Raw genomic sequence first — 288358 nt, 5'->3', positions numbered from 1 at the left:
ACACATCTTCCTGTATGTTCGGTGCCTTCTCCTCTGTTCTTCAGTCAGGAACACCTTTCTCCATCAAGTTTTTTTTAAAATCAGGAATAATAGCTAAAAGTGCTGCTGTACATTTAGTCAGATGATGGTTTTCTGAGAGTTTAGAGAATTCACAGAGGCAGTGATTTTCTCTTTAGGACTGTTGGTTGTTAACTCTAACAGATGGCAGTTTCTCTCAGATCAATTTTCAAATACCCTTTTTGTCATACCCTTGATGACCTATCAATTTCTTACTATAGATTGGCCCTAGGCTGTCAAAACCATCAAATTTAAATTTAATTGATTTTTAGTCTCTAAGTGCATGTTTAAATTAATTGGCTGATTTTCAAATTGGTTGCCTTAATAACAAAATAAGATTACTGCCTGGGTTGCCTTTGATGCAAATGGTTTAATTTCAGGAACTCCCTGCGCCTGCTGCTCACAGACATGTTTTAAACCTCCAAGCCTAGTAAAAACACATTCCACCCTCTTCCCTGCTATCATTTTACAAACAAATTCTAACATCCTGCCTTCCAATCCACAAGAAATCTATCCAGCTTTGCAACATAATTCCAAATTAATTAATGAAAACTGTGAAAGCCATATGGTCTCACAGCCTCAGTATAGAGAGCCAAAGTGTAAAACACTATGACAATTTCCCAAAAATGACCTGAGCTACGTATCAGAACACACCTTTGCTGTATTAGTTTAGCATTTCCACTTTATACATCAAACTTCAGTATGGCCTCTGTCGCATGGGTTCTGATTCTAACTCTCTTCCACTTCCCCCACTCCCCAATGCCCTCCAGCTCAGTAAAAAACATGCCAGCGACCTTTGAACACTACTGTCTAATTAGGTACAAATATAGTCAGGTAGCTATAAGGCTCTGATGCATGATTTCAGTAGTAAATCCTGGCCACGAAAATTGGTTGTGCCTCCATGTCCCTAGACTCAACAAAATGTTTGGCCTCATCATTTCGCCTCCTCATTCAAATCAAAGTCAGAGGCATTGTTGTTTTTTTCCACATTTTCCACTGATCCAGATTCTGAATATTCTACAGTGGGTTGCAAATTATTCCATGATTTCAGGTGTTAGTGCTACTCCAAGTTAAACTGGCAGAGGGTGCACTTGTTAAGCAAGTGACAATTCAAACTTGGTAATTTACATTCAGTTGAGCTTCTTGCATCTCGTTACTTCATCAAAATGTTGCAAATCTGCTGGGAGTTTTGGCAATGTTTGAATTATTTTAAATTAGTGTTAGATAATGTATGGTTTTCTTGTTGATTCAATGAGGTAATGGGAAAAATGGAATTTTTTTCCCCAGAGATAAACATTGAGATGCTTTTGGACTTAGGAGAATTGTTGTAATCCTTTTAGCAAACTGATCCATTCCTATAATAGACAGAAACTAAAACATCCAAATTTGTTTGCATACGTAGTTCAGTAGAAAAATTATATTCTTTAGTCACAAAAAACAATCATATTTCCTCATTCAGCTGAACAGGCAAATGACCTGGAAGACAAATTGCAATTTTGTTGTCATCAATAAATATGTTTCGGCTACAGACCCCTCCATTTTCTCGCTGGGCTTCACAATTTACTAAAACTCCAGCAACCTAGTGAAAATGGTTTAATAACAAGTTGATCACTAGAGATTCATGAAATCCATCAGTTATCTTGTTCGAAGTAGTTAAATCCTGAATTTTTCAGAGGCCAATCTGTTATTATTCCAACATAGATTGGAGAAGCACACAGGAACCCTGGAGAATCCATATCATAGCAAAATCTATATCACAGTAGATTCCAAGAAAAAGTTAAAGATTCCAGGAAATTGAAGATTCTGCGGGCCAATTCCCCTACACCTGGAAAAGTTAGATTATTAATTACATAGTTATGGGATACAGTCAGTCCTGAATTCCATCTAATAACATTCAAGGGAAGGGCTATCAGAACCACTGCCAGAAGGCTGGGAACTCAATACTAGAGACTAAACACAGAAATCAGAAGAATTGCAAAACTGAAGGGGGAGACCATTCAATATACTAAGGGGAAAGACTGTAGAGCATGGGAGGGAAATACTACTTCCTTGGGTTGGGAGAACAGTGTACTATCAGACCTGGCATATTTACTTGATATACCTGGGGCAGGGAGGGACAGGCATCGAGATAATGGGTTAAATGAGCAGATTAAGATTTAGATAGACAGGTTGAGTTAGGACTTGGGGAAGTGCAAAGTCTAAGGGGTTGAGGGCAATGGGACCAGGAGAAAGATGTCAGAAGGCTGTTGCCTTCCATCATTCTGTAAAAAATAAATGAAGAGTGCAGATGAAAATGGCAATAAACACAATGAGTGGGTCAGATAAGCACCTCATTTTGGGTGGGGCTTAGATTTTGAGCTAAGCAAGGCCTTACATAAACGTCCACACATTGTATCTGAAATTTATCATTAACTCATATGGCTCAGCTGTTAGTGAATGAGTGTGTGCGTGTGTGCGTGCGTGCGTGCGTGTGTGTGCATGTGTGTGCACATGTGTACATGTGTGTGCATGTACATGTGATAAGACTTTGCATGCAATAGTGAACGGCAAAGCTGAGCTCTGGTGGGAGCTGGGTGCAGTAACAGAAATAAAGTGAATATTAGGTCACAGAAGATGATGGCACACACTCTGGTAGGGTGGGGAAGGTCATTGACGTTCCTCAGTGTTGGACATTTCACTGTACAATGGACGCTGCACTGAGCCCCGCAGTGACCTTGGCATGGCCTAACTGGGTCTGGTGTTGTGGCCTCCTGTGACAGTCATGAGGGAAGAGATCAGCTCTCTTCTGCATCACCTCACCCAACAGAAATTCCAGGCCCCTGACAGGAATAGGGGCAGTTACAACTGGAAAAAGAGAGAAAGGAGCATTAGTCATACAGGCTACCATACACAAATGTTTGTGGGAGGAAGGCTTCCCCAAAGGCAAGGACAATCTACTGCAAACGGGATGGATCTTGTTAACAGCTTTGCATCCTACATGTAGGGAATTGAAAGAATGCCAGGCCAAAAATAGGCAACTTGAGGCCACATTCATGGTGGTAGAACATCATCCTAACCGAAGCAGCTAAGACAGTTCAGGGAAGAGATAAGGTGGAGGAGAAACAGTACCAGATAGCATACCATCTGGTGACGGTACTATAGAAAAAGAGAGCAAACACAATGCAATTGAAGAGCTGACCGAGTCAAAGTGTGTGTGTTATTAATCTCACAATGACACCCCAACCATTGGGATGGAGACATTTGGTATTCATCCGATTCAAAGTCTGAATGGACAGCCTGGAAAGGGGATGGTCCACCTCCAGAGCCATCTTTAGAGATGAGACTAATAGCACAATCCCTATTAAAAAAATAAGGTAAAACTGATCGGAGACAGATCCCACAAAATTCATGAATAGTAAGAGATTACTTTATGCCTGAGCTGCAGGATTTGGGGTCACACTTCAAGAAGAAGTCAAGCAAACCCTTGGTCTCTAGGCTGACGCAGTTATGGAACCAGGATACCACCCATATTATGCTGAGTGCTACAGAGTGAGGGAATCTGTGAATAGTATCTTTACTATTGTAGGGCAAACTGGATCATTGTGGAATGCACTGACTCCAGCAGTAGGAAACAAATACACTTGCCCAATGGATTGGGAAGGCGAAGTTGAAAAATGGGAGATCATATCAGAAGGTATAAAATGTTTGAGGGATTTGGCTGAGCACATGGGCATGTCCTCTCCACAGTTTCAGGGTCCAGACCAGGAAGCTTTCATAGCCAGAATGAGGATCCAGCTAATGCAAAGTGATCTGGGCTAGATGAGAGGTGCCCTGTTAACCCTATTAGGGCTTGCCCAGGGACAGGCAGTTAGACAGGTACATTTGCTATTAGGACAGTTCGAGGATGTGGAGGCTGCTAGGCGAAGAATGAGGTCCACCCAAGCATGCGACAAACAGGGACAACAAGTTGGAGATGAGGTGGGTTCAAAGGTGAAACAAAAGACAACCAGAAGGGAAATGCTCGCAGCATCACTGAAAGCAGGAAGAGAGAGGAGTAAGATAAACAGAATATTTACAGGTGCCGTGTACAGTATGTGGAGAACGCACTGCTCTCCAAAGCATAAGGAAGTAAGAGAGGTCAAATCGGATACAAAGGGAGGAAAGGAAAACCAACAGAAGACAGGGTTTGCACTCTACTCCAACGCAGAAAATGTTGCAAACATGATAATACATAAGCAAGCTAAAACTGCTGCAAATCAGAATTTATTCATTAAAGATGTGTATGCCTTCCCTCATGGCAAGCAATGTACCACTGCAAATAGGCAGATTCCACAAAGTAAAATGCATTCTCCTTATGTGAAAGATGTCATGACTTCCAGTGGTCCATGTGATCAGTCAGTTTAAACATCTGTGACCTTAGCATTCAATCCAATTTCACCTTTATTTTCAGATTCTGTTTAGAAGTCATGTTTTTGCTATGAAACAGGGAGATTGCATCTCACATAATTTATGTGCCTCAATATTTACAGTATCCTTTCCAGTTGCTGAAACAGTATTTGTGATGCAGTCAGAACCTTCACCTTCCTTTCACACAGATTGCTTTAATATCAAACGCAGTACCAACATGTTTGGACGTGTCAAGAAATTCAAGCCCGTCGTTCAGAAGCCTGTACAGAAAGATGAGTGCTTATTTAATTCTATGATGAAAGCTATCCAATCAGGGCAAAACAAAGAATGGCTTAGAAAGATTTCTGATACAGTGCTAAATGGTAGCCTTAAAAAAAATTCATTAATTGCACCAGAGAATGAACCTCACCTTTGGCGTCAATTGGAGCACACAGTGGAATTACAAAACTGAAACAGACAACTTCAACACTATCAGAGGAGTTACAGGATATAAGGGAATATTCTCTCACAGGACAACTAGCCAACAGATCTTGTGCTCCTCCTCCTCCTATTCCTCCTCTAGATTTTCCAAAACCTGAGAAGTTTCCTATCAAACTTGTTGCAAATGTAGAAGAGGCATGATCTGCACAATTAGATGTGACTTATTCTGGCACTGACGCAGCTCACTTAAGAAAGGCCTCCAATCCGAGAAACACAATGCAAGTCAATGGAAGGCCATGTTCTGTACAAAAATCAAGCTGCTTAAGCCCATATATTTCTTAATGGGCAATGTTGGAAATAATCTTATAATGATCCTAAAATGTCATGCACAATACTTCCAAGAATAAAGAAGAAGTGTTAACCTTTTGTGACCTAGTTTGAATAAACCTAAATTTGTTGGTTGCTAAATGTCATCTTGTACAATTTGTGAGATTTTATTCTCTGGAGCTACTGTAAAACTTTGGTTTGCATTTCAGGAATGCCTAGTGATTTGAAAGTGTGCCGTGTGCCTGTATCTGGGTGGAGCACGTATGGTTAACATAATGACCTTTTAAGAAACCACCAGTGGTTATGTAAAGCAAAAATCTGTGAAATGTTGATGCAAAAATTTGATTTGTAAAGCTTGGTAATAAACGACCTTTTGGGATTGGCTCCATGTTATGTTCGGACTTGGCAAAATTTTTTTCTAGAAATTACCATGTTTGGAATTTCATTTTCTGGCCAGAGTGAACTTCCAAATACTGTTTTAACTCAAGGGTGAATCTTTAATTCTGGATGATGAGATTGATTCGTTGTTAATATCCAAGTGAAAGGGACATTGGAATGTTGAAAATGTAATTTCCTGTGTGCGAGGAGTTTAGGAAAGGCAAATTTAACAAATGGGTGGGCTTTTTCACCCTTCAAGGAAGAAGAGAGACGGATAATATAATTACATGCAGGTGTTTATATCCCACCCACTTTTTGAATCCATAGGACCATGGGTTCATAAATTTGCAGACGACACTAAGGTGGGTTAGTAAATTTGCAGACCACACTAAGGTCGGTGGAGTTATGGGTAGTGACGAAGGATGCTGTAGGTTGCAGAGAGACATAGATAAGCTGCAGAGCTGGGCTGAGAGGTGGCAAATGGAGTTTAATGCAGACAAGTGTGAGGTGATGCACTTCGGTAGGAGTAACCAGAAGGCAAAGTACTGGGCTAATGATAAGATCCTTGGTAGTGTAGATGAGCAGAGAGATCTCGGTGTCCATGTACACAGATCCTTGAAAGTTGCCACCCAGGTTGACAGGACTGTTGAGAAGGCATACAGTGTTTTAGCTTTTATTAATAGAGGGATCGCGTTCCGGAACCAAGAGGTTATGCTGCAGCTGTACAAAACTCTGGTGAGGCCGCACTTGGAGTATTGCGTACAGTTCTGGTCACCGCATTATAAGATGGATGTGCAAGCTTTGGAAAGGGTGCAGAGGAGATTTACTAGGATGTTGCCTGGTATGGAGGGAAGGTCTTATGAGGAAAGGCTGAGGGACTTGAGGCTGTTTTCATTAAAGAGAAGAAGGTAGAGAGGTGACTTAATTGAAACATATAAAATAATCAAAGAGTTAGATAGGACAGATAGGGAAAGCCTTTTTCCTAAGATGGTGACGGCGAGCACGAGGGTGCATAGCTTTAAATTGAGGGGAGAAAGATATAGGACAGATGTCAGAGGTAGTTTCTTTACTCAGAGAATAGAAAGGGAATGGAACGCTTTGCCTGCAACGGTAGCAGATTCACCAACTTTGCGTACATTTAAGTCATCATTGAATAAGCATATGAAACGTACATGGAATAGTGTAGGTTAGATGGGCTTCAGATCGGTATGACAGGTCGGCACAACATCGAAGGCCGAAGGGCCTGTACTGTGCTGTAATGTTCTATGTTCTATGTTCTATATACATTAATACTAAGTAACCAATTCTGCTTGACTTGGAATGGACGGAGCTTGTTTCTTCTTTTCAGAAATTAGAAACAATTTGGGCTCAACCCATTTGCAGAATTTCAACATTGCAATACAGTGATGGATGAGGCACCCTCAACCCATCAAGAAATTCATCAATAACTCATTTCAGTGTTGGGAAAGCACTGCTGAAATATTAATTGTGGTGAATGTCAGGAATCTCAGATCATTGAGCCTGGGTATACTTAAGCTCATCATGACATGAACTATATTAAGACTCACATGCCCCGATATTCTAAAACATTGAAATGGAATAGTTATCTGAAAATTTAAAGGGGTTCTGTGGAATGATAAGGTGCATGCACACAGTCTGAATGGTCCAATACATAAAAATGGTTAGTGACTTTAAGGGAGTAAACACAATATTGAATGTGGACAAATTTACGTAGAGGTGTTTATCAAATATCTAGAATAAGCCATCAACTAACTTTTAAAAAAGGTGAATCATCTTAAAATAAGAAGAAACAATGTATGTTGTTCCTGAATCAAAGAGAATGCTTGACCTCTGTTTTAAAATATTATTAGATTATGTTCCATGGACTACAAATGTGTATAGATCTCTGGAATCAGATATGGTGGTAATAGTTAAGTTCCAAAGTTTGAGAAGATGAAGTAACTAAAAGTGGAAACTGGTTGCAGAAGACAAATAAACAGTCGAAATAATGGGTTGACGTGGCAATTCATGTTAAAATGTTTTGGTAGTATAAAGGAGGTTTAGATGAGACCACAGAACTGATAGCTTTCTCTTGGTAATGTTTGTCTCTTTGCCTTTCCTTTTAAGAGAATTTAATACAATAGTCATGGAAAAGGATAGGTTCATACAGCAGGGTAAGGTTTTTAATTGGGGGAAGGGTAATTACAATTCTGTTAGGCAAGAACTGGGTAACATAAAATGGAAACAGATGATGTCAGGGAAGAATGCTATAGAAATGTGAAGATCGTTTAAGGGATACATATTGCATGTGATCAATATATTTGTCCATAGCTGGCAGGGAAGATACAGTCAAGTGAGGGAACCTTGGTTCTTGAGAGAGGCCAAACGACTAGTTAAGAGGAAGCAAGATGCTTATATAAGGGTTCGGAAACAAGGCTCGGCAAAGGCTCTAATGGGGTACATGTTCACTAGGATGGAGCTGAAGAAAGGGCTTAGGAGAGCTATAAGGGGGAACGAGAAAATCTTGGCAGGTAGGATCAAGGAAAACTCCAAGGCTTTTTACACGTACTTGAGGAATAAGAGAATGACCAGTGAAAGTATAGGGCTGATCAAAGATTGTAAAGGGAATTTGTGCACAGAGTCTAAAGAGATAGGAGATGTCCTTAATGAGTACTTTTATTCGGTATTCACAACTGAGAGGGGCCTAGCTGTAGGGGATGATAGCTTGAAACAGGCTGGTAGACTAGAGGAGGTCAATGTTAGTAAGGAAGATGAACTAGGAATTTTGAAGAACTTGAAGATAGAAAAGACCCAGGCCAGATGAGATTTATCCAAGGATTCTATGGGAAGTGAGGGAAGAGATTGCAGGAACTTTGGCTTTGATCTTTTTGTCCTCATTGTCCATGCATATAGTGCCTGAAGATTGGAGAGTAGCAAAAGTCATTCCTTTGTTCAACAAAGGGGATAGAGATAATACCAGAAATCACAGGCCAGTTAGTCTTACGCCAGTGGTGGGCAAATTATTGGAAAGGGCTCTGAGAAATATGATTTATGATCACTTGGAAAGGCACAGTTTAATTTGTGATAGTCAGCATGGATTTTTGCGGGGTAGATCATGCCTCACTAATCTTATTGAATTCTTTGAAGAGGTGACCAAATGTGTAGATGAAGTGAGAGCAGTGGACGTGATATATATGCATTTAAGTAAGGCATTTGATAAGTTTCCCCATGGTAGGCTCATGCAGAAAGTAAGGAGGCATGGGATGGGGGAAATGTGGCAGATTAGATTCAGAATTGGCTGACCCTTAGAAGACAAGGGGTGGTAGTGGACAGAAAATATTCAACATGGAGCTCAGTTATGGGTGGTGTACCACAGGATCTGTTATGGGTCTTCTTCTCTTTGTGATTTTTGTAAATGATTTGGATGTAGGAGTGGAAGGGTGGATTAGTAAGTTTGCAGACGATATGAAGTTGGGTTGAGTTGTGAATAGTGCGGAGAGCTGTTCTAAATTACAAAGGAACATTGATAGGATGCAGAATAATAAAGTGTGAAGCTGGATGAACACAGCAGGCCAAGCAGCATCTCAGGAGCACAAAAGCTGACGTTTCGGGCCTAGACCCTTCTCTCTGATAAAACGTCAGCTTTTGTGCTCCTGAGATGCTGCTTGGCCTGCTGTGTTCATCCAGCTTCACACTTTATTATCTTGGATTCTCCAGCATCTGCAGTTCCCATTATCATTGATAGGATGCAGAGCTGGACTGAGAAGTGGCAGATGGAGTTTAACCCTGAAAAGTGTGAGGCGATTCATTTTGGAAGGACAAACTTGAAAGCAGAACACATGGTTAACAGAAAGACTCTTGGCAGTGTGGAAGAGCAAAGGGGTCTTAGGGTTCATGTCCACAGTTCCCTGAAAGCTGACACCCAGGTGGATAGAGGTGTTAAGAAGGCGTATGGTGTGTTAACTTTCGTTAATAAAGGGATTGAGTTCAAGAGCTGTGAAGTTATGTTCCAGCCAAACAAAAGCCTGGTTCGGCCACACCTGGAGTATTGTGACCAGTTCTGGTCGCCTCATTACAGGAAAGATATGGAAGCGTTGGAAAAGGTGCAGATGAGATTTACCAGGATGTTGCCTGGAAGGAGGGAAGGTATTACGAGGAAAAGTTGAGAGCGCTAGGGCTTTTCTCGATAGAATGACAAGGGATCAGAGGTGACTTGAAAGAGCTGTACAAAATGATCAGAGGTATAGATCGATTGGATAGCCAGACACTTTTTCCTAGGGTGGAGGTAGCTCTTACAAGGGGTCATAGTTTTAAAGTGAGTGGAGCCAGATGTAGGGGAGACGTCAGAGGTAGGTTCTTTACTCAGAGTGGTAGGGGCATGGAGTGCATTGTCAGAGAGGGTAGTGAAGTCAGCCTCATTGGGGCATTTAAGCGGCTATTAGATAGGCATATGGATGATAGAATAAGGCAGGGGTGAAGGTTAGACAGACTTTAGGTTTAGGGTAAAAATTCAGCACAACATCATGGGCTGAAGGGCCTGTACTGTGCTGTACTGTTCTATGTTCTATGTTCGAACTAATTTGGTGATCAAATCACTATGTGGATCCCCATAGATCATTTGATAAGATCATGTGGGAGTCAAGAATGCATGACATGGTCTTGGGATACCAATATAAGTGTACAAAAGTGGATGTTATCTCAGAGGTAACAAACATGAGACGGTAAAAAACATGCACGAAGAACACATCTCAGTCATGTACCTCTACTTGACAAAAGGATTAGTGTGGCTTGGAAGAGTATAAAACATAATCAAAATAATAAGACACTGACACAAAATTCATAAAGAAACTGACATTAAAACAATGAAAGTAGACTGAGTGGAAGGGCCCACTGGATGACATACAGATACTCCATCTTGAGCATTTTGGTCATGCATGTACTCTAGTGTTTACCATGTATATTGTACTTCAAAAGAGGGTACCTACATTTGGAGTTTGCTACCACTTAATGATACAATCATTCATAAAATTGGCAAGGAGGGAAACATATTGAAGATATATCCTCAAGATGGATGCAGACGAAGAGAGCCGGAGAAATCTTGAGTCCATACATGATGTTATTTTACTGCCATAGGCTGAGCTGATCTGTAGTAGGGAACTGAAGGGTAAAAACAAAACAGAAATTAAGGAACCTGAATCTGGAATATACTGAATTTTAGAGCAAATTATGAGTGAGCAAATTTATGAGCAAACTGAAAACGAATGTAGATGATATTTTGGTCAACTCAACCAGGTGATAAGATTATAAAATGTGAGGCTGGATGAACACAGCAGGCCAAGCAGCATCTCAGGAGCACAAAAGCTGACGTTTCGGGCCTAGACCCTTCATCAGAGAGGGGGATGGGGTAAGGGTTCTGGAATAAATAGGGAGAGAGGGGGAGGCGGACCGAAGATGGAGAGAAAAGAAGATAGGTGGAGAGAGTATAGGTGGGGAGGTAGGGAGGGGATAGTTCAGTCCAGGGAAGACGGACAGGTCAAGGAGGTGGGATGAGGTTAGTAGGTAGGAGATGGGGGTGCGGCTTGGGGTGGGAGGAAGGGATGGGTGAGAGGAATAACAGGTTAGGGAGGCAGAGAACTGTTGGACTGGTTTTGGGATGCAGTGGGTGGAGGGGAAGAGCTGGGCTGGTTGTGTGGTGCAGTGGGGGGAGGGGACGAACTGGGCTGGTTTAGGGATGCGGTGGGGGAAGGGGAGATTTTGAAGCTGGTGAAGTCCACATTGATACCATTAGGCTGCAGGGTTCCCAAGCAGAATATGAGTTGCTGTTCCTGCAACCTTCGGGTGGCATCACTGTGGCACTGCAGGAGGCCCATGATGGACATGTCATCTAAAGAATGGGAGGGGGAGTGGAAATGGTTTGTGACTGGGAGGTGCAGATGTTTGTTGCGAACCGAGCGGAGGTGTTCTGCAAAGCGGTCCCCAAGCCTCCGCTTGGTTTCCCCAATGTAGAGGAAGCCACACCGGGTACAGTGGATGCAGTGGGGTGAGGGTTCTGGAATAAATAGGGAGAGAGGAGGAGGCGGACCAAAGATGGTGATAAGGTTTGCTGGTTCCATCATGGCCTTGACTGTACAACAGGAGTGCTATATATAACTTTAAGGGTCAGTCCAAAAGGCCACTACAATCATTAATTTGAGGATACACTCTATTGCTGTATTCTTTGTATTGATGCTAGTTATTTTCATTGTAGTTTTAATCTTCTAGTTCGGGTTACATACATGTGTAGGATGGGCTGAAGGGCTAAAAATTAATAATGATGTTCGATAGATACATGAGAAGATAGATCGTAAAGGATGGGCTGAATGGCTAAAATTGTTGATACTCAACAAACTGCATGATCTTGGATGACTCTTGTTAACATTCCTTTACAGGCTGAAGACGGCTCCTGCAGCTTGTTTTTTCTGTAGCTGTGTTTTGTCTTTGGTATCTGCTTTCTTTGCACTCGCTTTTTGCTACACTGTATGAGAGAGAGGGAGGTTTGTTCCAAATCATTGGATTTCGCTTCAGCTTGGAATCATGAATGATGCCAGGAATCATTCTAGGGGTGCCCAATGGGCAGGAGGGCATGTGGCCTTTTGCTTTTTTCTCTTCCATTTATTAATACCACAATAATCCATTATCATTACTTAATAAACGTTAATATTTATGCAAATTGTTGTGGTCGTGCCTTCTCTTAATTATATTTACCAGAATCGGAAAAGAACGCTGCGATCCAAGACACCAATTTCTCCTTGTCTGCCACTTCTGTAAATATGCAGAGTAGCTCCAGACTGACTGTCGGTGACCAATATGGCATTGGTGCCAGGGATGCCATTGCCAGGGATGCCAGCAATGGCAAGTACTTCCAGCTATGACAAGTGAGATAACCAAAATAATTACACGGAGGCTGGTGTCCTATCATCCAAGTTACCCTTTATTCACACATAAATCATCCTTGCCTATCAAACTGCCATATTCAGAGTCAAGCACCTGAATGTTTCTATCACTGACACTCAGCCTTTTTATATGTCAGCGAGGGCTCCCTGATTGGACCAGATTAAAAGCCCCAATCAGGGAACTCACTCTGTGAGTGCCAACTGGTTAACCTTGTTACATTCACTATAATAATCAGGATGTGGTAGTGCCGGGGTTAGAGTGGGCTGGGCAAGGTCAGAGGTCACATGACACCAGGTATAGTCCAACGGGTGAGGTTGCCATGGTAGGGTTGTGTGGTGTTGCGGTTGACATTGCCCGGAAGACAGGGTAGTTTGCCATGAATGATGGTCTATTTAACTTCTGGCGAATGCTTGAAGGTAAGAAGTAGATGCATAGGAATGATCTTTATGAGATGTTCGTCGACGTCAATGAAATGTTGAAGGCTACGAAGAACATGGCGTAGTTTCTCCACACTGTGAAAATACTAGATGGCAAAGGGTATGCTATTGGTCATATCCTGTGTCTGTCTTCTGAGGAGATCGTTGCAGTTTTTCACCATGGCGTGTTGGAACTGGCGATTGATGAGTGGAGCATCATACCTCATTTTATGAGGGTGCCTTTCAGTATCTTTAGGTGTCCATCCCATTGCTCCTTGTCTAAGCAGATGCTGTGTTGCACAGGGAAGGTCTGTAGGGAATGATTCTTTAACGTGTTTAGGATGGAAGGTAGAGAAGTGCAGCATAGTGAGGTTAACCATGGGTTTACAGTAGAGTGAGGTACTGAGGTGTCCGTCCCTGATGGAGATGGATGTGTCCAAAAATGAAACTGATTCTGAAGAGTAGTCTATGGTAAGTTTGATGGTGAGCTGAAACTTGTTGATATTGTTGTGCGGTCATTTCAGTAATTGGACTATAACCTGGTGTTGTGTGACTTCTGACCTTACAACAATCAGGCCAGAATCAGGTGAGATGGGGACCATACCGGTGTGAAAGATAGTTAAAGAGGTGAGTTTGGAAAGATTGCACAAGAGACTTTCTAGGGCTCTCACAAAACAGCCTTCCATGAAACTCAACAAAAGTTACACTTAGCCAAAATATGGAAGTTACAGCCTTATGGTTTTGATCATGTTTAAAGGTTTAAAATTCTATTAAGAGATCTGGTATGTCCTAAACAAATCAAGGGACTTTTTGGATGTTCCGTTATTGGTCCAGCATGCACTCGGATCACTTGTTTTTCTCAACTGAATTAAACTGGCCACTCAGTAGGAATTTATTTGCTTTCTATTACGCTGTGTTTTCAGCAACTTTCAACAACTTTTCAGCCTACTGAGATATCGTGGGTTGTTTAATGCATGATTTAAGACTACAATGTGTTTCACCTGTGGATTTGTTCAAGCATGATAGAACTCATTGATGGGATGTTACCAAGCATTGCTCACCATGCCATGTTAATGATCATGATCAATTGTCAGGGCTTGTTTAATTCCATGGGTTGGTTTATTTAAAACAGTACAGCACATTATAAGCTATGACGCAAACATTACAGCAATTAACTGATTCTTGCACTAGCGCAATTTGTAGACCCACAGCAAATTAATTGTCAAGCAACTTTGCAACATTGTGTACACTTAGCACATACAGAGTCCATTGGAGTGCTCTTTCTTAAAGGCAAGATACAAAATACACATAAAACACCATTTCAGGGAATAAGTATAGTCTTTCCTTTTTTAATATTAATGTGACTGAAGACATTATCTAACAAATGTATTATCATGAGAAGGCATAAAGGCATTCTTCATTTGAGCAGGCCACATAATGCAATAATTTATTGGTGAGTACCTGATATCAAATGCCATTCATAGAATAGTTTAGGTAATAAATTCTTTGATGATCGTCTGTGAGGTTCTGATAGAGTTTGAGTAAAGAGGCTGAGAGATTAATCAGACAATGAATAACACTTTGTCAACATGGTTTAACCAAAAGATCAGTTCTGGGGTGTAAACAAGCTTCCTTTACAGATTAACAATTAACATTTTTTCCATGTCAAAACTTCCTGATGTTACTCGGGAAATGAAGTAATGCACATGCATGACATTCATTGAGTTTATCAGACTTATGCACATGGGTCAGGGTGGTATCTGAGATGGTAGTAGAATACCTCAGCTACTCACCATACCCCTTCGAGACCAAGGGAAATTTGGTAGAAATTCCTGCCCTTACTGATTCAGATCCAAGATGAGCTCTAATAAAGTGGAAACAAATTCAGTCATAATATTTGAAAGAGAATTGAATGAATACTTGAATTGGAAAGTGCAGAGAGTGGGGAAAATTTGGACAATTCATTCAAAGAACAGGCAAAGATGTAATAGGCTGAATGACCTTCTTCTATTCTGGGCGATTCAGGATACAGATATTTAATACATGTGGATATGCTGAAGATAGCAGTGACCTCAGTTGTAATGCCTCCCCCTCCCAAAAAACAGTCAAATAGCATGGTCATGGCTGCAAAGGCACAAGCATAAATTGTGGTTATTTGGGTAAGTAATTGTCCCGACACCCTAACCATAAATCAGTGACGTCAAACAATTAACAAAGGATGATTAAAAATTAATGTTGATTCACTTGAGTTCATTCAAAGCAAAATCAGATTCTAAATTTATTTTTCTCCTGAACCCCTTGCTAATGGTTCCACAGATGTGCTGATGAAGACCAGGTTGCGGGGGGAGGGCACAGGCATGTGATAGTGGATATTATTCACCAGTAGTTCCATCTAATGAGCTATTATTCACTTGGATTTGAAGCAATGAAATATTGTAGTAGGTAGTGCATTACAACCAAACAAACTTTTGAGGAAGATATTTGGCTGACATTCTTTGTGGCAAGATCAATTAACTCAACACAGAGAGGAAATTGAGCCTTTGTCCCAACTTGCATGGCTCAGAGACAAAAAAAGTTTACGTCGTAACCATCAAGTAGCATTACTAACATTTTTATGACAATATACAAGATGCAATGGGAGGACCTTAATTAATAGTTGCATGTTTTCAAAGAAAACTGTTGGACACTTCACTGTTTGTGCAATTGATAAACGCCAAATTTTTAAATTTCTTCACACAATATGGGTGCCACAAGCAAGGCCAGTACTTGTTCCCCATCCCTAATTTCACTTGAGGTAATGATAAGATGTTGCTGCACATTCCTTTTGACATTTCTGTGGCAGTTTTGAACAAGAGAAAGGCTTGTCAGTCCGTCTCAGAGAATAGCCAATGTATCTGGAATCACATGCTGTCAAGATCATGTACAGAGAGAGTTTATCAATAGTTTCTCCATGACTCAGAATAACTTTTCATTTCAGATTAATTAATAAATTGAGTTTAAATTCCACAAAATGGAATGGTTGGGTTGGAGATAACCTGGATCGTTAGCCCAGGGCATTGCCACTACCTACTCTTTCTTCTTAATAGTTCAAATCTGGTACAAAAATTAATTGCATTACTGAAGAAATGAGTTGTGGATTAACAATTTCCGCTGTTCTAAGAGTCATGCACCTCTCCTCTCTCCCACACACCTGCTGCCTCAGGGAAAGGATTTCCACACCGCATACCATTGCCAGACAAGAATGTGCCGAAACATGCAACTATTCTGTCAGTAACAAGTCTCGGTCATGACCTATGTGTTCTTAGCATTCCCAGTAAGCATGCAGGGAGTACCAGCATTCTATTAAATAAATTATGCTTGTGAGTAATTTTCAATCTAGTGCTGCAAATATTTCCTGGTTAACCTCAAAATGTCAAAGGTGTGCAAGCCATAAATAAAGTTGCTGTTATGTTTGCAGGCACTGTAGTTTTCAATTAGCTAACAGATAAAAATTCAAAAGAGGGAGGCCTCATAACTGTAAGATTTGCACTTACATGCCCAAACGAGCTTGAGACAGAGCTTGTTGAGTTCCTGTAGAGATCTTTTAAAAATCATTCTAGGACCCTACCTCAATCCAATCATAAAATTATAAAACAGGAAATAAACTGGCTATTTTTTTGAGAAACAAGTTATTTTGTGCATTATTTTTAACAAATTGATGAACATGTTTCGGTTAAAAACCCAGGTTGAAATGTATGACATTCATATAGCGCTTTTTTGTGCAAATAAATTTCCAAAGGATTTCTCTGACATTTGGCCAAACTTAGCTGCTCATATAAAGCTATTATTTTAAATGGAAGAATTCGCTATTTAAAAGAATGTATAGAAGAACTTCACTCTGTCACATCTGAGTTACAGGTTCCATGGGTTCAAATCCCACTGTCAGTTGCCAAATACATTATGTTCAGGTGAGGAGGGCTCCCTCTTTCCCTTTCATCATTTGACTGCAGTAGTATTTTTTTCCGAATTGGGATGCCTTGCCAATATCAAATTCTTAAATTAATTAATGGGATGTGGGCATTGCTGGCTAGGACACCATTTATTGCCCAAGCTAATTAAACACAGAAAATAGGAGAACGAACAAGCCATAGGCCCATTCTACTTTTCATCATGATCATGGCTGATCCTCTCTCAATGCCATGCTCCTGCTCTCTCCCCATATCCCTTGACATCTTTAGCCTCGAGAAATCAGTCTATTACTTCTTAAATCTCTTCAATGGTTTGGCTTCCATAGCCACCTGTGGTGGAAAATTCCACAGGTTCACCACAGTCCAAATAAAGAAATTTTTCTTTACCTCAGTCCAAAATGGTGTATTCCGTATCCTGAGTTTGTGATGCCTTGTTCTGGAAGCCCTAGCAGAGGTAGCATCATCTCTGCATCCAGGCCATCCACTTCAGAATGAGATTCCCACTAATTCCTCTAAACTCCAGGTCCAGACAACAAGATCTTTACTCATATGACTAAACTGCCATCCCAAAATACTTTGCTGCACTCCCTGTAAGGCAGGTATATCTTTTCTTAGATAAGGACACCTAAGTGACCTTGCCAAGGCTCTGTACAACTGCAATTAGACAATCTTGCTGTTGTACTCAAAATCTTTTGTAATACAAGCAGATATACCATTTGCCTTGTTAACTACACCGTTATCTGCATGCTTGCTTTTCGCAACTGGTGTACAGGTACACAAAAGTCGCTTTGTATATTAAGATTTCCCAATCCATCATCTTTTAAATAATACTGTGCCATTCTGTTACTTTTTCTGTAGAAGTACATAACATCACACTTATCCACATATTGATCATGGGTTTTTCTGGGAGGCATCAAACACATTTAGTTTATGGTAATTGTTTAGGAGTTTGCCAAATGCTCTCAAGCATTTATGTTTCATTAAATGTTAACAAATTCACAGCAATTTTCATGTTTGGCAGTTTATTTTCATCCATATGAGATATTTGAGCTACTTGCAATCTCAGAAAAAGACCAGAGATAAGTAAACTTTTGAAGAGTTAAGGAAAAATGGATGCTGTAATGTTCTGTGTACTTATAAGATGACCATTTTACAAAATTGCCAAGTACTTTGCCATATTTAAGCATTTCATTCCAGTTAAGATGAATCAAATTCAAATCCAAGCATTGAACAAACAAGATATCTGTATCAAGCAATATACAGAATTTAACATTACCTGTACAGAAATATTCTGTTATTACTAAAATGTGCATGAACAAATCCAAATAGATGATAAATTCATATTCACTTATTGACCTGCTTGTAGAAACAAAATTCAATGGATGAGTGAGCCTGACTCATTCTTTCTAATATTCTGGAACACTTTCAAAGGTGATTTGCTGGGAAGAAATAGCCTTCAGTTTGATTCTGACATTACTGGATGAGATTATCTGACCCTTGATGCAGAATGCACTCTTAGTCAGCTAGGCAATGACGAGTTAAAGAGAAGAAAAATATTCGATGTTCAGAACAGCAACCATGTTGGCAAATACGGAGAGGTCCATGACCCAGAAAAGCCTTCCTCTAAACTGGCTAATTGCACAACCACTCAATGCAGCAGGGGCAACAACCATTGGATCATTGAATCCCTATAGCGTGGAAGCAGGCTATTTGGCCCATCAAGTCCACACTGATTCTCTGAAGAGCATCCTACCTAGATCCATCCCTCTACCCTATCACTGTAATCCTGCATTTCCTGTGGCTAACCCACCCAGCCTGCGCAGCCCTGGATACTACAAACAACTGATCACGGCCAATCCACCTAACCCGCACATCTTTGGGCTGTGGGTGGAAACTGGTGCACCTGGAGGAAACCCTCACAAATGCAGGGAGAATGTGCAAACTCCATACAGACAGCTACTCAAGGCTAGAATCGAACCCAAGGCTCTGACACTGTGAGCTGTGAAAAATGAAGTAAAACGGTGAACAATTCACGTATGATAATAATGAACATGATTACAAAGTGGTAGAGAATGTTAAAGTTGGAACAGAGGCAAGTCATGACCCAACCAGGAGCAGAATATGGCAGCTAGAACAGTGGTATGAAGTAGGACATTACAAATTGGATTGAGAGATCTTGGGCAGTCTGAAGTAAAAAGGGTCATTAATGAGGACAGGTGACCCAGGCAAAGTGAAACCACATGGTGAAGAAGAGTTTAAGTCATATGCTGAAATAAAAGTGATGAAAATGGGGATATTGTGTTGATTACATACACAGAACATAGAACACAGAACATAAAACATAGAACATAGAAGAGTATAGCATAGTACATGCCCTTCAGCCCACTATGTTGTGTCAACCTATTAACCTACTAAGATCAATCTGCCCTGCATACCCTATGTTTTACTATCCTCCATGTGCCTATCCAAGATTCACTTAAAAGTCTCCTAAGTATCAGACACCATTACCACTGCTGGCAGCACACTGTGTAAAGAATCTCCCTCTGACATCTCCCCTATACTTTCCTCCAGTCACCTTAAAATTATGCCCTCTCGTAACTGTCATTTCTGCCCTGGGAAAAAAGACTCTGACTGTCCACTCTATCCATGCCTCTCATCTTCTTGTAAACCTCTATCAAGTCACCTCTCATCCTTCTTCGCTCCAATGAAGAAAGCCCTAGCTCCCTCAAACCTTCCTCATAAGACCTGCCCTCCAGTACAGGCAACGTCCTGGTAAATTTCCTCTGCACCCTCTCTAAAGCTTTCACATCTTCCCGTAATGAGGTGACCAGAACTAAACACAATATTTCAAGTGTGGTCTGACCAGAGTTTTATAGAGCTGCATCATAACCTCACGGCTCTTAACTTCATGGCTCTTAAACTTAGTTCCCCTATCAATAAAAGCCAACACACCATACTCCTTCTTTACAGCCCTATCAACTTGGGTAGCAATTTTGAGGGATCTATGGATGTGAACCCCAAGATCGCACTGTTCCTCCATACTGCTGAGAATCCTACCATTAACCCTATACTTTGCATTCAAATTTGACATGTACAATCCAAACATTTATTGATTACTATCTCAGAATAGCTATTAACATTCTGGATATGGTGGTCCACAGAGAGAAATAAAACAGTTTTGGGCTTGAAAATATGATACAATACAGTTCACACCAGGTTTTTTGGCACCCAGCTGAAGGCCGGGCTCAGTGCCAATACAACAAATAGTTTGCACATATGGACCCGAATGCGCAGAGTATTACATTATTTGAATATTATTTGTTCTGACATGTGCAACTCTGATTTACTTATACAGTTCAATTTTCCAGTTAATACATGTTTTTACAATTCACGGTTCGCAACATGTTTAGTATTAAGTCCGATAAAACCTCTTGATGTCATTCAACATTATCCTCTTCTGTTCCAACAACATCCAATGAGTGCTTTAATTAAAATTTTCAAGAAGATTTGTGGCTTGTGTTGTTGGTGAGGCTGTAGATATGCTCGCTAAGCTGGTGGGTTTGGCTGCAGACGTTTCGTCATCCTGCTGGGTAACATCATCAGTGCACCTCTGGTAAAGTGTTGGTGTTCTGTCCTACTTGCTATTTATATGCCTCAGTTTTCTGGGATGGTTGGTATTATTTCCAGTTTTGTTTCTTAGTGGTCTGTACTAAGGGTCTGATTCAATGTGCTTGTGGATGGAGTTCCAGTTGGAATACAAGGCCTCTAGGAATTCCCTGGCATGTCTTTGTTTGGCTTGTGAGATTATCGGTGTGTTGTCCCAGTCAAAATCTTGTTCTACATGGTTCATGTGTAGTGAGACAATTGAGAAATGGTCGTGTCTCTTGGTGGCTAGTTGGTGTTCATATATCCATCCAAAAACAGAGCTGCATCGGGACATTATACAAATGAGTCACAACACATTGCAGCAACCCAGAACTACGCAAAACAGAGCAGGAACACATAAGAACATAAGAACTAGGAGCAGGAGCAGGCCATCCGGCCCCTCGAGCCTACAACTCCATTTAATAAGATCATGGCTGATCTTTTTGAGACTCAGCTTCACTTTCCTGCCCACACACCATAGCCCTTAATTCCTTTACTATTCAAAAATGCATCTAGCCTTGCTTTAAAAACATTCAGTGAGGTAGCTTCAACTGCTTCACTGGGCAGGGAATTCCACAGATTTACAACCCTTTGGGTGACTTTTATGGAATCTTCAAAAGAAATGGACACCTGAAAAGCACAATCTGCCGTTACCTCCAAGACAGACCACAACAGGAAGACACAAAATGGCCAGACACAATAGTCAACCTACCGCACATCGAGGACATATCAGAGATGGCCTCAAGACCGCTCAGACCCCTAGGTATCAGTGTGGCCCACAAACCCCACACTATGGCAGCTACTGATAAATGTAAAGGATCCCATACCCAAAATCAGCAAAACTGGGGTAATATACAAAATTCCATGCAAGGTCTGTGAGAAACACTACATAGGCCAAACTGGAAGAAAATTGACTATACGAATGCATGAACACCAACTAGCCATCAAAAGACACAACCAATTCTCACTTGTCTCACTGCACACAGACAACGAGGGACACAAATTCGACTGGGACAGCACCTCAATATTCACACAAGCCAAACAGAGACACGGCAGGGAATTCCTGGAGGTCTGGTATTCCAATCAGAACTCCATCCACAAACACAATGAACTAGACCCTGAGTACAGGCCACTGAAGAACAAAACCGAAAATAATACCTACCACCCTGGCAAACTGAGAAATTTATGTAACAAGGGGGACAGAACACTAATGCTTCACCGGAGGCACACCAACGATGTTACCAAGCAGGGTGACAAAACTTCTGCAATTAAACACATCAGCTCAGCGAGTGCTTTTAGTGTCTTTTTCCAGCTTGGTTTTAACATTGTAGGCTGTATATGATGATCTGATGATAAACCAGGACACCAACAAACAGTCAAAGATTATCCATGTTTCTGTGATTTAGCAGACACCTTTGAATACTGTTTATTTTTGGGAACAAGGTGACTTATGTTCAGTTCCTGCATAGGGTTTAACACTGAGTTCATTCAAATGGAATGGACCTCATAAATAAATGAAAAATTAAAATGACTACAACCCAGCAACTCCCATGTTATCTCAAATGGCAAACAGTTCCAATGTGGTTAAATATTACTGCCCAGTGCAACACATTACTTCAGCTATTTACTAAACTGGTTCACCGACCAGCAACGTTCTCAATGAAATATGTGAACAACTTATTTTTCTAGAATGTACTAGATATGTGATCCATTAAGTTTCATAAGTATGGTATTTCAAGCTTTCACAGTTTGAGCAAACATAGAAGAAGAGTCCAGATAATTCATTTGAGCCATCGTTTGAAGCCTGTAAAGAAATCAATCTTAGATTAGGAGAAAAGCATGGGTGTGAGGTTGGGGTGTACGGATGATCTGTTGGATGGCACAAAAGCAAAATAAAAATATTAAAAATGAGTTAAATGTTAATTAACCCTCCATACTTTAAAATTTAAAGCAGTGATCCTAGTTTTGAACTGAGTTGTTAGATTTGGAAATAAAAATGAGGTGTGAGAGATTATGACAAATATTACCTGACTGATTCAACTGACTCACTGCCCCGCCTTTCACATCATAAATATGGTATTTATGAAGGAATTCATGCCTCTGTGTCAGTGGGCTGTTTGACTGAGATCATCATTTTGGCTTCATCTGGAAGACACTTGCACATTAGGATTTTAAGACCAATAAACCATTCCTATGTTTCTGACTGAAACATATCACTAATTAACTAATTTGACAAACTACTATTGCCTTACACAGAATACTTTGAACAATAAATTCTTAATGCAATTTGCAAATATCAGTTCCAAAAATCTCTCATCCTTTGGCAGTTTTCATGGTCTGATGTCAATAGCACTGAACTGAATTCAATTCATTGTACCAAACATATGGCGAGAGAATACACTGAGCAGGAATTATGCCAGGATTTCAAGTAGAATGACTTTTGAACAGAGAATACAGCTTCATGTTACATGTGGCCTTTGTTTAATTTAATACTCTAATGATGCTTACATTAAAATCTAAGTCTGGGGTATTGAATGGTAAAGAATGGAAGATAAATTATTTAATTCAATTAACAAACTCAATTTAGCTATAATAGATAAGACAGATTAATGGATTGGCTTTCAATGCCTTTCATAACCTTAAGATAGCCCAAAATACTTGACAGCCACTGAAGGACCTTAAAAGTAGTCATTGTTGGATGTTGAATGTACGGCAGACAGTGTCGACAGTGCTACTTCTAAGTCATAGCCAATTCTTGGTGTAGACAAACAAGTGCCTATTGTAAATATAAAAATATCCTCAACTACAGCACATAAGTTGACCTTAAAGCTTCAAAACATTTGTCCAGAAACACAAGCCAATTATGTGTACTGTGTATAAAATGTAGACTACAAGTTTCATCATGGGCCTGAGGGCCTGTTCCTGTACTGTACACAAGTGTTGGTGTAGGAGGGCCCATTTCTGTTCAATGATTATCATGCATAGTCTAATGCATGTGGACATGTCTTAAATGCTTCTTGGCAACATGACCTCTTGTCATTTTGCTGGTAGCCATGTGATGAATTATGAGGTGAGTTTACTGTAGACATGCAGCACTGAGCTGAAAAATTGATGCCAACTCCTAATGCAACTGTCACCTCAAAGATGCTTTTATTCACAAAAAAGTGCATGTCTGGCTTCTAAATATTTTCTAATTAACCTGTTCAGAGATGTTATTACACACCTCTGGAGTAGGTGGAACTTGAAACTGGAACTACTGGCTCAGAGATAGATACTATCACAGTACAAGTATCTAAGGTTTTGACTTATCTACTGAGTATAAGCCTTGACATACAATTTGCAAGTGGAAAACGGGATTTTATATACCACGTCAATTTATTTACCATGATCTATAGTTATATGTTTCCAAGTCATTTCACTCCATTCATATTTACTAGTTCAGTGACTATTACATTTCTGTGTGTATCCGTTTAACTATGAGATCAGAATTTTTGTATTTGTAATGAAGTATGTATTATGCTTCTGGTGACATGTTTATTTCTTGGCCCTTATAGTGCTGAATGGTCTTCCATTGTACTTAAAGAAGACAGAAATTTCTTTTTTTGCTTTTTTAAAAAAAATCCTTCAGTTGTTTTGTACACTTTCCCCTCCTTCACTTCTTAAAAGCCTGGACTCCTGCAAGCATTCAGCTGAAAGTAGTTCTCGCATCTTTTATCCCAATAATAATTCTTTGCTGTAAGCTGAGAAACTGAGCTACATGGTATCAGGATTTTTAAGCATGACATGGACACTTGAGACCCCAAAATTGCAAGCAAGAGGCAAAAGTACATAAGTGGCATCATCAGCCATGTAAAGGCTCAGAAGGTATCATTTATTCATGACTGAATTCAGTGTTATGTTCTCTGAATATGTGTCCCCACTCCATGATTCACTCTGTGACATTCATTCCAGGGAAATCAGTTGTAACATAAAGATAAGTTGTAACATAAAGATACTTAGTGAATTTTGAGCACACAATAATAGACAATAATTCCTGATTGTCATACTTCCAGGCTCAGAGATTCCAAGTTTTCTAACACCAACCCCACCACCATTCCCCTCTCCCCCATCTCAATTAATCACAGATGGTAATGACATGCTGAGGTGCAGGCCTGAGCCAGCATGAAACTAATAGAGTAACCTAACACTGTTTGACAGACACTGAAGTGAAGGTGGTCCTTCTGAAGATTAAGACAGAATCTAGATTGGAATCTTATTGAGCATTATTTAGTCAAAGGCTCCATTTCATTCCCTAATATGTTACAGTTCGGTGGAGTTTCTCTGATGTGTTAAGGTATATCTAGTTATTTCCAAGGCAATAATTTGTCTGAATCTTTTGTGCTCCTATATAAAAGATTCTTTTCAAGTATGAAATGGCATAGCTATTTTGAGAATTACTTCTAGTTAAGAGATAAGAATGTATGAATAGATATACACCTGTGTCCAAGGAGAGGTGGGGACATTCAGATATTTAGATAGTTGGAGTAAAGCCAATGGTAAGGTTGGAAGTTAATGCCATAGACCCTAAAACCAGTTCTGTGGCTCAGTAAGAACATAGAACATAGAACGGTACAGCACAGTACAGGCCCTTTGGCCCACGACATTGTGCTGAACTTTTAACTGAATCCTAAGGTCTATCTAACCTCCACCCCTAGCTTAATCTATCATCCATATGCCTATTAAATAGCCGCTTAAATGCACCTTATGAGGCCAACTCCACTACCCTCTCCGGTAATGCATTCCACGCCCCTACCACTCTCTGAGTAAAGAACCTACATCTGATGTGTCCTCTATATCTACCTCCACTCACTTTTAAACTATGCCACATCGTAATAGCTACCTCCACCCCAGGAAAAAGTCTCTGGTTGTCTCCTCTATCTATATCTCTGATCATTTTGTACACGTTTATCAAGTCACCTCTCATCCTTCATTGTTCTAAAGAGAAACGCCCTAGCTCTCTCAACCTTGCCTCCATTCCAGACAATAACTTGGTAAATCTCGTCTGCACCTTTTCCAATGTTTCCACATCTTTCCTGTAATGAGGCGACCAGAACTGGATGCAATACTCCAGATGTAGACAAACCAGGCTTTTGTATAGCTGGAGCATAACTTCACAGCTCTTGAACTCAGTCCCTCTATTAATAAATGCTAACACAACATACGCCTTCTTAACAACTCTATCCACCTGGGTGGCAGCTTTCAGGGAACTGTGGGCATGAACCCCAAGGCCCCTCTGCTCCTCCTCACTGCCAAAAAGCAATGGGACTTGGACAGGATGGGAGTGAGGGCCCTGCAAAATGACATATCCTGCACTGCAGATTAGCATAATTACCTGAAATAATGGATGCTATCAGTGCAGTCGCAAGGAAAAGTTTACATTTGGTCACAACTAAATAAGTATCACATAAGTCAAATTCTTTAATCGTAAGGAAGAGAATTAAAATCTCACAATTATAATGAATATATATAGAGGTACAAAGAAAGGTATTAGAACAAAATAGAAAACTGTGAGATTATACAGGCTAGAAATGGTTGAACTAGCAGGGGGTCCTTCCACAAGAAAAATGAAGATTGATAGATCATTTAGAGACTACTTAAAGAGTTCATAGGCTTGATATTTTCATGTACAAGTGGAACCAGAATTGACATATAAATATAAGATAGCCATTAATAAACTTATTTGGAAATTCAGGAAAACCTCCTTCGCTGGGTCAGCGAATGTGGAACTTACGATTACAGGAGTAGTTGAAGCAAATAACATACTCAATTCAGGAGAAAATGGAACAACTGGAGGCAGAAGAGAGTAGAAATGTACGTAAACCAGGTTAGGTAAAGTAGTGTCAGAAGGGCTTATTTGGAGCATATGCAATGGCTTGGAATTGTTGGGCTGAATGGCCTTTTCCTGTGCTGTGTTGTCCCTTGTGTGAAAGTTGAGGCCAACTTAAAGACTTCCATCAATACATGCATTAATTGTAACCATGGGGTATTTTGAAGCCAAATACAATTGTTTAGATATTCATTTAATTTTCTTAAATGTTTCCATAATTTACATCTTGCACAATTACAGAACATTTTGCTGGCTCACTGAAAAGTAACCAAAGCAGTCAAAACACTGCAGAGATTCGCAACTTGCTGATTATAATAGTACCTATGATTAATGGTTCAAAATAATCAAAAGTTTGTTTTTATTTGACAGTACCTAATGGCTTTAAACACTTCAGTACTAACAAGTAAATGGCAATAATTACTTACTTTCATTTAACTCTGCTGGCGTCCCATAAAGTGGTGGTTTTAACGTCTGCTGTTTAAAATATCAGCAGCTTATGCCATTAATGCAAGTGATGGTGATTTATATTCTCAGCATGCTTTTAAAATTCCCAGAACAGCTGTTTGATGTATTTTAATATTGCTAAATTCTAAAGATCACACATTGGCTTGTCATTAGTTGCAAGATTGCTTTCAAATAAATCATGTTCCAATGCAAATTTGTGAATTATTTCAGGCATTAATGCCAATTAACAATAGGACTGGCTGAGGTCATTGCCTTGTTTATTATTTTATAAATTACAAGAATTATATAAACACAAAGCTACCAGCAACATATAAATTCTACAATCTTTACAACACTAACACAAAAGCTATATGATATAATTCACACAAATACAGTTCCGAAAATCTCTGAGCTCTTTTAAGTGTACTATTGGCATTGCATTTCTTTTGAATTTGTTTGTCACAGTTGTCAAATCCAACCAATATAGAGTTAGAGAAGGAGTGATACAAAAGCTTTGAGCCTCAAAGAGAACAGGAGGGAAATTAGGAGACATTCTCACCAGAAGGGTGAAAGTTAGCACAGTGTTAATCAGAGATGCCAGTTTGAAATTTGGGATTTAACACGCAATTTTTGGGCCAAGTGCTGATAATCATGATTTGAATGTGCCAGCAAGTTCAAAAACTGACATCAATTGTAGCTTTCAAGTGCTGATTGAATGCAATTTTCTGGACAATGTATTTGTATCCTACATTCATCCAGTTCCACTGAATATGTGGAGCGTAATGGAACATAGAAGCCCCTTAGATCCACATCCTCTGATATAGTAGAGGCATAGGGAATGCATGTTTGAAGGGAGGCCACAGTGACCGCCAAAGCATTGCATGCCAGATGAGAATGCCTCGGAGGTCAGAATCAGGACTCCTGGCCCAGGTCATGGCTCTAGTCCACAAAAAATTGAACGGCCTGACGTGAATGGTCAAGGTAAGAATCCACCTCACAAACATAATTCTTAATATTTGCATTACCAGCAGCATCACAACTTCCACACACTTCATTCAGTGTACGCTGAGATGCATGAATACTACATGATTGCAACCTGAAAATACATTACATTTGTCAGACATATGACAACTCTTCAACCAACTGGAGTATCACAAGATTGAAAGAACATGAGCACACACCAATATTCATTCACGATCACCATTCTTCATCTTCCAGGAGTAATTAGCAAACAACAGACAGTTGTAGCATCTGTCTGAGGGAAACACTTCTTCATGACCCTAAGTAAAAGACATTGCTAACAGCCATGATCAGGAGAGGAGTGGGAGAAGTCAGCACACAGCAACAGACATCTCACATAGAGGTATGTGGCCATAGCTTCCTTACAGATTCACAACAATTCCCAATCTTAACTTTCCAAAACCAAAGCTCAAAGAGTCTCTTTGTGCACATTCCTCTATACTGATAACTTGCTCCAGACCACGACCTTCTTATACCCACCTCTACAGGCAGTCAGGAGCATAGTGTATCCCATTCACATAGGAGAGATTCAGAAGAGAAATAATTTCCTTTCCCGGGGAAGAAGAGATAGGAAATAGTAGAAGGGCTGTGGTTGCTGCTCTCTCACTTTTGCTGAATTGTGTAGTTTATTTTTAAAAGAATTCCTACAGTGTGGATACCGGCCCTTTGGCCCAACAAGTTCACACTGACCATCTCATCCAGACCCATCTCCCTATAACCCACTTAATCTGAACACAATGGGCAATTTAAGCATAACCATCCACCTGGCCTGCTGCAGGAGGAAACCAACACAGACACTGGGAGAATGTGAAAACTCCACACAGACAGTTGCCCAAAGGTGGAATTGAACCTGGGTTCCTGGTGCTGTGAGGCAGCAGTGCTAGCCACTGAGCCACCATGCGGCATCTGGATACCTTCTCAAACAAATACTTCAGGGTACCTCCTACCGGACAAGATATCAAACTCTTTGCCTGTGGACCCCAGCGGTTTGCTCAATGAAACTGATGATTGAGTGACAGTCATTGTATAATCAGTTAGTTGATGTCTTAAGCCTTTTATTTTATCAAGTTCAACAAATGTCCACTGAGCTAACAGATTTGTGATTCTTAGAGTTCAGCCAAGGATTTATAGGGGAGACTGTATTGGCGTAAACAAATTGCCAGACATCTGATGCATTACCATTATGAATGCTTGGCTGACCTCCACGATGCTTAAATGGATTTTCTTGCTCAGGATCTATTTGGACTAGTCAATTTACTGATATTAAAATGGCCTTGTCTCATTGACAATTCCATAAAGTTATGAGAGTAACAGATTTTTCAAAACAGGCTTCGATTTATTTTAGTATTTCAATACTAGCTATTGTTATTTTATGACTCACTGGTCCTGTAGTGCTTGGTGAGGATGGCCATAGAATAGGCATGAAGAATGGGTTGAAGGTAATAGTCTGTGAGGGGAAGGGGGCTGTGGAGGCTAGAGGCATAAACACTTTTATTAAAACTAAATTGGATGAAGTTCTTAAAAGGGACCCCAAGCAATTTACAGATGGCAAAATGCCCCCTGTCTTTTGGTAATACCTGTTAGCTGACCAATAGTACAAAACCCATTTCATCATAGTCATGGAACCGTTTTGCAAACTTACCAAGAGAAATTCAGGAATAATCTTGATAAGTATACATGTGTTCCTAACAGTGCCCAGGAAGTCCGGAACATATGTCAAAAGCCCTCTTCAAACGTGATATAGTTGGTTGGCCTCAGTCAGCAAGTGAAGAATTAAAGGCAAACATGATTATCAGCAGTACCTCAAAATCCTCAGAAACAGCATGGCTACTTTTGTTCAGCTGGTTTTTGTTAGGTGTTATCATTAAGTGAAGCATTAATCACCAAAATGGTGACTGGATCCTTTAAAAACTAGCAGGCAACAGCATTGTCTGCCTCCTACAAGTCACCAAAGCAATCTTTTCTAGGACACATTTCAGCTTCTTTTCCAACATAGTGTCTTCTAAACAAAGGCTAAACCTTGCTTCAGCATAAGACCCCATTTCAGCCACATCTCTCCCATTTTAGCACCTAAAGTATTCAGCACAATCCACTTCCTTAGAGTGTACACAGAAATGTTGTGGCAATGTCCCAAACTCTGGCCCTGAAGGACTGGGCTCAAGTATGACCCAAAGGTATGTCATAACATGTCTGATTAGATTGTTTGGAAAATCGAGGTGTAAGAGACAAGGGAAGATAAAATCAGTGAGTTGGTGTGCTGACAGATTCAAACCTGTATCCCAAGGAGCCCAAGTTACTGTGGCGACACAAAATTCTGTAAACATGTTCATAGATCATAGAATCACTACAGCCTGGAAACAGGCCCTTCAATCCAGCAAGTCCATTCTGACACACAGAGCATCCCGCCCAGACCCATTGCCCTAATCTATACACCCCTGAACACTACAGGTAATTTAGCATGGCTAATCCACCTTGCCTGCACATCTTTGGGTTGTGGGAGGAAACCGGAGCACCTGGAGGAAACCCATGCAGACATGGGGAGAATGTGCAAACTCCACACAGACAGTTGCCCAAACGTGAGGATTAGACCCAGGTCCCTAGTACTGTGAGGCGGTAGTCCTAACCGCTGTGCCACCCATGTAGTAGAGTTGGTTGAGACTCCAATTTTACATCCAACTAATTGGTTAACATGGATCTCTGCAGTTCTCACTGTGTGCCCTTCGTGTATGCTACAATAATTTACAAGTTGACATTCAACCAGTTTGGCACTATTAGTAATACACCTTTCTGTGTAAGTGCACTGTAATGATTCACTGTTTGCATGTAAGCTTCCAACAAGATAAAAGGCCTCAAAAATGCAGGAAAGTGACAAGATGAATGTTAACCTACAGTAATGTTACAATTACTAAATCTCAGTTTCAAAATATTTTAGTGCTGAAAACCCACAAATCATTTTTCTTAGAGACTGCTAGCCATTTTCTAAAATAGCTATCTCTAGGACCATCTGAAAGTATCAAGCAAGGCTTTGGGATCTCCTGTTCTTTAATACAATAGGCAGAGAACAACATCTGACATTAAGAGAGGTATATGGATCTTTTGGTACCAGGTGAACTGAGGGGTGAACCGAGACTGAGTATAAACAGCTGTGAACATATATTGGAGTGAAAGTAGGGAAAGAATGAATGTTTTGCTGCATGGAATTTTGTTTTACATTTAATACACTGGAAATACTTATGTATAGGTTACATCTGGTCACAAGCTTTATGCACATCTATACATTGACTCGAATAAATCTTCAAGAACATGTAGCATGTTTAATAAAAGATGAATGTCTGAATTTACTAATTAATTCAGATATGTTGCAATCATATTATGACAGTAAATTACAGGCCATACCTCATATATAAATAAATTATGTTAAATAGGATTATTGTTACGTACACATTTTCCTCGAAGCTTAAATCCTCCTCCCTTCACATCAGTCTGGTCTGTGAGGAGTAGTAATAAATATTTTGTCTTACCAGATTCACTTCTGGTTCAGATGCCTAATATTATTCATGAAAGTGATATTTTAGTGGATCACTGGCTCTGGATTTCTGCAGGTGATGTTCAATAAACATTGGATAAATCTCAAAAGAATAGATACAGTCTTTTTGTTTTCAGATACCACTCTCTGCTCCTGCATTTCTAGACCAGTAAGGGGAAAAAAGTGATGCTTTATAAGATTTCCTTTTAATTTTACTTTTCAGTCAGACTATGCCAGGCAATATTTTGCATCTCTTAGAAAGTGGATGATAAGAATTGCAGCAAGCATCCTTTCCAAATGGGCAGTCTTCCTGCCATTTTCTTTATTGCCATTCATGGGATATGGGTGTCGTTAGCTAGGTCAACATATATTGACCATCCCTAAATGCCTTCAACATTTGGTGATGTAAAACCACTGTCAAACTTAGGGTATAGGTACGCCTGGTGTGTTGTTAGAAAAAGTATTCGGGTATTTTGAACCAGTGATATTGAAGGGACATCAATATTGTTTCAACTCAGGAAGCTGGAGTTTGGCGGGGAGTTGCAGATGGTGATGCTCCAATGCTTCTGCTCCTCTTGTTCTACTGGATGGGAGAGGTCACAGGATTGTCAACTGTAGTGGGAATTGAATAATGTTTTATAAAGAAGTGGCTTCAGCAAGAGTAAGCTAGCACTGAAACACACATCTTAACAGGCATTAACCTTAAATGCCCAAAGCATTGACAATACCAGAAATAACCAGAGAGGAACCGAGAGCACCCTCACACCACATTGGCCTTGACAGCAAAATAGACAGCATGAAAAGATTCCTGTAGACACGAAAAGAGAAAGAGTTTGGATTGAAGAATAATGTTTATTTTACAAGAATGAGACATAAACAATGTACATAGATGTTATTACAGGGTATAAAGGGTGATGCTTTTCTCTCTGTATCAGATGGACATAGGGAAGAGGTCTGTTGACTGAAAGGAGTACTCAACCTTTAACCCAAGTATTCTTGCTTTTTGTGACAGACAGAAGTCAGGAAACCAGCTCAGAATTTAACTAAACAAACCCTTCTTTATTTTAACTCTTCAAGTGCCAATAGTCAATACAATACATGTATCTAGTTGTGGCCATCCTGTTATGGGAAGTATATTATAAAACTAGAGAGGGTTCAGAAGATGTCCTTTGAAAATGTAGATCTTGAAGGCTTCTCCTGAAAACAATGTTTCATTCTCGTAACTTTTATGTCAAAAATGTGCTTCTTTCCAGGAGGCTGTCTGGCACTCAACCAATAAATTGATTAAATCCTGATTACATTTTTTGAACCCAGCCAATGGAGTTTTATTGGTAAAACTCCCACATGTTATCAGCTACACTGCATACTCCATATAAGGTAATATGGTGTCAGTCTGCCTAGCAAGACATATGACACTTACCTCATTTGGTTAACACAGGAAATTGCAAGTCACAACATGTCCTGGTTGCAGTTTTAACCAAGATCAGACTTTAAACTAGTATCAGTGATAATGGGAACTGCAGATGCTGGAGAATCCAAGATAAAAAAGTGTGAGGCTGGATGAACACAGCAGGCCAAGCAGCATCTCAGGAGCACAAAAGCTGACGTTTTGGGCCTAGACCCTTCATCAGCGAGGGGAATGGGCAGAGGGAACTGGAATAAATAGGGAGAGAGGGGGAGGCGGACCAAAGATGGAGAGAAAAGAAGATAGGTAGAGAGGACAGTATAGGTGAGGAGGTAGGGAGGGGATATGTCAGTCCAGGGAAGACGGACAGGATGAGGTGGGTTGGTAGGAAATGGAGGTGCGGCTTGAGGTGGGAAGAAGGGATGGGTGATAGGAAGAACAAGTTAGGGAGGCAGAGACAGGCTAGACTGGTTTTGGGATGCAGTGGGTGGAGGGGAAGAGCTGGGCTGGTTGTGTGGTGCAGTGGGGGGAGGGGATGAACTGGTCTGGTTTTGGGATGCAGTGGGGGCAGGGGAGATTCTGAAGCTTATGAAGTCCACATTGATACCATTGGGCTGCAGGGTTCCCAAGCAGAATATGAGTTGCTGTTCTTGCAACCTTCGGGTGGCATCATTGTGGCACTGCAGGAGGCCCGTGATGAACATGTCATCTGAGGAATGGGAGGGGGAGTTAAAATGGTTCGCGACTGGGAGGTGCAATTGTTTGTTGCGAACCGAGCAGAGGTGTTCTGCAAAGCGGTCCCCAAACCTCCACTTGGTTTCCCCAATGTAAAGGAAGCCACACTGGGTACAATGGATGCAGTATAGCACATTGGCAGATGTGCAGGTGAACATCTGCTTGATATGGAAGGTCATCTTGGGGCCTGGGATGGGGGTGAGGGAGGAGGTGTGGGGGCAAGTGTAGCACTTCCTGCAGTTGCAGGGGAAGCTGCCGGGTGTGGTGGGGTTGGAGGGGAGTGTGGAGCGGACAAGGGAGTCGCGGAGAGAGTGGTCTCTCCGAAAAGCAGACAAGGGTGGGGATGGAAAAATGGCTTGGGTGGTGGGGTTGGATTGTCGATGGCGGAAGTGTCGGAGGATGATGCGTTGTATCCAGAGGTTGGTGGGGTGGTATGTGAGAACGAGGGGGATCGTCTTGGGGCGGTTGTGGCAGGGGCCCGCTCTATCTTCTTTTCTCTCCATCTTTGGTCCGCCTCCCCCTCTCTCCCTATTTATTTTAGTTCCCTCTCGCCATCCCCATCTCTGATGAAGGGTCTAGGCCCGAAACGTCAACTTTTGTGCTCCTGAGATGCTGCTTGGCCTGCTGCGTTCATCCAGCTCCACACTTTGTTATCTCAGAGTTTAAACTAACTTGACCAAAATTCCCAGCATGCTTGATTGTAGCTCTTAACAAGTGGTGTCAGCATTTCTACTGCTGACCATCTGACCACAGATTAGACTGACGTGGGTCAGAGCCTGGGCAGAATGTCAGACTCAGTTTTCAGTTAGTTTGAGACTGAGGTATGAATAAGCGCAAAGTTAACTTGCATACCTGAGACATCCTGTGGTCTGTGTAAAGAAAATAAGTGCTTTTGAGGGAACCATAGTGAGTTGCTGCATTGATGGTAAGCAGTGTCGTCACTCTGTGTCAGTGATGGATAGTATATCAATCAAACAAGTTGCTTTGTCCTGAACAGTGTCAAGCTTGTTGAGTGTTGTTGGACCTGCGTTCATCCAGGCAAGTGCAGAGTATTTCAAAATACTGTTACCTTGTGCCATGAACATGGTTGACAGCCTATGGAGAATGAAAAGATGAGTTTATTGCTGGAGAATTCCTCGTCATTGACCTGCTTTTTTAGCTATAGTATTTATGGAGCTCCTCCATTTCCATTTCTGATCAATGGTATTTCCGGGGTATTGGTAATGTGGCTTCAACATTGCCATTGAATATCAAGTGGAGATGGAATGATCCTCTCTTAATTGAATATCAAAGGTAGATGGATATATTCTCTCCTGCTTGACCTGGTTATTGCCTGGTATTTGTGTGATGCCATTTATCAGCCCAAGCCTGGATATTGTGCAGACCTTGCTGTTTATGGACAGGGATTTATCAGTATCTGAGAACTCACTAGTGGTAATAAATACTGTGAAACCATCAGCAAATAGTGAACATCTAATTATATGATGGTCATGAGAGAAATCAATCGGTTGGGCCTAGACACATCCCTGAGGAACTCCTACATTAATGCTCCAGGATTTAAATGTATGACTTTCAACAACCACAGCTATTTTTTTATGTGTTTGGTATCCAGGCAGTGCAGACTTTTCCCCTTGATTCCCATTGACATTTGCTTTATGCAAGCTCTTTATTGTTTGGTCAAATCCAACCTTGGTGACAAGAGCAGTCAGTCTCACTTCATCTTTAGAGTTCATCTATACTTCCCATGCTTGAACCCTAGTTGTAGTGGCTTTGGGAGCTGAGTGCTGCTGGTAGAATCCAGACTGAATGTCAGTGAGCAGGTTATCACTGAGCAAGTGCAGTTGGTTAAAGTTTTATTGACTCCTTCCATCACTTATCTAAATTGACTGAAATTCATCCAGTTTGAATTCATAATTTCCTTCTAGTGCTTTTATGCAGTTTAAGTTTATATGGCATGTATGACTTGTTTGTAGTCTGACAGTGGCTATAAGTTGGCAGGGGCTCTTTTCCAAAGGATCAGAGTGTTGACTATTTATTTGTAACTTGCTCCACATGAAAATTGCATACCTGATAGAGGCTTTCAAAGTAAGCCAGGTGAATATTTTTCTACATGCAGGAGAAACAAGAATGAGAGGGCATAGATTTAAAGTGATGTGCAAACACATGAAGGCTGATATGAGGGAGAACTTGTCAGACGGTGAGTCATTGTGGTGTGGAATGGACTGTATGAAAATATGGTCGTGGCAGGTTTAATTGAGTCATTCAAGGCAGGTTTGGTTTTCTTTTTTGGTTGGTAATAATGTGCAGGGATATGGCGAGAAGCTCAGGCCATAGGCATTATATAATACCTAATAGAGCTGGTGCAGGCACAATAAGCTGAATGGCCTCCTTCTGCACCACAATGATTCTGTGATTCTGAACAAAAGCCCCTAGCCTCCCTTATGGTTGTTCATTTAACACAATGATTTGTGATTCTATATTAGTCAAAATCAATGTCTGTTGAAACAGAACAGATGGGTGGCTGAACTCCATATGTACGTTCCAGGAAGACTTGTGGGATTTTTTTTTGATCACATAAAGCCCCAAATCTCAGAGGTATATAGAGCTACTTCTTCTCGGTAACCTCTTTAATGCAATAATAAAATGAATGCATACTGCACAAAATTCATGACGTACCATCAAACAGTTACACTGCATCGGTGCAACTTTGGTGAGACTGATGAGCTTCATGTTGGCTGAGGTCACAATTACAGCTTGGTCTTCAAATCAAAGGGATGTAGGGCAGACATCTGCCAAATGTCGGCAGTTAATAGCATTGATTTGACATATGGCACACCAGATGCCATAAATAAATTACCAAGATTATTTAAATACACTAATTTGCATATTAATGGGTATATTTTGGCATCTACATCCCCACCAACTGATGCTAACTCAGATCTTGGGCTTGGTGCTTGACAGGACCATACTTTGCAGGAAGTGTTCAGAGCAAATTTGTGATTGTATTTTTCACCGAAATCTGCCCTTTAAATAATTGCTTGATTGTGATGAGATTTTTAAAATTAATTTGTGGAACGTGGGCAACACTGGCTGCCCAGCATTTATTGCCCATCCCTAGGTGCCCTTCAAAAGGTGGTGGTGAGCTGCCTTATTGAACTGCTGCAGTCCATCTTGGTTGACCCACAATGCCATTCCAGGGCTTTGACCTAGCAACATTAAAGGAGCTGCGATATATTTGCAACTCAGGGTGTGAGTGGCTTGGATGGGAATTGAAGGTGGTGATGTTCCCATATATCTGCTGTCCTCATCCTTCTAGATAGAAATGGTCCTGGGTTTGGAACGTGCTGTCTGAGGACCATTGGTGAATTTCTACAATGCATTGTGTAGATAGTACACACTGCTGCTACTAAGCATCGATAGTGGTGGAGGGAGTGAATGCTTGTTAATGCAGTGCCAATCAAGTGGGCTGCATTGTCCTGATTGGTGTCAAGCTTCTTGTGTTTTGTTGGGGCTGCACTCATACAGGAAAGTCGGGAGTATTCCATCACGTTCCAGACATGCGTCTTGTAGATAGTGGACAGGCTTTGGGGAGTCAGTAGGTGAGTTATTCACCTTGGTATTCCTAGCCACTGACCTGCTCTTGTAGCCATCGTGTTTATATGGTGAGTCTGGTTGAGTTGCTGGTCAATGATAACACCCAGGATGATGATAGTGGGGGGCACAGTGATGGCAACACCATTGAATCTGGTGGGGGTGGGGGCAAGTGGGGGGACTGTGGTTAGATTGTCTCTGATTGGTGATGGTCATAGTCTAGCATTTGTGTGGGCGTGAATGTCACTTGCCACTGGTCAGCCCAAGCCTGGATACTGTCTGGATCTTTTGCATTAGAATATGGACTGCTTCAGTACCTGAGGAGTTGCAAATAATGCTGAACATTGTGCAATCATCGACAAATATCCCCACAACTGACCTTATAATGGAGGGAAGGTCAGTGATGAAGAAGCTGAAGGTGATCAGGCCAAGGAGACCACCCTGAGGAACTCCTTCAGTGATGTCCTGGAATTGAAATGATTGGCCTCCAACAACCATAAACATCTTCCTATGTGTCAGGTATGACTCCAACCACTGGAGAATTTGGCCCCAATATCCATTAATTATGGTTTTGCTAGGGCTCTGTGATGCCACACTCAGTCAAATGCAGCCTTGTTGTCAAGGCCTATCACTCTCACCTCGCCTTTGCAATTCAGCTATTTTGTCCATTTTTGAACCAAAGCTGTAGTGGGTCAGGAGCTGAGTGGCCCTGGCAGAACTTCAAATGGGCATCACCGGGCAGGTTAATGCTGAGCAGGTGCTGCCTGAGAGCACTGTTGATGACACCTTCGATCACTTTACTGATGATTGAGAGTAGACTGATGGTCCGGTAATTGGCTGGATTGGATTTGTCCTGCTTTTTGTGTACAGAACATACTTAGACAATTTTTCACATTGCTGGAAAGATATCAATGTAGTATTGTACTGGAACAGCTTGCCAAGGAGCAGTGGCAAGTTCTGGAATGCAAGTGTTCAGTGCTGTTGCTGGAATGTTGTCAGGGCCCATAGCCTTTGCAGTACCCATTTGCTGTTGTTTTTAATATCACATGGAGTGAATCAAATTAGCTGAAGACTAGTATCTGTAATGATGGAGTCCATTGCAGGAGGCCAAGATGGATCATCCATTCGACACTTCTGGCTGAAGATTACTGCGAATGTTTATGACAATCATAGCTGAATCCATTTGTGTTAAATGGCATTTTATTTTCCCCTGTAGTTCTGGGCAGTTCAGTCTTTTGAGCACATTTCATGAGCCTTTTCTCTATTTTCTCTCTGTAAAACATTACAGGTGAATTTGCTAGAAATCAGCTAAGTGTCCATTTTGGTGAGTTTCATGAAGAGTTTCTTTCCACGAGACCTAACAGGTTTCCCCTCACTAATCTACTCAATTTGACTGATTAGCTATGTGCCGCGCCTCGATGGCATCTCACCCATATGATCATCCACTCAACAACGGTGGAAGTTCTTGACATAGCCGGTGACTTCCCAGAATTTCCAGTGCAGGTGCCATTTTTAAAGCCCAGCCTTGCAGAAGTCAAGCACTGCCAGCCAGGAGTTTCTCTTTACACTGCACATAATGGGAGATGAAAGAAAAGAAAGCTCCTGAGTGGCACAGCTGACACACCATTGCAAATTCAAATCCACATTCATAAATGCATTGCTATTTCAGAACTAAGCTACACAGGTTACCTGTCCTCAGTGTCATCCTATCTTCTACCCCCGTCTAAGGGAGTGCTACTATTGCCTCAATACCTTCTTATTGTTCAATGCATGATCATCACACACTGCGAAGCCTCTGAATGATTGAAAACAAACATTTCTATTCAGCAGCAGCAAATATGAAGAAAACATAAAGAAAATCTGTTTTTGTTTCTGGGAACAGATAGGGACTGGTTGCCTTTCCATCAACAACAAATTTATTTGATGAGTGTTCACTGCACCAGCACACATCTACTGCAACCAGGAATCAATTAAATGCTATATGGCCTGTTATACCTAACTATATCATTCAAAAGATGATGTTTCTCCAGCTCAATATTCTCACTTCCACACTTGGAAGGCTGCTGCTGCTCTTCCAGCTCTTCAGAGTCCATCACATTCCCTCTTTGCCTGTTCTCGTAGTGCAGAGCACAGCATACTGGCATTACGTGGTACATGGTGTCTGGAATGTACTGTAAGATCCATCTTAATGAATCCACACACCAGAACCTCAATTTCAGTAGGCTTATTGTCTAATCTACAATGGTCCTGATTCATAAATTCATAAGATATAGGGGCAGAATTAGGCCATTTGGCCCATCAACATCTGCTCTCCATTTGATCATGGCTGATATGCTCCTCACTCTGGTTTTCCTGCCTTCTCCCTATAACCCTTCAACCTATTACCAATAAAAATCTGTCTAACTCCTCCCTAAATATACTCACTGTCCCCATCATCCACTTCACTTTGGGGTAGCGAATTCCACAGATTCACAACCCTTTGGGAGAAGTAGTTTCTCCTCAACTCTGTTTTAAATTTGCTATCCCTCACCCTAAGACTTTGACTCTCATTCTAGAACGTCTATGAGAAGAAGCATCCACTCCACATCTATTTTATCCATACCTTTTATCATCTCGAATATCTCAAATTGATCTCATCTCCTTCTTCTATTCCAGAAAGTATAGGCCTAAACTATTCAATCTCTCTTCATACGACAAACCCCTCATCTCTGGGACCAATCGAGAGAACTTCCTTTTCTGCCCCCAATGCCACCAAATATTTTCTCAAATAAGACGACCAAAGTTATGTATAATACTTCAGGTGCGGTCTCACCAATGCTTTGTATAGTTGCAACAATACTTCCTTACCTTTCTATTCTATTCCTTTATCTATAAAAGCCAACATTTCAATCACTTTTTGTATTACCTGCTTGCTCGTTTTCTGTGACTCGTGAATGAGGACACTTAGAACTGTTTGCACCGGAGCACCCCGAAGCCTCTCCCCATTTAGATAATAGGTCACCTTCCCACTTTTCTGACCAAAATGCATGAGCTCACATTTATCCATGTTAAACTCCATTTGCCACATTTTGGCCCACTCTGCTGAACTATCCATATCCATTTGTAAGTTCTTATTTCCCCATTGCAATTTACCGTCCTGTCTATTTTTGTGTTGCCCGCAAATTTGGCTATAGAGGCTAGTTTCCAAGTCGTTAATATAGATTGTAAATAGCTGGGGTCCAATGACAAAACCCTATGATACCCCACTAGTTGCTTTTTGCCATCTGGAAAAGAAAATATTACCCCTAATCCCATATGATCCAACCTTGTGAAGTAACCTTTTGTGTGACACCTTATCAAATGCCTTCCAGAAGTCCAGACATATTACATCTACAGAATTCCCAATATCCACTTTGCTTGTTACATCTTTGAAGAAGTGATTGAAGAAGGGGCAACATTGTACCTATACTCAACTTCAATCTGGATGTTGCATAACAGTCTTCACCCATGGCCACAGAAGGGAGCCCTTGTCTCGTAAGAATCATTCTTGAAAGGCAACTGGCTCTTAAAATGAAGCAGAAACATGAGCATTTTCAGTCACCATAGTAATCACAATGGCAGCTCCCAGGATGCCTGGTGCAGACTCCCAAAATGTGGTACTGATGATAACAGATGACTTGTACACTGAAGGGATGGAGTCCTTCTCTGTTGATAAAGTCAGCTACATCATAATATGGCACTAGCAACATTATGAGTGCAGAATCTATTGGGTGCTCCACCAGGGTAAACCAGCTATATTGGTAAGACTGACTGCCTGGGCTGTAATCCTGACCTTGACATGGGGAAGTGAGATGAAACAATGTGATCTGGCACTAATTACCTCAGTAACAACCTTAATAACATGTGTGAGTAGAGGGTTGTGAGAATCCCGGTCCCGAGTGGAGTATTTTTCATTCACATCGTGGACCTGAATAGAATTGGTGAATTTGGTGACTGGTTTCATGCCTGCAGACATGGTATGTTTGGCCAGGTCCCCTTGCAAAATAAGGGCTCTGGATTTCCCTGGCCATGATAATCTGAAACTTGTTGTGGTGAATCAGGTGTGAAGCCTCGGAGACAAAGTGCTCAAAGATGTTGATGATGAAGGATCTCATGACATTCATGGCCTTGGACGGAATTCAGGTGGAAGTATGGACCTGATCAGCATCCTGTACATTTAGCTTAAATAACTCTGTTTACCAGTCTTCTTCTGCTTCTTGGGTGATTTCTTGGTGACTTTGTTAAGTAACTTTTTAATACCTTCCAGTATGCTCTTCACTGTGTCTACCACACAGAGATGACTTCCAGTGGATCCTTGGAAGCAGCCAGTTTTTTAAATGTTTAATGCAGCTGTCATCTTGATGTCCACCGGGATAGGATGGCTTCCCACCCCATCAGTTAAAGATCCGACTCCAGCAGTTCTGTGACAGTGTGTAGGACATTATGGGGTTGCAAGAGGTTATGGGGATAAGGCAGGAACAGGATACTGATTGTGGATGATCAGCCATGATCATAATGAATGATGGTGCTGGCTTGAAGGGCCAAATGGCCTACTCCTGCACCTATTGTCTATTGACGTTCACAGCCTGCGCTGACACTGTGCCTTGCTCATACAAAGAATATGACATCGAGGAAGATGAAGCCTGCTTTCTCTAGCTTCTGTCTGGCACATGGGAGAATGTGAAACTGCACATAAATGAGATGAGATTAGACATACAGTTTGCTGATACGTGCAAATAGGCCTCTCAATGTACACCAGCAGTATTCTCATCCTGCCGTTCAAAATTTGATTTCAAAATCACATTTTTTTTGCGGTGTTAAAAATCTCATTTTTCCAACCTCACCATTTTTTACCAACAGGTTCAACATTGACCACTTCATTCAAGACTTGGACAATTCCATCTTTTCAGAAGAAGCGGGTAGATAGTTGGAACTACAGATGCTGGAGAATCTGAGATAACAAGGTGTAGAGCAGGATGAACATAGCAGGCCAAGCAGCAGCAGCAGAGGAGGAAAGCTGGTGTTTTGGGGCTAGACCCTTCTGGGCCTAGGCCCGAAATGCCAGCTTTCCTGCTTGGCCTGCTGTATTCATCCAGTTCTAAACCATTTTTCAGAGGAAGGGACAGCTTTCAGCTTCTTTTGCTCAATCTTTGACCCCTTGTGGCAGAGTGAGCATTTTCTGATTGGTTGGTTTCTACTGATGACCTGTTGGTGAATGCACAATGTTCACTTGGGGAACCATCATTTGCATTACTTCAGCAACGTTTAAATTTTTATGTCTAAGAGTACTAGCCGGCAATGTTGATGACAGCTTGCAGATCCTGTCTCTTTTCTATTATTCTTGGGTCCTGGGCATCAATGGCAAGATTGCATTTATTACACATCCCTAATTACCTGAGAGAAAACAGTAGTGAGCTACCTTCTCAAACTGCTCCTATCTGTTGAGGCTGTCCACAGCGCTGTTAGGAGGTGAGTTCCAAGAATTTGAGACAGCAAAAGTGAAGAAACAGAAATATAGTTCTCATTCAAAATGATGTTTGAAAGTAGTCTTCCCATGGATTCATTCCCATTTCATCCTTCTAGGGGTTTGAGGTCACAGATTTGTAACATGCTCTGGAAGGAGCCTTGGTGCTTTATTGCAGTGCATCTTGTAGATGGTATACACTGTTGCTACTGTGCATCTGGTTAATTGCTTAAAACCGCCTGATGCAATTGAGGGCAGATTAAAGCCAACAATGTTAGTGTGGATGCCGTAATGTATAGGCCAGAAAAGGCAGGGATAGCATATTTCCTTTCCTAACTGACATTAGTCGACCAAACATATCTCTTTGCAGTTTCCTGTGTACATATTAATTACCATGTTCCCTAGAGCACAGCACTCTTTATTCTTTATTCATTCATGGGATGAGGGCTGGCCAGGCAGCATTTGTTGCCCATGCCTAATTGCACAGAGGGCAGTTAAAAGTCAACCACATTGGATCTGGAGTCGTATGTAGGCTAGATCAGGTAATGATGGCAATTTTCTTCCCTAAAGGACATTAAGTGAACCAGATGGGTTTTTCCTGACATTCGGCAATGGATTTATGGTCATCATTTATTTTTCGAATATTTATTGAATTCAAATTCCATCATCTGTCATGGTGGGTTTCGAACCTGGGTCCCCAGAACATTATCTAGGTCTCTGGATTAACAGTGCGGTGATAATACTATCAGGCCATTACCTCCCCGCTACACTTAAAAAATGGCATAAAATGCCAATTAGTCTTGAAATCGTGAATTGTGCTGTTTTGATCAAATTCATTGGCCTAGGTTTTTGTGTGGACTTGGGACACCAATTTGTGTACTTTTATACCTTCTGAAATAATGCATAACCTAGATATGACTTTGGCTGTTTTTTTGTCTTTTCGCGGAAGAGTTCACAATACATTTTGTGAGCCAGCATGGAGAACAGGAGAAGTGTGCATAACAAAGTGGGCAAGTTAGAAAGTTAACCCCGATTCTTCAACACAGCAGACCAGTGTCAATATCGTCTGAAGTTCCCCTAAATCTCACACTTGGCCCATACAATTGACACCCTCAAGTCACCTCCATGTCTCTTTGGATCATCAATGTCATTTGTGAGCCCTCATCCCCAACCACTTCCATACTGCTTCAGATCACCCAGGTCACTAATACCCCCTTAAATCATCCACGTCACCCCATGTCCACTCACATCTTCAGGTACCTCCATGCTCCCTTAAATCATCCATGTCACCCCATGTCCACTCACATCTTCAGGTACCTCCATGCTCCCTACATACCTTCTCCCTTCCATATATTTTCAGATTGCCCAAACCGTGCCATTTCACTCACCTGTTATCCCCTTCCATTTCACACCCATGTTACCCTTACTGCACACCAAAGCCATGTCCCATCAGATTGTCCTTGCCATGAAATGCCCTCTGAGTTTTTCCATACTACCTCGATGTTGGTTCACCCCAATCAGACATTCTCTGCTCCTTACTGCTCCCTCAGATTGGTCCATGCCACCTCATGCTAAATACATGGCCCCATGTATCTTCCTTAGATACTTACTCAGTATGTAACATGTACAACCCTCCAGAGACCTGCAAATTAATGTGGGAGGATCATCGTAATGGTGGATGTGTCCAGTACCAGGGGTCACCTGAGGATTCAGGTAGGCCACCTAAGGCAGAGATGAGGAGTCATTTCTTCACGCTAAGAGTGGTGAACCTGTGGAATTCATTACCACAGGAAGTAGCTGATGCCAAAGCATTCAAAACATGTATTCAAGAGATGGCTAGGTATAGCGCTTTCGGTGAATGGGATCATTGGGTGAAAGCAGGATTAGACGATTGAGTTGGATGATCAGCCATGATCGTGATGAATGACAGAGCAGGCCTGAAAGGCTGAATGACCTCCTCCTGCTCTTATCTTCTATGTTTCTGTATGTGTAATTGTTTTAATATAATTGAAAGAAACTCTCACAGTGTAATAAGGACCTGAATTCAAACATATTATTATTGAGGCCAGAAACAAAATCTTTGCATGCAAAAAATGTTGTCATCCTTTAAGTCCCATGGGGTTTATTAACAAACAGGAAGCTACATCAAAAGCCTATTGATATTATGCCTTTTTACATCCTTCAATAGGCTTTTGGTCAAATGATAGACCATTTTATTAAAAACACATTACATTACAGCATCTGAATATGATACTTGAAGGTGTCAAGATATTTTATATTACGTTTTCAAAATCTTCCTGACCCTTCAGCAGGCCTCCCACAGCAATCAGAAATTTTCCAATAATGTGCTTTTTTTTAATACTTACAAACTCCATCCTAGGACATGAAAACATTCCGCTGGAGGAACTAAGAGTTTCTTTGGTCCTCACAGTGGCCAGCCAAGCCTCAGAAGTGATGCATGTGTGTTTTGTACCCAATGCCTTTCCAAACCTCTAAAATGCCACGCACAAGTTGAGAAGGCAATGGAAATTGTTTAGCACCAGAAGAATTTCAACATTTTGCGAACTGATTCACCACTTCAATTTGAAGACAAAATCAGCCTTTTTTTTAACCAAATACTCATTAAAACCAAAAAGAAGGTAAAACACAAGTTACCTTATAAGGACTGTGTAAGGATGATGAGGCATGAATGCTGATATGATCAGTGGTCTGATGATGTTGTGTTACATCCCAAATGGTTTATAAACTAGAATCCAAATATAATGAAACAAAGGCCCCAGAAAACCTGTGGTGCTTAATGAGCTTTCTTGCTGGGAACTTTTACAGCAGCTATTCTTGGCTAATCTGGGCATTCAGCCAACCCACTATAGTGCCTCATGAAGCACCAAGTCCCATTTAGGCTGAGCTGAATTGCACAGCTATTATCTTTTTCATCCAGTGAATCTATCTGAAGAGAATAACAATTTTACGGAATAAAAGCCAAACTGTCTGTTTCACACTGTGCATTTTTTTTTACTCATTCTTCTCTATTCTTTCTTGACAGAGGCAAAAGTTATGATTTCTTGCCTCCTCTGGGAGATTTATAGCAATCTGCACTGGGAAAAACAAGCAAACAAACATTAAAAAAGAAAAGCAAAGGGCACAATGTTTATACCTTGACTCTCTGCTCAAAATCTTACAATCTGATTTCCTAAATGAAATAGCTCCACAGAAGAGAGCATCCCATCACCAAATCACTCATTATTTACACGTGTATAGTACTTGACACTAGACCAGCTTCCTCAGAGCCAGCTCTTAGCGTGAACAGAACCTCTGACACACCTGTTTATATCAGTCAACCAGGGCTTCCTGATTAGACCAGGTTAACAGCACCAGTTAGGGAACTCATATTCTATGAAGTCCAACTGACTGACCTCGTTACAGCCATGAACTTAAATATCAAGGTTTATTGATGCTCTTTTATTTCCCACTCTATGTTTCCAGGATCACAGAAAGGAATATCCTTACAACCTTGTTAAAGAGACAAAAAATATTGAAAGAGAAAATATCTGACATATGTTTCTGGAATATCAGGGAAATGAACATGTCTACTGCAATGCAGCCTGCAAAGTTATACTGCAGTTGCATGGCTATGTGCCAGCACATTTTAGCTGAAAGATAATGGTACAAGACAGAAAGCAACAGAATCATTAGTACACAAGACGGATATTCTAACAGAACCTATGCTTTTGGCAGCTGAATCTGCTTCTCCTGAAGAATTTAAAGATTTCTCATAAGGAGTTTGCAATTTTTGTGGTATATCCATAGATGGGTTTTCATATTTACTTATGGTGCTGAAAGTCCTTAAATATTTAAAGTAACAGTTAATGAATATTACTGGCAAATAATTTGTTTATTTTTAATGTTATTATCCCAAAATATTCTTCTGAGAGAAAGCTTTATTTAATTATGTATGTTGCAGTCCAGAACAGCAACAAAGGCTGTGTCTGTTCAGAGAAAAATCTGCCACAGATAGGGTGAGAGTATTTTTCCAGCTAATAAAGTTGACAAGGATCAGAACATGCCATTGAAAAATTGTCACACTGTTTAAAGCACTTATTACAAAGCAATCTGCCAGAAAAGTGGAAATGAATCCAAGGAATGCCTAGAGGATGTTTTGCTGTCACAACTGGGAATGAATGTTTTAAAATGTCGAGATACATTGTGTAAGCCTAATTACTGTAAAAAATTCCCAAACCACATGTTATTAAATTCACACAGCTTCTCTGAACTTCACTCTATCTTGATCATTAAACTGGAGAGAGCATCAATAACCAAAGGGCACAGCTTTCAGATTATAAGTTAAAGAATCAGTGGGGAAATTTGATTTCGCACTGAGAGAAACTTTGACATAAATCAATAGGTGGTCGTGGACTGATGGTTTTCAGACTAGGCAGTGATTTGCAAACATATTCAATAAGGATTGGTTTGCGGTCAACTTTATTGCAACTAGTATGGAAAGACAATTCCAATAAGAGACAAGATTTTGAAAAGTAGATGAATCGATGAATACAAGCTTCTTAAAGGTGGCAGGGTACGTTGATAAGGTTGTTAGAAAAACAGCTGGTTGATGTCAGTTTAGAAACTGAAGAACAGAATAGAAAACAGAAAGCTCATTGTAAACAATCAGATGTGGGGTGGCATGGTGGCTCAGTGGTTAGCACTGCTGCCTTATAGCACCAGGGATCCAGGTTCGATTCCAACCTCGGGCAGCTGTCTGCGTGGAATTTGCACGGTCTTCCAGCATCTGTGCAAGTTTCCTCTGGGTGCTCTGGTTTCCTCCCACAGTCCGAATATGTGCAGGCTAAGTGGATTGGCCATGCTAAATTGCCCGAAGTGTTCAGGGATGTGTTGCTCAGGTGGGTTTATAGGGGGATGAGTCTGGGTGGGATACTCTGTGGGTTTGATGGGCCGAAGGGCCTGCTTCCACACTGTAGGGATTGTATGATCAATGATGGCCCCAGGGGAACACTTCAAGAAAGATATAAAGCTGTTAAAAAGGAGGCTTACTGGAATGAGGGTTTTTCCTGTCAACATTGCATAGCTACATGAATGGCCCAGCATAAATCATGATTCCAACTCGACATATTTGGGAGTGAACCAAGAAGGACCATATGTTAATGGAAATGTCTGAAGCTAGCAGCAGCATGGGTCAAAGCAAGAAACAGTTTACTAACCAATCTTGCTGAGTATACATGGGGCACTGCTGTGGCAACAGTCTGGACCTTAGCATTTACACAGCAGCAGAGTACTCTGCATCTGACTGACAAGGGAATATCACACACACATGACATTCATTTGCATGAAACAATGTGCATCCTAATTCGAATCTGCCATACAACGCTCCTTCTCTAGCTTCCAGTCTTCACAAATATTGCTTTCCCAACTCCATTAACATGGATGAAAACCCACAGACTGCTTAAAATCACCCTTGCTGCGCATTAGCTCCTGTTCCCAAATGAACTGCTGCTCTCTCTCTTACCCACCTTCATGACAAAGAGAGGTTTTGTTTTTGTAAATAGAGGCAAAAGGTATTCCCCCAATCAATATGAGGGTTCATAGTTACAAAATGACTACAATAAAAAATCTATGGGGGAGTAGAGGAAAAACTCAGAATTGTCAGGATCTGGAATGCTGTGCCTAAAATGGTGGAAAAAGATGATTTCATAAATAATTTAAAAAGAGGCTGGACAGCTGCTTGAGGAGAATGAATTTACAGGAATGCAGAAAAGTTGAGTACGCAGGACAAAGTTCTGAACATGCCAGTTCAGGCATGTTCAGTCCAAAAGGAAACATATGCGGGACTATGCAGGAAGAGCAAGGAAGTGGGACAAGGGAATTTTTCAGATGGCTGATATAGCATGATGGACTGAATAGCCTCTTCTTTGTTGTTTGTTTCTATCAATCTTGGTGCAATTAATGTAAATATTGAAAAACATGGAGTGGAATATGTATCATTTGTTCACCTCTACACAATGAATTTATGTGAAATACATTGCAGCTTTCATTTACCTGGCTGCTTTCATTTATCTAAAAGATCTTGCTACTAAGAATTCAAAATGTTAGGAATGTATTCAACTTGCTCTATCACTAGCTGTAGCTAATCCTGCCTGGAGATCTGCTGTCATTGGATGGCAAACACACCCAGATCATCACACGTTCAGTGTAGCTCATCTGCTCTGTGACTCTATCATTCAGTACACCCAGGTCAACCACCCTTTCTGCTGCCCTCCACTTTGCCATCTAGAAAAGAACTTTGTCAATCTTTAGCTTTGAAAAAATTGATTACAAACTGTTACTTTCTTTCCTGGATGTCACTTTATAGACTTCCTTTGTTGTAAGATAAAGTACTGCTTCAGTTGTCTTATGGGCTATATATAATTTTTAGCACACTTCACAGCTCCTAAACTTTAAAAGCCTACATTTTCTTCACCAGATCTTCATTTTTTTGTCCAGGTTTCTGGGACACACAGAAAGCAGATTTTTAAAAACAAATTCACAGGATGAGGGCCAGCATTTATTGTCCATCCCTAATTGCCCAGAAGGAAGTTGAGAGTCAACTACATTGCTTTGGGTCTGGAGTCACATGTAAGCCAGACCAGGTAATGATAGCAGTTCTTTTCCTGAAGGACATTATTGAACCAGATGGGTTATTCCCCAAAATCAATAACAGATCTATGGTAATCATCAGAACTTAATTGCAGATTTATTTGAAATGAATTCAGATTCTACCATCTGCCCTGATGAGATTTGAACCTGGGCCCCCAGAACATTATAAGGGTGCCTGGACTAACAGTCTAGCAATAATGCCATCAGGCCATTACCTCCCCACTTCCAGCGCCAGAGTATTTCCTTGTTTCAAGCTTTAGCTCATTCAGTGTTAATATATCCTACATTTTCACAAAATTATTTCCAGCCACTTCTATCCATCTTCTAACTTTTCCATCATATCTACCATCTTCTGTTTCTGTACATCCTAAGTAGAGAAACGTATCACAGAAAATGTTGGAGAAATTCAGCTGGTCCTGCAGCAACTGTGGAGAAAGATAAAGTGTTCATGTTTTGAGGCTGAAATGATTTTTCTTCAGAATTGAGGCATTTTCAACACTTACTAGCAATTTCCGTGCTGTTTCAGATTTCCAGCAACCGTATCTTTTATTTAAACTTATTTACTGCTCCAATGTGACATTATCCACTTCAATCTTTATCTAGTTTATTCTGATGTGTTCTTTCTAAATAAAATTGCTTTTCTCTTTTATAGTGCTCATATTCAATCCATGTTCTAGATTTTGTTGATCTCCAACATTTTGTTAGGCCTGTTCTGCTTCAGCCTGGAAAAGATATCATTTTCCAAATACTTGTTCTGTGCACAGATAGAATAATTTTGACAATCATACGTAGCATTGTACAATGATGGAACATAAGAAATTGTAACAACTTTAAACAATTTGACAACTTGCAAGCCAACGAATGGCAACAGCAATTAGAGAGTCTTAATAGGAATGTAATGTACTCCTTCATGACTCTGGGGAGCCATCTATAACATGAATATCTACCATCTTTATTTCCTGTTACTCATTTTCTCCAGAAATGACAGCTTTGGAAAAGTAGCAGTCAACTGGTTTATGTGTTAGAATTGCCAGATTGAAGGAGACAATTATGTGTCAGTGTCTTTCACTTCTGAAGCCTGATTTTATTCCCATAGGTACTCGCCAATCAAAAGCCTCTTACTCTCTGTTGACTACAACATTACACTTGCCATTTTTGCTTCTTTCTTTTTTTTCTGAACAGTTAGCATCTGAAACGCAGATTTGCTGAATTTGTGCTGCAAGTAGCCCTGATTTACCAACATCTGATTTACAAATGTTTATACCTATGAACGCAATCTCATACATGGTTTATAATTTAAAGATCCAATAGACAACCATTTCCTATCCTTATGAATGGCTGTTTTCCATTGTCCTGTACTGTGTTCCAACTTGTGTACAAACTTGCGAACTGAATCCAGAATGGAACCTATTTGCAACCCGGGAATCGCCTCTATTTCTAAATGCACCTCTCTTCTTCCAGCAGAAGAATCAAAAGTTGCTATGATACGGCAACTGTGCTATTGGCAGCACTTGTGAAAGAAATTCACAATAAGAGTTAACACTGGCAACCATAAGATCTGCTTTTACCATGGCTTTCCTTCTGTCAGCTTTTTTGACTCAAGTAGATTGCATTTAAAACTTGCATTGCAATTAAAGCAATGTTGTGGCAGATTAACACCAGCATGTATCTGTGTGTGGTAATATGTTTTGTCCCACACACACCTATGCTCTGGGTGACCTGAGTGAGTGGTGAGGATACTATCTTTCTTCCTTTTAGTCATGAAGGTTGAGCCAAAGGAGATTGGGCCTCCTCTGTAAACTCTCCAAAATGCAGCAAATTTCAGTACAGACTACAGGATGAAAAAACAACCCGGAATATTGAGCACATGTGCATATGTATAAAATACTGATGGCTGTCACAACAGCCAGAAATATGTGCAGAACTGCATGGTCATACATACAGGAGAACAGGTTTGAACCAGCAGCCAAGCTAAGACAGCAGCTGACCACGGTTAAAGGCCCAATAGATATCATGGACAGGACGAATGTGGCTTACAAGATACTATGCAGAGATTGCACAAAACACCAAGTGGTACAAACAGGCAGACAAATAGTAACCTGCATCCATGAAAACCACCTAGCAACTAAACAACACAACCAGATGCCCTTGGTTTCAGTTCACACACTTTCAACTAGGACAACACTACTATCATTGGACAAGCCAAACAGAGGACAGCCAGGGAATTCTTGGAGGCTTAGCATTCATCTGCGGACTCCATCAACAAACACATTGAATTAGACCCAATACACTGAGCATTACAACGCACAGCCGAACTGGCATCTACCGGAAGCTGCAAAAACCAAACCATATCAATTCAAACCGGCACAAAACAACAGCGCGTCACAGAAGGCTTCTCAGCACTGAGGATGTCACCCAGTAAGAGGACAAAACATCTGCTATTAAACCTCCCAGCTCTGCGATTAGACCAACATTTACATTCAGGAGAACAGTACAACAATCCACCACCCATCGCCAATCACAATCCTACCAACAATGATCATCTGCATCCACATAGTGCCAGTAATGCAATAAAATGTCAAAAGGCACTTCAAGAGCGGTATTATAAATCAAAATATGACACCAAGCCAAATAAGATTATAAGATAACAAGCTTTAAAGAATGTCTTGAAGGAGAAAAGTGGCAAAAATAGTTGTAGATGCTTAATGAGAGGCTGTGGTAGCCTGGTGCAAATATCATTGAACCAGAGATCCAGGCCAATGTTCTAGAGACGTGTTCAAATCCCATCATGTCATAAAATGGAGAGCCAAATAGCATTTTTCTGTGCTGCACATCTCGAAGTCTATCTATGTCAGACAGTGAAATTTGAATACACTGAGCACTCTGGAATTAAAAGCTGTCCAAATAATGACCATATTGATTGTTGCAAAAACCTACCTGTTTCGCTGATATCATTTAGGAAAAGCACAATTTTGGTATAGGCAAAATTGTTGGCCCTGCCAATGGCACCCAAATCCCATGAACGAATGAATTTTGCAGAGTTTGAAGCCAAACTAGCAGAAGACATAGCCACTCCTGGTTCAGTGAATAAATATGGTCCAGAATTAGAGGTGCATCGTCAGATGATTGTAAGTCTACAGAACACTAGGGATTCTCTGACTCTATGATTACTGAGGTAGGAAGGGACAAAACCATGGAAATTTTGGGTGAGAATTTGAAATTTGAGACATTTCTTAACCAGGGATCCAATGTAGTTTAGTGAGCACAGGATCTGTTCTGTTGTAGGGAAAATAATAACAATTTAGCTATATAAATTTGGCTAGCCAACTCACATATGTTAATCTTTCAAATTTAGCTAAGTAAGCACCAGGGTAAAAGTATGAGCATTCTATGTGAAATGAGCTTGACCAACCAAATTCCCAACAGAGATAGATCCGTAACAGAAAATTATCCAATTTGGCATGATTTAATGCTAAACAAACAATGTCATTCAGAGCAGCCATAAGTATACCTACTATGGGAAATGAAAATTGGCATCATAAGAAAGATCTTTCAGATCGGTGGTCAGAAGTAGTGGTTAGGACCACAGGTAATTTATTTATACATAATTAATGTATCAGCATTATAGTTACCTCTGTCATATTCAAAATACTCAAAGGTCTTCCCAATAATTTTGATCCTCATTAAGTCAGAGCAGTGGCAATTTAATCAGAAATTGGCCCTCACTGTGTTCCTATGACCAAACTGTGTAGTTAGTGCCTTGCTACATCTGGTGCGAACTAATCACCGAGTAAGGAATGTAAACAGTCTGACTTTTAGCAATATGTTTGCCTTTCTGTGGAATTCATCCTGCTTGCTGTTTCACCTGGCCTATGGGTCTGTATTATCCATGCTGCCTTTCAATTTTGAAATCATTACTGTTTCCAAAGACAGATTGAGTCCTTCCAGTGCAGGGAGGCTGCCAAAATATCTGAAGTAATACTCATGCTAACTTTTTAATTGAATTTAAGTCTCGATCCATTATTTTTCAGAAACTATTAGTTCCCAATAAGGCGTCTTTTTTTAAAATTCCAGTTTTCTATTTCAATATCATTGTAGTGCAACAGACTATTTGCTCTCAGAATGCACAAATAATGATGTGATAATAGACAAAAAATGTTTGTGATGTTGACAAGGGAATAAATATTAGTCAGGACATTGCGGATAACTTCCTTGACATCATCTGAAATAGCACCATTTCATCCTCGTGAGATGGCAGATAAGTATTCATTTAAAATCTCACCCAGATGACAAAACCTCCTAATCGCAACAAACCCACAATATTCCACTCAGGTGTCAGCCTTGAAAGTTTTGATCTTAAATGCTGAATTAGGCCTTGATCTCAGAACGTTCAGGACAAGGGGAGAAAGGATAAGATGCAAATGTGAGTTTTGGGTTGGAAATGTTTTATAGGGCAATTCAGTGATTCTGCAATCCCAGTGGAGAAGCAGTGCTGAAGACCAGCTTTTAAGAAAAAGGTTACAAGACTGATTTCCACTCCCTTATAATGTGACTCCTTGTTGCATATGGAGAATTGTTGAATTTAGACTGTTTTTCCAAACAGGAATAGAAATCACAAACTAATTAAAAACATGCCATGCAGCTCTTTCTTCTTCTGAAATGAAATGTATTCTAGCCAGGATAATTTGCATTATCATCAGTTATGAATCATGAAATGTATTTTTGACCATTCACATCCTGTGCACTTGACTTGAGATCTAGCATGAGATGGTAAAGGCTGGGCACAAAATTATATCTGTTATCATCAGTCCTGTTATTGTACAGGAAGGGTTTCAGCAAGGTTGTGTTCATCTAATCACAAGTAAATTCAAAAACAGCTGTGAAATATGCATCTTTGACATCCTTTCAACATGAGTTCTCAGCAAGTTATTGCGTCAGACTTTGTAAGTTTGTGAAATATGGTATACCTGTAACTCTGTGAATTTCCGGTTAAATAGTTGGCTTTAATACGATGTTATCATGAAAATAGTCCACTGAATACAGTTTTAAATATTGCTGAAAAAAGACATCGGGTGTTGAAACTTTTTGTTTTAAAATCAAGACAATTTGCAAGAAATTCCACTGTGAATGAGAACAACAAATTAAATTTTACGAGCAGAGTTCACTGATCAGTCCCTGTTCAGGGTAATGTGATCCATCAAACAGCTGAAGCAGTGAAAGAAGCAAGAGATCAAAAACAGACTAAAGCTTGTGTATTCAAAATTGGGCACAGATGATGATTGTTGTAGCACCATCATTTAAAGAACTTTACTTTATAATAGGTAAAAGTATTTTCCTGTCCCCTCTCATTATTTTTTAACTTAGACTTTTTAACTTTTTAACATAACAGAAACTTAGTGATGTGCAAAGTAAAAAGATAAAGTCACCGTTTTCCTACTGAACAATAAGGCAATTTTATTTTTTGTTAGAGAGATAGATGACTGGTGGTGGTTTAATCTGAGGGTCACTACACCTCAGTTGAAAAGGAAAAGTTGAGAAGGAGAGTCCTTCATTTGGAAATTGAAGAAAAGGGTAGATAAAAGAATCCTTTAATAAAGTATTATTGAAAAAGACAAATTTGGCAAAGCTGCCTGTCTTGTACTCATCAGGATAATTTGCAAGAATACCAATTTAGAGGGAAACAAATATTTATACTGTATAGATATGTTCTAACAACATGTTCAGAAATGTTATTACACACCTCTGGAGCATGTTGGACTTGAATCTAGGTTTCCTTGCTCTGAGTTCCACTACCACTGTGCCACAACAGTCCCGGTTTATACTGGACAAGAAGAGAGTGATTAGATTAGATTAGATTCCCTACAGTGTGGAAATAGGCCCGACAAGCCCAAACTGCCCCTTGAAGCATCCCACCCAGACCCATCCCCCTATGCTGAAATATTAACAAGTGAACTAAAATTGGCATTGCCTAGGATATTAAAATTTAGTTAATGATGATTGCTAGTTAACAGTGAGGTTTTAGTTATTTAAATAAATTAAATTAGACAATCCCTACTAACCAGAGTCAATCACCAGCCAATAGTAGTCTCCTTTTGTACATTATAAATGTTTAATCGCTTAAAATGGCATTCTTTCAAGTTGTCCTGATACGTGCAACATGAAAAAAATCAATATTATGTGTCATATTTATAGCAATACTCAAGTTTTATGCTAACAAATAACTTATGATAACTTCAGAAACATATCCATCCAATGAAGCAAGTATTCCATTCTAGCTTGTCTAGGAAAACCTCAACTGAGTTAATCATTTGTGAGTCCAGGAGATCAACCAAAGATTCATAATGAGATCATCTAGAGAAACAGATGGCTCTAAATGTATTTGAACAAGATTGAGAATGGGTGATTGGCTGTAGAGGTGAAATGCAGGCATAGATAAGCATTTATAAACTGGCCTTTCAAAAGACTCCTGAATCCATGCTATACTTCATGATTAGGAGAGACCATGAGTCACAAGCCTTCGAGACGCTGATTAAACTCCATGAAAATTACAGAAAGGTATGGAATGTCAACCTCGGCAAAAGAATGAGCTTGGCCAAGAGCTGCAGGTATAAGCTTGCTATATGCATTGTTATCTAATGCCAACAAAAATTTTGGGATGCCTCAGATAGAAGTGAAAATCATAGGATTCGGTCTCATGCAACTTGTTTAAAGGCCTCTGGAGTTGGGTCAAATATCTTTCTCACAGCACAAAACAGACTAAAGTATCATTGTTAGCCATAATTCTATATATGATCAATAGATACAAAATCCCTTAATAGCGGAATACAGGCAACCACTGTTAGTAAGAGTTCATTCAATCAATGATTACATTGCCATTCTGTGTACTAGCTGACAATTGTGCTCGACACACAAACTAATTCTAAATAAATCAACATAAGCCACCAAAACTGATGCATTTTATTCATCTTAGACACAAATTGTACATCCAGAGTTCTCCTCTCAGCCACAGTTTCAACTGAGGGCTATGAATCATGTTGTCTTAAATCTGTAATTGCTGGTTTGTAATTTCCCCTTATGACCTACTATTTTATATTAGTTAAACATGGATGCAAGACATCAATCCAATGATTTCACAAACCAAACATTTGATAAATATGATTTGACAGCAACCATTATGATAGACTACCATCTTTAAAACAATAATGGTTTTATCCTTTCTCAGCCTGTGGCTGGTACTAATTCATCAGTCACAGTTCCATAAATTATATCTGTGAGGATAAGCAGATATGAAGGGTTAACACCTGCTGAATTAGTTTTGTGTATATACACTCTACAATAGGGCAACCTCCCCAAGCCCTGAGGACATAGGATTTATATGATGACTTGCAAGTCCAACTAATTACATTCAGAAACATAAGGCCTGCAGGATAGAAATATTTCCATGACTTACTTGCCTAAGCTCCTATACTCAAAAGTTGTTTTTATGAAAGATAATGTTGAAACTCCTCCTCTTACATGCCAACATTGGTAATTCAGTAAAGCTTTGACTTTATGCAATTCAGTTGCAATTATTCTGCTATAGAGACGGTGATATAGTTAAAACTTAACATTCTTATTTAAGGTTTTAGTGTTACCCTTGGGTCAATGGTTGCATGATGAAATTGGAGGATGAGTTGATTTAACTGATTGCCACTTTTATTTCGCTAGTCAGTTCAGTAACAAGAATGTGAAGTCACATTTATGACAGGCAATATTCAAAATAACTTTCTGCTAATGTACAAATTAATTTGCAAAAGGCATTGAACTTCAACCTGAATAAATCAATGGCAATTACAAAGTGGAACTTTAATATAAAACTGATTTCCTTGGTTAAAAAAAGAAATACATATCTGTGACAATAGTTTTACAAAAGCACAGTTTGATTTTTTGAAGTATGTGGATGGACAAGAACAACCATTTGTATTTAGTCAGAGCTGAGATCCACATTTTGATTAATGTGATTGCCAGAATCAGATTCAAGCATTTTCATCTCACCATGAAACTCTCTCTACCAAAAATAAATTTACGAAATATAGTGCGCACAGAAAATCTATTAAACTTCTGGCCTTCTTTCTCTCAACATTCTCTATGAATCCCGTTAATACGCCAGCAGATCAATCCCATTATTAATTCAATTGTTTAGAAAAATAGTGAATAATGTTTATTGAGAATGAACAAGGGCAAAATCTTTTAATTCTTGCCTATGTTAAAAAAATCTATCACTAACTAATTACAGATGATTAAGTAAAAGGATATCTAAGATATGTTAAGGAAACAGTAAGGATTCAGTATTGTAAATTGTGTGATAATTTTATGTTTTAATATAATTTATTTTGGAGTTTAGATTTAATTCAGAGGCATGTGAGTTTTCGTCTGTGTGCCTGAAGGGGCTTAATGATTAACTTGTGAGTATTTCCGTGACTATGGTGATGTTATTAAACAAAAAAACAACAGTGTGAGATGGTTGTGACAAGTAATAAGGTTTATCTTTCATTGGGAGAACTTTTATAAACTAACAAAATAAAATGATGTGCATTAGGCTTTCAGTTTAGAAGGTCAGAGGTTTTTTTTTCCTTTGATTGGGAACACCCATACTTTGAAAAATAAGCATTTGGTTTTCAGTTTAGCAGTTTGCAGAAGCCTTGACTGAAACTGAATATGAAATTGATTTGTTTCTGAGAAAGAGAAATAGCTTGGAGCTGTTAAGAAGTAGATTATCTCAATGGTAGAAGTTTAGTTTAAAAGTTCCAGGCCAGAATTTTGGACAAAACCATGTAAGGGCTATTTGAAGCTGAGAAAGAGTTAGCTCAGTTGTATGATGAATCGTGGGAAAGGCTATCAGATTTGCAAAAGTGGCAATTAAAATAAGAGCTAGATTAAATCCTTTGTGTGACAGAGGAAGGTCTTCTTGTCCGTGTTTGAATATTGTGAAAAAGTGTTGTTGGAATTAATGGAATTATGTTCTTCCATGCTTTGAAATCTTTAAATGTGTGTTGTATGCAGTTAGTTTGGTTTACTTGTTTTGTCTTCACTTTTTTATGTCATAAACTTCTGTTCTATCATCAAATCCAGATCTTCAGTTTTTTCTCCATGGTAAGGCACCATGTTAAAAACACAAAACAAAAACACAAAATATGATCTTTCAAGCCAGATTTTAGTCTGGGATCTAACATGTCCAATAGTAATATCAACTGAGATTTTAACAGTGGCCACATCTAGTCAAACTTCATTGGAATGCTTCTCTATACCGTCTCTTCTTTTCTTAGCCACAAATCAACATGTATGTAAGCTACCAATGCCCTTATTATGAACATCAGAGCATTTATACTATGGTTTCTCAGACTTATAATATGATGGAAAGGTGATGTGATGTGCAGCAACTATGTACTGTACAAGGCACTGCAGTTCTAACAACTAAGAAGCGTAAAAACTGTATGTGATCGAGTCCACGTGCCTACTGTTGTTTTCCAATTAATTGTAAGTGCGTATCAGTTTCTTAAAATAACATGTCTTATCTTCCATAATATAGAATGTCAGTGTCACTGAATGGCACAGAACTATCCAGAGGCTGAGGATAATGCCCTAGGGATATAGGTTTAACCCCACTATGACTGTGAATTTAAAATATATTAATGAATTTGTAATATAAAGCTTCTCCTAGTAATGGTAACCATGAAACCATCATCAATTCTTGTAAAAACCTAACTACTTCACTAATTCCCCTGATAGAAGGAAATCTGCTATCCTTACCTGGTCTAGCCTATATATGCCTACAATGATACTTTTAACTGCCTCTGTAATGGCCTTATAAGCATTCAGTTCACGAAAAAATAAGAATGGCAAATAATACTGGCCTTGCCAAAAATTGCTACATCCCATTAAATGATAAATGTTTGATCTAAATGTGCCCAGTAATAGCTTTTAGATTGAACAACCAAGTACTGGGAGCAAAGCTGGCCTTTCTGTTCATTGTGGTAAACTCAACCGTGGTTGATGTGTAGTGATTTCAGGGAAAGCGAAAATGTGAAGCATCATAATGGAAAGAAAAGTACTGGCTGACAGTAATGTGATTATTCGTGTGAATACATCACTTAACACCCTGAGCTCACGCCATACTGGGAATTAATTGTTCTGGTGAAAAACAATTCAAAAGGAGATCTGTTGCGAACTTCATATTTCAGGATGTTTTTGTTAATGGCAGCATAAATGGTGGCATCAAAAGAAGTGGAAATGTGGAAATAAAGCGTTAAAAGCTGGTGGTTTTACCATAATATCCGGTGAAAACATCCGGCTTTTTAACATTCATTGCTGAATAATGCCAACAAAACAGGGAATTTAAAAAAAAATCCACAGGCAATAATTTAGAAGCAAAGATTGGGAAATGATTAAGTTACAGCTGCAGCCTCTGCACATTTTTAAATCTGACTTGAGAGAACAGAACTTCACTGAAAGCACACCCATTGCCATTAAGTTGTATAAATCTCTCAGGACTATTTTATGATTGTTTCCCACAGATTGTCAAACCTGGGCACAGAACAAATTACATTCAATATAATCAGGTATTTCACCATGTTGGGCAATGTTTCTGCAAGAAGTCAGAAGACATGCATGATTTGTGGTGTTTCTTTTGGATGAAAGACATTGCAGACTGTTTCTGTCTCGAAAGACATGGAATTGACCTGCTGTGTTCTGAATTTATCCAAAACAATGTCAATGTGAGTAATGTAAGGAGTCATTATCCACAAAGAATCATAGGCAGCCTCTTCCTTTGGAGACAGCCAATTGGTTAGGTATTCCTTGGAGGTAACTATTTCACTAGCATGGGGTAAATTGAGGAGTCTTATCTCCATGAACTATCACAGAAGATAAAGGGATTGAACCTACAGTGCTGGCTTATAACTTACCATTTTTTCTAATTAACCTGTTTAGAGATGTTATTACACACCTCTGAAGCAGGTGGGATTTGAAATCCCAATCTAGGGCTAAGAACACTACCTCTGTGCCAAAAGAGGGCACTTAGTGTTTACTTTATTCTGTGCCAGATATCTAACCTAACAAACCACCCAGCATACCAGAATGAGACTTTTAAAACATTAAACGGACAAAATTTGTTTCCTTTTAGGACAGAGGTTAGTTTTGTGGAATAGAAGATTCATTACCTGAGGAAAAGAGAAAAAGACTACAGACACCAGGAACCTCTCTAAACACCTTGGACAATTGGAAATGAATTCATGAGGCTCATTTGGCCCTCATTAATATAAGCAGGTAAAAGAAGAGGTTCACCCCAGCTAGCAAAAATCTCCAGTTTCTGTCTGAATGAATGAATTCAGTATCCCAACCAAACATGAACAAATATATCAGCTAGTTGGCACACAGAATGAGTCTGTACATGTGCAATTGTGTGTTGGCGTTTGTCTTTTGTCCCTGTGTCCTCAGCCTGAAGAAATCTCTCAATAGTCAGTTTTGTGAATCAGCATGTGACAAAAATGATATTCATCAACAGCAATTGCCTGAAAGAATGTGCAGACAAATGCAGCAAAGAATTTGAATATTATAGTTGACATACAATTTAAAATGTCAACATTAAAAAGCCTTTTACCTCTCTGCTTATGTCAAACTGAAATTTAACATCCTGTGCTTATTTAGCACGGTGTTGAGAGACAGTTGGTTGCACCCTCTGACTAAATGATTGCAGAATCACTTGTAGCTCAGAAATTATGAACACGCCATCGATACCAATGTTGCAGTGGAGTATTGAGAAATTTAAGCACTGTGCAAAATACTGAAGCAATTTTCAACAAACCCTTGTCATTTCCCACCTAAAAGAAAGCACAGGCAGCAGTCAAAAGGAAGGAACATTGGCATTCTCCAGGCCAGCAAGATTCAGTTGATTGAGTTAACAAGATGGTCCCCCAATGATGAGGACAACCTGATCTATTTTAGATGGGAAGCTGCTCAAATATGTCAGTCGTGTTTTCTTTTATTTTCAAAACTGATTGCAACTTTGAAGCACAAATGAAAATATTTACTGTCCCCATTTCTTCCAATTTACATCAGATGGTGAGAGGCCTGAACAATAGTCCTTAAGATGACTGCTGCTGGCCATTCAATGGGAGGAACCTGAATTTTTATTTTGTGCAATAATCGCAAGATCTGCTGTTGTTCTGAAAGCCTGCTCAATTTATCTATTAGCAAGGCTGTAAAATCATCTTATCTCAAGCCATATAATAGATTCAAATGAAATCATTTTGGCTATTTGATCTTGGAGATTGCCATTACTGCCAACTTTCCATTTGTCATAAACACTGGATCACCTATGGGCATCCTGAATGTTTAGCTGCAACTTTTATTTTTTTAACGGAGATACAGCCAAAAGATGACTGCAGATGTAAATCTAGCACCTATGTGGAGAGAACTTCTACAATGCCATTTGTGAATAGAGTCTGAGAAACTTTAAGCAGACGATTCAAAAGAAAGAAATAAGATGATGCTGACTACCCATCCCTCTTTTAACAGGAGGTCATTTCCTGCAGACACATTTGTGTTTTATACTGCCAGAAATATACAAGAAAAGTGGTTTAAAGCAGCTTGATAAAACTCAATAGAGGCCAATATCGTCTCAAAAAGTCACCCTTTATTTACACATGGAGGGTCCTTGAAACTGTTCCAGCTCCTCCAGAGCCTGCCTTCAGTGTGTCAGAAAGTCTGATACTCCTCTTTTTCAGTCAGCCAGAGTTCCCTGATAGGACACGATTAACAGCCCCAATTAGGGAACTCATACTCTATGCGGTCCACCTGGCTGACTTTGTTACAATAATTACATTGCTCTGCGTGTGTTAGTGGCCTGAAGTCTTATTGTGTCAACTAATGTGCTTTGTTGAAGTGAACAAGGTCAACAGAACTCCAAATAACCTGCAAAGACAAGAATCTTTTAATTCAATATTTAACTACTGACTTCAAACAACAACATCCAATGTGATTGCTACAATGTTGTACCATTTATGCTACTGGCTTGGTGGCTAAAAGAATACTAGGGAGGTGGAATGCCAAGTTGGATTGTTACCAAATGAGTAGTAGCCAGAAGCAAGGTGACAAGATAAGTGATGCAGTGTTAGGATAGATCAAGACATTTTGGACAAATCAGGACCACCAGTTTCAGTATCTGAGTGGTTTAAGTGTACTGAAGGGTGAAGGAATGGCATAGTGGTATTGTCACTGGACTGTTAATCCAGAGACAAAATTGGTAATGATCTGATGACTCGGATTCAAATCCTGCCGTGGCAGATGGTGGAATTTGAATTCAGCTTTTAAAAATTCGGAATTGAGAGTCACATGATGACCACAGATCCATTGCCAATTGTTGGAAAAACACATCTCGTTCACTAATGTCCTTTAGGGAAGGAAACTGCCATCTTTACCTGGTCTGGCCTACATGTGACTCCAAACCCAAGGCAATGTGGTTGACTGTCAACCGGCATCCAGGCAATTAGAGAAGGGCAATAAATACTGGCCTGGTAATACTACCCACATTCTGAGAATAAACGAATAACAGAAACATGAAATTTCCCTCTTTTCTCCCGCACCACTGGGAGCATTGCCTGGAGTTAATTTTCTCAAGCAATTAAAATTAGTTTCTGCATTTATAATCTTATCCCTCTCCATCAACACTGCCATTCCCACGGTCACCAAATAGTTTTGGTCACTCTTAAATCTTGTTATTGAAATCACTGTTCTAAGAAAAACAGCCAGATTGTGTCAAAACTATTCAGAACGTTCCTCTTTGAAAGTATTAAATTATGTTTCATCTCTGTCTACTACAACGCATTTAATCCATAAATGTTTCCTATATTGATAAACCTTGTTTAATTACATTTAATTGTTGGCATCGGTTAATTTAGAACCAAATAAGAGCCTATGGACAGAAACTTCTTGCAGCAATAAGTGTCTCATCTAGTGGTTGGGCAAGAAGAAGGAAGGCAGTGGCCTCGTGGTAATACACTGAACTAGTAATCCAGAACGCCCACAATAATCCTTTGGGATAGGTGTTCAAATTCTGTCATGACATTTGCGAAGTTTGAATTCATTGAATGGTGATCATGTATCCATTGTTGACTGGAAGGCAATTAATATTTTTACCTCAGTTCTGAGGAAGGGTCACCGGACCCGAAACATTAACTCTATGTTTTCTTTCACAGATGCTGCCAGACCTGCTGAGCTTTTCCAGCAACTTCTGCTTTTGTTCCTGATTCACAGCATCCGCAGTTCTTTCAGTTTCTTATTCAATATTTTCACCTGATCTGGCCTACATGCGACTCCAGACGGATTCACAGCAATGAGGTGAACACTTAACTGCCTTCTGGGCACTGAGAGACAGACGCAAATATTGGCCCAACCAGTGTTGTCTACATCCCATAAATTAATTATCTGCAAATTCCGAGGCTGTCTCTTCCAAGGAAGTCCACCAAGCCAAGAACCAATCAGGCAGAAGCAGTGCCACCAGGCCAGCCTTGCCTGGAAACTGATCACTGGGGACGGAAAGAGGACCTACTGAGAACTACTGGCCAGGCAGGGGTGGAAGCTCTTGAGCTCAGCAGCATGACAGGAGACCATGGCTGCAGACAGAATTCCAGTCCTCCGGAATCTCAGGGAAAAGATCTGTGGTGTGGGAGAGGAAGGGGTCCCCAGTTTGGGGATCGCAGGGAGAGAGTGGAGTGGGGGTCAGTAAGAAGAGCAGGTGGGTGGCTTCCAGCAGACATCTTCTGATGTCCAGTCCATCAAACAGGCACTAAGTGCCTTTGACTTCACCCCTCAAGAGGTGACAAGCTAACAAGCTGCCCAGCTGTCAGAAACATTGCACGGAGACAAAGCCCACTTGCAGCTTTGTTACTTTCAGTGGCAGTCGCAGGGTAAAACTTAAATTGCTCCTTAAATTGCAACTTAAGGGTCTCAGTTGATAGAAGGGATATATCAAGTATGGGCCTTCCCATCCAGGACTTATTTCAGGTTGAGGGGGCAGCAATTGGGTGCACCAGCACTTACCTAATTAAATGCACTACCGACCTTCAAGCTTCCTACCAATGGGAGCAGAGCTAGAGTTTGCTGAGTATAGAATGGTAAAGGCTGTCAGTTAGGAATTTTCACAGAAAATATTTAATCTGTTTGCATCTTCAGTCTGTCACACATAAACCTTCTTTAAATATAATAGCTATGGTGATATAAAGGCTCTACGTTTGACGTGCCCTGGTTCTATTAAACATGCCAATTTGAAATAGTCATCTATATATGATACAAAGTGGTCAGATTATAAAAGTTTTGTCTAACTGATCAATTTTATATTTACCTGTTCTCCCTTTACTCTTGAGTAGAGTTGCATCAGTTAAAATGATTTCAGATCCTAACCAAGGCTTTGTAAACAATTGTTCCAAACTGTACATGAAAGGAGCTCATCAAACTCTGGGCTTTCCAATCATTAAACAGCCAGAAAGATACTTGCCCTGAGTAGTGAAAATCAATCAAATTAATTGGTCAGGATGTTAATTTAAGTCAATAATATACATTGGAACTTTTTATTTATTCATTTGTAGGATGTGAGCATTGCTAGTTGGCCAATACTTATTACCCATCACTAATTACCCTTGAGAAGGTGGTGGTGAGCTGCCTTCTTGAACCACTGAAGTCTAGCTGCTGTGGGTTGACCCATAATGTCATGAGAGAGAATTCCAGAATTTTGATCCAGTGACAATGAAGTGATAACAATATATTTCCAAATCAGGATGGTGAGTGACTTGGAGAGGAACTTGAAGGCGGTGGTGTTCCCATAGATCTGCTACCCTTGTCCTTCTATGTGGAAGTCATTGTGGGTTTGGAAAGGCTGTCTGAACAACGTTTGTGAACTTTTGCCGTGCATCTTGTAGATAATACACACTGCTGCTATTGAGTGTTGGTGGTCGAGGGAGTGGATGCTTGCGGATGTAGTGCCAATCAAACAGACTGCCTTGTCCTGGATAGTGTCAAGCTTCTTGAGTGTTGTTGGGGCTACGCTCATCCAGGCAGGTAGAGAGCGTTCCATCACACTCCTGACTTGTGCCTCGTAGGAGGTGGACAGGTTTTGGGGAGTAAGGAGGTGGGTTACTCACTGTAGTATTTCTAGCCTCTAACTGGCTCTTCTGTGGAAACTGTGTTTATGTGGCGAGTCCAGTTGAGTTTCTGGTCAATGGATGTTGATAGTTAGGAATTTGGTGATGGTAGCTCTATTGAATGTCAAGACCAGTAGTTAAATTCTCTTACTGGTGGCATTTGTGTGGCACGAATGTTGCTTGTCACCTGTCAGCCCAAGCCTGGATGTTGCCTAGGTCTTGTTGCATCTGGACATGGACAGCTTCAGTAGCTGAGGAATTGCAAATGGTGTAATCTCCCTCTTCTCTTCTGACCTTACGATGGAAGGAGGAGAAGATGGGTGGAGAGAGGAGAGTATAGGTGGGGAGGAAGGGAGGAAATAGGTCAGTCCGCTTCTCCTCTATCCATCTTCGGTCTGCCTCCCCCTCTGTCCCTATTTATTTCAGAATCCTCTCTCCATCCCCCTTTTCTGATGAAGGGTCGAGGCCCGAAACGTCAGCTTTTGTGCTCCTAAGATGCGGCTTGGTCTGCTGTGTTCATCCAGCTCCACACTTTATCCTGGAGCTGAGATGACTGACTATCAACAAACACGACCATCGTCCTTTCTGTCGGGTATGAGTCCAACCACCAGAGAGTTTGCCCCCGAAAGTCATTGATTTTAGTTTTCATTGGCCTTCCTTATGCCATACTTGGTTGAATGCAGCCTTGATATCAAGCGCTATCACTCTCACCTTACCTCGAAATCAGCTCTTTTGTCCATGTTTGAACCAAGGCTGTACTGAGGCCAGGTGCTGAGTGGCAGAATCCAAACTGGGTGTCACTGAGCAGGTTTTGCTGGATAGTGTTGCTGATTAAACTTGCCATCACTTTACTAATCAAGAGTAGACTGATTGGGCAGTAATTAGCTGGGTTGGATTTGTCCTGCTCTTTTATGTACAGGGCATACCTGGGCAATTTCCCACATTATCGGGTAGATGCCAATGTTGCAACAGTACTGAAGCAGCTTGGCTAGGGGAGTGGCAAGTTCTGGGGCACAAGACTGTTGCTGGAATGTTTTCAGGGCCCATAGCCTTTGCAGTATCCATTATCTCCAATCGTTTTTTGATAGCACATTCAGAGGAACAAATTAGCTGATGACTGGTATCTGTAATGCTGGGGACCACTGGAGGAGGCCGAGATTAATTATCCAGTCGGCCCTTGTGCCTGAAGATTGCTGCGAAATCTTCAGTCTTATCTTTTGCACTGATGCACCAGGTTTCTCCATCATTGAGGATGGGAATATTTTCTCCTCCAGTGAATTGTTTAATTGTCTACCACCACTCATGACTGGTTGTGGCAGCAGAACTTTGGATCCTTTGGTTGTGTGATCACTTAGCTCTGTCTGTCACTGCTGCTTTTGCTGTTTGGCATGGAAGTAATCCCATTTGGTGTCTTCACCAGGTTGAAACATACAGGTATGCCTGGTGCTGCTCCTACATGCCCTCTTGCACACTGCATTAAACTGGGGTTGTTCCCCTGGTTTGATGGCAATGGTTGAGTGGGGGATATGTTGGGCCATGAGGTTACAGATTGTGCTGGAGTAAAATTTTGATGCTGTTGATGGCCCATAGGACTCATGGTGACCAGTCTTGAGTTGCAAGATCTATTCAAAGTCTGTCCCATTTAGCATTGTGATAGAGCCACATGACACAATGGAGGTTATTCTCAAAGTGAAGACAAGGCGTCGTCTCCACAAGGACTGTGTGGTGACTGATCTTACCGAACCTGTCATGGACAAATGCATCTGCAAGTAGCAGATTGATAAGGATGAGATGAAGTATGTTTTCCCCTCTTGTTAGTTCCCTCACTGCCTGACCCAGTCTAGCTGCTCTGTCCTTTCGGCCCCATCTAGTTTGATCAGTAATATTGCTCCTGAGCCACACTTGGTGGTGGACACTGAAATCTCCCACCCAGAGCTTCAGTGCTTCCACTAAGTGTTGTTCAACAATGAGGAGTACTGATTCATCAGCTGAGGGAGGATGGTATGTGGCAATCAGCAGGAGGCTTCCTTGCCCATGTTTAACCTGAAGCCATGAGGCTTCATGGGGACAGGAGGCAATGTTGAGGATTCCCAGGACAACTCCCTTCCAACTGTATACCACTGCGCTGACACTGCTGCTGGGTATGTCCTGTTGGTGAGACAGGATATATCCAGACAGCGTGTTGGTGGTGTCTGGGACAATGTCTGCCAGGTATGATTCTGTGAGTATGGCTATTGCCATTGCTTGCCTAGCCTATGAGACCGCTCTTCCAATTTTGACACTAGCCTCCAAATATTAGTATGGATGACTTTGCAGGCTCGACAGAGCTGTTTCTGCTGTTGCTTTTTCCAGTGTCTGGCTTGATTCCAGGTGATCCACCTGGTTTCATTTCTTTGAGACTTTGTAGTGATTGGTACAACTGAGTGGCTTGCTGGCCTTTTCACACGTCAGTTGAGAGTCAACTACATCACTGTGGATCTGGAGTCACATCTAGGCCAGACCAGGTAAGGATGAGAGATTCCCTTACCCAAAGGACACTAGTTTTCCGACAATTGATAATAGTTTCATAGTCATCAGTAAGTTCTTAATTCCAGACTTTTTTTTGAATTCAAATTCCACCATCTGCCATATCAGGATTCAAACCCAGGTCCCTAGAACGTTAGCTGAGTTTCTAGATTAATAGCCTAGCAATAATACCACTTGGCCATCACCTTCCCTTCAAAAGAAGTTGCAAGCAATATTTGCTCATATCTTGTTCTGTGTACTTTAAGAAACTTAGCATACAGGACAGTCATTTGTGCTGATGAGTTATTAATTTAGAATTATATTTTCGCTATCCAAAAATCACTGAAAGAATGTTGTCACTTTGTAAAAATAATCTAACCTGAAAAGTGGATTAGTCATTATCTTTGTTCTGCCAAATTTTACAATGAACACTAATGCTGATCAAGCAAAACAAAATACAATGATTTCAGAAAAATATTATGAATTAATGATTCTATAGTTACTCCTTCCTCTCAAATTGTGCCAAGACACACTTAAGATTAGACTACACTTGAAACATAGAAAGGAGAGACAATTTGACCCTTCTCAAATAGAGTGGAGCTGATGAAACATCCCTGTTATCTCAATGAGCAATTTACTTGTTTTGAATTTACCAACAGAAGATAAGATTTGCTTCTCTTGCGACGTCATGTAGGGGGCTGATAAAGTGATGAGTCTAAAAGTTCAGTGAACATTGTTCAGCACCAAAACTACCATTGCTGCAATAAATGGTTTTCAACTAGTGAGGATGAATAAGCTACTAAAGTGAGTATGATAATGATGACTCCTGAGGTAAATTGGGTACATTCTCCCTCATCTAGTTATATACAAAGTCCTTTCATAATCTTAGCTAGTGAAATGCAGCCTTTATTAATGAGAGATAGCTCAAAACCAAGTCAAAAAATAGGAAAGACTGTTAGTAGTTAAATAATTATGTTGGTTCTTCAATCAACTTAATCAGTCACTTAAGAGTTAACCTGGATCCTGGTGATGATACACCTTCTGTAAATGTTTGATAGTACTGTCATTTTTACAAAATTGTCTGCCATATTAATACTCTGATTAAAGTATATAAGGTTATAGTATTATTCATGGGCAAGCAATACACTTCAGGATCATTGCTGGTCTTTATTACTCTTACAACGATCAGTCAGGACATTTGACCAGAGTTTTCTATTTTGAATTTAGTGTGAAGCTGGTACAGTTTCAGGAGGGAAACCACGTGATCAGTCGAGGTAAGAATGTCCTTCAGATTTTTCAGTGGCCAGGCAGCTGTTTGTTTTTTAGCAGACCTTCTGCCGGAATTAAAACACTAGAAGCAGTGCCACTGCCAGGGCAATATCCACTGGGATGCCCACAGCGGACTGTCACTGCTGGGAATGTTAGATATTGTTGAGGCAATATCTTGGATTTGGGTCACAGGGAGATGAGGATAGTAGAGTCAGTAATGAGGACAGGTTTGTGGAATTTACCCCTGCCTTAGGTTTAGTACTTTCGGATACATTATTGAAAATTGAGTATTATTATTAATTATTATTATTTGGTATCTGCGACACCACCTTCCCTGCTGCTTTTCAGGATCGTTTTACATCTAGTGACACAACTCTTTGTTTCTCCTTTCTGTTAAACAGTAGCCAACAGAAAAATTCTAAATTTTCCAATAACTCCTGAACTTCCTCTAATTCTGTATTTAGGATTTTCTTACTTATTTTCTTCCAGAATAAAATCTTGCTTCACAATTAGGGGTAGTATACCAGGTTAGGAGATTTTTCTTTACAGTTCTGTCATTGTTTCACAATCATTCTGTTCAAACTAATAGATAATGACATTTTAAGAAAAAATGAACCTTGAGTTAATATTTATTTTGGCTGTGTGAAAACATTTTTTCCTTGATTGTATTTTCAAAAGAGTATCTATCATTACAGGCAATCTGAGCACTAATTACTGTCAACAACACTACTAAACATAAAGGTAAAGTGACCATAGACTTACCAGTCTGCTCTCACATTAGAGAAAGGCAACTGCTCATTATTTACCCTGAGTCTCCATGCATCAGATGAGGAGAAAGGCTGTGAAGGAGAATCCCTCATGTTAACCTCAGGTAGTGAGGGAATTAACAACATGTTTTTGGTACCACGTTGTACCACAAACCAAATATCTTGCCAACTGAGCTCCATTTTACATAGACAGCAGGGGTTGCTGACTGTAGACCAATTGTTTTTCTCTGTTGATTGCTGCCAAAAGATAGAATGATGCGACCGGTACTGCCTAAGAGCAGAAAGTGGATCAAATTGAACACGATTCAGAGTATCGGTCCGATGCAAAAATTGTTTCAAAGAAATTTATGAAATCAAAATTAATGCATCAGTGCCTGTATATAGAAAACGCAGCTGTGGGACAATAGTATCAGAGATAATAGAAACTGCAGATCCTGGAGAATCTGAGATTACAAGGTGTAGTGCTGGATGAACACAGCAGGCCAAGCAGCATCTTAGGAGCAGGAAAGCTAACGTTTCGGACCTAAGGGTCTAGGCCTGAAACGTCAGCTTTCCTGCTCCTAAGATGCTGCTTGGCCTGCTGTGTTCATCCAGCTCTACACCTTGTTATCTGTGGGTCAATGGTGTCACTTGGAATTGATCTACATATATCAAAATATGTAAGTAGCCTAGATAATCTAATTATTCCACCTCATCTGGTTTTCATCAGCTGGATGAGACAAAATTTATACCTAAAGTTAAACATTCATATGGTGTGTCGTTTTACACATGTGGTCAATGATCACATGTTAATCTGTTTGGACAGTTAAAGTGAACATTGCGCTGTGGCAGGTTTTTCAATGACATAGTTCAATTTCTGAAGGTCAATTGATAAGAAACGCAAAACCACATTTTCTTAATAGATACAACTTTAAATGAGAAACATATCTCTGTCCACTTCACAAATCTTTAAAGAAAAATTACACAGTATTGAGTGACTTCTTTCCTTTTTTTCAGTTTATCAGCCCGGCTTTTCCTGTGTTCCAGCTCATGGTGTAGTTATTTATGGACATGGTTCACATAATGTTTATGGTGGAGGCAGGATGTGAGCTGAACTGGTCAACTTTGAAATAATGCTCCTGCCTTTTTCAAGCTAAGTGTGTTCTTTTGACAGTTGGCAGTTTTATAGCTACAATCCTAATCAGACAGTCAGAACAAACGAAAATAAGTTAGTCATGGAGAATATGAACTTGCATCACGGTTTATTCTGTGACATGTTATTGGCCACTAGTATTATAAATTAGACTAATTTGCTTGATATAAAGTTTAACAGGATTTAATCTCCCGCTAATAGTGACGTCAATCGAGAGTAAAATTGTGTCAGCTGTAACACTATTGGTACAGCTGATTCCTCTGGTTCTTACCAGGTCAGTCAGGTCAAAATGGCCACCAGTGTCTCTGGCACAACCTTTACTTCCAATTGTTCAAGTCGTTTGTTTCTCTCCCCTGATTGAGAAAACATATTCCTTGATTAACTGAGATAATGGGAACTGCAGATGCTGGAGAATCCAAGATAATAAAATGTGAGGCTGGATGAACACAGCAGGCCAAGCAGCATCTCAGGAGCACAAAAGCTGATGTTTTGGGCCTAGACCCTTCATCAGAGAGGGGGATGGGGTGAGGGTTCTGGAATAAATAGGGAGAGAGGGGGAGGTGGACCGAAGATGGAGAGAAAAGAAGATAGGTAGAGAGAGTATAGGTAGGGAGGGGATAGGTCAGTCCAGGGAAGACGGACAGGTCAAGGAGGTGGGATGAGGTTAGTAGGTAGATGGGGGTGCGGCTTGGGGTGGGAGGAACGGATGGGTGAGAGGAAGAACAGGTTAGGGAGGCAGAGACAGGTCCCTCTGATGAAGGGTCTAGGCCCGAAACGTCAGCTTTTGTGCTCCTGAGATGCTGCTTGGCCTGCTGTGTTCATCCAGCCTCACATTTTATTATCAGAGACAGGTTGGACTGGTTTTGGGATTCAGTGGCTGGAGGGGAAGAGCGGGGCTGGTTGTGTGGTGTAGTGGGGGGAGGGGACGAACTGGGCTGGTTTTGGGATGCGGTGAGGGAAGGGGAGATTTTGAAACTGGTGAAGTCAACATTGATACCATTAGGCTGCAGGGTTCCCAGGCGGAATATGAGTTGCTGTTCCTGCAACCATCGGGTGGCATCATTGTGGCACTGCAGGGGGCCCATGATGGACATGTCATCTAAAGAATGGGAGGGGGAGTGGAAATGGTTTGCGACTGGGAGGTGCAGTTGTTTGTTGCGAACTGAGCGGAGGTGTTCTGCAAAGCGGTCCCCAAGCCTCCGCTTGGTTTCCCTAATGTAGAGGAAGCCACACCGGGTACAGTGGATGCAGTATACCACATTGGCAGATGTGCAGGTGAACCTCTGCTTAATGTGGAATGTCATCTTGGGGCCTGGGATAGGGGTGAGGGAGGAGGTGTGGGGGCAAGTGTAGCATTTCCTGCGGATGCAGGGGAAGGTGCCGGGTGTGGTGGGGTTGGAGGTCAGTGTGGAGCGAACAAGGGAGTCACGGAGAGAGTGGTCTCTCCGGAAAGCAGACAGGGGTGGGGATGGAAAAATGTCTTGGGTGGTGGGGTCGGATTGTAGATGGCGGAAGTGTCGGAGGATGATGCGTTGTATCCGGAGGTTGGTGGGGTGGTGTGTGAGAACGAGGGGGATCCTCTTTGGGCGGTTGTGGCGGGGGCGGGGTGTGAGGGATGTGTCCAACCTGTCTCTGCCTCCCTAACCTGTTCTTCCTCCCACCCATCCCTTCCTCCCACCCCAAGCCGTACCTCCATCTACCTACTAACCTCATCCCACCTCCTTGACCTGTCCATCTTCCCTGGACTGACCTATCCCCTCCCTACCTCCCCACCTATACTCTCTCCACCTATCTTCTTTTCTCTCCATCTTCGGTCCGCCTCCCCCTCTCTCCCTATTTATTCCAGAACCCTCACCCCATCCCCCTCTCTGATGAAGGGTCTAGGCCCGAAACGTCAGCTTTTGTGCTCCTGAGATGCTGCTTGGCCTGCTGTGTTCATCCAGCCTCACATTTTATTATCCTTGATAAACTGAGCCTGTTTATTCTTAATCAGTAATTAAGCCGGGAAGACACCAGAAATAAAAAAAAAGTGATGGAAACAGTCAGCAGGTCAGGCAATATCCATAGAGGCAAACAGTGATAACATTTCTGATCGAGATGGCACATCATCAAAACTGAAAATAGAGTTTTCAGGACAGCGGAGGAGGTAGGGGAAGGAAGAACAAAAGAGAAAGACAGTGGAGGTTAAGGAAGATAAAATAACTGAAGATTTCCTCATGTGACACCTAAAGGGAGTGGTGATGCTAAAGTGTAGAAACAAAAGATCTGTTCTGATGAGAGGTTTTGATCCAACAAAATATCTCTACCTAAACGTAGAAAGCAAACACAGCAGATCCTTTCTAAAGAAGTGGTTTGTGAATGATATGTTATAAATGAATGGCAGAAAAACTTTGTTTCTTCACAATGTAAAGGGAATTTAACTGTTTTGTATTGAATGTTCAATCCTGAAAGGGTTTTTTTTCATTTACATAATGTGCATGAAAAGCCATCACTTAGGTTCAAGAGTCTCCAAGCTCCAAGTGTTGGAGTTTCTGTTTTGGCACAAGATATGACTTTGGGGTTTCATATTCAACAACTACAAAGCAACCATACTAATGTAACATGAGCAACAAGAAAGAAACAAAATCAACCCAGCCGAAAGAGATCAAAAAAACACACGGAACAAGGCAAAGATAGAGTTTAGAGATAGCAAGAACTGCAGATGCTGGAGTCCAAGGTAACACAGTGGGAGAAATGGGGAAGCAAATGATAATTGTGTTAAATCCAAAAGTTGTTGACACCATTAAAATACTAATAAATACCAAGCAAATTTTTCTGTGGTTATAAGCTGCTGATCAATGTATCTTGTTTCCTTTATGAAGCTGTCATTATCTTTAGAAGCTAGGATGTGTTTCTTAGGAGCACTAAAATACTGGGAGTAGATGTTTTTGCAGAAATATTGAGAAGACATTTCAATATACTGATTGCTGTTTTAACTCAAAGAAAGCCTCACTGGCTACAAATAATATCATTGATAGTTCAACAAATCATAGAATTGTGTAGCAGAAAGCAGGGCAATTTGGCACCCTCATCCGCCTAGCCGTACTCGTCCTCACCCTCAACAACTTCTCTTTCGATTCCTCCCACTTCCTACAGACAAAGGGGGTGGCCATGGGCACCCGCATGGGCCCCAGCTATGCCTGCCTCTTTGTAGGTTACGTGGAACAGTCCCTCTTCCACACCTACACAGGCCCCAAACCCCACCTCTTCCTCTGTTACATTGATGACTGTATCGGCGCCGCTTCTTGCTCCCCAGAGGAGTTCGAACAGTTCATCCACTTCACCAACACCTTCCACCCCAACCTTCAGTTCACCTGGGCCATCTCCAGCACATCCCTCACCTTCCTGGACCTCTCAGTCTCCATCTCAGGCAACCAGCTCGTAACTGATGTCCATTTCAAGCCCACCGACTCCCACAGCTACCTAGAATACACCTCCTCCCACCAACCCTCCTGCAAAAATTCTATCCCCTATTCCCAATTCCTCCGCCTCCGCTGCATCTGCTCCCACGATGAGGCATTCCACTCCCACACATCCCAGATGTCCAAGTTCTTCAAGGACTACAACTTTCCCCCCACAGTGGTTGAGAACACCCTTGACCGCGTCTCCCGCATTTCCCACAACACATCCCTCACACCCTGCCCCCGCCACAACCGCCCAAAGAGGATCCCCCTCGTTCTCACACACCACCCCACCAACCTCCGGATACAACGCATCATCCTCCAACACTTCCGCCATCTACAATCCGACCCCACCACCCAAGACATTTTTCCATCCCCACCCTTGTCTGCTTTCCGGAGAGACCACTCTCTCCGTGACTCCTTTGTTCGCTCCACACTGCCCTCCAACTCCACTACACCCGGCACCTTCCCCTGCAACCTCAGGAAATGCTACACTTGCCACCCACACCTCCTCCCTCACCCCTATCCCAGGCCCCAAGATGACTTTCCATATCAAGCAGAGGTTCACCTGCACGTCTGCCAATGTGGTATACTGCATCCATTGTACCCGGTGTGTCTTCCTCTACATTAGGGAAACCAAGCAGAGGCTTGGGGACCGCTTTGCAGAGCACCTCCACTCGGTTCGCAATAAACAACTGCACCTCCCAGTCGCAAACCATTTCCACTCCCCCTCCCATTCTTTAGATGACATGTCCATCATGGGCCTCCTGCAGTGCCATAATGATGCCACCCGAAGGTCGCAGGAACAGCAACTCATATTCCGCTTGGGAACCCTGCAGCCCAATGGTATCCATGTGGACTTCACCAGTTTCAAAATCTCCCCTCCCCCCACCGCATCCCAAAACCAGCCCCGTTCGTCCCCTCCCCCCACTGCACCACACAACCAGCCCAGCTCTTCCCCTCCACCCACTGCATCCCAAAACCAGTCCAACCTGTCTCTATCGCCCTAACCTGTTCTTCCTCTCACCCATCCCTTCCTCCCACCCCAAGCCGCACCTCCATCTCCTACTTACTAACCTCATCCCACCTCCTTGACCTGTCCGTCTTCCCTGGACTGACCTATCCCCTCCCTACCTCCCCACCTATACTCTCCTCTCCACCTATCTTCTTTTCTCTCCATCTTCAGTCCACCTCCCCCTCTCTCCCTGTTTATACCAGAACCCTCACCCCATCCCCCTCTCTGATGAAGGGTCTAGGCCTGAAACGTCAGCTTTTGTGCTCCTGAGATGCTACTGGGCCTGCTGTGTTCATCCAGCCTCACATTTTATTATCTTGGATTCTCCAGCATCTGCAGTTCCCATTATCACTGATACAATTTGGCCCACTATGTTTGAGCCAGCTCATTTTAGATTTGCCCAATTAATCATACCTGCCCATATAACTACAAATCTTTCCCTCTCAAATATATAATCAAATTCCTTTTTGTAAAAAATGTGATTAAATTTGATTCCACTACCATGTAAGGTAGTTCCAGATCATAACAAGTACTCACTATTTAAAATAATATTCTCTTCATTCCCCCTCCTCCCTGCCAGTTCTTATATCCACTACAGAGAGTGGAGGTAATGTTTCAGCTTCTCATTGTTAGTTTGCTTATCTTTTCATATATAACAAATCTATTTTAAAATGAAAAGGATGTAATAGTCAGAAGTCACATGACACTAGGTTATAATCCAATGGGTTTATTTGAAATCGCAAAGTTTCAAAGTCACTTCTCCTGATGAAGGAACAGTGCTTTGAAAGCCTGTGTTTTCAAATGAACTTGTTGGACTATAGCCTGGTGTTGTGTGACTTCTGACGTTGTCCACCCAAATCCAACGCTGCTACCTCCACACAAAGGAAGAACTGATTAGGATTTTGTTGATCCAGATCCTGGAGTTTAAAAAAAGATTCATTAACATAGGAAATTGGGCAAATTGAACTTTTTTTTGAACTGCTGCAAGTTGTTTTATTTAAAATGTTGATTTTTAAGAAGTGTTGCAAACACTTACAGGGAAATATCACAATCAGATTGCATTAAATTGCGATCAGGATAACATTATAAGACTGAAGAAGTGTAATTACTGTGAATAAATAATGCATTAGAATAATGTGTGCTTTTAGAGGATGATTTATTAAGTCAAAAGCAAGACAAAGGAAATCATTTCTGAAGAAAGCTCCTAACCCGAAACGTCAGCTTTCCTGTTCCTCTGATGCTGCCTGGCTGCTGGATTCGTCTAGCTCCACACTGTGTTATCACGAAAGAAATCATACTACATTCTGGACTACAATTGTTGTTGATTTCAAAGGCATGTATTTATAACACAGAATAGGAATAGAGATTCTAATGTACACATGTTAGCAAATAAACCATGGGTTTTAAATTGTACTATAAACTGAATGAATGAAAATGACAAATCCAATAGTTAATAACTTCAAAAGATCCAAAGTTCAGTGCACTCCTGCATTAATCTTCTGATTCACTAGGATGTGAGTTGAGTATTGCACACATATTATTCATTTCTGGGCAGGAAAGTTCCACAGCTAATATCTGGAATTTCTCCAGAGCTGCATGCAGTAATCAACTGTCAACTCTAAAGCTTGCTTGTCCATCTTCAATTGTATCTTTCATCATAAATTCATTATGGTTAGGTGGACGACCATGCTAAATTGGCCGTAATATCAAGGCATGTGCAAACTGGATGGATTGGCAATGGTAAAATGTGGGATTGTAGTGGATGGGTTGGGGGTACGGGGCCTGGGTCGGATGCTGTTCAGAGGGTCAGTGCAGACTCATTGTGTGGAATGGTCTTTTCTGCACTGTAGGGATTCTATTCTAAGTGTCTTGGTAAAGGGGATTTTTTTTTTCATTTGATACACATTAATGCCAGAAATCAATCTATAGGAACACAAAAATGGGAGGAGGAGTGTATCATACAACTTGATCACCTTCTCCAACATTCAATGCTGGTCATTGACCATTAGTTCACTTACTGGCGTGCTTCCCATAGCCTTTAATTCCTTGAGAGACCAAATTTCTGTCTATGTCAATCTTAAATATGTAGTGTATCCTCAACGTTTTGAGGTAGAGAATTCCAATGACTCCTATTCCTTTGAGCAAAGAAATTTCTGCTTATCATTGTCCTAAATGATTGGCTTCTTATTCAGAGTCTGTAATGTCCATTTAGGGCGAATAACTTCTCAATTTCTAACTTATCAAAGCCCTTCAAAAGTTTGCATGTTTCATTGAGATTACATCTTCTAACCTGCAGAGAATTTTATCCCAATTTACTCAACATTTTCATCACAGGACAATCTGCTCATGTTGGGCACTAGTTTCGTGAATAATGACTTCCAGCTAAATGAAGATCGAACCCTGTCCTCCAATTATGACCTCACCAAAGCCTTGCATAATTATAGTAAACCTTACTCTTATACTTTCTCAATACATTATTTTGCAGTCAAGATAAATAAGCCACTTTCTACTTGCTATATCTGCATTCTAACTTTGTGTTGCTTGAACACACACACATGTCTCTCTGAATATCAACGTTTGTAAGTTTTGTGTCGAAGTGCATAACTTCACACATGAATGTTCATTCGGGATGTTGCAGTCAGGTGCTAGGCAAAAATATTATGGTCCACAAGCAACAGCGAGAACTAAAAGAAAATTATTCGACGAAGCTCCAATATTTGTAACTGTTTGGAATTTCTGGGGAATCCAAGACCACCATAGAATTCAGCATGAGGTTGTTTACTTGTTGCTTAGCGAGCCAACGGACCGCAAAACCCACAACCCGAGCTACAGATACACTCCAAAACCTTAGGTTTGCTAACTGTCCAGGTTGGTGTGGGTTAATCCAACAATACAATCCCCAAACTCTGCTTCCCTGTTCACAAAGCTGTGAGACCTGCTGAGTCTCTCCAGCATTTTCTGTGTTTGTATCATTTGTTTTCTAATCTAACATCTAAACTTTCCCCGTTTGCATCAAATATAAGATAATGTGTTACACACTGAATCAGGGAAATAATGATTAAGATAGTTCTGGAAATTAAAATATAAGTTTTGAAGAATAGCTCAACATTGAATTTGATTCCATTGAGAAGAGAGAAATAATTGAGAAGAATCACGATCCAAATTTTTCAAATGCTGCACGGATATTGCCGACAAAACTGTGAAATTAAACAGTCATCATTGGGGATGTAATGATTTTAACAAGGTCAGACAGCTAGGCCACATAGAATATGAGTTTCCTGATTGGGGCTGTTAATATGGTCCTATCAGAGAGCCCTCGCTGACAGATAAAAAGGGGAGTGGCACATTTAGCTGATGTGATCTGGCAGCTGCCTCTGAATGAAGCAATGCTAAAAGTCAAGGACTCTTCATGTATAAATAAAGAGTGGCTTGGTGTTGGAGACCAGCTTCTGTAGAATTATTACAGGGGATATAAAAGTATAAATAATATTATAATCAATAAGCCTCAATTAAGAAGGCACAATTGAATAGCAATAGATAGTGAGACCAAGGGTAATCCATTTTTTCCCTGAAGATGCAAAATTAGGAGGGAGTATAAGTTGTGGGGAGAACATAGAGAAATTGCAGATGGTCATAGAAAGAGTGAGTGAATACTCAGCAGTCACATGGATTATAATGTCGCTAAGAAGTGGTGTGTGCAAGGCTCTGAGCAGTCAAGACTGGGTGGGAGAGGCTGTGAGCAGGGGGGCCTCTGAGGAGGAAGGGTAGTGAGCAGGAAAATCTGAACAGGAGAGGTTGAGTGGAAGGTGCTGTGAAATGAAGGGTCAACAAGCAGGAGGCTCAGCAATCAGGAAGGTTGAGAAGCAAGAGAGCAGGAGCTGAGTAGAGTTAGTAGGTTATTAAGAATTCGTAAGGTATTAAATCGTAAAGTATTAAACACTTTCTTAACAATAGGCTCAACATGCTTTTTTTATGTACCACATTTTGAAGAAATAATTTGTAATGAATCTGCAGGTATTTTCAAATTATAGTTGCAACTTTATTATCCTTTATTTCAGTATATTAATTGGCCCTCATTATTGTTCACTGGAAAAACAATCTTCAACAAGAAACCTCTTATTGGTTTTCTACAAGGATTTTTCTTGTGGATCAGCTCCAGTGTACAATGCAAGCTGCCCCCCATGAACTTTTCCCCATTGAGAAATGCATGGAATTTTTTGCATCCACTGACAACTGCCAAGAGCTATGCTGGCAGAACTAGTTTTAGCTGATGTGACAACTTTGAATGTCAATTCTATCAATTTGTACTTAGACTTGGGCTGCTCTTAATTCTTTTATAGAAGCATTTATTTGCTGGCTGACAGGTCTACCTCTTGCCAAGTTTGTCATACCACTATCAGTTTGCTGAAGGTCTTTTCAAGTGACTATGATCACTGACAATCAGTAACTTCTCTCATCATCTTGGTCTTATTGCAATGTGTTTTGACATGATGTTATGAAAGAACACATTCACTAGGTCAAGCCAAGGAATCTTCTCAACGCTGTCTATTATTTTGGAGCGTTCACCTTGAAATAACTGCACAGAGGCCAGTATCCCACCAGCTTGGAATCACTTCCCTGAACCAAGGAGATTCTAAAACCACTGTTTATATTGGTCAGCCAGGTCTTCCTGATTGGCCAGGATCTTGTAGTCAACAAGATTCACCTGATTCCAATCACTACACACTCCAAAGAAAAAATTGTGCTGTTTTCAGGTTTCAATTTAATTCTGTCAAGTATGTACACAATTCTGAAGAACTGGCATTCCCTCACCTTCCCGAGGTTATTTTACTTTTGGCTTAATTCCAACTTTCTTGATAATCTCCATGGCTTCATGTAATTGGTGTTAAAAGGGGGATTTGAAGCTGTGTCCTCGACAATGGCCAGAGACTGAAGTGATCATGGCGGTCTGGCAAGGAAGGCATGATGACACTGCCTGTACATTCCTCCAATGCTTGCTCTACCCTCTCCTTCTCTTTCTCTTGTTTCTCTTCCACTGCTGACTGCACCTCTAGTCCCACCTTTAGCCCACATGAAAGTCTGGTTGTGGAGGATACAGCAGGCCACACAAATGATGACATAATCTTCAGTGATCACTGCAGATTTCTTCCACTGAATTCCAAATAATGGAACCACATCCTTCTCCTCCCTTGGTGAAGTGTTGGCCTTATTTCCATTGTCACTGTTTCATTTCCTTCTCACACTGTATAGGAAAGGTGATATTAACCAATTGAAGCAATATCTGAAAGAGTGACCTGACCAGAAGCTTTGAACTCATGACCAATGTCACCTTTACATGCGGTATCACTGCATCTCAAATAAATCTCAGGGGCGATTGATACTCTGTGTCAATAGCATTGCCAGGATGTTCCTTCCTACACTTTCAATTGTGCATATTTGAGAGGCCATACTGAAGCAGCAATCGTAAAAATGGTAATGCTGGTATGAAATCAGCACCACATGCCGACTGATACCGTGATGTGCCTACACTGCACATTTCCAAGTGCCGCAAACCATTTGGAAAGAGTGCATCAATAATTGACTCAAAATATTCCACAAGCCATCACTAATGTCTAAATATCCAATTTAAACAACTAAAATGATCAATTAGCCTCTCTCTCTGCTATTCAGGGCAAAAGCAGTTCACCTCAAATTTTGAAATTAACATCAAGAAAATAATTTTATTTATTACAACCAAAGTTCTTCTTTATGAGTAGGAAAGGATCACTTATCCAATACTATTAAGCTTAAATTATCCCTGTTTAAAATCCCAAAAACACACACACACACACACACACACACACACAATCATTCACGGGACAGACAAAAGTGAGATCTCTTGGCAAAAATATTACAGGTAGCAAATATATAGATGTAAAATACAATTCAGAACATCAGAATACTGTACCAGAGGATGGGTTATGTTGTCTGTCACAAGTCTTTGAATTTTAACAATGATGCCACAGTGTTGGCTGTAGAATGATGGTCATTCTTCAATTAAATCGTTGATTGGGTGAAACATTTTTGTGTCCAAATCCTTTGTTTTAAGTGTTTTTTTCTCTTTTCCAGCACACAGAGTGAAGGGACAGAATTTTTTTTTTATTTGCTAGCTCTGAATGTTTCTGGCCATCATGCCCTGGGTAGAAATCTACAGTTCAATTAATCCAAGGGCTGTCGTCAAGCAGTTGTTCTTTACCTCAAACACTCCTGGGCTACATTAAGTCAGTAATGTCAAAATGTGTCAGTAATAATTTCATAGCTCCAAAAAGCAACATAGCCTTGTACGACAGTAAATGTAGCACATAATCCCATTTGCTTTTTTGCCAACTTGGAAACCTCTCCTGGTATTACAGCCACATAACAATGTCCAACTTCCATTCCAGTTTATAGCCTAAAAAGAAAATAAAAATGTGCTCCCTTACACAATGTCTGCTCCTAATATTTCCACTAATCCCTTCACCAAAACAACATTCAACGCACATTTTCTTGGACTATCAGCATTACAAACATTAATTTTGTATTAAGGCCTATGAATGTGGGTTGTTCCTATGAAGTTAGACATATTTAAAATAACTTGTTTTATCTTACAAGCAAATGCTCTTGAGGTCCAGCCTAGTTCTTAATTTGACTTGTTGCTGGCAGTTGCACATAAGCAATTCCTTTCCTTTCTCAATCTTTGTCAATGCATGGATTTTGAATATTTCCTGTAGCACAATAGTTTCCTCAGCCTCTTAATTTGTTTTGATGCCTTTGAGCTCTCCCACTTTGCTCTGCATTGGACACCTGGGCACACAACATTTGTATGATTAGCAATCTTTGTGATATTATAAGCAATAGACAACTCTGCACACAGAGTAAACAACAGGGCTCCTGACAACCCATAGCATTCCCCAACCCAGCCCTTTCATTCAAGAGAAAACCTTTATCTGTTTTTAAAAAGTTCTCATCAGTTATTGCTGAGGCTGTTTCTAACCGAAGGATATTTTGTGAATTTTAGCTTACGGGTATGAAATTGATGTTTTATTCAACATCTGGGTGTATTCTTTTCTATCCCAATTTAATGTAATTTACACTAAAATTCACAATCAGCTCCTAGTTAAAAGTATTCTTCGGTATTCTGACAGTCTGCTAAGAAATCATTTGACTTATAAAACGTTGTCATAAGGCTGCTTTCAATGACAACGTACTATGTCTACCTTACAGAGCTTCCTCACTTTTTATTGTGGTCTTTTTGCAATATTTTTAACAGGTGCGTATACGATACATTATAAAGGATAAAAGCAAAATGAATGACCTAAAATACTATTTTATAATGTTGTGTATAAGCCAGGAAAATGTAATACGCAGTGTACTGTTCCCTATGACAGTGAACACGTGAGATTTAACCTGTGTATACCTGATGTGGTGTAGGAGCTTAAGTTGGTGCATAAAGGCACTGTGCCACACATCCAGTGAACACCTTGACACTCAATGTGTAGTTCTGTCATTGCAATTTTATTGTACAGGTTGGCACTGCCAGCACTGTTAACATTGTAAGATTTGAAAATTTATCTAGTGCAAGTGGCAATTTTGTAACTTCCTTGTTCCCGGTCAATCATGGCATTGAATGAGAACTGGTTAATAGACAGGAAACAGAGAGTAGAAATAAATAGGTCATTTTTGTATAGAAGTCAATGGCTTAGGGGAATACCACAGGGATCAGTGAGAAGGTCCCAGCCATTCATAATGTGTACCAGTGATTTGATGATGCAATCAAATGTAGTATAGAGATAACAAGGTGTGGAGCTGGATGAACACAGCAGGCCAAGCAGCATCAGAGGAGCAGGAAGGCTGATATTTCGGGCCTAGGCCCTAGACCAGAAGAAGGGCCTAGGCCAGAAACGTCAGCCTTCCTGCTCCTCTGATGTTGCTTGGCCTGTTGTGTTCATCCAGCTCTACACCTTGTTGTGTCCAGTTCTCCAGCATCTGCAGTTCCTACCATCTCTCAAATGTAGTATACCCAAGTTTGCAGATGACCCAAAATTAGATGGGATTGTGAATGGTACGGATGAGGTAAAGATATCATCAGTATGATGTAGATAAGTTGAATAAGTGTGCAAACACATACCTTATGCAATGCAACATAGCTAAATGTGAAGATATCCACTTTAGAATGAAAATCAAATTGGCAAAGTGTTATTTTAGTTGTGATAGACTGAGAAAGGTTGATATACTAAGGGACCTGAGAGTCCTTGGACACTGGTCATTGAGACGAAACATTGCAGGTGTCACAAGCAGTTAGGAGAACAAATGTTAAGTTAATCTTCATTACAAGGGTTTGTGAGTACAGGAACAAGGGTGTCTCACTGCAGTTACATAGGATCTTGATGAGACCATACCTGGGGTGTCCATGACTAAGAAAAGCTATAAATGACATAGAAAGAATGAAACAAAGATTCACTACAGTAACTCCTGGGATATCAGGTTTGGTGTATAAAGAGAGATTGGGTGGGTCATCTGGACATCTATTCACTGAAGTTCAGAAGAATGAGTGGGGATCGCACTGAAATCTATAAACTTCTGGCTGAACCAGACAATCCAATCACGAGTTTAATATTTCCTCCTGGCTGAAGGATCCCAAACAAGGTGTCACAGTCCCAGGATATGTGGTAGGTACTTTCAGATTGACATGAGCAGAAATTTCTTCACTAAGCCATAAAGCTGTGGAACACTCTACCACAGTAAGCTGAGGATGCAGTGTCATTGAAAACACTTAAGGAAGGACTAAATAAATCCCAGAGGCTAAAAGATGTCAGGGTTATGAGGAGAAAGCAGGTGTATGGTATTGTGATAAAAGACTACCCACGATAATGTTAAATTGTATCATAGAATTCCTCCAGTCCTCAACCCCATTGAGTCCACACCAGCACTCTGAAGATCATCCCACATAGACCCCTCCCCATACCTTACATTTCCCACAGCCAGTCCACCTAACCTGCCCATCTTTGAGCTGTGGGAAGAAACTGGAGACCCCAGCAGAAACCTACACAGACATGAAGAGAATACGCAATTCCACACAGTCACCCCTGGGTGGAATAGAACTTAGGTCCCTGGCACTGTAAGACAGCACTGCTAACTACTGAGCCACTATGGCACCCCATGGTAGGCTGGGCTTGGTGGGCCAAATGGATCATTTCTTTTCCTTTTACTATGTGTAGATAGGCTTTAGAAATCTTTAAGTAAGAGAATCACTTAAAGTCATTAAGTTTTCTTTTAAATGTGCAACCTTGAACATTGAAAATCTCGCATCAAACTGAACAGAGTAAACCAGTGTGAGTATTTTATTTATATTAATATGAGAGAAGGGTAGAAAAATGGATGTAATTTCCTTATGTGAAAACATGCAGACATGTCCTGTTATCCTTGCAATGATAACAGGGGAATACACTGGGCAAGGGTTGTATAGACAGAATTATATAATTGTACATTTCCCATAAATCAACTGATACAATGTGAATTAATAGGAAATTCACAAGTTTTTTTTCTAAATTTCCAAGCGTTCGTTTCCATGTTATTTCTTCAGAATTCTTCCTGGTGCTGGCACAGTAGCTATTAGTTTCAAACTACAATGTCTGATTATGACATCCACGGATTTTATCAAGTCAATAAATTGCAGCAACTCAGCATTCTAAGCAGCCTCATACCAAAGAGGTTATGATACCTATTACAGGAATGCACAAGCCCCCATTCTGTGGGCTAACTTCAGCCCACACCTAAAAGCCATCTCTTGATTTTTCTTTTAATTGAAAACCTTTCAACACGGAATGCTTATCCCCTGCCAATAAATGAAGCAAACTGAAATCAAAGCATCTTTGAATTTCACTGCACAGGAGGCTATTAGTCTGGCGTATATCCATAGCCTTTTTCATATACTTTTACCCGTTCCATTTTCACCATTTTTTTCTGGTAACGTATTCACTGTTTGTACACTAAAAAAAACCTTCATCTAACATTTGCCTCCAATTATGTCCTGAGAATACAACCAATAGAAATCATGTTCACTTATTTTTAAAATTTTAAAATTTTGAACATTCTATCGCCTTTGACATACTTTCTCAATCTCTCAGTGGAGCACTGTAGACCATTCCCAGCAGGTGCTACATTCCCTGTCTACAAAGAAACAAGTCTCAAGTACTTGCTTCTGCTTAGAGTTCAGATTCTTGTCAAAAATGTTCACCTTTATTACCTCTGTTGCTCAATTTTGAAATGGTGCCTTGGGAACCATTGCACCCACATGGAAAGATGAAGTTGCCACTTTCCTAGAGGGTCAGAGAGCAGCTCTCTCATTAGGCAGAGACAGCTGGTGATTTAGCCTGAGGGTCAAGGGGCAATTTGAGAAGGCAGGGCTTTCATGGTAACCTCAGCCAGTGCAGGAATTGAGCCCATGCTTTTGGTATCACTCTGCATCACAAACCAGCTAACCAAGCTTATTGAACCTCTCTCCACAAGAGATGGCAGATGAGATCTAGGTGTTAACATTTCATTCACATCATGGCATGTCGGACAGAGCAGCACTCCCTGATTACTGCACTGGACGGTTACCATTAGCTTGCATGCTCAGCTCCTTGACTCAGGGACTTGAACGGACTTAAATTAGATGAAGAGCTGAAACTTCTTCCAAATCAGCCATGTTGTGGCACACTGCCAATCTATCACAATCCATTTATTCTATCCCTCAGCTGCCTTAAAATACATGTGCCTCAATCCTTTCAACTAGTTTATCATTTTTGTTAGCAAATATGTTTTAAGTCCAAATGTTAGCATCTACTTCCTCTATCTCCATGTGCAGTAATTTTCTTATTTAATCCCCCTTGTCTGTGCGCAATGTGAATGTGGGTCAACTCAAAGTTAAAGGTATTAAAAATGGAGTTAGCAACATTATCTACAGAACCAAACTGCCAGCATTGCCATGGCCCACAGAACTCAAAGTATTCAGAACGAACTTTTAACTTTGGCGCAGAGGCGTAATGAAATTGTCAAATCGGAAATCAATTTGATAAAATCATTTTTTTTCTTTCTGTAGTTAAACATTTCAAAGATTTTTTTCAAAATATTGAATGTTTTTGTGTGATGGTCTTCCGAAGCATCTTGGGATACTTTCCGTGTTAAAGGTGCTATTTTAAAACAAGTTGTTATTGTTTCAATCAATTTGGATCTCAGGCTGTGCCCTTAGTGATCTGATGGCATTGCAGGAAGTGTCAACCCTGAAGGAGAAGATGAAAAGCTGGGCAGTTGTCTTGACAATCTTGCAAGAAATGTAATCAATATTGAAGGCTCTCTGTGCTGTTGGAGTTTGCTGCAATGCGTCAATGAGTCAAAGATAGAGATCAGCTTTCTTATTCTTCTGTCTTGTTACACTAAAAATTATGTCCAACATACATTGCCTCCTATTTAACTTATAGTGAACATTTGGAAGGAAAGCTCTGTTCTCTGAAAGCAGACTGTTACAACTTCAATGATGCTTCTGAAGGCAGTCAACACTTTCCAGGATTTTCATTCTGTGTAACCCTACAGTGGGTATTGGTGAGCTGTTGAACTGTGAGTGTTTCACAGTTAATCCTATCAGATCAGCATTTACATGTATATACTTCAGCTAGTCTCTACTACATAATTAGGAACAAGATATCTCTACAAGTGCCCCCTACAAGTCTAGATATATTAGGGACACTTTGGTAGCCCTACTTTTTATCCATTTTCTTTAATAGCTAGCAATTTTGCACGCAGGGCTCCTGGGCAAACAGAAAGCAGCAAGAAAGTTTAAAAATCATAAGAATTGTGGATGATGTAAATCAGAAATTTTTTAAAAAATTGCTGGAAAAGCTCAGCAAGCCTGGCAGCATCTGTGGAGAGAAACCAGAATTAAGATTTCAGGTCAAGTGACCCTTCCTCAAAACTAACAACAAAACTTAAGATAATAAAATGTGAGGCTGGATGAACACAGCAGGCCAAGCAGCATCTCAGGAGCACAAAAGCTGACGTTTCGGGCCTAGACCCTTCAACAAAACTTGTTGCCCAATGATTTTGCATTGGTCTCTAAATATTTATTATTTTTGGAAGGCGTCATTGTTCCCCAGGTTCTAAGACAGTTGGAGACAGTACTGAAACTGGTCTCATGGACTGTTCTCATTAAACATGAAATATTTCTAAGTTCCTCACAGGGGCCTGTTTCAAACAAAAAACAATTTCAGCTTATGTTTCTCAGACATAATCAGGTTCTGTAAATGTGTAATATCTTAGCCATATAAATTGATTGCATTCCAAAAGTTTGATTTCTTTGTTGTCAAATGCTATCGAATGCAAGCCAAAGTGAGGTGCTTTATTTGACCCAATGGTTTCGGTGTGCAGATTACTAACTTCATCCATTCAATAGTGTAAAAATTACGCTGATTGTTACTAATAGGTTGTTTCTGCTAAATTGTCATTCATAATTCATATTCCTCACCATGCAGATACATTAGTCATGCCACTTCATTGAATAGATTTGATGTAAATATGTAAACCTAGATTTTATTTGTGCAGTGTTCAAAGCATGACTTATGAGGCTCATGCATGGTTTTCAGCCTCAAATATCTCCTGTATTGTTGAAATATCCTCCAAACTTAAAATATGATTTTTACAGATTTATTTTTGTTAGACTACTGTATATTCTATCAGATATTTTAGGAAAGAAACAAGTTATTGCATTTAGTATAAATTGATTGAGAACACTTTTAAAATATTTGACATTAAAACAGTTAAAACAGAGGAAGCTGAATCTTAAGGTTTATTGGCTAAGTGCCAATTGCGTCACCAGTTTTTGGAGGGATTCTTACAGAGACAGCTGAATGAGTTTTCTTACCAAATTTTCCCAAAGATTACCAATCCTACCAATCTTTCCAAATAGGACTGTTAGAAACTACAGAGAATTGTGAACACAGCCTAGTCTATCACACAAACCAATCTTCCATCTATCGGCTCCATCTATACTTTTGCTGCCTCGGAAAGGCAGCCAGCATCATCAAAGGCCCCTCCCACTCCAGTTATAATCTCTTCCAACCTCATGCATTGGGCAGTAGGTACAAAAGCTTAAACACACAAACCAACAGATTCACGAATAGCTCCTTCCCGACAGTTAGTAGACTTCTGAATTGACCTGTCATATTTTAAACTTAGTGTTGATCTTGCTGTTTGTGTACTTTCTCTGCAGATGCGGCAGTTATTTCTCACTCTGTTCTATTATACTTCAGCACTTTATATGGTATGATCTGCCTGTACTGCATGTGATGCAAAAGTTTTCACTGTACATAGGTACATGTGACAATGATAAATTAAATCAAATCAAATCTTACCATTAACACTCTTCCCCTGCCCCAGTAGCGACCCCCCCCAATCTAATCTATCCCCAGCTTACCACATGCCATTTCCAGAAATATTTTCCACTGCCAATATATCCTGGAATTTCTCAGAAACCTGCTGGATAGGATGGTACAGAGATGGGTAATTCCTCTTCACCAGGCCTATTAGTGGAGTCCATGGCTATTCCGGTCTGGTACAAGGCTGCCACCTGGGTCCAGGGGTCTCAGATGGTCTGGAGGAATGCCCAGGGTTGGAGGAAGAAGGTCTAATCTTGTTTTCCAATCTGCCAGTGCAAGTGCCTCCACCTTCTTTCTCTCTTGATACCTGCCTCTCCCTCATTCCAGATGAAAACATCAGAAAGAGCCAAGTCAGATGGTGTGTTCCCTGGCATTCAGATGCTCACCCGTTACGTGGAGAACATCCTAACCATGACCACCCCAAAAGCTGACTGACCATGTCCAAGCCCCTAGACTGGTGTTGAAGGCTGTGTGTTAGGAGATTGTCTGTTTGAGAGTGATTCTGCCGATAGAATCTGTGTGGATGTAGGCCATTCGGCCTATCAAGTCCACACAAACCCTCCAAAGAATATCGCACCCACACCCACCCTTTCCCTGTAATCCTACATTCCCCGTGGCTGGCCTACCTAGCCTGCACATCCCTGGAAATGATGGGCAATTTAGAGGGGCCAATTCACCTAACCTGTACATCTTTGAATGGTAGGAAAAAACCAGAGCACAGAGTGGGAACCCACACAGTCACCCAAGGATGGAACCAAATCTGGGCTCCTGGCTCGGCGAAGCAGCAATGCTACCCCCTGAGCCATCGTGCCACCATGATGTGATTATCACAGTAAAGATAAATATGGTCCATCTTATTTTAACTTTCATCATCTGATTATAATACCTGAAACATTGCATAGATTAAAATGGGTTTTCAAAGGGAAGAAAAATGACCTGATGAAAGACTGAGATAAGCTTTATGAGACCCAAGTGGAACAAAGAAAAATTCTCAGAGATTACCATTCTATCAAAAGGTATTAAAACCTGCAACTAAATTAGTGTCAAGACATTCACATCTCCTGTCTAACTCACATGCGTTTAATGATCTCATTTGTTTGAAGATGTAAATGCTCACCTGCCAGACATCCAGGTTTGAAAGAGACTATACATTCAGATGTTCAGGATGGCATGGTTACTCAGTGATTAGCACTGCTGCCTCAAGGACCCAGATTAGATTCCAGCCTCGGCCAACCGTCTGTGTGGAGTTTTGCACATTGTCCTCATGTCTGTGTGGGTTTTCTCCGGGTGCTCCAGTTTCTTCCCACAGTCCAAGGATGTGCAGAATAGATGGATTGGCCATGCTAAATTTCCCATAGTATCCAGGGATGTGCAGGCAAGGTGGACTAGCTAGGGGAATTGCAGGGCTAAAGGGGTAAGGTAAGATATGGAACTGGGTAGGATGCTGTTTGGAGGGTGAGGGTGAACCCGAATGGCGTGCTTCCACACTGTCAGGATTCTATACACACTGAGCTATGTTTCAAAAGTTGCATTTGAGCAGCAGAGCAGAGAGAATGATCATTTGACCATGACAACAATAGTTGGAAGTAACTCCATCAATCCATTGCCTCTCACTATTTCAGAATATTGAGCTGCTGAAAAAGCAAACTGAAAAATGTAATGTCAGTGAGAACTCTATAGATATCTAGAGATTCTGTTACTGCTGATGATGCAAGACAACCATGAAGCAACTGCAGCCTCAGGTTAAGAATCTAATACCCCATAGACTCTCATGGCTCTTTCATGATTTAAACTTTATTTTTCCTGTCTGTACCAGACACTCTCCTTTGAAGCCTATTATCAGAGTTTGTGTATGTGATTTATTATGTTTTAGCTTCAGCTTAGTCCAAAATAAACTTTGTCTTGATTTTACTCAGAAAACCTTAGAAATCGTTTCCTTCATTTTCTATTTAACTATCTTTTATTGAAGTGTGATAGCTGTGTGTCAATTGTGGTTGTTAAAAAAGATGATAAACCTTTTTCCCCTCTTCACCTGATCATCACGCTGTAATATTATATGTTTATATACAAACCATATGAATTTGTGGACTGGAAGGAGAAACCTAAAGGGAAGAAGGTCTGTAATGAGCTGGAAGACAGGACAAGTTAAATATCAAAACTAGTTATGCTCGAAAGCTTATAAATGTGATAAAAAATAAGAGATGTGTCTGGAGGAGGTGTGAATGGCCGCAGAATAATTACCTGCCCTCCGAAAAAAATGGAGACAGTGATTACAATCCGAATGTGTTGAATTCAATATTGATTGCTCAAGACAATAACGTGCCTACTCAGAAAATTACGTGCTGTTTCCTTAATTAATATAAAGCTTTATTGAAACAGAGAGGTCAGAGTGGGAGCGAAATGAGGAATTAAAGCAATAACCAATTAGAAGATCAGGCTCTCACTTGTCATCTAGACAGAGGAATTCCACTTTGTGATTACTCAATATGTGTTTGGCCTTTTCAATATTAAGTAGATCACTTTATGCATAGAGAAATAAATACATTCTGAAAGAAATATAAATAACCACACTGTTTGATCTGGAAGAAATAGTTGACTCCAAGGATGGTGGCGAAGGAGGAGTTAAAGGATATCTGTTGAGTCTTTCCATCATTTTCTATTTTTACTCCCAGATCAAATTGTAGCTTTCAGGGGCACTGATGGCAATTTATATACAACTGCAAGTCATACACTGGATTTATGATATGTGACATGTTCACTGGTGGCCATTTTGTTCAGTACAGTTGGTCATCAAGCTCAATACAAACCACTTATGCGGAACAGAAAGAAGATAATTGCAAGAACTCACTTATATTCAGTACTGTGGTTTTGAGTTAATTTGTTTTGGTGGATGGGTGGTTTTGACCTTCAAGTCATTACAAAATTTGTTTCATTATTTTCTGGGACGGAAGTTGAGTTCTGATGCACATGGGAGAAAATAAAGTTCTGTTCAAAATGAACAATGAAAACTATCAAGTGAAAAGCAGATTTGAATTAGTCAAATGCTTTTGGATCCTTGAGGTCTGACTGACATTCAACTCAGGGCACTTAATATTCTACCAGGCCATCTTTATGGAAAGATTGAAAAGCCTTATTTTAAAGTTGACAGATACAAGGTTTCTGAAATAAAATATATCAGCATTCAGTCATGGAAGAAAAACAATTCTAAATACTGAAAATAAAATGCTGTGGTTGAATGGGTTCTGTTCTTTTGCGACTTTAAAATGCTTTACCTTGTCTGTAAACCAAACTACAGACAGCAATTTCTGGTCCGTTGGTTATGTACTCTCTCAAAGAAGTATGTATTCATTTGAAATTTTCTATTTGACCCAGTGGGAAAATACACGTAGTACTGCCCCAGAAGGAACTCACTGCTACGGTAAACATGGCAGATTTTGTCAGAACACTCTGTTCCAGGAAGTTAAAATTTGTGTGACACTCCTCAATGTACTGACAACAAACTGTAAAGTAGCAAACTCTTTATTGTTTCAGTGTTACTCCAGCTTTGCGATCAGTCTTGAGAACATACTGATTATTTCAGCAGCTCCAAATATTCTCTTCAGGACGGCTACAGAATATTTGTGCCAAAGTTTTCAATGAAGTTTGTGTACTCACATCAAAAAAACTTGTAAGGCACGTTATTAATACCATGATACAATCATAGATTAGTACGCTACAGAATGAAGCTATTCATCCCATCATCAAAACATGATCATTTAATAACTGATTCATCAAACCTGCAGATGCTGAAAGCACTTGAGGCTAAGAAATTTATGTGAATATGTTACAGAAAGGGCACCAATGCTGTGGTTGATTGAGAAGTCCACAAGTCAGAATGGGGCTGAGAGCAGAAACTGATGATCAAGTGGTTGGTGCAGTAATTGAAAATATAGGCCCAAAATTATTCTCAGTACACTTTTCAAGTGTAGTAAAGTGAGGCATACCCTCATATGAGAGAATATTAACAAGATTTATTAAATATAACTATATACAATACACAGCTTTCTGCTGAATTCTTACAAACACAACCTCCGGTTCCAAGTGACCTGATATATTTATGGCAATACTTCCAATTCAAATGATTAGTGACTGTTCTTCGAACAAAGCTACAATTCACACATCACTCTAAAAATGGAAGCTCCTCTTATCTATGTTTGTTAAATGTGTTCACCACAAGATTGCTGAATTATTTTAAAGTACAAAGTATAACCCGATAAAAGCTCTTGTAATGTTCTAACCTGGTCCCCAACATGAACTACTTTTATCCAAAGACCACAGAGTTGAATTTATATTGTGTATGGCTGATTTAATCACTCATTGCAAAATTCTGCTATGTAGGACCAGCGGTCCCTGTGCTTCCCTTAACCTGCCCACTCCTCCAGGATTATCCTGGAATGTAAAGATAATCCCGGGTTTCTCATCTCCATGACTAACTATCTCTTTAAATCTCTGTCCCTTGCCATCTCCAGCAACATATACGAAAATTGAGCAAGTTTATTTGTCCTGAAGATCGAGAACATTCATTCAGCTGCCTCTGTTGCATCTCGTCCTTCTCCTTGAAGCTAACATTGTCTCTTTCGCCAGTTTCTCTCCTGTTTCTGTTCATGCCATCCCTGAGCTCATCTTGTCCATCTCCTTTTCCCTCACCTATATTCCAAATTAATTGCTAGTGATGCATTTTTGTTCATGTCACCCATGATAGTTCTTATTGCAATCAAAAATGCAGTCATTGTTATTTTTACAAAATTTCAATATCTATTGTACAAAAGTATAAAATTTAGCTGTTATGTTAATCTGTACTAAAAATAGTCTAAGTTTCAGCATCATATTCATAATGAGCTGATCCTGCATGTACAATCAGGAATTAAACAAACTTAAGAATAATGAACTTTGGACACTAGCCTTCTTCTAGTAACTTCTTCCACAGGTGAAAATTCTCGTATCGCATGTATTTGATTAGGTGTATTATTTCACACTGAAAGCATCACATTCTTGGGGTAAACATTATTACACATTTTCAAATTGTGGTCAACTTTGCCTTCCCACTCCCTGAGCTAAATATCATCCACTATTCCTCTTTTTTTTCCTTTATTCATTCACAGGATAAGGGCATCACTGGCTAGGCATCATTAATGCCTAATTGCCCAAAGGGCAGTTAAGAGTCAACCACATTCCTGTGGGTTTGGAGTCACTTGTAGGCTAGACCAGTTGAGGATGGTAATTTCCTTCCCTAAAGGAGATGAATGAACATTACATGGGTTTCTCAATCAGCAATGGACTCATGATCGTCATTAGATTCTTATTTCCAAATATTTATTGACTTCAAATTCCATCTGGCAGGATTCAAACCCAGGTGCCCAGAACATTACCGAGCAGTTGCGAGGCCGAAGGGATAACAAGAGAGTTGCAGTGGGAGAGGGGTCCCCTGAGGTTGGTCCGGAGGGAGGAGGGTAACTTCTTCAGGTTAAGCATCCTGGAAGACGCTTCACAGTGAGGTTAAAATTGTGATCAGAGATAATAGGAACTGCAGATGCTGGAGAATCTGAGATAACAAAGTGTGGAGCTGGATGAACACAGCAAGCCAAGCAGCATCTTGGGAGCAAAAAAGCTGACATTTCAGGCCTAGACTCTGATGAAGGGTCTAGGCCAGATAGGTCAGCTTTTGTGCTCCTAAGATGCTGCTTGGCCTGCTGTGTTCATCCAGCTCCACACTTTGTTATCTCGGATTCTCCAGCATCTGCAGTTCCCATTATCTCTGCCCAGAACATTATCTGGGTCTCGGGATTAACAATCCAGTGGCAATACCATTAGGCCATTACCTCTTCCATACACTTTCCTACACCCTCATGTAGTATAAGGCTGGCGATGAAGCACATAGTTTTTCTATTGCAAGTCACGTGCGATGACGGTTTATAATATCTTACCATTATTTGGAAACTTGGGTAATATAGCAGACTTATTTCTTGGTTTCTAGTTCTGTCACTGTAACTTGCCATTCCCAAGGGTCAGAATTCTTTCATTTTTGCAGTGGGTTAAATCAGCAGTTCTAAGAAAGTTGAATGACAAGATCTGTTCATAATTGTAATGTTTTTTAATTTGAACTTTTACAAACCAAGGAACGAAAGGCCAGAAGCAGGTTCAGTTTTAAAAGAAAAGATTCATACCAGCAGACATGTTGTTTAGCAATCTAAAAGTATTCAAAGTAATTGGAAAATAGGAGCACAAGCAATCTATTCAGCCCATCAGATCTCCTTCTCAAATTTATTTACCTCAACACAACAAATCCACATTGACATTGCCCAATTATATCATTGTGCTCTAAATATACAGTCATCACATACATTATCATAGATTCTAGCAATTTCCCTACTTCTGACATTCGAACTTACAGGCCTATAGTTCTCCATTTTCTCTCTCCCTATCTTCTTAAATAGTGATTCAATTTTCTACTGCCAAGTCTGCAGAAACCTTTCTGGAATCTGTAGAAATTTGAAGGAAACCCTCAGTGTGTCCATTAGTCATCTTCTTCAAATCTCTGGCATGCAGCTCATCTGGGTGAAGGGGTTTACCAACCTACAATCCAGTTAATTTTTCGAGTGCTACCTTTTTATTAATACAGATTTCTTTCTGTTCTTCATTTTCAGAACTCCCTTAGTCCCCTGGTATTTCTGAGACATTTTCTGCATTTTTCTCCCAGAAGACAGACACAAGGTAATTGTTTAGTTTCTCCACCATGTGCCTATTCCTCATCACAAATTCTCCAGTCTCCACTTGTAATGAACCTACATTTGTCCGAACTATTTGTTTTCTATTTGTACATTCTATGAAGTTTTTGCTATCTACCAAAATATTTCTCGCTGCCTTGCATTCATTTTCTCTATCCTTCCTTTATCAATTTCTTGGTCCTCCTTTGCCATGGCCACACAGCAGGGGCATAGATGGCACTGCCAACAGTTGTGAAAGTGGCTTTGGGAAAATTTGATGCCCTGAATCCTCTAAGGCTAGAGCACTTGACATTTGCTGTCCTATGCGTAAGGGAGATTTCTGATGTTCACATGTTAAAAGGGAGATCCGTTCTCAATAGTCAAACTGGCAGGCAGAGTGAGCACATGGATTCTCAATGATTGCAGGTTTTCACATGGAGCAGAATGATACTAAATGCAGACATATCATTTTTCAATCACTTAACCTGAGACATATCTCATGCAGTAAAGGACATTCTTGACACAGTTGTGTGCAAACATATATGGTATATTAGGCAGATCAATGTCTATGATCTTGACAGCAATCAAGGGGACTTCAATTTGTAGGAATTTGCTATACCATTAGAACTTGAAACACCAGGAAAAAATAGAGTGTGTCTACATGGCCTGACCACATGCCTCATGGTTTTAGTGCATGTGAAAGTGCATGCCACTGAGATGCTGAAACAATGCATCAGTTTTTCCAAAGAGAAGCAATGTGACCCAGATCATTAATCTGGCCCTTTCTTTTTTAAGAGTGATGGGAGCTCTACATTTTTGAGAGGAGATTACATTCAGGGCATCCTCAGAAATGTAGAGCCATGTTTTCATCCTGACAGTTCTTTTGTAGCTCAGAACTGTAACAAGAAGACAAACCATGTTCCCTTTTGGCAGCAGTTAGCTGCTATATTCTGAAATGTAAAGGTGCTGACAACTATTTTGAGAGCTACTGCTAAATTCTGGTAAGTATACAAGGTAGGTGTAATATTAGCATGTTGTGAAGGTAGGGTAGCACATGGGTTGGGTCTATGGTGCTCAGTAATTAGGATGACAGGTCGGTAAGGTGCCAAATAAGCAGGCTGCCATCTTGATATGGTGCCAGCTTTGTAGATGTTGGGTGCCAGCAGTAGATACCAGGTGGCTGTGGGATAGGGTGTAATGTAGGTAGGGAGGCAAGTGGGTAGGTTGTCGGGGTACTACATGAGTAAGAAGCCAGCTGGGGAAACTGTCAGCAGGGGACAGCATAGTGTTGCAGAATAGGGAGTATAGTGCTAGCTATATACGGTGACCGCTGTGTAGAGTGCCAGCTGGGAAGTGATGGGGTGCAAGGTGGTAATGATACCAGGTGGGAAGCGGGTAGGGTGCTAGGTTTGCAGGGTGCACAGTGGCGGGGGGAGGGAGTAGTCAGGTATTGCAGAATTTAAGATAGGTTAACTAGATGTGGAAATTGAGTCCGGGGTACTAGGAGGAAAGGTACGTTTTGAGTCAGGTGGATTATGGTCTGGTATTGAGGGGGGTCAAGTCAAGTCCAGGTCAGGTGGGATGGGGGTGGTGGGGGAAGTAAGATGCTGGATGAGTTGGGTCTGGTGGTAGTGGAGGTTGAGGTGGGGCTTAAAGATGCACGGTGGCTCAGTGGTTAGAACAGCTGCCTCGCAGTGCCAGGGAACAGGGTTTGATTCCACCCTTGGGCAGCAGTCTGTGCAGAGTTTGCACATTCTCCCTGTGTCTGTGTGGGTTTCCTCTAGATGCTCCGGTTTTCTCCCAGAGTCCAAAGATGTGCGGGCCAGGTGGATTGGCCATGCTAAATTGCTCGAATGTGTTCAGGGATGTATAAATTAGGGCTGGCTGGGGGTTTGGGTGGGATGCTCTGAGGGTCGGTGTGGACTTGCTGGGCCACAGGGCCTGTTTCCACACTGTAGATATTCTATGAACTCAATGAAATGCACATTTCAGGAGGACATGAGCAACAGTCTCTTCCACACTGCGGCTGCTTTGGGCACGATGTTTGATGGCACAGAGACTCCAATATACTTGAAGGAACTGATAGTGAAGGATTCTTATCCCCAAGCAAGCTAGGTCTCGGTGTTATCCACCACTTGGTACCATTAGAAAGTCTTCTTTCTGCTCAGGATGCCTTCTCCCAAACACCTCCAGCACCTGCTTTAGCCAGAACACATTTCCCTTTAAGAGATAAAGGCTGGGCATAAGTAGTTCAAGTTAGCTTTAACTGGTACTGTTGCACAAATTTGCATCAGTTTGATGATTTGCAACTGCTCAATGGCACATTTGGTACAGGTTATCAGTGAGTTGTTGCCTAAAATTTGCATGCAGCCTGCTTCAGAACAAATGGGCACAAGTTAATTATGTTCCATGATCTCCAAGGCTGTTTCGGTGGTGCCATTGAAGTTTGTCCCACTACATCTTATTATACGGTTAATTTTTAAGGCTTTTGCAAAGATTCAGGTTGTGGGTGAAGTTGTTGACTTGCTCACCGAGCTGGTTTGTTTCCATACAGCTATTTCATCACCATGCTAGGTCACATCACCGGTGATGCCTCCAATGAGGCAATGTTGTTCTACTCCACTTGGAATTTATACTGTCCAGTCTGTTGGTGAGTTGTGTCATTTCCTGTTTTGTTCTATATGGATTTGTATATGGGGTCCAATTCTATATGTTTGTTGATTGCATTCTGGGTTGTGAACCATACTCTAGGAATTCCTTTGTGTGTCTATGTTTGGCTTAGGCTACTACGGTTTTGTGTCCCAGTTAAACTGATGGTCTTCATTGTCTGAGTGTACTTATATTAGGGAAAGTTTGTCATGTTGTTTTGCTGCTAGCTGTTGCTCATGTATTCTGATGGCTAGTTTCCTTCCTGTCTTCCCAATATAATGTTTGTGGCAGTCTTTGCATGGTATTTTGTAAATCACATTGGTTTTGCATGTTCTGAGAATGAGGTCTTTAATCCCTGTAGGTGTTTGTCGTAGCTTGGTAGTGGGCTTGTGTGCTACCATGATTCCCAGTGGTCGTAAGAGTCTCATTGTTAATTCTAATATGTTCTTGATGTAAGACAGTGTGGCCAGTGTATTAGGGTGTACTGTGTCCTTCGGCACCTGCGGATGAAGTTCATAGCAAAGATTTTGTATAAGTGCCCTTCCTCTTTCTTGCTTAATTGCCATGGAGCATGCTAAGTATTCCAGGCAGTTGCATAATCATCATACCAATTAAGAACCATGTCGACTAAAGCAGTGTATCTCCCTCTCATTTATGTCATTTATTAGTAAATCAATTACAATTTCAAAATGCTAATGTTATAATATTTAACACATTTATAACGATTTAGAACTGAAAACGATAAATAGTAGTAAATCAAGAAGTTTTCCTCATTTGTGTTCAATATTCAGTGTGAAATCAATGAAATAGTGTTCAATAAGGTGCGCTAGTTTGAAATTGAGTGCATTCATAGGTGATGTCACCAGATGTAACAAAAGCTTGAAATACTGTCTAAAACAAAGTCTTTTTCTCATATATTTCATGTTCATTCTTCTTCCAGTTCATACAAGGGTCTATTTCGATACCCACGTTTCCCCTGAGCTATTTTTAGCAGCTTAGTTAACAGATTCAAGTTAAATTTCTAAGAAAGCGTTTTAAATAAATCATTAATCAATTAAAATTCATATGAGTTTGGAATAATAATATATGCTGTCAATTAACTGATAACGTTTTTCAAAATATTGATTTGATTGAAATACATTACGTATTGATGCTTTAAAGAAACCCCATTGTTTGTCAAGATCATTTCTAGGGATCAATACAATTTTGACAGTCGTTACCTTTAAATAAAAGGTTGAAATGTGATTTTCAATATTTGAGACGATTCGGTTTTAAGCATTGGGAGCTGGATTCTATGCAGCCCACTCCGGAGGGAATTATGACAGCTACGCCTTCATAATAATGGGACAGGCCTTGCATCATTTTCTCAGCAATGATTTAACTTCTAATTAAGTAGGAGGGCAGAACCCTGACATGGCAGCCTCCCAGCCTGGCATAATGGCATCCGATGGCAGCCTATTGGCATAGCATGGTGACCTCCCAGGATGGCCTCTTGGTGTGGCAGGAGAGCGTTCCCCCCCCACCCCCGACAAACAGGTACCATCCTGTCAGCCTGGCATGGTGTCCTCGACCCGGTGCTGCTGCCTCTTGGCCTGGCATAGCTTCAGCCTGGTCTTCTAGTCTTGATGCAATACCGCAGCGACCTCCCAGGCTCATGATCCTCAAGATGTAACCGGACACAGTCTGGAGCCAGGATCCGGTGCGGACTAGAGCCAGGACAGACTGGAAACTGGGTGCCAACATGCTATGGGTTGGAAGGCCACTTTTCTAAACTTTTACTTCTACAATGCTCAACATTTTATTTCTCTGTTTTCTAAGATCTTGTAACTACAGAAGCCGTACCTAGGTACCCTTGTACCTAAGCTGGGGCTGTAAGTGGTGGCATACAAATTTTTCACTGTACTCATTTGAATATATGTGACAACAAAGCTAATTCAATTCAATTCAGTTCAAGGGACAGACATGGGATGCTGGAAACTATTGACGGAATGTCAATTAGACTCATTAACATATCAATTAACTTCCGTATATATGCCTGAGCTCACCGCATTTTAGTGGCGCCTCCAGGATTAAATGGAAGCCTAACAGGTATCATTTGCTCTCAGGTGACTGCTAATACAAGTAATTGAGTTTGCCAGGGTGTTTCAGGGTATAGGGAGTGCGTAGAGTTCTTTGCTGTCAGGCACACGGTGCCCAAGTTAAGGACCCAACATTGGCCAGAGAACTGCTGCTGAAAGCCATGCCTTTACCTTTGTGTCCAAACTCTCTGCTGGCCTCTATTCGATGAACCAACCCCAGGACTCTAATCCAATCATCTGTTGCCTGGGATCCTTGCATGATCCTGGACCTCATGTGGACACAGTACTGCCAAAAACTAGCACTCACATTGACACTGGAGGCATAAGGAGCTGCCAGTCTCTGATTTGTCAGCTATTCTGCGCAGGCAGGGCATCTGTCCCTGGGGATATCAATCATAGACAAGGCATGATTGCAGCCAATTAGATGTCTGTTACTACTGAGCATCACCTAAAAAAACTGACTAGGGGTTCCTGCTGGTCTTAGATCACATAAAATAGGCTTGTTTTTCCTTTTTATCCAGAAAAATGGTGGGCATGATTTATATCGACATCATTAATGTGTTTGGCAAGATTCCTCATGATAGACTGGTTAGCAAGGTTAGATCACATGGAATACAGGAAGAACTAGCCAGTTGGAAATACAACTGCCTCAAAGGAAGAAGACAGAGGGTGGTGGTGGAGTGTTGCTTTTCAGACCAGAGATCTGCAGTGAGCGGTGTGCCACAAGGATCAGTGCTGGGTCCACTAGTTTTTGTCATTTATACAAATAGTTTGGATGTGAACATAAGAAATATGGTTAGTAAGACACAGATGACACCAAAATTGGAGGTGTAGTGGACAGCAAAGAAGGTTACATCAGAGTACAAAAAGATCTTGATCAGATGTGCCAATGGGCTGAGGAGTGGCAGATGGAGTTTAATTTAGATAAATGTTAGGTTCTGCATTTGGGAAAGGCAAATCAGGGCAGAACTTATACACTTAATAGTAAGGTCCTGGGAGTGTGTTGAAAAAAGCGTCTTTGAAGTGCATGTTGATAATTCCTTGAAAGTGGAGTCACAGGTAAAAGGATAGTGAAGGAGGTGTTTGGTGTGCTTGCCTATATTGGTCAGTGCTTTGAGTACAGGAGTTGGGTGTCATGTTGAGGCTATACAGGACATTGGTTAGGCCACTTTTGGAAATACTGCTTGCAGTTCTAGTCTCCTTGCTATAGGAAGGATTTTGTGAAACTTGAAAGGGCTCAGAAAAGATTTACAAGGATATTGACATGGTTGGAGGATTTAAACTATAGGGAGAGGCTGAGTAGGCTGGGACCATTTTCCCTGGAGTGTCAGAGGCTGGGGGGTGACTTTATAGAAGTTTATAAAATCATGAAGGGCATGGATCAGGTGAATAGCTGAAGTTTATCCCCCAGGGCACAGGATTGCAAACTGAGAGGGCATAGGTTTGAGATGAAGGGAAAAGAAGGGGCAATGCAAACGATCAAAAGTAACAGTTCCAAGGAAGGATCACCACACTTGAAACATTAAATGTAATTTTTTCTTCGCAGGTGCTGCTGGTCCTGCTGTGCTTTTCCAGCAACTTCTGTTTTGGTTCTTGATTTACCGCATCCACAGTTCTTTTGGGTTTTATTAAAAGTAACAGGTTTGCTTTAGTCTCAAGTTGTTGCAGCATATCAAATTTAGCAAAGATGGGTAGAGAAGAAAGAGGTGGCTACTTCTATCATTTCCAACTAATAAATCAAAAGAATCTGTGGTTTAAGGGGAAGTAGAAAGTGAGAAGGAGGAATAGGCATGAGTACCCTCCATCAGAACTGAAAGATATTGTAGGTGAACAGCATTTGAAAAGAAACCTGGAAGGTAATTAGAAACAGGAAATTATGCCACCACAAATTTGCAAAGAAACAAAATTGCCTATGATGTTTTTATTTTTGTAACAAGCTAGAGTTAATTTGCAAACTAACAATAGCAGGTAGCAATCGAAGCCCAGAAAAGCAAAATCAAGAAAATAAATACACATGAATCACATGGAGGTCATTTTAACTTTTGCCAATATTATAATATTGTTGATATTAGATAGATTAGCAATGAATTGATTGCCTGGAATTTCTTTCAACTTGAATCATTGAACTGGAAAGAAAGGTGATTTTGTATAATGAATTCATCCAATATCACTGGACAAAACATTGTGCAAGAGACAGGGGTCTGAGCCAATGGTTGGAGGATCAGCAAAAAACCTACATTGCTGCTCTTCAGGGAGATTCAGCTCAGGCACTTGATGGGTCAGTGATGGACTTCACACTGGCAACCACATGACATATAATTCCCGTAATGGGCAGGGGTTAACTTTATGTTGGGCACTCATCCTGATGCCAGGTCCCTCAATCAGAGACAGAGTATATTTAAAAGAGTGACACCCCTTCCTTGGGAGCCCATGGGCAAATATGCCAGGGTTTACTCACAATGTTCGCACATGGCAAGACTATACCCGCCATTAAGCCCATACCAATGAGGCCCATAAGAGGGCATTAATAACCCACTTTAGGGCCCAATTGTTCATGGTGCAAGCCCACCACAGACTAGTGAAATTGTGGTAGGAGTTGGTGCCTTCCACACTTGCCACTCTCCCACTTGACTAAATTATCCTTCAACAAAACTCACCTCAAGAGAAAGTGCAAGATTTAGCCCAACATTAAATATATCTTTTGTGTCCTGTGTCTTTTTTCCCATATTTTGCCTTCTCTTTATATAAATCTATATTAATTGCACTGACCATTTCCTGTGGTAAATAGTGCACATTCACACTGTTCACCTGATTTTTGATTACATTAACCTTACATTAATGATCTCTATTTTTGCTCCCTAATACAAGTAGAAATATTATTTTTATACATCATATCTGTCCATGGCATGATGACACTTATGTCTTGGGGCAAGTCCTATAACTTATTTTCAAAATGTCTCTGGTGTTTCAAAAATGGTCATATTTAATACTGATGTTGTTAAACTTGCAAGGGTTCAGAAAAATATTTATAAGCTTGTTGCCAGTGTTGGAGGATTTGAGCTGTTGGGAGTGGCTGAACAGGCCGGGACCATTTTCCCTGGAGCATCGGAGGCTGAGGGGTGACCTTACAGAAATTTAAAATGATGAGGGGCATGGATAGGGTGAATAGCCAAGGTCGTTTTCCCAGGGTGGAGGAGTCCAAGACTCGAGGGCATTCTTTTAAGGTAAGAAGGGGAAGATTTAAAAGGGACCTAAGAGGCAACTTTTTCACACAGACCATGGTGCGTGTATGGAATGAGCTGCCAGAGGAAATGGTGGAGGCTGGTAAATTGCAATATTTAAAAGGCATCTGGATAGGTATATGAATAGGAAGAGTTTAGTGGGATTTGGGCCAAATGCTGGCAAATTGGATCACAGATGATTTGGAGTGAAGGATCTGTTTCCTTGCTGTATAACTCTACATTTGGAGGGCTTAAGTTTTGAAGGATTGTGGAATATGGACTTGTGTAATGGTCTGTGGCAACACTTGGTTTCTTTGGGAGAGGTCCTTAAGGTTTCACTGTGGGCTTTGGAAATTGTTTTTAATGGCCTTTGGTGTGGATCACATGTCTGCTGGTTGCTTGCTTCACTATAGGCCTCTGCTAGGGCTGTTTTAAAATAGTGATTGACTTGGAGAGATATTTGTTTTAATTGGTTCAGTTCAAAGTAAACCTGCTGAGAACAAGGCAAATTGAAGGAATGCTTGCTAAGAACAAGCTTCCAGCTGATCCTCATCAGTCCTCAGATGTTCAGAGCTCTGTACAATATTTTGCACTAATTTTGCAATATGAGATCTGAGTATACAAACAACCAGCAAGAAAGAATATGACGTTCATGAGGAAGGATTATTTATTTCAATGGCATCAGGACAATGTAGACAGGAAATTAAGTAATAAAGAACTAAATACATAATGTACTTGTGAGTTACAGTGGTTTAAGGAATTCTTTGTCTATCTGGTCTACCTTCGCATCAGGCCACTCTCCACGAAAGACACTTTATTGTTTCTAGTGACAATCAGTTCAACTGTTCCAGCTGCCCTCTCTCACTGCAGCTACCTGATAATAGAGGCACTGTGGAACTATTCAACTCCCTTGCTAAGTATCCTCCATCACTATCACCTCCTGCTGCTGAAGACCATGTTACATATGTAAGATTTCATATTTAACCTGGGCTTGCAAATTCAAGCTTCTGTAACAGTCCACAGTCCAAAATAATAAAAGTGGCCTATACATTCTCTAAAGGGCAGTAATGAAGAAAACATATGTTCACAAGAACCATGAGTAGTTTCATGGTCACCATCTGTATGACAAATAAATTGGTGGAGTCAAGGTCAACTAGTTATTCTCTCTTGTTATTCTCACCACCCACAGCAGACCCAAATTAACAGGCATATTGTTTAGGACCCAGCTAGCTTAGGACTGTGTAAACTTGCTGCTTAAGTAGTCATGGAAGAACTCTCCCTATTTTGGTACAACCCCCCATATTTTAGTAATGAGGGCTTTGAGGATTGTGACTGCCATTGTTGGTGCTTAGCTTGATGCCAGATTGTCCATTTGCTTTCACTCCTTACTTTAGGCTTTGTCACAGTTTCAGTAGAACTGAGTAGTCTTCTAGGTCATTTTGGAAGTTGGTTAAGAATTAATGCATAGCGAAACCCAGATAAGGAGGGCAGATTTACTCTCCTAAACGGCATTACTCAACCAGGCAGATTCAAAATGACAATGCATGGTTAGCAGTCGCCACTAAGCTACTTCTTACTTCTAGATTTATTCTCATTGAACTCAAATTTAATTATTTCCCAGAAGTGGGATTTGAATGATTATTCTGGGTTTCCAATCCAGTAACATTACCACTTTACCAATGCCTTCTCTGGTTTGCATGAGTCCCGTTTAATAGATTTAATTTGTGAAAACATTTTGTCCACAAATATTCCATATGTTATCAAGTAGTAAACAAAAAAAATTGGGTTGGTCTGAATTACAGGCAGAAGAGCAAATCCAGGACCAAACATATTTGTGCATCAATGGGGTTATTCTGTAAGAATAAGGTGTCAAACTGGATATAATGTCCAACCACAGATATTGTTTTTAACACATCAAAGTGGATGACCTCGAATGTAATGCAAATTTATTTAATGGCAAGGCAAATTCTGAATATTAATGTAAAGCTTTGTTGAATTATTTTAATTCAGCGATTCTTACGTCTACCAAAAGAAAATTGCATTGATTTTCTCTTGGAGTTTTTATGTTGCTGCGGTACATCAAAGGTTCAGAGTCGCTGAATTGAAAAGTATTCAGCAATATTAACTTCTCGGAAGAGTACACTGCAAAACCTCTGCCAGGATACCACTCTGCTGACTGCTTCATGGTTCAAAAGACACCACTGTAGTGTTAGGATCTACAAAGATCTGAAGCTATATACAAGGGCAGAATTTTAGCATTCTAAGTCTCTTGTTTTACAGCAGGCAGTGGTAGGTACTTAAGGGTCTTATCCTGCCCGGCTGTTATTTTACCCATGCTGGAGTTGGGGGCCCAAGCCAGATGGGTAGTCCAGTTTTGCAACCTGATGTTGGGAAAGGGTGGAGGCAAAGTATCTCCTTCGAAGATTCCCTTTACCCATTGGAGTCACATCCCTCACCTCCACGAGGCCATATCTTTCTTCTAACTTTCCCTGTTCCTGGCCATTCAGGTCCAGCCTCCCAATCTCTGACACCCTTCCCCATTGCAGCATACCTGCAGTGTAGGGTTCCCGGCAATACTCAGCTTTCGCTATCCTCCTCTTTTTTGGAGTGTGGCTAGAGTCTCAGCAGAGTGGCTGCGGTTTGAGCCACAAACCTACTGGCCTTCCATTTGTATCAGAGATAATGGGAATTGCAGATGCTGGAGAATCCAAGATAACAAAGTGTGGAGCTGGATGAACACAACAGGCCAAGCAGCATCTCAGGAGCACAAAAGCTGACGTTTCGGGCCTTGACCCTTCATCAGAGATGGGGATGGGGAGAGGGAACTGGAATTAATAGGGAGAGAGGGGGAGGCAGACCGAAGATGGAGAGAAAAGAAGATAGGTAGAGAGGAGAGTATGGGTGAGGAGGTAGGGAGGGGATAGGTCAGTCCCAAAACCAGCCCAGTTCTTCCCCTCCCCCCACTGCATCACAAAACCAGCCCAGCTCGTCCCCTCCCTCGACTGCATCCCAAAACCAGCCCAGCCTGGCTCTGCTTCCCTAACCTGTTCTTCCTCTCACCCATCCCTTCCTCCCACCTCAAGCCGCACCTCCATTTCCTACCTACCACCTCATCCCGCCTCCTTGACCTGTCCAGCTTCCCTGGAATGACCTATCCCCTCCCTACCTCCTCACCTATATTCTCCTCTCTACCTATCTTGTTTTCTCTCCATCTTCGGTCCGCCTCCCCCTCTCTCTCTATTTATTCCAGAACCCTCACCCCATCCCCCTCTCTGATGAAGGGTCTAGGCCCGAAACGTCAGCTTTTGTGCTCCTGAGATGCTGCTGGGCCTGCTGTGTTCATCCAGCTCCACACTTTATTATCTTGGCCTTCCATTTGGCTGACAGTTCTCCAAAGTTGGACTACCCTCCCTACCCCAAGCCCCAGATAGGGCCAGAAGTCCTGCTCTTAGCCAATGAACATCCTGCTGAAAGTTAAATAGCTGCCTTAGGCAAGGTGCAGCCAATATTGCTGGGATTGCATTTCCTGTCTACACTTCAGGGATGGGGAAAGCTAAGGATGGATTGTAAAGCTATAAAATCTGGTAAATCTGAAATTCCTGTGCACGAAGTGAGTGGAGGAGCTGGGTTCAGGATTTTCCTCCGCATTCCGCCTGGTATGGGCTGCCATTAGATTACAGAAGGATTTATAGAAACATAGAAAATAGCAGGAGTAGGCATTTCAGCCCATTGAACCTGCTTTGTCATTCGTAATGATCTTGGCTGATCATTCACCTCAGTACCCTGTTTTCCGTTTTCTCCCCATTTCACTTGATCCTTTCTGCCTACGAACTATATCTAACACCTTTTTGAATACATTTAATGTTTTTGCTTTAACTAGTTTCTGTGGCAGTGAATTACACAGGTTCACCTGGATATGCTCCCCTATTGAAGTTGCCCATCTAGTCTTGTTAGAATGTTTTAGGTTTCTGTGAGATCCTCTGTCACTCTTCTAAACTCCAGAGAATATAGTCCTAATCGATCCATTTCTCTACGATTCCATGCTTATTCTCAGCAACTGGTGTTTTGTTGTAGCCCCCTCTTTCCCAATCTATCACCATCCAGACCATAGCCTGCCTTTCTGTTTTTGCTATCAAAGTGGATAACATCATGTTTGTCGACATTATATTTAATCTGCCATCAATAGATCTGCCATCTATTTGCCTACTCATTCAACTTGTCTAAATCACACTGAAGCATTTCTACATCCTCCTCACAGCTCACCCACCCAGTTTTGTGTCACTTGCAAACTTGGAGATGTTGCATTTAGTTTGCTCATCCAGTGATTGATTTTTTTTATTCTGAATAGGTAGGGTCCAAGCACAGGTCTCTATGGTGCCCCGCCAGCCATTGGCTGCCATAAGAAGAAGATCCATTTATTCCTACTGTTTGTTTCCTGACGGTTCTTTATCCATGTCAGTACATTTCTCTCATTTCCATGCACTTCAGTTTTGTATGCTGATCTCTTATTTGGGACCCTATTGAAAGCTTTTGAAAAGTCCAAGTAAACCACAACCATTTCAGGATGGAAAATAAATGTTCATGTTATTGGTGCTTTTCATGACCCCAAGATATTTCAATGTGCTTTCCTGCCAATAAAGCACTTTTGAAAGAATCACAGGAGACAATTCCAACAGCTATTTTTTGAGATGAACATAAATTACACGAAATCTTCATGGAAGATTGAGGAAAAGATCATCTTCATTGCCACCTCTTGCTGTACCCATACTTCAATGCAGTTTCCATCTGAAACTTAATTTGCAATTAAAATTGTGAAAATAGTTTGCACTTCCAGTTTGGAATTTGGCTGCTGATAATATGTTCACAATTATATGATTGCACCAGTTTTAAACCTACCCTTAAGATGAGGTTGTATTTAACATTATAGTTCAATTAAAAAAATCTGCAAGTGCTGAAGATCTGAAACAAAACAAAAATTGCTGCAGAAACTCAGCACGTTTGGTAGCATCTGCAGAGATAGGAACAGAATAATTGTTTGGAGTCCAGTGACATTTCTTCCGCATGTATTATATTTACCATTGACTTGCCTTTATTGGTCAGTGCATTAAGTAGAGGAGTTGGGAGATCATGTTGCGGGCGTACTGGGCATTGGTTATGCTACTTTTGGAATATTGTGTTCAGTTACGGTCTCCCTGCTGTAGAAAGGATGTTGTGAATCTTGAAAGGGTTCAAAAAAGATTTAAAAGGATGTTGCCAGGGTTGAAGGCCTTGAGCTATAGGGAGATGCTGAATAGGCTGGGGCTAATTTCCCTGGAGCGTCGAAGGCTAAGGGGTGATTTTATAGAAGTTTATAAAATCATGAGGGGTATGGATAGAGTGATTAGCCAAGATCTAGATCTAGATCCAAGAGCAGAGCCTAACGGGGAAGACAGTAGACCAACAATGGCAGGAGTTTCTGGGTGTAATTGAGGACGCAGTACAGAGGTTCATCCCAAAGAAAAGAAAGATTATCCGGGGTGGGATTAGACAGCCATGGCTGACAAAGGAAGTCAGGAAATATATCAAAGAAAAAGAGACAGCCTATAAAGTGGCCAAGTGCACTGGGAAATCAGAATATTGGGAAGGCCTCAAAAACAGACAGAGGGTAACAAAGAGAGCAATAAGGAAGGAGAAGATCAAATATGAAGGTAGGTTAGCTAGTAATATTAGAAATGATAGTAAAAGCTTCTTTCAATACATAAGAAACAAACGAGAGGCAAAAGTAGATATTGGGCCGCTCCAAATTGATGCTGGAAGGGTAGTGATGGGAGATAAGGAAATAGCTGAAGAACTTAATAAGTACTTTGCGTCAGTCTTCACAGTGGAAGACATGAGTAGTATGCCAACAATTAGGGAGAGCCAGGGGGCAGAGTTGAGTATGGTAGGCATTACAAAAGAGAAAGTGCTAGAAAAGCTAAAGGGTTTAAAAATTGATAAATCTCCTGGCCCCAATGGGCTACATCCTAGAGTTCTGAGGGAGGTGGCTGAGGAAATAGCGGAGGCTTTGGTCGTGATCTTTCAAAAGTCACTGGAGTCAGGGAAAGTCCCAGATGATTGGAAAATTGCTGTTGTAACTCCCTTGTTTAGGAAAAAATCAAGGCAAAAGAAGGAAAATTATAGGCCGATTAGCTGAACCTCAGATTAAAACAAGTCAGCATGGTTTTAGTAAGGGAAGGTCGTGCCTGACAAACCTGTTAGAATTCTTTGAAGAGGTAACAAGTATGTTAGACCAGGGAAACCCAGTAGATGTTATGTATCCAGACTTCCAAAAGGCCTTTGATACAGTGCCTCACGGGAGGCTGCTGAGCAAGGTGAGGGCCCATGGTGTTCGAGGTGAGCTACTGGCTTGGATTGAGGATTGGCTGTCTGACAGAAGGCAGAGATTTGGGATAAAAGGCTCTTTTACGGAATGGCAACCGGTGACGAGTGGTGTCCCGCAGGGTTCAGTGTTAGGGCCACAGCTGTTCACCTTATGTATTAATGATCTGGATGAAGGGACTGGGTGCATTCAGGCGAAGTTTGCTGATGATACGAAGATAGGTGAACAGGCAGGTAGTACTGAGGAGGTGGGGAAGCTGCAGAAAGATTTGGACAGTTTAGGAGAGTGGTCCAGGAAATAGCTGATGAAATTCAATGTGAGTAAATGTGAGGTTTTGCACTTTGGAAAAAAGAGTACAGGAATAGACTATTTTCCAAACGGTGAGAAAATTCGCAAATCAGAAGTGCAAAGGGATCTGGGAGTGTTGGTCCAGGATTCTCTAAAGGTTAACTTGCAGGTAGAGTCCGTAATTAAGAAAGCGAATGTAATGTTATCATTTATCTCAAGCGGGTTGGAATATAAAAGCAGCGATGTGCTTCTGAAGCTTTATAAGGCTCTAGTTAGGCCCCATTTAGAATACTGTGTCCAATTTTGGGCCCACACCTCAGGAAGGACATACTAGCCCTGGAGCATGTCCAGTGGAGATTCACACGGATGATGCCTGGAACGGTAGGTTTAATGTATGGTGAACGGCTAAGGATCCTGGGATTGTACTCATTAGAGTTTAGAAGGTTGAGGGGAGATCTAATAGAAACTTACAAGATAATGCATGGTTTAGAAGGGGTGGACGCTAGGAAGTTGTTTCCATTAGGTGGGCAGACTAGGACCCATGGGCACAGCCTTAAAATTAGAGGGGGTAAATATAAAACTGAAATGAGGCGACATTTCTTCCGCCAGAGAGTGGTGGGCTTGTGGAATTCATTGCCGCAGAGTGCAGTGGAGGCCGGGATGTAGGATGCCTTCAAGGCAGAGATCGACAAATTCTTGATCTCAGAGAGAGTCAAGGACTACGGGGAGAGTGCAGGGAAGTGGTGTTGAAATGCCCATCAGCCATGATTTAAATGGCGGAGTAGACTTGATGGGTCGAATGGCCTTACTTCCACTCCCATGTCTTATAGTCTTATGGTCTTATCTTTTCCCAATGGTGGAGGAGTGCAGGCCAGAGGTCATAGGGTTAAGGTGAGAGGAGAAAGGTTTGAAAGTGACCAAACGGGCAACTTTTCACACAGAAGGTAGTGTGTGTATAGAATGAGCTGCTGGAAGAAGTGGTGGAGGCTGGTACAATTAAAACATTTAAAAGGCATCTGGATGGGTATACGAATAGGAAAAGTTTCATGGGATATGGGTCAAATGCTGGCAAATGGGTCTAGATTAATTTAGGATATCTGGTCAGCGTGGACAAACCGGACTGGAGTGTCTGTTTCAATGGTGTAGAGCCGTATGATTCTATAATGGGAATTCTCAGCAGGTCTGGCAGAATCTGGGGAGAGAACGCAGAATTAACATTGCTTGTGTTCTGAAGAAGGGCCATTGGGCCTGAAATACAAAATCTACTTTCCAACGACAGAAGCTGCCAGACCTGTTGAGTTTTCCCAACAATTTCTATTTGTGTTTCTAATTTCCAGCATCCACAATTTTTTAATATACATATTTATCATTAGTTCATTTAACCTCGTTTGTGGTTCCTCTGCTCATGGCATCAAATTGCCAATTAACTAGTGGGACCCACAACCTGAATTTGAAATCATAATAGTCCAAGTAACTCGAGAATGGAGGCAATCATTTGATATAATTAATCCTTTCCTGGGTTTTCCCCAGGGTGAATTAAAACAAAACTGTACATCAATAGTGAGGTTTTGGAATGACATTGCCGTTTTAAGGTCTGCAAAGTGCTGAGTCGATCTGATTGAGTCGGGAAGGAAAGCCTCATCTATGCGCAGGTTTGAAGGGCAGGCGTGTACAGTGCTAGAGGGTGTGGAGAGAGACTGGGTACTTGCAGTATCACCGTGTAACTCAGACCGCCTTTGAAATCGACATGGCGCCTTATACAGCTCCTCAGTTTCAGCCCGGGCTATACCTTCTCCTATCAACCGCGGTGGCGGTCTCTTCTGCTTTTAACATCGATGTGAAGTTCCCGATCATTAAACAGGGACCACCCGGCAGCTACTTCGGATATTCGGTGGCGTTACACCGACAACTGAAAGATCAGGATCGCTACCTGTAAGTGCATTATGGATCAGGAATGAGAGAGAGAGGGAGGGAGCGGTGTGTGTGTGTGTGTGTGTGTGTGCGCGCTGGTGGCTGGCGAGGGACGGTGGGTTGCTTAGGAATTGTACCGGTGGTAGTAGTTTGTAAGTACAGGTGAAATGCTGTAAAATGGGATCGACTTTTAAAACCCGAGAACTGTTGATTGAACTTTTTAAAAAAAGAAAAAAAAGGAATGTTACTGGCTTAGTTTTAACGTTCGTTATGAAGTAGTTTTACAAATTCACATCCTTATTTGCAGCAGTTTCTATTGGAGTATTTTTAAAATCCTCTCAGTATACTACACTTCTAATACATATATACTTATATGAATGTGAGTTCCCTTCTAAACGAATAGCCTATCTTCCTGAGCCATAAACTTGATTTTTCAGCGGCTTTAACTCAGCGGGTGCTGGTCTGTTGCAAATTCTGTGCAAAGTTTAGGGAATGGAAACTTTTCAGACCGGTTGAGGCGCGGCGACGCTGGCAGATAGCTCAGAGAGCGTGAGACAGTGTACTGATTGTCATAGTCTCTTCCTGAAGCGTTATCTCCAAGTATCCCCACACCTTGTGTGTGAGTCCGGGACAACCCAGATCGCCGGCAGAAACACAATATCAATCGCTTTGCGTTTTGTTTTCTCGATTTGCCTTGCATTTCGGTGAGGAGACACCGTAAGGACTTTCTCAAATGGAGTGTGCAGTGGGAGTAGGTTGCTGACCGCTTTACGTCATGAACTGAGGATAGTGTGGAGTTGTTTCTGAATGGGGTGGGATATGGGTTTAATATACATCGCTTCCAGCAATTCTTCGGTGCGAGTGTTCCCAGTTTGAGACTTTCCCCCTGTGTCTCTGTGTGCTATGTTTGTGGAGGTGCGTTTAGACGCTCGAAGTAGTTCACTCATCTGAAACAGAAATAGAAATTGCTGGAGAAATTCAGTAGGTCTGTGCAGAGAGGGAGAGGGAGAGAAACAGTTCAATTTCCGAGTCCAGTGATAGGTCTTCGTTAGATCACAAATCTGTCCTGTCCCCGGATCGATCTGCGTGTTCTTTTGTATTCAGGTTTTCGCGGTGGAGATGGTTGGCGATGTGGTTTTAGGAGCAAGTGACCGGTGTGCTCGGGACACCTGTAATCGCAAAGTGAATGTGTTTTGTGGCTGTGCAAACTCCGGAATCACAGGGGCTCCCAAGCCCATCATCCTGTGCCTTGGGGAGTGGGAAACTTGGCTTGTTTGTCTAAGCTGAGTGCTGCTTTAATAGAAGGATAAAGGACTTATCAGCAAGACATTCCTTTCGCGGATTTGTGGGCTGGGGGAAGGGTAGCACTGCATATTTCCTTTTGCAGACACAAATTGTTGAACGTGAGACCCAGGCTTTCCCCCTCAGAGTTCACTGATCTACCTGGGGCTCCCGTGGAGACTTTAGAATTTTGTTTTCGTCTTGCATGCGTTTGTTGTAGTAGATTTCGAGAAACGTAAACTTGGGATTGGAATGGCATGTTGCTTTACAGACTGTTGCCTCACCCCTCTGCTTAATCACCCTAACGATCTGAAAAAAAAACGCATTGATCCAATTTGCTCAGTGAATCATTCACTCAGATCTGACCAGCCACACTTTCGCCAACTGCATTTATGCAGGGCTGACATTCAAGTAAAGAGTTGGGAAGTGTTTTGCCCGACCATTTTTCCGCATGGTTTGAACACAGAACTGACTTTCTCTCCTCAACTTTCGTTCCCCTTTCTTTTCTGGATGTTCTCCGCTAAACCGTGTTACCCAGTGCCACCTAATGTTTCACTGAAATGGTTGTACGCACACAGAAACTTGGATAATATCGAGCTAAGTTGATCTCCAATCCGCCTTTCATCTCATCGTTACACTGGTACATAAAGAATTTGAAACCTCCTTGTATTGCCCCCGCCTTAAAAGGGAGACCTTGAAGCAACTCCAGCTGAGAATAGGTAAACTTTGTACTGTGGTCAGGAATTCACCCTGGGGCCCTCTGCCTGTCTGCCTCAGACACCGAGGGGAACCTTGCTATTCCAATGAGAAAGGGAATGAGGGACTATGGGAAAAGGCAGAAAAGTGGAATTGAAGATTATCAGACCTGCCATGATCTCAGTGGCACAGCAGACTTGATGGGCTGAATGTTCTTTTTCAGCCCTTTGCACATTTTAGTTTTGAAAATTGTGCTACTTTTTAAAATGAGAAGTTGCCAATGCAGAATGATGAAACTGCTGTTTGGTTGCTCAGAAAATTTTGCAGATCTACAAATAAACTGTTTTAAAACAAAGAACAGCGAATACTGGAGATCTGAAACAAACAGGAACCGAAATTGCTGGAGGAACCCAACAGGTTTGGAAAGAAAACAGAGTTACCATCTTAAGCTTTGTGCCTTTTCTAATAAATTGCTTTTCCAGATGATGATTTTTCTGTCTGACCATCTGATTACTGACAGAATTCAGATATGTATCTTTTACCAAGTAGATACACATGATTAAAAATGACTGTAGCCTTTTCTCCAATTTTTACTTGTCCTACAGGCAGTGATTCACAGTGGATTCTGATTACTTGCTGATGGCTACCTGTCACTACTTCATCATTCCACAGACCATTCTTTGCACATAATTTCATCAGGGAGTGGCAACAGGTTATTCGATTATGGAAAATGTCACAGTCAAGTATGTCACTGACTTCAACTGACTTCCTTGCAGGCATACTTTCCAACAAGAGAATGCAGATTCTTTCCCCCAGGCACAGTACTGTCCTTTTATTTTGTAGTGAAGAAATGCAGATGTGGCTGCTTTTTTGCACACCTGCAGTCTCAGTTGATTTTTACTTCAATGACTATGTTGCTGGGATCAGGACAGCATAATGTATCTACTCAATCTGTTCCAGCACTCTCCAAGCTTGGCACTCTATCTCTGAGCTGAGATTCTGACCTCTTTTCGACTTCCTCAGCAACAGCAGCTACTTTTCTTTCTTTAATTGTTCCTGGGATGATGACTTTGCTGGCCATGCAGCACTTACTGCCCATCCCTAATTGCCCAGAGGGTTGTTAAGAGTCAACCACATTGCTGTGGGTCTGGAGTCACATGTAGGCCAGACCAGGTAAGGATGGCGGTTTCCTTCTCTAAAGGACGTTAGTGAATCAGATGGGTCATTCCGACAATCAACAATGGATTCACAGTCATCATTAGATTCTTGATTCCGGATATTTTATCGAATTCAAATTCCACCATCTGCCATAGTAGCATTTGAACCCGGGTCCCCAGAACATTTACTTGGTCTCTGGATTAAAAGTCCAGAGATAAAACGACCAGATTATGCCTCCCCTCTTAGTCCTGTCTCAGCTTATCTGCTAAAATCCATCTAATGACACTAACTTGCATTAAAGGCTGTCAATGAATATAATAATTAAACTTCAGGTGCTGTATTGGAATATTATAAAACAAAATATGCCACAAAAACACATAAAGATATTAGGTGAGATGACATAAAGCTTGGTCAAAGAGGTAGGTTTTGAACATATCTCAAAAGAGCAAAGTGAGACAGGAAACTGTGGACAGGGTAGTCCAAAGCTTTTGGCCTTGTCTCTAATGCTCTCTTGGCCAGTCTTACAGCTTAATTTCTCTAATGCTGAACTAATGCAAAACTCTAATGTTCAAACCTGAACACGTTCCATGTCTTGTTCACCAATGCCTTTTCCTCACTGACACCCAGTTTATCGATGCATCTGTTTTAAAGTTATCCATTTATCCATCCTGACTCTTTCTTATCTCAGTAATCCTGTGAAGCCCTACAGCCCCACGACTTCTGTTTTCCTCCAACTATGGTCTGTTGTGCATCCCTAGTTTTATTAGGCCCGCCAAGCGGCCTTCAGTTGCCTAGGTCTACCTCTGGCATTTCTTCCCTAAAACTCTTTGTTTTTCTAACTTTCTCTCCTTCAATAAGATAAGCCTTAAAACATGCCTTTGAAGAAGCTTCTGGTCATGCGTAATGACGCCACTCATATGGATCAATTAAAAATGTTGCCTGCCATTGGGAATGTTATACTGTTCTAAAAGCACTAAATAAATGTAAGGTGTTCCGCCAAACTCTGTAGTCTTCCTTTGCAATAGTATTGATGATACATACCAGTAGAAGTTTACCACACAATCTTTAAAGCCAGTGCAATAGAAGAAGAGATTCTGAAATAGCCACAACAAACAACTGATGCACATTATGCATCCTTCAGCTAGGTCAGACAAGTAATTTCATATGATCTGCTGTTTGGGACAACGTTGTGTATGGACCAGGGGAGGAAGGGTAGAGGAGCCATGTTCCCTTCTGCCTCCTGACTCAGATTTAACATGATGATCTCTGAGAGGCTGAAATCATAAAGGGTGTTATTTTGTGTTCATTTATTGCCAAGAGTGAATGCTTGAAGAGCTTTAAACAATTACACTATTGACTGTGCTGTCTGTTTAGCTGAGAAAAGTAAATAATGTGTGGGAAGTATGTGAATCTTATTTGTGGTCAGTTTTTGTAAAATTTAATTACAGGGTTGCATTACCAGCTCAATGTCTTTTGTGAATTGCTTGGCGTGGGTTGTTAATCATGCCACAGAAAAATACAAACCTTTCTTTGCACTGTCTTCTCCTGAAGACTCCAAAACGTAAAACCTCCTTACTTATAATAGAAGACTCCCATTTATGGATGGTGAATGTTGGTATCCGGTTAAGACTCTCCAAATTTTGATTATTGCAGACACTAAAGACAAAATTGCAGTACATATAACTGAACAAATATTTTATTTATTTGTCAAAGAGACAAACAGTGCACTGGAATTATTATATGGAATTCCTCAATTTGTACTATTGAATTTGGAACAACTTATTACAATTTAGATTATTTTCTAATTAGATGCACTTATTTTTTGTGACTTTATCAATGTCTCTGGAACATATTCAGTAATGCTTTTGAAAGCGGTGAAAATCAGCAGCTTTAAAGATGAAATAAATTCTGTAGGTCAGTCCATGACAAACCCATGCATGACTTTGCCCATTTCAGCATGTATTACGGTGGCAAATAAATTTGTTTTTGATGGAAGTTTCAATTTAGTTATGATGTAGGTTTTGAACAGATTATACTTTTGAAACAAAACCATGAAGCCAAATGAGCTTGTAGGGGACCCCAGAAAGAAATTAAGAGAAAGTTACATAAGTACAAGAAATACAAATAGCAGGATAAGCTGAGTGAGATCACGGACTCTCAATGTGATTTTTTTTCATTTTTACTCTGTAACTATTGCAACCCCAGACACAACCAGAACAAACCAGCAAGAAAGCAACATAGTAACATTCAGTACATAATCACTCAAATTCAGATTATAAATCCACAAATTATGCATCATAACAATGTGAAAATCTGTTTTTAAGTACTTTGTAAAAATGTTGTTTTACGTAGTCAACAATCCAATATGCCATCTGAGCTAGTCCAGCTCATGAACCCAGGTAGCAGTGGTAGCAAGGTTTGAGGGTTTTGAGTTGACTGATGTTGCACTCCATTTTGACCCATGACACGAAGGTTAGGTTTACGCAGCCTACAGCGAGAAACACTGCCATTAGATTCATAGTTTTGGTGAAGTGGCCATCGACAGAAGCCCATGGCAGGGGACGAGAGACCGAGGGACCAAGTGGATTCAGCCTGGAGCACAGTATTGGAGGAGGGGTAGTTTAGAACCCCATCTTTTGCTTCTGTGTTTCCAGTTGGGGTCTTGACTTGCAGTTTTGGAGGTGCTTTGTTAAATAGAAAAAGCTCATGTACAAGTAGATATTTGGTGTAACTGTGGGATTTTTAAAAATATTATTTACTACAAGTTTGGGTTTCTGGATTTTGAACTAGTGACTGGTGAGTTTTCTGAATGTGTGAAGTTAATAATTAATTTATAAGTATTTCTGTAGTCATGGTGAATTCTTTTAATAGGTTCTGAGTTTAGGTTTAGAGTGAATGGGTTTTGTGCACCACTACTGGAGTTTAATTTATTTTAGATTGTTTTGCGACCCAGCAATATACGTAATGGAGCCTCAAGTTTTATTAAAATTTTATGCAACTTCTTTTAAGATTAAGGGAAACACCCAGATTTTAGTGAGGGAGCGATTTTGGGTTTCAGTTTTTACTTTGAATGGAGTAACCCTGTGGAGCCCTTGTAACAGGATGGCTACATAGACTTGTGCTCCTGAGAAAGGAGGGGTACATAGTGAACTAGATTACCTTGGACTGAGGAAATGGTGTTAATCCCAGAGCAGTACTGCTGGGATAAAATCCTGAAGAGATTACTTGAAGTTGAATACATTTAAACAGATGTATGATAGCTCCAGGAAAAAGCTACTTGCAATTCCAGTCTAAGAACTGAAATTACAGTAACTTAAACCTACCAAAGTGTTAGATACGTGGATAGTAGGAACTGCAGATGCTGGAGAATTTGAGATAACAAGGTATAGAGCTGGATGAACACAGCAGACCAAGCAGCACCAGAGGAGCAGGAAAGCTGACCTTCTGAAGAAGGGTCTAGGCTTGAAACGTCAGCCTTCCTGCTGCTTACCGTGCTGCGTCCATCCAGCTCTACACTTTATGTTACTCTGGTTTGAGTATTGTATAAAAGTATTTCGATGTACAATACAAAACCTGTTTTTGTTTTGTAGTTTATAAATGAGTGTTTTGGATTAATGGGATTATACTTTATTGCGTGTTTAATAATCTCTAAATTTGGCACATAAGTAGATGGTTTGCTTTATTCTACTTTCTAGCCTAACTCTTTTTATTAATGAACCAGTTCTTCATATTAAAACAGAATCTGCTGTTATTTTTCGGCAAGAGACAACTTTGTTAAAACAAAAGCAAAACAAAACATGACCAGCCAAACCAGATTCCTAATTTGCATCTACTTGGCTGGTAATAACATAAGGTGGGATCTTAACATATTGCATAGACCAGTTGGGCAGAATGGCTTCTTTGTGTCAACATGTATATGAAGAGAACATTTCAGCTGCTGGAAATCTGAAACAAAAAACAGTGCTGTATTCAGGTGGGGAGTTAATTTTATGATTGAGGATTAATAGTCCAACTGGGAGCTATTAATTAAACACAATGTAATTTATTGTCTGTCTACTGCCTGCACTTGCGCTCTTCATTTCCTTTTATTTTGTTCCTTTTTGAGTCTACTTTCCCATTCCATAACTCATCTCTCCTCTCCTGAGTGCAAGTTTTTTATTGTTTGAGGCTACTGGGATAAATTTACAGTCATTACGAGCCGAGTCACCTTTAAACTACACATTCTCCTCCCTGTGCTAAAATTTTGCCAGTTACAGATAAGCTTCAAGTCATCTGCATAGATTGTAACTCATCATTCAGGTTGAAGCACTTCCAGTTGAAAGCAGACAATCATGACCTTTTCTGGAGCTTGTCTCAGCAATGCAATGCCTGGTAGTTATTTCAAGCCATGATTTATACAATTTCATTGACACTCTATACTTTATTATGAGGGTGTCAAGTAAATTTGGAATACATCATACAGCTTGAAATAAATACTCGCTGCCTGACCAGAATCTTGTTGGGAGGCATACACTGTCACAGCTCTCTGCTGTACTTTTTCAAACAGTTTTGCCTTCCCTGGGTGGATCATCATTTCAAGCTGTTTTAGGCATGCAGATCTATTGATTCTGTAAAGCTGAGCTAAATTCCTTCAATGGCTGCAATAGATCATTTGACTGAAGTTTATAACTATTTCCCTGAAAAACTTTTATTTTGGGTTTACCCCTAACTTGTTGTCTGATTGCAGTTCTGTGCAGTGCCTTAAGACAGTTTCTAAGTTGTTAAGGGTGCAATTTAGTCATTAGCTGAACAAGTTCTAGTCTAGTTGAGGTCATGTTTGACCCACAACGTGAGTTTTCAATCAAAAATTTGCAAGGTCATTGAAAATTTATCCATGTTTGTTACACTGCCAATTCTGTCCCTGCCTCAGTTCCCTCATGTTGCTGAAACCCTCACCCGTGCCTGTTCTTACCTCCTAATCGAACTAATCTAATACTGTTTTGACAGACCCCCAATCCCCCCAATATCTGTAAATGTAAGGTCACCCAAAACTCTGTTGCCCTAACTTGCGCCAAATCCTGTCCTCTTATCACCCCGATGCTTGCTATACAGGCTCCCAGTCAAGTAACACAAATCTTAAACAACACGGCCATCCCTTCAGTTGCCTGAGCAATAAACTGGAGTTTTGTCCCGATATCGTTCTGCCTCACAAGTACAGACATCCCTTTTAAGTCTCTCTTTAAAATCTCACTATATGATCAAGCTTTTGGTTATCCATGGTGGCTCAGTGGTTAGCACTGCTGTCTCACAACTCCAGAGACCTGTGTTTGATTCTACCCTCAGGTGACTGTTTGTGAGGAGTTTGCACTTTCTTTCTGTGTTTACGTGGATTTACTCCAGGTGCTCCAGTTTCCTTCCACAGTCCAAAGATGTGCAGGTTAGGTGGATTGTTGATGCTAAATTGTCCAGGGATGTGTAGGCTAGGTGGATTGGCCTTGGGAAATGCAGGGATACAGGGATAGGGTGGAGGGTTGGGTCTGGGTGGGATGACCTTCAGAAGTTTGGTGTGGTCTTGATGGGCTGAAAGGCCTGCTTCTACACTTTAGGGATTCTATGATCTGGTCTAATATCTCCTCATGTAGTTTTATGACATTCTGTTTCATTGTGATTTGGAATGTTCAATATGTTGAAATCACTACAATAAGCAGTCACAGCTGTCTGTAACAGTGTCAGTTAATCTCAGTCAGGGTGGCAGTGTGTGGGGTACCAAACTTGAATTATCACCCTCAGACACAGCTCAAAAGATCCAACTTCTGTTCACTAGTGGACATGTATAGACAAAATCAAACTTAGCTATGAGACATTCCATGCTAACTATTACTCATTAGACTCAATATGAACTGCACTGCAAAATGATGGCAGGGAAAAAAATAGGGATGGGAAGGCAAGGAATAAACTTTCTAGCAGTTTTGATATCAAGCACTTTGCTTTCTTCTTATAAATACATGCTATTCAGGACCATTTTTATACATATCTGTTCATTGATGTGGGCATTGCTGGTTAGGCCAGCACTTGTTGCCCACCCCTAAGAGAAACCACATTGCTATGGATCTGGATTTACTTGTATACCAGACTAAATAACAATAGTAAATTCACTTAAATAAAGAACATTAGTAAACCAGATGGGTTTTTAAATAACACTTGACAGTACATGTTTGTTGTAACAATAGTTATTTAATGAATATAAATGTCACCTTCTGTCAGGGTGGGATTTGAACCCATGGCCCTTGAACATTATCCTAGGATTTTGGATTACTCGACCAGTGACATTACTGTTACTACTACTACACAGTCACTCATTCTTCTAGGATTCATTTTGCGACAAGAGACAAGAATGTTAAAATGTTAAGAACATTTGATTTCTAGTTGCTCTAAATCTTGAACTGCTCATGTTAATGTTTATAAATGTTGGAAAAATTAATTGCCAGACCTTCTGTTGATTTATAAAAGTACGATGCAATTACACAAATTGCATAAGAAAATGCACCTAATATGTCACAATGATATAATATTTGCAATGTTCTGTACTTGCACCTCTTCTGAATACTTGACATGGTTGTCCTTTGTAAGACATTTTCTTTCAAGACCATGATAGGACATTTGTTCTTTCAGAATATTACACTTGACAGATAATTGCTGCTCTACTGTTTAAAGTGGGCAAGAAGTGCATTCCTTCATGTTTGTAGCTCTCAATTTGAACTTAATTCAAGGGCTTCAAAGGGACTAAGTCCATTTTTAATCTTCCTTCTTTCCTAATTTACATAATCTATGCTCGTTCATGGTACTTCATCAATCTACTGGAAAGGGAGCTAGCTATAAGTGCCGAATGAAATACAAATGTGTTGCCAACCAGTTGCAATGGTTGCAATGAACTGACTGCTCAATTCCTCAGGGCTGCTTAGCTCTGTTTGTTTCTCATTCTGACTGGTGGGAACATTAGTATATTGAAGATATACTAACCAATGAACCGATGTGTCCAGATATACACAATTCGTGGTATAGTCATTGGTTCATTGGTGGTGATGTTTGAATAAGATTATGCTACATTTAAGTTTTACAATCTGCTGTAACCCAAAAGGTTGTTTGGGCTCTGTTTTGTTGACATTTTTTAGGGGCTAGATGTTAATGTGTATCTAGCCATCAATTTGGTGATCTTATCCTAGGTTTGACATCACTGTAGTTATTGATATGTTAAAGCGTTTCCATGGTAATCTAAAGAGCAGTCAGTGTCTCTGTTCTAAAAGATCCATAATCTTGGAGACAGATTGAAATGAATGAGATTGAACATGACCCACTGAATAAAAGTACTATTTAGTCTGTTGGAGGTTTAACTTCAACAGCAAAGATATAGCTACACACAACATAGTTGACTTTTGCACCTTTTAAGTTGTTAGTCAGGTTAAATTAGGAGTTTATTATTTCAATTAGAGACCACAATGGATTTAAGACTATAAAACCATGTGCAGCAGACATTCCAAGAGAAGTTAAAATAACTTTTGATGTGTGAAGAGGTCTTTTATATGATGTTTGTATTGCAGAGACAGCCATAAACCTGCAGAGTAACAGCTGTTCGCCAGTGTATATCTTGAGGTGCTGACGAACTCGTAAATAATGTGAGCTTCATTCTGCTTTCTGAAGCTCCTAGCTTTAGTCTGGTAATGTGACACTTCTGGATTTCCACTGGTTAGATTCTACCATTTTGAAAGGTTTATGGGAACTAGCACAGACATTATTGGTTATTTTAGAATGGCTCAGTTTGTGTCATATCGACATGTTAAACTCCACCCCGATTCCCAATTTTGTCCACCATTTGAGGGCTTTTTCGTTTTTTTTTGTTTTTTCACATTTTCTTCAAGGATCATTTGTGTTACATTACTAGCTGCTTTCAAATTAGTTCCTGGCCTTTTGTAAATACACTGTTTGCATCCTACAACTTTTCTCAGCTTAAAATCTTCCCTGCCTGCACCTTTGGTTTAAAGATCAGTGGATGGGGCTATTGCATGCTGTCTCATTCAACTCCCATTTGGATTCTGCCTCAAGGTGCTTGCGAACATGTATGTTAAGATGCTATTTCATTTTCTGGTTTGTGGTTGATTTTGGGTTTAGTAATGTAAACAGCAGGTAGAAAAAGACATTCAGATCAATGGTAGTCATATTGTGCTGAACTACAGCGCCTTCCTCTGGTTTGAAATTTTAAAATGAGTTTAATCTTAGCAGGGAGATTAGTTTGCTCTTTGTAGATGTGTCTTCCAGTGTGATTTTTGGGTGGAAAGTAAAAGGCTGATATAATAAAATCCACAAGAGGGTAGTCGATTTGTCATTTTGCACCCTATGAGAGCTAGCTGTGGCATCACAGTTTTCCCATGTTTGTGTGCCATCTTAAACTCAACTACTTCAACGTCTTCTGTAGATAAGACCCTACTATTATAATTTATTTAGTTAGAAGGTAAGGGTTAAACCAGGAACCTAATGTATTTTGATAAGTGCTATCAGTTTTGTTTAAAATGGTAAACAAAATGGCTAAAACCTTTCAGAGTTATGATTAAATAAATTAAATGGATTTTATATTAATAAGTAGCCAGCCAAAAACTTAACATTGCAAGAATGTGAAGGAGGCAAGAAAGGTGGAGTGACAGTGCAGTTCATGGAGGAAATCCCAGATTATGTGACCCTCACAACCACGGATGAAGGAGCAATGAGACATACAAATGCGCACGAGACACAGTCAAAATAAAGAATTTTGAGGGAACTAGACTGGAAGATTTTGGAGTAGAGAGGAGGCAAGTCCATGAATTGAACTAACATATGGATATTAAATGAGATCAATAATTTCACTTACAAAATGACAACATTTATGTGGGTTTATTGGTGAAATTACATAATTTTTTGTTATGAAGAGTTTTGAAATTGCAGATTTACATTTGTCAGAAGCAATTTACAGTTTCCAACTCACTCTATTGGCAAACATAATTTACTGTTTATGGAATTGTCATAATTTACTTCAACATTTCATCAAGTGAGAAGGAAAGTTGTGATGTGTTTTGCTGATGCTTAGAAGACAGGATCTTAAACACAATATTATGATACATTCACAATGGAATGTAAACAGATCATGTGAAAGTATGAAAGATCCATGATAGGCCCAGAATCATTATGTTCTGGAACAAAGCTCAGTATTTCTGTCTCTAAGTTTTTATAACATTTCTTTGATAACAATATATTCATTTTGATAATGTTTTCATGGTTTTTCAAAGATTTAGATGCAATGATGTACAAATATCTGTCCTAATGTACCTCTACCATGAGGCACGTACCCTGGAAGCAGACATCTCAACCTTCGCTTTAATAAAGTCCTTGTGTTGAACACACTGCGGTTTTGTACACTTGAAACATGGTGTCAGAGGTGGTGAGTGCGCAGGGCTGAAATAAAAAGCATAGTTACAAAGCTATGAGCTACCAAGAAAAAAAAGACCAAAGATTTCAATGAAATCACCACTTAAGAGAAAATGGCTGTAGCTTTTCCCCTACCCATTCTTGTTCAACTGTTGGGATTATGAGGTGGAACTGGGAATTCTTCCATGAACAATGCCACAATTATGCAGGTTGAGCAAATCAGAAGATTTGAGAAGAGACTGTTTCGAAATTAATTCCACAAAAAAATCTCTCAGAAGCAGAAAAAAAACAATACAACAAAACTTTTAAAAACATGATGTGCAGCTTAGGAGGATTGGTCGTGTTTAATTGCACTGTAGTGTCCAGAGATGTGCAGGCTAGGTGTCTTAGCCATTGTTAATGCAGGGTTATAGTAGGGGTACAGGATGTAATGGATGCTGTTGAGAGGATCGGTGCAGACTCGATGGGCTGAATGGCTTCTTTCCACACTGTAGGCATTCTATGATTCTGTACTTTTGAGTTCCAAGTGAACTGGAAGTTCTAACCATACATAATCATTACAAGGGAACAAAGTAAAAAGAAGTCCTTTAGGAGAGATTGTATAGTAATATATTTAATAGTATGTGCATAGATATGTGCAAAGTGACTCAATATGACAATCCAAAACTGAAGTCATTAGAGGTATGGTTATGGCTATTTGATGGCACAATACGTATGCCAAGACGACAGATTATGTATAAGACCAATGCAATGCATGAACAAGGACCTGGGGTTTTTGGTCATAGTTGACAAGTAAATACCACTAATGTAAGCTGGCGCACGTTTAATGCTAGGACTGATAATCCTCAATGTGTTCAAGATTTTGCAAGTGTCATAGCACACCAAACCATTGGCACCTCTTAGATGAATACAAAGAAATGCTGAGAGGGTTAGGATGTCTTCCAGGAGGACGTTATCTTGAAATAGATAAGAGTACAAGATCAAGCCCTGATATGAAAGGATCATGTTAAACTAGAAAGAGTGCAGGAGAGGTTTACTTGGATGCTACCAGTACTGGATGCTTTGAGTTAAAGAAGAGGTTGTACAGGCTGGAACTTTTTTCCCTGGAATGTGATGAAGGATGACCTTATAGAGGTGTATAAAATCATGAGACACATGGATACAATAGATAGCCAGCAGCTTTTCTCCATGGACCGGGGAGATATTCTAAAATTAGACAGCATGGGCTTAAGCTGAGAGGGGAGAGATATAAAAAGATCCAGAGGGGGATTTTGTTCACACAATGGGTTATGAGTACCTGGAACGGGCTGCCAGAGGTAATCGTGGAGAGAAATATAAGGTCATTTAAGAACATCGGGACAGGTACATGGATGGGATAAGTATAGCAGGATATGGACCAAATGTCAGCAAATGGAACTAGTTTACTTGATACAACTGGACAGGACAAGTTGGGCAGAAGGGCTTGTTTCAGTCTTCCAGACCTCTATAACCCATTCAGCACCTTTCAAGGAAAATTCCAGCTTCATTTTAAACGAAACATAAAATGGAAGAGCTGGAAAAGAATTAAGTATTCAAGAAAGTGGCAACTCCTACAGAATGGATTAACAATTCGGTAGCAGTGGAAAAATCTGAAAAGCTGAGAGAATACATTGACCCAATGAATGTAAATAGAGCCCTGGAGAAATTTCACTTCCTGGTGCAAAGCATTGACTTCTTCCCTGAACAGAGCTATGGTGGATGATCTGCTAGTTACGAATGTGGAGACACAAAGGAATACGTCACTGCTGACCATGATCAAAATCTTGCGTGACAGCTCAGCAGAACTTGCCAGGTGTACCTGAAGTTGAATAAGAATAAAATTAAAACTTAAGACCATATACTGACAGCAAAAAGCTTTTGTCTAGGCTTCAAATTGGTACAAACTGTAACAGTTATGCAGTGAATAACAGACATATAAGCAGTAGAAAGCTTTCTTGGATTTTTCAACTATTTGGCAAAATTCTTGCCTAATTTGTCATCTAGCATGAGCCAGTGTACCAACTCACGGTTAAGGATGTGCAATGATATTGGTACATAGAACAAGAAGCAATATTCATTAAACTCAAGCCACAAGTGATAGCAATGATAGTGCTGAACTGCTACAACATAAATGACCAAGTCACTTAGCAGTGTGATATTAGAATCGTAGAGATGTGCAGCCCAGAAGCAGACCCTTCAGTCCGACTCATCCATGCTGACCAGATATCCTAAATTAATCTAGTCCCATTTGCCAGCATTTGACCCATATCCCTCTAAACCATTCCTATTCGTATATCTGTCTGGATACCATTTTAAATGTTGTAATTGTACCATCTTCCACCACGACCACTGACAACTTATTCCGTGCGCACACCACATTCTGTGTGAAAAACAGCCATTCAGGTCCCTTTTATACCTTTACCCCCCCTCACCTTAAACCTATGCCCTCTAGTTTTGGACCACTTTACCCTGGGAACAAAGTCCTTGGCTGTTCACCCTATCCATTCCCTCATGATGAGTACCAAGACAGGACTTGGAAGATCCCTAATACAGTAAAGTCAACCAGCTGCATTTGCATGCAGTGCACTAACACAAGCAAAAAGACCATAAAGAAAAGAAAGACCTTACACATGATGAAGACTGAGTGCCTAACCATTGTGTCGGCTTGAGCATTTTTGTTAACACCCCTACTTGGAGGAGACAAAGTGACCATCAAGTCTGGTCGCAAGCCACTTCAGAGCATTTTTCTCAAGCTGCTACTATCTGCTCCAAAGAATCTTTGAAAATTTTTCCTCCAGTTACAGAAATAACAGCTGGATATGATATGCAAGCAAAGGAGGCAGGTGCATATTGCAGACTTGTTTTATCAAGAGCAGTCTTCTTGGTGAAAAATTTGGATGGTGCTACAACGGTGTCCGAAATCTTTCTGATTCAATGTGAAGCAGCAGATTTGTCATGCACTGGAAGTCATCAATCAAGCAGTGATGCTGAACATAACAGGCAAGTGCCTTGCTCTCAAACAAACTACTCAACAAGATGCAAATCTCCAAGAGTTGCAGGAGTTAATGACAAAAGTGTTAATGATGACCATAGTGCATCAAAAACAAGCCTGTTACTATAATAGCATATTAGGCAGATAGAGATAAATTGACCGCCAGGGATGGCATATTGTACAAAGGAAGTAGAGTAATTATCCTGAAGGAGTTGAGAGAAGAGATGCTAAAGCACATCCATGCGAGACACCAAGAAATTGAATTAAGTCTGTGAAAAGCAAGAGATTTGCTCTATTGGCCAAACATGAGCAATAAAATCAAGGAACAATTCAGTCAGTGCAGTGCTTGAATTGAATACTTAAATAAGCAAGCTGCAAATGACACATTACATCATGGAGAGACCATGGAAGAAGCTGAGAGTAGATCTGTTCACACTCACAGGTACTGGTTGTCTTTTCACAAGTCGACAATGATTCTGACTTTTAGGAGATGGACCAGTTGACTTCAGTGATTAAATACACATTGTCAGGTGTCTAAAATCACATTTAGCTGTTATGACATTCTCAATATTATCATGATTGTTAATGGTCCTCATGGTGAAGAATTGAGTTGAATCATCTCCACATTATACCCAGTAAAACTGAGAGGGTGATGGAAATCGCTAAAGATATTGAACAAGTCTCAAAGATATACACAAGAGAATCTTTATGTGAAGAAACACACCTACTGATGGTGTGGAAAATAGCCCAGTAAAAAGATGAAAGTTACACCACAAACAAACTACATTTGCACTAGTTAAAATAGCTACTCAGGCCAGAAGCAGTAACAGGTGAAAAATCTTAACTTTCACTTCAGTCAATCCTCATGTTGAGTACACTGCTATGTTATGCAGATAACACACCGATTTTTGTATTTCTGCATGCTGCGTGTTTCCATTTTTTATAAAATCTTTGATAATTTACCCATCTGGGTAAATCTTTAAAGCGTCTTCAGAGAAAATGCTGCTTGCCAATGCTTTCAAAGATCTGGAGGTGCCAGTGTTTCATTGGGGTGGACAAGGTCAAAAGTCACACAACACCAGGTTATAGTCCAACAGCTTTATTTGAAATCATAGGCTTTTGGAGTGCACTCTCCACCTGACGAAGGAGCAGCACTCCAAAAGCTTGTGATTTCAAATAAACCCATTGGTCTATAACCTCATGTTGTATGACTTCTGACCTTTTCAAAGATCAGCCAGCCATTGGGAAGTGGCTGTTTTTCTCATTGGCTTTAGACTAGTGATGGGTCTAGCCCATGTATGCCGGAGTTATGCTGATGTCTGATCAATGTTGATACCTGTTTTGCACCTGCTCAAACAAGGGCACAGTGCAGAGCAAGAGCTAAGCGTCAGAGCTACTTGCCAGTGGTGGAAGTGAGGGGTGGATTCAAACCAGGTGGAATGCTTGATTAGTGGATTAGATCAAACAAAGTATTAACTAGGTATTAGAAAACAGATGTTGGTGGCAGACTGTTCTTTATCCATTTATCTTTCTTCTGTGGCTATCATTGGTACTGGTGAAGAGTTACTAAATTTTATAATGAGGCAAAATAATGGTTAATCTCAAAACTCCAGATCAAAAGGACTCAGAACAATCAAGGGTAAGAAAACCAGTTTTTCTTTTATTAGGGCATCAACAGTGTTGTTTGTCATCAAACTATATTTTGAATAAGCCCCAATCATTTTTGTCTTATGCTTGTTTAATTATTCTAAACACCTTAATCAAACATAGTTGCCCTTTACAGAAGACAAAAGTACAGAACACATACACATGCTAGTACCTTGAACGATGCTGCAGGTTCACTCTAGTTATTAATCCGTGCTGTTTACATTGCTGGAAACCTCAAACTTTTCAAATGCAATGGAGCAGGCAGTGAGCCAGGTTGCCAAGGTTGGTGGTTTTGAGTCCTCACACGGGCCTTCTTTGTTACATGTAGACACATGCAAAATAGAGGAAGGTGTGTTCTCTGGTGTCAGACCTTGTCTGCATTCTGACTGCCAGAATACAGGTATCAGATAAACCGGTCTAAAATGCATGGCCCCAGGGTGAGTTCTCATACTCCAGTAATCTTTGCCTGAAGTTAAAATAATAGCAAATGCCCTAACAAACCTAATTTTAAAAAAAAACATAATTTTCAGTTCCCTTTTCAACAGTATTTTACATCAAGTTTTACTTAGGTCTTGGCTTCAGTAGTTTTGTATTGTTGCTGACAGAGTTGTCAATAATTCTACTGTAAAGAATTTGCCTAGCTTTACAGTTTTTTTTAACGTGGAGTCTTTTATATCATTGCAAAAGATAAGCCTTCCAATTCAGGTTGACAACTACGGTGGTATGTGACCTTGGAGGCTCATCACATGACCAGCTGTGCTGTCTGAAAAAATTATTTATTCCCATTTCTACAATTTTAAGCAAAACATAAAAAGAAAATAGAAGAAACTTTTTCTTCTGTCTTCACCCTGTGATTATTTTTCTTCCCAAGTGATTAATATTTTAATTATATGTTTTGAGTCTTTGAGCAAAGCACCTCCACTGCTTCACAAAAGGCCTCCATTTTGAAGCTGATATTCAAAGAGTCTTTTCCTTCTGTTATACTTTAGAGCCCATAAGTTGATTAAAATAGTTCTGGAATTTACAATTACTGGATAAATATACACTTAAATTGAATTTAAAGCAGTGACAATAAATTAATGTGCTTTATAATCTGATACACTGTAGGATTCTTTGTGGGGAATGGTTATCCTATTAGTTATCTTCAATTATATACCGTGCAGGCTAGTCTGGAAATACTATTTTTGCTGTGAATCTTAGCTCCGAGTTAGATTGCAGACACAACATAGTGAGGCAGAGAAACCGAGATAGGACATGATAAAACAGCTCAATGTACCACAGTCAATGTGATTAATGTAACAAGCTAAGTGCTACTTTACATTCACGTGCACAGCTACAATATGTCAGCCAATTCCTGAACTGTCAGATGGGGCTTTAGATTGGTATCAGGAACCTTTAAAATTTGAATTTTCTCTGTGTAATACCTGCATAGATGCAGAGTGGCAACAACTTTCTTAAAGGTGTAATTTTCACAATGAGTACCCAGCATACAAGTAGAAGTAATTTTCTTTTTGGTGCAATGGGTTAGAAAATCTTCTCAAATTCGGGCCCTAGGCTCAGAGCCCACCCAGAATGTGGAAGAAAAATTGTTCCTCTTTGCTGACGATTAAAATCCAACTTGGAATGAGCTTCTGGAATCAAAAGCTAGTTTCTGATGTATGTGGGTCTAAACCACAAACCTGGTCATGATTGACTTTGTACAGGAATAGGGCAGAGTACAGTTTGGTCGGTATGATAGGTAGTGGAGGTCTTGTGGCATATTGGATTGTGTACATGGCCTCTGAACCAGAAGATCTGGCTTCAAGTCTCAATCCAGGTCCTGATGGCCAAATTTCGCAATGGAGCCAAACTCAACATGTTAATCTTAACAAAAGAACAGTGACTGCTGGTGAGAAAATTGGAGCCTCTGACATCATTAACTATTACTCCAAGCTACAACATGCATCTAAGCATGTATGTTGCCACAGCAACTTAGATTCCTATGGGGATGGTGGTAGGGCTCATCCGTGCCATCCACTTTTCTTTCCATTTCTTTTTTTTTCTCTCTCTTTTCCCCCTTGTTTATTTTACTTACTACTTGTTGAAGCTCTTGGTTGCGACGATTGCATCAGCGGAAACAAGTGGGCCCAGCACAGACTCATGATGGGGTAGGAGGCATAGTTTGGGTTCCTGGCAGATTCTGTATCCACGAGGTGGTCCTAGCGCCTGATTCATAACTGCTGCAATGGAGACGAGTTTGGAAGCCCAGGAACATCGACGTCCAGCGAAGGTTCATGGGAACGGCGGCAAGTTTGGGTCCAGTACAAGTTTCAGCGGCATAGATGAGGTGGGTCAGAGGTGGATTTCAGGCAGCATTGGAGTCGAATTTGGGCTGGTGTGGTACCCATTGGCATCGGTGGCGTCTCTGTTGGCGAGGTCCGACTAGGACCCATAGTTGCGAGGGCATTAGTGGAGACGAGATGGCACTGAAGAGTGGTGACTTGCACTCTAGTAGAAGCGGGGACTTACGCCAGGCCACTAGACCCATGGCATACAGCGAAGCACTTAACAAGGACTAGAGTTGAATACTTTTTTTTTGTTTACTTTTCTGCCTTTACATTCTATGCTTCGGCTTATTTTTCTGTATCTTTGGATAGTGCAGTGAGTGGCAACACTATAAAACACTTTTCAGTGTATTTTGTGACAAAATACTTGTGAGAATAAATTAATCAAATCTGATAAGGGATCAATTTGTACCAGTGGCTCAGGATTCAATCCCAATTTTGCCAGAGTGGATTTGGGACTTGGTCCCTTCCCGTGCTCCGGGTGGGGATTGCAGCATTTTTCAATCAGAGATTTGAGGACAAACTCAAAATGTCCAAATTGAATCGCAGGGCATATTTTTCCATTTTCATTGGGTGTCTTGTTCATTACTCAAGAGATGGCAAGACAGCCTCACTGACTAATTACATTGAGTTTTGCCATAAATTTCCTCCAATTAGGCAGATTAGAGGGCAGTGGTGGACCTTTCTTCCTGAAGAAAAATCCCTGGGAACAGATGTCCCATCTATTGAGAACATTGCGAGGACCAAGACATCAGTTGTATGTCTGCTTGAGGGTTCCCTGGTGTTGGAGGTCACTGGGGGTTTGGGGCCGGAGGTGTCAGAAATGAGCTAAAGGTGCGGGATGGCAGCAGGCGATTGATCTTAACAGCAACCTTTCTGCATCATGTCTGTACCTTCGATAATACACAAATGATTGTGAGACTCCAACCCCTGCCACCCAAACATTGAAGGGCAGCCTATTCTAACCATCTAAAAGTCACGTGGAGCAGCCTCTTTTATTTATGTCACCTGGAGGAAGGTCATTAATGGACTTCATGATCAGAACTTAATTTAAATGGAGAAGGGAAGATGGTTGAGTTGTGTTTGTCATCCTACCTCTCCCTTCCAAATGAAGTTGCCTTTCCGTCTGAGTGATGAATTGCAGTTCTTCCCAGGTGGAGTACAATCTAAATCTCCAAATCAATCTCCAATTTTAACAAAACCAAGAAATAACAGTTTGTGAACACAAACACTAAAATCCGACATCACATTCATGATTGCAGAATTTCAGCTCCTAATGCCAGCAGTTATTTTTGGCAGGTCCGGTTTAAAAAGAGCATTTCCTTAAAAGACTCTGACGTACAGCTTTTTCAAAACCAGGGTCCTGTTTAAAGCATGTTGGACCCAAACAACTATTTGGGTGGGATGCTCTTTGAAGGGTCAGTGCAGATTTGGGAGTCTAAATGACCTTCCCAGCATTGTAGGGATTCCATGATTAAAATAATCTGTGGTTTTTTTGTGATTTTTGATTGAGGGATATAGTGGCCTGGATACTGGGAAGTTCTCTTTTGCTCTTCATTTCAATAGAACCTTGAAATCTCCCACATCCACCAAAGTTGTTTGATAGATAGCAATTCCAACAGTGCAATCCTCCTCCCTGAAGTACACACTCACCTTATTTGTGTTTTTGTCCCTGGAGTGGGACACAGAACCAATGATTCCAAGACAAGAATGTTACCAGCTAAGTTACAGTGGTATCTTAAATGTTGCTTTCACTTATTGTCCACATTGCAGTGAGACGTGCAGTCTTAGTAAAGTGCTGACCATAACAAGTGAAGTTGAACTACCAGTTACATAAAGTAAAATATTTTAACTGATGGAGTTCTCATGCACATTCAGTGAGGGTAATCCCCTCCCATATCTGAACAGGAAGCTCTAACGTCTGAACAGAATCCCTATAAAACTTGCCCAGTTCCAATTTTAAAAAGAAGAGAGATGGGAAAACAATCTGTTCAAAAGAGGCAGGTACTTATTTAAATATTTCAGTGAGTGCCTCAAATTTCAGCTCTTCCTTAAATTCTGCTAAATGAGAGTTTCACCCTTTTCCCAAAACAACCCACTTAGACTTACCAGAAAGGCTTCTTCAGGCCACCTGCGGATCTCTCATCCCTGTGATAATTTCATCCATTCCTCCTCTGTCTCCAGCTCCTGTAGTTAGCTTTAAAACCACTCTGTACTCAATATCTAGCCATGCAACTGTGAAGATACTGGTCAAGCCAGATGCAAGCTGTCAATTTTAATAAGAAGATTCTGGGAATATTGCAACACTGCAATTCAAAAGGCACATCATGCATTGAAATAAACGGGTGGCCTTCAAATAATTCAGAGAAACAATTGATAACCTCAGTTTCTCCATTTTGGTACCAGCCCCCAGATGTTAGTAAGGAGGTCTTCGCAGGGTGGACAGGGCTCTTTCTGTCATTGGCTTTTCTGGTGCCTAGGAGGATGCCAAGTAATCCATCCGGTTTCATTTCTTTGAGGCTTTGTATAGCAGTTGGTACAACTAAATGGCTTGCTAGGCCATTTCAGTGCGTAGTTGAGAGTCAACCACACTGCTGTGGGTCTGGAATCACATGTAGACTAGACCAGGTGAGGGTGGCAGATTTCCTTCCTTAAAGAACACTAATGAACCAGATGATCCTCAAACAGCACCTTCCAAACAAATGGCTATTTCCATCTAGAAGGTCCAGCACAGCAGATACATGGGAACACCACCATCTTCAATTTCTCGTCCAATCTACTTACTTCCCTAACTTTGAAATATATCACAGTTCCTTCACTGTTGCAGTGTCAAAACCCTGCAATTTCCTCCCTAGTGGCATTATAGATCAACCCAAAGCAAGTGGTCTATGGCAGTTCAAGAAGGCAGCTCACCACCATCTTCTGAAGTGCAACTGGGGACACACAATAAGTGCATTGCCAGAGATGCCTATGCCCTATAAATGAATTTTAAAAAGTCTAGTAGCTATCCTTATCAGGGTCAGAAAAATAAGAAATTTTCAGTTTTGCTTTAAAATATGCATTGATTTTGCCACTGTAACGTTATCTGACCCTTTGAAAAGGAATAGATGGACGGAAAGCCATCTTTTGAAAACTTACACCGTCACACTTGAAAAATCTTTCTTGGCTGAAATGCCTAACAGTGAGTGAAAGAGGTTCTTCAGTTTATTTTAACATGTTGCAAAACATTTTCTCTCCATCTCTAGGTTAGTTTTACTTCCTATGGTTTGTAACTCAATATGCAAATTGAAGCATTCCACAATTTGCATCACTGCTCTTTTAATATGTAACTTACCTGTCAAGTTAAAAAGTTTCAGTGCCTTGGCTTACTCACAGACTCAGACAAGTTTGAGTTAATTCAATAGAATGCAGAATGCCGGGGGAACATTGGAAGTAAAATATACAGCATGGTAAATTGCAATACTAAATGCTGGCAAGAGAAAAATCAACAGAAATGTGATAGAGATCCTCCTAAATCCCATTGGGTTTTTCACATAGCAGAGTGAACCAGGGCAGATTGGGTCAATGATCCTGAAGTCCTGCTCAAACAACCTTTTGTGTTTAATGTAGAAATGGCAAAAAAAATCTCAAAGCATATTAGAAACTAGATAAGAATGTACTGGAAGTAAATGATAGTATTAAATAGCAGCTAAAAAAAATCTTGCTTTTGAAATGACCTTGTATGGAATCTGCAGACAACACAGCTGCTTGATAAACCAAATGAACAATCAACAAATTGGAAGATGTTGACTGAAATCAGTCAACAGCATTACAGATTTGGAGGATTAAGCACAAATAGCTCCCTCACTGGCCAATTAGTGATTAAGGTCCTATGTCATCAATTATTAGTTTTCAGCTCATTTTCTGTGAATGCTTTAAGCTTTCAAAATTTTGTGCAAATCAGTCCTTTTGGGCAGATAAAGATTGACAATAAATTTGAAATTTTGGATCTTGTAGTGCAGAGAAATGATACCAGTCTTCTTTTCAGGGAGAAGTAGTGATAGTTTCTCAGAACATTTAAGTCAAATGAGACAAAGTTCAAACTCCCCACACGGTCTTTTCAGATGTTTGGACCCGTAGTTTATACAAATATTTAAAATGCAGACTCTGCCACCTGAGTCCTCGAGCATTTTAATGCTTGGGAGAGCAGCTGATGCATGTAGTATAAACTGTTGTCATACCGTAAGAATTGGGCCCAACCTTTGCAACTCAGGGGTGACATCACAGTTGTCTCACTGATTCCAAATGCTGCCCGCAAGAATGATTACTGTGATGTAATCTTTTCCTGTCCTGATGTTGAGTGAAATCAGACATTAAGCAAGGGAAGCAAATGTGTCGAGCACATTATTCCATCAGGTTGAGTAAGAAATAATTATTTTAAAGAACTTTCACTACAGCAAAGTACATTTAGTATTGTGATTGGTTGGCTCACCGAGCTGGTTCATTGTTTCGCAGAAGTTTCATTACCCTGCTGGGTAACATCATCAACGCAGCCTCCGATGAGGTAATCCAGCTCAACGGACACCAGAGTTTAAATAATGGGCAGGAAAACACAGCAGCACTTCATCGGAGGCTGCACTGATGATGTTACCCAGCAGGTAATGAAACGTCTATGAAACAATGAACCAGCTCGGCGAGCCATCCAACCACAACATCCACAACCCGAGCTACAAATCTACTCTAAAATGCTTAGTATGTTTCACTTAAGGGAAAAATAAATTTTGTGGAGATACTTTGTGACTGAAGGTACTACTGAAATATTTTGAAACTGGAATTTGTCCAAATGGAGAAATTACATGGATAAATATCAAATTAATTCTTCAGAAGCAGAGGCGTATCTCAGTAATTATTAACACAGTGTGCCATTAAAAACCCAATCATCCAACTGGCTGAAACATTTCCAAAAGTTTTTACAACATTATGCATGGTGTAAAGGGCAGGTTGTCACTGGTTTAGTAATTTCCAATGAATTTCAGTCTATTGATATTTCAACAATGCACCCACAGAGAAACATTGATTCACTAACAGCATTTCCTGGAATTCTAAATTTAACAGTGCATTGTATACAGCTTCTTGAGAATAATGGTGAACTTTACTGTTTTGTGACCATTATCATCACGAACTCCAGGCCTCAATTCTTCAACTAAATAGTTCACAAGATCAGTTGCAGTGACTAGCCCTGATTAAAAGCAAAGCATATGACTTTATTAATGATCTTTCCTAATTAGCCATCTGTAATTCAGATTTTCACAAGCATAAAACTATACTTTGCTTCAATGACCCATTCTCAGAGATGTGGAATCATGAAAGCAATTTAGTTATATACAAAAAGTGCACACTCTCACTGCCATTCACCACAGTGAGAGATCCTAATAGAAAATGAAGCAGCTTTGCACCATCATAAGCAGGTATTGTGAAGAATGGATGTGCAATTTATCACTTGTTGCTCAGTCCCAATAATTTGCTTCATTTGCCACCTTCAGGGTGACCATTATCTAAAGTAATTTTTTCAGTTTTATTGACAAAGACAGGTCTGACACACAGCATCATAACCTCCACCACAGATTGGCCAAGGAGCTGGATCCAAAACCCACCTCATCTGGAACAGGGATTGAATCTGATGCTGTTGGCACCAGTATGATCCATGCCAACATGCCAGCCAATTGAGTTTATCCTCCCTTCACCTAGTCAGAGTTGCTATGGCAACGTGCACTTTTATATATCTGCTGTAGTACAGATTTCTAGATAGCAATGGCAGGGACTCAAATTTTCTTTCCCTCATATGGTTGACTCAGAAGCTGCCCTACTTTTGCTGTTTGTGTGTGTTGGAAGCATTCAGAGGTTTATTGCATTGCTTTTGGATGCTTCTCATTCACTGTTTCATGTGTTCCAGGATGCCATTTTATATGATCTTTGCCAGTGTCCAATTAACGTTTCTGTATTAAGTTACAATTTGAAGTGTGATGGAACTGACTTTAAGAATGGGGCTTACCTTTTGAGAAATGTCCGCATATTAAATTAGTGGGATTTGGCAAGCTGTCTTCTGACATAATGAACAGGCACTCTGGCTTGGACTTTCCATCTCAGTATAGTATAGGATGGGGAATATGGTTACTTACATCTTCACTAGTCCTTATGTCTCAAACATAGCTGGCAAATACCCAGGGAAAAATGGCTCTTTGCTTTACCACCTCATGCAAAGCTATCAGTTGGATAGTTTCCAATTGATTTGCCCCCGTTGCACATCTCTGGTCTTCCAGAGCTTTTTTTTTAATTGATCTTGATGAATTATGGCCTGCGGTGACATCTCTCAACCTGACTGACTCAGCCACATTAAGCGTGTGCTGATCAGTTCCTTTCACTGATTCATTTCCTCTGACTAAAGGGCCAATTACTCATATGATTGGCAGTTCACTGAGGTCAATTTTATTTTAATAACTTCATCAGCTCAAGGTGTGTAAATTCAAACAAAAGAATGTTGCTGGCACCAAGAAGACATTGACCCCTCATCCTCTGTTATTCCACAGGTTCTTTAAAAGTTGCATTTGCTTTTCCAAGAGTTTTGGGCTCTTGAACGTTTTCAGTTTTAAGCTTTAACAAAATTGTCTCTTTGTGATCCTACCTGTTCATCTTGTGGCATGATACATTTGCATTGCATTGTGTTTCATACTCACTTTATGTTGTTCAGATTTGAATAAGGATTCTGTTAAGTGTTCCTTACCAGACACTGAGTTCAGCACTAAAAATAGAGCCGTTAACTGCTGATTTGTGAAAATACCATGATATGCTGCCCCAGTTACAGGATAAGGAATTAATATGGACCAGGAACCTGAAAACACCAGAAAAATAAGGCAAAGTATTGAAATAAGAACAAAATGCTGCAGGCACTAGAAATCTGAGAATATTTCAAAAGAAGAATCGAACACTGACTCTAGTGCTGAATTTCAAATTGCCAGTCATAGGAAAAAGTACTCACTGACCCACTCTGCTCTTCATGTCCAGTGTTCTAATGCTGGATGCTCCTTGAAACTCCTGTCACAGCAAGCTGGATGGACCTCAATGTGATGCAGGAGAAGTGATAGCCATGTTCCCTGGGATGTTCGAAAAGCTAGGAATACAACTGACAGGCAGCATAGGGACTTAAACTGTAACGTAAGTTGAGTGAAATGTTGGGAGCATTTTCAGCTACTGCAAAGCATATTATCAGTTTTCTGCTTTTTAACACATTAATCATTTTTATACCGTTAATTGCATTATTATATGAAAATTTGAAGTTTTTTTCATTTTAACATTCATAATTCTTAATGACTGAACTTTTTTTTGGGGTATTTGGGGAGGAAGATGAAGGACAAAAGCAGAAGTACAAAGGGATCTGGGAGTGTTGGTCCAGGATTCTCTAACGGTTAACTTGCAGGTAGAGTCCGTAATTAAGAAAGCGAATGTAATGTTGTCATTTATTTCAAGAGGGTTGGAATATAAAAGCAGCGATGTCCTCCTGAGGCTTTATAAAGCTATAGTTAGGCCCCATTTAGAATACTGTGTCCAGTTTTGGGCCCCACACCTCAGGAAGGACATACTAGCCCTGGAGTGTGTCCAGCGGAGATTCACACGGATTATCCCTGGAATGGTAGGTTTAACGTATGAACGGCCAAGGATCCTGGGATTGTACTCATTAGAGTTTAGAAGGTTGAGGGGAGATCTAATAGAAACTTACAAGATAATGTATGGTTTAGAAGGGGTGGACGCTAGGAAGTTGTTTCTGTTAGGCTGGGAGACTAGGACCCGTGGGCTCAGCCTTAAAATTAGAGGGGGTAAATTTAAAACTGAAATGAGATGACATTTCTTCAGCCAGAGAGTGGTGGGCTTGTGGAATTCATTGCCATGGAGGCTGGGACGTTGGATGCCTTCAAGGCCGAGATCGACAAATTCTTGATCTCAGAAGGAATCAATGGCTACAGGGAGAGTGCAGGGAAGTGGAGTTGAAATGCCCATCAGCCATGATTTAAATGGCGGAGTGGACTTGATGGGCCAAATGGCCTTACCTCCATATCCCATATCTTATGGTCTTATGGACAAAGTAAGGGAGGCAGGCTCTCTGGGTGGATGGGATTCAGATCGTGATCTTGGGTTTGGTTGGATCAATTAGGTCAGGGAGGGTATCGACAGTAATGAACATTGGGATGGAGTAGTTGGGTGTTAGTTTTATTGATTTGCAGAATTAACTTGCATGAATGTGTAGCAGCACAGCTCCAGGACAGTGAGGAATTCTGAACCAACAGCGGGGACATTACTGCTGCACACTAGACCCTCTAGCCCTTGAGTCTTACTATAGTTGCCCTGGAGATAAAGGAAGTTTTAATCCCTGTAACATTTTCTATGAGTAACCCTGAAAGTAATTAAGTTAGAACTCTCTGAAGTCTTTGATTTCAACCAGGAGTTGGAGTCTTTTTTTGTTTGGAGTGTTTCCAACAATAGGTAATTGCTCTTCGGAAGTTTAAATTACATGCAATTCCTGCACAGTCAACTGTGTTGGAACTTGCACATGGTCCCAACCCACAGCTCCACTCTGCAACAACTATTTACCTATCTGAAAGATTTCTGTCCACACTTGCTTCCAGGCTTGCTGAGTTTTTTCAGCAGGTTCTGTTTTGTACCAGCAACATATTGATTGGCTAAGCAATTAAGAAGAATCAATATTGTGATCTTTTGTGATTTTATATTCTTAAATATTGAACAAGAATGTTTCCAATTTTTGATGTCTATAAAACCTGGATGAACTAAAACTTTCTTTTTCCTCTTTTTGTCGGATTTGATTGACGTGTAATGTTTACAATTTGACTGCAGCCAAATTAATCACAGGGGACGCTGCAGCAAGTCGTCTCAGCTATCACCATTGTAATTACTGATGCTTCTGGTGCCCTGTACCTCATATTTAAAATTCTCATTCTCATGTTCTTATTTGACGTGTCCTTTATCTCTATTACATATCAGTTCCTTTCCCTTTATTGACAGCTATGGTCCCTATCTCTTGGAATTCTTTCCTGAAATCTCTCTGCCTACCACTTCCCCAGTAATGTTTAAAATGCTGCATAAAACAGTTCTCAATCAAGCTATTAGATACCAGTCCTTTATAGAAACATGGAAAATAGGTGCAGGAGTAGGCCATTCAGCCCTTCGTGCCTGCACTACCATTCAGTACGATCATGCAATTTCAGTATCCAATTCCCATCCTCTCCCCATATCCCTCGATCCCTTTAACCATAAGAGCCACATCCAGCTCCAACTTAAATGTATGTGATGAACTGGCCCCAATAGCTTCCTATAGGAGAGAATTCCACAGGTTCACAACTCTGAGTGAAGAAATTCTTCCTCATTTCAGCCCTGAGTGGCTTACCCCTTGTTCTTCCCCAACACTGGGAATATTCTTCCTGTATCTAGCCTGTCCAGTCCCATCAGTATTTATATGTTCTTATGAGATTCCCCCCTCATTCTTCAAAATTCCAGTGAATACAATCCCAGTTGATCCAATCTTTCCTCATACGCCAGCCCTGCCGTTCCAGGAATCAGTCTGGTGAACCTTCGTTAGACTCCCTCAATAACAGGAATGTCCTTCCTCAGATTAGGAGACCAAAACTACATACAGTACTCAAGGTGTGGTCTCACCAAGGCCCTGTATAACTGCAGCAAGACATTGTTACTCTGATACTCAAATCATCTCGCTATGAAGGAGACCATGCTGTTAGCTTTCCTCACTGCCTGCTGTACCTGTATTCTAGCGTTCAGCAATTGTTCCACCATGACACTCAGGTCTCATTACACCTCATCTTTTCCTAAACTGCCATCATTCAAATAATAATCTGCCTTCCTGCTCTTGTGACCAAAGTAGATAACTTTTACATTTGGTCATATTATATTGTGTTTTCCAAGTATTTGCCCACTCAGCCAATCTGTTCAAGTCACCCTGCAGCCTTGTAGCACACTCCTCACAGCATACACTGCCACCCAGCTTACTGTCATCTGAAAATTTGGAGATATTTTATTCAATTCCTCTGTCCAAATCGTTAATGTAAATTATGAATAGCTGACGTTTCAGCACTGAACTCTGCGGTGCCCCACTCATCGCTGCCTACCGCTCTGAAAAGGATCTGTTTAATCCAACTCTGCTTCCTGTCTGCCAGCAGTTCTCTCTCTGTGTCGAGACATTATCTCCAATACCATGAACTTTCATTTAGCTTACTAATCTCTTGTGTGGAATCTTGTCAAAAGCCTTTGAACATTTAGGTACACAAAATCTACTGATTCACCATTGTCTACTCTCCTGGTCACATCCTTGAAAAATTCCAGAAGATTTGTTAAGCATGATTTCCCGTTAGTGAATCCATGTTGTCTAGGACCGATTCAGTCACTGCTTTCCAAATACTCAGTTATTACATCCTTAATCACTGAATGCAGCATTTTCCCCACCACTGATGTCAGACTAACCGGTCTATAATTCATCAATTTCTCCCTTCTATTTTTTAAAGAGTGGAGTTACATTAGCCACCCGCATATCCGTTGGAACACCTCCAGATTTTGGCATGACTTTTGCTTACCCTTTCATTTCATTGAGGTGTTCTGTGGTGTTTCTTGGTGTTGAAGTGATTTATATAGATGCTGATTGTTGATTTGTCATGTCTTGGTGGAAGAGGATTACATATGTAATGGGGAATCACAAAACAGGAAGACAGATTCTGTTTCTCATTAGGCTTCAGTTCTGTGGTCTGTAGCACTCCCAGAGTGCCTTTTGCCTAGCCAGCAAATTAATCATGTTGCAGGATTATCACTGCCTCAGTTGTGATTATCTTTGGGCCTGTTGAGATTGATGGCTCAATATCAGCTTATGTGCTGCACACATTTATTTCATTCAGGATTTTTGCATGGGAGAGTGGATGGCATTTGCTTTTCTACAGAACTGTATGTCACATCTGCCTCAAATCATTGCATTCCTGCATTTCCGTGCTATGTATATCCTCATAGGTGTCAATTGTTGAACACATTTGTATTTAAGGGACTTCCTAAAAGGTGCGTCTTTAAGACTCTATGACTCTAAGTGAATACATCAAGATGTTGAGATATGAGTAGACAGCAGCTGTAACGTTGTTGCCAATGAGTGAAGTTTAGGTTAGGTGAGGAGCAAACATGAAACAAATAGCCTGGAAATGTTGACCTCTTTCCAGGTAAAGTGAACTGACATTTAATTGGTTGGATGAAGCACTTTTCCATAGCCTTCTATTTGGGACTGTTCATTGAATCGTTCTTTCCCACCGTCTCATAACTTTCACTATCTGTGCAAGCAGCAAGTAACCGTGGGAATATTTTTGAGTAAGATTCATGTCTTGTCTCCAACTGTGCTAGCTCATCCCACCACTGGTTGCATTCCCGAATTCATACAACATTCCCAGCTGCTTTTCCTCCAGCATTGCAAAATGGAGCTTGGCACAATGTGCTCATGATCTCTGTGATTTATGGTTTGCGTGGCTATGTATTATGTGTTATGCACTTACTCTGCCTTCACAAAACAAATCACCTTTTCTCAGCAGTTGAGCTGCAAAGCTGTATGCCAAAGCTATGTGACAAGAGCCACTTTTTCAGGAGATGTGAGTTTATGGGTTGCAGTTTCAAAAGAATTGTCTTGCATTCACTTTTGATTGTTTAAGCATAGATGCAGGTTATGCGTCTGTATATTCCTACTTGAGGTATGGCCTGACCACTGCATCTTGGTCCATGGTAAGTGGGGTCTTCTGTTTGCCAATGCATCATCCCAGGTAGCATAACCCATTTGAAATAAAATTGTTGGCTCAATCTGTTCCACTACCTGCTTTCCCAACTTGTTGCCACATTAGTTTTCCATTGGGGAACGTCTCCAGCAAATGCCAGCACTGTGTGCCTGGTTTAATTGACTCTTTGTCTTTACCAGAGATATGTGCAGACTTTCCTTGCCAGCCACTTTTGTGAAAATTGACGAGATTATTGGTTTTTCAGTTTAAAAAGCCTAGCTGCCCATTCATACCAGTATCAAGATGTACTCCAGTAATATGACAGAATGGTGCATAACTTCATCACAACATTGCACAAGCTCATATGCTATTTACATTTTATAATTGTATTAATACTTTTCCCTCCTGGGTACTTTTTTGCAACTTTGTATTATTTATTTATAGAGAACATCTTTTTCTCTATGTATTGACTGAAGTTTACCTATAAATATTTTGTGTCTTCAAGTCAGACAACGATACCCACTTTTATTTTAAAGATAACATTACACTGTGACCTTTATGGAATGACTAATATAGACTCTTGCAGATTAGAAGAATTTAGTGAATAAATGACATCAAAAAGCTGTCAGGGTTTCAAATCTCTTGAGTTGCATTTGAATAGATTTCAGATAAAGGTCACTATTTATTTGTAAATCATGCATATCAGATACAGTGTAATTATGTAAAATTCCTTTTTTGATTTTTTTCATGTATATTATTCAAAACATTGCTTCACATGTAGTTTTATCTTGTATTGTTTGAATGTGATTTGCATTATAGTTGTTACAGCACTTTGAACAGCTAAGCTACACTACCATGTCTATTAGCAGAAACCACTTTCAACAACTGCAGAACTGCCTTGTCACATAATCAACACTGTGGATGTGTGCAAGGCTACACATCTCTGTTTTCTCACCACTTTATTTTTGTGGTGTTCAGACGTAACCTTTGCGAGAGTGAGCTAAGTTAGTCCTCTTCTGGTGTATGAAAAAAAGACTTGGATTTAAATAGCACCTTTCACGAACACGCAAAGTGCTTTGCAAACAATGACAAATGAGCAGACATTATATTCTATGGTGTCCATTTGTTCCTTAAATAGTTTGCCTTTTTTAATGCATCATCATTGACGAGTTCCTTATTAAAACTATTCATCATATTCTTTTGGGAAATAGTGCTTTTAAAATTGTTAATCGAAGTTGATCTTGGGCACTACCCACACAATGTGTAAAGTTCGACAGGAATGGTCTGGTCACATGAACAGAAATCCATCACAGCCATCCCACTTTCAAAGAACATGTAATTTGTTCTGCAAGATAGATAAAAGGGGAAGCAGTGGATATAAGATATTTGGATTTTCAGAAAGCATTTGTTCAGTCTACTTAATCAGATAAAAGCGTGTGGTGTTGGTGATAGTATATTGGCTAACTAATAGAGAGTTGGGATAAGGGGCATATTTTCCGGATTGCAACTGGTAACAGTGGAGCGCCGAAGGAATTAGTTCTGGAACAACGGTTACTCACAAGATATTTTAATGAGTTTGTTGGCAAAAGCAAAAGTATGGGCTGAGAGACTGCCGCACTGGACCAAGGGACAACTGGACTGGGCTGAGAGGTCTCCACATCAGGCCAAGACATTGCCACACCAGGCCTGTGCTGAGGCCAGGAGTTCTCATTGTGGGAGAGAAGGGGGAGAAAAAATACGAGAAAAAAAGAAAATAAATGGACAGAGCAGATGAGCTTCAGCTGAGGGTATCTACACTGCCATCTTGGATCTGAGTATGAGCTACTTTTCCAAGAAAAGATATACTAACATTGGAGAGAGTCCATAGAATGTTCACCAGGCTGATATAAGGTATGGAGGAACTGCTCAATGTGGAGAAGTTGAGTATGTTGAGCCTTTTTGGAATATAGAAGAATGAGAACCAACCTTATTGAAACATACAAGATTCTTAGGGGAATTGACTGGGTAGATGCAGAAAGGTTTTTTCCCCTTTTAGGGGAGCCTCGGACCAGAGGCCACAATCTCAGAAGAAGAAGTCATCCATTTAAGACAGTGATGAGCAGAATTTCTTCTCACAAAGGATAGTGAATATGTAGTGTTTGAGGGCTGCTGAGGTGGCACCATTGTGTTTATTCAAGACAGAGATGGACAGATTTTTAGTCGGTAAAGCAATAGAGGGTTATGGGGGAAGGGCAGGAACATGGACTTCAGGGTAATCAGATCAGCTACGATCTCATTGAACAGTGAAGCAGATTCAATTGACTGAATGGCTTACTTCTGCTTTTGGTCTGGTGGTGGTCTTCAATGATCATGTTTCCATTATTTGTTGATTTGGTAGTGTTCAGCACCAGTTATTATTCCTTTCTAATGAAGGAGCCTGCACCAACCATGAGTGGTCTTGGGCTGGAAGGTGGAAGGTAATCAAATTAGAACCAGCACTAACCTTCGAGAATAAGAATAGATCCACGTCAGAGGATGTGAGTTTATAAGTTTGCAGTTTCAAAAGAATTGTCTTGCATTCACTTCTCTGATTGATTGTTTGAACATAGCTGCAGGTTATGTGCATCTAGAATATGACTAGATATAGTATCAGTTTCTGACATTCAAAGGCATTACCACTGCCATATTCTCTGTCACGGATGTCTGGAGGGTTATGATTTATTAGAAGGTTAACCAAGTCTTCCTTATCAAGATGCCAGAACAGAGCAAAGTCAGAGGCTGGATAGTGTGACATGGTTAACTTAGAATCAGACAGAATTAAAAATTATTAGGGTGCAGAAGGAGGTCATTTAGCCCATTGTGTGTCTCATTGCCATTATTTACAAGACTCCTGTCAATAGTATGGAATACTTGCCACTTAAATAACTGACTACTGCAAACATGCAAAAAACTGACCATCAACCTCTGTGGTATTGCTTTAACAGTTTGATTGGTACGCAAGCCACTGCTCTCAATAACCATCCCCACTGTCAATAGTTAAGTGTAACTGCAATGTGTAGGAGTTACAGGATGCACTATCCACAACTTGCCAGCATTATGTTTGCTTCCTGACATCTCTAATACTTAACATGACACTGCTGGTCTTGTTCCGTTTACAACATCCACTTCAAAATTCAGTTCCATTCATTCATGATTATTAGAAGCATAGAATCCTCGTTGTGTGGAAACAGGCCCTTAAGCCCAACAAGTCCATACTGACTCTTGGAGCATCCTATCCAGACCCATCCCCTATAACCCACATAGCTACACATCCCTAAACACTACAGGCAATTTAACATGGTCAATCCACCTAGCCTACACATCTTTGGACTGTGGGAGGAAGGCGGAGCACCCGGAGGAAACCCACGCAGACACAGAGAATGTGCAAATTCCACACAGATGCAGACCCGAGGGTGGAATCGAACCCAGGTTTCTGGCACTATGAAGCAGCAGTGGTAAATACTGAGCCACCGTGCTGCATTTCCTATCCATCCACTCCTCTATCCACCTGCTATCACTGCTCCCTCCCTCTCTCTACTTATTTCGGAGTCCCCTTCCCCTCCTCCATTTCTGAAGAAGGGTCCTGACCCAAAAAGTCAGCTTTCCTGTTCCTCTGAAGCTGCTTGGCCTGCTGTGTTCCTCCAGCTCCACACTGTTTTATCTCCCCACACTTGCTGCCACCCACCTCAAACATACCCCTTCCCTCCTAACCCTGAATGGCCTCTACACCACCTCCTCAGTTGCTTGGGAAACCCGACCACCTTTTCTCCCGACTAGCACTAGTACTGCACTAACGACTGTCCCACTCACTAACTTTTCACTCAATCATTCCAATTTTCTCAATCTAGGAGAAAGTAGCCCGCAAAAAGGTTAAGTCAAATTTGGAGGTGGGCTGCCAGACACTGGGCTACTCAGCCCTTAGCAGGAGATGCTGTGGGCTCTGACTGCCCCAAGTGACTAACTGATCACACCCACATCTCCTGGACAGAAAACAGAGGCTGACATTGACTTATTGTGCCAGTCCCCACCAGCTGAATGCTGTCCACTTTGACTTGACTGAGGATTTCTAATAACATTTTCCAAATAGAAGTTGGTTTGTATGTGGAACGAAGTGCCAAAGGAAGCAGTAGATGCCGGTGCCCTTACAACATTTAAAAGATATTCGGACAGGTACATGAATAAGAAAGGTTTAGAGTGATATGGGCCAAATGGCAGCAAGTAAGACTCATTCAGTTTGGGAAATTGGTTGGCATGGACGAATTGGGCTGAATGGTCTGTTTCTCGTCTGTATGACTCCATGACTCTAAAGCCATGACTGGCTTCTGATAAATGGCAAGAGTACTATGAGCCTGGGGTGGGGTGGGGAGCATTATGAAGCAAGTCAACATTGCTGTGAATATCCAGGTAGGCCCCAGTTGACTAAGAATGAAAGCATAGTCAAACAGCTCTCAGATGCTGCCTGATTCAACTGATGAGATGGGTGTGTGGCCCAGTGTCCTAACAACAGCTTTGCAATGATCAACGTTGCACCAGCAGCAAAGTGCAGCTTAAAAAGCTAGAAACATCCTCTAAGCAAATTGGAGGAGTACCATGAGGGTCCGAAAAGGCTGACAGATGTAGGATGTCAATGTGGACTGGGGGTGGTGTGAGTGTGGCAGGTGCCCTGAAATGCCAGGTGTCAAGATGGCAAACTGGAGGAGCAAATAGAGCACTGAAGTTGCCGGGGACACACTGCCTTTCGTGTCAGGAATTGTTGTTGTCAGGTTTCCTCACAGTAGCCTCCACACATGAAGCTGTGTTTTAATGAGGCATGATTTGCAGTTAATGAGGTTGACAACTAGCAATAATCCCCATTAATAGGCATCTCACTGCTCCTGAGCAAGAAACACACCTTGACACTCTGACCTTTATACGAACATGTAACAAAATTGTTTTGATGTTGACAAAGGTCTCAAGTGATTCTCACAGATTGGTCACACAGACCATATCATTCAGGCCCCTTTAATGTTCCATCAGCAATGTTCCCTCTAAAGTGTGTGGCTGTGCAGCCACTCGGAGGCTCCACATAAGCCAATGGATGTGCCAACGCATTGACTTGAGAAGCCGCGGCCACATGCAGCCCTCAGAGATCCATGCAGTGCAGAAAAGCATTAGAGAGAAAGCAGCCACCCAGAGTTTCAGACCTTGATCAGACTATCTAGGCTCTTTTTGCATTGTAGCCTTTCAAGATAATCAATATACATCTAAAACAATTAGTCTGTAGACTGGCTTGATCTACTGTTTTATCTTAGTTGAATACATTTCACAGCAATCTAATACTTCATTGTGGACAATTTGTGTGATCTGTGGGTTTTAATATCGGAATGTAACAACAGATGCAATGAAAGGTGGGCCACCCCCACCACACGTCATTTTAAGAAGAAAACTCATTTCCTGAACTTCATACACTTTGCTCCCTTTCTTATTTTCTATTATCATTTTTGCAGTGATCCGTTCAGAGTAAAAATTACATAATTTAGGTAAACAGTCCTCAGACTTGTATTTTAGTCTATTACGTGCTGGAATTGGAATTATTTATGTAGATTATGCGTGCAATGAATGCTGTGTGTGTGCATGAGCCACCTATGCAAAGATACTGAGGTGTTGAACAGATACAGTGAGTGCCAGACATTTTTCAGATTATTATCCTGCACCATCAAATTTCCACATTTTAAAAATATGGGGGAGTGACCATGAGAGAGATCCATGTAACTGTGGATGGTGTATTCTTTTGTTATTTAAGTATAAGTAGGGGTAGCAAATCATGGGAGGAGGGTTGGTTACTTGGATTCTAATCCAATAAAAGAATATTTCTCCCTGTTCCATTGTTTTTCAGACTTATTGAAGTGTGAAAACTCATGCCTGCCAGGTTATTTGACTAATTGAATAAGCAAAAAGTACTCATCCAGTTGGCATTGTTAAATGGCGTCATCAGGTCCTTGGGTGTTGTAGCATAGTCAGGTTGCCTGGCATGAGACCTCAGAAGACTATGGCTGTTGAAATTCTTGGATGATTGTTGTCTCAATAAATCCATGAACAAATGTTTGAGTTCTGGAAACTGAATTCTCCAAAACTTTATTCACCATTGATGTGCTCGGTGTAGACAATGCACTGGAATTTACGGGGAATGTCTTCTTAATAATAATGGAATGTCAATTAATGGATCAAAAATACCTCAAACAAATCTTTGTGCATTGATGATAAAGTCATAATGAACAGCACTGAATGCATCAATGTTATTTATCACTAACGTTAAAGCATGGACCACTGGCAGAGCAAAGCAAATAGCTGCTTCTTGTTTCTCAGAAATTCTTGACTATATTATCCGTTATCTATTTCGAAATACAGAAGTGAATTTCAAAGCTGCCACGTGCTTCTCAGTTCTTACAGTCCAAATTGAGATGTGATCTGGAGGTGTCACCCATTAGCTCAATGAGATAAACTCACCATATTGTGTGACACTGCATAATATAGATTAGGGATGGTTCCTGGTTCAAATCTGTTTATCCAGCAGAAGCTTTTGCTTTATGTATAATGGGAGGCCCAGGTTTATTACCATTGAAGTCATGTGTGTGTGTTGATTCTGAGTTGTGACTCAGCATTAAATGTTAACAGCTCAAAATGATCCAATTTAAGCCTTATGTTTGAGACCTTCCATTTATCTCCAAAAACAATGGCCTATGCCCAGGGTGTACACCATTTCTGAGGCGAACATTGCATGTTGTGGCTTTAGAGGCTGATTTGTGAGTTAGCACCAGCACCTGGGATGGTGGCTCAGTGGTGAGCACTGCTGCCTCACAGTGTCTACAGACCTTGCATTTTGATTCCATCCTTGGGTGACCAACTGTGTGAGTTTGCACATTCTCCCGGTGACTGTGTGGGTTTACTCTGGGTGCTCTGGTTTCCTCCCACACTATAAAGATATGAAGGTTAGGTGGATTGGCCATTGGCGGTAGAAATGTGGTGCTGGGTGGGCTACTCTTCGGAGGATCTATGCAGACGCAGTGGCCAAATGGCCTGCTTTGGCACTGTAGGGACACCATAACTACTTCTGCAGCTGCCGTGGATGAATAGTTTTGGCCTGAGGTTGGCTCTCTCTCTTCCTTCTGGCCATTTGTTTTGTTCTGTGTCATTTCTACTTGTTTATAGACACTCTAGTCAGCAGTGGGCAGGTCTCATACATCCTGTTTGCAGATGCCCTTATATCACAGACATGCTTGATGTGTGGCCTCATGCTAATAGCAATTTCACCATAGCTTATGTTTCTGAGGATAGTACTGTTATCCATTCAGCTCACTTGACCCACTGGATGGAGACAAATGGGAAAGCATGCTGCGAATCCCTGCATTCAGGTATACTTCCAGATTCAACACTGTTTTGCCAGGTGATGCCCAACATTCCTGGGTGGCATGGTGGCCTAGTGGTTAGCACTGCTGCCTCACACAACGACAGGGACCTGGGTTCAATTCCAACCTTGGGCAACTGTCTTTGTGGAGTTTGGACATTCTTCCTGTGCCTGTGTGGGTTTCCTCCGGGTGCTCTGGTTTCCTCCCACAGTCCAAAGATTTACAGGGTAGGTGAATTGGCCATACTAAATTGCCCATTGTGCCCAGCGATTTTTTTTTTTTTTGGGTTAGATGTGGGAAATACAGGGATAGGGGAATGGGTCTGGGTGGGATGCTCTTCAGAGGGGCAGTGTGGACTTGTTGGGCTGAATTGCCTGTTTCCACACTGCAGGAATTCTATAATAAATAAATAATTCCATACGAAGCAGCCTATTCACTCTTTTCTCTTAGCTTCTTTAAGTTGTCCATGCTTTGCTGTTCTCAACAAAAGTCCTGAGGACCATGGCCTGGCACCTGCACGACTTTGTATTTAAGGTTAGTTTACAGCTGATCCACACTTGACTTCTTAACTTGGGTGTGACAGCTGTAAACTCGGCAAGCATGTGTACAACCTCATCCACAACCCTGGCTACAAATCTTCTCGGAAACTTTGTATACATGCCCCTTCCTGATGTAAAGGCATTGGCCACATTAAAATCCATCTCATTTCTCTGCACTTTTAACAATTGTCTATAGCAAAGAACAATATTCAGCAAGTGGCTGTTTTACTTAATGACTCATGTAAGAGGGTCGCTGATTTTGGCACAGAGGGTCAGATTGCTGATACATAGTTTGTAAAACTGTCAACAGTCTCCAGGGTGAGATGGTCAGCGTTGACCAAAAGCAGACTTTACGTCTGGGCCCGTAGCTCTTGGTGTTCCTGCTGCTCGTTGTCTGTTTAAACTCCTTGCAGTCTTGGGAAGAACCAGCCTATGAACTTTTGTAATGAATTTCAGTGTGGGATATCTGGCCAGGTCGTGACTTTCACATAAGTCCCACAATTTCTTTAGGATTCACACCAAAGCTTGTGTACAAATAATTGAAGCGGTGTTCAGTAATTTTTCATTGTCAAGTTAAAAACTCTTCACAGTATTGTTCTTTCAGCGACCCTTTTACACTGGTCACTAAGTAAAGCAGCCACATGTTGAATATCCTTCTTTGCTAGAGACAGTTATTAAAAGTGCAGAGAAATGAGATGGATTTTAATGTGTCCAATGCCTTTGCATTAGGAAGGGACATGTATACAAAATTTCCGAGAAGATTTGTAGCTCGTGTTATGGATGAGGTTGTAGACGTACTCGCCAAGCCAGTGGGTTTCGTTGCTAATGTTTCATCACCCTGTTAGGTAACATTGCATCCTATCTTATCCATGCATGTATTGCATTTAGAGAGATCATTAAGTTGGGTGAACTTGATTAGTCTGGTTGCCTCCACACCAAGGCTAATCACAGGGCCAATACCAGCTCGTCCAGCACAAACTAAGCTTGTGATCTAGAAGTCGACCATGTTTATCGGGGAGAAGAGGAAAGTGTTTCACCAAGCTATCAAGAGATCTCACTGTGTATTCTGCAAACCATCCTTCTGTTCTATTTTGGTAATTTCATTTATCTGACATATAGCACTGAGATCACAAAATAGCTGAACTGGATTAATTTTGTGGTCACAGGCTCTCCTGTGAGATTAAGATTAGGCTAGCAGGCATTCCCAAGCACTGTCAGATAAAATACACAGCCCGTCTATATTTGCGGTTTACATGGCTGTTTTGAAATGAAAATGATGGAAAGTTTTCTGTTCCCTAAATAACAGGTTATTAATTTATGGAGCAAATAAAGTTTAAGATAAGTGGTTTCAAACATCTAAATTCTAACTTGAACAGAAACAGGAATCATTTCTGTCAAAGTGGTTTTATCAAATTTCCCCTGTAACTCATCTTTTTAGGATGTTAAAATTATACATGGAAAGTTCAACGTTTAGATCGAACAGACTATGACTCCATTCTCCATTTCAATTGACATTATTCAATAGGTTCAGCAAGGTTCATTCATTCACGTGCTATCTTGAGGAGCAATACGCAAAGGGAAAATTGGAGGCACATTTGTTTTGTGTGACTGTTGGATCAGTCCATTTCTCAATGGTACATTGTTGGCTGATGTCTCCATTTAAGATTCCTGCAAGCAAGTTCAGCCTTCTAGTCCCACATTTTAAACAGTGATGATGCACAGCTATCATATACAGTTATATTCAGTGGACCCATCAACTGTTTAGGCATCACAACTGTGTCTGAACCTACCCCTGACCAATGCTTACAGAGGCCCATAAGACCAAAGTAGATGCTTTATCATGATCAGCAACAGGAATTGTTAACTTTTTTTTATGTATTCCACATCAACATGTAGATTATCTATCAATTATTGAATTGCAATGTTGGGTAGCTTGCTGCTACTTTGCTATCAGCTCAAGTTACAACAATGACTCAGAGTCCTAACAGTGGAAAGGAATTTAGAGGTAGGTAGTGACTGTCTTTCTCCACATAGGCCTCCAATTGCGCATGTGTGAGCTTTGATCTGTGCTGAGGCTGACAATGCTATGTCTTCAAAAGTAATTACAGGCTTGCTTCCTTCAAATCCAGAAACCTGTCTGATGCTTCCATGATGAGTTCACTCTAGTATTACTCTGTTATTGGCAGCTGGCTATTGGTGGTGTCCTAATTGCAGCAAGAGTCCAGTTTGAGAGTCCACTCACACATATTCAAAGTTTGAGGTCTTTAGAAATTAATTGGTGTCCCCTCCTAAATTGTCCTAAATCCAGCACATATTTTGATAAGACCTGCATTTTGTTTTGAGAGAACCTCTGGGCCTCATCTCCTTTGAATTTCCTTCAATGAAAACTAAATAAGCCCTTGGAATTCAGTATTGATTTCGTTAGCAAAAACAATTATTTTTTAAAAATCCGTCCACAGGATATGGGCATCACTGGCCAGGCCAGCATTTATCACCCTTTCCTACTTGTACTTGAGAGGGAAGTGGAAAGCTATCTTCTTAAATGACTGCAGTCTACTGGGAGTAGCTGGTGTAGTTTGCATTGAATGAAGATTTTATTTCTTTTTAATTCATTCACAGAATGAGCGCATTGCTGGTTAAGCCAGCATTTATTGCCCATCCCTGTTTCCCAGAGGGCAGTTAAGAGTCAACCACATTGCTTTGGGCCTAGAGTCACACATAGGCCAGACCGGATAAGGATGACTGCATCCTTCCCTAAAGACCAATAATGAAACAGATGGATTTTTCTGACAATTGAGAATAGATTCATGGCTAATGTTAGACTCTTCATTCGGGATTTTTATTACATTCAAATTCTATGATCTGCCATGGCAGGATTCAAACCTGGGCCCACAGAAAATTACATTGGTCCCTGGAATAACAGTTGAGCAGTAATACTATTAGGCCATCGCCTTGCTGTCTTTATTGAGATGCAGCAATATTTATTTTATTCCCTGTGACATTAACTCAATTTCCATATCAGGGTACTGAAGAATTCAACAGACATTTATTACAACAAACTATTATTACAAACACAACATTTCTGAAGCACATATATGTCTGAGCTAGTATTAAATTGTTAGGTTACAATAGAGGAGGAGACTTCCAGTAGAATGTCATATTTCAAGTGATCCAACATAAGATGGAGTATGCAACTTTTACACTGTTGGGTAACATGATATGAAATGATGTTGATAGGGTGAGAATGCCTCTTAAAAGGTGACCATGAGGCGACACAACAAAAGCTATATATCCACTGTGTTATTTGGGAGGAAGTTTCAGATATTGACTCAACAACAACAATGTAATGATATAGTTCCAAGTTAGGATGGTGGGGGGTTTGGAGGGGAGCTTGCAGGATGTGGTACACCCATGCATCTACTTTCCTTGACCTTTTGCGTAGTAGAGGTTGTGAAGTGGAAGGTGCCATTGGAGGAACATCGGTGAGCTTCTGTGGTACCTCTTCCATATTGGATACATGGCGTCACTGTGCATTGGTGGGGGAGGGAAAGATAGGTTGCCAATCAAGTATTGCATCAATTTGTACACTGTTATATTAAAATATCCGCAAAAGAAATCTATCTTAATCAGTTGAAGGTTGAGTGGTAGTTCTTTTCTGCGAACATCTTGCTGGAGCTTTCTTCAGTAGAACACAGATGTTTGGCATTCAGGTGCATATGGATCCAAAATGTAAAATTACTATATTTTAAAATTATACAGACATCAGGGGTTTTAATGTTGGAAAATAATTTGAGCTTTAAATTTTGTGTTTCTCCTGACATTTGAACCCCATGATTAGATTGCCACACTGTAATACCCACTGAATATTGCATTTTCTCTGTAAAAAATATTGACAAATCTCTTGATAACGTAAAATTAATCATTTAAATCTCGTATGCTTATTTAAAATTATTTTGCTGCAGTTTGTCCTGGCCAAATATCACTAAATTGAAATAGGGCTTGAAGATATTGATTGTTAAGTAAGAAAATATCATGCACTTTTCTATTTGTTGAATATTTTGTCCAAATTGTTTGAGGATAAACAAACGCACCGTTCCACTGAGTGAATAGTGGGTATCTGACACAATAAAACAATTGAAGTGCTAATGGTAGTGATTGGAATGAGGCCAGCCAGGTGGACCTTATTGAATGAACTTCTTGATTGGACAAGGTTAACAACCCCATTCAGGGAGCCCTGGCTGACTGATAAGGAAAGGGGTGCCAGACATCCTGTTCATTCTGAGAGCTCATTCTGAAGGAGCTGTATCGGTGTCTTGGATTCTCCATGTGTAAATAAAAGGGGACTTGGTGATGGAACACCAGCCTGTCTTGAATGATTTTAGGGCATTGAGGGGAAAAAAGCATGCTCCTAAAAGAATTCTCTTGCAACAGCCATCTGAGTTGGGGTAAACATTTGTGGCATCGTGCCATATTTGGGAAGCTTCACTTTTTCAAACCTGCCGTCGAACACTGGGCCCAGTATATGGAAAGGATGTGCTATTCCCAGACAATTAACATTGGGATTCACAAAAGGCACCTGGTAGTTCTCCTGGCAGTTTGTGGAATTGCAGCTTTTTCAACTTTTTGGAACTGAACTTGCCCTGAGGCACCAGATACTAAAACCATTCAAGAGTTGATGCTATTGGTTTTACTCAACAATTCAAGAATTAGGGGAATCCATTTTCTAACAACTTCTGTTTTGATTCCTGAATCATCAGACAAATCCAGTTTATGGAATAGACAGCATTGGTCAGACCCCAATTGTAAACCCCGATGGATCAGTTTGCTTTTGTGGGGATTTTAAACAAATGGTAAACTGCTTTTCACAGCTGGATAAATCCCTAGTTCCTCTTATAGAGGATTTATACGCAGAGCCGATGGAAGGGCTGGCCTTCACAAAGCTGGACATAAGCCGTGCATATTTGCAATTGATGTTAGACAAGGATTTCCAGGACTATGCATAACCATAAGGGTTTGTACCACTATATGAGACTGCCATCTGGGGTATCATCAGCCTGTGCAAGTTTTCAGTGGATGATGGAAATCATTTTGCAAAGTCCACTCCAAATCACCATTTATCTAGATGACATACTAATAACAGGGAAGACCAATAATGAGCACGTAGAGAAATTTGACATAGCCCTTAGATGTTTCTCCTAGGCCAGGTTATGGCTTAGAAGGGAAAAATGTGTGTTCCAGGCACCCCAAGTGACCTACTTGGGTGATAGTCAACGAGACCTGGTTATACCCATTGGAAGATAAAGTGAGGCCAATCAGAGGTGCCTTGGCTCTTATGTCTGTACTGCAGTTTCAGCCTTTCCTTGGACTGATGAATTGTTATGGAAACCTGGTTTCCATTGTGGCACCTTTGCATCAAATCTTAAAAAAGGGTCAGCCTTGAAAACTATCGCCTAGCCAAACCATATCTTTCAGGGAAGTGAAAAAGCAGCTATCGTTGCCCAAGGTGTTGGCACAGTGTGATCCCAGGCAAGATCTGGCACTGGCACGTGATACCTCCACCTATGGCATTGGGGTAGTACTAGCTCATAGGTGGCCCAAAGGGGATGTATGCCCAATAGCGTATGCTTCCAGACCTTTGGCTAATGCAGAGCTTAAATATGCCCAAATAGAGAAGAAAGGTTTGGCGGTCATATTTGGAGTCAGCATGTTCCACCAATACCTTTTATGGATGTAAGTTTGTAATAATAACAGACCACAACCTCTGCTTGCTCTACTTAAAGAGACAAGACAGTGCTGACCTTATCTTCTGGCTGAATTCAGTGGTGGGCTCTAAAACTAAGTGCATGTAATTACAAGCTGGGACCCTGTCCAGGAGGCTAAGTAGTAAATGTGGATGCATTGAGCCACTAGCGATACCGCCACTGGAAGAGTCCATAAAGGATTTGAATTTTCTGGACACATTTCCATTCACAGCTGACAATATCAGACTTTGGGCACAGAAAGATCCGGTCCTGGCAAAACTGAAACAACTGGTGGTAATGAGGGAAACCAAAGGGCTATCACAACCAAAATTAAAACCTTTTTAGACCCAGAGAGACAAGATCACAGTAGAGGATGTCATTATTATGGAGAGCAAGAGTGATTCTCCGAGCAAAGGTCATCCCCAGATACTGACTGAACTCCACCAGGATCACCCAGGGATTTCCAAAATGAGAATATTAGTGAGAGGTTACATCTGGTGGCTGGGGAAATTGGATGCAGACATAGCTGTGTTGGTGGGGGCGGTGCTGAGAGTGCCAATCAGAACAAAAATTACCATCAGAAGCTCGCCCACATCTGTGGGAATGTCCAGGTAAACCCTGCACTCAGTTACACGTCGACAATGCAGGTCCTTTCATGGGCTCCATGTTTTTAATCGTTATGGATGTCCACTCAACATAGCTGGACATGCATAGAATTCATTTGTCAAACAAGAACCATGATAGTAAAACTGTGCACGGTTTTGTAGTATATAGGCTCCTCAAAGTGTTGGTCATAAATAATGGGCCATTGTTTACCAGCAAAGAGCTTGAGTATATCCTAAGTCAATGGTACTCGATACATAAGCCTAGCTACAGACCAACATCCAATAGTTGCTCAGAAAGAGCAGTCCAAACTTTGAAGGCAGGCATAATGAAACAGCCTATATCTTCACTAGATACCAAATTGTCCCAGTTCCCATTTGATTATTGGACCACCCATCATGCAATTACAAGGATTTCTCAAGCAGAGTTGCTAACGGGAAGAAGATTCAGCACAGGTTAAATCTGACATCCTGGACCTGGCAGGGAGGGTGAAAATGGCATCAAGAAGGCCAAGGCTAGGCACAAGACTCCACTAAGCGAGAAAAACAGTTTATCCATTCCTGTGTTTCCTACACCAAACTTCATTCCCTGAACAGTTTACTTCAGGGAATGAAGATTGGTGTAGATGTCACAGGAATGGCCCTGTATGGGTAAGAGACATAGTCAACATGAGGTCAGGTCCAGTGATGCAAATGGCTCATTAGGTGCGATGGTCCTGAACAAGCACATAGACCGTATGAAAACAGCAAATTTGCAAATGATGCAGGCACAAAACTATTCTAGCTATTCAACAGCTTTTCTGACTGCTCTGGAACCTCTGGGGTGTCCCTCTCTGTCTTGTGTTGACGATACCTCAGAATCAGACATGGACACAGATGTTGCCACCTCAAAACCTTTGCTGCCTGAAGAAGAAAAGGAATTTCTTTTGAGACACATTCTGGGCACAGGAGGCAAGCTACTGTGTGTAACGTGCTGCGCGAATCAGAGACAGTGTTTGAGGAACGTGGCCTGGTGCTAAACACCCCAGGAGGAGCTGCAAAAGAAAAACTGGGCTATCCCCTCGGAGGGGGAGGGATATAGTGATTATAATGAGGTCAGCCAGGTGGGCCTCCTAGAATATGAATTCCCTGTTTAGACCAGATTAAAAGCCCTGATCAGAGAGCCCTGGCTGATAGAATGTCTGCCACTCCTGTTCTTATCTATTTACTCTGAGAGCTGGCTCTGAAAGAGCTGGATCAGTGTCCAGGACTGACCACATGTAAATACAGCGTGATTTGGTGATGGGATTCTGGCCTCAGTGGAGTTAGTTCAGTAACAATAAGCATCCAACTGTCCAGTAAATCTAGCCAATCATCAACTGTCCAGTAAAACATCTGTAGATGTAATGTTATAATATTAGATGCCACCCTCCTCTCCACTTAATTTTAGTTATTTTTCTGTCCTCACTTGAAATTAAAAATTACAGAAAAACAGAAACGTCCATGCGATGTGTGAATTGTAATGTAAAATCTAGAAGAATGTGGGGTTATCTCTCAATCAAGTTCTCTTCTTCATTCTTTATATAGTTTCATTGACTTGATAAACCCTGTTTCTAAAGTCATGTTTATTGCCACCCTATGTTACCGGACTCTTATGACTTTGTGTGAGTGAAATTGCATACATTTCAGAGCCCTGCAGGAGGCCATTCAGCCTTTCCATGCTCCACATGAATCTGGGTCCACCTTAGCTCTAATCCTGTCAATATATCTATTTGTTTTCCCACCATGTGCTTGTCATCTTACCAACTATGCTTAGTAGCAAATTCCATACTGTCATCACTGTTCCAAGATAAAGAACTATCTCCTGTATTCTCTATTGGATTTACTGGTGCTCTTCTAAAAACTAATCATTTTAAAGTGTACTTCATTGTTCTGTCAGCAAATTTGACAGCCTTTCAGTGTGCAGCAATTGATACAAACAATAATGAAATAATGTTTTGTTAATCACCTGTTCTAATGGAATCCAGGCTATATTTAGATTTGATGGAAATATATGCCAGGGGTGGGGGCGGTGGAATTGGAGGAAACGTTACTTGGATTAATTTACATTTAGCATTCAGCATAATGCTAGACAGCTTGTGCAAGTGCAGAGATGGCAGAATAAGATTTTGGTGTCTGGTTATGCCGCATTCATTAGAAGTATCACATACTGGTTCAAGTATGGTTGTTTCTGAAGTACAGTTACTACTTTTGGGCAGGCAAACACTGAAGTCATTTCACATTCTGCAAGATTCCCCAAATGGAAGTTAAAATGGAAGTTAAATGAATAACTGGTTAATCTATTTTGATTGCTGCTTGAGGGAAGTATGTTGACCAGGGCACAAACAGAATTACCTGCTTTTCTTCACAGAGCCATGAGATTCTTGACACTCACTCAAACTACTGAAAGAGGCAGAAGGGGCCTGAATTTAATCTCATTAAAAGGGAGCCATTTCTGAGCATGCAGCACTCCCTTAGTATGTATTGCAGTAAATAGCTATTGATTTGTTGTTTTTCACAGACAAGCTAACTAGCATTTAAACAAATGCATTTGAGACTTTCTAATTTGTGATTACACGTCTTTGTTCTTGAGATTTTTAATTGAATGATGAAAGAACTCAATTCAGAAGGTCTATTTCTCTAATTTGTCAGGTATTTGTATGAATTTTTTCATTGAGCTGTCTGCAGTAGGTATGTATTCTTCTCTACTCCCACTTTAAAGTGGTGAGACCTGCTTAGTGCCTTGTGCCTGCAGGTTATATATGGTGATTTGCTTCTGAAAAATAGCTGAGGCCAGGAAATTACTATCAGTGGTCAGCGCAGAATCCTTCTATTCTGCTGACATGCGGTCATGACACCGGAATACATGGGCTTACTGAGAGTGATAGTCAACTGTTTCTTTTCCTGTGGTTGTTCAACATGATTTATTTTTAATGTTTAGTGGTTAGGTAATGCCACATATACATTTACCAATGAACAGGATCAGTATTAAACAGTTGCCTGCCCTGTGATCAACCAGTTTTAGAAATTCAAATTTGTGTTTGAAATTGAGACAAATGGATCATCAAAAAACAGTGAGATCACTGTCAAATTGAAGAATACTGCTGCACATTTAGACAAGTAGAATGGACTGTTTGACAAATTAATTATGTTGATTTTTCCTAGAAAGGAATTTATCTCTCATCCACTCTAGCATACATTGTGAACAATAAGAGATGTAGGGCCCCCAAGGGAGAGCTCATGGTTGCAGTTGCTGCTGTTGTTCAAGGAAAAATAAATCACGTAACTGAACAAATTTTGCATTCTGTATTTTAATTCTTTCATTTTGTTTGTGAGATTCTTTCATTATCAATTATATTAAGGGAAAAATCCTTTTTAGTTTTGTGTGCATGAAACACTTTCACCTGGTTTAGTGTTTTGTTTATTCATTCAAAGAATGTTGACATTGCTAGCTAGGCCAACATTTATTGCCGATCCCTAATTGCCCAGAGGGCAGTTAAGAATCAACCACATTGTCATGGATCTGGTATCACATGCAGGTCAGACCAGGTAGGTCAGACCAGGTAAGGACAGAGTTTCCTTTCCTAAAGGATATGAATGAGCCAGACAGGATTTCCTGATATTCGACATTAGTTTCATGGTCATCATTTGACTCTTAATTTTTGACTGTAAATAATGAGTTGAGAGAAGTTTGTTTGTATCTGAATGGCTCGTTTACTTGATATTTGAAAGAAATTTAAGGTTCTTGTGAAGAGTTATCACCTGGTTTGTGAGTTAAGTTGCTGATTTGCTGGCCGAGCTGCTTAGTTACAGTTCAGACGTTTCATTGCCATGCTAGGTAACATCATTAGTCCTGCCTCTGACAAAGCGATATTGTTCTACTACACTTGGAATTTATATGATCAGGTTCGTTGAGGTGTTTTGTGTCATGTCATTTCCGTTTCTTTTGCAAGGGTTTGTATATTGGGTCTAATTCCACATGTTTATTGATTGCATTATGGGTGGAGAATCAGTCCTCTAGGAATCCCTGAGCATGTCTGTGTTTGGCTTGGGCTGGGATTGTCATGTCTTCTCAGTTATTTTGATGGCCTTTGTTGTCCAAGTGTACTGAAATGAGAGAAAGTTTGTTGTGTTATTTTGCTGCTAGCAGGTGATTGTGTATCCTGATGGCTAGTTTCCTTCCTCTCTGACCATTGTAACAGTTTTGTCAGTCCTTGTGCAGTATTTTGTACACTATGTTGGCCCTACATGTCTTGGGTCTGACGTCTTTTGTTCTTGTGCACACAAACCTACAGCTACACTGCAACAAACATTTACAAGGGCAAAAGATCCTATACCCACCTCAACAGACCAGATCATATAAATACTAAGTGGAGTAGAATAATATCGCTCCTTCTGAGGCAGCACTGATGATGTTACCTAGCATGGTGATGAAATGTCTGAACTATAACCAGCCAGCTCGGTGAGCAAGTCAACAACCTCATTCAATGGAGATATTTGGGTATGAACTTTAATTTGAATATTACTTGCAGTCCAGATTTTATTGCGCTATATTGGGGCTGAGTAACTCAAATCCTACCTCAATAAGTTTTGACGAGCCTGCTACTATCCTCGAGGTGTAGCTGGGAACAAAGCCAGTCTCATTGCTGCATAGGATCTGTGCAACTATGAATTTGTGAATTAGTACCAGAAGTAGACCTTTTGCCACCAAGTACGTTCTGCCATTCTACAAAATCATGACGGACAACTTGGGTTTTGAATTTCACAATCCCATCTAATTCAATAACCTTTTATTCCCTTGTCTAACATGTTGGGAGTCATGGGGCTGGGGCAAAACAATGGAAAGTGCATGGCTTCCAGCAGGCAACCTCTGCCCAATATCCAGTTACTCAATCAGACCCTGTCTGCCTTTGGTAAAATAAGTAGAAACTGTATTAGCATTTCTCTGCATAGCACAATACTGTGCCATATCGTTCCATGCTTCGGGTATGACTACATAATTAATCAACGGAGATGAACTGCAACAACACTAGCTCCATCCCACATACCATATAATGACCCCCGCCAGTGCCAAGTTAGGGAGGCCTCTTCGTGTAGAACTTTCAGAAGTGAGAATACAGTTGGGTTTAGATTTGTCATCACCCTGTCTACTCAAATGCCCATGCTGTCTCGAAGTTCACTAGTGCTGCAAGCAGAAAGTTCCATCCATGATGTTTAACTGTCAAAGAAATACTCCAGGTCAACACCATCATCAGTCCAAACCCCAGCATTGCTTCTGAACTTGAGAAACCACCTACCTGACTAAACCCACACCCACCCCCCCAGCCCACGCCCACCTGCCAGCTAACATCACCTACCTTTGTCTTAAGCCCTTCCTAGTTTGGGGACCCTGGGAATCATCCTCTTCAGCAGTGAATGCTTCCTCTGAGGTGCTGCTGAGTGCAAGAATTTCTGGCCTCTGATTGGCCAGCAACTCTCATTGGGGGATTGCACCTGTGGCATCTTTTCTTCCAGGTGAAGGCTCACGGGTGGCCTCACCATTTCCTGATTGGCATATTGTACAGTGAATCTTCTTGGAAATAGAGAGCATGGATCTCACATCTACTGTGCACCAACTGGCAAGCCTTTAACAGAATCTTGTGCCAAGTTTCTATGGGAAGCTTCAGAGATACCAAAATAATGTCAGACCGTTTCAGAAAGCTAGCTGTTTTGTGATGGGTTATTAGTATATTTCATGTATACTATACTCTTAAACTTAATCAGATTTTATTTTCAACACAGAAACAGGGAAGCCATGTCTTTACAACTTTGTTTCATTCAATATTGCATCTATAGACTTATTGATTGCATGTCACAATGCACATTTATTTGATTTTGATTTTGTTTCCTGTCTCCATCTCCTCCACCTCCTCTTGCTCTCTCCCACTGTGCCAGGCAAATAACTGAGAAAGTAAGCTATTTTCATGCCACTGCCATGATGATACTGTTTGCTGGAAGGTTTTGGAATTCATTTCATACCCTTTCCAAGAAACCAGTTCAGTTCTGTTGACTTAATTATATCGTCATTTTGTGGGCAACTCTAAGCATGGACTAATGTGGTAGAATATTATGCTATGCAGAGAAATGTTAATGTAGTTTTCACTTATTTTCTTCAAAGGAAATAATATTATTCAATTAAAGAATACAGTATGTATATTAATGACTTATAACTTAAAAACAAATATAAATTAAATGGAATAAATAAAACAGACAGCATATGAAAAATGGTCCAAATGGCTTCCTTTGTCCCACATCAATCCACATGTCTGTGATGACTGATGTTAGCGTGATGTGTATCAGTTGACACAATATGGCCTGTCCAGTTTAATTGTTGATCGTCAGACTTTTCAATTTAGCCTCATTAAAGCCTGTCGGAATTTAGAAGATCATCAGTTCTGACCACCAATTTCAGCTATTCTTGCAGTTTTAACAAGTGATTTTTGTTATGTCATGCCTCATCCTCAACACATCAACATATCTGTAAGATATTTGCTCATAATATCATCAATATTTCTCAGCATGTGATGTGAGTGTACAAAGCTCTCAGACTCCATATTACCTTAAGATAACGTGAAGCATGACATGCGACTGGGCACATGTCACTATGTGTGACTAGTTTACCTGTGAATGTAATGCCTTCCTATAATAACTGGCTGTAATGAACATCTTTTGGATATACAATGCCATGATATACACACCCGGTCCCTTATGGAATTATAGAGTTGTACAGTACAGAAACAGACCCTTCGGTCCAACTCGTCCATGCCAATCGAATATCCTAAATTAATTTAGTCCCATTTTCTAGTATCTGGCCCAAATTCTTATAAATCTTTTCAATTCATGTATGTTATGAGGAATAAGATAGGATTTTCAGATAAAGTCCCCTGCTGGAGACAAAAATTACATAAATTTATTCTTTTCCATTATTGTAACATTTTGGAAACTTGACAGTTGTAAAGATTTTGCACTGGTGCGATCTAGATCTGTACAATCATTTAAATAGACTCAAATTCTTTACTAAACAAAAACCAAAAGAACTGTGGATGCCGTAAATCAGGAACAAAAACATAAGTTGCTAGAAAAGCTCAGCAGGTCTGGCAGCGTCTATGGAGAAAAATCAGAGTTAACATTTCTGGTCCAGTCACCTTCCTCAGAACTGAAGGTAGCTAGGAAAATGTCACTTTTTATGCAGGAGATAGAGTTTTACTCCCTGCTGCATTGATTCTAGGCATGCCTACCATGATGAAGTTCTGCTCCTCTCACCTGACAGGATTTCCATTCAAATGTTTTTTTCTTGTCCACCAATATTTAATTTCAATGTCACTCCTGGTGTTTGACCAAGTATTTGTAAAACTTGCTTCCACAGCCATATCTTATTCCTCAATGACATCCTATCATTCTGTATAAAAACTGACATTTTCCTAGCTACCATCAGTTTTGAGGGAGGGCCTCTGGACCTGAAACATGAACTCTGATTTTTCTTCACAGATGCAGCCAGACCTGCTGAGCTTTTCCAGCAACTTCTGTTTTTGTTCCAATTCTTCACTTCCTAAACCATCACCTTAAACTGTTTGTAATAATGTAAACATACTTATTTCATAAGTATTGAGAAACAAATATTAAAATGGACTTGCAGTGAACTGTGAAATGATTTTGTTTATCTTCTGTTATGGAGTTTGCAACACCGGGTGCAGAAAGGATCATGAAAAGTGAATTTGCCTGTAAAAACCTATGATTTTTCATGCAGATGTGAAAGGAATCCTATGATCTAAAGTTAAATTTTAAAAAGACACTTTAAAAAGGCAATTTAATGTTAGCTAAAAGAGAAGCTCCAAATTGTCTTCCCTTTTACTCCCACCTAGTTAGGATTTTAACATTCTCACGTTACTGAGAGAGTCTTCTCTCTTTCGTTAGTAGGGCATAAGGAAGAAAGACTGTGGAACTGAATAATCTGTCACTTTTATATAAGTTTTCTGTTCTTTAGAATTTTGCTCAACACTGGGTATCTCTTGCTGTGTCTTCAGAGGTGGGTGTAAAATAGCACTGACATCGTGTTCCTATTTGACTTGAGATTGCATTGTAGGAAAGTAATTTAAAATTAGATACTTCAAAAGCACTCACCTTTTTCATTCCCTGCCATCTGTAACATTTTGACAATGTTACCGTTTTCTCAGCGCATTATGAAAGTTTTTTTTTTATTTTACTGCTGCCATTCAGAAAATTGAATGCTGCACTTAATGTGACTGTTGGGAGGTGAATCTCTGGAAGCATTAATTTTCTTTTAAAAATAAACCACACTTCAGTCTTCATCAGCTAGCTTGGTTTCTGATGGTTATGAAGAGAAATTTAAACGAAGTCTGGTTTACGTATTACATGGTACATCATGTTTGCATGTGATTTGTACCATATGTGTGGGAAATTGAATTGACAGGATAACAGATTGCTGCTTTCACCACTACAGTGGAATACTGCTGATGGGACAACATCCCAACTGTGAATTTGAGAAGCCTCCTGCCCTCTTCCCCTGAGGTACCTTGCATAACTTGCTTGAAAAAATATGTATGTACCATTTAATAGAATACTGATAATCTTTCCCATGTGAAAGTGCCCTGATCACAGGGTGCATAACAAAAACCTTGTGACAAAGCGAAATTTCAAAAGGGTAACAGCAGGGGCAAAATCTGATCACCTGTGTGGTTCTTGGTTTTCCGTTTCTAAATTGCTTTCTTCACCCCTCAACAAATTGCATCTCAGCTTTAACTGGTTCTTCTTTATTGTGTTGGAAAGTTAAGATTTGCCAAAACTCTTCACTTTCCTGAGGTTTTAAGCCTTTGAGTTTGCTTCTATCTGCAAGAGAATAATTATCGCCCTTTGTATCCAAGACAACTTTTGTTTCGAACCCAACACACATCTGTTTTGAGGTCTCTGATTGCTTTGGGTTTTCATTGCAGATTTGTTTGAGATGGCAGTCTTGCCATTTTCCGAGGCATCAATATACCGATTATAAATGAAATGTAGTGTGATTTTTGGCCATTCTGAAGGTGTTGCAGGATGAAATCAGTAACTCAACAGAGCAGAAAGTTTGCAGCAATACTTTTCATTCAAAATGTGTTGGTTAATGGGATTAATTGAGACCCTGTGCTTTTCTGATGCATTTTTAGGTGTCTCACCAGTGCAAAGCTGACTTCCATTACTCGACTGTTGGGGGCTGTACCCGCAGCAATCTAAGCACCAAGTTGTGCGGCTCTCTCCACAAATCTCTCTCCCATCCTGCTTGTTCTTTTAATTCTTTCTAACCAAGCATTTTTCACCAGCCTTTTAACATCAACGAGGTGGGCAACATATTGATTGTTAATGTTCCAGTGACCTTTAGGGCATTTTACTATCCAAGAGGTGTGGGATAAGTAGTTAGAATCTAGATCTTAATGGACTGAATCATGATCGGGGAATCAAATGTCATTGCATTACAAATTTGAGCAAAAGGCAGTTAATCAGGTTTGAGGCTGGTGAGTTTAGATCACATCGCCTTCCTGCTTCTGTCCTGAGGTTCTGGGATATATTCCTGGCCTGTGGCTGAGTGAAGATCTAAAGGGGGCAAATGATATTTATTAAAAGACCACTTGCCCCTTTCTCACCACTCCAATCCCACCATCACCTAGCGGTGGCCTAGCTCCCTCAATTGACCTGGTCTTTGTGTGGTGAATTACCAGTTGTAACCACCACTTCCCCAGCGACACAACTGAGGACTGCACAGCTCCAGGCTTGATTGGCTGGCAGCACCCCGGGCAGTTATTTCTACTCTAATCCCATGTAGGTCTGCCGGTGCCCAAGTAAGTGCCCAAATGGTATTTACTTTGATTTACTCTGAAAGAAGGTGATACAGAGCTCTTGCCAGATCTTCAGCCAGTGGCAATCTCCCTCTAATGCCTCCATTAAGCATGGCCTGTGCACGGAGTTGATGTAAGTGCATTCTTTCAAACACTGAAGGGCATGCTCATGAGATTTTCTTGGTTTTCAGATGTTATCGAGGATTTTGAGGTATAATGTATATAAAACTCAGTCAGCTCAGTTATCATATTGTTGATTGTGGCTGTGAAAGGCATATAAGCAAACTTTGCAACACTGCACCAACAAATAGGCAAAATCCTGTGAAATAAGGTCATTCACGTTTCATCATCAGCAGGTAAAGTACTAACTAACTGGGACCTGTTAGCGAATAATATAATGGGGCATGTTCTATTGGTTTCTTTCCCACTGGCCTGGGAGATGAGCTATTTATGCACAGTGTGTCCCAGTGGTTGCTATATACCAATCAAGTATGATGATGTTGTCTGACAATATTAATGGCTTAGCACTTATAGATGCTGCGGTTAGCAAACAGTTTCAGTTAGAACCAAGCTGTGTGTGACATTGATAAACCGGGCATCCACTATTCTGTTTTTGATTATCTTTTATCTGCTGAATCCACTTGTCAACTCACAAGTAATAACTTCTTCTGTGCTCATTGATTTAAAAGATGCTTTCTGCCTACAACATCCTCTGGAAAACCCATAAAACTTGAAAGAAATCATAAAATTAAAATGTGGAGAAAATTAATCATAGTATTCAGAAAATGTCATTAAACAAAAGATATATTTCCTATGTTTTCCTATGAAAATTAATCTTATGAAGCGTTAAGTTGCCAATAGAAACTCCATTGTAGGCTGGTGATTAATTGTTGTAGCATTATACATTCTGTAAATTTTATTCAAATTAGTTTCATGAGGAGAAAGTCTAGAAGCTGCTTTTGAACAAAAATCCCAAAATCATCTAACAGCAATCAAATCTCTAAGGTTTTGGAGTAGATTTGTAGCTTGGGTTGTGGTTGGCCGGCTCGCGGAGCTGGTTAGTTGTTTTTCCGCAGACGTTTCATTATTATTTAAACTATGGGATCCGTTGAGCTGGATTACCTCACTTCCGGTTTTCCTTCACAGTGGAGTGTATATGGGGTCGAGCTCTATGTGTTTGTTGATGGCTTTCTCCACGGAGTACTAGGCTTCAGGGAATTCCTGTGCTTGTCTCTGCTTTGCTTGTCCCAGGATCTCGGTGCTGTCTCAGTTGAATTGGTGGGTCTCCTTATCTGTGTGGATAGATTTGGCTGGGACAGCACCGAGATCCTGGGACAGGCAAAGCAGAGACAAGCACAGGAATTCCCTGAAGCCTAAAACTCCATGAAGAAAGCCATCAACAAACACAGAGCTTGACCCCATATACACTCCACTGTGAAGGAAAACCGGAAGTGAGGTAATCCAGTTCAACGGACCCCATAGTTTAAATAACAGGTGGGAAAACACAATGCCGCTTCATCTCAGGGTGCACTGATGATGCTACCCAGCAGGTTAATGAAATGTCTGCAGAAAAACAACATACCAGCTCGGGGAGCCAACCAATCACAGCAACCAAATCTATCAACTCTCTGCCCACACCTGATGTTTATGAGGAGCTAATGCATTTGGTTGCCTCCAACACTCGGTCCATTGAATCATGTGTTTCAACCTACTCCACATCTGTTCAAATTTGTGCCAGCCGCTCTTACTGTACGTCTTAGATCCTCCCCGAACTGTAGCTCAGAGCTCAGCAGTTTCATTTATTCTTGAAGTCTACCCTTGTTCTTTTACTGCCTCCTCACCACTTTGGTCTTTCTTGGGTTAATGTTGATGACAAGTGCTCTCCCTCTCGCTCTAAAACAAACAACTGCGAATGCTGGAAATCTGAATCAAAAGCAGAAATTGCTAGATAAACTCAGCACGTCTGGTGGTATCTGTGGAGAGAAAGCAGAGTTAAAGCTTCAAGTCTGGTGATCTTTCTTTAGAACTCAAAATTGTTGCAATCGCCTAATTTCTTATAAATTCTACCTCAAAACTTAAGTTGCCAGCAGCTGGCACTCCATCTCTAACTATCCTTCTTCTCAAAGGTCTGGGAATGTTCCACTGGTGGAAAATGCATACCAGTTGTTTTGTTGAAGTTCTTCCATCTGGTTTCTGTTCTTCCCACAGCACTGAGTCTGTCCAAGTCAAAATCATTACATTCTATGTGACTATGGCATTTTTGACGTGGTCCAATTCAATCTATTTTGCAATATTTCATTTGATTTGTTGCATTATTATCCAGCATTGCCTTTTCTGTATGGTGCCAATGCTTGGATGCACTTCTACCTGTTCCAATTCAGCCTGCATAGTGCACTGCAAGATAAGATGGTGATTGATGAAAGCAGTAGTAGTATTCAAAAGGGAGTTGGATATGTAATTGGGCAAGGAGAAAGCGTTTACAAGACAAAAGGGAGTTGCAATGTTATTTCAAAGAATAATCTCATGCATGATTAATCAGATTGACCTCTCTGCTTCCATAATCCCAGTCATCGTTTGGTTCTGTCTTAAGACCTCAGCAAAATTTTTATACGAATGTTGATGTTCATAAGTGTGGCTTTGACTGTAGATATGCTGATGTACCTAGTTTTACTTCACCACTGTCCTTGACTGTTGCAATTTTGAGAATCGAGAGAAGAAGGCTAAGAGGGGATTTAATAGAGACATACAGGATGACCAGAGGATTAGATAGGGTGGACAGTGAGAGTCTTTTTCCGAGGATGATGATGTCGGCTTGTACGAGGGGGCATAGCTGCAAATTGAGGGGTGATAGATTTAAGACAGATCTCAGAGGCAGGTTCTTTACTCGGAGAGTGGTAAGGGCGTGCAATGCCCTGCCTGCCAATGTAGTTAACTCAGCCACATTAGGGACATTTAAGCAGTCCTGGGACAAGCATATGGATGATGATGGGATAGTGTAGGGGGAGGGGCTTAGATTAGTTCACAGGTCGGTGCAAAATCAAGGGCCGAAGGGCCTGTTCTGCGCTGTATTGTTCTATGTTCTATATTTGCTTAAAGTAAAAATTCCTCTTTTGTTCGGATCTTGTGGCAATAAATTGGCAAAATTAGCATAAAGAACATGTCACCCCCCTCCTGAATTACTATTGCATTTCTAGTTTTATTCGGAGATAACCTTGGGTGAAAATGAGATACGAAGCTGGAAAATGAAATTCCTATCAAAATTGAATTGAATATGATCATTCAGGTAAAGCATGCCGGGCCACTTTATTTCTGTGACAACTATAGCCATCATCAATTGTTTAAGTGCCTGAAAGGTACCAGTTCTTAGACTGAAATTTGTTTTGAGGCTGGAAAAATTACCCATGTGAACATCCCCTTAAGTGCAATTTTTTAACCTGATCTTCCAATATATCACCTGGTAACAGAATCTCCAGGACATCTTGCCGTTTAGTTCTTTGTGTCACGCGCACACACTGCCTTCTCTTCATCAGAAATCTCTTCTTAGCTGTATAAGGTGACCCAATGTTCGTCTGCACAGCAGGAAGATTAATGTTTCATTTATATTGCAGAATAATTTCCTGAAGCAGTTCTGTAGTCTACAGCCCTTGTTGCTGTAGAAACGGATTCATTTATATTGAGGTTGTGTTTCCACAGCAGTTACGTCAGCACTAAAACAACTACACCTGCAGAGCTGGTTGTTATTAAGTACCACTGACCTGTCAGCAGCCTGGAGCTGGTCAACAGGTTAGGGATCTTTCTACAGGCCTGTGAAAGAAAACACGCCATTCAGAACCGTCAGACAGTTTAAGCACTTCAGCTGCTTAGTGTATAAGCATCAAAAACCAAGCCATTTCTACCTCCTCTGTCTGGCATTTTTGCTGTTTGTTGCCAAGAAATGGCCTTGCATCAGGGTGTGCACAGCAAACCATCCCTTATGATGATGAAGATCATAAATACATCAAGCTGTGCATGCATGCTGGGTGAATTGCACCCTCATCCTTGTTTCCCTTTATTGCTTTCAAATCCTTCCACGGTATTTTGAATTTCCTCCAGGCCTATGATGGTCTGAGATCTTTGGACCCTGGAAAAACTGACCTCTGGAGCAATCCTGTTTTTAATCGCTGCATCATTGACCATGCTTTCAGTTCCCAACTTGCTGAAATCTGGAACAAAAACAGAAATTGCTGGAAAAGCTCTGCAGATTTGGCAGCATCTGTGAAGAGAAGTCAGAAATAATGTTTCGGGTCTGGTGACCCATTCTGAGGAAGGGTCACTGGACTCAAAACTTTAACTCTTATTTCTTTTCACAGATGCCGCCACATCTGCTGAGCTTTTCTAGCCATTTCTGTTTTTGTTTCTGATATACAGCATCTGCAGCTCTTTCGGTTTTTATTTAGTGCTAAAATCAGTACTTCCTTCTCCCAAAGCTTTCCTTCTCTCCTTCTCCCTTTACAACACTCTTCAAAACCTATATCTTTTGACCAAACTGGAATATATCTTTACAAGGGTCAATTTCAAATTTTATTTGGTAACACTTGCATTTATTTATCACCACAAGGGACTTTACTAGTTGTTGTTCATACACCTGCTCTGTGTTTTTGCATTTTGAGCATGGACTGCCCCTTTCCTGTGCTTGTCTGCTCTATAATCCCAGAATTGTCTTTAATATACTTTTTCATCTCCTGATATTTAGCTGGACCTCATGTTGGTAGAGGCAGTCAGCAACAATTGCTTGCATTTCTGGCATGACACCAGCTTCAGAGCTGACAATAACTGCAGTCTGCCAACATTCATAATAGATTCATGCTTTTTTTAGCACTGATGTCTTAAAATGTTTTAATCTCTTGCGTGGGTAAGGGTCAAAATAAATTCAGTTTTCTGCTTCCAGTGTTGGCTTTCATTTTGGAAGCACCCGTGGGGAAACTGCTTCATATGTACTGAATAATAAACCCCAACAAACTTCATTTAGCCTGACTGTTTTCAAAAAATTAAATCTTGGCAGACGTAGCGGAGGGTTGTTAATGGAGAAAATACAATCTGTAGAATTTTTAATGTAAGGAACGACAAACAAAACTGAATTATTCTTATGGCCATTATAAATCCTGTTGGAGTGATCACTCCAGTTGTTAGCATACATCTTGTATATGTGCTGCAGCTCGATTTATTTCCAATAACAAATGTTACTGTGAGATAGGTTTTTGATTTGCTGTTCAACCCGCAACTGCTCTTTCAATCCTCCACCGTTCTTGCCTAATGTCCTTCATCTCAGTTGAAGATAAATAAAATAATTAACTTGCAGCTTAGCCTTCTTTTCATGTCACTCAATTGAGAAGATATCCAGTCACACAAAACAAGGAAGAAAAGCTTGCATTTATGTGGTGCCTCTCACATACTAGGATTGTTGAGAAGGGCAGAATTTTTCTGGCTGCTTTCAGGCAGCTGGGGTGAGAGAGAGTCTTAAAGTCCTTGGATTCCCCATTGGTCTGCCTTGATCTCTCTATAACTTTATGGTGGGGCATGAGAGGCTGAAAACAGCATACTCTCTCACCCTCCTTTTGGGAAGGTAATTCTGCTACCCTTACCAAGTCGGTTAAAGGATAGTTGAGAATAGGCAACAAGTGCTGGTCCTGCCACCAATGCCCATATTTCATGGAAGACTAAACAAATGAACCTGTGTGAATTTTTATGATGACTTTTGGAAGTTGACAGAGCATCTGTCTAACATCTCATTTAAAATATCATCTTTAGACCTAAAGAGTCAGCCTAGATTCTGTGCTTAAATCTCCAGAATATAGTATGAATCCACAAGCCTTTTCTTGAAGTGATTGGCACCACTGGAGCACAACTGACATGCTCAAGGAATTTTTAAACCTCTTTGATGTAACATGACCTTGGTGGATGTCACCTTTTTACTACTGAGGCGTTGTTGACTTTTCTAGGCTACGTAAAACAACTGGACAGAAAACTTGGAAATCAAATAATTTTATCTCCTCTGCTGTTCAAGACTTTAGAGCATTTGACAGGAGCCACATGATGCAATTATGTGACAAATTGAATGCACAAAAGTCCAGGGGATCATGCAGTCTTGTCTCTTAGAAAAACATTTTTTTAACAGTAGCCAGCCAAAGGCTAGAAAGAAAATTGATTTCCCAAGACCTATAAAATAGTATGTGGTATATAAGTCCCATCACTCTCATTGCCAATTGCAGCATTAATATTGATGTACAGTCTGAGCTGGGGACTGAGTGAACATTGTGGACCTAAAGGATCATTGTGACCTAATGTTACTGGTTGTGTTATGTTCCAAACAAATGAACATACAAATCAAGCGCCCAAAGTAGGCAGTCTGGCTCCTTAAGCACGTTCTGTAAGATCATGGCGACCTAAATTTGATAACTTTAGATTTTTGTTAAGCAATGGCATCATTATACCTCTGCCTTAAACATATTCAATGATCACACCTCTTCTGCATTCTGAGGCAAACAGTTCCAAAGACACTCAACCCCCAGTAAAAGAATTCTCGTCATCTCTGACTTTAAAAGATGACCCTTAATTTTTAAGCAGTGGTCTCTAATTCAGCAAGCACCACAAGAGGAAGCATCTTTGCTCATGCACACTGTGAAATCTGTTCTGTATCTATATTCTTCAATCACCCCTTTATTTTTGTACAAGATATAAATCCCTGTTACATTTAAATACTACATTTCATTTCATACTTTGAAATATAGAAACATTAATGAGTTATGTATTTAGGACCAAGAATGTTGTTAGGATGTTGTCGAAGTAGTTTCACCCCACACTAAACCCATCTTATATCCGTCATTGGGTGGAAAAGTACAGAATTTTCCATTCTTCAAAAGCAGTAAGTTTTTATCCAATTGCAAGGTATGTGCGGAGTTTGAATTTTACAATGTCCTTACTCCTGATGAAGTTCGTGCTTCTTAGATTCTGTACTATTGGCCTACAGACAGGGGAAGGGTGTTTCTCCAAGCCTGCTTCACTGCTTCATTTTCCTCCTCCACAATTTGATTCCAAATTTCTGACCAACTTTCTACTTTTGAAATCAGTATGCTTGGAAGGCTTCCAACATCACTTGCAGGTGACTTGCTTCATTTTAGCCATTCTGCTGTTAATAAATTCTGAGAGAGACAGTGTGTCATTTATAAATCTGCATTTTGTAGAAAAGGTCATTTCCGCCCTGTGTCTTAGAATACACTCTCTGTAAAGGAAATCTCGGCATCCTGTTTTTATTACCTCGAGCGTAGATCAGGAAAAAAATTAAGGTTCAGTGACAGCTTTGTAGCAGCCGCAATTCATTACTGTCATGGATAGAAGAGCAGCCATGCTCCATTTGTATGTATTAAATCTGTGACTGATGGATTACCTCATACGTTGGTATGCACCATGCTGAAGATAATGGAAATGCACTTTGATCATTTTACACTATCTTGCTCTGAGTGATCTACAGTGGTCCAGTTGTGCAGTATCAAGTTCACCAATGACCTTGCCAGTTTCTGAAATAATAAATTCATATCACAATCAAATGATTCTTGCTTTTGTTGCAACAGTCATGCCTGTGTTCACATAACTGTCAACACTTCATGCATAACCAGTCCTACTAGTTTTCTAAGATAATGAAATGTGAGGCTGGATGAACACAGCAGGCCCAGCAGCATCTCAGGAGCACAAAAGCTGACGTTTCGGGCCTAGACCCTTCATCAGTGAGGGGGATGGGGTGAGGGTTCTGGAATAAATAGGGAGAGAGGGGGAGGCGGACCGAAGATGGAGAGAAAAGAAGATAGGTGGAGAGGAGAGTATAGGTAGGGAGGGGTCAGGCCAGCCCAGGGAAGACGGACAGGTCAAGGAGGTGGGATGAGGTTGGTAGGTAGGAGATGGAGGTGTGGCTTGGGGTGGGAGGAAGGGATGGGTGAGAGGAAGAACAGGTTAGGGAGGCAGAGACAGGTTGGACTGGTTATGGGATGCAGTGGGTGGAGGGGAAGAGCTGGGCTGGTTGTGTGGTGCAGTGGGGGGAGGGGACGAACTGGGCTGGTTTTGGGATGCGGTGGGGGAAGGGGAGATTTTGAAGCTGGTGAAGTCCACATTGATACCATTGGGCTGCAGGGTTCCCAAGCGGAATATGAGTTGCTGTTCCTGCAACCTTCGGGTGGCATCATTGTGGCACTGCAGGAGGCCCATGATGGACATGTCATCTAAAGAATGGGAGGGGGAGTGGTAATGGTTTGCGACTGGGAGGTGCAGTTGTTTATGCGAACCGAGCGGAGGTGTTCTGCAAAGCGGTCCCCAAGCCTCCGCTTGGTTTCCCCAATGTAGAGGAAGTTTCTTTGCAGTTGTGGACATACAGGATTATTGTTGGCATACCTGCAGTTAGTGAAATTTCAACTCAAGGTGTAGATTTTGTTTTTCATATTTGACTTGTAAGTTGCTCAACATCCCATTTCAACAGGCAGTCCAGAGGCTGCAGATCTCAAAGAAGTCCTCCTCTTGGGCACTGGACCCTTCCAGCATGCAAGAGGAGTTCAGTGACATACTTTACTGCTGGCTAGATTGTTCCCCAAGCTGGTCATTATTATGCCAGCCCCAGAACCAGCATGCTTCAGTAGGCCTCATACTTGGCAGCTTCATGTTAAAGTTGCCAACACAATACATCCAGTCAGGTTCTGTGGGTAAAATGTATTTCTAGTTGTCTATTTTGAAGCTGTTCATCATGCTTCAAGTATTACATTTGCTCAGGTTTGTAAAAGTGTAAGAGAAAAAGCCAAGCAGTACCAGTAGGTTTCTGTGACCTTGAGGAGTAGCCAAGGATTTACAACTAGCTGCCAATCTATTGAAAAGCAGTTACCCTGTAAGTAACCGCAGACCATTTTGGCTTTTTAACTAAGCTCAGGTTGTGGTATTTTAACAGCAATTAGACTTTATGATCTTAAAGTGACAGGCTCAGTTAGTTATGCAACAAAATAACTCAATGCATAGAACAATTCTATTTCCATCCGGAAGGTTGTGTGTTCTTTAACTTAGAGCAGGTAATTTTGTAAATGCCCAAATACTGATTATAACTTCCGTCTCTCTAGTCAGTTTGCATTTCTTTGCTTACACTCTGATTTTCTTATCCCAGCATCCAATGTACCATTCTCTCCTTGGCCTTTATTTCCATAGTCTTGTTCTGGTGACATTTTCTTAACATACCCTAATGGGCTCAGCTTTTTCTGCTGCATTCCATTTAGAAGTTTCAAGCTACAGTATCCTCTGAATGACTGTAACTTGCTGATGATGCCTTTTAAATTAGAGCTGGGGAAAACTTAAAGCTCATTTGCAATTTGCAGCTTTAGCTTACACAAGGCTGAAGGCGATAATTCCGGTATGAACAAAAACAGCTGGAACAAGTCAACAGGTCAGGCAACATCTGGAAGAGAAACAGCAGAAAGTTACCATTGTCTCCATGGATGCTGCCTGACCTACTGAGTATTTCCAGCTTTTTTGTTAAGATCTTTAGATTTTAAGCATCTGCAGTAGCTGCCTTTTACGTTAATTCCGGTGCTTGTTTCTTCATTCAAATGGGAAATAGATACTTGAACATTTCTTTGGCAAAGCCTTGTTTTATTTTGAGGTGCTTTGGTTTCTGAGGCCACAGATGGAATCTGATAGAAGCCTGAATAGCCTGGCTTGGGCAGAGTCATCTACTTGTCCTTCCTCTGAATCTCACTATCTCTGTCAAAGAAATAGAGAGAGCCACTTTCCCCTTGGCTGACATCGCTGAAATTTGGTCCGACGTGCCTCAGGGCAGCTTTAGAATGGCAGTGCTCAACTGGCTGCGCAGTGGCCTTTTAAATATGGCAGGGCACCCAGGAGCCAGGCTTTTGAGGGATATCTAGTGGGCGACTAGTTCTTCCAGGTAGGACAAGTAGTAGAATGGGGCTAGAATTGGATGCGAGTGGCAAACCCTCTGTGAAATTCGACAAATGTGACACTTAGATGAATAAACAGTAAGATTCAGCCCACGGAAGATGAAAAATGTGCATTAACATTTGTGTGAGCACTTGCATTGGCTGTGTTTTTCTCTCTAGCCAATGTAAAATAACACCCCAGTCAGGCAAGAAGACAGGGTCAGAGGCCATGTGTATTCAGACTTGGATGGAATGCAGCCAAAAAGAGAGGATCTAACAAATTACCCTATTGTGCAGTTTTTTTTATATTTAGTTAGCATCTCCTGGAATAAATTTTATTTAAATTGTGGGAAAATTCTGGGTTGAATAAATTCCAGAACAATTTCCCTCATAGATGTCACTGACTTGAATAAATTCTGGCGATTGTGCCCATCTGCTCAACAACAGATTTGGCCATTAACATCTTATTACTCACCCAATATGTTTTAAACTGCCCTGAAAATAACAGAAAATCCCCTGGCCTGGATTTTACAGCGAGCAATGAAGAAATGGTGCTTACTACTGACCTTTTGAAGAGGCCTTCAACCTGTAGTGATCTCTGCAGTTTGGCTACTCCCTTTCTGCCAGCAGGATAAACATAAACCAAGAAAAGGGGCATGCAGTGGTAGGTGGGTGAGCAGCTAATAACGTTCAAGCGTTCACATTCAGCGAATATTATAAGCATCTAATGTCATTCTCAACTTAAGTTTTTATTTTATCATTGGGAACTTAGAATTATGTTTGCAGAATATCAATCTGTTCAAGGCTGTTGAGCAGTCATTGTGAAGCTGGCACATTATTGGAAACCTAATCTCATTCAACAAGGGTGCAGCATTTTCCAAGGGTTTAAAGATGGGACTATTGGATCCAGAGTAGACATTCTCATCAACTCATAAGCTTTCCCACTGACTTGCTGACTGGAGGTACCTCAAAAGCACATCATGCAGAGAAATATAGAATCACTGTGAGAACCTTCTGGGTTTCTGTGTTGATTTTGTGCGGAGCTGACTTGTGACATTGCTGTCAGTTCTAGTGGAATAATAAAGGTGAAGGCTGTTAGTTTTATTGTCCTTTCCAAAGTAAAATCTGCGTCTATGTGATTCAACTTAAATTTGAATAATGTTGTAAATTGAAATGACAGGATTCTTGTGTTATGGAATAGATAGGCATCTGCTGCATTTTAATCAATTCCATACTTTTCATATCTCCTCTGTAATTGATTTTAAGTTGTGTTCTGTTAGAACATTTTATGAAATCAAGAATGCTTAAATTCAACCTTTTCTGTATTTACAAGTTATAGAAACTGATTAGTGATAAAAATTGTGTTTAAAATTACGCTTACTTAATGTCACACACTTTTGTTTTAATAGTGATAGAAAGATATTAAATTTTGCTTTCATTTCCTTCAATTGGGCAACACTGAAATGCCAATATTTATATATCATCTCCATGTGCCTTCATGGCATAAAAGCTGAACACGCGTGGCACCGAGATCATATATTGCCAAGTGCACAAAGGGTTAATACTTACCATTACATGAAAAGCAGTCATGGTTGAGTTATTTTTTCTATTTTTTACCAGTAATCCCACAGATTTCATGGTTAATTATAGAGCTAACCGATAAATTGTCACTGTTACAGTACGGCAAATTTACACATGTAGTTTTCCTTTATTTTAAATTTCTCCCTTATTTGTAATGAAAATGGGAAAAAAATGTCCAAATGAATGTGTTGACCTGAGCTATGTTTACAACACCTGTTACCATTTTCTCTTTACCTACATTCTCTTGTCATTTGAGTTTGGTGTTTGGTGTTGCTTCATTTTGTTATGCTCCCAGATCAGATCCACAAATTTATGTTGCGATTTGGTTAGAGACTGGTAACGTTTTTCCTCATTTTTTCTAAAGTAAGTAAACTGTGGGATCCCACATAGCTACTGGGGGATTAAAATAAGAAGAGTTCACAGTTTTGAACAAATAACAACAAGCTTTACTGCACAAAGTTAATACGATGGTACAGTATACAGTGTATATACAACTTAAATTCTTTATAACATTCAAATTAACTCGAGGTAAATATGGGTTACAAAGTGTGCTTTTACACAGCCCATAGAGAACATCAAATAACAATGCCATCAAGACAGATCATATTCATTTTTGCAGTAGCCATCACCACGACCACCAGCAACCCCCCCCAAACCCAAAGACATTAGTGACATTGTGGTCATCTAATCTTATTAAATCTTCGAAAGAGAAGAATTGGAATGCCTTGTGAAGGCCCGGTTTGGAATTCCCTCAAAAGCTGCTTGGTCATGGATGGCGACAATAACTGCTCACATTTATTTTGTTTACCTTCCTTTCCTGGGTCTGTGCACTCCAGCACTTAAACACAGACACAATTCTAGCTTTTCACAGACAGCTAGCTTCACTGAGTTAACACTGCCCCCTTTTTGTGAGCTCTAATCTTGCTCAGCTGCACCAAAAAAAAACTGCAACCCCACTAGCTGAACCGAAATCTTAATTTCTTCCTCTGAGACCCTCATGCCTTTTATGATTTTCCTGAGCCTTCTCCCCAAGTTCCAACTATCTAAAAATACTGAGTTTTTGAGCAGCACATCCGACCGCACTTGCTGTGCTTGCAAACTGCTTCTGTATATGCCCTAAGCTCTCTTCCCCATTCCCCAATGTCACTGCAGCTATAAATTTTGAATAGCTTTGAGTGACTTACAGATAACCTTGCAACAAACTCTGCCTTTGTTCCTAGACAAGATTGAATTTAACAGCCATCGGAACCCAGATGTTGCAAACTCTCGGAACTGTCTGTTTTCTGGATAGTGCAATGTTTATAGCTCAGTCAAAAGTCCCTCAATGAAATCTAGCTGCCAGCTACAATGGGAGACTTGAGCACTGCTGAGGCTGGCCAGAGTCTGAGAGTGCACCTCTTGCTGCAGGATTGTACAAGTTAAAATTCTTGGTGGTCAGTGCTGTCAGGTCAATGTGTCCAAGTAGAAGTGATGGAAAGAAGGCATTATTTGTTCCCTGGCTAAACATCAGGAGACAGTAAGGACAGTCAGTGCTGGAAGACAGAGTCTAAAGGTGTGAGGCTGGAAAAGCACATCAATTCACGACTGGGCTCTTGACAAAGGGTCTCAGTCCGAAATGTTGACTTTCCTGCTTCTCTGATGCTGTCTGACCTGCTGTGCTTTACCAGCCTCACACCTATAGACTGTAATCATGAGAGAGTACATCCAATAATTCTGAGCCTCAGTCTCAGCAGAGAGGTGGGTGGGGTGCTGTCTACTATTCATAAAGCATCCCAGCATCAGCAGTATTGAGTCAATAAGGGGCCTAATTGATGATCCTGAGCTCCAGGACTGGTAGCGCCTGGTAGCAAGATCATTTGGCTGACAAAGCATACTGGGTAGCCAGCCCTGTATATTATTTTGGGTATTTTTTTTCCCAGTCCTGCCTCTACTACAATGGGAGAAAACCTAGCCCTGGCTGTTTCTGAGAATTCTTGAAGAGGGTTGAAGAGCCTTATTGCTTATTGTCCTGCTCCAAATCTCCTGTAGAGGGCATTATCCTGGGTCAGATATGGGATTGACAGAAATTGCTGCTCAAAAGTCTCCCACAATGTGCCTTGACAGGCAAGGTGGACGACGATACCTGTTCCTTGTCAGCTGACAGGGAAATCCAGTTAATAAGCTACACAATTTTCAGTCGATATTGTAACTATCTTGTTTTATCTATGGAAGGCTGAACAACTGTTCTGCATGACACTTCTGATACAACAATATAAAAGTTTTCATCTCAAGTTTATTTCATTTGGCTGACATCATAAAAATAAAGACTGGAGCAATAATGATGGGCAGTTTTATTAATGAGGTTTTTAACAGTCTAACAAAAACATGAAATTTACAACAGAGGTGTAGCAAAGTCACCTCAGCAGTCTACAAATGTGTTGATATTCCACATTAACATTCTCCCAACTTGGCTCATATTACTCAATCAGATTTTTTTTTCCTTTGTCCGTCGTCCGTTTCCTTCTATGTATGAATACTATTCGTAACTGTTCTATGTGGTAGCAGGCTCCACATTTAAACAAAGTTCTCCTGTGTTCCTTGAATTTAGTCATGATGATGATGTATCAAGTCTTATTAATGGTCAGTTAACTATTGTTGAAGTAACTGAGCTTGAGGTTTAGACAATGTATCAGTTGGCCCAAAAGAAGTTCTCCTTTTAAGTGAGATGGATATGCAGTGAAAATTGGCTTTCACAAGGAACTTTTGGATCTGGCAGAACACCAATTTGAAAATTTGGGAGAGATACTAAAGGTCTCAGTTATCCCAATAAAATAAAAACTGGCCTATATTAATTGGGGAAAAATAGGGGTTATGCGTGTATTAGACAAATGTTTATAAATGATGTTTTTCAAAGTGGATCTAAAAGTATTCCAAAGGTTTTATGGCTCATAAAAATGCAGAACATCGAGTAAACTAGCTGGAAAATAAAAATCTTTCAAACTGCCCATCAGAACCTTCTTGAAGACAATTAAAAATTGGCCATAACATAGAGATACCCATCTCCTAAAGGTGGATTTACCTTAAAAGAAATATGTTGCCTAATTCTAAAAGTTGTCGATCTATAATCTCCATTAACCAGCAGGAATTCATCCAGTCCTTTTTTTTGTTTTAAAACCAACCATAGTGTTCAACCTGCTAATAATGTGTGCCTTCCATTGTGTCATCAACCAGCTAAGGACAAATATTGTCTCAGTTTGCTATTTCCTTTCCCATTCTCTTGGTTTTAACATGTAATTGTTGAATCCTACACCAGAGTGTAAAACTTCTTAGAACATAGAGAAACGCTTGAAACCCTTCTTCAAATTTTATCCTCATTTTCACCCTTCAATGGAGAAGATTTGCCAAAGAAGCTGGATTGAAATTGGGAAGATGGTAACCTGTACTTCCTTTTGATGATATGTTAATGTTAACATTGTTTAAAAATTAATTATAATGCAAGAATGATTGGGATGCATATTGCTGGATTGATTCACTTTTCCCACAAAGGTTTACTGTTCTTCCAAGATGGCACTAGAAGCATAATTGGAAAAATTTAGAAGAGGTGCAAAAATAGTACTTTGAATACTGACAAACGAGTAATGGTTGCACTATAAGAGCATTGTGAGAGGGTTGTATGACCTCTCAATATGCAGACAGGACATATGACTTTGCTCAGCAGTGACAGGATATCGTGAATACTCAATAGGTGTAAATCTATGGTTTGACAATGTGCACTGTAACATCTGTATTCTGGAAGGAATAAATCCAGTGGAGCCTTGAACATATCTTTGAGTCACAATTATGTTAGGGACAGAGTATTACACATCCACTGATTCCTAGTAAATGTTACACCTTAAGCCAGTTATATGTATCAATTATAATTTCACAGATTGTTTATTGAATTGTATTGGCAATTAATCATTATTGAACCATGTCCCTCCTTTTAAGGGAGTATGGCCATTTGGCTAATCAGTACATTAGTTTAATTATCCTAATGGATTTTTCTGCACACAGTACAAAGATCTTCAAGTAAATTATAAATCAGTATCCTTGGTTGTTGCACTGGGAAGCGCATTTTGTACTGTGGCAATAATCCCTATAGTTTCTGAATTGTGAGAAATAAATGTTCTAAAAAGAAGCTATGTTATGTCCCAGCATTGTGCTAAAAATAGTAAACTTCAGCTTTGAAGCTCAAATAGTTTAAAAAAAAAGTACTGCTCACACTTGTAGGCTCCTGATTGATGCAACCTACTGTTCTGGATGTGAGTTTCCTCGCTGAGCTGGAAGGTTCGTTTTCAGACGTTTCGTCACTTTTTTTTAAATTTGAAAAAATATACTTTATTCATAAGATGTACAAAAAAAACTATTTATACACCTACCCAGTCATGCAAGCCGCTCCGGGTTATCAGGGGGTACATACACCAAATAAAGGAAAAAAAAAACAAAGAAGATAAAAAACAAAGCAAAGAGAATACCCCGGCAATCGTCACCCCTCACAGTTCCAGTTGGCCCCCTGACCAGTTGGGGAAGGCGCCAGCTGGGCCCAGTTACCAGATAGGGCCCTTTTTTCTACTCAGGACGAGGGGTTTCATACCGTGGTCTTTCCCCACCGCGCCCTGGTGGCGGCTGCTCCAAGCTTTAGCGCGTCCCTCAGCACGTAGTCCTGGACCTTGGAGTGCGCCAGTCTGCAACATTTGGTTGGGGTCAGTTCTTTCAGCTGGCAGACCAGCAAGTTGCAGGCAGACAAAAGAGTGTCTTTCACCGCATTGATGGTCCTCCAGGCGCAGTTGATGTTGGTCTCGGTGTGCGTCCTGGGAAACAGCCCGTAGAGCACGGAGTCCCGTGTCACGGAGCTGCTCGGGACGAACCTCGACAAATACCACTGCATCCCCCTCCAGACCTCCTGCACATAGGCACACTCCAGAAGGAGGTGATCGACAGTCTTGTCCCCCCCACAGCTGCCTCGAGGGCAGCATGCGGTGGCGCAGAGATTCCGGGCATGCATAAAGGATCTCACTGGCAGAGCCCCTCTCACCGCCAGCCAAGCAATGTCCTTGTGCTTGTTTGAAAGTTCTGGCGATGAGGCATTCTGCCAAACGACTTTGGCAGTTTGCGTGGGGAATCACACGACGGGATCCACCCTCTCGTTTTCCCGAAGGGTCTCGAGGATACTACGTGCTGACCACTGCCTGAAGGCCTTGTGGTCAAAGGTGTTTCCTTTCAAAAATTTCTCCACGAAGGACAGGTGGTACGGGACGGTCCAACTACTCGGAGCGTTCCGCGGCAACGAGGCCAGGCCCATCCTTCGCAACACCGGGGACAGGTAGAACCTCAGTAAGTAGTGACATTTGGTGTTTGCGTACTGAAGATCCACGCACAGCTTGATGCAGCCGCACACAAAGGTAGCCGTCAGGGCGAGGGTGGCATTCGGTACGCCCTTTCCCCCATTTTTCAGGTCTTTGTACATGGTGTCCCTGCGGACCCGGTCCATCCTCGACCCCCAAATGAAGTGGAAGATGGCCCGGGTGACCGCAGCGGCGCAGGTCCAGGGAATAGGCCAGGCCTGTGCCACATACAACAGTACCAGAAGCCCCTCGCACCTGACAACCAGGTTCTTACCCACGATGGAGGGGGACCGGAGTGTCCACCTGCCCAGCTTCTGCTTCAATTTGGTGATACGCTCCTCCCAAGTCTTAGTGCATGCCCCAGCTCCACCAAACCAAACACCCAGCACCTTCAGGTAGTCTGTCCTGACGGTGAAGGGGATGAAGGAGCGGTCATCCCAGTTCCCGAAGAACATGACCTCGCTCTTACCCCTATTGACTTTGGCACCCGAGGCCAGTTCAAACTGGCTGCAGATGTCCAATCGTCTACTCACTGACCGATGATCGGTGCAGAAGACGGCGACATCGTCCATGTACAGGGAGGTCTTGACCTGAAGGCCTCCGCTGCCTGGAATAGTCACGCCCTTCAGGTTCACGTCCTTCCTGATGGATGCGGCGAAGGTCTCCACACAGCACACGAACAAGGCAGGAGAGAGCGGGCAGCCCTGCCTGACTCCAGATCTGACAGGAAAACTGTCCGATTCCCACCCGTTGATCGAGACTGCGCTAATGATGTTGGCGTAGAGCAGCTGGATCCAATTGCGGATGCCCTCCCCAAACCCCAATTTGGTGAGGACATCCCTCATGTAAGCATGAGAGACCCTGTCGAAGGCCTTCTCCTGGTCCAGCCTGACGAGGCAGGTGTCCACCCGCCTGTCCTGTACGCAGGCGATCGTATCCCTGATGAGCGGGAGGCTCTCAGCGATCTTCCTGCCCGGCACAGCACAGGTTTGGTCAGGGTGAACCACCGACTCCAGGACAGACCTGACCCGGTTGGCAATGACCTTGGCCAGGATTTTGTAGTCCATGTTCAATAGTGAAATGGGACGCCAATTCTTAATTTCTTCCCTCTCCCCTTGTAAATGGAGGGTGATGATGCCCTTCCTCATGGACTTGCACATTTCCGCTGCCCGAAGCGCACTATCGTACACCTCCAGCAGGTCCTGGCCGACCAGGTCCCACAGAGCGGAATACAGCTCGACCGGTAAGCCGTCGCTCCCAGAAGTCCTATTCCTCTCCAAGGACTTGAGGGCTCTGGTCAGCTCTTCCAGGCATATCGGCCGGTCCAGCCAGTCCCTCGTGCCGTCGTCTAAGACCTCTGTGATAGACGACAGGAACGACTCAGAGGCCGTGCAGTCCGTGGGCTTCGTGTCGTACAGTCCGGCATAGAAGGATCCGCTGATCCTCAAAATGTCGGGCCGAGACGACGTCACCGAGCCCTCGTCCTCCTTCAGCCGGCTAAGCACAGAGCTCTCTTTGTGCACCTTCTGAAAGAAGAAACACAAGCACGTCTCGTCCTGCTCCACGGGGTGGAGACCGGAAGATTATCCTGGATGCCTCCGCGGCGAAGAGCGAGGCTTGCTGGCCCCTCACCTCGTGGAGGTCCTCCGTGACATCGACCCCCATCAACTGCAGAAGGAGCAGGTTCTGCACCCTTTTCTGGAGTCGCGACAGCTTTCCCTGCCTCTCTCTCGCCTTCCAAACACCCTTGAGGACAAAGAACCTCTCGATGTTCTCCTTCACCATCTCCCACCAGTCGCCCGGAGACTCAAAGAGGGGTTTCACGGTTCTCCAACCAGCGTACTCCCTCTTAAGCTCCTCGACGTTCTCTGGGGTCAACAGAGTCGTGTTGAGCTTCCACGTCCCCTTGCCGGCCGGCTGGTCGTCCTGTAAGTGACAGTCGGCCAACAGGAGGCAGTGGTCAGAGAAGAACACCGGCTCGACGCCGGTGGACCTGACCGAGAACGCCCGTGACACAAACAGGAAGTCTATCCTTGAGCGGATAGACCCGTCTGGTCGCGACCAGGTGTACTTCCGCTGTGCTCCGTCTGCAGGGGTGCTGAAGACGTCGAGCAGCTTGGCGTCCTTCACCGTGCCCATCAGGAATCTGGACGTGATGTCCAGTTGACTCCCCCCACCCGCTGTCCCCACGCCGGATCTTCCATCTGCATCGATGATGCAGTTGAAGTCTCCGCCTAGGATGACCGGCCTGGATGTAGCCAGCAGGGGTGGAAGCCGCTGCAGGACGGCCAATCGCTCATTCCGTACCGCTGGGGCATACACGTTGATCAGCCTCAGGGGAGCGTTCCTGTAGGTGACGTCAGCCACTAGGAGGCGCCCCCCCACCACCTCCTGAACTTGAGAGATGGTGAAGTTGCGCCCCCGCAGCAGAATAGCCAGGCCTGAGGAGTGACAGTCGTTACCCCCCGACCAGATCGAAGGCCCACAGGTCCAGGCGCCGGACCATTTCCCGTACCTGCCGAGGTGCGGTATCCCACACTCCTGCAGAAACAGGAGGTCTGCCTTGATGGTGGTCAGGTAGGCCAACGTGGATACACATCTTGCGGTGGACTTGGCACTGCGCACATTAATGCTCGCAACTCGTACCCCCATTGTGGGCAGTGACCGCAGTACCCTCCCCAAGTCCAAGGTCCAGCCCCTCCATCTGTCCCTTCATGCCCATTGCCCGGGCTAACTGCTGGACGCTCTCCAGGCTCAGGAAACTGTCCGTGCTGCCTTCCGGGTGGCATCCCCCCGTTGGGGGTGCAGAGGCAGGAGGGCCCGGCTCTGGGTCAGGCTGGGGATGCGCTGTTTCCTCCTTCCCGCCTGTAAGTTCCGGAGGGCCCTCCAGTGCCCCAGCGGCACATGACTGGGTGTCGGAGGGAGCCTCAGGACGCCTCCTGTCACCTGGAAGCGGGGTGCTGCTTTCCTTCTCCCTCGAGATCTTTAACTTCTGCTTCGGGCGGGCCCTCTCCGAATCCCCCTCGTCAGAGGAGCTCTTATAGCCCCACTGTAGCTGCCTCTTCCCGCCTGATGGTTGCGGTTCCTGGGCCCGTCGATGCACCTTCCTCCTCGCTTTCCGGACTGTCGTCCACTCCCCTGAGTCGCCTGTCGCCTCCTCCATCGACTCCGGGTTGTCAGGGGGGAGCGGAGCCTGCAGGGGCGCTTTGCTGGCCTCGGGCCCATCCTGCGGGGCTGGGCCCTCCTGCACGGCCTGGCCCTCCTGCACATTAGTGGGGTCCTTGCTGGGCCCTGGTGCCTTCCTCTCCTCCGGGGGAGGCTGGCCCCGCATTGCCCCTGCCGGAGATCTGGGCGTAGGTGGTCCCCCGCTGCGGGCATGCCCTATAGAGGTGGCCTGCTTCATCGCAAAGGTTGCAGCTTTTCTCTTGGGGGCAATCCTTTGCAAGGTGTCCCTCCTCCCTGCAGTTGGTGGCTTTGCAGTCGGCCGCCACGTGACCTGACCTACCACAGGCATGGCAGACTTTAGGTTGCCCTGCATAGGTCAGGTAGCCCTTGCTCCCGCCGATCGCGAAGCTGGACGGTGGGTGTACGATGTTCCCGTCCGCGCCCATCCTCAGTGTCACCTTGATCTGCCTCTTACTGGCCCAGATGCCAAAGGGGTCCATGATGTCAGTTAGGTCCCCTTCCACCTTCACGTACCTTCCGAGGAAGGTCAGGACATCAACTGCTGGCACATGCGGGTTGTACATATGTACAGTCACCATACGGCTCCTCTGCGCTGGCATCACAAACAGCGGGACAGCGGTCAATACAGAGAGGGGGCCCTCACCTCCTTTCTCCTTGAAAACCTCCAGGAAGCGCTCGCAAAGCTTGGCACTCCTGAAGGTCACATCGTAAAAACCTCCTCCAGGGAAATCCTGCAGGCAGTAAATGTCCGCAGCAGCGAACCCGCAACAGTCCAACAGGACCCTCTTCACGAAGAAGGTGCGGTCCACAGGTGCACCTTCATCCACCTTCTTTACAGAAACATGGACGGTGTTCCGGACCCCCTGACCTGGGACACGAGCACTTGCCGCAGCCATCATTGCAGGTTGGCTGCTCCCCTGAACCAGCGTTAGGCCGAAGCCAGCATTAAGATCCACTGGTCGCAAGGGTGCACAGCCAACCCAATGTCCTCCTTTCACCTCCAAGACAGCACTCTCCTCCTCTCGGTCCACAAGAGAGTGGGTCTTTATTTTGTCCCAGATGTAAGCTGGTTCACTGAGCTTGAAGGTTTGTTCCCAGACGTTTCGTCACCATTCTAGATAACATCAACAGTGAGCCTCCGACAAAGTGCTGGTGTTATGTCCCGCTTTCTATTTATCTGGTTAGGTTTCCTTGGGTTGGTGATGTCATTTCCTGCGTTGGTGATGTCATTTCCTGTTCTTTTTCTCAGGGGATGGTAGATTGATTTGGAGCCAATGTGTTTGTTGATGGAGTTCCGGTTGGAATGCCATGCTTCTAGGAATTCTCGTCCGTGTCTCTGTTTGGCTTGTCCTAGGATGGATGTGTTGTCCCAATCAAAGTGGTGTCCTTCCTTATCTGTATGTAAGGATACGAGTGATAGTGGGTCATGTCATTTTGTGGCTAGTTGATGTTCATGTATCCTGGTGGCTAGCTTTCTGCCAGTTTGTCCAATGTAGTGTTTGTCATAATTCTTGCAAGGTATTTTGTAGATTACGTTCGTTTTATTTGTTGTCTGTATACTTACTGTAAAAATAAATATTAATTGCATAGAATAACTGCATTGTGGTCCTTAAGTGACGAAGGTGACTGTGTGCATTATTCATTGTTGCATTATTGTAACCATCGCATTTCATTGTCATAACAGTCATAATCTAAGGTAATGTTTAACTATTCCTCACAGTAGCTTATGCATTATGAATGAAGTATGTATGAAAAAAATTATTAGTCCTGAGTTGTTTCTGCAGCCAGATTGATAAGATTTTTGAAACAGACTTCCAGATATTGAGTTGAAATTTATTGTGGACAGTTCATACTTGTGACTACAAGAAAATGCAAAGTCAGTGTTCCTGAACACTGCTAAGATTTTGAAGATTTTATATCCAATCCCTCGTAAGCTTCAGTCTTTTACAGAAAGACCTTGGAAAAATGCCTTTTATTTATTGCTTGTGTCAGCAGGATCACTCCTGCGTCATAATCTTTTAAAAGGATCATGTTCCAGTGATGGTCCCAGAGATGTTATTAGAATAGCTTTTAGAAATTTACACTGTATAGGGTGTAGTATTCAACTGTTTGATATTTGATTTATGCCTTGTGTTGTTAATCAAGCCTGGGTGTGGTTACAGATAAATTTACCACAAGATCATAGGAGCAGAAGTAGGCCATTCAACCCATCGATCTGATAAACCTTAAGTCATCTACCTGCCTTTCCCTCATAACTCCTTGATTCCCTTCTAGATTAATAATCTGTATATCTTAACCTTGAATATACTTAATGATCCAGCCTCCACAACTCTCTGTTGTAAAGAATTCCATACATTCACTACCTTGAGAGATGAGCTTCCTCCTTGTTCCTCATTTAAATGTCTGGCCACTTTGTCCTGAGATTATGTCCTCTGGTCCTAGATAGTTCTACAAAGGGAAACATCCTACATTGCCAAATTCCCTAGGAATCATAAATGTTTCAATAAGGTTAGCCTCTCATTCTTCTATATTCTAAAGAGTACAGACCCAATCTAATAAACCTCTTCTCATAAGACAGTCTCTTGACACCTGGTACCTTCTCTGAATTGCTTCAGTTCCAGCATATATTTCCTTGGGTAAGGACCAAAACTGTTCATAGTTTGCCGGTTGTGATCTGATTTGTGCCCTGTATACTTTAAGGAAAACCTATTTCATTTTATATTCCATTCACTTTGAAATAAAAGCCAACATTCCATTTGCCTTTCCTTTCATTCACCGAACTTGGATGATAGCTTTTTATGATCATGGACAAGGACTCTAAAATCCTTTTGTTCTGTAGCCTTTATCATGTTTTTCTATTTAAATAATATTCAGCTCCTCTATTCCTCTGACCAAAGCATTATAATCCACCTGCCAAGTTTTTGCCCTGTCTATATAACACTGCAGATTTTTATTGTCATCCTCACAATTTGTCTTTCCATCTATTTTTGTTAACCGCAAACTAGGCTATGGTGGATTCACTTTCCTCATTGAAATCATTAATACGTTTTATGTGGTGTGCTAGTAGTTATATCTTGAAAATGCCCCACGGAACCCAATTCTCTGTCTCCTATTAGTACCCAATCCTATATCCAAATTAATGAATTACTTCTAACATTATGGGCTCTTATTAAGTAGTCTAATGTGTGGTAACCTGCCAATTCCATCTGAGAGTTTTAAGTATGTCATATGTCATAATGTCATAAGCATGCCTTTATCTATCCTGCTTGTTAGCACCTCAAAGAATCTTAGTAAAATTTTCAAGCACGATTTCTGCTTCAAGAAGCCATTCTGACTTTGTTTGATCAAGTATGTATTCCTAAGTGTTCTGTTATTTCATTCTTTATAATAGACTTGAACATTTTCCCAACAATGGGTGTTAAGCTAACCGCCTACAGATACCTGTTGTGGTTTCCTTTCGTTTCTTAAAATAAAGGCAGATTTCTAATCGTCTGAGACTTTTCCAAAATCTGAAGATTCCTGCAAGATTACTGTCTGTATTTCCAGTACCTCTGTGCTAATTCTAGCCACAGTTTATTATGAATCCCATCAGCTCCAGGGGACTTATCAGTTTTTAGTGCCAGTGGTTTCCCCAGTATTCTTTTCTCCAGTGATAGTTATTGTATTTATTTCCTCTCCTCATTTTGCCCCTTGAATATTTAGTAATTAGTGATGCTGTTGGTGTCTTCTACTGTGAAGACTGATGCAGAGTATTCAACTAAACTGTCGTTTCCTGGTTCCCCATTATTATTTCCTTAGTTTCATTCTTTTAATGGGTTTGCATTCACTTTGGCTTCTCTCCTCCTTTTATATATGTAAAGGAGTTTTCGCTGTCTATCTTGAGATTATTTGTGGTTGAAACTGAACTGAAACTACCAGATTGTGATTATATCTGTAAAGAGATGGGAATTAATTGTCTTGTTCAAGTTCATTTGGAGCGTTGCACTGCTGAACTTCAGTGACGTGCTGGGCAATGCCGTATCAGTCTCTTTAGTCAGTCAGCCACCTGCAGAGCAGCAAGACTCTCATTGAAGCTCTGGGATTTTAAGTTTAAAGTGTGATTAATTTGTAACTTGTGGAATGCAGAGCACAATACAGAAAACAAGAAGCTAAGAGTTTGAAGGCAAACATTTAACTTGTATCTCAAAGACACATGTCACAATGTGGGAAGTCTGTATGTAACACTATATTACTGTCTTAATGTTCTGTCTAATTTGGCAGTGTTTGTCATCCTCAGCAGCTGCAAACATCTGCTCAGCTGTCCAAAGATTTCTTTAATTGTGCAGTGGGTGTGGAATGGACACTTTGGGACAGGGTCAATTTTAAAGCTTCTCTCCTAACAGAAAGCAAGTGAGGGTAGAGGCAATTAAAAAGGAGCAATGGACTTGCTACTTCTTTCCCACCTGACCTGGCTGAAAGCCATTTTAAATGTAGTTAATTGGGCTGTTGTCAGAAAAGAATATTTTCATTTAGCCTGAAATTCTGACTCATGCTTTGTTTGGGAAAGATGCTGTGATCCACTATGATAATTATTCCATTTCCTTATTACAAATAACAATAAATAGAGCAAGGCCAGGTATTTTCATTGCCGCTTGGTTCTAGTGATGGGTTTGGGAGTGAGGATTCTGGTTTTCCAGCTCATATTTGAATCCCAATTTTTCATGAAATTACTGCGGAAAAGTAAATGATCCTGACTTTTGGATTAAGAGATGAATACATTAAAGATGCCTTGTGACAACATGGCATTGCCATAATTAATGTCCCCTGCTATCACTCTACAACGTGATGCATTTTTCATTAACACAAAGAAGCACCATTTAAAGAGGTTAGCTGAGGAGAGGGAATTGAAAACCATGGAGTCTTCGAAAAGGACCCACTGTTCAACATTTTTGGATAGATTGATTTCACCCCTATTTCTCATATTCATCCTATGAATATATGTTAAATGTTGTCTGGCTGTTTGCTGTTTAATACTGTTTATTTTGATCTATTCATCTGAATTTTGGTCGGAGAATTTAACCATTGTATCCTTGAAGTGCTGTTCCTTTTTCTGTTAAATGCAGAATTTGACAAAGCACTGGAAGTTTTCAGAGAATAAAACAAGACACACATCATAGATTAGCTGTATTAAAACCGAAATACATTAGGGACACATTATGCTGCAAATTTAATCTTACCCCTAACTGTGGGCCCTGACCTGCGTGCAATATACTGGCAAGCTGGGTTACTGACAGGAAATTGATTGGATGTTTTAGGAGATTGTTTGTTTAAATTGAACCTGAAGTTGTTGTAGATCTTCAACATGAATGTTTATTGGTAGCCTTGCCCGTGTTTACATGGTTTTATTTCAAAGAACAAAGCTGATTAAACATTGATCAATTATAAATTAATAATTTGCATAATCAAAAATGTCCAGTCACTCTTCTAACTGTAACATGTGGTTCACTTTGGACTCAGAGGTGGAAGAATTTCATACTTAGCAAGCTCTAATTGTTATTTTGAGAGCCTTCCTTAACCTAAAAACCCATCTTCTCACCGACGTGAGGAATCAAGTTCAAATGTTTGCAACCTCTGTTGCGTCCTGTGCTTTTGTGTGAAGTCATGCAGATTAGGAAGTTCAGAGGATCTTTTGCTGGTCCATGTGGAGTTAACTTGATTGTCAGCAGGAGTGGTAGTGAGAATGCTGCTTGTACCTTGTCTGGGATGGTGGTGTGAGGGGAAAACTAGTGGAGGAAGACAACTGTACATTGAAAAGTCTTAGTGGACAATTTGCCAGCTCCTGTGATTTGTCTCATTTTGATGGATAAGGGCACCAGATATATGGGAGCACCATCATATGCAAGCTTCTTTCCGGATCATTCACCATCCTGTCTTGGATCCCTGTTCTAAGTTCTTTCAGTGTTGCTGGGTCAACGTCCTGGAATTGCCATCCTATTGGCATTGTGGGAATACTTAAAACCAAAAAAAACTGCAGCAGTTCAGGAAAGCAACTCCGTAACACCAACAGTGTGGGTTCAATTCCTGAAGTGGCTGAGGTTATCATGAAGGACTGTCCTTCCCAACCTCTTGCCTTGCCTGGTGTTCCCTCAGATCAAACTTCCACCAGTTATCTCTCTCCCCCCTCTCTCCCCCCCTCCCTTTCTCTCACACACAGCAGGAGTATGGTGACTTTGCTTTTACTTGATGAAGTTGAGATTATGCTTGGTTATAACTTACCATAATTTGACAGTTTGTTAATACTTTCTTTTGTGACTCACGCATGATGACTGATGACATGACTGTGTGTGGGCTTTTTGATTCCCAGAAACTGAACCCAAGTGCCAAAAGTGAGTAAAAGTAGGAATGAACCAACGTGCTATACTGTTTTGACATTGGTAGTAGTTGTTCTGCTGATATCATTGTGCAGAAGTGGGAGAAACTCTTTTCTCATGTCTTTTAAAAAAAAAGGTGAGATACTTAGCTTCAGAGATAATAGGAACTGCAGACGCTGGAGAATCCGAGATAACACGTGTAGAGCTGGATGAGCATAGCAGGCCAAGCAGCATCAAGAGGAGCAAGAAGGCTGATGTTTCAGGCCTACACTTTTCTTCAGAAAACTTTCCAAAGAAGGGTCCAGGCCTGAAACGTCAGCCTTGCTGCTGCTGTGATGCTATTTGGCCTACTGTGTCCATCCAGCTCTACACCGTGTTATCTGAGATACTTAGCTTGTTGTTTTCTGCAAAGGTGCTGCAAGACAATTGTCGCCTATAAATCTTGGCTGCAACAATAATCTCCAAATCAAATCCTGGTCATGTGTATTTAGGGAGTGTGCTTTCATTTAAATATTATTAAATACAGACCAGGAAATATTCATTAAGGCTGGAATAAGAAGTAAACCAGCTGTTGATTTCCCTTGTGTAGAAATGGAACATTTTGCTGCAGTTCAGAAACCTCATGGGTATCATGCATACAGTGCAGTCTACAATTACTGCTCCACAATTCTAGGACCAATGTAAACTGTGAAGTGTGAGTTAATAAATAGTGTGATCTATAGTATGAGCTACATCTGAAAGCATTTATTTCTAAGTTCAAAGCTGCATTGAAGAGTTTTACAATGATCTTGACTTCTGTAGGTTTTTGATAGGGCACTTCACGTGTTGTAAAATGGTGCAGAGGCAAATAAATATCAGACAAAACCTTGATTTATTATCAAATATGTGCTACAGAATCCCTCAATATACTACTCACTGTTTGATAATGGGAGCTTTTGAATGGAATAGTATGGCCTAGGTGTGTTGACATGCCTTGGTGCTATTACAATACTAACATGCATGTTCTTTCAGCTTCTCCCCTTTTGAGTGGCCTCTATACTTAACCAGAACGTGGTATTGCAGTCTAACAAGTTCACTGAAAAGGACTTGGATTGAAAGGACTCTTTCTATGCTGCGTGACTCTATGAATTGAGTTTATGTTGATAAAACATTGCACAATGTTTCCTGGAGACCAAGCAGCAAGGAGACATTAGATTGTAGACTGACCAGTTTAAATCTCTTGTGCAGATACAAGTGTCATTGTACAAATGCTAAGAATAGAGAGGATAGGATGTTTCTGAGTTGACTGTTTTTCAAACAGATCGAGTGTTCTAAAGATCAAGTGTCTAAGAGCTTCATTTTTATCATTTTTTCTTAATGCTTTTGGAATAAGGTTATGTGCAGTTAAACAGAATCTTCACCTCATGATGGAGTAGTTTTGCAGGGAGAATTTGCTTGAAATGTAGGGATCATTGGGAGCTGTGTGGTTCAATGTGATCAAAAAACCACAGTTGCTGGTCAAACTAGAAGAGGCTCACGTATTAAACAAATAGTTTTTTGCATGTTAGCAACTAATTACAGGTTATATAGTTAAAATAGAGGTTGTTACATAAACTGAGGAGGAACTGGATGTTAAATCCCTCTCCTCTGAGGTCCTTTTTTTTCTTCCCGTTGGCCCATTTGATTTTTTTTATGGATAGTGCATGGGCACTTTCTCACTTAATCTTTCAGACCCTTACAGTCTTACATAACAAGCTAGCATTGCACACTTTTACTTAAAATATTGGAAATTGGGACATTTTTACAATATTTTTGAAGCAGGCTGCATTGATGTGGATTCGTCAGGTAGGCATGAAATAGATATTAAATCCAACACAGGAGACGTGAATTTATATCAACGGCAGTCCATTAACCCAAAATATCATATTAGTTGGCTTTCCTGCAGCCCATATTCAGTGTCAGCATTTCAGGCTTGAATTATGATATTCTGATTTTTGTTTTCTTCCCTGAAAACTGACAAGTTCCAAAATCCAAAAAACCACGTGGATTGTCTTAAAAACCCATCTGGTTCATTCAGACCACTTGGGGAAGGAAATCTGCTGCCCATACCCAGTCTGCTCTAGTAACTCTAGACCTGCAGCAATGTGGTTGACTCTGAAGTAACTCCTATTTTTGTTCAGCTAGCCAGTGAGCTCCTATGCACGTATAGGAAAGAAAATACAATTACTTTTTTTTATTTTGAAGAAAACACTTACCTTCGTAACCAAAGGGCCACAATAATGAAGAACTGCATGAAACACCCAGAAGCTAATTAGTTTACAATTAGAATTAGCTTTGTGACGGGTAGGTCATGCCTTACAAACCTTATCGAATTTTTTGAGGATGTGACTAGTAAGGTTGATGAGGGTCAAGCTGTGGATGTGGTGTATATGGACTTCAGTAAGGCATTTGATAAGGTTCCCCATGGAAGGCTCATTCAGAAGGTCAGGAGGAATGGGATACAGGGGAACTTAGCTGCTTGGATACAGAATTGGCTGGCCAACAGAAGACAGCGAGTGGTAGTAGAAGGAAAATATTCTGCCTGGAAGTCAGTGGTGAGTGGGGTTCCACAGGGCTCTGTCCTTGGGCCTCTACTGTTTGTAATTTTTATTAATGACTTGGACGAGGGAATTGAAGGATGGGTCAGCAAGTTTGCAGACGACACAAAGGTCGGAGGTGTCGTTGACAGTGTAGAGGGCTGTTGTAGGCTGCAGCGGGACATTGACAGGATGCAGAGATGGGCTGAGAGGTGGCAGATGGAGTTCAACCTGGATAAATGCGAGGTGATGCATTTTGGAAGGTCGAATTTGAAAGCTGAGTACAGGATTAAGGATAGGATTCTTGGCAGCGTGGAGGAACAGAGGGATCTTGGTGTGCAGATACATAGATCCCTTAAAATGGCCACCCAAGTGGACAGGGTTGTTAAGAAAGCATATGGTGTTTTGGCTTTCATTAACAGGGGGATTGAGTTTAAGAGTCGTGAGATCTTGTTGCAGCTCTATAAAACTTTGGTTAGACCGCACTTGGAATACTGCGTCCAGTTCTGGGCGCCCTATTATAGGAAAGATGTGGATGCTTTGGAGAGGGTTCAGAGGAGGTTTACCAGGATGCTGCCTGGACTGGTGGGCTTATCTTATGAAGAGAGGTTGACTGAGCTCGGTCTCTTTTCATTGGAGAAAAGGAGGAGGAGAGGGGACCTAATTGAGGTATACAAGATAATGAGAGGCATAGATAGAGTCGATAGCCAGAGACTATTTCCCAGGGCAGAAATGGCTAGCACGAGGAGTCATAGTTTTAAGCTGGTTGGTGGAAAGTATAGAGGGGATGTCAGAGGCAGGTTCTTTACGCAGAGAGTTATGAGAGCATGGAATGCGTTGCCAGCAGCAGTTGTGGAAGCAAGGTCATTGGGGTCATTTAAGAGACTGCTGGACATGCATATGGTCACAGAAATTTGAGGGTGCATCCATGAGGATCAATGGTCGGCACAACATTGTGGGCTGAAGGGCCTGTTCTGTGCTGTACTGTTCTATGTTCTATGTTCTAATATATAACGACAAAAATTAAGGAAGAACAACATAACATAAATGCTATAAGTTATTGCAAGTCATTATTTTAGTCCTATGCAAATATCTAAGCATCTCAAGTAAGTGTGTGATTGTAATATTACACACACACACACACAGTGCTTCTGATCCTCTTAGCACTGACTTAGAGGTACATGTTAGAAGGTGCATGATTATCACTTTTTAGTTTACTGGACATAGAACATAGAACAGTACAGCACAGTACAGGCCCTTCGGCCCACAATGTTGTGCCAGACTTTTACGCTAATCCTAAGGTTTATCTAACCTCCACGCCCACCTTATACTATCATCCATATGCCTATCTAATAGCCGCTTAAATGTCCCTAATGAGGCCAACTCCACTACCCTCTCTGGCAATGCATGCCCTGACCACTCTCTGAATAAAGAACCTACCTCTGATGTCTCCCCTGTGTCTACTTCCATTCACTTTAAAACTATGCCCCTTCGTAATAGCTACCTCCACCCGAGGAAAAAGTCTCTGGCTGTCCACTCTATCTATAGCTCTGATTATTTTGTACATCTCTATCAACTCACCTCTCGTCCTTCGTTGTTCTAAAGAGAAAAGCCCTAGCTCTCTCAACCTTCCCTCGTAAGACATTCCCTCTATTCCAGACAACATCCTGGTAAATCTGCTCTGCACCTTTTCCAGTGCTTCCACATATTTCCTGTAATGAGGTGACCAGAAATGGATACAATACTCCAGATGTGGCCGAACGAGGCTTTTGTATCGTTTGAGCATAATTTTATACACTTCTGTCAGTTCACCCTTCGATCTAATCCAAGTTTGTCCAACCTCTCCTTTTCGCTAATGCGCTCCAATCCAGGCAATCTCCTGGTAAGCCTCTTTTGCACTCGCTCCAAATCTTCCTTCGGTGTGGTGACCAGAACTACACACAAAGTGGCCTCATTAAAGTTTTATACAGCTGTAACGTGACTGACCAAAGATAAACCACGGTGCCCTGACTGATGAAGCTGCGTTTACCACTGAATCTCCTTGTGTAGCCACTTTCAGGGAGCTATGGACCTGCACCCGAAGGTCCCTCTGTACTCTGATGCTCCCAAGGGCCCTGCCACTTACTGTATACGTTCCCCTTGCAATTCACCTCCTGCAGTGCATCGCCTCACACTTGTCTGGATTAAACTCCATCTCCCATTTCTCTGCCCAACTTTCCAACTGACCTACATCCTGCTGGATCCTTTGAAAACCTTCCTCACTATCCACGACTCCACCAATTTACATATCAACATATCGCAAACTTACTAATCAGATCACCGACATTCCCATCCAACTCATTTATCTATATTGTAAACACAGGAGATCACCAAAATTCCCATCCAACTCATTTACCTATATTGTAAACACAGGAGATCACCGACATTCCCATCCAACTCATTTATCTGTATTATAAACACAGGAGGATCACTGACATTCCCATCCAACTCATTTACCTATATTATAAACACAGGAGATCAACGACATTCCCATCCAACTCATTTACCTATATTGTAAACACAGGAGATCAATGACATTCCATCCAACTCATTTACCTATATTGTAAACACAGGAGATCACTGACATTCCCATCCAACTCATTTACCTATAGTACACACACAGATCACCGACATTCCCATCCAACTCATTCACCTATATTGTAAACACAGGAGATCACCGACATTCCCATCCAACTCATTTACCTTTATTACACACACAGGAGATCCCCGACATTCCCATCCAACTCATTTATCTATATTACACACACAGGAGATCACCAACATTCCCATCCAACTCATTCATCTATATTACACACACAGGAGATCACCGACATTCCCATCCAACTCATTTACCGATATTATAAACACAGGAGATCACCGACATTCCCATTCAACTCATTTACCTATATTATAAACACAGGAGATCACCGACATTCCCATCCAACTCATTTACCTATATTACACACACAGGAGATCACCGACATTCCCATCCAACTCATTTACCTATATTATAAACACAGGAGATCACCGACATTCACATCCAAATCATTTATCTATATTACACACACAGGAGTTCACCGACATTCCCATCCAACTCATTTACCCATATTACACACACAGGAGATCACCGACATTCCCATCCAACTCATTTACCTATATTATAAACACAGGAGATCACCGACATTCCTATCCAACTCAGTTACCTATATTGTAAACACAGGAGATCCCCGACATTCCCATCCATGTTTTCATTTATAATGCCTTCTCACATCTATCCTAATCTCATGTATTTACATTGCCAAATTTGAATAATATTCCTTTATAGCACAGATGCCAGAAACCATTCAGCCCATCATGTTCCTTTTGGCTATGTGAAGGAACTGGAAGAATCACTCATGCAAATCAGAATCCTGACAATATTGGGGCATAGCTTTAACAAAGACATGGCCAAAATCAGCTGTACGTGAAAACCGAATATTTTCAACTCTGTACCTTAATAACAGAACCTTTCTGCTTACAAAATTTACAGCACCTGAGCCATTCCATTGTACCTTTGCAAATGTAATATTAACATTTTAAAGTGGTTTTGATGTTCATCCTATTTTCAATGATTGTTATATTTAGTTATCACTGGGGAGTGAAAGGGTGGAGGTTTGCAGGCTGACTTGGATAATTTGAGATTGTAGCAGTTGCATCACTGCCATTTTTAAATTCATCACCTCCACCATACCTCCATTTCCACCCTTTCACCTTACCATGGGCTAGGTTGTCCCATAGATCAACAAAGAGTGAATCTGTGCCAAAGAAAATTGTTCCCACTTAAGGATTTTTGTTATCTGCAAGCACTATGGTTTTTGTGGTATGTGCCCACAAACAATCTCTGCTGCTAATACTGGCCGAGTGTAGCGAGTTGTAACAACATTGAATTAGTAATAGCCTGTCAATTTCAGATGTCAAAACACTGTGTTTGTGCTGCTTTGGTATTGTCTTGCTTTTTACTCTCATTAATGTTTGTTAGAAAAAAATTACAATATGTTTTAATTGCTCTAATGGGGGTTTATTGCCAGGAATTTCAGGGCAATAGGCTCCAGCCGCTGACCTAGAAATCCAAAAATGGCATCAATGACCATCTTTCAAATTAGTGCAGGATTTGGAAGCTATTCTGCACTTATGTTTCAATAGAGAATAGCTCTTGTCTTTAAAAGTCAGCATAATATAATCAATCCAGTCCTAAACATTGTAGACAAAAAAAAATGTAGACTTACTATCAAGAATAACATTTGATCTAAGGTTTCATACCTTTGGGTTTTTTCATGAAACTCACTGATAATATCACATTGTGCCCTGTCACATAACTGCCAGTATGGGTATGGTCAGCACTCTTGGTTTTCTGTAATCATTAGAGGGAAGCTTGATCTAAGATTGAATGTACAGTGAGAATTCCTATTCTCCTCTTTTTACAAAGAAATAACATTTACAAGTACAATAAATGAGCATCAATTTCCACTGAGCATGTTCTAATCTGGTTGATGTAATTGCTTCTTTGTGGTCAAACAATTATTTGACAAGTAATCATACTCTCAAATTGGGTGAAAATGAGTTGTCAAAGTTTCAATTTTAATATACTTGATCACTTTTTGCAACTTTCCATGATCATTTTAAAATCACTTCATTTTGAAAATGAAAATTTGAAATCATGAAGAGAAATCAAAGAAATCCACAAACCAGTATAAAAGATCGTTTTAATGCTTTCATCCACTCATAGGATCAGAATCACAGCATGTACTTTGACTGTGTGTTTGCATTTCAACATATAATAGTCAGAAATCCTTCTGAGGAAGTATTAACGGACCTGAAATTTTAACTCTGATTTCTCTTCCCAGATATTGCCAGACACATTGAGCTTCTCCAGCAACTTCTATATATTGTTTGATTTATAGCATCCACAGTTCTTTCAGGTTTTAATACAGTAGTCAGAAGTCATACTTCAACAGGTTATAGTCAAAGAAGAAACTTCACCTAACAAAGGAGGAGCGCTCTGAAGGCTTGTGATTTCAAATAAACTTGTTGGACTATAACTTGGTGTTGCATGATTTCTGACTTGGTCCAACTTAGTCCAACACCAGCACCTGCACATCACAATGCTTTTGCAAAAATGTTAACCAGGCTGGCTGTGCTTTGTAAAGTTGTTGTTTGCACGTAGAACAAGGAAGGGCAAATTATCTCATACAGTGGTAGAGGGCTCTCAAGAACTGGTTTAAGGAGAAGATAACAGAAGCCGTCATGACTAAACTGAATTTTTTTCAGTGTTTCAGCGTATATATGCAAAGCAATTTTTGTTTTGAGCGTGTTAGCCTTAGTTCAGTGGTAGCACACTTACCCCTGAATCAGAAGGTTGAAGATTGAAAGTTTTGTTCATTGAAAGGGTCACTTGACCCGAGATCATTAATTCTGATTTCTCTCCACTGATGCTGCCAAATCTGCTGAGCTTTTCCAGCAATTTCTGTTTTTGGCTCTGAAGATACAAACGTGTCTCCTTAGATCTAAATGCATTATCTTGTCTGCCTCTGGAATGCTGTACTGTCAGAAGGCTACCTTTTGGAAAATATGTCAAATTAAGGTTCTGTCAAACCTCTTATTTGGATCTAAAAGATTGTGCATCCCTTTCTAAAGAATGGCATAGTGGTCCTTCTGGTGTTGTATTCAACCAGTGCCAATTTTCTACATGTTGGAAAGAAAGGTTATTTATGTAATTTATGTTTTGTGGGATTTTGATGTGCACAATATTTCTTACATTATAACTCTACTTGCATTTCAGAACCTCTTTTGCCTGTAAAAAAACATTTTGGCTCTTTCATTATATTTTTGTCCATTTCAGATCTAGTTTCAAATATAGAATCATAGGCAGCACTCATGTTATGCAGTTTTAAACTGGATGCACAGGTCTTGTGGTTGTTGACTTGCTCACTGAGCTGGCTTTTGTTTGTTCTGATGTTTCGTCACCATGCTAGGTGAAATCATCAGTGGAGCCTCCGATGAAACAATGTTATTCTACTCCATTGAAATTTATACTGTCTGGTCCATTATGGTGAATACTGTCATTTCTGGTTTTAATCTGTATGGGTTTGTATATGGGGTCCAATTCTATATGTTTGATTGAAGTCTGGATGGAGTGCCATGCCTCTAGGAATTCCTGTGCGTGTCTGTGTTTAGCTTAGGCTACTATGGTTACCTTGTCCCAGTTAAATTGTTGGCCTTCATTGTCTGAACATACCGATATTAAGGAGAGTTTCTCGTGCCATTTTGCTGTTAGTTGATGTTCATGTATTCTAATGATTAGTTTCCTTCCTGCCTCTCTGATGAACATCAGCTGGCAGCAAAAACACACGACGAACTCCCCTTAATATTGATATATTCAGACAATGGAGACCATCAATTTAACTGGGACAAAGTAACCATAATAGCCCAAGTCAAACATGGACATGCACAGAGATTCCTAGAGGCATGGGTCTCCACCCCTACTTCAATCAACAAACATACAGAATTGGACCTCATATACAAACCCATACAGATCAAAACCAGAAATGACAGTACTCACCATAATGGACCCGACAGTATAAATTCAAAGCGGAGTAGAATAACATTGCTTCATGGGAGGCTGCACTGATGTTGTCACCTAGCATGGTGATGAAATGTCTGAACAAACAAAAGCCAGCTCAGTGAGCAAGTCAGCAACCTCATCCACAACTCGAGCTACAGATCTTTGCCAAAACTCTAAGCGTAGGTCTTGTCTTTTAGCATTGTCATCATGGTGTTTTCTTCTGCCGTAGTCAAGTACTAATCTCTACATTTTTCATCTTTTTCTTTCTGCTCAAGATTGCTAGTTGGAGCTCCGCAGGCAGAGGGTCTGCCAGGTCAACTGGCAAATCGCACAGGAGCCTTGTTCTATTGTACTGTATCACCAACTCCCAACAACTGTAAACGTGCCAAGTTTGAGAAACCAAGTAAGCAAAGACATTTTTTACCTGTGAGGAAATCAAGGCAATTCATTTTATCAATGAGAAGTGGAAAGCAATGCTACAATAAAGTTATATTTATAAAATCTGCCATTGCTGCAGCAGTGAGCGGGAGTAAATTAGAAATGCATATCCAAACAAATCCTTTTCCAATAATTTTAATTTGCATCCCAAATGAACCAAGTTACACCAATGACATAAAAAGAAAGGTACATTACAGAAGCATTGAACCAGTTCAGAATGGAAGTGTCATTCAATTTCAGAGTATTTCTGTAAGGAAATCTTAAATGAATAGGCAGATGCAAGCCAGATTTTTGTTTTTTTTGGTGCAGTCTTCTAAATATCAGTGTTGGGTGGAGTGACTGATTGCTGAAGGTCAAATTTTAGAACATGGTTTTCAATGTTGGAATATGTACTAAATTCTGTTTTCTCATTTTTGTACCAGATAACTGTATATAATTATTTATATATGCACTATATATAATGTATATATGTTGTATATTTATGTTGAATACTTGTAGACTCAGGCTTGTCATTTGTCTTCTCTCAACATCCAAAATGTGTCTTGTTGTGGTGTCTGAATGATCTTTTGTTTTCACATCATGAACTATTATCTCCTTTTCACCATATCATTGTTTCCACAGCTGACCCACAAACTGAAAGTAAGGAGGACCAGTGGCTTGGAGTCACCGTGGCAAGTCAAGGGCCTGGTGGGAAGGTGGTGGTAAGGCAACTTAATGAATTGTTTTTTTTCTGCAGATTATTGTGCTTTGAGAATAAATGAGCTTGAGGTTGGATGTTGAGCTGTGGATTTATGACATAATTTCTGTCTGCGCTGTGTCCCTAATTCCGAATTTATCATTGTGGAGACTTGGTGAGTCGAAGTTGGACTGCACCTGTGCAGAGACAGAGAACTAACTTTTTATCTTGCTGGTACTTTTAAGATTGCAGGAGTCTGTGTCTTATCCAGTCTTGTTCAGCAATGGCAAGTTACACAAGAAGATATTACTGGGAATAATGTCGTGTTCTTGACATTGACAGGCAGTAACTTTTAATGAGAATGATTTGTTATATATGGTTGTTCATTTTGACTGGTATAACACCTCTGAAATTTGCTTTATTATTTAATTGCTTGTACCGAGATACAGTGAAAAGTTTTTGTTTTGTGCTAACCAGACAAATAATTCCTTACAAAAGTACATCAGGGTAATAGAACAGAATGCAGAATGTAGCATTACAGTCACATTTATAATGAGCAACAAAAGCTGGCCCAGCCAATAGCACCAACATCCTTTGAACAAATGAAAAGAAGTTATTGGCATAATCAGTTGGACTAGGTTTGCCATTTTCAACTTTAGAACTGCTTTTTAAATTCACATGAGAATGATTGAATGGGTTGCCTTACTCTGTTCATTGCGAGGGTGCAAACTTGTTAATGTAATTTAACCCAGTTTTCAGTCCATAAAAATTCATGGTATAGCATTACTCAAGAACAAACACTGATTGACCCAGATCTTCTGCTCAACTTCGATGATCATCAATGCTGCATAGAGATCTCTTTGACAATTTTTCAGCTGAAATTCCCATCCCAGCTGATCAGTTACAGACAGAAAACACTGACCAGCACAAATGGAGTCAGGATATTCCCACTTTTCACAACGGTCACTGCCACGTTCAGTAATGGTCTCCAGTCTTTCAATAAGTGAGTGGATTAGTGATCAGGTAAGCGTGTAGTCTGGTTGGGTGAGGGGTAGTTTGAGTAGTGAAAGTTGATTGGTTGATCGGGAATGAGAGAGGCATGTGAAATTGTTTAGTTACTCTTGCTAATCTTGCAAATCACATTAAGTGGTAAGCATATCTATCTTGGGTCCTGAAACAGCTTGGTATTGGTTTGCTAAGTCTCCAGGCATCAGAAATCAACTCTTCAGAAGTTTACATTTCCAGGAAACTTCTCACATTTGCGTATGTCAGGATTTTCATGGGGTTCTGATGTACACTCCCAATTGTAGCTAACCTCTGACAGTCTGGTCACAGGACCCTTTACTAAGGGTCCCTTAAGGTAACCATTGTTACTGAAGATAGACATTCTTTTGACACAGCATGCAGGATGATTCTTGTTGGAAATGCAACAAGCCCCATCACTAAGATAATCAATGGGATAATTAGAACGTTTCACTTGACAGGCTTCGAAGATTTTATTTCTTGGGCATGCTTAGTACTGGTCCATAACAAAGTTGTGTCCCTAAAAGGCTGATCTTTACCGTGTAGTTGGAACTGAAATTCATATTGCGATCATGTATTTTGTCGATCATAAGATACTGGTCTGGTGACCTGCTCAGATGTTTCAAGAAATCTGCAAGATACAGCCATTGTCTGTTGCCTCTGTGGAGGTGGAGGATTGTTTGGCTCATCGACTAATAGTTTGAGAATGGGCCACTGCTAATTTCACAAGTACATGAATGGAAATAACATATTCTGTTCAGGAATTGGTCAGTGAATGATGTAAAGCTACAATAAATTCCTTCTGCAACTTACATTTAAATTGGGCTTTTCATCATTGCCTGGTAGACCTCCACTTCTATTCTTTGAAATAGAACCAAAAAAAAGGGAAAGATTAAAAAGGGACCTAAAGAGGCAACATTTTTATGCAGAGGATGGTGCATATGTGGAACAAGCTGCCAGAGGAAGTAGTGGAAGTTGGTACAAGTACAACATTTAATAGGCATCTGAATGGGTACATGAATAGGAAGGGTTTAGAGAGATGTGGGTCAAATGCTGGCAGATGGGACTAGATTAATTTAGGATATCTGTTTGGCATGGACAAGTTAGACCGAAGGGTCTGCACAACTCTATGACTCTAATGTTTGTAATCCATCAGACCAGGCTGATACTGTGTTGGTTTACTCTGTTACCAAGAGACTGCACCTCAGACAATGCAGCATGTAGGACTGTTTTTCTCAAGCTGGGACAAAGACTCAGAGGTAGGTAGGATTCAAGCAAGTGGAAGATGTTTATTCAAGTAGACATCAGTTTATGCAGGGAGAGGGCCAGAGGATCTTCCCTGAATTGGCTTCAGAAGATAGATCAATGACACAACCTCTGCTTTTACAAAGAAATACAACATTTTTATACATTTTGTGTTACAGTCATCAAATATAACGTAGCCATCATCCTTTCCCTTAATTCAAACACCCAATCCTGTGGGACACCTAATCAGTGAAGGGCATGTCCATGGACAGCCCCAGGTTCCCATGACCTTACGATATAATGTAGACATTGTAATCTCTAGGACTTGGGATGTTCCCATGTATCCTATTCATTCACATTCCAAAAGTTTAATGGCTGTATTTCTTCAGGTCCTTCTCAGGCTTGTTTATCTGTAAGGACAGCTCAAATCTATTCCCATTGTGTTTTGGTGCTGTCTTTTGTCACATTCAGTTAATCCTTTTATTTTGCCACTGTCCCAATTACATAATGTAAAAATAAAAAGTCAGTTAGTTTTAACTAATTGCTATAAGGTTAACTTCTGTTATAAAGTTAATTATGAGTGTAATGTTATACAACTACATTTACTGTCAGCATTTTGTAATTTATGGGTTGTGATCAATCTATCTTGCTCCGGGCATAAGAGAAGGCATATTCTAAGGCTGGTTAATCTTTACATCTAAGCTTAATTTTTTTTAAGGCTTGTTTTTATGTCCTGATTATGTATTGAAACCAATTTCTATGCTTTGAGCATTTTTAGCTGTAAACTATTTAATATTACAGGTAGTTTCAAAGAGGCAACTATTTATGACAAAATAACTTTAGCTGTTATCCTTGCAGCAGCTTGAGGACCTAATCTAGCACCTGACTATTTATTTATTGGGACAATCACCCTTTCATTAAAAGAGCTGGAATTGGTCATTTATCTGTCCTAAGGCATTCTTTCATCCAAAATGTCTTGGATGGGAACACAGTGTTCCTTCTCGCAGTTTTGTTCAAAGGTACCATTGTATTTCGCTGTGTGAGCAGGTTGCTTACTTTTGCTTAGCCTTGTCTGCTATCTTGTAAGCAGGTATGGGCCACTTAGTGCATTCAGGTACAAGCCACCTTACATGGCCAGGTACAAGTCACCCCTACACAGCACATCCTCAGCAATGCACTGTAACGTCAGCTTTGATTTCTGTGCTCAAATTCTGGAGATGGCCTTAAAGTCTATGACTAAACAAGGTGAGAGTGCTACCAACAAAGTTACAATGGACCCATACATTGCCATTATCGTGTTAGATTGATTTGTGCAAGTGGCTTGCTGCAACAAAAACATACACTATGAGGGGAGATTTTCATTGACAAGATATCTATTTTTAAATATGGCCCATTTATTTCCCCGCAGGTTTGTGCACATCGTTATGAGAAGAGACAACTGACGCAACAAGATGAGAAGAGAATTTTAGTGGGTCGTTGTTTTATTTTGAGTGACAACATCGCCATCAATCCAGATGATGACTGGGACACTTCGCCAGCGCAATTCTGTGAAAATGTCGGGGATGATCACCAGGGACTGCTTATGTGCCAGCAGGGCATGGCTGCAGGATTCACGCACCCCAACCATTATGCATATTATGGAGCACCAGGTGGCTGGAACTGGCAAGGTCTGGCATTGATAAATGAATTCCGCAACTTTTCATTCATATTAGTCTTGAAAAGTTATAGGGGTGTCAAGCTTGTTGACCATTTCAGACTGGGTGAGAATACAGTGCAGTTGTGTTGTTGATCCTCTTAACTCCAGAAAGAAACTAGTTTTTTTCTCTAATAATGCAGGAAATCATTCACATTTCCTGGGCTTTTGTTGGTTTTTGGTAGGTTTATGTTGGCTTGGAGAGGAATCATAAAGGCCTTGTGTAAAAAATGCAGTCAGTTTCAACGGACGCCATAGAAACATGTTCTGCATGCATGAAGAAGGAATCCCAGCACATCATCAGATTGCCTCTCTTGCTCAGCCAGGCGAGCTGATTGAGATCAGACGGTAACTGTTCTTCAGACGGTCAGTCCTCTGTTCTTGATAATAGAACCCAGTCAAGGTGAAGTTTCTGATTCTGTTCACCACCTTGAGAACACTCATTTCATTTTATCCAGTTTACCTTATTTTTGAAGCAGATGTTAACATACAATCCAGTTTTCTTTTTGCTTTGTCAGTCAAGAACTTGCGCCTTCTTTTGATTCTTCAGATCTTAGCTGAAGTATTTTTCTGTGGGCATCAATGTAAAAGCAGGGCAACCGATGGCTCTGTTGGCCTGGCTTTGTTAACCCTCTGGAAGGGTGTCTTATGTATGCCAAGTATTTTGAATATTGCTAGTCTTTTTGATAACATTTGTCCATCCATTTAATTTGCACAATAACCAATCGTTTATCCAATTCTACGTGCCACCATCTTGTGTTTGCATGCAAACATTGGTGAGGCACAACAAACATGTTGGCTTAACCCTAGCAATGATATTTGATTTAATTTTGATTTAGTATCACATGTATCAAAATGCAGTGAAAAGCTTTCTCTATGAGCAGTACAGGCAAATCACAGCAAGCAAAGGATGTACAGATTGAAAAAAGACTTACAGGCGTGCAGGTTACATTATTTGAGGCGACAGTTATATCCTGGCCAAAAGAAGCTGTTCCTGAACCTGCTGGTGTGTGTGTTCAGGCTCCTGTATCTTCTGCCTGACGGAAGAGACTAAGGAGGTCATTGCCTGGAGGTGATGGGTCTTTGATGTTGGTCACCTTTCCGCGGCAGAGGGCCATGTAAATGGAGTCCGTGGATGGAAGCGAACCTTTTGTGATGGTCTGGGCTCTTCACACCACCTTCTGTAGTTTCTTACAGTTCCAGGCAGAGCGGTTGCCGTACCAGACCGTTATGCACCCGGACAGTACGCTTTCAATGGTGCATGCGTAGAAGTTGATGAGGGACCTTATGAACATGCCAAATTTCCTGAGCTGCCCGAGGAAGAAGAGGTGTTGTTGTTACCTTCTTGACTGTCACATTTACATGGGAAGTCTGGGACTGGTCATCGGTTATCATCACTCCGAGGAAGGTGATGCTCTTCACTCTCAAAACCATTGTTAGACAATTCAGCATAGCATATAAACCCTTAATTTTTACCTGAAGTTGGTCCCAGCTGAAAAGTTTATGTACCTTGTGTTTCCATTTTAAATTTTGTATTTTTGAAGCTAATACAAACTTACTTTGGTAACTTGTTACAACATTCCTTTCAATTGAGAAACCTTTACTCCTCTCCATCCTCTTCTAATTCCCACTATGCCGCACTAGACTCCTTGGATAAGGCGGAAAGGTAGATGGCTTGCTCCCAAGGCACAGCTGATTCCACTCTGATCAGATGGTGTTGTTTTCAAAATTAATTGTCTCAGCATCTTTACATTTGTTAGAAGGGCAGAAGATTTGGATTTACATCTTCCCTGAGGACTGACCCGGCACTAAAGTGACAGCTTAGATTATGCACTAAAGTCCTAGAATGATGCTTAAACTCCCAAGCTCAAATGAGTGCTACTAAGTGAATAATTCTCACATTCAGGAATATATGGCAAGATAACAAGCCATTATGCTTCAAAATAGACTGAGCTCAGCTTTTCTGATTTGATGTTGTTGTCTTTTTTGTGAAAAAAATGAAACACCCAAACCAATGAAGGTATAAATAAACATCATTGAAGGACAATATTACCCTTAAATGTAAAATTTGTAATTTAGACAATACATTTTATTTAGTAAAGCCATTTACCAGAAATGTACTTCACATCATTTTAATTACACTTAAACTTGATTCTGTATTTTCAGTGTGTGTTAATACAAGAAAATATATGTTGAGTAAGACATGAAGTTTTGCTGGATCATTTTCTTTTCTTTTTCAGGAACTGTCCAAGTCTCTCAAAAGAATATCACATTTCTCGATCTCAATATACTGTCTGATGGTCCTTACATACTGAAAGAAGCAGGAAAGGCTCACAGCTACATAGGTATTACTTAGTTTCTGCGAGGCTTACTCCATTTTTATCCCTCCACTATTGGAGACACTGACTCATACTGGACTTCTGTACAACAGGCAGCTGTAACCATACCCACTGTACACATTCGATGCTCCCCGTGTCTTAGCTTGGGTAGGATGAATGTAACACATAGGGAAGCAGCACAGTTGCTCAATGGTTAGCACTGCTGCCTCACAGCGCCAGGGACTTAAGTTTGATTCCAGCCTAGGGTGACTGTTTGTGTGGCGTTTGCACATTCTCCTTGTCTCTGCATGGCTTTCCTCCCTCAGTTGTAGTTGTCTTTTCCCTAGGATGGATGATTTTAAGACTAGAGGAGACGTTTTTACGGCGATAGGGGAGAGATTTTAAGAAAACACAAGGGAAAGATTTTTAATACAGGGTAGTCACATGTGGAATGAACTTGCTGAGGAAGTGAAGGATGTGGGTACAATTACAACACTTAAAAGACATTTGGATAAGTACATGAATGGGTAAGGTTTGACGGGATATGATCCAGGAGCGGGCAGGTGCAACTGGTTTAGTTTTGGACTATGTATGTCATGGACTGGTTGGACCGAGGGGTCTGTTCTGTGCTGTGAGACTCTGTGACTGTATGTGCAGGTTAGGTGAAGTGGCAATGCTGAAGTTGTCCATAGTGTTCAGGGGTGTGTAGACTAGGTGAATTAGCCATGGCTAATGAGGGGTTACAGGGATAAAGTGGGAAGTCTGGGTCCAGTTGGGATGTTCTTCAGAGGGTTGGTATAGGCTTAATGGGCTAAATGGCCTCTTTCTGCAGGGATCCTATTCTGCCATTTGCCATCTACATGTCCCTTCCAATACGGCTCACTACAGTGTGATCTAGAACAGGGACAAATACTATTTTTGATATCAGTGTACCTGACATTGGAGGGTGACAGAAAAAGATAATTTATTATAGCCCACATCTTCTCTATATACCCATTTGGTTGACATGAAACTAGTTGCAGTGTCATCTTTTCCTTCCCAGTGGTTCAAAGTAGTAAAATATTCCTCAATCTTTCCTTCCTCCTCCAACCAGCAGGTCTTCATGGACATGGAATCAGTTAATGGATGATTCCCAATTTATCTCCAGTTCTCTTTTACTCTGCTCCACATTGTAGGTTTCCCGCATGGAGTGTTATGGCCCCCTTCTTAATTTGTGAATGAAAAGAAATGAACTGGGGCATAGGGCAACTCATTTTAGTTGTTCATTCTGAGAGTTAAGAAGGGACCGAAAATTTCAGCTATTGTGATTTCCCTTTCGAGTGCTGGAAGAATCAATCATCCTGTTTGAGTCTGAAGGTTTCCCAGTGTCTCTCAGCCAAATCACAAGGTGTAGGGTTCCAGCTGCTGTATGCAAGGGGCAAATGGAAAGAGGAAGCACAATTGTGGCAGAGAGAAATGTTGTGGCATCCTAATATTTTACATCCCAATTTGTCCTTGTTTTAAAAAAAAGGTGGAACAGAAATTGATAAAAGCAACTTTTTTATGATTAACTTTATGGAGCACCTCAAGATATGTTATTTGTCACAGTTGTTGTTAGAATCTTTATTTGTAATAAACAGTCGTTGTTGTTAAGTGCAGAAACATCGTCCATGTTTTCTGTTAACCTGGATCTTGCTGACAGGTAAATTGGAGACTTTGCAGACTTCAGTAGTACTAACAATGAACTCCTATGATGACTGGAAGTAGCAGAGCTTGATGTCCAGTGAGGCATCTTCAAATTGGGTTATGTGCTGTAGCATTTAGGGCAGTTGTGATTTTAATACTCCTCCATTATCATTTCTGAATTATTTACTTTAGCATTTGTTTTGTCTAAATTTCTCCCCCATCTTTTTAGATAATGTATTCACTTCCTACTCTCTGTTGAATGTGTAACCTCCTTAATAGGTACCCTCCGAACTTGAGGAAAGAAATTGCGTTTCATACGTGGATCCTATGTAAGAAGCAGTAATTGACTATTCAATCACTGGAGGATCACAAACAAGCTTGCTGTAGTTCTGTGCACAAACATAGTGTTCAGAAGGGGCTGGTAGAATGCAATAAGAATGAGACCCCCAGCTGCTGATGTAGGCCTTCTTTACCGAAATGAACTGAAACTAGTTGCAGTACCCAAGATGAAGTTAATATGGTTTGTCCCCTGAACTTGTAATCTCTTTTTAATAATCTAACTGCTTCACTAGCTGAGCCAGATAGAGCTTACTCAGTAATATCGTTGCTAACTTTGAGCTTTCCTTTCCATAGGATACTCACTTACTGCTGGGCAGAGAGTCACACATCCCAAGCAGTTCAGCTATGTGGCAGGAGGCCCGCGCCATAATCACACAGGAGCAGTGTTCGTTCTCAGACAGAGCACAGACGATGAATTAGCTATCGAGCACACTATAATGGGAAGTCAAACAGGGTCTTACTTTGGGAGTTCAGTGGCTATTGCTGATCTTGATAATGATAGGTAAGTAAAGTGGAAATTTCAAGCTTACTGTGCACATCTTTGAGCTTTTTCACCATTACCATTTGAATGGGAAAGACTGCCTCTTCCCTCTTGGGGAATTTGCATTCCTGAAGTAAATAGAAGGAGACCCAGGATAATAAAATGTGAGGCTGGATGAGCACAGCAGGCCAAGCAGCATCTCAGGAGCACAGAAGCTGACGTTTCGGGCCTAGACCCTTCATCAGAGAGGGGGATGGGGTGAGGGTTCTGGAATAAATAGGGAGAGAGGGGGAGGCGGACTGAAGATGGAGAGAAAAGAAGATAGGTGGAGAGAGTATAGGTGGGGACGTAGGGAGGGGATAGGTCAGTCCAGGGAAGACGGACAGGTCAAGGAGGTGGGATGAGGTTAGTAGGTAGATGGGGGTGCGGCTTGGGGTGGGGGGAAGGGATGGGTGAGAGGAAGAACCGGTTAGGGAGGCAGAGACAGGTTGGACTGGTTTTGGGATGCAGTGGGTGGAGGGGAAGAGCTGGGCTGGTTGTGTGGTGCAGTGGGGGGAGGGGACAAACTGGGCTGGTTTAGGGATGCAGTTGGGGAAGGGGAGATTTTGAAACTGGTGAAGTCCACACTGATACCATTAGGCTGCAGGGTTCCCAGGCGGAATATGAGTTGCTGTTCCTGCAACCTTCGGGTGGCATCATTGTGGCACTGCAGGAGGCCCATGATGGACATGTCATCTAGAGAATGGGAGGGGGAGTGGAAATGGTTTGCGACTGGGAGATGCAGTTGTTTGTTGCGAACTGAGGGGAGGTGTTCTGCAAAGCAGTCTCCAAGCCTCCGCTTGGTTTCCCTAATGTAGAGGAAGCCACACTGGGCACAGTGGATGCAGTATACCACGTCGGCAGATGTGCAGGTGAACCTCTGCTTAATGTGGAATGTCATCTTGGGGCCTGGGATAGGGGTGAGGGAGGAGGTGTGTGGGCAAGTGTAGCATTTCCTGAGGTTGCAGGGGAAGGTGCCGGGTGTGGTGGGGTTGGAGGGCAGTGCGGAGCGAACAGGGGAGTCACGGAGAGAGTGGCCTCTCCAGAAAGCAGACAGGGGTGGGGATGGAAAAATGTCTTGGGTGGTGGGGTCGGATTGTAGATGGCGCAAGTGTCGGAGGATGATGCGTTGTATCCGGAGGTTGGTGGGGTGGTGTGTGAGAACGAGGGGGATCCTCTTTGGGCGGTTGTGGCAGGGGCGGGGTGTGAGGGATGTGTTGCGGGAAATGCGGGAGACGCGGTCAAGGGCGTTCTCGAGCACTGTGGGGGGAAAGTTGCGGTCCTTGAAGAAATTGGACATCTGGGATGTGCGGGAGTTGAATGTCTTATCGTGGGAGCAGATGCGGCGGAGGCGGAGGAATTGGGAATAGGGGACGGAATTTTTGCAGGAGGGTGGGTGGGAGGAGGTGTATTCTAAGTAGCTGTGGGAGTCGGTGGGCTTGAAATGGACATCAGTTACAAGCTGGTTGCCTGAGATGGAGACTGAGAGGTCCAGGAAGGTGAGGGATGTGCTGGAGATGGCCCAGGTGAACTGAAGGTTGGGGTGGAAGGTGTTGATGAAGTGGATGAACTGTTCGAGCTCCTCTGGGGAGCAAGAGGTGTCGCCGATACAGTCATCAATGTACCGGAGGAAGAGGTGGGATTTGGGGCCTGTGTAGGTGCGGAAGAGGGACTGTTCCACGTAACCTACAAAGAGGCAGGCATAGCTGGGGCCCATGCGGGTGCCCATGGCCACCCCCTTAGTCTGTAGGAAGTGGGAGGAGTCAAAAGAGAAGTTGTTGAGTGTGAGGACGAGTTCGGCTAGGCGGATGAGGGTGTCGGTGGAGGGGGACTGGTCGGGCCTGCGGGACAGGAAGAAGCGGAGGGCCTTGAGGAGAAAGAGACCCAGGCCAATTTTCCATTGGGAACAGCAATGTAACTAGATCTCTTGTCATGCTGGCTTTCCCAACCCATTTCTTCAATGGTTATTTCAATTCCCACTGGGTCCAAACTAAACTAGACCACTGAGAGTTTTGAATTCAGAGATCTAAATCCCAAACTTAAAAATGGGAGCAGCTGCCTCTTTATTATAGTGAGATACAAGAGCATATGTTTAAAAATGGCTCTTGTTAGAAAATAATTTTGAGGAAAGAAGTTCAGAATGATTTTCAGTTTGTGGGAACAGAGGAGTGAGCTATACAGATCTGTTTTCATTGTGGAGGGAGTGATTAAGTTCTTTTTATTCTGGGGAAATGTGGAATTAGGAGGCAAACGAGTAAAGTGCCTGGTGTCCTTATTTAGAAAACATGGAAGAATGAGGGAAGCTTCCAACTGCAGTCTTCAAAATGGCTACAGAATGATAGGTATACAACTTCAGGTGATAGCTTTACAATCTAGATCTTGAAATTGTGACATGGATACTCTGCAATCTCATTAATCTTCTTTACGTTTAATCCTGCCAAATTACTAATTTTTTGCAGCAAGTTTAATGCAGAAAACAGCTATGTCCTCATTTGCCAACGGGAAAAAGAGCATCTGTCAGCGGCTAGCACATTGTTAGGCAGGGCACATCAACCTCATTTGCAAATGTCTACCTTTGATTCCATTTGTGCATATATTTTTATCAACCTATTCAGATGTGATGTGACACATCTCAGGGAAGTGGGTCTTGAATGCTGATGTTCTAGGCCAGAGATTGTGGAACTACCACTGTGCCACAAGACTCACTATATTTTTTTCAACATTGGGCTGAACTAAAGACAATTCAGTTGAGGACTCAGAAATCATCCTGTGCAACAGCTGATCGATGCCACTGCTAATTAAGTAGGATGCTTGAACAAATGTCCCTTTAGGGTTTGGATTGCAGGTGTTTCCTGACCTAAGAATATTGTTGCTACATATCTGTAGTGTATTGATTATTAAACTCCCCTCCCACGCTAAATACCCCCAGTTCGAAATCAGGCAGAAATTCTGTCAACCAGCCTAGTGTGAGTTGAAAGCTATAGTATAGGTGCAGCGTTTTGTGGTACAGCATTCAGAAGGTCCAGATTCAAGCCCCATTTTCCCCAGCGTATTCTCTCAACATTACCAAATGAGTTGATTGAAAATTAATTCTTATTTTCTCAGTTTTTTGCTTCATTGCTACACTGTAAAAAAAACTTTAGATTCCAAAATTCATAATGATCTGAAAGCAATGTGTGCATAGTGAGCATTTTTATAGAACAGCCTGTTTAACCATGAGCTAAATGATGCAGTTTTACTTATGTTTGAATGAGGTTCTTGTGAGATAGATGTATTGAAGTTTTTATTACAACATTAATTCTTTACAATGTTATGATGTCATTTGATATACACTTATGGGAGCTCTGTTTGCTGATGTTATTGTACATTGAATGCACTTAACTGACTAACTACACTGACTTGTATTAGAACAAAGAACAAAGAAAGTTACAGCGCAGGAACAGGCCCTTTGGCCCTCCACACCTGCACTGATATGCTGCCTGTCAGAAATAAAACCCCTACCCTTCCGGGAACTGTATCCCTCTACTCCCATCCTGTTCTAGAGAAAGAGTGACTGAAGACAAGCCAGGTAGCTTTTACACCAACAAGTCATATATCATGATGTTATGTAACTTTTAAAGGTGCGGTTGGTGTGGATCTGTGTCAGAGTACAATGCCTGTAATTTCTCTTTACAGAATGGGGGCTCTTTTCAAGATGAACATGTACAATGATTCAAATATTGGGCTCATTCTTGGAGCTTTTCGACCAAGTGTTAATCGCACTGTGTTTTTTGGAAAACTTTTCAGCACAAAGCTGAGCAGGATTTAATTGCCCCTCCCTGTGGCATTCCCCTTGCCTCGTCTTGCCACATACCATTCCTGGACCAACTCACCACTAGGTGAATAGCCATTGAAAGACCATGATCCCTGGTGTCAACACCATCTTTACAAGTCTGCCATGCAACCAGGCAAGTGCTGACAGTCTGATATTGCCCTTCATTGGCAATGTAATGACATAGCAGCCACAAAACCTGTGGTACTCAACATGTGGCTAACACTCCCTTGCACATGCAACCTCATATTCGTATGGTATTTGTTGTTTAAACCGCACCTGTCCTTGGCTATGCCCCACCAGAACATTCCCTGAAGTTGGCACTACCCTGAAAAATGCCCACTGTAGATCTGCATCGTGTCACTGTCTGATAGAGGGACATCATTTATTGACAAGTAATTGGACAATTCTAAGCATGAGCTTTTATTCACAGACAAAAAAACGTGAGCATAAATGAGAGAAGTAGAGGCTCATAATGCAAACCAAATGCTGGTGTCAAGACCAGTGACTGTTTGACAGTGTTTGATGATCTTCTGCACCCAGTAGAAACGACTGTCAATGAGCTTTTGTCTGGCTTAACTAGATGAAGACCTTCCCTCCATCATAAGTTCGAAAGTGCGGATGTTTGCCAATGAGATGCGCAATGTTCAGCACCATTCATGACTCCAGATACGGAAGTAACTCATGTTCAAATGCAACAAATCTGGATAAAATCCAGGCTCGGGCTGATCAGTAACAAGCAACATTCACCTTTTTCTTTATTCATTCATGGGATGGGGGATGTCACTGGCTAGGAAGCATTTATTGCCCATCCCTAATTGCCCCAAGGCAAGTAATGAGTCAACCACATTGCTGTGGGTCTGGAGTCATATGTAGGTCAGACCAGGTAAGGATGGCGGTTTCCTTCCCTGTAGAACGTTAGTGAACCAGATGTGTTTTTCCAACAATTGACAATGAATTCACAGTCATCGTTAGGTTCTTAATTCCAGACATTTATTGAATTCAAATTCCACCATCTGCCATGGCGGGATTTGAACCCAGGTCCCCACAACATTATCTGGGTCTCTGGATTAATAGTCCAGCGAAAATTCCATTAGCCCATTGCCAAACAAATGCCAGGCAATGACCATGTCCAGGAAGAGATAATTTAGCCACCGCCACTTGACATTCAATGGTGCTACCATCACTAAATCCCCCACTAGCGACATCCTTAGTGTTACACTGACCAGAAATTCAACTGGACTTGCCACATAAACACAGTGGCTACAAAAGCATTTCAGAGGCTAGAATACTAGGACGAGTAACTCACCTCCTGACTGTCCACGATCTACAAGACACAAGCCAGGGGTGTGATGGAATACACCCCGCTTGCCTGCAAGGGTGAAGCTCCAACAACATTCATGTAGCTTGACAAATCCAGCACAAGGTAGCCCACTTGATTGGCACTGCATCCACTTCCTGCACCACTGACACCAAGCAGTACACACTGCTGCTTCTATCTACAAGACGCACTGCAGAAATTCACCAAAGATCCTTAGACAATGAATTCCAAACCCACAACCACTTCCATCTGGAAGGATAAGAGCAGCAGGTATATGGGAACAGCACCATCTTCAGGTTCCCCTCTAATCTACTCACCATCCTGACTTCACTGTCACTGGGTCAAAATCCTGAAATTCCCCTCTAAAGACATTGTGGGTCAACCCACAGTGTTTGGCAATTTACGGTTCAAAAAGGCAGCTCAACACCACCTCCTCAAGGGCAACTAGGGATGGGCAATAAATGCTGGCCAGCCAGCGACGTCCACATCCCAAAAGTGAATAATAAAAACAGCTTGTGAAATCACAATTTGTTTGCATTTGAAGAGTACCATCATGAGAGTAATACTTTGTCTCTGTGTGACCAAAAGGAATGGAGTAGCTCAGGGAACTGTTGGATGTGTTGAGGCCACCTGCTGATAATCATCTTGGGCAGTGCCAGTGATTATCATGTGACATAGTTTGCTGAATCTGCTCTGCTGAGCTGTCATCAAAAGGTGTGAGATTGAGGTTGGCTTCTAGAATCAATTGCTGTGCAAGGGATGTCTCCTTATAAACGATTATATGTATATGTATGTTTATATGTATATATGTATTACACCAATAATACAAGGTCTAACTGTATCAATGATGTAAACATTCCAGGTATCCATCCTAAGGATCCATAATAATATTTAAGATGAAAAATACCAAAGCAAGGTATATCCAACTTGCAAACAATTAAGAATGTCTGTAGCATGCGATAGCAGTTTCCTGAGTACATCACATGTTAGATGCAAAAAGGAATGATATTTGCGTTGATATCAGTGTCAGCCTCAACATATAATACATGTTGTTCATTCCTTTTAGGACAGATCACTTGGAAGATGGTAAAAGCTGCAGGCTTTCTGATAGGTGTATAAGGTTTTCCACATGTTGTGTCTGACTGGGTTTTGCTGTAACATTGCAGTTACCTCTTTACCTTTACTGACCTACTTGCATGTTATGGATGGAATTTTAGAAACTTTTTATTTGGTTGTGTTTCTTGAATGGCTGTACTTCACATGTAGGATTTCTCTGGGTTATTGGCTAAAATTTGTAAGAAATCATTGTAGAATAAAGCTTATACCTGCCACAAAATACTGACCATTGTTTTGTTGGGTGAAACAAGCCACACCTCATACAAGATTTTTACAGAGCACTATCCTTGTTGATGGATTTGGTTGAGAATTTAAGCATTTCAAAATGCTTCTGGCGCGCTCCAATTGCCTAGAACTTGCATCCTTCTTCTAGCTGTACACTAATGGTATATTTTTTGGGTTTATCTGAAAGAGCTGACAGAGGAAGTAATGGAGGCTGGTGCAATTACAACATTTAAAAGGCATCTGAATAGGTATTTGAATAGGAAGGGTTTAGTCAGAAATGGGTCAAGTGCTGGCAAGTGGGACTAGATTAGTTTCGAATATTTGATCAGCATGGATGAGTTGGACTGAAGTGCCTGTTTCCGTGCTGTACAACTCTGACACTATGACTCTAAGTGCCTTTCAGACAATAATAAAGGATGTGTATACAATGAGGAGATCCATAAATTATTTAGCTAGTTAGTTACAGGGAAATCATTTCTGAGTATTTGCACTGGTGCTGGCCTGATTGATTATTTCACTGGGCTTTTGTCAGTATGACATGCATTTAAGCCCGTGTATCATGAAATTTACTGGAACATTGAGCTGGTCCTCTAAAATCCGAATTTTCCATTATCATTACAGGCACTGTAGAAATACTGGAGGGTTTTTTTGTTCTTAATCCTTCATTGCCCAAATAAAAAAGACTTTTGACGCTCTGTCACTCTTTGCCAATTAGATTTTTTTAAAATAACTGAGGTTCTGACAAAGTGATCATGGATCGCCAATCCATGGATTTGGGTGTGTTCTTGATTTTATTTTAGGTTTTTAAAATGCCAGAGTAAGAATCTGTACAGTAGTATGGTGCATTTTTATGTTGTGTTGGCTTCTATGCATTTTTTCATAGTACCTTGTTGCCCCTTTAAAAGTTTCAGTTTTGTACTAGCAGATTTTTGCCTGTAGGCAGTATTGATGCCAGAAAGGGAATTATGATATGCCGTCAGCATTTCTAAATTTTTTGAGCCAATTTGAAAAAGGAAAATGGAGGAATCAGCTGATATAGGTCAAGAGTGTAATCTCTTAAATATAGTATAAGCTACATTTGCTTTTAGGAATGCTTCGCAGCTGTCTCAAATAACTTTTTTTGAAAATGATTAGGCGTTTGCATTTTTTTTCTTCAACAGGAAAATACTCGGTGTGCTTCAGCACGGGATGAGAGCTTTAGTTTTGGTTGTAGTTGTAACTTTAACTCTGAACGCAAACAGATTGATAGAGAATTTAGGACAAAGACTTTTCAAAACATTATTTTGCATCCACTTACTGCCAGTTGCAAGCTGCCAAGACCAATCTTCCCAATAAGCTGGAAAGTATTCACATCCACTCCAAGGTTCCCCATTTGCGGCATTGATGTCTGGCTCTGGAAGTCACTGCTGTGCATGGACTTTGGAGGCTTGAGCAGCTGCAAAGAAAATTAGAGAGAACCATTGGTCATGACTAACTTTTAGTGCAGACTTGCTGCCACCATGATGTGATACTGTGTGTAGGTGTGTAGGCTCAAGTTACCAGAAGAGTAATGTTATTGTGAGACGGATATCTTGAAGTTTACTTACCACACTAAGTATGTTATTCACACATAAACAAGAACACTATTTCCATTACACAACAGAGTGACTGAAGGCAATCGGGTACATTTATAGCAGTAAATCAGATGTCATGATGTCATCTTAACTGTGTTCAAGACACAATGCCTGTGTGCATTGGAGTCTATGCCATTAAACAACGCTTAATAAAGAAGACAATGTTTCATCCATCATCCCTTTTTTACAACAGAACACCGGCATGATTCCTTCCTCTGTGCCTTGGAAAGCACTGTCTCCCCACAATTATGGGAGAGGGAAAGGGTTACAGAACTGTTGTATCAAGAATTGCATCAAATTATACCAATTTGGAATTTTCTTTCCCACTGAATTTTCTTCCCTCCTACGATTGTGTAGGCGCAATCTTAGTGAAGCATTGAGTTGAGAAGGGGAACAGGGAGGTTGCTTCACGTTTTCTGGCCTTTTACTCATGTACTTGATGGTTTCTGGAGCAAATGCTTCCTTCTTGACTCTGTCTTCTGGTGGGTTGTGTGGGAGAGGATAAGCCCTGTCCAGTAGTTTATTTAAAGACCTCATTTGTCAGGACAGAAATATTGCACTCTGCAACACACAGGTATCCAAGTTTGCCCCCATTTCTTCTTGCCAATGTAGAGATGCACAGGTAGGAGTATTCTATTCTGTCTTCCTTTATTTTATTCACCTATGGGATTAGGCATCCCTGGCAGGGCCCACATTTGTTGCCTATTAATAATTTCCTTCAGAACAGTTAAGAGCCAGATACATTGCTGCAGATCTAGAGTCGCGTGTTGATTAGATCTGGTAAGGATGGCAGAGTTTCCTTCCCTGAACGATATTAGTAAACAAGATGGGTCTTTATAATGAACTATGATAGTTTTATGGTCACCATTACTGAGACAAATCTTCAATTTTAAAATAAAACTCAGATTTTAATTTGAATTCCATTAGCCCCAAGACATTGGTCTGGCCCTCTGGATTACTGGTTGAGTGTCTGCAGGTCACTAGGACTGTGGAAAAAAATATGGAGGACAGAAACTTTGAGCTGCTGTGTGCATGGCACCAATATAACGTCCATTGAGGAATATTTTGTCTTGCTTGTCTGCAGGAAGGAGTTGAGATATTTTATTGACACAAGACCTAAGGCAGGCATAACAATTAATAAATTGTTTTTATTAGATCTGATAAATTGTCCTCCACAATGCCAATAAGTGCATTTCTGTTGATATTCACTGCAACTTAACAGTGCAAACCGAGTCACTGTTAAGACTAACAGACTCGACTCTTCTGCATTCGTGCTTTGCTGTCTGTTTATTGTGTTTGCTTCAGTCTCATAAATACGTTCAGTCACGTTTGATTTATATTTTGGTTGCTGGTTTTCTCTTTAAGTGGCTTGCTCTTTTTATAACTTCGTAATTTACTTTTATGACCAGACTGCAGCTAAATAGAAAGAAAAATTATTGATGAGCTTAAGTTGTATAGTACAGCCACAGAGCATGAGAGACACAACATTACTATCTTGCCTACTATCTAATACAGGATGTCTTCTCAGTAAATGGAATGTAATGAGAGCTGGATTTCCTCCTAGAACACGATCAAATGGCACATAGCACTTGATGATCTATTACTAATCCCACCTTTCAGAAAATTTTGATTTTGATTCTTCCATCCCCCATCATGAAGTGCAGTGGAAATTAGGATGTAATATTCTCTTGTAATGAAATATTGAAGATTTAAATCTCATTGTATTTTATTTTCTTAACCAATTACCAAACCATACAGTACTTTCTTTGAGATAGTAGGAACTGCAGATGTTGGAGAATCTGAGATAACAAGGTGTAGAGCTGGATGGACACAGCAGGCCAAGCAGCATCAGAGGCTCAAGAAGGCTGACATTTCGGGCTATCAGAAGAAAGGTCTAGGCCCAAAACATCAGCCTTTCTGCTCCTCTGATGATGTTTGGCCTGCTGTGTTCATTCAGCTCTCCACCTTGTTATCTCTGTACTCTTTTTATGCCAGGCTACACAATAAGTTTTGTAGCTGACAATCTGATTACTTCATAGGCGTGTATTTTTAATGAAGGGATTTGTTTTTTTTCCCAAATAGTTGGCAAGACATAATTGTCGGAGCTCCTCACTACTTCGATCAGAAGAAGGAGATCAGTGGGACTGTGCATATTTACATGAATGAGGCAGGACAGTTCTCAGAGGAACCCAACCTGGTATTAAATGGCTCAAAGGATTCCATGTTCGGTTATGCCATCAGCACTATTGGAGACATTAATCAAGACGGTTTTCAAGGTTAGATGATTCATGAACTATTTAAAATGAAATATTTCATATTGTAATCTTTGTACTGCATCTGTCCTTGCAATTCCCATCAGATAGGGATTAAAACTGGGCTAAGTTCAGAAACCTTGATCCTGTCAGTCAGAACCCCAGACGTGAGGCTAAATTTTCAGGAGCTGGAGAGGACTGGAAGCCCTATTTCTACCTGAGCACCAGGACGCAAGACACATCTCTGTTCAGCTGAGACTCCCTCACATTTACTGTGTGTAAATTCCAGTGGAGTAGGGGAAGTGATATTTTCTGCCTGCTCCATGTCAAGGGTGTTTCTGCATTACAAAAGGAATAGTCTTCGGTACTCGTGTCTTCATGTAACTTTAAAGTTTCCAATGAGACTCATTTGTTTCTTTTTTGGGAGCAGAGAATCTGTGTAGAATTTTCTTTGAGACCTCGATAGGTTGACTGTTCCTTCTATCTGATGATTCAGAATGGCTGTATCAGTGCACAGCCTGTGCAAAAACAAACAACCCCAGAACTTAGTTTGAGGCTAAGATGGATGAGAGTTCAATGCACTGATGTCAAGACAGTAAACCTTAAAAAAAATTAAGCTTTGAGATGTTCTGACAAGCCAGCACAAACAACGGCTAACTGTTGAGGTGCATTAACTATTCATGCATAGACAGTTGGTGCACCCATTCTACACCATATCCCATAGAAAAGAATGAGTATAATTGGTTTTGCTTTTGCCGGTGTTGGTCTTCTGTCCAACATTCTTTCTTTGGAGAATTTTGTTCTTGCTCCTCATTTTGATAATATGGCTAGCGCTACCAGAACAGTCAGACTGAGCCTTAGTTTCAAAGTGCTGCCAAATGATGGCATTGCTAGAATTCCTCAGTACAGCATTGGAGTGTCAGTGTAAATCTATTTGCTTAATTTGGTTAAAAGACCTCATGGTATTTCCTTCCTTTTGTAACCCTCAGTACTTCTGATGGGAAATGCATTCATATCTGCTGTGAACTTGCAATATTGCTCAGGAAATTCAGGTGAAATCACCTACTCAAGTGCAAATACATGCCTAGTGGCTCAAGGAATGCATTTTCCTATTGTTTGTTCTTTATATATCTTCTGCAATGTTATCTTTTTCAATAATGTACGTGTTTAGGAATGATGGCTCCACCTAGTGGCTATTTAGTGTCATCAATGTACTTGTCTCCATTGTAATAGTGTTTTCTGAGGGACTGGGATCTTCACCAACATGCAGCATTTGTCAGATTATTTGACATTTGATTTTCCACTTAATTGCTTAAGTCAGTCTATGAAATTGGCGGAGTGCAAAAAGAGATGTTATCACCCCATTTTTGTACTATACTGCAGCTGCTGTTCATGTGAGAGCCTCCAATATGAGGGAGGGAGAATAATCTCCTATAGAGTGAACGGGGTGAGAGGGTTAATAGCCTATAATAGAGCAGGAATGATTTGGGGGAGAATAATCTCTAGCAGACTGGGTGTGCAGAAAGAGGCTTACTCAATATTTGCTTTCTGTCTCCAGTTGCATGCTTTTGGCCAATGATGCTTCTTGGAAACATTTCCTTTGTCCATTACATAAAATTGTTAACTTGATGATTTGAAACAAGAATCATGACTTTGCTCATGTCATGCTCAATTTCCCACTCCAGCTCCAAGAGGATCGTTTGCTGCATATGAGAAAATAGGTAGTTAACAGGACTCCTTACAGCCTCTGCTCTTGTCTTGGTTTCTGCACCTCAGTACCACAAAATCTTTAAGATTTCCACTGCTGTGAGCAACCTTGTGTGATTGAGTTACATGTCTGTTTTAGAAATTGCATTATTCTTGCAAGAATATCTCGGCAATAACCCCCATCATTAAATTGTTTTTTTTACAATACTTATTCCTGCAAATACAGTGTGCACACTTGTGTATGACATAAGAACAATTATATCAGATCTAGAGAGTTTGAAATAGAAGACATAGTCTGGTATGTGGGTTTAAAACTGAGATAGGAATCATAAGTTGAATCTTGCCTTTGCTAACTTCTGCACAGGGCTCCATGATAACCCACAGCATGTTGAACGTGAGTCAAGCTTCCACTAGAACAGAATGTGGAAGTGACTTACAACCGCAGCATAGTAGACAGATATTTATCTTCCAATGTCTGCAATGTTAATTTCCCTCTCCACTTGACGTAGTATGTTAAATTAAATTTCTCTCACTTGAACTTGGCATCTGAAGGCCAGTTCCCCCAGCATCTACGAGTTTTGATTGCTTTCTTTTCTGACAATAAAGCTACCCCTGGCATCAAAATGCTCTTTTTAAAAATGCACACCTAAAATTGAATTCCGTATTTGTAAATTTACTGAGTTTTTGACTCAAAAACTAAGATTGTTGTATACAATGTTCACAACTCCTGGAAACTGGCTTTGTTTTTTATTTATTCATTACAAGGCTCTGAATGTCACTGACAAAACCAGATTTTATTTCTTATCCATAAACTGATTTTGTACATTGAAGGTAACAGATAATGGTGTATCAGTGAGACCTGCACACTTGTAGTTTTAACTGCAGAGAAGGAAATGGTGACATCTGTTGGTGAGCTGATGTTACTTGCATATTAAAGATGATTTGCAGCCAAATTAACCCATTGTGTTGGAGATTAGTAACTTTCTCATACATGTACTAAAATCAAACCAGATAAATCTATTCCAAGACCAACTGTGTGATTCAGTATGTTCTTCAAACAATATTTAGCTGTTGAAATGCCATAGTCATACAGCACAGAAGCAGACCCTTCGGTCCAACCAGTCCATGTCGAACATAATCCCGAACTAAACTAGTCCCACCTGGGTGTTCCTGGCCCATATCCCTCTAAACCTTTCCAATTTATATATCCATCCAAATCTCTTTTAAATGTTGTAACTGCGCTCACATCCACCCCTTCATCAGGAAGTACATCAGGAAATTCATTCCGCATGTAAACCACCTTCTGTGTAAAAAAAAAGAATTGCCTCGTGTCTGACTTAAATCTCTCTACGTTCACCTTAAAAATATACCCCTTAGTCTCAAAATTCTGCACCCTAAGGAAAAGACAGCTACCATCAACTCTATCTATACCTCATTATTTTATAAACTTTTGTCAGATCACCTCTCAAGCTCCGATGCTGCAGTGAAAGAAGTCCCAGCCTATCCAGCCTTTCTTTATAACTCAAACCTTTCATATGCAGCAACATCCTGGTAAATGACTTCTGAAACTTCTCCAGCTTGATAATTTCCTTCCTATAACTGTGCAGGTCTCTCTGATTAAAACAGCTATTTAGGATTCGTGAACTGAAATCTGGTTTTCATTGTTCAGGGTTGATGTAGCCTTTATTTGGAATTTGTCAAGTTCACATTATTTGTTGCAGTCTTGGCAAGGAATTAATTCTGGAATGGGAATGATTTGCTGGGATAAGTTCCCACAGCAATTTCACACCTCAGTTGATGGATAGCGTGCTATACCAAAGCTATTTTGAAATGTGTTTTGTGAATCCAATTTCCAGCAGCTCCAATTACAGACTGTCCACTCACTCAGTGATGACTGAGTTCTGTCTTGACTTAGCTGTGTGAAGTGAGTATGAGAATGTCTGTTTGCAGTCCATTGAATGTCAGACGCTTGTCAATATTACAAGTAATCTTTTGATACCACTTGATTTCAGAGCTGTTTGAACTTACCTCAACAGTAACTTTTGAGGACAGTTTTACTTGAACAATTGTTCCAAGGAGAGTCAACGTCAACATCTCACCTGAGACCACACATGGCCCCTTAGAACAGTTGCTCTACAGTTGTGAAAATTATTTCAGAAAATTGCCTTACAGAAACTTATGCACACCCATATCACCAAGTTTGCACAGCAGGGGAAAAAAAAGAGTTTTTTTAAAATTCTTTTATGAATGAGGGCATCACTGGCAGGGCCAGCATTTGTTGCCTGTCCCTCATGGCCCTGAAACTGAATTCCCTTTTCAGAAGGTTGTTAACAGTCAATAATAACACTTGGTCCAGAGTCTCTAAAGGGCCAGACCAAGCTAATGAATGGTAGATTTTCTTTGGACCAGTTAGTGAACCTGATGGGCTTTCACAACAATTGTTAATAGTTGTCATGGTCACCATTACTCTGACTAATCCATATTTATGAGTCAATGAGAGATTGAGAAAACAGAATCTGTTTAGTCTCATTTTATAAAGAATGAAAAGTGATCTCATTGAAACTTGCAACATTCTTAGAGGACATGACAGGGATCAATGTAATTAGAAACCGAAAGAAATGTGGATGCTAGAAATCAGAAACAATAACAGAAACTGCTGGAAATGTTTGGTCGGTCCAGGAGCATCTGTGGAGAGAAATCAAAGTCAATGTTTCGGGTTCAGGGACCCTTCCTCGAATCTGAATGAAGAATTCTGACTAAGTGTCTCTGGACCCGAAACGTTAACTAATTTCTCTCCACTGATGCTGCCAGATCTGCTGAGCTTTTTCTGTCAATGTAAATAGGGTGGTCACTCTGACTAGCATCAGGCTGGGTCATTCTAAGACTGAAGTGAGGAGGGACTTCTTCACTGAGACCAAGGTTTTGGAATTTTCTACCCTAGAGAGCAGTGGAAGTGCAATAATTGAGCTTGTTCAATCAGAATTTGATACATTTATGAATGCTAATGATGCCAAGGGATGTAAGGAGAGCATGGGAAAGTGGCTTTGAAGTAGAAAATCAGCCATAATCTAATTCCTTGGTGGAGAATTCTGTAGGCTGAATAGCCTGCTCTCCCATATTAGTACAAGATGTTTGGTGGTTTTACAATTTATCATTCAGAAAAAATACAAATAGATTTATTTGACTTTCCTCTAGCTGTTTGCTGTTACACAACAGATGTTACTGTCAATACCTTTGTTTTCCAATTAAATATCTTTAAAGCTATGGGATCGATGATGCCAGCAATGAGGAAAACAGAGTTTTGTGCTTGAAGTTTGAATTTTCATTCTTTGCTTATACTTTCACCATCTTCTGGCTCACACACATCAATGATTGGCATGAAATTTAAGTGATGAAAGGGCATGAAATTAGGAGCAGGAGTAGGCCATTTGGCCCCTTAAGCCTGCTTCACTATTCAGTAAATATCCAGGAAGATCACAGCCGATGTACTTCTGGCTTCAATTCTGTGTATCCTCCTTTCTATAACCATGAACTCCGAGAAGCCCAAATCTTACCAGGCGAACACCAGAATCATTGTAAATATGGCCATGTGTCGTCTGATCAAACATCATCTGATCAGGGGTCAGAAATTAAACTTCTAAGAATTCACCCGAGCGAGCCACTGGAGTAAACTTCTTTCTTATAAACAGATTTCATACTTTGCTTTATTGACTGCCCAGAGAATAACTTTCCCAAGTGTTTGTCTACTGCTTCCATCAAAACCTGATTATTAAAGATATTCAAAGGCTTATGAATCCAAATTAGCATTTTCCACATTGCTACATTACGTCTGTTTTGCATTTAATTAAAATCCAGATTGCTTAATATTAAGCAATGTTAATATTAAGCACTTAAGAAAATGGTAGTGAATTTGTAATATGCCCCTTGTGTTTACTGGTGTGTTTCATATACAGGCTCTGGTTACTGCCCTTAAAAAAAGTCCTGACAGCTACAGTTTGTGATCTCTCACTCTGCTGTAAGAGTTCAGATAGCTGAGTGCTCCTTCAAATGCTGGTTGCATTACTGTCTGTGACAGGAACCAATGATCTTTCACCCAGGGAGCACACAGATGAATGTTTCCATTGTTAAAGGACAGGAGAGGGGGATACAGTATAGAGCATTGTCATTTTAAATGTTTCAAAGTGTCACAGAGCACCCCATTATTAAACTGCTTTTATTGAAGTGTTAGAAACAACTGTCTTGTGGTTTCTGTAGTAGCTTTTACAAAGTAACCTAATCTCAGAATGGTATGGTTTACAGGGCATTTTGGAAGTTTAGATTTGGCTCAACATCTGGTGAGATGAAATTCCTTTATTAATGAAAAACAGGAGAACGTCAGAGGTTTCCCTACGATTAACGACTTACTAACAATTACATTTTTCAAAGCAAGGTACTCCTGAACTGTGCTCTATAGAACATGAATCCTGGAGTGAAATTGGCATGTCATTTTTTTTGGAGGAAGAAATTCTGTGACCTTTTTAAGATGTGGCATTGAAGTGTTTTAAATGTTACCTCCAGTGCAGTTAATTTATCATCCTTTATCTTTGCTGTTGAGCCATGTCTATTTCTGCAACAGGGCACAGGATCTTCCTCATACGCCAGCAAATGGCATAGACTGGGACAAGGTGCAATTTTCCCTTCTGCCTAGTGTCTGGTTGTGGCTCAAATTGGCAACTCAGCCTTGACTCTCACTTGTCCCTATTAGACAATTCTGTGCAGTGATGATACGAGCAGCCAAACCAAATTGATGCCATGATCACTTGACAGTGGGCTTCTAGCCCTCATACTCCTAGTTATCTCCCCTTCTGCTGTTACTGCATCCTACCAGCTGTTCTCTGCCACAGTTACTGAAAGAGCATTTTGGCAGATTTCTGCAGGGAGCTTTCAATTGTGTTGTTGCCCACTCTGCTCGGCTCAATCCCAACAGTGTAGATTCATATATTTTTGGCTACTCTAGAGCACTAGATCTCAGTATAACTACACCAGGAAGGAAGTAATTGAATGAGCAGAGGTCAAAGCTTTTCCGCTCTGAACGTGTTTTGTTGTGGGACAACATCTACGAGAGTACATGTTCAGTGTTTGCTTCAAAGCCAAAGGTTGCTGTTCACAGCAGCTGAAATAAAACAGAGATTTCTGACCGCTGAGGCCAAGGATTTATTTGCATTTTGCCCTTCGAAGGTTGTCTTGTTTAAAAGCCGGAGGAATGTTGAGATCTGTTAGCAGATATGTTTGCCTCCTTCTCTTTCTTGTTGACACTTTGTGTGATATAATAGATAAAGAAAACAGCATATTTTTGCTCAGAGTTACACTGAAGCTTGTCCTGAGCCATTGAGACAGAGTTCAACCGAACAAGAGTTATTCAGCACTTATTGTCCTAGAAAGTCAGGATTGATCTGAAGGAGGGGTTAGTGAGTTACTGTTGTCATGAGTGATATTGCCAGTGTTATAGGAACAGCACAGCAGATTACATAAAAATCCTCTTACAATGTCCCAAAATTGATGGTTTAGGCCTAACTTCAGAGCAGTTCAGTGCACCGCTGCAGCATTCACACTTGCCATTTTAGCCACTGGGTCGTGTGCACTGTTGCCAATTTATTATCAAATTATGATCATGATTACATTCTGGGCCCATTAACTTCCTCTTGTCAAAGTGCAAAATGTATGTGACTCCACTCTAAATGACATGTCATGGGAACTTGGTAGCAACTGGCCAAATTCTGTTTCACTTGCAACAACTGCAAAAGAATTTGAATTGATTCTAACATTGCATTAGCCCCCAGGAAATACTTTTGACTTTTCTTGCAAACACCCACTTTTTTTCTTTCCCTTCTCATCTGAAGGTATCGAGTTCTTGTTGCTTTCACAGGCAGCCACCAGTGTCACTCCTAAGTAGCCTTTCGAATCTGGATAGTGGCTACTAAGTACGAGAGTAAGAGATAATACAGGTGTACCTTATTTCCCTGTTGTCTGACCCAACATACAGAAATTTTCCACTTTGTCAGATGACATTCAATGTGTACTAAGCAGGATATCTGGATAATTTCTTCCTGTATTGCTGTTAGTTTGATTTTCTTCCCAAAATTGAGATGGGCTTCTATAACAACTTTTTATTGAATTCACATTTCACCATCTGCCTTGGTGCGATTCATACTCCCATCCTAATGACATTAGCATGGAGTCCTGGTTTGTGATATTACCATTACACCACTGCTTCTCCTACTCAACTGCACAGACTAAGTCTGAATGCACAATATTTTGAAATGCACTTCACCTTCCTAGTCAGAACAAGTGAAAGTCTGGACTGAGTTGTCAACTTGAGCTGTGACCAAAATGCAACCTGGTAACAGGCAAGAGGGAAGTTCACAGCTAATTCCATTCAGTGTCATTTACTGGTGAAGTCAATGAGGAAGATTGTTAACAGCCCCAAACGTTTAGTCAGAAAAAGAATTGTGATTTAGAAATCTATCCCTCAAGCACTTGCAGTCTCATCTTTTAAAATCCTTTAATCATTCCTTCAGAAGACCACTGATTTCAATTTAAAAAATCTGAAAATAATCCCTTTCACAGAGGTAAAAATCCTGTAATCCCATACCTAAATGTTACTTGCTCAGTTATCATAAATTATTCCAGGGGATGAGATGTTCAAAAATTTAATCCTTTTGCAGATAATTAGCACAATGGGGAACTGGAGAAACAACTCCATATTCTTGTGATGATTCAAATGCCAGGCAACCCTGTTCTGGTGAATTGTCATGTGTACTGTGAGAATTTTTCCATTTGACTGCAGTATTAAGGACTGTTGAAATGCATTAGTTTTCTTTCCACAGATATTGCCATTGGAGCTCCATATGATGGTTTTGGCAAAGTTTTCATATACCACGGTAGCAAGGATGGACTGAATCCTCAACCTAGTCAGGTATGGCTTTTTACGAACTGTGTATCTATAGTTGCATTAAATTTAGAAGAGTAACAGGCTAATTGGCCCAACCAGTTCATGCTGGTGTTGATGCTCCTCTTGAAAATCCCATGTTTGTCCTTGTCTAATTCTAATGTGCTGGGTAAGGGCTTTTCTTCTGGCGGTACAATCACTCGGGGAAGATGCTAATATAGTGGTTATTGAACTATTAATTCAGAGGCACAAGTTAATGCACCAGAGACAAGGGTTCAAATCTCAACATAGCAGCTAGTGCAATTTAATTCCGATTAATTAAAATTTGGAATTGTAATCTAATCTTAGTAATGGTGACCATGTAACACATTTGTATTTAAGAACCTGTTTAGTTCATGAGTATTCTGTTGGAAAGGAAATCTGCATTCCTTGCCTGGTCTGTCCTACGTGTCACTTTTTTGCTCCAAGCCATGTAATTAACTGTAAATTTCCCTCCGAAATAGGCTTGCAAGCCACTTAGTTCGAGAGCTTTAGGGATTTTCACCAAATGCTGGCTTTGCCAATAATGCCCATGGTCTATGAAAGAATTTTGTTTTAAAAATATTCATGCTCTAGGCCTAGATTGCTGTTCCCTTTTCTAAAGAAAGGAAGAAGTTGCAAAAATGCTGTACAGTTGCCTGTATAGGTAGCTGCTACATTTGATGTTGGTTAGAACCATACAGCAGATTGAGATTCCACATTTAATCTTGAGTCTCCACTGATGTGGCTGAGTTAGTTGGGATGGTGCTGGATGTTGTTAGCTGTTGGTGTTCTCTGGGTTGGAGGAATAGATTTGCTGGGATCCCTGATCGTTGTCTGGTGCGTCATGCTGCCGGAGCTGAGAGGATATGTTTAGGCTCAGTAACAACGTTGCTTCCAGTAAAACTGCTTGCTATAACAACCACTCATTAGATGTTTGCTAGAATAGGGAGTAAATTCTTTGGTTTCCAAACATTCTTTCCCATTGATAAACTTATGTTAGGTTGGTTTAGCTGATGACATTATAACCTTCAAGTCAAAAGGTTGTGGGTTCAAACCTATTTGCTACAACTTCAGCACATTGGCTAAGATGACCCAGTCGTGTATAGCTGAGGGCACACTGCATTTCCAGTGATACCAAACTTAAGGTCTGACTGAACATCTGTCTGATGATTCAGACATTACAGAACACTGTTCTAAGAATACAGAGCCATGGTGACCTAGGCAACATTTCTTTCCCCTCTTGCCACTACTTATTTATTTCAATTATTTTCATTTATGGGTGTTTCTAACTCGGCCAGCATTGTCCATAGACTAAGGGTGGTGAGCTGCAACCTTCGGCTGTAGGGACCCCAACTGCTATTCGGAAGGGATTTCTGGGATCTTGACTGAGCAACAATGAGGGAATGGTAATATATTTCCAAGTCAGGATGGTGTATGTCTTGGAGAGGAACTTGTAGGTGGTGGTCTTCTGCATCTACAGCCCTTCTCTTTCTCAGTAGTTGAATTTGCAAGTTTGGAAGGTGCAGTCGAAGAATGTGACCAAAATCCTCATGTTGTGACAGAGGTAAAGGGAATCTGAATGAAATGGGAAACATAAATGAGGCACTTTTCTCTGCCTCCTGGTAGGTAACCCAAAGACTTGCAAAGCAGCTTCAGAACAGAACATCAGATGTTCACAACCAAGGAAGTGTTTTAAAGAGGGGAAAAGTAATCTTGAAGATATCGAAGACTGTAATTTCAGACATGATATATATCAATGAAACTGTTTGATCATTTATACATTCAGAAATAAAAAAAAAGTATTGGTGAAACTCAGCAGGTCTGGCAGCATTTGAGGAGGAAGAAAACCAGAATCAGTGATTTATGCCCAGTGACTTTTTCTTTGGGGAGGGAGAGATGTGAGTGTGTTTAAGTCTGTACATGAGTATATGTGTTAAATTATTTATACACAATCTAAATTTTCAATTCTCCCAGTGCCTGTTACTAAGCTTGCCTTCCTCCCCAAAGGAGTTAATAATCCAGGATAATATTTCCACATTTCTTGTTAAAAGATAGCTTTAGTGTCAGTGGCTCAGTGTTAATAGATTTGTGTTTGAATCAGAAGGTCATTCACTGCAGAGCTGATGGAATGTTGTCCACTGAGAAGATGTCCTTCTATCTACCCAGGTGGAACATAAAAGATACCACCATCCAAAGAAGAATAGGCAAATTTCTTGGTGTCTTGGCCCATATTTTATCTCTCAAACATCATTCAAAACCACTTTATGGATCATTTCTCTCATTGGTACCTTTAGGATCATGTTAACATACTGATAGATGTATTGCCTCACATTCCAATTGTGGCTAAAGCACTTCATTAACCAAGAAGTGTTTTTGGATGTTATTGGAAAATCTTCTAAAAATACAAGTACATCCTAAAATAGGTTTTTCAATTTTCTTATTCTATTTTAAATATTTCACTCTCTGGTTCCTAAACCACAGTTTTAGTGACAACTCCAAAATGTTGGATGTTATTGACGGCAATAGATATGGATCAAGGAGGAAAGTTCCCTTTTAATTCACAGCTACACTTTTCTGTAATCCACCAAAGAGAATCTAGAATCTGACTAAAGAGTATCGACTGGACCAGCTTTTCTGTCCCCCTCCTTCATCTTCAATACATGTTGTTTCAAAGTGATGTATCCTTGATCTCAATATATTTCATCTTCACTACTATCCTCCTATTGAAAAGCAAGAATGGGGCCACATTTTAAGGCTTTCTATATTTGAGCTATACACCCTTGAAAATAGCAATTTGATTCTTGCTTATCTTTGACATATTATCCTCTTGGTCCCTATTCTGATAGATTGGTAGAGGTAAACTGGAACTTGAAAATGGATGCAGGAGAGGCAAAGGTCTACTGGTATTATCACTGGACTGTTAATCCAGAGACTCAGATAATGTTCTGGTGACCCAGGTTCAAATCTGGCTATGGCAGATAAAGGAATTTGAATTTGAATTTTAAAAAAAGGAATCTGGAATAAAGAGTCTACTGATTGCCATGAATCCATGGTTGATTGTCGTAAAAACACAACTAGTTTATTAATATCCTTTAGGAAAGGAAACTGCCATCCTTACCTGGTCTGGCCTACATGCGACTCCAGATCCACAGCAATGTGGTTGACTCTTAACTGCCCTTTGGGCAATGAGGGATGGACAATCAACGCTGCCTGGCCAGTAATGCCCATATCCCATGAATGAATAAAATAAACATAAATTCTCCAGAGCAAGAAACTCTATGAATGTTGTGAGTCATGGTAAATAGAAATAGATTTCCAGACATTGGAAAGTAGACATTCCTACAATAAAGACATTTGATTGCTTGGTTGAAAAGTTTTATTGAAAGTTTGTCTGAGGGTTACCCATCAGAGATCTATGGCTGCGTGTCAATATGGCTGTTGTTTGGAGCTCTCTTTGAAGAAAATTATTAAGTACATGACAGTGTCACAGAATGAGTGCCTTGCCTAGTTCATGATCTTGGGCTCCCATATGCTTTATTTGAAGTTAGTTTTAGTTCTGCTGAGACAGTGATGTCTCTGGATTCTCTTTCTCACATACAGGGAGTTAATAAATCACAGGGTCCTTAACAATTTGGCTTTCTAGTTTGAAATCCCTCCTACCACATCATCATGACAGCTTGTTAGATTGATTTAGTTGAGAGCAAGAACTGCAGATGCTGGACTTGGAAACACCATACTATGGAGCTGGAGGAACACAGCAGGCCAGGCAGCATCAGAGGTGGAGGAAAGTTGATGTTTCAGGTCAGGACCCTTCTTCAGGAACGGTAAGGGGAAGAGACTGGGAAGGAAATAGAGAGAGCAGGGGTGGGGTTAGGAAGGGTAGGTGGGATGGTAATAGGGGAGTGCAGGGGATTGATCAGTGTGATGTGTGGGGTAGAGAGGTGGGAGAGAAGATGGACAGATTGTGTCAGGTTGGGGGGGGGGGGTGGGGGCGGGGGCGGGGTTGAGACCCTATCCCATGTCCAAGCCTCCCTCTCATCCCTGTCTCCTTGACCTGACACAACATGTCCATCTTCTCTCCCACTGACGAATGCCCACCACTCCCTACCTGCACTCACATATCACCATTCCACCTACCTTCCCCAGCCCCACCCCTCCTCTGTCTATTTATTTCCCAGCTCCCTTCCCCCTCCCCATTTCTGAAGAAGGGTCCTGACCCAAAACATTAACTTTCCTGCTGTTCTGATGCTGCCTGGCCTACTGCGTTCCTCCAGCTCTACACTGTTGTTAGACTGATGTTTCTTTTTAAAATATAGACCATTCCTCTTCCCCTCTTGAGAGTGATGAGCTGCAGTAGAAGTAGTTCCATGAGACAGAAATATTTTCTGAAGCAACAGGAGAATCTTTAACAATCCAAAGAGGTTTAGATTTATACTCTAAACATTTATTCACCAGCACCGTGCATAATCACATCTTATTTTGTTTAGTGACACCGCTGACCGATACCTGGGATTCTAAGCTCCGATGAACAGACAAAAATGAAAGGGAGAAATAACTTCATTTGAAATATTTTACCAGTGAAGCCATTGGAAAGGAAACTCAGGCAGGGCGTATAAGATACAGCCAATTTATGCCATATGTTCACTGCCTGCATGAAAAACTAACATAAGTTACATTGTAGCACTCCTTTTGATTCATGTAGCTTTTGGCTGTACCAGCTTCTACTTCAGTGTCAGCCCAAAGCAATTGGTTCCCTAATGGATATTTTTAGGGAGGGGAATGATTCGATTTTTCTGCAGATTAAAATTTCTCATAGCGGCACACGGGATACATTTTTAACTCAATTTCTCACCATTCATTCTCCAGAGGCCCTCAGTCTTGCTCCATTCACCTGATCCAAATCTATCAGAAACTCTTTCAAACATTCTTTTGGCAGAGTTGTCAGACACAGCAAACCCCAAGAAAAAGTCAGTGACTGTAGACAGGAGTGGTGTGGTTAGGAACCCTGTTCATTAAAGAGAGATAAGATGAAAAAATCTCAACCGCATTTCCCACAGCACAGCCCTCACGCCCTCTTCCACAACAAAAACAAGGACAGAATCCCCTTTGTCCTTACAAATCACCCCACTAACCTCCCCATCCAGTGTATTATTCACTGCCACTATTGCCACCTACAGTCCGACCCTACAGCCAAAGAGAGATTTACCTTCCCACCCCTATCTGCCTTTCATAGGGACTGCTCTCGCTGCGACTCCCTTGTCCATTCCACTCTCCCCATTAACCCCACGTCAGCCAGCACCTTTCCCTGCAACCTCAGGAGGTGCTACACCTGTCCCTACACCTCCCCTGCCACACTGCCCTCCACTCACCTCCATTCAAGGCCCCAAACGAACCTTTCATATCAGACAGGGGTTCACTTGTACATCCTTCAACTTGATCTACTGTATCCTGCCACCTCTACATCGGTGAGACCAAACATAGACTCGGAGACCATTTTGTAGAGCAGCTGCGCTCTGTACGCAACAAATGACAACACCTTCTGGTCGCCATCCATTTTAAATCCACTCCCACTCCCTGAGTGACATGTGCAGCCTTGGCCTCCTCCAGTGTCACAATGATGCCACACGCAAACTGGAGGAGCAGCACCTCATATTCAGCCTCAGGAGCCTACAGCCAATGGCCTAAACACGGAATTCACCAGTTTTAAAGTCTCCCCATCCCCAGTCTCATCCCATGTCCACCCTTCCATCTCATCCCTGCCTCCTTGACCTGACACAACCTGTCGTTCTTCTCCCCCACCTATCCTCCCCACCCATCCCACTGACCAACCACCACCATTCCCTGCCTGTGCTCACCTATCAACAACCCAACTAACTTCCCCAGCCCCACCCCTCCGCTCCCCATTTCTGAAGAAGGATCCCAACCCGTACCATCAACTCCCCTGCTTCTCTGTTGCTGCCTGGCCTGCTGTGTTCTTCCAGCTCCATTCTGTGTTATCTCTGACTCCAGCATCTGCCGTTCTTACTATCTCCCTAGTATAAATACTATGTTTTTTTAATGGTCATTTTTGAAACATAATCATCGTTGTAAAGTAGAAAAGTTTTTGTCCAATTGCAAACTGCAGAATCCATGAAATGCAATGTCCAAACAACTAGTTTTCATTGATTTTGGCTGGGATAAACATTGGCCAGGACACTAACTGACCTCCTCATCTTTGAAACAGTGCCATAGTATGTTTTATGTTTTTGTAAGCGCGCAGCAAGGGTTGTGATGTAAAATGTTGTGAAATACAGCACCACAGTAATGCAGCCATCCATCACTACTTGGAATATCAACCTCAAATTCTGAGTACAGCTCTCTGGGGTGGGTATTGAACCCATATTGATTCACAGATAGGATTGCTACCACTGAGTGAACTATGGTGCATCAAAAAACTCTTAGAAACTGAGCAGAAATTTCTGCCAAGAGCTGCCTACTTTTCTCTATCCTAGTAACTTACCAACAAAACTACATTATCAAAAATTGTTATTTCAAAGCTAAGCCTCAGTACAATTTTGATTAAATGATGTCATTCCCAGAATGATTTGTGCTGTCTCCCACAAAACGCTCAGCAAATAATTTCAAACCTTTGGTTCTGGAATTAAGAAAATATTGCTCCAAAAATCAATTTCATAGCTGCTGTGTTGATCATCTGTGCAGTTTCGGTCTGTGACAGATTCTGTATCTGCAGTAACTCAAGCAATGCTGCTGTTTCTACACTGATACTTTCATCATTACTTGGCCTTTTGTTTCATTATGTAAATATGATGGCTCAGGCTGTTGCCAAAACAAGCACTTTAATTGGTTATGTCATCAAGAAATAAAATATCTTGGTTCAGTATGGTGGTGATGAAATTCAAAAATGTTTTATGTAATTCCTCATAAAACTGAAAAAATCTAGTGTTGGATGCTATCAAAAGGCAATGTCCCTTTTTAGTAGCGCCACTTGTTCTAGGTGGTGTTACTATCTCCTTTCAAATCTATCTGACACTCATATGTAAATCTAATTTGGGCTCAATTGCAATCCTGTCTCCTCTTTCTATTGCCCTTAAGAGACCTGTTATGCCAAATAAATATATAAACAGTCAAATATCTGGAATGAGTAAAAACCATTTGACACAAACACACAGCTATATACAATTTGAAATAATGTGAAATTTTAGACAGTATATCAAAAATTAAGAAATATCATGGGTAAAATTGTTTTTGTGGAAAATGAGAAATTTTCTGCTAATAACATTTTAAATGAGCAATGAAATGCTGTGACAATAAGTTATGAGTTCATTTTCATTTTCAAGGTCATCAGTGGAGCAGATCTTGAGAAGACTGACCCGATCAATACATTTGGCTATTCAATCAGTGGAGGACTTGATGTTGATAGGAATGATTATCCCGATGTTCTAATTGGAACATTATCTGACAGAGTCATTTTACTGAGGTACGACCTTCTCATGAGTACGATGTGCTCGTAGGGTTTTTGTAGGAGTTAGATTTAAGACGCCAGTTGTATCTGGACCAGGATATACAGACATGGCTCTGACTCTCTTTTAAAGTCATACGTTTAGCTGTACTTCTCTGTGATGTTCTGATGGCCAGGGATTCGCTGGAAAAGTATAGCCTGGAGTTGCACATTAAGGCCATGTGGAATCCCCTGATTTAGCTAACTCCATGGTAATTCCTGGGAAGTGGAATTTTTGAGCAATTACTCTGTGTGTTTGTAGAGCCCTCTGAAGAAATTCCAGAGGATTCTGATTTACTTAAGTTTAATAGTTACCCAGGAAACATGAAAGGATTACAATTAAAGTATGAGCAACTGACCTCCACCATGGCTCATCTTACTGGAATTGGTTTCTCTTTTCCATCCAACCCCCATGAACAGCCTATCCACCTGCCACCCCATCCCCTCACTTACTTTGCGCACTAACTTATATTTCCTCCATCACTGCCAAAGTGCCTTGGGATATTTAGCCTTTAAATTACAGCAGCAAGTGTCATATAAAAGGGTGGGCCTTGACCTACAACACCATGCCTGTACTCAGTAGATTTCTGCCTGGTTGTCTCTGACAGATACATTTTGAATGGGTCAGACTTGGAATCATGGCCACAAAAATTGCGAACATATCAGTGAGTAATTTTAAAGAGGATTACCATTGCTTGAATCCGGTCCGATGGAAATCAGAATCTCTGGACCATTATTTAGTTAAGTAGGAAAGCAGTAAGAATTAAAAGCAAGAAAGTCTAGTTAGCTGAAACTTAAAGATTTCCCTTAAATGCAGGCTGTGCAGCTGGGAATTTTACATAACCGAGGCAATATAGCACCTCTGATGGCAGCAGTATGTAATTACCACATGACAGGTTTAAATAAGCAACTTACAATTTAAAGGTAAATACAGGAATATATCATGAGAAAAATGGCAGGAAGATTTCACGAAAATGTGTGAAAAACGTAAGTTTGTTGGAGATTCCCACAGATAGGGAATACATTACGTATTTTAAGCTTCTGTTCCTTTTCCAATCTTTGAGTCTATACAATTTCAGCAAAAGCAGAAGTGCACAGGCAGCAGGAGGATTAAAGAGCCCAGAACATGTTAGGTATAAGTGGTGGAATCTCTGAAAGTAATGGCATGTATCTCTTTCCAGATCTCGGCCAGTTATTAATATTAGTAAAAATTTCACTGTACATCCAAGCATCATTGATCCCAGCACCTGCACTATTAAGTCCTGGTAAGCATTTTGAAATATTGTTATTTTCTCTGAAACTGCTGTTACATTTGATAACTGATAATTTGTTCATTTACTGCCATCAATAACATTTAAGCAAGGGGCCCAAGTGTCATAAAATGTTATGCACACAAGCTAACTGAGCTTTACTCAATGGTCTAGATTTTCCAAATGACATTATTATATTATAAATGGAGGATTGCTGACATTAAAATAACACCGTTTGGTGATTCTCATTCCAACCATGCTGCTGTACTGTTATCATTTGGAACAAAAGCCATGGAGGGCCACTCGACACTTATTATACTGTATATTGTAATCACTTGCTTAAATATATTGGTAAATGTAAAAAGGTGTCAAACAAAGCAGACTTTTTCAGAAATTAAATCTCCTTTATAATTAGAAAAATCAGAGTTGAGCATGCACAGTTGGTGATTATGGATGGATTTTTGGTTTCAGCAAATACATCAGTATTAAGTATCAATTATGTAACTGGGAATAGAGTTAGGAATGTGTGAAGAGACTAAAAATATAATACCAAATGAAAAACAAAGAGATCCAGAGCAAGACCAGATGTTTGGGATTGAAGTGTTGCTTTAATCCCCAGCGCAGTATTACAAAGTACCTACAGAGAGTATTACTAAACATATAAACAGCAATGTTACCTTCAGTATCACAGTCGTTTTGTGCCAAGACTCTTCTATCTAATATTTCAACTGTACAAAATTTAGGTTTTGACCAACTGTGGTGCAGTAATTAGTCTATGGACAGTGTGGAAACTTTAAATCTAACATTGTATTGGCTGTGTGGAAGCTTTTCTCTATAATTGCTGCCACTTGTTCGTCATCTTGCTACTTTGCCTTGAGTTCAGTTATTTTGCCCTCCATTTTCTCTTAGCTTGGCCTCCTTGCTCTATTGTTCCTTGGCAATGACTTTCAGGAACTAACTTACTCCCACTGTTTGTCACTGAGTCCCTGAACAATTCAGAGCTCCTCTGCTTTAGTCAGCCACTAAGCCAATGCACTGACTCAGGCAACATTGGACTACTTACCTCTCTCTATGTTGCTTCTAACTTCACTGAACCTTGGGACCTATTCTCTTTTGGTTTTTATTTTCTTCCTCACTAACCCAGAACCCTGTCAAGTGTGAAGGCACAACTAGGCCTAATAGAAGATTTATAAGGATGATACCAGACATACGTGTGTTTCCATATTAGGAAAGTGTTGACAGGCTAGATCTTCTTTCTCCTGGATAAAGAAGGCTGAGAGGTGAGCTACTAGGGATATTTAAAATTATTAAATATTTGGATACAGGAAGAGTTCTACGTCTTATGGATAAGAGGATAACGAGAGGCCATCAATATAAGATAGTTGCCAAGAAAGTCAGAAGAAACAGCTTTACCCAAAGGAACAAATACAGAAGTTGCTGGTAAAGCTCAGCAGGCCTTGCAGCATCTGTGAAAAGAAAAATAGAGTTAACATTTTGGGTCTGGTGACCCTTCCTCAAAACTGAAGGTGGCTGGGAGAACATCAGTTTATATGCAGAAAATAGGGAGGGGTATCGGTTAGGGAGTAAACTGTATTCACAGTTATTTTGGTTTTTACCTTTACCCAAAGTGTGGTAAGAATGCGGAGCTCAATACCACACAATTATTAAGCGAACAGCATGAACATATTTAAGTGGAAGCAAGACAAACACTTGAAGGAGAAGGGATTAGATGATTACAACAAGAGACATAGATGGGGAAAGATGAGAGGAAGCTTGAGTAGATCATAAACAGCATAGACTGGTAGAGTCAAATGGCTTGTTTCTGTGCTGTAATTCTTATGTAATCCTAGAAATGTGACAAAGAGAGATATCCCTGTTATAGATTTACTGAGGAAAGGGAGATATGCTGGAAGTGGAGATGGGCATAACAAAAAGAAGGAGATGCTTTATCCAGGTTACAGGTATAAGGATTTCAAACTCAAAAAGAATATTGTGTCCCTCAAGGAACACCATGATCTTGAGAAGGGGAGAAAGATGCTGCTTCTTGTCTGGCAGTACCATTCATGTAAAATCCTGATTTGCAGCTAACAATATCTCATTTCACCACTGAGCAAACTGTATTGTCCAAGAGATCGTAGCCCTGTGAACACCTTTACAGAAAATAAACTAAACTGAAAGATCATAAATCCATTGTTTCCAAATATCATTTGTTATTCATGCTGACATCTCTTTTAAAACAAAATTAATCAAACTGTTCGAGAATTTTGTAATACTCTTCACAGGCTGTGGGATTCAAACCTGTATTTTCTGACCTAGAAACAAAAAAAACAAAAAAAAGGAATTGCTGGAAAATCTCAACAGGTCTGACAGCACTGTAGAGAGAAATTGAGAGTTAACATTTTGGGTGAAGTGACCCTTCCTCAGAACTCTTATGTTCAGATTTACAGCATCCGCAGTTTTTTCAGTTTTAATTTTATGACATAAATGTAGGATACTAGCACTGCACCACAAAACAAATGACTCAAATGTGATAATGTGAAGCACCCTGGCAAAGAAGCCAGAAATGGTCCTTACTATTCAGAATTTCCTTACCATATGCTGCCTGTGGATGGCTTCTGGAGCTCTCTCTTTTTGTCAAAGTCCAAGGGAAACACTGCTGTATCCCCATCTTGGGAAAGAGAAATGTTGGTACCCAAAAATTTAACTATATTATATTATTTTTCTGGGAGGAACATGTTTCAATATCAAGCTTTTGAGACTCACGTGGAAGTTTTATTTTATGTTAGTAATTACAGTTACTTCTTGTTATATTAGGAATGGAATGAGTGGCATTTGGCATAGCTATTAATAATATATTTTCTAATACAAATTAAATCATTACAGATATGTAAAGATTTAAATGATAGATTAATTTTATATCACACAATAAACATTTCTGTAAAGGTTTTGCCTGTTTTCTATTTCATTTAGTGTCACAGTGACAGTTTGCTTCTCATACATCGTGAGCACAGGAAATAGAAAGTACAATCGCAGTATTGGTAAGTGTCAGCACTCCATGAGCTACCACATTTCAACAAGGTAGCACATGTAAATCTGTAAGTCAACGGCCTCACTGGAGAAATTGTGTGTGGTTGTTGGATCTGCATTATTTTTGCAATCCGAGCAACTGACCTGTTCAAATTCATCAACAATCAAAATATTAACTTAAAATTTCTAGTTAGGTGCTGTATCTTGTGGTTCCCTGAAGTTTGGGATAATTACACTTTTAATCAAAACTACAGGAGCTTTACATCAAGTGTAATTTATAGATCTCACCACGTGTCTGGAGTGATGCTTGGCCCCTGACTGCAGTGTGATTGATATGGCAGTCTGGAAATACATCTGTATAAAAATATAATTTCTAACTCATAGTGAATAATAAAAACACAACAATACCATTGATCTGAACCAGCCAAGTATTTATTTTGCATATCAGGTTTAAAATTTAATATCAATCTGTGAATCGATTTATACATTTCCTTTAAGCAGGAGGTGAGTGTATTCAGAAAAACTGGTAGCCAATTAGACTTTGTACGGTGGTAGTTGACCAAAAAATGTTTGTGGCTTAAGTCTCAGGTGTATGTGAACAAACAGTGCCTCCTTTCAGTTACCCTCCATATGATACCCTGTGGTCTATTCTAGTAAATATTTACTATGCGGCAATTGGAATGGTCACTTTCTATTATTGTTAACTGTAGGGATTGGAACAATGTCAGCCAGGTGGACGTCGTAGAATATGAGTTCCCTGATTAGGGCTGTCAACTTCGTCCAATCAGGGAGCCCTGGCTGACAGATATAAATAGGAGCGTCAAGGGGTTCTGCTCGCTGTATGAGCCAGCTCTGAGGTAGCCGAGTCAGTGTCATGTACTATGCACATGTAACTAAATGGTAACTTGGTAACAGGATACCGGCCTTTATGGAATTATTTCAAAAACATTTTCTTCATCTGGTATTAGGGATTTGGTTTGTTGACAATGTTGCACGTAGTCAACTTGCCACCTAATACCTTGGCGACGTGTTTGTTCGAAATCTTTTACTGAGACCATGCCTTCCTTAGCTCTGACCCTATTTTGTTCCTCATTGTCACCTGCTGTTATTTTTCCAACTCAACTTTATATTCTTTAAAGTGCCTTGATAGACTGGAGGCATTCCCTCGAGGTGCCAATTGTTGGTGCAGGCCATTGCATTCACTTTTTCTTCTTTCTGCACAGGTCTTAAATATACATTGGAGGTCGAAAAAGAAAGGCGTTCTTCTCCACGTATTAAATTTGTTAAGACAAACAGTGCCATTTATCATGGCATTTTAACCATGCCACAAACCAAATGCCAGAGTGTCCAGCTAGGGTTGATGGTAAGGCCAACATGCTTCCTATTTAATTATAATCTCCAGATAAGCTTTCAGCTGAATGTTGAGTGTCTCGCTCTGGTATGTTCAAAAATGACATTTGGTACAGTCCAGACTTCATGTTAACCTCTCCTAAAAAAACCAGTTTTCAACTAAAATCCTTTCAAATAGAAATTCGGCCAAACTGAGGAATTTTGGTTCAAAAAAGTTGTAAGTTACCTTGATTTATATTTCTGTTCGAACAGCCATTTCCATTCTGACCCTGGGGGTGTTTCACAACAAAAGAAAAGTGTGCATGATGAATGTTCCTTTTGTTTTTCTTGGACTGTACTTGCACTCATTTACCAAAATATGCAACCATCAAATAAAATACAATTGCATGAGATGGTGTAAACTGCGTGAAATAACACAGGCACTCAACTCTGTGCTTAGTATTAGCTAATTTTAAACACGCAGATAATTGATTAAGATTTACCGCCTCTATTTCCTACACTCTTTCCCTAAACTAGGGCTGGAATCCAGACGAAAACAGTAGCAAATTTTATAAATATAGTGTTGTTAATATAGTCTGAAGATGTGCAGGTTAGGCAGATTGGCCATGTTAAATTGCCCCTAGTGCCTAAAGGGATGTGTAGAGTTCCAGGGATAGGGTAGGGTGTGGGTCTGTGTGGGTTACTCTGCAGATTGTTGGTGTAGACTTGATGGGCAGAATGGCCTGCTTCCACACTCCAGGGATTCGATGACACTGTTAAATTATGTAAGAATTTGCAGTAATGTAGCACTTTCACAATCTCAATATGTCCCAAAATATATCATAGGTGCAGACGTAGGCCATTTGGCTCACTGAGTCCATTCTACCATTTCTGTTCGATCAAGGCTGACCTGATTATTCTCAACTCCACTTCCCTGCCTCATCCCGAGAACCGTTGACTTCCTTACTAATAACTAATCTGTCAATCTCAGTCTTGAATATACATATTGACCCAATGTTGATGCTGGTTTTTGATGCTGGTATTTTTAAGTGGCCCATAATTATGTTATAGCACACCTCTCGAGCAAGTGAAACTTGATTCTCAGTCTCTGGCCCAGAGCTAGGGACACTACCATTGTGCTCCAAGAGTCAGGCACTTTGCAGAGGTGTAATCAAACATAATTTGGCACCACTTTAAAGCAAGAAACATTAAAATAGGTTATTGACATCGTAATGAAAACAGAGGTTTTAGGCACCCCCATTTAAAGGAGAGAAAAGTAAAAAGGAAATTCCAGCATTTAGGATATTCTGTGATAAACCACCAGTGCAGTGGAAGAAGTTAGTGATGCACAGGAGATCTTGTTGTAACCTAGCTAGGCTAAACTAGGCTCTCAAAATAATCCAAATACCTTCTCTCAGAATAACAGAATCTGTCAGTAATCTGGTTCCTCACTCACTCTTTCCCTCCTCTTCCAGACATAAACTCTCCATATTGCTGTTGTCGTGTTTTGGTATCCACCTCCCATTGTTCCTGAATCCTAAGGCGTCCTTTCCATTAACCCAGACCCTCTTCCCAATGCTTTGGCTCTCCTGGGATAGTTCTTTCGGCTCTTCTCAGTTCATTACAGTTCAGATTCTGGATCCTCTCTGTTCTGGATCCTTGCTGAGTTAGTGAGCAATAGTACAAAGAAACATCATTGATTATGAATGTATCTCTCTAAGATGAAATGTGGGTGTTGTCTGTTGGGTGTAGACTAATTTCGCTGCATCCGCCAAGAAAGTGGCACAAAATACAGCAAAATCAGCTTATAAAGAGCTGACTGGAGAGTTTGCCAGCCCTATCATAGGCCTCCATACCAGAATCCTCGCTCAGCCAAACCTGTTGACCAATCAAATGCCAGGAGCTTTGGGATCCTAACCACTGTCAGTTGAGACCTACATCTTGAGGAAACCAAGCTGAGAAGGTTGGTCTTTTCCATTTTGCTTTTCACAGGTTTGTGAAGGAGGGGGGAGGGTGTCATAGGGTGAAGGGATTCAGTGGGAAAGGCAAGGGATGTCTTTCAGAGGCTATCCATGCCTCTCAATTGCCCAGATTGGGTTAAGTGGAGCCCCAACTTCCCCACAAGCCCCCACCCACTCTGCATACCCCTGCCACTGCAAAAGGTAGACAAAAGTAAGGGCAGGCAGCCATGCCAGTACCCAGTCAAAAACCAGCCACTTTGCCCATCTTTCTAGCAGGCGAGAAATCCGGGAGGTGGTGTGTTGAGGACTATAAGTGACTGTTAATTCACCACAAGGACTGCCAAGTTGGGAATGTCCCCAGTGGACCTTCTTCCCTGGCACTTAATTGGTGCACAGGAATATTACTCTAGGGCAGATTGTCCAATTGCGGGCACCACCAATGAAGGGAAAAGCGTGCCTCTTGACATGGCACATTCCCCAGCAGTCATTCAGTTCCTTTGTACGCTGCTCTGTACTTTGTTGTTCAGCTTATCTAAATTGATCATACATATTCATCTTTAACTTTTTGTCGAGTCCGTGTAGCACTGTCTAATTTTTCTCACTTTTGCTCTTCTCTTTGTTCCAATCCCTTGTCATCTCTTGTTTGTTCCAACATCGTCATCCCAGTTGATCTTTTATGATTTATTGTATTCCACTGTTAACTTCTTTTATTACATGTAGAATTTTTGATATTGATTTCTGTATCCTCCAGCCATTATCCCATTTGATTGTGGACTTAAAAATCTCAACATTTGCAAGAACTTCCTGTCACAAAATTCTGGCTTATTTCTAAGACTGATTCAAACGCTTTTAGACTCAGCTCTTCTAAGGCTGAACAACTGAGTACGATAAAGCCTGAAGTCTTAACTGAGCATCAGGGGTTTAATATAGTATTCGTCTCCTTGGCAAATCAAACTCCTGATTTTTGTTTGCACTAAAATAATCTCCCTTGCATTTTACAGGACAACGTGGAAGATAAGCTTCAACCTATTTCGGTCACTTTAAATTATTCTATCGACAATAACAGTGAAGCTAGAGGAAGAAAGGCTGAAATGAATAATTATCCCATTTTGAATATATTGCAAGACCATACTGGCCTGGAAGAGGTAAGGTGGGACATATAATCACTATCTCAGTAACTTCTGAAGAGCAGTAAGCAGTGAGGAAAATGGGGAGGGTGCAAAACAATCAGAGGAGGTTCAAAAAAACATATAGGAAGTTAGGGCCTAGAAATGAGCCAAGAATCATGTCACATGTTGGGAATTTTTTATTTCTTGGTGGAAATACAAGAGAGCGGCGAAAAAGGTTTTTTATTAATTACCAATGAAGTAAACAATGATCATGGTTGTATCATATAACTAATAATACATATCAATACTATCAATAATACATTGATTAAAAGAATATTTTCAAACATTCTTCACATTTTTGCTGATATTAATTAAGCCACACACATCAGAAATCTTATTATGATCACTGGTCTGTCCTGAGTGACGTGACCTCTCTGTTACAGAAATGGCCTTCGTGCTCCAGGATTTAATAAAGGGAATGGATTTTTTTCTTCTGATTATGTAGTCATCTGTGGTGCAAGTCCTCAGGTGTGAAAATTCGTTTAGTGCAGAAGTAGGATTAGTATGTGGTTGAATATCTCACAAGAATGACCTACATTTGGATGTGATTAGTGGCATTTTGACAGGTTGTTGGAATGTGAGCAGGGACCAGCTGTTATAACTCCAGGGTTGGGGGTAGGGGCAGGACGGTATTTGACAATTAAAATTACTAAGTTTGGATAGGCATCGATAAATTTCTTCCAAGCACGGTGGGAAAATCCATAATCCTTTATATCGGCTTGAATTAAATTTTAAAAATAAAGTGTTTTCCACAGCATTAGTTTTGCACTTTTCGCTGGATTTCCTGTTTTAATATATACAAGAAATGCTTCTTACAGATACATATTCAGAAGGAATGTGGCAATGACCGCATATGCAACAGCAACCTCCAACTGAAACATGCATTTGGCAGATTGGGGAACAATGAGGTTTTCCATCCCATAAGAAGGTAAGGGAAAAAGCAGGAAACGCTGGTGTATTGGATAAAACAAAAACAAAATGCTGGAGAAAGTCAGCAGGTCTGGTAGCATCTGTCTGTTCTTTATTTTTCAGAACTGGTGGAGAGGAGGATGTGGGAAGTGTGTTTAAATGTGCATGCAAGTGTGAATGCTTAAGCAGGGGAGAAAAAGTTAACATTTTGAGTCCAGTATGATTCTTCTTTAGCAACAACAAAAACAAAGTTGCTGGAAAAGCTCAGCGGAACTGAGGAAGGGTTAATGGACCCGAAACATTGACTCTGTTTTCTCCTTCACAGATGCTGCCAGACCTGCTGAGCTTTTCCAGCAACTTTATTTTTGTTCTTGATTTACAGCATCTGCAGTTCTTTTGGTTTTTATTTGGTGATTCTTCTTTAGAACTGCCAGTCATATTGGACTCACAACATTAATACTGTCTCTCCCTCAACAGAAGCTGCCAGAACTGCTGAGTTTCTCCAGCATTTTCTCCATTTTTTTTATTTATGCCCACCATCCAAGGGCCTAAATATTCTTTCAAGGTGAAGCAGCGCTTCATCTGTACCACCTCCAATCTTGTGTATTGCATTCATTGCACCCAATGTGGCCTGCTCCACATTGGAGAAACCAAGCGCAGACTGGGTGGCCGCTTTGCAGAGCACCCCCAGTCCGTGCAGACACATGACCCTGACCTTCCATTAGCCGGTCATTTTAACACTGCGTCCTGCTCACATGCCCACTTGTCTGTCCTCAGCATGTTGCAATGCTCCAGCAAAAACTGGAGGAGCAACGTCTCCTCTTCAGACTAGGCATGTTACAATCTTCTGGGCTCAATATTAATTTCAGCACCTTCAAATTGCAAACCCATTCCTTACGTTTTTTTTTAAGCTTTGCTTGTTACATTCTCTGCCTCCATGTCCTCTGTCCCCTTCCCCCCCACCCCAGTGGGACTGTCTGTTCTTTCCAGTCTGGCACTTAGACAAACCATTGTTCTGCCATTGTTAATTTCCGATCAGTTACTCTGAACTATCAGCATCCTTCCCCCCAGGCCCCCCTCCCCCACCCCCAGCAGCCCAATGCCTCCACCCAACAGCTACTGCATAAGTGCTGCTCTGTCCACACTTCACTTCAGCTCCAATGAAGAGTCATCTAGGCTCTCAAAAATTAGCTTGCTTCTATCTCCATGGATGCTGTCTGACCTGCTGTGATCGCCAGCATTTTTTTTGTCTTCTTTTGAATGTCTACACAGATTTACAGGAAAATTGGGAATTAAATCCTGCTGACACAGATTGAAGATTTGAGAGAGTAAAGTTGGAAGGAAAGAATGGAAATTACAGGAGGAAATGTTAATGTTATTAGGGGAATTTATGTTTGATTGTATTGCTGCTGCCAATTTTAAGCTAGGCTGGCACTGATTCCTTCTTTCTGCTTTCATCTCAGAAAAAGGGGCAAGCAAATCTTGGACTTTGATCCACAATCCAACCCATATTCCAAAAAGCTTGTGTTGCAAGTGAATGTTACAAATTTCCCAACAAATGCCACTAATGGCGAAGATGCTCACCAGGCCAGGCTCAACATTACCCTACCTGATACGTTGACATATGTTGGTATTCGTGCAGTAAGTGGACAAGAACTTAATGTTTCTCATTATTGGGAGCTTGGCAGATGATAATCTAAGCTTCAGCTCTGTATTGATTCGGAATCTTGTTTGATACGAGTTGTTTAGGGTTAAAGAGCAAGTTACAATTGCATCAAATATGGGACAAATGTGATCAAATTACCACTGTGCTCCGAAATACTTACATTTCTCAAGGGCTCCACATTTCTGGTAGGCGTTTCCAGCCATGAACCCTGCAGAAATACAGAATATACCTTCAGTTCAACTGTGTCCTCTAGTGCAAGATGGCCAGGGAAAGGCTAACTATGGCCCTTTACCACAGCAGTCGTTGCCATGCTTTATGATTTAAATGTCCAGCAGCACACAGGCCACTTTAACAGCTCCATGAAAGGGTAACTTTGTGATGTAAGTCTGACGGTAGGGAGTCAGGTGGGAATGGTGCATTGTGGGCACAATGTGGGAAGGATGCCAGCTAAGAAATTGAGTGTTCAGGGGATAAAGAGCTTCTGGCCAGGAGATGGCAGGTGTCAAGTCCTGCAAAGGGGATGAGAGATATCAGCTCTGAGGCAGAAAGACCAATGGTTGTCAGGTTTGTCAAGTCTGAGGAATGAGGAGTTGAGAGCGGTGTTGGATCTGACAGCAGGTGATCAGTTTAATTGTAAGGTGTCTGGGATGTGAATAGTAGCTTGTGAGAGGTGGGGATCACCTTATCCAAGAGTTCGACTTTGTTTTGTTGTGTGTATTTTCCCGGGTAACTACAGTGGAAGTCTCTGAATTCTCAAATTTAAATGGATACTTTCAGAGGATTCCAGCTACAGTTGAATTGTCCATCAGAATCTTCAATTTCTTGGGAAATTCCCTCAGTGCTAGCTCTACCTGGGATTCCTTAAAGTCTTGAGATTACAACTCCAATTTGCACTGCAGGCTTGCGATTATTGGCCCTTGACAAACATGGGCCTTTATTTCCCACACAGGTGCCCACATTTACTGTTGTTGTGGTGGTTGTTAAGTTGTTCAGATATCATTTGCCACCACCACATCACAATGGTGCATAATAAACACACTGCTAATGTGATCCTGACCACTAGAGATTAGATATTTGGCTTTACCTAATGGAGCAACGCTTATGTTATCCCTCATAATGTAACCTAGACACTGATAATGTGGAATTAAAAGATCCAACAGATGTTTGATTCTAACTCACTATTAAATACAATTACTACATTCACAGACTTAAGTGTCTAGGCTAGTGTTAAGCTCTGCATAAACAGCAGAAGAGCATGCTTCAAGTGCTTCCAAGTAATGGGAATGGGTCTAAGACCTTTACACCTTCAGGTCACACACTATGATGCAGTGATGATATGTTATTGATCATGTCTGTTCAATGTCATACTGAAGGTGAGACATCACACAACATGCTACTACTGTAGTCCCATCTGATAGAGTGTAGAATGCTCCTTTGTTTGATTCTCTGATCTATATTGAGTTGGTTAATCTCAGCTGTGCTCGGCCGAGGCATTCACCATTGTATAGTTAAGAGAAAATTAGGCAGGATCCTATTTGGTTACTGCAGCTGCAAAGGAGGCATATTGTCAACAATGTGCAATATTAATTTGGAGTCAACTCTGGCGTTGATGCTCTTCACTGTTGAGTACCCACCAATGAGCTCATAGGGGAGCATTGTGGAGCTACCAATTTAACAGACATACACTGCGGCCTTCATTCTGAGACTAGAGGGTGGAAAATGAAGACTTACTCTTATGTCTTCCTTCTCAGGAATCAGTCAGGTGTGATCCTGCAGATCGTTACACCGTGATTTGTGAATTGGGAAATCCTTTCAAGAAGAATCAGATGGTAGGTGTTTACTACTTGCATTCAATCATAATCTATCAGGCTTAAATGGACAAGCATGTAATCTGTGATCATCAAGTGTATCATCTAATTGTATTCCTCAGCATTGAATAGATTATCTGTGTTATAGCTCTGGATGTTGAAGTCCACTATCTCTACAGGAAATAATCACTTCCATCAAATGAGTTCTGTAGAGATGAGTTTCATAGTTTGAATTTCATAGCTTCACAATTGATGCTTTCTCGAGGTATTAAGTTGAAACTTTAAAAGGTGTCACTGGTAGAATCCAAATTTTACCCTTTGACACCTTACACCATCAGAGGAAGCTGTTTTCTGAAAAACAGATGTACTTTTCTGGAAGTTTTCATTTATTTCAAGTCACTTGTCATTCCTGCATTAATTCATTTCTTCCCATTTACATAGAAACAAGTTGAGGCTTTAATATGTTCCATATAAAAAAATTGCTGTGCTTTTAACTTTTTAAAACTCCTTGACAGATAACATTCTTGGGTGTATATGTAATGGATTTTACTTTTCAGGTTCCCACCTGTTGATGAAGTTTGGATGCAGTCTTGTGCCAGCCACTTCATCCGTAAGAAGCAGCATAATTGTGGCCTGACTAACTTGCTCACTGTGGGAATGTACACTGTAAGGTCCCAAGCTTTTCTGAGATGACTGGCTAAATATCCTCTTTGTCAGGAATATGCCGTGGATATGTCACACATCTTGCTGGCATTTTGCTTCAGATCCATTATCCACTCGCTCAGATCATTGTCCGCTTCCCTGGCTCCAGAATGCATGCAGTTAGAAGAGTGACACTCAGAAAATGAAGTCCAGGAAATGTTGACCTCACATAGGTGAGCTCACCAGCTGAGCTGACATGATGGCATATATCCCACTTGAGCATGTTAAAACTGCTTGGAGGTGTGAGAGAGAGCTGAAAAAACTGTGGGTAACCAATAAGCCTTGTCCACAAACAAAACTGGTGTTGTCCTCTGCAATAATTTAGAGGTAGCAACCCTATCCCCCAATGTGTGGATCTGTTCAATTTATTAATAATGCAAGTCACATTTCTTTTAAGATTTCATCTGAGCCTTCTGAAAACTCTGTTAGACTATTTGTTTGTTTGACGGACTGCAGGACTCTTCCCCAGGGCAGGATTGACTGCCACGAGGGGTCATAGTTTTAAGATGTTAGGAGGAAGGTGTAGAGGAGATGTCAGAGGGAGGTTCTTCACCCAGACAGTTGTGAGCGCATGGAATAGTTTGCCAGTGGTAGTCATGGAAGCAGAGTCATTAGTGACATTTCAGCGACTGCTGGACATGAACAGGGACAGCAGTGAATTGAGGGTAATGTAGGTTAGATTTTTTTTTGGATTAGGACTATTCCACGGCACAACATCGTGGGCCGAAGGGCCTATACTGTGCTGTACTTTTCTATGTTCTATGAAAGGGTCATGGATAAACGTGCACACATACAACAAAAGGAAGATTATTATGAAGAGTGCAAACCATATTTTCCATTTGCTTCCAGTGTAATCACAAAATGCAATCTGGAATAACAAGGTGTAGAGCTGGATGAAGACAACAGGTCGAGCAGCATCAGGGGATCAGGAAAGCTGATGCTTTGGGCTTAGACCCTTCTTCAGAAAATGCAATCTGGAATGACTTGTTTCAAACATATGCAATGATCATTCCTGACCACTAGATGGTGAAACTATCCTTTATAATTACACGCACCTCAACTAATGTGGCAGCATGATTTACAATGTTAAGCAGGTTGTCATTTAAAAACTTCCATGCTACATATATTTACTTAAGTTATTGTTTTTTTCTAAATGACTGCAATAGTGCAACTGATCTTTCACCCTGCTGTGCCTCACAGCCAAATGAGATGATATTTTGTGCTAAAGGAATGCAGGTATGTGAAGTTAACAGGTGACTAGATACAACTAGAAAAATAAGCCCTTTGGAAATATCGAGGGCAGCCTGGTACCAGGCAGGTGTTTGAATCAATTTTCCCCTAGACTGCGGTACAGCAACTGACCACCATTGATTCTCTGGAGCCTTTCTCAAATAACTGTGTCTCGCTCTGCCATTCAATAGCACAAGTGAGATCGGCAATCTGTAGGAATACCGATTTAAAGCATTAGTCCCACACCCTAGGGCTTTTATTGTTTTGTTTTGCCCCAAGTTCAGAAAAGGCATTACTTATGACATTTTCAATAAAACAATTACTAGCAAAATTGCATTCTTCTGTTGATATTGTTTTTAATTTTAAACTCTGAGATTGAAAATTGTAAATACTGCACCGGATACAGTGGGAGTGCTAATATCTGCCCTCCTACTTCTGAATCAAAGATTGAGGTGAAGAACAGCAATTGCTGGAATAAATTCATATGTCTCCAGTTTTAATCTGATCTCAAATTCTGTTTGAAGCAGAGAGGTGAAATTGATAAAAGGTTTGACAGCAAACATAAACGTCAGAAAAGCATAATATTGGCACTTTTTTTTGTAGGCTACGCTCAACATAATTCTGGAAGTAACTGGAATTACTCTTAACACAAGAGAGATTGATGTGGAACTCCAACTTCAAACGTAAGCATTCAATGTGTTTGAAAATAAAAACCGAAAGAACTATGGATGCTGTAAATTAGGAGCAAAAACAGAAATTGCTGCAAAAGCTCAGCTGGTCTGGCAGCGTTTGTGGAGTCTCTGCAGACCTGCTGAGATTTTGCAGCAATTTCTGTTTTTGCTTCAGTTTTTTTTTGTTACTTACTTCTGTTAAAACTCCATCCCCAGATTGATTTTTGAAAACAAAGTTATTTTTGTCTCAGAATTTGTCCCTTGCTGCTTCCATATTTTCTTAATAAAGTTAGGACTGGCCTTAGGAGTGGGAGGCCAGCACAAATTACTAATGCTTCAGGGATTTAATGCGTACCTTTCCCTTTAGAGGCTGTCACAGCCTTGGGGGAAGCTGGGGATTGGGGAAGATTAGGTTGCCTACAGTGTGGAAACAGGCTCTTTGGCCCAACAAGTCCACACTGCCCCTTGGAGCATCCCACCCAGACGTATCCCGCTGTAAGCCACACACCCCTGAACACTACGGGCAATTTAGCATGGCCGATCCATCTAGCCTGCACATCTTTGGCCTGTGTGAGGAAACTGGAGCAAACCCATGCAGACACAGGGAGAATGTGAAAACTCCACACAGATGGTTGCCTGAGGCTGGAATTGAACCCAGTTCCCTGGCACTGTGAGGCTGCAGTGCTAACCATTGAGCCACGGTGCCACCCTTAACTAAGAGGTGAAGGGAGGAAGTCCTTTATCATCGGTCACCCTGTGCCTAATTGAGAGACGCAGCATCAAGCAGGAGAGAGCTGCTGAAAGCTTTCCCCCACTCTTGTGCCTTGGCCTCTGACAAAAGTGCACCCCACCAATGGCCTCCACCCCACATCTCCCATACCACTCTTAGTTATATTTGATCTGGGATCCTGTGACATTCCCCAGTCCCTCATTAATACAGTGCTGACCGAAGTCATCACTTGGCACTGACGACATAGAGTAACTTAAGACTGATTTAGATTGATTGAAGGTGGATTGAGATTGGCTGACAGCTCCCAGTGGCTTGGGTTTTGTTACCTGTGGACTTCAATCACAAGAGAAGCTTCTTAGTGGCTATTTCAGTACCTAAAGACTCCTTGATTCTGTCAGGGCTTCACAACATAACTGGTTCCCTGACCATCACTCGGTCCAACAAGTTCCAGCCCTGTGAAGATTCGAGAAAAAATGCTGATGTTTTGGATTAAAGATGCAGTTAAGTTATCCATTTATTAGAACTGTTTATAAATCACTTAATATTTGAATAGGTACAAATACAAAGAACTGAAAATTCCAGCCCAGGGTAAAAGCAAGGATAAGATTCATAAAAATAGAGAGAGAGAGAGAGAGAAGAAAATATTTTTATGAAGAAGAGGCTAAAACATCATCCATTTTTAACTAGAACAAAGAAAATTGAGAGGAGATCTGAATGAGTTCCTCAAAACTAGGATGAGGGTGGGGTTATAGGAGGGTGCATGTTGTTGACACAAAAAGGGAAGAATGTTCACATGGTTGGTTAGTAAATGATTACTGGAGAGTAAACATTCAAAATGACCACTAAGAAATTGAAGCAAAAAGTGATAAGAATCATTTTATGCAGGAAGTTGTTGGGATTTGGATTTTTTCCAAGGATAGTGTTGGAAAAATAACTACAGTGGAACATTTGGGGAGAGGACCACATTTTAAAAAGACCAGAAAAGTCTTCCTAAATGTTTCCTATGCCAGTCACCTGATACATGAAATGGTTACTGTAGCATTAAGCTTTCTGATGACTCTGTTGCATAAAAACAATCTGCTTGATTTACCCGAGATAGCAAGAACTGCAGATGCTGGAGTCAGACATAAGTGTGGAGCCGGAGGAACACAGCAAGCCAGGTAGGATCAGAGGAACAGGAAAGCTAACGTTTTGGGTCAGGACCCTTCTTCAGATTTCTATTTCTGAAGAAAGATCCGAACCTGAAATGTCAGCTTTCCTGTTCCACTGATGCTGCTTGGCCTGCTGTGTTCCTCCAGCTCCACACTTTGTTATAGCTGTTTGATTTTCTGTCCAATCCAATGATTATGTTATTGGAAACTGTTGGCCATCATATGGATAATCACTGGCAAAAATACATGTCTCACTGCGCCACAGCAAAAGAAGTTTTTTGCGTCAATTTTATGTGATGTAGCCATGAAATTAAGAATTGTATAAATTGTAACTCAAATATGTTTTATTATTTTTCAAACAGAGAAAGTACACAAAGTGACTTGAACCCAGTTTTAGCGTCAATATCTGTGGAAATTCAGCTACAAGTTAGCCTTTCTGTGTAAGTATGTAATCGATATATTACAGTTAATTTGAGCTTATTTACATCCTGGAAGTATGATATACGTGATACCTCTTAACAAAATGCTGCCTTTACCTAAAAGGCTGAATATTTTTCTAGCACCTGGGATCCAGTTAACAATGTAACAAAACTCTGGGCTACTGCAATTTTTATAACATAAGAAACTCAGTGTGGATCACATGATATTGAAGAATCCAACAGAGACTTATCACAGTTCACAAATATGTATAATTAGTACACTCCCAAGCAGATCAGGGCCTAGGCTCTCATTAAACTATTCAGCTCTAAACAGCAGTATGCTTCCATTACATGTCATGCTTCGTAAGATGATGTATGAGTCTTAAACCCTGAGGTCACGTGCTATGATACAGTGTGCAGTGACGATATCATGAGCATGTATGTTAAAGATGTGCTGGCATATAGGCTGTGAGACATAACATGACACCTGTAACATCATAATTTGAATTATGGAATATAGGTTTATAATAATGACACTTATGAATTAACATTTATCAGAACATTCTTTAATGAGAAGCATAAGGAAGTAATAAATGTATGTTCTGAATGCTGGAGTACTGTGTGCATTTCTGGTCATCTCATTATTGGAAGGTTGTGATTGCCGTGAGGGTGTGCAGAGGAGATTTATCAGGATGTTGCCTGTGTTGGAGCAGGATATTGCCTGTGATGAAAGACTGGATAGGATCAAATTGTCTTTTTGTTGTAAAAGCAGAGAAAACTTAGTTCCCCTTATTTGAAGTGGCAATAATGAAAAAATACAATTTTAAGGTGAAAAGCAGGAGATTTAGAACGGATTTGAGGAAGGATTTTCTTTTCCACCCAGAGGGTGATGGGAATCTGGAATGCACTGCTTGGGATGGGAGTTTGGGTAGGAAACCCTACAATCATTAAAAACCTCGAATAAGCATTGAAATATCATAACATTCAAGGTTATGGGCCAAGTGCTGGAACCAAGCATGAATTGGTGAGCAAAGACATGATGAGCCAAAAAGTATTTTCTGCATTCTGTGACTCTGTTGTTAAAAGAACTTCTGCAGCTTTGTGTGAATACGCTTCAGTGACTAACTGTAAAAACAAACATATGGTCTTTCATCCAGGTTTAATTCTGGGATCTGACTTGCCCAACATTACCATCATCTGAGATCTTACAGGCAGTGAAATCCTTGTGCACAGAGTGGACTGGGGAGTATGGTGATGGAGGGGTGAGGAGGAGTGAGGGAATGCAGCAAGGGAGGCTGGGTCAGGAAGAATGGACAGAGCTGTGGGGAAAATCTCATCTGAGTGGAGCTGGAGAGGCAGATGCCAAGGATGCTAGCTGCGAGCAATGCAAGGCTAGTGAGGGCATCATTTATATCAGCGACTTCACCGCAACATGTTGTGGCAGGGTGATGTCACTGCCAATGACTGAGTAGGTGGAGTTCATCTTGGCAATGGCATCACATTAAATTTTATTAAAGAAGTGCAAAACTTTCTATCTTCAAATATTATATTCTGCAATTACTGTGTTTGAGATCATTGTTTTTTTACATTGCAACTGAATATAAGAACTCCAGTTAGTAGATGATCGGCTGCAGTCATCAAGTGTACCAACAAACCTTTAACAATTGGTTACCCCTTGCTCCTTTATTCACCAGAGCAGTTTATCAAAGTTAGCTACTTAATCCCGTTGCTTTAGTCCACAAACCGTTGTTATTGGTTAATTCAACATGACGTTAGTTCACCAATGTGATAGTGGTGTCCCAATTAAACTTTTTTTTCATTCATTTTCATTAGGGAAAAGAAAATACAGCAAACCTACTTCAGTGGTACAGTCATCGGTGAGAGTGCAATCAAGACGTTTGAAGCTATAGGCAGTCCTGCAGACTTCACTTTTCAGGTGTGCACAGCAAAGAAATTTCTCAAAGTTCTGTACTCTTGTGTGAAACTGAAATACAGAACATCTTATTCAATGACATTTTGCAAGTCATTTGTGGAGAAGGTGTCCACTGACTATGCTTCTTGAAATAAAATCAATATAGAATAGGTAAACCGAGTGCTTAGAAACAATATCATTATTTCTCTATCATGTTGGGGTGGGCTTAAAATGCAGGAGGTGTGTGTTCCCATGCACACATTTATTTTACTGAGATATTTGTTTCTGAAGTCTCTTCTAATTTCTTCATAAAAACATGGCATAATAGATTAGGTAAAGGTGCCATAACCTTATCAGACTACAGGGCTGCTCTCTCCTTAGAGAGAGAAATGACTGGTGGTAGTTTATCCTGAGGGTCACCATGACTCAGGCAAGGGGGGAAGAAGTTGAGAAGGTGAATCCTTCATGTGAACCTTAGCCAGTCCAGGATTTGAACCCAGACGGTTAGCATCACTTCGCATTACAATCCAACCATCCCACCAACAGAGCAAACTGGCAGTAAAATAAATCATGCTGAAAAAGCTCAATGTTACTTTCTCCTAAAAAAATTGCAGAAACACTATCTGCGCCCTTGGTTACACTGTGTGCAGAAGATGCAGTGTTTAAGATGTAGTAAGTCGAGCTAGTAATCCATTCTTCGTGGATTTTGTACAGTGACTGTTCATATCTGTAGCTGACAGTTAGATACAGGCATAAAATGCACATATTAACATGCTAACATTTATCTATGTTAAACTCCTTCTACAGGTGACAAACCATGGAGAGCCTTTGGGTGACTTAGGAACTCTGTACCTCAGTTTTTTGTGGCCATATGAAATCAGTAATGGGAAGTGGTTGCTGTATCTCACTGAAATTGAAATGAATGGGACAGAAAACCAGTACTGCATACCAGCAGGGAACATTGTAAATGAGCTGAATTTAACGGTAATTGGATATTTTCTCAATAGTCATTGCAATTAAACATCTCTAACTTTATTCATACGTTAGCATTAACAATACCTTATACTTGTACAGCACCTTTAATGTAATAAAACATCTAAGGAATTTCATGGATACATTATAAAACAAAGCACAATACTGACTGAACAAGGTGTAGTGCTGGATGAACACAGCAGGGCAAGCAGTATCAGAGGAGCAGGAAAGCTGATATTTCAGGCCTAGACACTTCTTCAGAAAAATGCTGTGTTCATCCAATTCTACATTTTGTTATCTCAGAATCTCCAGCATCTGCAGTTCCTACAATCTCTGAAACAATACTGAGCTACATGACATATTGGATCAGCTGAATAAATGATGGTTAAGCAGGTAGGTATTAAGGAGTTTCTTAGACGAGGAAAGAGATGGCAGGTTTTCCAGGGCTAATGAAGGTGCAGTCATTAATACTAGCTTATTTTAAAATGGATACACAAAATGAGAGGAGTGCAGATACCTAAGAGGGTTGTAGAGCCATCTTCTGGATGCAAAGTTTAATTAAGGCTCCATGTGCCTAATCAGTTGGATGTAAAAGATCCAATTGTGTGATTTTAAAGAAAAATAAGGGAGTTATTTCCAGTGCCCTGGTCAACATTTATTTCGTAATCAACGTCACAAAAATACACTTGGTCATCATCACATTCCTGCTTGTTAGCTCCCATGTGCAGAATGTTTTGCTAAATGTGATCTCAAAACTGAAAAAAAACCCACAATAATTATATATTTCATGGTTGCAGAAGGAATTTACAACCACAACTTCGCACCGAATTATGTTACTGACTTACACTGGACTAAGAACCAAAAGTATCAGGGAGAGCTAAACTCTTCCATATTAAGAAGGAAGCAACATTGACATATAAATAGCTGGTTGTCCTTGTGGGTCTCATCCTCTGGATATAAGAGAAGAAAACAAATCCTACTTACACAAACTCATAAATATTTGATAGTTTATCACCTAAGCCAATTTTTCCAAAGAAATCTGAAGTTTTCACTGAAACTCTTTAAATCTTGCATCAATAATTGTCCTAAGTTTGTAGAACAACAAAGGGGTTAAATAAATTTGTTGACAACTTAGTATTTGTCTTGTTAAAAAAGAGCAAGCTTCTCGGAGGGAGGATAAGGTAAGACAGAATGATGTCAGTTGAGCTGAGGGAAAATATTTAGATGTATTTGGTTTGGTGGCTATGATTGGCCGATAATCAGTGTGTATACATGATTTGTTCAATCGTCAGGCACTGGAAGGACAAGATACAGGGAATAATTTTCCAGTTCTTCGCCAATAGGTATGTGAGGAGCAGAAATTCTCTCTCCCTCCAATTAATTATCCTTGTTGGGAGTGGAGACGGAAGAGAATGCATTCCCACTCGATTTTTTTTAGGTGTTAGGATTGGAAAATTACCATCTGAAAAATTTGGCCATGTTTCTGGAGAACAGCACTCATGTTCTTAAGATTAATATGTACCTTGAAATTTCTTTTTCAGAGGAATAACCATACAACACACCCTCAAAGAAGAAAACGTGAATTGAAACCTGCAGCTGCCAAGAATTTAAAAATACCTGGCGCACTGAAAAAGGGAAAAGGCAACTTGCAATTAGTAAGTGCATGAACTCAAACTTTGAAGGAACCATTCGTGTTATGGAGATCAAACAATTGGGGTGTGAAATGTTACTGTTTCTCAATAAAATATCTTGGGCAGTCCCAAACTGTTCTGTAACATCCAACATAACATTGTGGCATAATTCTCAGTTGTTAAAATCTGGACATTGACTCTGATTTCACTTTGGCATAGCATACTAATATATAATCAATGATAGATGGGTAAAAATGCTTTGTATCATGCAGTATGGGACCTAAACTAGTCTAGCTGATCACTCTGGCTCTGAATTCCTTGCATGAATTCCTATCCCTTTTATAGGAGATGATTTTCCCAATATTACAACGATTAGATTGAGTAAACCACTTGGTCACTGCAAAGAAAATGTTTGCTTGGTTATTCCTTGCTGGTAGTGAAAATCTACAGCAAGTATTGATAAATAGCACCGTTGGATGTACTCCTCTTGAGATGTAGTTTTGATTTTGGTACATGAAGCAAAATCACTACCAGTGGCATTGTTGATAAAGCTGGAGTGTTATAGTCATAAAGTTGTCAAGTAACTGCTAATGCTCAAAGGATACTTGTTAAGAAAACATCACAAACATTTTCCGTTGGTTGGTGTAATAAAAGAAAATGTTCAAAATAAAGACTTTCTGTGCATGACAGAGTATATTCAAAACACCGTTTGATATGGAACAATTCTCAGATGTTGGCATTTTTGTGTAAAAAGGCAATTTGGAGGCCAGATTTAATGTTAAACTTTGTTGTGAGGGTTTTGGTGTACACAAGAAGAGTAAGGAAATCTAGCTGCTATTACTTGACTTTGGTGAAATTGCGTCTGGAATACTATAGACAGTTACAGTGTCCTTAAGCTAAGGATAGATATACTTTTATAGACAGAGTTCAAGAAAGATGCACTAGATTCATGCACCAGAGAAATATGAAAAAATATAGAAATCTTGGAAATACTCAGCACGTCGGACAGCATCTGTGGAGAGAGGAACAGAGAAAGTGGGTAGAATCTTACCAGTCCCTGCACAATGGGGGGCAATTTGGGAAAATTGCATGTGATAGCCAGTGAGGAGGTTCTGGACATCGAGTAAAAGGTCCCATTTTCCACCCAAGTGTTGAATAGTGAGATAAAGATCCGTGCTCGTCAGCAGCAAGGTGTTTACTTTCATGCATTCGTATACATCAATGCCTCTTTATTGATTAATCTCACATCATTACTATACAATGTACTGTTCTCGCACCTGGTGGATATAAATTGCATGACAATTCCACATGAAATTTACAGCAGCTACTCAAGCTTCCCATTTGCTCCTCTGAACCTCCACCTTGGATACAAGGCAGCAACATCTCAGGACACACTCCTCTGGAAGCAATTACACATACCTTGATTCATTGGCTTTCGAAATATCAGCAGGGCACATCACTGATCCATTTACTGTATTCTTCATCACTTCAATGCTACAAATTGGAGTGCACTAACACATTTTATTGTAACACTGCTGCCAGGAAACTTGTGCGTAGGGACAGCCACTAATCGCATGATTGGATCAGGGTGCATCTTTGGGCTGTATAGTCACTCTCTTAGCTCTCACTTACTTTGTGCTTGCTTGGATTTTAACAGCATCCTTACATTGCCTTGCCATTTTACACCTTGGTCCTTCGACAGAGCTTAATGGCTCTAAGAATTCCAATTTTGACTAGCTTTACAGTGTGCTCAATAATGTTAGCCCAGATAACTTCTCATGTTTTCTAGCTGTCATCAATCATGGGGGTGAACATCTTGTTTGATGTCATGATTCCATATCAATCTTCAGTAAAGATTTATGACTGTTTGGAATTCTCTACTCCAAAACATTGTAGATGATTAGTGACTAAATATATGTAGCACTGATTTTTTTTTTAAAAAAAGACTTTTGGGAAGTCTAAATCAAGAGATATGGGACCAAGAAAATGCACTTGGGGTAAAAGACCACCCATGATGCTATTGGATGAAGCAACAGACTTGAGGAGCCATGTGGCCTACAACTCCCATTTTTGATGTTCTTAAGAAAGAGTTGTTAGTTTATTGATATATGTAACTACAATGGAAAGAGCATTACCCAAATCATGATCATGCTTCTGAGATGAGTTTCCAATCTGTGGTTTAAAATAGTATTGATAATAAGTCTAGATTTAGAAATTTCTGAATGTGTTAATTGTGACAGCTGACCCAGCAGATCCCAGCTCTGACTGGATTTTCTTCTAATAACTGGATATCCTGATACTTACACCAAGTTTAACAACTGGACTGTTATAACTGGTAACAGCACATTATATATTACATACAACTGTTCTTTCTGTCAGAAACTATATAGAGAATTCACTGAAACCTGGACCACACCGCCTATCCTAATTAGGTTACCTTCTAAAGTTTCCCAGACCTTTAATAACTTTGTTAATTGCATTACTAGTTACATAAATTTGTTACAAACGTACATGTAAATTTTCATCTTGTGAATGAATATGATGAAAAGGCCTGTGCTTTGACAAATGCGGAAACTAATAATCAATTATGAACTTCAGTGCACCATCTTGAGACCATAAAATAAAAGTATCTACCAATAAACAATGCTGATGGTATTATGACATTTATAGATGAAAAAGCAATATCGTAAACAAAATAATACAATGCAGATATTTGACTTACACATTCTGTACTACAAAATATATATTGTGACAATTGTGGTGCCTTTTGATTCGCAACTCTATTGATCATGTCCCTTCAACTAACACCTTTAAATACTAGCGAGTTTTGAGAAGATTTGTAGCTCAGGTTGAGGTTCTGGATGCGAGTTTGCTTGCTGAGCTGGAAGGTTAGTTTTCAGACGTTTCGTCACCATTCTAGGTAACATCATCAGTGAGCCTCCGACGAAGCGCTGGTGTTATGTCCTGCTTTCTATTTATCTGGTTAGGTTTCCTTGGGTTGGTGATGTCATTTCCTGCGTTGGTGATGTCATTTCCTGTTCTTTTTCTCAGGGGATGGTAGATTGGCTCCAAATCAATGTGTTTGTTGATGGAGTTCCAGTTGGAAAGCCAAGCTTCTAGGAATTCTCGTACGTGTCTCTGTTTGGCTTATCCTAGGATGGATGTGTTGTCCCAATCAAAGTGGTGTCCTTCCTCATCTGTGTGTAAGGATACGAATGACAGTGGGTCATGTCGTTTTGTGGCTAGTCGATGTTCATGTATCCTGGTGGCTAGCTTCCTGTCAGTTTGTCCAATGTAGTGTTTGTCACAGTTCCTGCAAGGTATTTTGTAGATGACGTTTGTTTTGTTTGTTGTCTGTATAGGGTCTTTTAAGTTCATTAGCTGCTGTTTTAGTGCGTTGGTGGGTTTGTGGGCTACCCTGATGCCAAGAGCTCCGAGTAGTCTGGCAGTCATTTCAGAAATGTCTTTGATGTAGGGGAGAGTGGTTATGGTTTCTGAGCCCGTTTTGTCTGTTTGTTTGGGTTTATTGCTGAGGAATATTTTCTGAGGAATAATTCCTCAGCAATAAACCCAAACAAACAGACAAAACAGGCTCAGAAACCATAACCACTCTCCCCTACATCAAAGATATTTCCGAAATGACTGCCAGACTACTCGGAGCTCTTGGCATCAGGGTAGCCCACAAGCCCACCAACACACTAAAACAGCAGCTAATGAACTTAGAAGACCCTATACAGACAACAAACGAAACAAACGTCATCTACAAAATACCCTGCAAGAACTGTGACAAATACTATATTGGACAAACTGGCAGAAAGCTTGCCACCAGAATACATGAACATCAACTAGCCACAAAATGACATGACCCACTGTCACTCGTATCCTTACACACAGATGAGGAAGGACACCACTTTGATTGGGACAACACATCCATCCTAGGACAAGCCAAACAGAGACACGCACGAGAATTCCTAGAAGCATGGTATTCCAACCGGAACTCCATCAACAAACACATTGATTTGGAGCCAATCTACCATCCCCTGAGAAAAAGAACAGGAAATGACATCACCAACGCAGGAAATGACATCACCAACCCAAGGAAACCTAACCAGATAAATAGAAAGCGGGACATAACACCAGCGCTTCGTCAGAGGCTCACTGATGATGTTACCTAGAATGGTGACGAAACGTCTGAAAACTAACCTTCCAGCTCAGCGAGCAAACTCACATCCAGAGCCTTTCAATACCTTCCAAAGCACATCCACATGATTATCGCCTTCATCAAAAAGCCAAATATGGTGGACAAATCTTTAGTGTTGCTTTACTTAATCTTTCAACATGACTTTTGTCTGTCTGAAACAATCAATAAATGCTGCAGAATATTTATTCTTTAACAGGACTGTAACCAGAAACACACAGCCCGATGCAAGCAGTTCAATTGTTTGCTACGCAACATGACTCAAAAGGCCACAGTAACATTGCGAGCACGTCTATGGAACAGCACCTTCCTGGAGGTATGGATTGAATCTTGTCAGCTGGAGAATTACTTTTTTTTTCACTTTTATTGCCCAAGTTGACCCTGAGCCTCTTTACAGCATCTTCCATTGTTGATTTATGGGCAAGCAACAAGGACTGTTTACATGCAATCTCAGATTGAACACTGAATACTGCAACAATTCCCATATTTTCCTTCCTCAATTTGTTTTCCCTTCTGTTATATCCAGTGGCCCACTATGGTGCCTTGGTATCTGATTTAGTTAATTCCAATGAAGCACATTATTTCTGAGTCCACGAATGAGTGTAATAATTTCCTTCACTAATCAAAGAATGACAGGCATTAGAAACAAGTTTTAAAAATTAAAACATATGTGCAGACAATTGGAAAATAAAATTGAGTCATAAAATTGTGCCTTGCTTGTCTAACAAAGACAGTTTTAACCAAGACTATAATTTAAGAAATTCTAATAGTAAGTATTTTATTTAAACCCTTGTAGGCAGTGTTCTTGATCAATCCCTAAAGATCAGGCGATTTATAAGTTGTCTCTCTTCTCAATCTAGTACTATAATTTCAAAATTAGTCATTGCAGCTTGCTTTCTTTGGGAGTACACTGACTACTGAAGCTCCAATATGGTGAGCAGAAAATGTGTTTACATTTCTGGCTGGAAGTGTGCTGCCCACCATATTGGGTGAGAATGTAAAGTAGCGACCACAAGCCATATCTGTAATTAATGATAGGTCCTTGCAATTATGTAAATACATACATATGAATTAGGACCAGGAGTAGGGTTCTGAGTTCCTCACATATGCAATGCCATTCAACCAGAGAGTGGCTGATTTGATTTTCCTGTATTCTTGGCTTCTCTCAAAAACCTTAGATTAGGTTAGATGGATTGGCCATGCTAAATTACACCATAGTGTCCAGGGTTGTGTAGGCTAGATGGATTAACTGTGGTAATGCTGGGTTATAGGGAGAAGGTGGATGTTCTTCAGTGGGCCAGTGCAGACTTGATGGGCCAAATGGCCTCTATGTTCTATTCTATGTAACCTTCGTGGGATCTAATGCCTGTTTTGAGTTCTCTCTCTGAGATTGGTTTGCCCTGATTTCACAATCCAGAATTGCCTGCTACACCCAACTTTGAATATAAGGCGTACTCATCTCAAAGTATCACATTTCTTTCATGCTGCCATTGCTGCAATCACACCCATTGATTCACTCCTGGCCCCCCTGCCTTCAAGCCATTGCAATGCCAGGCATGGACTTACATTTGTTTTTGGTGTCAGGAGCTCATCAGCTCACTGGCTGCGAGATAGTGAGGCCTGAGGTCCAAGATTGCTAGAATCTCAGGCATCACCATTCAGCCACAAGGAATTTAATTTGAACCTCTTGTATGCTGAAAAATGGACTCACCTGAGTTTTTTTCTACAACGCTGATGGCCATCACTTTTTTAAAATAAGAACTTTTTTAATATGTCTGATTATTCCCTGTTCGTCATTGGAGTTTCTGTGAAGGTTTACTGAATCACTTAAAGTCCTGAGATATATTATTCGTTTTACTATTCTAGGAATACAGGGACTACGATCGGATTGTTGTCGTGGTGGAGGCATCCTTGCATTTGATGACAAACATCACCACTATCAAAATGAAACAACCAGATGTGACAGTGAGTTCTTCCAAATCTTCTTGTAATCGATAAACATTTGAAACTGTGTGCTGTCATTCTTCATATTTGTGAATATAGGTAAAATTAAAGCAAAGTTGTTTAGTTATAGAAATTACATCTAATACCAGCATTTCTTTTGCAGCCTTAGTGTGATAAAACAACTCTAGGTGCTACACTATAGCCTTATCCAACAAAATTTGATACAGAATCACATAAGGTGATTTTATGACAGTATCCAGAGGAGGCGTGAAGAGGTTTAAGAGCGGAATTCCAGAGATTCAGATCTAAACAGGTCAAAGCACAGCTGCAAATGATGGAGTGATGAAAGTAGTGGTGGATGCATGGGAGGCTGCACAAGGTCAGAATTTGAAGAAATTTTGACGTAAATTACAGGAATGTGGAGGTTTGAACGTAATAACTAGGAGCCTCCGAAGGCCATTCAGCCCCTCAGTCCTGCTGTGTTGTGTAATAACGATCGTGACCAATCTCATCTCGGCCTCAACTACACACTACTGGCTGCTCCCCATCATGCAGGAACCATTGAATGTTTTGAAAATGAGGAGGAGGCTACTTTCCACAGAAAGCGAGGTAACTGGAGTGATGCATAGCATGTTCTGATTGTGTACCTGAAGGAATTCAGAGGAGAGATTGTGACATCTGACATCACCAAGCAAATGCAATGCACAAAGATTAAAACTGGGTAATTGTTAAGGGAACATCTTCCGTATTTATTTCAGAAACACTGACTTCTAGGAGGTAGGATGAGGCCTCTTCTAGAGCTATTTAAAGGGTCATTCAGCATATTAAAACTCAGAAGCTTTTGGCTGACTTGTGCTCAAGTGAAGTTAATGAAAGCATTGCACTGAGTTGCTGGTAGAGTTTGATCACAGAAAGAATGGAAAGAACACTGCCTTTAGCATAGGCACGGGAAGCATGAGTTGGATTGACACTTGCTTTGCAGCCTGTATAGAAAATGGAGCTTAGAGAAGCAAATGCCCAGAAGGAGGGAATAATCTTACCGGTGTACCATTCCTACATTACAATCAGCAAGAGCATTGCTTCAGGAGCCATTGCCTAAGGAAGGAGCAACTGAATTTCACAAAAACCAGAAAATTTCAATCTCGACCGAGGATGGCTGTCCCACTGGCTGTGAAAATCATCTTTACCCTTTCGTTCACTGCATCCAGTTCCTTCAAATTAGGAGCTAGCAATGTTGGTAACATGTCAAAATTTGCCATCATTAGAGCATCCAGACAGAAGTGTTTTACAGAAGAATGGACTGCTTTCTCTTGTCATTCCCTTGTACTGGTGAGCACTGCAAAAGTTGTTTTCCATGACGCAATATAGCAGTTATGGACCTTTCCTGAATGAATGTACAGGAGAAGTATCACAACATTTAAATAAAGGATGGTAATCCACCAAATGTACAATTGTTTCATTCATCATATAAAACTAGGTGGAGGTCAGTCCTTTCTGAAAACATTCTCTTGAAATAAACTCGACATCTCTTCTTATTTAATCCAGACATTGCTCTACGTTGAATCCCAAGTTGATGATGAACCACCTTATGAGATACCAGCATGGATTATTGCTGTAGCAGTGCTGGCAGGCGTCATGTTATTGAGTCTGATAATCCTTTTACTCTGGAAGGTATGTTCTACTTTTATTTTCATAGAATCACTTTTTATACTCTGAACATTCTGTCAACTCTAGGCTCAATTTTAGGCTACAGAAACCACCAAAGCCAAGGAATCAGAAAAGCCACAAACACAGAAGATGAATAGCGTACCTACAATCTGGACATATACAAATTCTCCTCTTGTGTACAGGTGTTTCTTAGCAATTGTTTATACAATGGCAATTGAGGAACCTAATTCTATAGTTGGACCATACTAACGTTTAGTTCTTCTTCTGTGACCCCAGGTCTGCTTCTGGCCTGTGCTTGGGAATGCTAATTTGAGTCTTTTGGAAGCTTGAAGTATAATTATTTTGGTGATAACATAAAATCATCCGGTGGGAAAGGAAATGTGGAGAATTATAATATGTGGCAAGTCCAACATTGCCAATTTTATACTCTTAATTGCAGTTAGAATTATCCTCTTATCATTTTGTTTGCCCTGCTAATCATCTGGCATCACACAACTGATTTTCAGGACTGATCTCTGTCATTATTCTAAAACCCATTTGATATTAGACTAAAGTTAAAAATGAAATGCAATATTTGGTTTCATTGGTTTCTGGGTGAAGTGAAAGATCTCTCTTATTACTTTTATCTAGAAAAGAAAATCTTTTCCCCAGTAGATAGAAACTTTTATGATTGCTGCATAATTACTATGCACTGCCTATACAGTTACCCCAATCAATTTAATCTGCTAATACACATATGGACTGCATTGATGTCAATGACCAGACAATAATATTTTGCCAATTTGTTGTTACTTGAAAAATAGCCCCTAAAGGGTTTAAGGTTTATTTTTTGTGATTAAGTATTTAACAGATCAATGGCTTAGACGATATAATGTATTGTAATTCAACAGAATTTTGTTCAAATGTCATTATCTTATCAAATATTTAGTTGTATTACGTATCTCTTTGCACTTGCCTATTTAGGAATGAAGTATAGAATTCCTTCGGTCAAATTAAATGCCACATGTGCAACTAGGTACTGCAGGACATCTGGCCTTTCTAATAATCAAATCCTTCATCAGAGCATTTTTTTAATCAAATAGATCCATCTAGAAACTTGTCAAAAGAAAGCAATATTAATAAAATGTGTTAATATTTAATAGTAAAGTATGAAGAGAAAGGAACATAACAGGTTATTGAGACTGTTACAGTCACTGCAAATCGTTTGTGGCCAATCCATGATATATTTTGATGTTACGTGTTTCAAGTGATAACAAGCAGATTTACACTTTTAATTGATAGTATGGAACTGAGATCAGTTAATTGTTCAATGCAATTAAAGACTTTGCTTTATCTCACGCTTCACAATATTTCTGGCAATTCTGTTCAGCATGAAATTTAGGTGGTGATTTATAGTTATAAAAATATTTCATCTTGACATATTTGCAGAATTGAAATAAAAATGGCAGAAATTTATACCAAAGGAATAACGTATCTCTTCAGCTGTTTCAGCTGGTCATCTATGAAGACTTGCCACATTGTTTGTTATATTGGCAACTTCCAGTTGCTGGTCATCTAATTCTAATATAGCTTCCGTTCATTTAAATCTGTTTTGACCCATAAAGTGGCAAATTCTAATGTATTTGATACTGCAACACTTGCACCTGTATGAACATTCCTTACAGGTTTGTTCCCACTTAGTGGCAGATTTATAGATTATAATACAATTGCACCCTTTGGCTTTAGCAAAATTAATTTTATCCTTGAACCCTCTGGAATATCCTTTTTCTTCTGGAAATACAGTACACATTTTGACCAAAACTTCTGTCATTGCTGAACACTGTACAACCAGGAATATTTAACACCCAGCTAGGACCTCCTTGAGCAAGGGCTGTTTTGTCAATACAATAGCATAATCCCACATGGTAATCTGTTCTATAACTCTCCAATCTTATTAACAATACTCTGTTATTCACATATATACAGCATAACTCTGATCCATTTTTTTTCTTTGTTACTCTGAATTCACCTATTAATTTAGTGTTCTCTATTCTTGTGTGCTCTGCCCCCTCAGTATTTCATCATTGACTTCTTATTCTCTTGAACTGAAAAAAAGCTGCAAACAATTTATGTAAAGGTAACAGCAAAACATGAAACATTAATTATGGTGCAAAGGAGGACATATATAAAATAAACTTAAATGGGATTAAAATAGTCAGGGGTGACACTTGAACATGCTTAGGAGTTTGACCAAATTCAACAATTAGCATGTTCATCTTATGCAGAGTTGTAGTCCATAACTGGATGTTGAATTACAGGCAAAACAATGAAAATGTTAGAATGTTTGATAGTGATGAAGCTTAAATACTGTGTATAGTTCTGATCAGAACAAGTAAGATAGTCATTCAAACATTACAGGCAATGTAAAAGATTTGTAGTTTGAACTTAAATTATGAAGAAATGTTGGTGAAGATTTTTTTAATGCTAAAAAGGAAGCTTTTAAAGATAATCTCAACAGTTAAATGAAATTGTTCTCTGGATAAGGACCTAAAGCTGGAATACTATTTCAAATCAAGTTGTCCAAGAACTACAGGAGAACACGTGATCAAACCAGTAACAATAACTTGAGGACTGATACTATGAAATTCTGTTTCACTCAAGTTGTAACCAACATGTGCAAACAGGCTTTGAGATAGATTTATAAACTCATCTGTAATTTTCTTGTGAAAAGGAAATACTGGATCCTTTTTTTTTGTAAAGTCAATTTCAGTTTGTTGATCACTTTAATTTAATAACTTCCTTCTTTATAGTGTGGTTTCTTCAAGAGAGCGAACACACGAGCCATGTATGAAGCCAAAAAGCAAAAGGCTGAAATCAAGATTCAGCCTTCAGAAACTAAGCGGCTTACTGATGGTGACTAATGCTGGCCAACGTCGCTTCCTGCACTTTTTGGTAATACAGGGTGCAGTGACTGAATAGGGTGTGGTAGGGCGGTGTTTGGGGATTTATTCTTGGAGGGGAAAAAATACAGTAAGCTAGATGTCTACTTGCCCTTTCTTCAAATATTAATTTCTCCAAGAAGAATCTTTCATGTAAATTGTTCTCCAGCTTCAAGTTGTTGAGGTTATGCTTTAACTTTATTGAAAGACATTGTTGTAGGATTTGCCTCTTTCCCCATCTCCCACCTCCCTGTTGCTGAAAGAGTAGCTTTTTTCTCAAGAAAGAGTCGCCCTCAGTGGTTTTTTCATGAATTGTTCAAGAAATTGGACTTACAAAATTAACAGGCAGCAAAAGAACAGCTGGTTCATCAAAAGTACATGTCGTGATGGCTGGATTATCGTAACTAAAAACTTCCCATAATTAGCTTTGCTGTCCAAATTTGCTACTTCTGCCACCAATCTGCTACTTAATTTCATCCAGAAAATTGGAGAAAAAGTAATTCCTAAATGTCAGAAGGCCAGGGATCGGCAGAGAACATGAGTAACCTTAATTAAAACCTCACGGAATATTTACACTTAGATCTTCAACAGGAGTGATCAAGTGGAAACTGGGAGTGGGAAAGCTGAGGGCAATTGTCTTGTTCTTCCTGACTCTGGTACTCTGATTAGCTAGTTCACCCTCAGCCAAACAAGCATTTGTCCTTATCCCAATAGTAATTTCTAACCTCTACTGCTTTTTATACATTTTTCTTAGTGAGCAAAGTGTTTATGTACATGGAAATTCAGTAATAATTTGTATTTGAATTGTGATAGTGATGTTCACTTTTAGGATTGCGACTACTTCAACCTCTTCCTTAACACCTTTACTTTGTTTGTATTTCTGTGAAATTGTTATTTTATAATCACCAAAATGCTAATCAACTATTTATTAAATGTTGTGGACACTTTTTTCCTGTGTCAAAAAAGAACTTTAGGAGAAAAGACTACTTTAATCCGCTTCATAAACAACTTTGATTTTCCTTCCCTTTTCTCTGTGTGGAGTAGTTTAACCTTCTGCTACTTTTCTTTCTAACAGCTTCCTGGGTTATGTGGTTTCTTCTCTAATTTACTAACTTTTTTATCCTCTTTGTTATACAATATTTTATCGACTAAACATATTCTTTTATTACTGCGTTGAATTGCAGTGATTTTAATGGAAATCTTTTAATTGTGGATGTTAATCGTTATTAACCTTTGATGTTTTTTCCCCTTTTCTTTCCTGTGTGTATAAGTGGAGAAGTGAATGATTAATCTCAACTGTTTAGACTTATAGCACACAAGGAGCACTTTTAATCCGAAATTTGCTATATGACATGGAAGCTATCTAATACAACTATACTATTTATAATGATACATATTAATTTCATATTAATGATACGGTGAATTGTTGCTATCATTTGACATGATTTACAAAGCTTTGTTAGGTCCACTGTCACTTCCCCTACTGGTATGTATGTCAACAGGTGAAGTTTTCTATTCACAAATTTAGATATAGCTAGAAAAGTTCAGCAGCATCCCTGGAGAGAAAGCAGAGTTAATGTTTCTTCAAAACTAATCTTAGCTAGGAAAAGCTTGGTATATATGATGAAGATGAGGAGGGGAAGAAGCAAATGATGGGTGGAGATGGTTACTGTTAGGAGACCTACAGATCACTCCCACTAGTTTCCCCTGCCATCTTTAGCCGAACTGAATCTACATCCTATTCTGCTCAACCAAAGTCACTTTAACTATTGCACTAATGACGTATTTGATTAACAGTGCTATCCATCCAGCATTACCTAATTCTCCACTTTTCTAGAATGCCATATATCCCCTAATTTCAGTACCAAATCCTTGTCATTCTGAAGCAATGGCTCTGTCTCAGTTATCAGAACATGTTTGTTTACTTCAATGTTCATTCCTAATTTGTTTACCCTTTGTTAGTGAATGCTACCAGCACTCACACAGAGACTTCAGGTTTGATTTTTATTGTTATCCTTGTAACGTCAGGCCTTGATTATTGTATTCCTAAATTGATTTTTCTGTCCCTTCCTGCCGTTCCCTGACCCTCATTTCTTATATAACTGTTATCCTGTCTTAGTTTGTCTCTACATTCAATATCTTATACATTTCCATATTTGGCATCTTATCCCTGCTATTTACTTTAAAACCCTCTATTTAGTTTAAAACCCTCCCTATTTCCCTAGATATGTCGTTCACAAGAACATAGGCTACAGCACAGTTCATGTGCTGACCATCCCAATAGTATAGTCCCCACTTACTCCAATACAGGCACTAGTGGTCCACAGACCAGAATCAAGTTATCCCATGCTAATTTTTGAACCATATATTCATTTCTCTAATTTTATGTATCATACACCAATTTCCAGACAGCTCAAGTAACCATCCAGAAATATAACTTTTGAAGTCCCAGTTTTAGTTTAGTACCTAGCTCCTCATATTCTACATGCAGAAAGCTAGTTCTACTTACATCATTGGTACTGACATGAGATATTACAACTGGATCCTCCTCCACGCACTGCAGCCCTTTCCAGCCCTGATTCCACACACCAGGCAGACAGCATAGCCATCTGTGCTCTTGTTCTTCACTGCAGAGAATAGTATCAATTCCCCTCACCATACTGTCATTTACTACCGCCATATTCCTTGTTGCTGCCTCCCACCACTTGAACTGTGTCGTATGCCACTATGCCATGGTCAGTTTGTACATTGGACCTGCAGAACCCGTTTTCATCAAAGTGCCTGAAAGAACACCAAACTTGTTCAACAATTCCAGAGGCTGGCCCTCCTTGCCCTCTGGGTCCCCTTACCGGTCTCACTGTCAATTATACCTTCCTGTTCCTAATCACTGACCAAGAAGGATCCTGTCCTAAATGGGGTGATTAACTCTTTTTCCCTCTTTGATGCGTTGCAGTTAGTTGTAGTTCAGCCTCCAGCTCATAAGCTCTGAGCTCAAGGAGTTCCCATATGCTGCAGCTTTGACACATCACCTGAACTATATACTTTAATATGTTTTAATTATTTAATTATATTCACTTACTTACGTTACCTTGTCTATGTTTAATTAACATAACCATCAATTTTTACATTATGTTCAAATTAAAGAATAGAAATCATCTTAATCACTGACCAAAGTCTCACCAGATAGCCAGCTTCTTTCTTTTGTAGTTCAGTAAAAACCAATTTCAATCTGCTGTGATGAATCTACAGCTCTGTGTTTGACTACTGTTGTATGGTCCTCACATCACTTACTTCTTTCAATGATGCTTACTACCTGTCTCAAGAGTCCTCATGTCACCTACTTATAATTGATTCCAATCACTTGCCCATCTACTGAGGTTAGACTGAGTAGCCTTTTGGTGGGGTCAACCAGCTTAGTTGGCTGGATAGCTGGTTTGTATTTTCGAGTGATTCCAATAGCATGGATTCAGTTCCTGTACCACCTGATGGTAACATGAAGGTTCTTCCTTCTCAACTTCTCCCTGGGTGACCTTCAGCTTAAACCACCACCAGTCATCTCTCTCTCTCTCTTTAATAGGAGAGTGAGGCAGTGGTGACTTCACTCAATTATTTGTTCTATACCTTACCCCATTTTAAAATAAAAGTACAATGCTATCAATCTTCCAATATCCCAACACAACTCCTGCATCCAAAGCGAATTCGTAAGTCAGATCATCTGCTATTTTCTCCCTGGCTTCTTTTAACTACCTGAGACACACTTCAGCTGGCTGGAGTGATTTGTCCACTTTCAAGGACACTTATTCCCCTCATGCTTTCTCTGTCCTCATGTTTATCAGACCTAATAATGCACACTCCTCGACTAAAGGTTATGCACACCCCCCTCTTGTAAAGACAGATGCAAAATATTGGAAGCATATCCAAATTTTCCACCTCTACACCTTTTTTGGTCTATGGTGGGAAGTACTGTTTCCACTGTTATCTTCTTACTCTTGTGTGATGACAATACATCTTTGGGATCTCCTTGATTTATTTCCCGCTATTATTTCATGCATTCTCTTATCTAATCTCCCAGAAATTACCCACATGCTCACAGTAGTTGCATTGGTCAGTCACTTCTTCACAAATTAGTTGCAGCGCTAACTGCACGTTATAATTTTTTTCTGCTCTTTCTCTTTTGAGCAGTGTGGCTTCTTCAAGAGAACACGATACTACAGGAGCATGCCAAAGTATCATGCTGTGAAGATCCGCAAAGAAGAACGCTATTTTATCACAGAAGGTTTTACAAAAAAGAAAACACAGAAGAAGCAGTGGGTAACAAACTGGAAAGATAAAAACAGTTACTAATATTTGCTTCTCCGTGAATTTAAAGGGGCCACATTGATGAGACCACATATTTTTACGATTAAGATTACAAAGAACTGGACCAGTGTATCAACATTTCTGTTCACATTACTTTAGTTCTATTTATGATAACTTGTGTTTCAGTCAAATGCAAGAATTTTTTATGAGACAAAGTTTATAAAGCACAGTTGGAACAGCTCTTGATGCCATTTGAAGTTGATCTTTGAGCTAAGCATAGTGCAGGAACTTAGTTTTCCTTATGGATGAGACTGTTAAGAATTCAATGCACTGAAATATTGGGGAGGAAAGGGGATTAAAGTGCTTAATGTTAAATATATTGTTCAGTGATATTTTATTCTTAAAGGGTTAAAATTTAATTTATTGTGTTATAAAGGGAAGAAAGGTCCATTTGAAATGTAATTGGGAGGCACTCTAATTGAAAATCAGTTGAGGGTGTTCAAAAGAGTTGCTGCCAATCGTAGTTGTATATGCGAATATGATCCAAATCGTAAGACAAATAAGGCCAATACCTATTGGATAACTGGGATTATGTTTGTGCTGTTGCATATCCTTTTTCCTGACCCAATCTGTATTTGCAATATAACTGTTTACACGAATACATCTTAAGCATAATGGTCAAGTGTATGATCTTTCTCTCTGTGCCCTGTCTACTGACTAGCCATTGCAGATTACAGTTTCTAAAAGTGTTTTATTCTGTGATACCAATATTCAATTATTAAAGGAAAATGAGAAATAGAAAGCATTTTTTAAAATCAATCTATAAATTAAATATCAAGTTTTAGATATCCCTTTGATATCTAATGAAAAATGGTACTGTTTTCTTTAAAATACAGTTTATATATTAGCCGTAAGGGTGCCAAATACATTTATTTTTCCCATTGTTGTCTAGATAGCATTGGGAAACATTCAAAGTTTTCTTCTGTTGTTTAGTTATTGAGTTGGAAGAGATTGGAGATCTGTTATTTGTCAGCCTGATTGCAACTTTGCTAGGCAAACAAGAAAGATGAAGGAAAGTGTAAACCAGACATCCACTCAATTTAGTTCCTTTTATGAGTAGAATTACCTTTCAAAGAGCCTGATTATTTAAAAATAGCCTTATACTAAAGCTAAGAATTTTGGCATGTAGTGATTAAACAAAAGCCTTTCCTTTTTATTGGATGACACAATAGTAGTCCTGACTTCTAGTAATTATCAGCTAGAAATAAAGCATCCCATACGCGTACTGTATGTACATTTTTGTTCATATTAGCTGGCATTGATGAATATAATCTTGTATGTATGTGTGTTTGTATAAATATATACATGCACACAAATGATGGAGACAGAATATGTGATAGGAGAAAGTGTGTAGTCTACATTGTTTATTCAACATATATAGCATAGACTTGCAAAAAAGTGGAAAAACTGGCCTTAATATTTTCAAAGAAGTGCCAATCCATTTAATTCAAACATGATAGCATTTCTTTTACAGTGCAGAATGAAACTGATTTTCTTGTCAACAGTTATTACAATTTGAAACTCTGCATACAGAACAAACATTTGCTGACTTGAGGTTGTAAAATCCCTAGTAAGTGGAAACAATTTGGTTCCCCTTCACAAATAGCTTTCTTTTCTTAAGTTTAGTTGTATATTTTGTGATGTTATTGGTAATTGTAACCAAAGCAAAATGTAGCTTCTTTTGCATCTGCTGTCTGATACAATTTTATAACAAAAAAAATGCTATTTTAAGATGAAAACATAGAACACTGGTTGAGCCTCAGCTGAGATTTTGTTGCCGAAGCAAGGATAAAGACTGGAGGAAGGATGTCAAGGCCTTGGAAATGGGACTGAGGTGATTTACTAGAAATGAACGACATCAGTTTCTTGAGTCACCAGGGAACCTAGGATATTTCTCCTTAAAGCTCAGAAGGTTAAGAGCAGATTTGATGAAGGGTTTTGATGGAGTAGATGAGGAAAGAATTCACATGTAAATGAGCCAAAAGGAACCAGTTAAAAGTAATGGACAAAAGAATGACATGAACAGAAAGAAAATACTGTGTTTTGTCGTGATCTAAAATGCACTAGCTGGAAGAGTAGAAGCAGGTTCAATAGCACTTTTCAAAAGAAAGTGGATAAATGCTTCAATCGAAAAAGTTTGAGGTGAGGAGCTATGGGGTTTGAGCAAGAGAATAAGATTAATTGGCTATCTTTTTCAAAAAGCCAGAATGAGCTAAATGCTCTCCTTCCATGTTGAATGATTTTATGACCAAGAAAACATTGTAAATGCAGAGTAAAAATCATTTCATTTTGAGAGTTTCTAGTCTTTTTATATTTTTCTGGATGGAAAATGTTTACAGGTTTAAATTGCTTTCATTTTAGTATCAGTCTGAAGAGTTGCGCAAAACAACTTTGTATTGTAGGGATTATGTGATCGTTATATTAGTGGAGTACATTGTTCTTTGGAATTCTGGTTAAGATGTATGTGCTGAGAGATGGTAAAGATTGAAACCATAAAGTGTGATTCAGAACACTTAAGTGTGTTTCATCGTTTTTGTATTTTTAAGGTCTGTTAAAGCATCCAACAATGATTTTCAGAGAAAATTGAAAGAAAAACTCTTTCAATTTTATCTGGAAAAATAATTAATCTTGTTGAGATCTGGCTGTTTCACTTATTGTTGAGGAGCCAGGAAGGGATCCATGCTCCCGCTTTTCAGGAGACTCCCTGAACAACAAGCCAATAAGACAATGACAAGATCTCTGGTGGCTTTCCCCTCCAATCAAGTCCCTTGAGGGTAGACGTCTTATCTATTGCATGACTGGCAAGGTAGTGGCTGCTACAAAAAAAAGACCAATCAAGTTCTTCAAGATCACAGGTAGCCAGATCACATAAATACTTCAGGGATTTGCAGGTGAGGCCCGTGGGAGGGAAAAGGTGTGGAATTTCAGCAGCAAGGGCAGGCTGTGCCTCCCTGAGCCCCTCTACCTGATTTCCAGTCTTTCGATTATATGCTTAATATCTTTAGAACCAGAGCTCTCTCTCCTGCCAGTTGATGAAGCAAGCCGACAACAGTTCCAGCTGCCACTGGATTTGTACCAGCAATTTCGAACATAGCTATTAATTGACCATTTAAGAATCTCAAGTTGTAGCAGGACAGAAAGGTCAACTGTGGGCTTCCCCACCCAGAACTCAAATCTGGAAGAAGTAGTAAAGGAGTTGGGCTGCGGTACACCATTAACTTGCTTAATTACATACTCTGATGTACAGTCCAAAGTCTCCTTCATATTAAACTGCTCCAGGGACTGCCAGCCTGATTTGTAATTTTTTTTGTTGAAGGAGGCAGATTTTGTTTTCCATGAAGTGCTTGTATGAGAGCAATGAACCGTGTGGAGAACTCTGATATATCTATTCCCAAAGTGATCAACAGAACTCAACTCCACCAGGAATCTCCCCTGGATCTTCCATTTCATTGTTTTCTGTTCCATTTTTTTCTCGTGGGTAAGGGCCAAAGGAGATCTAGTGGCTGATCACCCCTGGAGGTTGGCACTTTGCACCCTCTGTTGAGCTTGATGGAATTCAAGTATCAAGTCTTTAAGGGGAAGGTGATTGATCCCCCAAAGGGATCACCCCAAGAACTTGATGGCTCTGTACAGAAGTGCATGCATTCCTTCAGACCCCACTTTGTTTCCCCTCCTCCGGGGTGGAATGAACCTGTGTAAATCTGTGTCTCGCGTGTTGTTGCAATATATAGAAATCTGGACCTCCTTTCTCTAAGAGGCTGAGAATGTTATGTCATTTGAAATTACCAAGAATAAGACTGGTAGATTTTAGTTAGGTTAGAGATTTTGTTAATGCCTCTAACTTGAGGAAAAGACAAGTAAATAGAATAGCGACACAGTTTGGCTATGCTTTATACATTGGCAGAAAAGTCTCAAGTCTGCATGGCTTACTAACGTTCCAACATTTAGTGTTAGAACCAGTTCCAAGCCTTTGTTTATTATAACATACTTGGGGATATATTCATATGTATTTAAGTTTGTTTAAAATGATCTATGCAATACTTGAGAAATGAATCAGGCTCAATTTAGAATAATGCTAAAAAAGTGACAAAAGTTAACTAAAATTTGAATAGCAATTTTTCCACAATAATACATACATTTGCAAATCTCTCATCTTTACTCATTTGGAGAAATGAAATTGGGTTCAGCATTTTTCGATTGTTCACACATAGCTACACTCAATAATTGGAGGTGTGGTTGAGAGTATGTAATCTCTAAAAGTATTGATGTGACAATTCTTAAAACCAAAGAACAAGGAAGAGTATGTGGTCTATAATTAAATGACAACAATACACTTGTTCTTCAGATTGGTTATTATAGTAGACTTCTCACAGTGTTAGCATGCTTGTGGTTAAATCAAGAGTTTAAGCATTTAACCTCGCTGATGTTTCAAACCTGTGTGGTATTGTTTTTAAGAAGCGCACTTTCCATGGGACACTAATCCAAGGGCCCATCTGCTCTATCAGGTGAATCTAAAATTTCTGATAGCACTATTCAAAGAGGACCAGTAGATTTCCACGTCCTGGCTAACAATCAGCTTAATCAACATCACTGAAGTAGATGATCTGGTCAAGAATTTCATTGCTGTTTATTATGAGACTTTACTTTGAGCAAAGTTGTTATGCACACAAATTCTGCACATTCTGTACTAATGAATACACTTCAAAACTACTTGTCCCAGAAGCATGTTGGGATGTCCTCATGTTGCAAAAGGAATATAAAATACAAACTCTTACTTTCTGATCAGATCTATGCAGTACATTCCGCTTGGTGCTTATTGGCAGTAGCCTCTTAACCAGAGAGATAGCAATTCAAATTGTGTTTAGCAATGTTTTGATTGTTATTACATGCACGTAACCTAAATAGTGGAGGAGTGCTTTCTAGCTAAAAATTGACTGCCTTTTTCATATTGCTAAAGATACTCTGCCCTGAAATTACTTTAATATATCTCCAAAAAAAAACTAGAAGTTTTATTTAGCAAACTAAAAGATGAAAATATTTCTAAACTGTGTATAGTCAAGAAGGTAAACAGATGGTCGGATACTTTTAGATTTAGAAAAGAAATGAAGCAACCAGCAGCAGCAGGCTCAAAATTGTTCCATTGTTTAATGAAAATATACAGCAAATTCTGTATCAGCCAAAGGCCTTGAAACTTAGCTTTGAAATTCTTCATCATGGAAACAATATCAGAGATAATGGATTGGTGAACAAATTTAGCACTGAACTGCAGTTCATTTTGTAAACTTAACAGTTGAGGTAATTAAAGCTGTGAATAAAGATTTGTGCAATAAATATTCCAGCTGTACAGAGAAATATTTTGTACTCCACATTCTGTTCTGCTACAGCTTTTTGAGCCTGGATGTCTGTTTCTTAGTCCGGAAGTAGAAAGTGCAATACACTAATGTTTGGCCATTCTCCTCTATTTTTTGCAGAAATTGTTAAAGATTTACAACTTCATTGAGAGCATCCAAATCTCCTGATTAGAAGCACAGAATTTTCTATTTCAAATGCCAGGCCAGAAATGTGCTATTTTTATATTAATCTTTTCTTTGAAGTCATGAAATATCCCTAATGTTCAGTCAAAGCACTGACCATATCTGTTGCTGGTTATGAACAAATAAGCTCAGGTTTTGCATTTCTTTTATACCTAGTATCAAAAATCTAAAGGAACAGCATTTAGATACTCAACCAAATCTGATTAGATTTTATTGCTTGCAAATTTAATTGATTTTATTTTTTTCTAATGAGCTGTTGAAATTATGTCTTAATTTACCTATGCTCCCCAAGAAAGAGTCTTACAAAAAGTGCAAATAATAGTTCTATCCATCTGACTACAAGAAAAATTCTTACATAAAATACAGGTTTTTGTGAATCTACCATAAACATTTAACATTTAGAGATATTTTCTGCAAATTGAGAAGGGTTGATTCTTCGCAATTTATATTGTTTTTGTTTAATTTGGCCCAAATAACAGATCTGGTGCCAAGTAAACCTGCTGTATTAAAAAAAAACCTTTGCAGTCAAGACGGTTAGTAATTTCACAATTACTTCAACTCCATTCCCTAAAAATCAGGAATAGTTATTGTTTTTCTATTTTAAGCAATCAGGTAATTTTTAAAACACACACTTAATCTATTTCCAACCTTTTACCCCTAAACCATTTTGAAATATCACTTTCTTCACCATAATTAGCTTTCTATTCTGCTGCTTAAATATCTCAGGAAGTCGTACAATATTGCTATCCAAATGCAGATTCTGTACGTTAACACAAACATGTGTCCTTGCTCTTTTTAACAGTCTACATTAAAAAAAACGAACACTCTCCTTTCTGTAGATTTGTCACATGAATGAATGCATATTACTACTACTGTTCTACTAACAATGCTTTGATGAAAATATTGTGTCACTGGACCCCATTCTCTGATTACATTATTTTGAGGTTGGAACTTTAGCATCTAAAGTATTAATTCAACAAAGAACATGTCAGGTGAAAGTACAAAACTTTTAATAACAAATACCCCCGCAAATGTGTGTACAACATTTTACAGGGAAATCAGAATACAGCCTCATCCAAATACCTCCTCATTATATGCAAACATGCTTCTATTTTGTCACAGAGTCAGAAACCTGAAATGAAACCGGTTTCCTCCCACAGTCCAAAGATGTGCAGGCTAGGTGGATCGGCCATGCTAAATTGTCTGTAGTGTTCAGGGGGGGTGTGGGTTATAGAGGGATGGTTCTGGGTGGGGTGCTTCAAGGGGCGGCGTGGACTTGTTGGGCCAAAGGGCCTGTTTCCACAATGTAGGGAATCTAATCTAATCTAATCTAAAATTGGGAAGATTGTACAGAGGAAATTTGCTTTGGAAAGTTACTGTCTAGCTGGAAGGTGGAAATTGCCCTCCCTGGTATATGAGATTGCTACAGTTTTATAACTACATCTAATATTGTAACAAGTTAAATAACTAGGAATAAGTACCTTGGGTTTTTATTTTAGAAAACAATGTTTTCCTTGTTAAATTATTCCAAGTATTTTCCTTCCAATCTTATGGCTAATATATCAATGCAACAGTCACAAAAAGGGGATCCAAATGGTTGAAACATTAAATCACATTTAGTAAACTAAATACAGCATAGGTTTAAGATTTGCTGTGACCCCTTTTTATCCAGACAGTCAATTGCCCAAAAAAGGTGCCAAATGGAATTGTATCCCAGCAAGGAATCACGTGCCTTAAGGAAAGGTGAGCAAAATGTAATTATTTTGTTTAATGTCAGTCACACGGTGATGCCGGTTGTTGGGGAATAGCACGAGGTGAATTGCTCATTCAGCGAGTCAGTGCAGACACAGTGGGCCAAATGGCCTTATTTTGTGCCACAACAATTCTGCAATTCCATGTTACATTGCAGATTGACTAATTATATTATTCATTATCTGTTTTTACACAATAGTCTGCATTTGAGAATTTTGCATTTCTGCTTGCAGTGTCATGTGTTGGCAGGAATTTTCCATATACCAACTATTTCCATTCCATAAATTGTACTTAATTTCTAGTCTGCATTATGAAGTTCAGCCTGGTATTCTGATCAATATTATTTGTGAATAATCAGTTCCTTCGTGTGAAATTTGTGCTACATATACAAACTGATGAGAATTGTTTAGATCTCATTAACTTTGAAATTTAAACAGAAAACGGGGAAAATACTCAGCAAGTCAGCAATATCTGTGGATAAGTAGAGATTCTCTCTCCATAAATGCTACTTAACCTGGTCAGTATTTCCAGTATTTTACACTACTTCTGCAATTGTTAGAAATTTGAAATGTTTTACCCTTTGTCTTAAGTCTGTCTTTTTAAAATCCTTGGTGCAATTCTCTAATTATTTGTATCTTTTATGTTTACTTGCCCTCACAAAGAAAAAGTTCCGTGATGATCACAGAAGAGAGAAATTGTTAAACTGGACCAGAGTTCTCTTGTGTTCAGGACTATGTTTTCTACACTCTTGATCCTGCCAACGTGAAATGATTCAACAATTCAGTTTAACACTGAAAGCAATGAATTGTTCTTTTACTTGCATTTATATAGCAATTTTAATATAAAGCATCCCAGGGTGTATTAAATGAAATTTGAGATTGTGGTATGTAAGGCAATGTTTAAAAAGTTTGGTCACAAAGAGTTATTCAACATCTTGAAGCAAATGTAGAGTCAGACATTTACATGGATGAAATTTCTGAATTTAGGGCCTGAAGTAGTAACAGCACTGCTGGTAATAAGTTGATTAAAATCAGGAATATTCAAGAGATCAGGATCTCCAGAGGATTGAAGGAATGGCAGAGATTAATACAGAAATAGATAATAATTAAAGCAAAAGCAGAGGATAGTATAGAAGGATTTGAAATCAAGAATAACAATTTCATTTTGGAGACTAGGAACCAATAAAGAACAAAGAGTATGGTGAGACGGGGGTGGTGGGGGGTTGCTGGTGTATTGAAACTTGAATCAAGTTAGAACAGAGGCAGCGGAGATTTGAAATGACCTCAGATTTGCACAGGGTACAGGCGCTGGTCTGAAGTATGGAAGATAGTCAAGTCAGGAGCTAACAAAGGCATGAATGACTGTTCTAGCATCAGTAAAGCTGAGATGAAGGAGGGGTTGGACGATGCTAGTTCACATGTAGTAAGGAACTCCATAAGAAGTTGAAGGTAGCTCAATGACATAGAAGACTAAAGATTATTGATCAACACTTTTTTTACAAAAATGCAGCCATGTCTTTAGTATAGAACCTGTCAAAACTATATAGTCCCACACAACATAACATGCTCCACCCCACAATTTCCTCCTTTCCAATATTTCAACTTTCTTCCAGATGGTCAGAACTTCTTTTGATAATTTGAAGAGCTGCAATTCCCAGTCTCAACATGCAGATGGTTCAATTATCCACCATCAACAATATTAAATAGGAGCCAAGATTGAAAATGGCAAGCAAATAAGCTCCAAGAACCTAGGGTATTGGAGAGAAAGCAGTGGTTATGCAAACAGGGAGGGGAGGACGAATTGCCAATGTGAATAAGGCTAAACAAGGTAATGGAAGACTTGCAACCAAAGCTGAGAAGGATGGGAGAGATTATTTTCCACACCATTATGCATTCTAGTTTAGCAATCAAGAACCGATATTGATCAACCAGCAGCAATTTCAAGAAATTATGAAAAACCTCAGTTTGTCCAATTGTCATAGTAAGAGAATTTCATTTATGATTGTTTTGTACATCCCTTAGGCTAAAGGGGTTCTTAATAATGGCATTGTCTGAAGTTGCATTTATAATCTCGGATGGAACAAAAATGAACCCTTTTTTCTTTTCCTACAGATAAAACCATTTAAAATTTGACAGTAACTAAGCAGTCTCAAGAGATAAATCATCTGAGATGCAAATTTCACACTATTGCAAAAATGGGTGCCAAAGTTGAGGGAGCCTGTTTTGTGCTGGCAATATATGTATAGTTTAAACATTGTTCAGAGATAGCAAGAACTGCAGGTGCTGGAGTCAAAGTAACAAGGTGTGGAGATGGAGGAATACAGCAGGCCAGGCAACATCAGAGGAGCAGGAAAGTTGATATTTTGGATGGGACCCTTCTTCAGAAATGGGCATTTCTGAAGAAGGGTCCTGACTCAGAAAATCAACTTTCCTGCTCCTTTGATGCTGCCTGGCCTGCTATGTTCCTCCAGTTCCACACTGTAATATCTGTGAGAGACACTTGGTCTGTTTTGCATCCTGTGTTGGCATTGGCCAATTACTACTGTATTTAAAATTCTTTACTACTGTTCAAAGATATAACTATTATGTCAAAGACTTTTGTACTGTACTTGTGATCTGTAAATTTCTGACACTCTCTTATATGGATGTGGGGATTCTAATTTACCACTGTAGTCTTTGAAACAAATTGTAGAAAATACTATATAAAATTGGTCATCAGTGTTTCTGAAGTTATTGAAATGGGTAAGAATGTCTTTTTAATAGTGTGTTATTGGAAAATCTGAATAAAAATATTTTTATTAAAACTAATGAAAGACTGGACATTCACCTTAATCCCTCTTTCAACCCATTCTGAATAAATGACTGGAAATTATGCTGTTGCTAACACTGGGTAGCAATGCAGGCACAGTTAATTCTGGGAGAGTTAAAATGTCACAGTGATAGGATGGAAGTTTCAAAATAAGCCTGTAATAAATAGTACGTTGAATTTTTCCGGTGCTAACTGGCAGGAATCTCTGTATTTTAATGCATTAGCAAATCTTGTATATCCATTAAAGAACATGTGCTAGATTAAATAGTACTTTGGTTATTAATCCTACATTCAGAATTATGACTGATTACAGGTGGCATCAAACAGGCAAGGCAAACTTCCTGACAAATTTGGATCGAATGGTACCTGCTTTTGTTTCATGGGGTGTTTTCTTGCATCTTGAGAGGAGCCACTGATGCACTGAAATTTGGTGATAGCAGTGAAATGGGATCAGTTCATGACTGGCAGAGGGAGGGACGATTGGCAGTGGGTGGATCTCCAAGAGCATGTAGAGGCAGAATGAGGAACCTGGAAGCTGGACTACACAGGGACAATGAAGATCTATGACAACCATGACTGTGGAGAGATCCAGAGTTACAGAAGATAGGATGACAGCAAAGTCCTGAAAGTCTAGTGTAACAAATGATGGACCCAAATGCCAGGGAGAACATATTAAGGACAGAATTGTCCATGATAGAGTAGTTAAGACTACAGTACAGTTGATGCAAAGTTTTGGGTTCTCCATGGGTTAAAAGTTCTCATGTAAGGGCAGAGCGCATAAAGATTATGCAAACCAGATCTTTGGTTTCTGTCTGCAGTTCACCTCAGACAGAGAGGATGGGTGAAGTACATCCAATGTGTCTGCTAGCTCTGATGAATCTAGACAGAAACCAGCA

The 288358-nt window shown here is 40.5% G+C and overlaps 1 protein-coding gene across 6 annotated transcripts; it reads left to right on the top strand.

Annotated features, from left to right (window-relative positions):
* The first annotated feature begins 111957 nt into the window (after nt 1-111957).
* Nucleotides 111958-287431, top strand: itga3b (integrin, alpha 3b). 6 transcript variants are annotated; one of them, XR_009442858.1, is made up of 27 exons: nt 111958-112228; nt 203611-203738; nt 204395-204474; nt 208126-208384; nt 210651-210755; nt 213027-213234; nt 223421-223614; nt 232164-232252; nt 239584-239723; nt 240926-241009; nt 243965-244032; nt 245245-245384; nt 248313-248456; nt 249299-249408; nt 250853-251030; nt 252807-252884; nt 255399-255478; nt 257710-257787; nt 259600-259702; nt 260486-260662; nt 262192-262305; nt 266679-266795; nt 268346-268444; nt 269969-270094; nt 277192-284645; nt 285092-285171; nt 285317-287431. XR_009442858.1 is itself a non-coding variant. In XM_048560367.2 (26 exons), the coding sequence occupies exons 1-26, from the start codon at nt 112044-112046 to the stop codon at nt 285354-285356; spliced, it is 3249 nt and encodes a 1082-aa protein (XP_048416324.1). In that variant the 5' UTR covers nt 111958-112043; the 3' UTR covers nt 285357-287431. The 6 variants fall into 6 exon arrangements, 3 of the variants coding, with proteins under 3 accessions (XP_048416324.1, XP_048416325.1, XP_048416326.1); XR_009442857.1 differs by having other exon boundaries at nt 285092-287431; XR_009442856.1 differs by having other exon boundaries at nt 277192-285171.
* The last annotated feature ends 927 nt before the right edge of the window (nt 287432-288358 follow it).

This window comes from Stegostoma tigrinum, chromosome 31, assembly GCF_030684315.1.
Source record: "Stegostoma tigrinum isolate sSteTig4 chromosome 31, sSteTig4.hap1, whole genome shotgun sequence".
Taxonomy (NCBI): domain Eukaryota; kingdom Metazoa; phylum Chordata; class Chondrichthyes; order Orectolobiformes; family Stegostomatidae; genus Stegostoma; species Stegostoma tigrinum.
The sequence above is the reverse complement of the archived record's forward strand: the minus strand, read 5'-3'. Positions and strand labels throughout refer to the sequence as shown.

What these genes read in the sequence shown, in the direction of transcription:
- itga3b (XM_048560367.2), top strand. Translation starts at nt 112,044, where the DNA reads ATGGCGCCTTATACAGCTCCTCAGTTTCAGCCCGGGCTATACCTTCTC. An exon ending in TAAATGAGCTGAATTTAACG is followed by an intron (nt 260,663 to 262,191) that starts GTAATTGGATAT and finishes TTTCTTTTTCAG; the next exon opens with AGGAATAACCATACAACACA. An exon ending in GAAAAGGCAACTTGCAATTA is followed by an intron (nt 262,306 to 266,678) that starts GTAAGTGCATGA and finishes ATTCTTTAACAG; the next exon opens with GACTGTAACCAGAAACACAC.